At 34.8% G+C, this 269923-nt stretch overlaps 17 protein-coding genes, 1 long non-coding RNA gene and 1 other non-coding gene across 30 annotated transcripts in view; 8 read left to right on the top strand and 11 right to left on the bottom strand.

The window, feature by feature from the left end:
• Nucleotides 1–2756, bottom strand: part of LOC144439416 (sodium/glucose cotransporter 4-like) — an 8630-nt gene extending 5874 nt beyond the window's left edge. Inside the window, exons 1-6 of the mRNA XM_078128702.1 lie at nucleotides 2664–2756; nucleotides 2112–2183; nucleotides 1873–1977; nucleotides 1503–1562; nucleotides 326–430; nucleotides 1–32 (exon numbers count right to left, since the gene is read on the bottom strand). The exon at nucleotides 1–32 is cut by the window's left edge and continues 74 nt beyond it. Coding sequence (XP_077984828.1) covers nucleotides 1–32; nucleotides 326–430; nucleotides 1503–1562; nucleotides 1873–1977; nucleotides 2112–2183; nucleotides 2664–2756 — 467 coding nt within the window. The remainder of the gene's footprint in view (nucleotides 33–325; nucleotides 431–1502; nucleotides 1563–1872; nucleotides 1978–2111; nucleotides 2184–2663) is intronic.
• Nucleotides 2757–4782: 2026 nt separating this feature from the next.
• LOC144439524 (3-oxoacyl-[acyl-carrier-protein] reductase FabG-like) lies at nucleotides 4783–9899 on the top strand. The gene is made up of 7 exons (XM_078128823.1): nucleotides 4783–4871; nucleotides 6581–6716; nucleotides 7202–7336; nucleotides 7782–7898; nucleotides 8403–8529; nucleotides 9059–9205; nucleotides 9735–9899. Exons 1-7 carry the CDS (start codon nucleotides 4845–4847, stop codon nucleotides 9850–9852), a joined length of 807 nt encoding a protein of 268 aa, XP_077984949.1. The 5' UTR covers nucleotides 4783–4844; the 3' UTR covers nucleotides 9853–9899.
• A 2381-nt stretch (nucleotides 9900–12280) lies between these two features.
• LOC144439415 (sodium/mannose cotransporter SLC5A10-like) lies at nucleotides 12281–25014 on the bottom strand. The gene is made up of 15 exons (XM_078128701.1): nucleotides 24928–25014; nucleotides 24212–24271; nucleotides 23727–23831; nucleotides 23156–23215; nucleotides 21938–22042; nucleotides 18418–18526; nucleotides 17214–17294; nucleotides 16249–16454; nucleotides 15733–15868; nucleotides 15207–15314; nucleotides 14607–14757; nucleotides 14321–14489; nucleotides 13801–14016; nucleotides 12924–13209; nucleotides 12281–12489 (listed from the first exon to the last, which is right to left on the bottom strand). Exons 1-15 carry the CDS (start codon nucleotides 25012–25014, stop codon nucleotides 12281–12283), a joined length of 2088 nt encoding a protein of 695 aa, XP_077984827.1.
• Nucleotides 25015–26546: 1532 nt separating this feature from the next.
• Nucleotides 26547–34957, bottom strand: LOC144439414 (sodium/mannose cotransporter SLC5A10-like). Its single transcript, XM_078128700.1, has 15 exons — nucleotides 34862–34957; nucleotides 33807–33878; nucleotides 33170–33274; nucleotides 32936–32995; nucleotides 32224–32328; nucleotides 31809–31914; nucleotides 31321–31401; nucleotides 30846–31051; nucleotides 30388–30523; nucleotides 29981–30088; nucleotides 28915–29065; nucleotides 28122–28290; nucleotides 27748–27963; nucleotides 26907–27189; nucleotides 26547–26764 (listed from the first exon to the last, which is right to left on the bottom strand). Exons 1-15 carry the CDS (start codon nucleotides 34955–34957, stop codon nucleotides 26547–26549), a joined length of 2112 nt encoding a protein of 703 aa, XP_077984826.1.
• A 1169-nt stretch (nucleotides 34958–36126) lies between these two features.
• Nucleotides 36127–43313, bottom strand: LOC144439412 (sodium/glucose cotransporter 4-like). Its single transcript, XM_078128699.1, has 15 exons — nucleotides 43218–43313; nucleotides 42705–42776; nucleotides 42149–42253; nucleotides 41692–41751; nucleotides 41136–41240; nucleotides 40552–40657; nucleotides 40005–40085; nucleotides 39601–39806; nucleotides 39173–39308; nucleotides 38758–38865; nucleotides 38238–38388; nucleotides 37782–37950; nucleotides 37313–37528; nucleotides 36548–36806; nucleotides 36127–36341 (listed from the first exon to the last, which is right to left on the bottom strand). Exons 1-15 carry the CDS (start codon nucleotides 43311–43313, stop codon nucleotides 36127–36129), a joined length of 2085 nt encoding a protein of 694 aa, XP_077984825.1.
• A 1029-nt stretch (nucleotides 43314–44342) lies between these two features.
• On the bottom strand, nucleotides 44343–56443 carry LOC144439411 (sodium/glucose cotransporter 4-like). Its single transcript, XM_078128698.1, has 15 exons — nucleotides 56348–56443; nucleotides 53246–53317; nucleotides 52495–52599; nucleotides 52079–52138; nucleotides 51315–51419; nucleotides 50846–50951; nucleotides 50425–50505; nucleotides 49610–49815; nucleotides 49102–49237; nucleotides 48305–48412; nucleotides 47248–47398; nucleotides 46692–46860; nucleotides 45727–45942; nucleotides 45157–45328; nucleotides 44343–44545 (listed from the first exon to the last, which is right to left on the bottom strand). Exons 1-15 carry the CDS (start codon nucleotides 56441–56443, stop codon nucleotides 44343–44345), a joined length of 1986 nt encoding a protein of 661 aa, XP_077984824.1.
• Nucleotides 48561–48644, top strand: Trnar-ucu (transfer RNA arginine (anticodon UCU)). The gene is given in 2 exon segments: nucleotides 48561–48597; nucleotides 48609–48644. It is a non-coding gene; the product is annotated as a tRNA-Arg (tRNA).
• A 4443-nt stretch (nucleotides 56444–60886) lies between the features above and the next one.
• Nucleotides 60887–69340, bottom strand: LOC144439410 (tudor domain-containing protein 3-like). Its single transcript, XM_078128697.1, has 10 exons — nucleotides 69281–69340; nucleotides 69072–69232; nucleotides 68348–68489; nucleotides 67957–68068; nucleotides 67086–67348; nucleotides 66662–66842; nucleotides 66046–66183; nucleotides 64980–65764; nucleotides 64401–64529; nucleotides 60887–63594 (listed from the first exon to the last, which is right to left on the bottom strand). The coding sequence occupies exons 1-10, from the start codon at nucleotides 69338–69340 to the stop codon at nucleotides 63379–63381; spliced, it is 2187 nt and encodes a 728-aa protein (XP_077984823.1). The 3' UTR covers nucleotides 60887–63378.
• A 283-nt stretch (nucleotides 69341–69623) lies between these two features.
• On the bottom strand, nucleotides 69624–78761 carry LOC144439087 (uncharacterized). The gene is made up of 3 exons (XR_013481096.1): nucleotides 78661–78761; nucleotides 70781–70865; nucleotides 69624–69677 (listed from the first exon to the last, which is right to left on the bottom strand). It is a non-coding gene; the product is annotated as an uncharacterized LOC144439087 (long non-coding RNA).
• LOC144439086 (protein diaphanous homolog 2-like) lies at nucleotides 72070–113935 on the top strand. 3 transcript variants are annotated; one of them, XM_078128343.1, is made up of 22 exons: nucleotides 72070–72407; nucleotides 75888–76058; nucleotides 87119–87226; nucleotides 89923–90116; nucleotides 91312–91515; nucleotides 92031–92139; nucleotides 92556–92666; nucleotides 93213–93331; nucleotides 93866–93982; nucleotides 94418–94580; nucleotides 98946–99368; nucleotides 100618–100729; nucleotides 101436–101546; nucleotides 102154–102344; nucleotides 103438–103524; nucleotides 103727–103879; nucleotides 104425–104554; nucleotides 104878–105002; nucleotides 105478–105642; nucleotides 105979–106105; nucleotides 106752–106856; nucleotides 109570–113935. In XM_078128343.1, the coding sequence occupies exons 1-22, from the start codon at nucleotides 72369–72371 to the stop codon at nucleotides 109764–109766; spliced, it is 3261 nt and encodes a 1086-aa protein (XP_077984469.1). In that variant the 5' UTR covers nucleotides 72070–72368; the 3' UTR covers nucleotides 109767–113935. The 3 variants fall into 3 exon arrangements, with proteins under 3 accessions (XP_077984469.1, XP_077984470.1, XP_077984467.1); XM_078128344.1 differs by having other exon boundaries at nucleotides 94418–94706; nucleotides 109587–113935; XM_078128341.1 differs by having other exon boundaries at nucleotides 94418–94706.
• A 2598-nt stretch (nucleotides 113936–116533) lies between these two features.
• On the bottom strand, nucleotides 116534–125699 carry LOC144439496 (HHIP-like protein 2). The gene is made up of 7 exons (XM_078128792.1): nucleotides 124792–125699; nucleotides 124044–124189; nucleotides 122864–123039; nucleotides 121080–121223; nucleotides 119491–119641; nucleotides 118281–118429; nucleotides 116534–117003 (listed from the first exon to the last, which is right to left on the bottom strand). Exons 1-7 carry the CDS (start codon nucleotides 125668–125670, stop codon nucleotides 116774–116776), a joined length of 1875 nt encoding a protein of 624 aa, XP_077984918.1. The 5' UTR covers nucleotides 125671–125699; the 3' UTR covers nucleotides 116534–116773.
• A 495-nt stretch (nucleotides 125700–126194) lies between these two features.
• On the top strand, nucleotides 126195–131934 carry LOC144439409 (cytoskeleton-associated protein 2-like). Its single transcript, XM_078128696.1, has 8 exons — nucleotides 126195–126231; nucleotides 126942–127029; nucleotides 127557–127706; nucleotides 128117–128650; nucleotides 128923–129217; nucleotides 129635–129808; nucleotides 130928–131262; nucleotides 131685–131934. The coding sequence occupies exons 1-8, from the start codon at nucleotides 126195–126197 to the stop codon at nucleotides 131932–131934; spliced, it is 1863 nt and encodes a 620-aa protein (XP_077984822.1).
• A 381-nt stretch (nucleotides 131935–132315) lies between these two features.
• On the bottom strand, nucleotides 132316–151969 carry LOC144438646 (UPF0462 protein C4orf33 homolog). Of its 3 annotated transcripts, XM_078127769.1 has the most exons (7): nucleotides 151850–151969; nucleotides 151053–151079; nucleotides 137248–137460; nucleotides 136643–136700; nucleotides 136470–136521; nucleotides 134727–134917; nucleotides 132316–133061 (listed from the first exon to the last, which is right to left on the bottom strand). In XM_078127769.1, exons 3-7 carry the CDS (start codon nucleotides 137444–137446, stop codon nucleotides 132983–132985), a joined length of 579 nt encoding a protein of 192 aa, XP_077983895.1. In that variant the 5' UTR covers nucleotides 137447–137460; nucleotides 151053–151079; nucleotides 151850–151969; the 3' UTR covers nucleotides 132316–132982. The 3 variants fall into 3 exon arrangements, with proteins under 3 accessions (XP_077983895.1, XP_077983894.1, XP_077983896.1); XM_078127768.1 differs by lacking the exons at nucleotides 151053–151079; nucleotides 151850–151969 and adding an exon at nucleotides 137700–137786; XM_078127770.1 differs by lacking the exons at nucleotides 151053–151079; nucleotides 151850–151969 and adding an exon at nucleotides 137715–137762.
• On the top strand, nucleotides 137895–185472 carry LOC144438645 (uncharacterized). 4 transcript variants are annotated; one of them, XM_078127767.1, is made up of 12 exons: nucleotides 137895–138014; nucleotides 144636–144754; nucleotides 171724–171948; nucleotides 173589–173778; nucleotides 174232–174376; nucleotides 174631–174810; nucleotides 176624–176662; nucleotides 177697–177769; nucleotides 178399–178529; nucleotides 178906–179062; nucleotides 179314–180242; nucleotides 180495–185472. In XM_078127767.1, exons 3-12 carry the CDS (start codon nucleotides 171855–171857, stop codon nucleotides 180843–180845), a joined length of 2289 nt encoding a protein of 762 aa, XP_077983893.1. In that variant the 5' UTR covers nucleotides 137895–138014; nucleotides 144636–144754; nucleotides 171724–171854; the 3' UTR covers nucleotides 180846–185472. The 4 variants fall into 4 exon arrangements, with proteins under 4 accessions (XP_077983893.1, XP_077983889.1, XP_077983891.1 ...); XM_078127763.1 differs by lacking the exons at nucleotides 137895–138014; nucleotides 144636–144754 and adding an exon at nucleotides 152325–152454; XM_078127764.1 differs by lacking the exons at nucleotides 137895–138014; nucleotides 144636–144754 and adding an exon at nucleotides 167786–167859.
• A 1855-nt stretch (nucleotides 185473–187327) lies between these two features.
• LOC144438797 (CDK5 regulatory subunit-associated protein 3-like) lies at nucleotides 187328–195850 on the top strand. 3 transcript variants are annotated; one of them, XM_078127972.1, is made up of 13 exons: nucleotides 187328–187409; nucleotides 187507–187573; nucleotides 188345–188476; nucleotides 188815–188915; nucleotides 189394–189531; nucleotides 190467–190556; nucleotides 190846–190982; nucleotides 191861–192023; nucleotides 192151–192219; nucleotides 193025–193201; nucleotides 193484–193689; nucleotides 194191–194362; nucleotides 195198–195850. In XM_078127972.1, the coding sequence occupies exons 1-13, from the start codon at nucleotides 187404–187406 to the stop codon at nucleotides 195267–195269; spliced, it is 1530 nt and encodes a 509-aa protein (XP_077984098.1). In that variant the 5' UTR covers nucleotides 187328–187403; the 3' UTR covers nucleotides 195270–195850. The 3 variants fall into 3 exon arrangements, with proteins under 3 accessions (XP_077984098.1, XP_077984097.1, XP_077984096.1); XM_078127971.1 differs by having other exon boundaries at nucleotides 192151–192225; XM_078127970.1 differs by having other exon boundaries at nucleotides 192151–192234.
• Nucleotides 195851–198747: 2897 nt separating this feature from the next.
• Nucleotides 198748–240561, bottom strand: LOC144438559 (cilia- and flagella-associated protein 337-like). Of its 3 annotated transcripts, none has more exons than XM_078127640.1 (26): nucleotides 240136–240561; nucleotides 218547–218600; nucleotides 218110–218190; nucleotides 217523–217588; nucleotides 216391–216561; nucleotides 215837–215896; nucleotides 215247–215335; nucleotides 214871–214963; nucleotides 214472–214564; nucleotides 213739–213932; nucleotides 213025–213280; nucleotides 210639–210744; nucleotides 209223–209374; nucleotides 206546–206648; nucleotides 205829–206015; nucleotides 205290–205450; nucleotides 204731–204896; nucleotides 204179–204271; nucleotides 203768–203826; nucleotides 203380–203458; nucleotides 202931–202996; nucleotides 202417–202456; nucleotides 201963–202051; nucleotides 201468–201703; nucleotides 200842–200954; nucleotides 198748–200496 (listed from the first exon to the last, which is right to left on the bottom strand). In XM_078127640.1, exons 1-26 carry the CDS (start codon nucleotides 240472–240474, stop codon nucleotides 200334–200336), a joined length of 3309 nt encoding a protein of 1102 aa, XP_077983766.1. In that variant the 5' UTR covers nucleotides 240475–240561; the 3' UTR covers nucleotides 198748–200333. The 3 variants fall into 3 exon arrangements, with proteins under 3 accessions (XP_077983766.1, XP_077983765.1, XP_077983767.1); XM_078127639.1 differs by having other exon boundaries at nucleotides 200842–200960; nucleotides 201480–201703; XM_078127641.1 differs by lacking the exons at nucleotides 218547–218600; nucleotides 240136–240561 and having other exon boundaries at nucleotides 200842–200960; nucleotides 201480–201703; nucleotides 217523–217586; nucleotides 218110–218183.
• Nucleotides 240562–247313: 6752 nt separating this feature from the next.
• Nucleotides 247314–254799, top strand: LOC144438883 (mitochondrial ornithine transporter 1-like). The gene is made up of 6 exons (XM_078128096.1): nucleotides 247314–247464; nucleotides 248780–248959; nucleotides 251509–251905; nucleotides 252732–252907; nucleotides 253131–253292; nucleotides 253514–254799. The coding sequence occupies exons 2-6, from the start codon at nucleotides 248815–248817 to the stop codon at nucleotides 253624–253626; spliced, it is 993 nt and encodes a 330-aa protein (XP_077984222.1). The 5' UTR covers nucleotides 247314–247464; nucleotides 248780–248814; the 3' UTR covers nucleotides 253627–254799.
• Nucleotides 254800–255028: 229 nt separating this feature from the next.
• LOC144438622 (mitochondrial ornithine transporter 1-like) lies at nucleotides 255029–263342 on the top strand. The gene is made up of 6 exons (XM_078127724.1): nucleotides 255029–255284; nucleotides 256315–256494; nucleotides 259187–259583; nucleotides 260715–260890; nucleotides 261841–261999; nucleotides 262336–263342. The coding sequence occupies exons 2-6, from the start codon at nucleotides 256359–256361 to the stop codon at nucleotides 262446–262448; spliced, it is 981 nt and encodes a 326-aa protein (XP_077983850.1). The 5' UTR covers nucleotides 255029–255284; nucleotides 256315–256358; the 3' UTR covers nucleotides 262449–263342.
• Nucleotides 263343–267600: 4258 nt separating this feature from the next.
• The window catches only part of LOC144439408 (phosphatidylinositol 3,4,5-trisphosphate 3-phosphatase TPTE2-like), a 10224-nt gene continuing 7901 nt past the window's right edge, over nucleotides 267601–269923 (bottom strand). The window contains exons 12-15 of the mRNA XM_078128695.1: nucleotides 269552–269657; nucleotides 269078–269175; nucleotides 268455–268550; nucleotides 267601–267792 (exon numbers count right to left, since the gene is read on the bottom strand). Coding sequence (XP_077984821.1) covers nucleotides 267601–267792; nucleotides 268455–268550; nucleotides 269078–269175; nucleotides 269552–269657 — 492 coding nt within the window. The remainder of the gene's footprint in view (nucleotides 267793–268454; nucleotides 268551–269077; nucleotides 269176–269551; nucleotides 269658–269923) is intronic.

Raw genomic sequence — 269923 nt, 5'->3', positions numbered from 1 at the left:
TGAATTATCAGAGAGCCGGAATACATCTCACCCTGTCAGTTGTGTTCAAATCGAAAATACATAAATCTTGACAGAGAAGCACATAGACCTTTGACCTTTGACCTTTCATTATTGATATACTTACAATACACAATGAATAATTTGACGAGTTTGAGTCTGTTGGTGTCATTGTTGATTGTTCTCATTGTTAATGTTTATTTGCTTTTATGATTCATTTTTCTGAAACTAGGGAATATACAGATCGTGATATGCGTCTTGATACTAGTACTCCATACGTACACGTACGTCAACACAAAAATGTAATGTTAGATAAATCATGTCTTACCGCGATATAGCAGAAAAGCATCAGTAATAGCTGTACTATTGCAATATATACACGTATACGTTGACCACCAAATCTCTTTTGGAGATAATCAGGCATGGTGTAAGCCTATGGTGAGAGTAATGTATGTTAGCAATTGCTGTGAAACGAAAGTGTGAGGTTTATTAATTTGCATAGAATTAGTGTGTAGTTTACATATTTGACCGTCATCTCAGTGAATGGGGTAGTTGCATACTGGAATGGAAGTGGGAAATTTACTAATTTGCATAGATTCTGAATTAGTTTGTGGTTTACATATTTCAATATAGTGAGAGTTCATGGCTTGTTTTTGGGTACTTTTTTAACATCAAGTGGTTGTTTACTCTGAATTAATTCAAGCAGAATATGAATGTGTAATTACATGGAACGAAAGTGTGAGGTCTGCTAATTTGCATATAATTAGTGTGTAGTTTATTTATTTGAATATCATCTGAATTAATTCAAGTAGAATATGAATATGTAATTGCATAGAACGAAAGACTAGTGTGAAATTTACTAATTTGCATAAAATGACAGTTTGCTCATTTACGTAGTATTGGTGTGTAAGATTAATTCAGTTATTAAAATGTGGTTTTAGAGATTAGCTTGAAAGATTATTTGATTTACATGAAGATAGTACGAGTACTTTATAGGTTATAGCGTGTGGATAACAAATTTACATAGCGATGAAAGTGAATGTTTGTATGGTTTACAGCGTGATATTGTCATAAAGTACAGTAGTGTGATATACATGATCTACTGTGATCAAAGAATATATTTATATATAAAGAAGTGTTTTGATACAGTAATGGACATGAAGTATAAATCACAAGAATTGAACAGCAAATACAGTGTTATATATAATAGGGAACTTGCAATCCAGACTGCGCATGCTTAGACGCAAAGGAGTATGGGATTATCTGTGGTTATCGTAATACCTAATCTGGAGCTACCGATAAAATTAACCTCTTACAATGGTCAGGGTAAATATGAATTAATTATTTGTGGTTACAAACAATGTATCAACATTGTTTACAGTACTAATCGATTAGTATTTATGATCACATTTCCCATGATTCAACATTCAACATGGCGGGTTTGCAAGTTCCCTTTTCAACAAAGACACATTTTAGAGTAAACTCTACATATTTAGACCACTTACCCCAGAAGCTATGTACACTGGTACAAACACGAAACCAAGTAAAGCTAAACAACTGGTACCCTGTGAAATATTTGAATTAACAAATTGATTAAAAGTTAATGAAAAAAAAAATATTTGAAAGGTTTGTCCACTTCTTGATCACGAAAGTGAACTGTTTAATTTCCGTCATTTTGTCCATCACATTATAAACCTGGGTAATTTCATATTGCATGTATGTGCTTTTTTCTAACATTTTAACACAATGGCTCTAAGAAGAAAATGATATAAGAGTAAACCACGTCCATTGCCGCTTCAAATCACAGAAGTGACTTCAAGGAAACGGACAACTGTACGTACACTGCCTGATGAAATAATGAACAAGTTTGCTTACCGTAAACTCATAGAAAACCACAGCAATACCATCCACGGCAGCAGAACCAGCAACACCAATAAACGTACCACTGCCTATATTACTAACATATAAAGACAGACCAACCTATATATGTAGGGGAGGAAAACAGGTTAGAACGATAAAAATATGTCTTAGAGCAGTAATCATGATTAATATTATATAAACTAGCTATTTTCTCAATATAATTCTCTCTCTCTATCTATACTTCATGTACTTACAAGCCACCAACTCATACTCCTTCCGGCCAAGAAGTAACCCTGTGACGTACCACGATTGGCAGACCGGGATGACTGAAAGAAAGAAGCAGTGAAATGTACATTTCTCCCTCATTTGTATTTGTGTATCTGTACATGTTTCGAATCGCGACCATGAATCCTATGAAATACATCAGTCGAATACATGATTGTGATTTCCGTCATATTTCATTTTCTAATTCTGTTACGGTTTTAAATGATATACATATATATTATGCGCTTATACATGTGTAACCACTTCATGTTGTATTTAGGACACTGTATTGCACTACACTACAAAGTAAACATCGGTGTGAATGACCTATTTCTCATAGGTGAGACTAGACACGCGTCGGTTTCCATTTGCCTTTTTTTACTTACATTGAGCCCCATAGATGGTAGGTAAAACGTGTCAAATAAGTACAAGATAATCACAACCGTTGTCGTTATTGTTTGTCGAATTACTAAATAAAAAAAGACTCATTGTAAGGTAATATCCTAAATTATTATTCAAATTATATATGTGGTTCTACATACCCATAATCCCAAAGCAAATATACCCAATAATGTTAAAATAACGACTAGATAGTCGACAGTGTGAAGGGAATAATCTGAGTCCGAGTCTGCCATCGTGGAGACTCATTCAAGCTCTCGGGAAAGAATCAATTGTGACCCGATAGATGGACTTCGCTCGTTCTGATTTTATCTGAGTGTTAAATTTATTCAGAGGGGCTGCTGGTGTCACAACCAATGAGATATGTATATGACATCGATACATTGATCATTTACTTCGTTACTTTGTATACTTCAAACGTCACAGCAAAGGTCATAACCCCTTGACCAATACTCATCAGAATGAAATATGTACACATCGTTGATATGTAAGCAGTGTCCTATTGTACTCTGTTGATGCCAATAAGAAAGATTGCAATGTGATGTCTAAAATATTAATGAGAAAGAAAATCCCAGAAAGATGAAAAAAAATTGATAATCTTCATATGTTTGTGGAGGAGAATAAATAGTCATAATTGCATGCTATCTGTTAGCGCCGTTGCCTAACAACAAAGCCTAGCAGGTGAAGTAAACATTAACAGTATAGCGTGTAAAACATCAATTTATAAACACGACTGTCTCTAAATGTTAAGTACAGTTTAAATTGTGTAAGGAATGATGAAAACATTAACGATGACAGACAGTTGTCCTGTTTTTCGTTATGACCGTTTTCACTTCCCTAGGTTCGGAATATTTTGACGTACTGATGAGAAATATGACTATGTTGTAACACTTTTATCAATTTATGTATCAACTCATCCATCCATCCATCTACCCATCTGTCCATCCTTCCATCCATCCTTCCATCCACCCATCTACCCATCCATCCATCCATCCATCCATCCATCTACCCATCCATCTACCCATCCATCCATCCATCTACCCATCTGCCCATCCATCCATCCATCTACCCATCTGTCCATCAATCCATCCATCCATCCATCCATCCATCTGATGATCGCACTATGCGTGAAACTCGAGTTACAACCAAGAAAGAGTTCCAGAACTATCAAAACTATACATACATATATATATATATATATATATATATATATATATATATATATATATATATATAACTCGGTGAGTATCAATCTGCTAAAGACAGTGCTCTATACCGCAGTGGCAGAGCGTAATAGTTTTGGTAGTACTGGAACTCTTTCTTGGGTGTAACTCGGAGTTTCACGCATATTGCGATCATCAGACACTCAGAGTGTCTGATGATCGCAATATGCGTGAAACTCCGAGTTACACCCAAGAAAGAGTTCCAGTACTACCAAAACTATATATATATATATATATATATATATATATATATATATATATATATAGGAAGTCAGTGGTAAGATTTGTCCGTAGTACAGTGCTCGATACGTCTGCACGCAGAGCGGAGTATATGTTGAGGGTAGAAGAAAATCAAGTCGGGTTTTTCGTCTCTACAAGCCTGTTTCGTGAGTAAATCACTCGTCAGGAGATGTTGATGTACATCAACATCTCCTGACGAGTGATTTACTCACGAAACAGGCTTGTAGAGACGAAAAACCCGACTTGATTTTCTTCTACCCTCAACATATATATATATATATATATATATATATATATATATATATATATATATATATATATAGTCTACATATATATATATATATATATATATATATATATATATATATATATATATATATATATATATATATATATATGTAGACTCGAAAGACTAGCATTACTAAGCTATTTGTTATCCTAACTGATATTCTGATTTTGAATTTCGCTGTTCGAATCGAAGGACAAGCGAATATTCAGAATATCAAAATGTCAGTTAGGATGGCGGAATGGAGTAGTAGCGATAGTCCTAGTGTAGAATTCTAAACTGGTACAGTGTATTACGTATTGAAACTTCATTACACTTTTCCAGAGAAGAAGTGTAATGAAGTTTTTAATACGTACTACACTGTACCAGTTTAGAATTCTACACTACGATAGTCCTTGGAGTCTATAGTATAAACAGGTATGCTACGTTTATTGAACCTTTCACCCAAATGTGGCCCGTTGGGGGCGATCGTGTGAATCGTGGTATTCCGAGTCAACTCCGGGTCAACCAGTGCAGAGAATGGAAAACACACCACCAGGCTTCTCATTCATAATATAACCATTATAATTCATGTAATGGCGACCGATGTGACATGCGAACAGGTAAGTAACATGAGGAAGGTAAAATCTAAATGGTACTTTTGGCAACCAATACGATGGTGAATAAACTCGAAGTTGGTAATGACAGATTATGTGGGGTGACCAGTAGTGGTTCAACCATCGCTATTACCATAACGTTGACAGCATGTATAAGGGACTGGCCATCTTTTATCTGGGAGGGGTGGTGATGATTTTGGTGGGGGTTATTTTGTAAATCATTAACTGCAGCAATGTCATAGCTCAACCTAAGCAGGTACATAGATCATTATGTAAAAGTATCAGAAGGTAGGTTGCTTCTCGCCATTCTATGCCAATATATCGATAGAAGTTGTAATTTAGTGATATAATTATAACTACATGTAAGAAGACATATTTGTCTTAGTGGATTCAAACGTGTTGACTTCCGAGATACTTAAACAGTGATACACAAATGAATTGTAATGCTATATTCTACATAGGAAAGAGTTGAATTAATTAAACGATAGAAAAACGAAGTCAAAATGTGCATATATTGGCGGTCCATTTTTAGGGCGCGGTTTTTCCTGAGGGTTACTTTGACTTTCAAATTCCATTGTATTTTGGGTGACTCTGAGGTTCGATTTTGAAAAAAAAAACGATGCCCAGTTTAAAAGTGACGTGAACCCCCAGCCAGTAAAATGACTGACCCCTGCATAGGACTTATCTGTAAAATCGCGACCTCCTGATTTTGACGCAGTTTTGAATACTTCTTGTCAGTTCCATGACAAGCACACATAGGTTGTATTGATAAACTTCGAAACTAGCCAGATGTGATTGCAGTATAACCAATTCTTTAAAATAGTCCTCGCCCACAGGCACTTGTTTCCCCGAGATATGTATCAGAATATTGCTATCAGAATATAATAAAATGTCCATAATATCGATAATATTGTCGTATTTAGCCAACTATATGAAAGGGGTTAAATTACATTTGTTTGTATGATCGCGCAAGTCAACCTACCGCGAAATAACAACATTATTATAGTGGTTGGACTTGCGCGATCATAGAAACAAATGTAAGTTTACCCCATTCATATACAGTTGGCTAAATACGTCAATATTATCGACATTTTATTGTATTCTGATAGAAACGTTCTGATACATATCTCGGGAACCACGTGCCTGTGTCTTCGCCCCTGTCTACATGACATTTCTGACATGGCCATATGTAAATTTGTAATACGTAATAGTGTATCGTCCTTGACCCCTTGACCGGCATATGTATGCATATGTATATTGTCATTGTCATAACATTGTGAGATGGACGCGTTGTCGAAATAGTGCAGTGTAGTGGGACGGCCTCTGACCGTTGTCCATACACAAACTGGGTCGACTCGGAAGGATTGCAGCATAACACAGTAGTTCATCAACGCTGTACACAATTGCAATAACATTCACTATGAAAAGAACAATTATGGCAAACTGAAAATTACAATGTTGATCATCTTTTTAGCAAAAAAAGTTCAGTTTAATAACAAGAAAATATCAGTTCTAGTAGTAGCAGTGTTTTTATGATTCAACAATTAATATTGATATTTAATATCTATCCTACACAGTTTTAGAATTATGGGGATTTAGGCTCTTTAAAATCCCATTTTTTTCAACTTTTTTGACCGAGTACATTTTATTTTAACAAGTTGTGATATTTTTTCCATTTGCATGATTTGTGCTCGTTGAATGGATTGACGTCATAGCTGGCGACACGTGGTCGTTTACAAGACACTGTAGCTATTGTGTTTGGAGGCACAGCCGGTATTGGATATGGCATCGTTCAGGTTTTACAAAAAGAAGGTGCTACGGTCGTCATGACGGGAAGAAATAAAGAGAGGGGTAAAATAACTTTCTTTTTCTATCCGTTAATAATTATCTACGACTTTTAATCTTCGAGCCATGTTGGCGAATGTGATTATTCACCTACTATAAACGAATTACAACTCATTGCATAATTCATAATTCTAACTTTTAATCATTTTATTCCGACGCTTACTATTTTTGTAGGTAACCTGTAGTACGGGTGTTGTAGTTATTCCGTGTGGGATATGTTAGTTTGATAGACGGGTTTATTTGTTTTCACTAAGACAGTCTAGTTACAACATTGTGTTCACTGAGATTACTGAGATGTTGTAATCCAGAGCTTTCATCTCATAAAATGTCAATCTGTCATTTTCGTAGAAGGAAGAACTTTCTTTGTAAGAGCTCCTTCACCAATTTGAAACAAGAATATTGTCGAAATATATTTCATAATATATTTGTATCTACTATCAAAATTTAAAATAAATATCATTATGGTTGTTCTTACTGTTATTATTTCACAGGGGAACTTGCAGAGAAGGAGCTCTCCGGGTCAAAGTTCATTCAATCTGATATACGTCATTATCAATCATGTGAACAAGTTGCCAAGGAAACACACGAGACATTTGGGAAGATAAATATAGTGGTTTGCAATGCAGGTAAACAACTATATGAGAGAGGGAAGGGAGGAAGGGGCAGAGAGAGACAGGCTTGTGTGTGTGTGTGTGTGTGTGTGTGTGTGTGTGATAGAGAGAGAAAGAAAGAAAGTGTGTGTGTGTGTATGTGTGTGTGTGTGTGTGTGTGATAGAGAAAGAAAGTGTGTGTGTGTGTGTGTGTGTGTGCGTTCGTGTGTATATGTGTGTGTGTGTGATAGAGAGAGAAAGAAAGTGTGTGTGTGTGTGTGTGTGTGTGATGTCAGTAACTGTAACAATGTCGTTCCTGTACGCCAAATGAATTGCATGATTTATGAATATTTACGATTATCGCACAAGGTGACATTTTTCATTGAAGCTAATTAGAAGGCAATCGTTAATTACCCTGTCAGCCAATGAATTGATAGTATTGTCAGATTAAATGTTATTTTATTTAATTTCCATTTTATAGGTATTTTTCCAGTTCAAGATCTCAAAGATTTAACTGAAGAACATATTTCTGAGATACTTGATGTGAATCTTAAAGGTACCATTTTTGCTACCAAGGCATGTCTACCGTATTTGAAAGGTAAACTTTGATCACATAATGATTAGATTTATAATCTTAATAACACAGTTTTCACTTTGCAGGCAATCCTGGTGAGTTGCTGCTATTTTGATATCATTGGTTCATCCATGATTAGATTAGATTTGATTTGATATGATTTGATTTGATGCAAACACACATTCTTGATTGAATATACCTAATGTTTTTGAAAAACATAATGATCTTTGATTCATGTTTATTATTATTTTGAATTGAAATAAACTAATTTCAAATACCTTCCTCAAATAAAACTCTGGTACCCAAAGAAAAGATAAGTTTTTGTGTTCAGTGAAAGAGACTCAAGTGCGACTAGTCTTACAGGTAAGCTAACAATCATCCCTGCTGAACTGTAAAAATTATCATGAACTGTAGTCATGGAAATCCTTTGACGGAATAAGTGAACTTTTCGGTGTTTGACCTGTCTTCTGACATTTCAAGTCTCATTTAGATCTGTCCATTATTTATCATTCCTTTCTATTGGTTCAGAATCTGCTAAACAGACACCCGGAGGATCACGTGTCATTTTTACGTCATCGATAACAGGAAATTACGTAGGCTGTCCGGCGTTGAGTGTTTACGGAGCTACTAAGGCAGGACAGATGGGATTTCTGAGGTAAGAAAACACAAACTAACTAAATGTATGTCAACAGCAATTCATGGCTCCAAAAATGTATTGTTTTATTTGACAAGTCCTAAATATCAAAACCCCAGTAGTTGTATCTTTTTGTTATTTTTCGTTATATTCCGCTAATTTTCACCTGCTCAAAACACGTCAAACAAATACATCAATCAACAAACAGCCCAAAACCTTTCTCTGAAATTCCTTCCATCCTGAATTTCGTTTTCTTGCCGTTGATGGCACTGTGTACCTTACCTTTACACCCATGTCAACAAATAAAACTTGATTTTGTTGGATGTTGATAGGGTTCGATCATTAGGTAGTCATACACTCTTCAGCCACAATATGAAAATATGAAAGGACAGTATGGAAAAAAATCTATTTATATACTAGGATAAAAGGAAAAGACGTTCTCACACGATATATAGGTAAATAGTTTTGCTCTGTTCAACAAAATGTAAAAACAAATAAAAACTCTATACCTGTGATCACACCCTAGGTTGTTTATCTATACTTTATTCAGGACTGCTGCTGTTGAGTTGGCGGCAGACAACATCACTGTCAATGCCGTTCTACCCGGCAGTGTCAAGACTGACTCCTTAAATGAAGCCTTTTCTTTGGAAACAGATGCTAACGAGAAGGCAGTGCTTGCAGCAATACCATTGAAGCGGTAAGATCGACATCCTTCTGTATTTGCAATGCTAGAAAAAGAATGCTGACACACAGGACAGGATGACATGAAGTATTATACCCACGGGCTACTGCATCTTTCTACAATATGTATTGTGCACAACAGAGTTGAGTAATCTGCTGGTAAATAAGAGACCATACGACGGAGCAATGTAACTCCAAAATACTTCAAATAAATATGGCTTACATTGCGTATCTGTCAACAATTTATGAATGTATAATCAAGATTGTACCTTTGAGAAAGCCTTGTGGGGGGGGGGGCTTTGTCGTATCAGTCAGTTTTATATCTTACCAAAAAACCTGAACGACAACATCGACATCAACATCACCAAAGTTTCTTACAAAACTAAGAAAATGGTTAGTTTCTCAGACTGCATATGAAACAAATGGAAATTTATTGACGCTTTTATGATTCATAAATTTATGATCCTCAGTTTAATTCCCTTTCGATGTTTTATGTGTTAGACTATTGTCTGAAGATATTATATGTGTTTTTATCCAATCCATAGCTATGGTACACCGGAAGACATGGGAAATGTTGTGGCCTTCCTAGCTTCACCAGAAGCCAGTTTCATCACGGGTCAAGGGATAGCTTGTGATGGAGGTCAAATATTACCTGAAGTTTAGTTCCACTAAATGCTACAATCCATACCCAGTGTCTTTGATTACGAGAGAAGGATGTAGTTTTGATTGCATTGTATAGCATTTACAAAACATATCAATTTGTTTAATTTGCTGATATTCTTGTTGCTTAGCAATTTTTGGTCAGTTTTAATTAAAGTGAAGTAGAATTAAACGAAAATGTTTGTGGTATCAACCTTAGGCTTTAGATCGTATGAGGAATTATACTGATCACCGTGATACCTGGTGCATATCGAAAGTGTTGCGATAAACAGCACTGACAACCGAAGACATGATGCTGAATACATGCTATTAGCTCATGTCTACCTTGGTGGCCTACCTCACGATACGAGAAACCTACGTGTCTTGAAATTGACGAGGTCCTTGGTAAACTAAATGACTGTGTGATTAGATATATTGAAGGTATTTAACCACTGTGCCATTTGCATTGCAATGTCTGTGTGTGTGTCCGTCTGTCTGTCTGTCTGTCTGTCTGTCTGTGTCTGTCTGTCTGTCTGTCTGTCTGTGTGTGTCTGGCTGTCTGGCTGTCTGTCTGTCTGTATGTGTGTGTATGTATGTGTGTGTGTGTGTGTGTGTGTGTGTGTGTGTGTGATGTCAGGAAAATACAGGGCCTGTGAAAATGCAGGACTACTCTATATATATGTAATGCTGGCATTAAAATATACTAGTGTTAAGCAATTGGCCTTCAACATTGTTTAACAGTGGCAAATTGAGATACTTGTCATAAAGAAGAATTAAGGTTGGCATAAATTTATATGAAACATTGAGTTTCAATATTAGACAGGAATTAGATATTTCTCTGCTGGTCATAGTTCTTAGATAATGTTGCAGTTGAAATAAGTAGATTTTTGTACTGTGCAGTCCTTGCGCTAATAAAATTTGCCTAAAATGAAAACAAATAAAGATAACTTTGCCAACAGAGTAGTGTAAAATTATTACCTTAGCTGGTGGTATCGTTCTAAAACATTACTTTTGCACTGTACGTTGCGTCGTGTTGTTCCGCCCTCATCGACCTTCTCAGTGTAACATCCTCAAATGGCCAACGAGGGCGCCCGACATGGCTATCACAAACCCACCAAACAAGCAAGCAAATAAGTATATTTGTGTTGTACACATGCCATGTCACATCATGGTACAGTGTGGTCCCGGATCGATTTACCTTTTAGGTGCAAAGTACGTGCACTTTAATATCTAGCCTTGACACAAAATGGTTGCTGTAAGACTAACTGGCCTACTAGTGAAGTTCTTCTGGTATAAAGTTGGAGGCCCCGGGATGTGGCATCGAATCGTTGGAGGCCCCGGGGTGTGGCACTGAATCGTTGGAGGCCCCGGGGTTTGTCACTGCATCATTGCAATATTGCATTTTCCGAGATTCGGTGGAAGGTGATCAGCGACTTAGAGCATATTTGCAAGGCAATGAAGATGAGTGTATACCATTTAGAATCTATGATATGTAGAGGTGCAGGTAAATACACCAAACGAAGGATTAAAAATAAGTTATATTTTAATCAAACTTTTAGAGGAGAGGATTGAAAACTGCAATGATCCAATACCTGACGCTTTTTGTTACAAATAAATTTACTGTTTACTCCATTGGAGTGTAGGTACATTATTTCATCCGTCGACAGATGTACACAACTGCACCATCGAAATGTGTCCTCCACAGTGTAAGCTTACACGAAGTGACGTTATTGCAACTTCCGTCCGTCCTGTGGTTGGATATGGCGCCCCCTATGGTGGCTGCCAAACCAAAACCTATTAAATGCTTGTATTTTTCACTTTTTTCACTCTGAATACATTCACTGCCATAAAAATGTCTTAACATCTTCTGAAACATTGTGAAAGAAAAATAAAACTACAATAAAACTACCTATGAAGTTTAAAAATGACAGTTTTCGTTTGCCAACAAGAGACCAAAAATAAACATGAAATAGGTTGGCAAGCCTTATTGCTCATAGGTAAAATATGAAACTAGACAAATAAACAACTCAAAAGTGTAATAATAAGAACCAAACGTTAAAAATGGGAAAAGGGATAATATGACAAATTTTGCACGGTTGATCATTCAAGACTGATCATGCAAATACATTTTCCTGAGGCTATTGAAATGAACATATTAAAACTTTGAATACATTCCACTGTTTTTACTGGGTGGTTAATGAGCATAATTTTTGGTTTCGGCAAACCAGATTACATCATGTAAATACATGGTAACCTTTCAATTGATATCATAGACTTTATTTTGTAATGCAAAACCAAAAATTGCTTTCGTCCCTGAGTATATGATGTGAATTTCGGTAGCATTGCCAATGTGATTCAATTCATTTTTCCACACGAAACTGTCTCAAGTATAGCAACCGAGCCTTGAATATTGCACCCTGGATGTAAATCGAATCAGAATTAATGTATCCATTTATGCATAGAACCCCCAGACAAAGCCCGTCATTATAGCTAACATAATAACATAACTAATATTGACTATGTACGCCCATAATGTCTTCTCGTCTAAGGTTATCATGGCCATGGCACGTTCGTCGATTATTTTCTTCTTCTTGGCATGTCGATGTCTGTGTCTACATAGTCGACCATGTCGCCATGGATGCCAAATATCACTGTCTGTGTCTATATGGAGCAGAAAAAACAGAAAATAGTGAGTTATGAATTGAAATATGTAGGCCCCGTTTGACGTAGAGTATAAACAAGTATAACTGTACATAGTATACGTCTACACGCTACTGATCATAGGGTTTAACTATGTTCAAAGAGTCATAAATCAGAAACAAATATGCCAAGCCTCCTTTCGCCCTCCTAAATGTTTTTCAGTGCCACCATTTGTTTCCTCAACGCTCCAGTAAACCGTACTAGGTCCCTAAGTATTTTTTCTCTGGTTGTAATCAGTTTAACGCTCTTTTCAATTCTCACCTCTTGATACGACATGCCAATCCAGCAAGTCTAGTTTGAAACTACTTGAATATTCGCATGAAATCATCAACCATGATCATCAATGATCCCTAACCATTTCTCAAGAAAAAAATAGAACGGATATATGAACTAACCGTCTTCAAGTAGAAAAGTGCATGTCGCAACAAAACCATCCAAGTTGGATTTCTTTATTTGAAGCTCATTGTGGTCACTCTCTGACTCTCGATGTGTTACCCGTGTACACACGACATTAGCAGCTTCGTATTCTTCAAGATCTGGATGACTATCAACAGTTTGCATGGCTATATTGTTGATGTCAAAAAACTCCAATATTTCATCCTCTCTGTTTACTTTCACTTCTGAGTCCTTTGCAATTCGTTGTATTACGCAGTGTCTTGTCCACCATGTTAGACCAAGAAGCTGTAAGGAAACAAATACATTAATAGGTGACAGATTTTGTTTTCTATTTTGTCACTTCTATTTAATTCGTCTTATCTTTGTACGATATTCCCTCAAATGCATTGTTTTTTTAGAATATGTAATCCTTTCGGCATATCTTTATCGTTATTATCATTACCAAAATCATCAACTTATGTAATCTGTTTGTTTGTTTGTTTGTTTGTTTGTTTGTTTGTTTGTTTGTTTGTTTTACTTGTTTCTATTCTTGCCAGAGTGACTTGTCTCTCCCCTCCCAGTGTTTGTCTAAACTCCAGTCGTTGGTGGAGGAGCGCTCCAGCATCACACTCGTTGCACGCCACATGTGTTGGGTAGCTTATCAGAACACCACCAACTACCAATTTACAGTCTAACGTTGTCGGAAAAAAGGTCTTGTCGTTTTACAACTAATTCGGATCTGTCTGTCTGTCTGTGTCTCGTTGGTGGATGGGTTGGTTAGTGGTTGGTTGGTTGATTGGTTGGTTGGTTGGTTGGTTGGTTGGTTGGTTGGTTGGTTGTGTCGTTGCTGGGGACAGGGATGATGAATGTATTTGTGAGATAATTTTTAAAACTTACCGATTCCTTTGGTTGTGGGGGTGTCAATAGGCTGAACATAACGATGAACAACAAGGTTAAAAAGAACAGCATAATGGCGCAATGCAGATAGTGTAAAGTTTGCACTAAATAAGGCCTGGTATCAACTTCATCACATCTTGGATTTGAGTGGATTATGTCACGTGTCATTACGAGGATACTAACTACCAACGCCAACAACAGACCATAGAATGTACCCTGTAAATTGTTACAGATATTCTTAGTAATATGTCCCAATGTCCAATTTGTAATGCTGTTTTGTACCGCCTATTTCCCCTTCAAACCACGTGTCGTACGAGTACAAGATGTCATTTTTCGTTTCATTGGATGCTCATTAGATTATCAAGTTGTCTAGAGTTTTTCGTTGTGAATATAAGTATATTCTGTATATTATGTTATTTCTATAATATGACTAAATGAAATATCTGGAATTACCAATTACCAATTACAAATTAGGTTCTTCACTGTGCCCCAGTATGACGATATCCGGGAAGTCACTTACCTCCTCGTTAACTCTTTCCCAAAAGATGGCTAAAAGGTAGGCTGCCAACAACGGCGGGGAAAGGTACGACGCTATAGAATGTACATAGACAAATATTTGACCAGCACCGTAGTGTTTGATTAATGGTAACCAGACGAAACTCAAACCCACTAAAATGATAACTACGACTCTGGAAAAAAAACACAAGAAACAAATTATTTTTGAGCAATTATTCGAAATGTTTCAGAAGTTCTCGCATGACAATTTGTGAGCATTGTATGGTTATATCAAAATTTCCAAGACCTACCTGACAACGATCGCCTCTTCTTGTACACTACACTTCGGTCTTGCCGCCTTCCAGATGTCCAGCACAAATAGGTGACTACAGGTCTCAAACACGGCTATTAAAGCACTCATCACCCCAGCTAAAATGGCCGCCACCATAATTCCCTTCAAAACTGACAATAACATTATTTTTAATAATATATTGCAAAACGCTTGAACAGTTTTTGAAGCAAAGTAACACCTTCCTCTGTAACCGAGCACGAATATGTGAAAATGAATCAGGGTATTCATTAATAATATATGAATATTTCCATGACATTTTGCTAGATACGTCGACGGATCAACATAGCAACTATTTCTTACATCGTTCATACACCACGTTACATACGTCCTAATATAATAGCCATTCATTTCTACATGTTTGAAACATGTAATTATAAAGAACCCCACAAGTGCTTGTAATGATTACAGACAAAGTACTGATGATGATAATAATAATTAGCGAAAAGTAAGACATCTAATTCTAGTCACAATAGAGGGACATCCAAATGTTGGTATGTAAGCATTACATGACTCTATTCTGTGACTTAAAAACAACAAGTTGAGGGTTGGGTAAACTCACCTGTCGGCATAAGGTTCAAAATAAGATATGGATAAGCTACATCGGAACACCCATTGTAACTATTACAGACTTCATGGCAAACATTTGGATCAACACAAGCTACAACGTCTGCAAAGAAAGAAAGTTCACCAGTGTAATGTTCATTCATTCATTCATTCATTCTTTCATTCATTCATTCATTCATTCATTCATTCATTCATTCATTCATTCATTCATTCATTCATTCATTCATTATAGAAACATGTCTCAACTCAGTATTTCTACAATTCAACTTGAACCTTCAAAAATTGTAAAGTGTTTAATCTGAAAGATATAAAACAGAGACATTTTTTTACTTTCCATGGGCAAATCCACATAGATCATCATGATCTATGGAAGATCTTACAATCGAGAAACAAGGTGGTCTCGTATTCGTAAACTGATGAAAAATTGTGAGAGTTTGTTCAATATGAAGTCATACGCTACATAGAATATTTCTTTGAATTTCGAGAACTGCTGACTAATGGTCCCTCTTAGTTCATATTACCTTTGTAGAGAATTCTGCTGATCATTCCAGGATAGACCATTAGGAACATTGGAAGGACTTTCAGACAACCAGCAAGTATAGAACCAGCCTTGGCGTGGTCAAAGTTTTTGGCTTCAAGTAATTTACGCATAAGGATCTATTAAGATAAAAATTGTAGTGGTTGTTTTAGTACACTACTAGTAATCATAGTTAGGTAGATGTTCTATTAACCCAAAGTCTTAAACTTGTTTTTTGGTATTAAACATTTTCACATAAAAATATGTATCCCATTTATTTGATTCAATTTTAGACCAGCTAAATATTATATTATGTGGTTCAGTCACCTGGCCAACATTCTATGCTGGGGCTTTTATTATATAGCGAAAAGTGTAACTATATACAATGTATATTGTGTGTGTGCGTGTGTGCATTTTATAGTAGTTCGAAAGACCAGAGTTTCAAATTGCAAAGGCATGTTCATTATGTAATAGTGGAATAAGGATGATAATGATGCCATACACCATGACAACACTTTACCCTGTTAGACAAGAAGTAATATGCCGTCAGAATGTGAATCCCAAAAAGAACACCTGGCCACGGTAAACTGCTGTCAACAGGTCGGAATAGGTGCCAAGTTTGTTCTGATGGTATCCCACACGATGTGTTACCGGCTAATGTTGACATTGGCACAGAATCCATGTACATGTTTTCAAACATGTAATAACTTCCCGCTTCAATATAACCTAGACAACGACAAAAATACGAAAATATCTCTAAAAATAATCGCGATATTCTTGGAAGAAAAAGTAGACTGATTGTAAGGTGAATTTCCTGAATGAAAAATGATCTATGATCTCTGAATCGCGACAAACCTATTTCTTGTTTGGCTGTGGTTGGATACTGACCTATAGTGTAGGCGAATGAGGAGTATCATGACACAGTCATTGTCACACGAACAAGAAAAGAAAAGGAGGAGTGGAGGAGAAGGCGTGAGACGTGGGGGGGGGGTAGAAGAAGGAGAGAAATATCTTCGGTTGGAAAATAATGCCCACCTCCATAAGCGTAATCATACTTGTTTGCTTGTTTGTTTGGCTTTATTTAAACTCGATAATTTGTTGAGCCAACGGCTCTTCTAACACAATGTCGAGTAGAATACTTTTCCGCTGACATACAGAATTATGACCATCCTAAAGGCAAGTGTTTCAATCCTGCTTCTTTCATTAGTGCTATCTTATCAGTGTAACCATACGAATTACATAGAATATTCACTCTGTTCTAGACCAACATTTCCTAAAAATGAATTATTGTGTTTTTTGTGACTCTAATTCTTTAGTTTACATAAAATCACTATTATTTACTTGTATATAATGTTTGAACAAATGCGCCAATCAGAAATGGTGTTTTACTTGCATATGGTAATCTGTAAAAATGATCCAATCAGAAATGGTGGTTCACTTACATAAGAGCAAAAATGCTGGACACAGATTAAATGGTGTACTTACATATAATCATCAGAATCAATGCACCAAACAGAACTAATATAGCCATGAGGACCTCTGTGTGTTCTGCTTCACTCAAACCACCTGTAAAATGTCATCAAACCATAATAGATGTGTAGTTATTCTTTGTTTGTATTAAATCAATAGCGCATTCATAATTCATAAACGACACCTCGATTCAACAGGTGGTTGTAGGCGTGGTTTTTGAATCAACGGGTAGTTTGTAGGCATGATTTGAATCAACAGGTGGTTGTAGGCATGATTTGAATCAACAGGTGGTTGTAGGCATGATTTGAATCAACAGATGGCTGTAGGCATGATTTGAATCAACAGGTGGTTGTAGGCATGATTTCTTTGAAATCTCAGACTGTTTTAAACAGAATACGCCACAGGGACATAGTTCCCTGAGAATCAAGGTTAACATTTCACCAAACAATGCCATACGAACGCTTGCTTCTTGTCCTTTGAAGAGAAAAGAGATATTTGGGAGTTCATCATCTTATTTTCACGGAAATTGATAATATTTTATTTTCCCACATAGTTAACACAATTATCCATCGAAATGTTTTAATTTTAATATAAGTTTGACCTTAAAACATTTGTATGGCAATTCCTGTTCTTTCATCTTGATATTTAAGTAAGAACAAAGAAGCAGTAACTTTTTATTTCCGCGGCTCATACTATATACTACATCAAGGGTACTTGTAGCTATTGGCAACTGTACATAGTACATACACAAGCTTATACGTCCGAAGCTACGTCACAGTATTAAAGTGATTAAATTTAGATTTCACGTATGTCGAGAAAATCAATATCTATAACGTTTATACACATGTATAAAATTGTTTATTCAGAACCAGGATTGGTACAACGTATTATATAGTCATCAGAACCAGAAACTATTTACTTAAGATAGCCTCGCTCTTTGCGTGTTCAAAATATTTAGCATACATGAGCTATCGATGTAGTCAACTGTTAGCCTCGATACATGCCCACAACCGACCAGAGATTAATATTGACAGATTACACAGGACGCCAATGTAGGCGACTCAACTTTGTCCCAGTAATTTCACCACTGGTAGGTGTATGTACACAGTGTACAAATTCTTCGTTTCGTAGTTCACATAGTTCCTCTAACTGTCCATACGTCTAGATTTGTTGATACCCACTTATTGTAAAACAAATGACGGACAATTTCATATCTTACCACACACGGCGTAAATGGCCGTCAAACTGAGTAAAATTGCAACAGAGGCGAAGTCACTAACGTTGAATATAACTTGAATGAACAGGGAACCACAGTATATTATCTCGCCCTGAAATTTAACAAAAATTATTTTGATTAAAACAACGATTGATAAAGTATTCGTTAATAAGCATGACTAGGTCATTGTTGTAATCAATATTATAGTTTTAGATTTCCATGGCAACCATACGGTTGAAGGAATGGTAATCTAGAAAGTTATGGTTATTTTCAAATATATCGGGGTTTTTTGGAAGCATAAATTGAGTTGAAAACGAAACGAAGTCATTGTGCATAAAGTTCGTGTCAATAAAATGTAGCCATGGCAACGTAAACTGACGACATACGCTATCATTGAAATGGTTCTGAAGTCTATGAGTCAGTCACTCAACTTAGTGATGACGTGCCTGATACCTTAACAAGGTCACCCACTCATTTTATTTAAAATCGGTTGATAATGCTGTAGTTATCACACCTTTGTAGCTCTATTGTGTTGTCATGCCAATGGACTAGACATCACCGTGTCACGCCACGTGTAGAGTTACATTCGATGGTTCGTACCGTAACCTATATTTTGGGTTTGGAGGCCATTGGTACCAAAGTGATGGAAGTGCAAGGACAAAGTCAAACTTTGCAGCCATTCTTTACGATGGGAGTGAATTGTCCTACGATCAAGTTAGAATAAAATTTCTAAACTTTTAAAATGTTGTTTTTTTCGTTTATCCCCAAATTTTCCCGTTGTCTAAATGTTATCCAAATTAGTGATTTCGTGTGCTAATTTGGGAGCTACAGGTAACATGGTTTTGTTGACCCACATCCAATTAAATAAAGCATTATCCGTTGTCTATGATTTTCAAATGTGTCCGGCTAACAGCTGTAAATGTCGACAGTTGTTATGTATTGGTTGTAAATTAGTAACAGATATGAATCCCAGTAATATGACATTTAAGAATAAACCTATTCTAATAAAATCTATCAAATGACAATTTTTTCTTCTTTGTCATTAAATAATTCAAATTTTCATTCTTTAAATGACAAAAGTAAATTTTCGCATATTTTGACCTCAGATGATAAACTTCCTATTGGAAAATTTCTTGTTGATGTAAACAGACCTCCAGCAGTTGGCTAAATGACTGTATTGTATTGACTTTATTTCTGTATGGTATTTTTGTATGCTTTACCATGCTTGCTGTGGCATGTTGTTATGCCATAAAGATTGATTGATTGATTGATTAATTAATTAATTAATTAATTAATTAATTAATATTATCATTACTATTATTATTAAACTTATATTTTCACATACATTATATTGGTCTTACAAATTACTGATTATAATGCCCCGTTTGTGGAACACCCTTGGGGCTAATAACCTATGATTTGCGAGTCACATTAGGGCTATGTCAGTCTTGTGAAGGACAGAAACTAGAGCTGGTGCAAAGGGTCACTGTGGCAAGAGGGATGGGGAGAAAGGCCAGGTTATCCATCCATGTAGTATTGACTATTAGCCTTACAGACATTCTTTGTCAACCCGGATACAGGCGTGCGGCGGAATAGACGATAATGTCATGGGTTGATACACTCTGCCTGTACAGCTCACCGCTTGATCAGAAGTGAACCTCAGTAATAAATCTAGCTGATGACAGAGTAAAACGTTTACGGACACCGTGGCTGTTGAATGTAGATGCCATGATCAATCTGACGTAGACATAAAAAAAAACAACCGGGAGATCATCCTCCTCGCCGACCCACGTATTCCATGTATTCGTTGTGTATTCTTCCGCGACAAATAGTTTTTCCGAAAAATATTATTTTGTTGCCGTAAACATTAACAGACAGAGAACAGCTGACGACAGTCACAGTAATGTTTCAATCTTTGACAATATATATGTACTAGTCTAAGTGTATCTACGTGTATGTAGTATGACCAGATATACTTTATTGGTATGTATATAACTTATTATCACGTCGCTTACCAATCAAAAGGTGTCCGATGTCGTGTACCTTTATTTGTCACAATGTTCAGTCTTATCAAAAGACACGAGTGTCGTTTCACCATGTGACCTTAATGTCAATTAAATGGACGATTAGAGTTGATTTGCTTTTAAAGGGCCATGTTTCAATCCCTGGTCATCACATTAGTGTATGTGGTCATTCTTTTACTCTGAACCAAATGTGTCTGTAGCTCTGTAAAAAATTGGTTTTCATTTCTGGATGGACTTGATTGAATCTCCCGCTCAAATTCCTAATAAAACTTCTGTTTTGTACAACTGGTCTTCACTTTGCATGCAACATCTAAAATATGCAAATCATTCTTGTTTCAAATAGATTGTATCTACTATTGACTACGTGTCGAAATAGTAGTTCTGATCTTTTAAAAGGGACAATATACAAAGGGGTCACTGTGGCAAGAGTGAGTTAACGAGTCACATGCGTAGTCCTCTTGTAACCCTTAATTTTGTCGTCATCTTTACTAAGACAGTGTACGAGCTACGATGTCCTGTAGAGAACACAACTCGATACTGATTGCGATGTAGGCCGACGTTCGGAAATAGTGTCAAACATGAGCTTACAAATTTGCGAAATTCTGAAATTTGTGAATTTATGGTCATATAAACCCGGGGATCGGACCCAAAAGATAACTGTCATACGAGGACGTGACTTATGTATCTATCACAGTATCTTTGACAAGATTGTACATTGGTGTGACTAATTACCGTCATTTCTTGACATGAGATGACCCGATGTCGCGTATTATCTTGTCATACTACATCCAATGACAAGTAGACGTTGTCGTTTAGCTAGAGGCACGTTATCGAGAACAGTTTATTCGTCAAGGTGACATGAAACGCTAGATGAGGCCTAGATGAACCTCACTAGATTGTCGTTTTGGGAAATGTTTATTACACATACAGGTGGATATTATGACACTTTTTAAAGAGACGATCTACATTTCAAATAAAGCATTGCCAACTGTAATGTACATATTTATAATCACAAAATGTATAATATAAGATAAATACAAATTTTGAATATTTCGTCGTGTAGCTCACTGCACTCGGACACTCGGATTAGTCGTTAACTCATCACAGACATTCTTCTTGTAGGCGTTCTATAACGACAGAGAGTTTGGGGGTAGTATATGTCCAGACCTTTCGGAGTTCTAGATCTGTCAATGATGTTGAAAAGAAGGTGTGCAATAACCAGAAGAAATAGTGTATAAAGAAACAAAAACCTTACATAAATACCGACAATGTGGAGTTAGTGACAAAACTGATGAAAACTGTAAAGTCGGAGAGCCAGACACACACTCACACCCCCCCCACACACACACACACACGCACGCACGCACGCACGCACCCTCCCATATGCACACATCCTCCCCTCGCCTCCCAACACACACATACACACACACACACACACACACACACACACACACACACACACACACACACACACACACACACATGTATCTTTCTCTTACCGCTATTTGACAAAATAACATCAATAATAATTGTATAATGGCTGTGTATACTCGTATTCGATGACCACCGAACCTTTTCTCCAAGTAATCAGGCAGGGCATACGTCTAGAAGTTAAAGGTGTTGCTTACAATTATTTGTGGTAATATATCGGTCTAATACTAGCATATCAAACTATGGAGGAAAGTACTCTTGTTCATGTGCTCTGTATAAAGAGGCATGATTCAAAATTTGACATTTGATTTATTCTTTGGTCTGGTAATGTAACAGAGTGTGTAACGTATTTCATATCACGTTTAGCCTGCCAGTGGATATTGTAATTATCACCCCATTAATGACAATTTTGAACTCAGATGCCCTATTCCCTAACGCCAGTCCAAGGTTAATACAATGGAAATTTGTAAGTTCTTTCATCCCAATGTAAGTCATAAATTCTACAGTCTTGTAGAATAGAGTTTGACGAAAATTAACATAGATTAAAGTAGAAGTAGACCCTTAGTGCTAGAGTTTTTACAACAAGTCTATTGAGTACTTCGTATATTATGTGTGAGATGATAGACGATACAAGAATTTTTTTTTTTTAAAGTTGAGAATTTTTTTTTAAAAAAATGATTGACTAATTCTTTGAATAATATTACCAAATCATTTTAAAGCTAATGGCACACTTATAAGATAAATACATGTAACTAGGCATACAAATGTGAATTACGACAGTTACGGTAAAAGTTATATATATATATATTTGGTGTGACAATTACTTATATATCTGTTTTCATCGAAAATATTATGTGTTACATGTTCCCAATTCATGAAGTAAAACATATCAAAAGATTTATAATTGGGTTTTGTAGGCTAACATACGGATGTCGTGTTTCATTCAATTGTTGTTGTTGTTGTTGTTGTTGTTGTTGTTGTCGTCGTCGTCGTCGTAGTCTTTTCGACATTACGCTGATGTCAAATCATAGGTTTTTAGTAGCTGATTTTAACATGAATTCGCTATCAATCAGAATTACAGACCAGATAATTACAATGAAACCTTAGACACTTTCATGAATCTAAGTTTACCATTCTTATATCGGTAGGATGAACCTTTGCCAAATAATAAAGGAAATGCTTTAAATTTGCAAACAATTAAAGAAGATAAATTTTAAGATTTCAAATTTCTTTCTTTTCCTTTTTAAATGACATGCAAATGAGATTATTATAAAGACTGGACTTACCCCCGAGGCAACATACATCGGCACAAAGACGAAGGCCAATATGGCTAAACAGGAAGTCCCCTAAAAATAGATAACAAAGTGAAATGATAGAAGTTATACAACATCTTTTACATGAATAAAAGCAAAGCAATACAATTGAATTTTGACATTGGCTTACATTCACTCGGTGTTTGACTTTATGGCATCTATTGGCGAAGAATCGAAAGGAAAATATCATGCGATGTTTACCTGTAGCAGAACAGCATGTAAGCCTGCATTATGTTATAAAATTATATGTTATAATAAAGTATCGAGTAAAAAATAAACAGCTTCCTTAGATAATTGTCAACATCACACTACGTCCTTCCGTCCGTCCGTCTCTCTCTCTCTCTCTCTCTCTCTCTCTCTCTCTCTCTCTCTCTCTCTCTCTCTCTCTCTCTCTCTCTCTCTCTCTCTCTCTCTCTCTCTCTCTCTCTCTCTCTCTCTCTCTTTCTCTCTCTCTCTCTATCTCTCTCTCTCTCTCGCTGTTTCTCTCTCTCTCACACACACACACACACACACACACACACACACGTACACATCGCCTACTTACTGCGAATTCATAGAATACGACGGCAATACCATTCCATGCTGCGTAACCTGATACACCGACGAATGTACTACTGGGGATATTACTGAAGTATAGTGACAACCCAACCTGTAGTAAAACAGGAACTTTATTATTTGACAATTGTGTAGGTTAACTATAATAATCTCTATATATCCTATTCTCAACACTTTATGACGGTTTTGGCGAATGTGGCTCTTCTTGCCCAGATAACATTCATTTTATGTACACCCTTCAAATTATTTGTGTTTTCGATTGACTGTCCTGTGTACGCGGTCACGTGACAGGTGCACCGCACAGTTCAACCTACGTAGACAGGTTGCTTAACATAAATGTAGGCGAAAGGTCGGAGTTATATTTTAAAAGTGGAATTTTCGTCTTGTTGCGTGTTACAACCTTTATTTGCCCATTTTCTTCCTTTCTTGATTTACATAATAGTTAGATATAAAACAGGACAAGTATAAACTTACCAACCACCAGCTCATACGACCTGCCTGGAAAGGTCCATGATGGAAATGGTGCCGGGAAGACTGAAATGAAATACAGTTACTGATTTGTCGTGTCATCTCACAACATTTGGTATTAGCACAATAGATAGATAGATCTTATGGTTTATACATGGTGTGGTTGTCAATACCAGTTCTAGTTTTCGGTGTTCAATTTGGCGAACTATCTTGGCGATAAGTTGAATCATCTGAATATTCTCTCTTCATGAGTGAAGGGTCAAAAACAAGTTGCCCATTATGAAGTACATCACTTCATTTTTCCCCATCCAGGAACTAACTAAATTGTATTATATCGTGTCGAAATGTTTTTTAAGTTTTTTTTAATTCATTTTACCTTGACTGTTACAAGGAACCGGTTTACCATAACCATGCATGTTCTGGATAAGATCTATTTTTTAACTTTTAACACCACAATATTAATAAAATGAACATTGCTAGGACATGTTTTTTTAAACTCAGTTTTGAGATTTTCCTGATGTACGTTTATAATTAAGGCTATGTGTCTGATTTTTTATTTATTCGAAAGTAGAATAGAGAAGTTAAATCAGATGGCATGATGGGAATTCTTTGTCGGTACATGTTTATTTCATCAAAGTGATGTGATGACACTAGAATTTACATTTTCAAAAATAAGAGCAATAATATTAATAAAATAAGAAATAGTGTGTGTGAATACTTACCCATAGTCCCCCAATAAAAAGTACAAACATAGTCAAAATACCGACCACATAGTCAGCGGTATCAATCGTATAGTGACGTTCAACCATTTCGAAAATCTGGTAGCTGTGTGACAATAACCGGCACAGTCGTAATCGCCAACGGCTTCTCCCCGAGGTAGTTTTGAAGAGCTACAATTTAGTTGTGTCAATATACAGGGTGTCATCTTGGTACTGCGGTGAGCTTGGGTAAATACACCGTATGTCATTTTACTTGTGTAAATATCCAGAGTCCTTTCTCGCGTCCGTCCATATCACTGCTGATCACAGGTTGCGGCGTCACCTGATCGGACGAAGGTTCCATCAGTCCCCGATTAGGTAAATTCACCGAACACGAGGTCTGTGATATGGCGATGTAGGCCGACGTTACAAAGATTAAGCGTGTTAAATTAATGTCGAAGTTGAACGCACTAGCCTCACCGCTTTCCTAATTAATTTATACCCTCGCTAGTGAATTGAGAATTATTTTATTAGAGTAAAATAGGCACAATTACTTGATTTATCAAAATTTATACATGTAATATCAAATATGGAATTAGCATCGGTATATCGGCTTATGCATTTACTCATTCAAGGCTTTGAGTTTTCACACAAAAAACAAAGTTTAGTTGTCAAAGTTAACATGACATTGAAAATTAAATTTAAAATTTCCAAACATAGTATATGATATTACATACTAGTAATTGTGTTAGCTTCAAACCTGACCGTTCTCATACGTTACTGCACACTGCTGACCGGTATGAAATGGCTAGGTTGTATTATCTATTACTTTATTGGATTACTTAAGTTATTACTTTTCGTGTTTAAAACTTTACAGTGGAGTGATAGGTTGAAAGATGAAGAGAACAATTACCACATCACTAAGATATTGCTCATTTATTTATTGATTGATTGTCAGATAAGGATATCAATTACAGAGTTCGATTCTGTGTAGCTATACAGCCTGTATTTGAGTTAAAGTCCTCGGATTGTAAATAGTCGTACGTATTTCAAGTATGACCTAGACATCCGATGGATGTAATATATGCCTGTTGACTATCATTTATATTTTGGCCTAGATTTCAGGACTGATACATAAACGATTCGATTATACTATTTGGTACTTTATACATATATTAAAATGTGAAGAAAACCCCTTCTATGCCACCAGCTGTGCTAACTACACCACGTGCCGATTGTAATGTCTTTGGAGGCATGCATCTAAACTGTAAGGTACGTCGTGACGTTCCACCCTCACCGGCCTCATCTCAGGTGGGAGGAGTTGGCCGATATGTGAGGGCGCCCTGTGACGGCGTACCTTACAGACTAGCATGCATCGAGATAATAGCATTATTATAAGAATTATTAAAAGTTTCATGTGTTATGCCACTGAATCAATTCATACGGTCTACGATATATAAGTACATAAACTATAGTACATGTAATTATTATAAACATAAGACAGGGGTATGTGTAAGAGTGCAGTAATGGTGTTCAGAAAACTTCTTATCAGGGTTCATGTTAGTTCATGTGTCTCAAATGAATTCTGCTGGTGAGAGTTTCAGTGTTCACTCCTCGGTTACTCAGTCCTGTGTGAATGGAAGTCAACCAAAGTATCCACACAGAAAGACACAAATGATTAACATAATGACAGAATTAGCCGTGACAAAGGATGCCCACTTCGAATCCTCTTCCAAAGTCATATCTTTGTTCACTTCATCCTCGTCCTCGGTAATTAATTTGCCATCTTTAGTGAAACCACACATCCAATAGAATAGACACTGGAAAGTTGACGTCCACTTCTTGTCCTCGGTACCATCTTCTGCGGAGAACAAATAAAGTAAAACAAATGTGATGATAGCGTTCGGAGCAAGAAGCCTGTGTATGTTGTCAGAATTGTCGTCAATTCCCAAGGATCAAAAAAGGCACAAAGTACAAAAAAGTAAATAAATGGGGTTTTCTACCTAAATAGTCTCCATCTTTTCCTGTTTCATCTTTCAACTCGACTGTAGAGTCATTGGTCACGTCATCATGACCGTTGGCACCGTTGTTCGTGATCTCGTTTTCCTTATCCACCTTTACGTCGTCACTGTTGTAGTCTTCTGTTTGAATTCCAATATTCACATTTCCCACGCTTATATCAGTCGTCTGCTGCTTCATTTCAATTGCATCATCAATCGGATTGTGTGAAAACTCGGTTTTGGGTTTAAGGCTTTCATTTCGTGTCCACCATGTCATCCTAACTAACTGTAAATACAAGATAAAATTTATTTCAGAAAATTCACCGAGTCCCTATCATCATATTTTTCGATGGACCACACGTCGGCTGAGTGGCCATTGAAATCCACGACCATTTATGAACACGCCATCATCGTCAGGAGCAAAATTACAAAATATTTGTAAACAATATGTTGTAAATCTACAGTTTGAGAGGGAAAATGACTGGCAGTTTTCTCTAAGCAGACGAGATACAAAAATAATATACACTGCTATGAAACACTTTTGTTCAAATCTTTGTGCGTATTCTCATGTTAAATCTTTAGAATGGGAAACTCTGCAATTCTTTCCTTTTTTGGCCGGGAGGGGGATGGCTGATTGCTGCATAAATTAAACTTATTATTGAGATGCCTAAATCTGTAGAGCTGGCTGTTCACCTTCCAGTCTTAAGTCAGATATGTGGAAACGATTGTCACACTGTCAGATATTGTACCTTAAAAGTTCTCGGATGAACAAAGACAATTTATGACTGTCGACAATTAATCTGAAATGGACATTTTTAAAATGTGTTGACTTTAAATGACTTACATCTTCTTTGGGCTGTGGTTTGGTCAACAGACTTATTCCAATTATAACGACGAACGCGACAACAAACAAAATAATAGCGAAATGTAGGTAATGGATTTGGCTGAGGAAAGCTGGACGGGTATCAGGTTGATCACATCCGGGTCCTTCATATACGAATGATAGTACCATACGAGTTAAGCCAAGTACTAAACCTATCATCAAGCCCCAGAAAGTACCCTGAAATAGAAAGAAATTGTAAAACATGGATGTTCGTGTCGTAAATTTTCATTATAAAGTGTATATATTTGATTATACTGCTCTGTATAACACGCTGTAGCAATGTTAGATGAACTAATAAATACTGTACATGTATATAATATATATGGGTGTCTTACGGTTTCATTGATTCTCTCCCATGTCATAGCCAGTAGATAACCTGCAACTATTGGTGGCGCTATATGTGAGTTGACACTCTGCATGTAAGTTAATAACTGTCCATTCCCGTATGTCTCCATATATGGTAACCAAAGTATACCAATGACAACCATTACTACGGTCCATAATCTACAATAGTTATATAGTTGGAAGGGAAATGTAATATATCTAGAATAGTGTATGATTTAGGTGCAGTAATTAAATGTCTCCAATATTAAGGATATATAGCCCAGAAATGTACAATTTGTTATGAATATTTATTCGACATCATAGTGAGGTAAATTGTTAAACATTCCTGACTGATTTCTTATGACAATGGAAACTGAACTCAAATCAAATCACAATAATTAAAGCAAACATAAGTTGGTGTAAAGTATTTTGAGTCAGTCCTTGTCTAAGTCACTAAAAACTAATTTTGAAGAAAATTCTGGGCAGTCTAGTGACTTTGATGTTCAATGATTGAAGTCTGCATTTGGTTGGATTGTGTTTTAAATATAACAAGCTTAAATGAGCCATGCTTAATTTTAGAATTTAAGAATAGAAAAATATTAAATATGTCTAATTGAAGACGCCAATGACGTCAAAATTGACGTCAGACCAACGAGCCTCTGCGGCATGCGAACCAATAGAATGTTCCTCCGGCCTCCAAGAGGGAGGACTTATGAGTTGAAGAATAGCATTCGATCTGAGTTGTTGTAAAAGTTGCCAATATGACATAGTATAGTTGGTACCCCTGATTTAACACCCATTTACCTGCCAACCAACATTTCTTCTTTATTCGATGCTTTGGGCCGTATTCGTTTCCAAATATCCAGAGTAAACACACTGCTAGCACTGTTGAATATTGAGGTCAGTGAACTCATCACACCAGCCAGCATACCAGCTAATATCAAACCCCTGAGAACTGTAAATAATTCATGTACTCTGTAAAATAACTCAAATTCAAAATCCTAACGATGAATACTTGGTAATTTATGAAAGAATGTCGTTTGTATGGTCATCCCCTATCTAATGCACGCCCTCAAACATTTCTGTCAGGATTTCTCACAATTTCAAATGCAGGTAAAGGCCTAATAAAAAAATGTGTGGTGTTCCTACTATACTCAATTATAGAATAGGTGGGGTAGGTAGATTATTTAGTTTATTGCATTTATTTTTTCATGTGTGAGTGTCTAGTACAGGTAGCCATGTTTTCCTCTGTTTTCCAAATGGTCTCTGTGCTAGTGGTTTATTCCCATCAGATGTACAGTCATCACAAATTGGAAAAACAGTTTTCACTATTTCTGGCGAAACTTCACAATTTTCGAGATTTCATTATTTTTTTAAAACATGTTTAGGATCGGCAATGAAATCTAGGTGGGGTCGGATAACCGGGACCAAAGATTTTTAGGCCTAATCTCTATTCTGCACTGCCAGCGTACTTAATTTTAAGTAACGTTATAAGCCTACCAATCTCATTTAGAGCGATACACTTCAGAATCTTTAAATGTCCATGCATATCCCTACCATTTCTGTGAACGCACGTCATAAATGTTGACATAATGATACATACGTAGATACAATACTTGTAAGACATTGTGTAAAGTGTATATATGCTAGTGTGAGTGGTCAGTTTACTGAGCTCAAAATCAGACTGTCCCTACCCTACCCTACCCTACCCCATCCCCACCCCACCCCCATAATGTGAAGCACTTTACAAGGTTCATTTTGATTGGTTAGAAAAATAGAAAACAAGCACATCTATTGGCGGTATTGTTAATGATTGATAAAGTATATGGTGTATGTTTTCCAATTCGTGGCAACTTTGCCCAGTCCCTACCTATTGGCATCAAATCAAGTATCAAATATGGGTAAGACACGTTACTACACCCAGCAGAATTATCACATCGTTCTTTGCACACGGCACTATCAACACAGGCAACCGTGTCTGAAAACAAACAGATTTAAACAATACATTAATTCTTGTTTGTCGCAGTCGTTATACAGTAGTGACTTCGCAATTTGCAGCCTACAATGTGTAAGAACACTTCCAGAAACACTCAATTGAAAGCGTAGTCATCATCACAGTTTTTACAGTGAATATTGAAAGATGAGGATCATTGAAGAGGAAATTCATAACAGATTTGAAATTCCAAGATATCCTAAAATTGCATTAATGCACGTAATCATGAGACATGGATGTCATTGATCAGTTAGGGAGCCATAAATAACGCATATTGTATTCACCTGTGTACAGTATTCTACTTATCATGCCAGGCCATACCATCAGGAACATTCCAGTCATTTTCAGATAACCAGCCAGTATGGTGCCTCCTTTGGAATGAGTCATGTTCTTTGAAGCCAGGCAACGTTGAACTATGACCTATAAAAGACCAATAGATCGATTTTTAGAGAAACACACATTTACTGTTTGTGATTTTGGGTGTCATATTAACTCAAGCAATAAACATACCATTTCTATTGTATGAAAATTTCATAAATAACGAGATTGGATGGAGTCAGTTCGATTTTCTTCTCTCTTTCAGTTTTTTTTTATATGCAATGAAGTGTTTGTGGACAGTTCGTAATAGGGTTGTGAGTTCGTAAGCAGGTGGTGGGATGCCGAATACAGCTGCTGAGCTCAATGCCATTGAATGTACTCAGTATAGACGCAATTTTGGAATGATTCATTGTTTTCAATATACCTGATTTGAACACCAATAATACAGAGATAAAAGATGAATTCCAAATAAAACACCAGGCCATGGCATACTGGAATCCACTGAACGGAAAATATGCCAGGCATCCTCTGATGGGACTCCGCATGTAGTATTACCAACAAGGGTGGTAGTTGGAATCGCTGCCATGTATTCATTTTGGAAGGTGGCATAACTGCCTACTTTGACCCAACCTATGCATTTACCAAATATAGAGACGTTGATTAGGTCAAATGAAACTCAAGTTACTAGTAATGGTCAAATTATATCACATTCTATGATATTCCTGAGAAAATTAGAGAGCGTTGCCAACGTTGAACATTTAACTGATATCGTAAGTTAGAAAAATGCAATTATTGTAAACATAATTGTTACAGTGTGAAGATAAATCACAAAATGTTATTTTGAAATATCTGACAAAAGATCGCTTAAAAAATAATAAGGTTAATTTTGTTATGCTTACTGAGAATCATTAGTATGACAGCACCAGACAACATGATAAATGCCTGCAAAGCATCGGTATGCATGACTGCTGTCAATCCACCTGTATAGGATAGTTAATAATATATATAGTATTTTTTCCGAAATTAGAACATGTCATTGAGAAAATGTATTTCAATTTTATACATACATACATACATACATACATACATACATACATACATACATACATACATACATACATACATACACACACACACACACACACATACATACATACATACATACATACATACATACATACATACATACATACATACATACATACATACATACATACATACACACACACACACACAGACAGACGGACGGACGGACGGACAGACAGACAGACAGACAGACAGACAGACAGACAGACAGACAGACAGACAGACAGACAGACAGACAGACAGACAGACAGACTCATACCACCCCACCCCACATCACCCCCAGACACATATACAAACTTACCAGCTATAGTGTAGATAGAAGTTAATACAAACATTGATATGATCGATGGGTAAATACTCCAGCCCAAGGCTAAACGTATAATCAATACACCAGCAAACAATTCACCCTAGGAAAGATTCAGACCAGATTAAAAACCTTGGATGGCTAAATATCAATGCGTCCATTTGAAGTTTTCTTTATATTTCTACAGTTATGTCGTGATTTTAGTACATTTGATTAGCCATTCACATGTCGCAACTAAACAGTGTAGTGAAACGGTTTCTAAAATTCTGATAACAATGATATCACATTTTTGTGGAAACAAATCTTAAAGAAATAATCTAACAACTATGTTTACCAAACCCAACTGGGGTTCTTGCATGAAGTCTGTTAACTGTACATTAGGTTTAAACCCAGAGTAACGTAACAATCTTACCGTAGTGTGTGAGAAAATGTTTAAGAATAGTTGAGTAAATGCTAAATAAACACGCAGACGTTGGCCACCAAAACGTTTTTGGAAATATTCCGGTGTTGTGGAAGCCTAATAGGAGTGAAACAACAATATGATACAGTTACTTTGTAAGTATACATAATATACATGTACGTATACCATTGGTGCAAAGTCAGACAAATCGAACTCTGTCCAAGTAGTCACCAAGTTATAGAGGAGTTAAAGGGAAAGACAAGTGAGACAGATTTCATATCAGCTGCAGTTCTTATATATGCCTAGTAAACACATAAAAGTCATTTCTATCAAACTTGCATCATTCGGCAGCTCTGAATTAGAGTCTGAGCTATCAAAATTGTCATACATGTATCTGACACACAGAAGTTGAGTTGAAGTTCCGAATCCTAACTTTGCTTACTTTACCTCCCATAATGCCTCGCTCGTGTACCATGTGGCATTTTCTCAGATTGCCAATTAAAGAGAGGTTACTCAATGCTGTATTGGTGAATATAACATTTCTAGTCCTAATTAGCATAAGAACTAGCTAAGGTAAAATCAGGCACCCTCATAAACGCTCACGGTCAAATTGTCTTTTCGATGTGTCACAGAAGAAAAACAAGTTTTGGTTTGCGAGAACGTCTCACCGGCACCTTAATCTGTGCCTCTTTCACAGACATTGCATGTTTTCGATATCACTTACCCCAGATGCCACGTAAATTGGCGTGAAGAAGAATCCCAGTAGAAATAGACAAGTCACAGCCTGGAAATAAAGGAATATAGGAGTAACTTGGGAACTCATCCGTGTAGGAAATACATACTACTTTTACTAGGTACTCCGTAGATTTTCCAATATTCAAATTCAAATATCATATTTCCATCTTATTATTGTGAATCTTTCAAAGGCTTTTTCATAAGGTGGCTCTATGAAACTCACCGAAAATTCATAGAACACCACTGCGACGCCATCAACGGCGGCTGATCCAGCCATGCCGAAGAAATTATCAGGTCCAATATTACTAACATACAACGACAGTCCAACCTGTGGAAAATGCAGAAATTGTGAAAATATGTAGTGACTGTGTTTTTATTCACAGTTTCAAGATACAAATGTAATCAAATGGGAGTCGACAACAATGGGTTACTCACATATACCGTTATAAATATATGTAAATATCAAGACGATTTTAGACATCATTTGAATACTTGACTCGTGTACAATATTAATTTAGTAGTCCTGTGTATTTCGCTTCGTATTTTTTATATGGTATTCAAATTTGTTATGGTTCTTTCTTATTTGTGTCTTCCCGTCATCTTAGTTTCATCTCACTTTAACATGAATCGATGTACTCTTAGTAATCGTATAAGGAAATATTATTAAACAAATAATTTTGGGACGTTTAATTCAAGGAATGGATTCTTCTAAATGTGCTTGAAATATACTTGTAAATCTTCGAGTACCGATATATGCCTACAGAGACATAGATGTGTTCTAGTTGTAATGCTTAAAGTTCAAGTCGTGTGTGTGCTGTCGAATTACATGTATTACTAGTACTTAGATTAGTGTTACTTACCAACCACCATTGCATTGTCCTTCCGGCCAAAAAGTAACCACTCGATGTTGAACGTTGGGCCCGTCTCGAAGACTGGGGAGGAACATAGAGACATGGATAACCAGACAGACAGACAGACAGACAGGCACATACATGCACACGCACACGCACAACACGCACAAACACACACACACACACACACACACACACACACACACACAGTCAGTCAGTCAGTCAGAGGGGAGGTGACACAGATAGGGTGAGAGGCACATTGAAAGGCGGAGAGGGAAGACAAAGGTGGAGGTATTATGATAAAAACAAATCATCAAAATGGTGGAATTGTATCAGCAATATTTCATGTCATGTACCATTAACTATTCTATTTAATTTTGAGTATCATTTGTATTAATATAGACATGAATTGCCATTCAAAATTCCGTTTACACTTTCCATCTCTCTCTCCCTCTCTCATTCTCTCCCCCTCCTCCTCTCTCTCTCTCTCTCTCTCTCTCTCTCTCTCTCTCTCTCTCTCTCTCTCTCTCTCTCTCTCTCTCTCTCTCTCTCTCTCTCTCTCTCTCTCTCTCTCTCTCTCTCTCTCTCTCTCTATCTCTCTATGTGCAGTCTAGGAGCAATTTTGAAATCACATTTCGCTTGTTTAACTTCATCAAAGGTTCAACATACCACTTGACAATCGAGTCTAGCTTGCACCAATAACTGTCAGACTATAGAAACGACAGGGGGCAAGTTTGAGGCATAACACAAATAATGCATATCAATTTATAACAAATAACAAATAATTCATATCGAAACAATAATGGACATGTTATCTATATATTATACTGAGTAAATAGAAGCAAAAATGTAGGCGTTTTACCAACGCTTCAGCAATGGGTACCAATGCAACTACATTTGTATTAGTATTGAACATTTTGAAGTAAGATGCACTTTTCCTCATATTTCTGAAGTTTAGAATCTAAATGCTAACTGTATCAATTGTAAAGGACGGTTGTGACCCAGGTCACATGGTGAACATCATACATAACTCTTGTACCATGGTACACTTTGTTAGTACTTACCCATAGTCCAAGTGCTACTACACTGAGTAACAAAGCAACCACTATTACGTAATCTACGGCATGAAGAGGGTCGAAATAGTCGATTTCCGAAGCCATGGCAACGAATGCTCAGCGATTTGCAATAATTTTGTCCAAGGTTTTCACACACATCTATGCTGCCACCACCCTCGTTGTTCAGTCAAGCTTTCTGATATAAAACTATGATAGATTGCACGTTTTCCTCATCTGTCATAAAATTAGATTACACAAGACTAGCAATGCAAATACCTTTGATAGGTAGTGCCATTGTACCATTGTTATAAAAGTTCAAAAAGTATCCTTACTCGGTACAGACTCCTTGTACTTGATTTATTGTTCAACGGTACATGAGTTCATTTGTCTGTTTGTTTGCCTGTCTGTCTGTTTGAGACTTTTTCTGTCATTTTGAGATAAATGAATAGTTCTTCGACTTCTTAACATACTTTACCATAGCTAAGATAATGTTGGTTGTATTTCGTCATACCAATAGGAGTTTACTAGAGATTATAATAGGCTGACGTCCATTTTATATTAGAATATCACACAATCACAAAGTTTTCATCAAGGTGTCTAGACACCAATGTTTCCAAACACAAGGTCAAGGTCTCCACACTGTTACATCAATGTTTTATTTCTGAAAACAACCACCAAGCTGTCACGAAGGTCTCCACACTCTGTTACATCAATGTTTTATTTCTGAACACAACCACCAAGTTTCCTTCAAGCTCTCCACACTCTGTTACATCAATGTTTTATTTCTGAACACAACCACCAAGTTTCCTTCAAGCTCTCCACACTCTGTTACATCAATGTTTCCAAACAACCCCACTACGTTTTCATCAAGGTGTCTATACTTTATTACATCATTTTTTTCTGAACTGATAATACATTCCATAATATATGAAATCATTCATTAATGATAAAAATGTACTGCAAATGTTTTTCATGTTAAAAATTTCACACTAATGTCTGTACTGTATGATATACAGTATACAAAACGGATAAATTTATTAATAACGCTTTGAAAGAAGGAGAACTCATTATTTAGATAAATATCACAGTAATGGTGGACGTGTTATATCTTTTTCACTGTAAGCCTATATATCGCTTACTGATATAGTTTGACAAAAATGGTTTATAAGTCCGAAGCATTTGAGTGGATGATGATATCATTTGTAATAACTTTAATCTGCATATTTACTACAATAAACTACTACTACTACTGCTGAAGACTGATTATAACACAATTATCCGAAGTATCCCCACATGAAGACACAAGACAGCAACATCACGACGGCGTTGATAATGGAAAGAGAAGACCAGTTTTGATAATCCAATAGTCCCGTGGTGTCGGTCTGTGTGACGTCATCATCTAGTCTCTCTTCGCTACCTTTGTCAAATCCACACATCCAGTTAAACAAATACAACCAAGCTGCTTTACACTTACCAGGGTTTTCATCTCCTTAAAAACGAAAAGAAAATAACATCAACTAAAAATCACAGATATTTTTTTCAAAGGCCGTACCGATTAATTCATTCACTGACAACCAGTTTTGCACGTGACGACTTTCATTGAGTAACCACTTGTTGAATGGTTGACATTTGTCGATAAGATGACATCGAGCTATACTATTCCTTGTCTGATGTAGACATGACGTCATTGCTCACCATTTTCTGTAACTCCAACTTCAGGCGTTTCCTTGGCACCATTTATGTCTTGATCAGGTAATTCAGCGTTGTTCTCAGTTTCTTCATGATTTTCTTTCTTGATTTCACTATCGCCTTCATCTGTTTGCATTCCTACATTAACATTGCCCTTCTCATCCTTCCTGGTGTCGATTTCGTGCATATTAATTATCTCTTGGTTACCATTTACGCCATACCCAGGTTTTTTACTCTTTCTTGTCCACCACGTTAGGCCTATCAACTGGGAATTAAAATAACGACATGATGTATTTCAGATATTAGTCTTCACCTCCACAGATATGTTTGTTCATTTAAAATATTCGATCCTACGTGTATTTATGCTTATGACTGTCTTTCCGTCTCTATCTCTATACATGCTGGACTTAAGTTCTCTCTCTCTCTCTCTCTCTCTCTCTCTCTCTCTCTCTCTCTCTCTCTCTCTCTCTCTCTCTCTCTCTCTCTCTCTCTCTCTCTCTCTCTCTCTCTCTCTCTCTCTCTCTCTCTCTCTCTCTCTCTCTCTCTCTCTCTATGTGCAGTCAAGGAGCAATTTTCACACAACAGTTTGCTCGTTTAATTTTTAAAATTGTCTTCAAAATTTCAACATAGCACTTGATAATTATTTAAAGAGCACATGGGTATCGTAGTAAGAGCTACCTAATTCTAATACGGCTACGTACAATGTATTTAATTAAAAAAAATATCCATGATATTTACATACACTGGTCAGGCAATAAGGGTTTAACTTACTTCTTCTTTTGGCTGTGGTTTAGTAATAAGACTGATACCAATCATCACCAATAGTGAACTCACTAACAAGATGACGGCAAAGTGTAGAAAATGAACGTTACCAATGAAAGGTGGACGAGTATCGGGCTCATCACATCCGGGATCTGGATAGACGAAGCTCAGCACCATACGAGACAAACCAAAGATAATTCCAAACATGGAACCCCAGAAAGCTCCCTAAAAGAAGTGATCTCGTTATTTCACACTTGAGATTGGGGTACACTGTGAACGTGGATGTTATTTAAAGAAGTGGTCGCTCTGTACATAAAACGGGTACAGAATGGTCAATGATAGACGTACTGATAAGTGTGTATTATTGATATTGAATTATATCATTTGATTCCCATCAGAAGTCTTATATGTAATTCAATCTTAAAAAAGAATAACAACAATTCTATCTGTAATGTCATATTTTTCAAAGATAGTTTACCGGTTCGTTGATCCTTTCCCAGGATATAGCAAGTATAAAGCAAGCTATAAACGGTGGAGTAATATGCGAACTGACAGCTTGGAGGTAGTTGAATAGGACGCCTTGTCCGTAAGATTCCATGACAGGTAGCCATAGTACAGCAATCACAACCATTATCAGAATCCATAACCTAAAAGATTTCATGGGCTGATATTACTAGGAATTCAAGGTCTAAGTCATTGGTAAGTCTTCGAAATGTATTATGGGTATTTTAAGTTAGGTCTTCCATATTCTATATATTGTACCTTTTATAAGCAAAACTAGTTTTCATACAGAGAAAGTCAACTTCAACTATTGAACGTTATTCATTCAAATGTTAAGGGACAACCTTATCTTTGTGATAAAGTAAGCATGGTGTTCGTTTGTCGATGATTTTCGAAGAACTTCTCCTCCCTTGCTATGTCAAGATGTCCTTACCTGCTGACTAGCATTTCTTCTTTGTTAGATGAATTTGGACGAATTCTTTTATAGATGTCGAGTGTAAATACAGAACTTGCACTGTTAAATATGGATGTCAGGGAACTCATGACACCAGCCAACATGGCCGCCAATATCAGTCCTCTCAAACCTGTATTAAAATAGTATTAATTTTCTTCCACTGACTTCCTAATTATTAGATTCTTATCAGTTAGTTGAAAGTTTTAAAATCTGTATGTTGATGGACAAAGATTAGAAATGTATATGTCGGTAATAAATTCCACAAAATTAGTAGATCAAACAACATGATACAAATTTGGTGTATTATAGGACGAGAGCAGATTTGATTGTAATAGACCTCCAGTAATCTTTTCACTTCATGCTAGTCATTTCTGTGACCAGTTTATTGGTATTTACTATATTACAATGCAAATTCACTTTCAGTACTTCCATGATGTTGAACCTGGCAACCATTAATTGCTATAATTAATTTGCTTCAAGTAATTACTTTCAAACCTACCGATAGGCATCAGATCGAGAATAAGGTAGGGGTATGACATATTGGAACAGCCTGCTGGGTTGCCACAACGTTCCTCACAGACATCACTATCCACACATGCCACAGTATCTACAAATACCAAAGTTAGGATACGACAGAAATATTGTATCATGTATTTCTATTACACGGGTACTATTATGATCACACCAAACTATGACGTTTGATGACAGTTCAATAAGATCACGTGACTTATCATATTAGTTTGTATTTTTCTGTTAATCTAATCAAATCAAAAGTTAAGCTTACGTTCTCCCAATACAAAACTCAGATGGGTTTTGATGAGTAACATATTTGAAGATATATTTACATTGAAACTATAGCGGTAATTGTGTGGGTTTTTTTTTCCTGTTTATAAATGTTAACACATTTATGTTACCTGTGTAGAAAATCCTGCTAATCATACCAGGCCATACCATCAGAAACATACTCATCATTTTTAACCAACCAGCTAATGTTGTACCACCTGTTGCATGGGAAAGACTTTTGGCGGCAAGACAACGCTGAACGATTACCTACAAATAGACACATTTTGTCACAATATTTCATCAAGATACTGTCGTGAAATAAACATATATATTATATTGAATGTTGTTGTTGGTGTTGTTGTTGTTGTTGTTGTTGTTGTTGATGTTGTTGTTATTGTTTGTCGCGAATGCGATGAGGATATACAATTTAGAGTCTGCAAATGAAATTGTCTTTCTATGATCTCAAAGTGTCTCCCTTCTATCACATTTCCCAGCATCGCTATTACTATTATATAAAGTGTCTATAGCTACTAAAAAGCATACATGAAGACGTACACACCTGATTTGAACACCAATAGTAAAGAGACAGAATGTGTACACCGAATAAAACTCCAGGCCATGGCATACTGGAATCGACTGGACGGAAAATGTGCCACACTTCGTCCGTTGGAACTCCGCACGTAGTGTTGTTAGCCACTGTAGTGTGTGGAATAGCTGCCATGTATCCTGTCTCGAAAGCTGTATAGCTACCTATATTTACCCAGCCTGGAAAAGGAATTTTAAAAAAAAATTCTCAACGACAAAAAAACTTACGTTCTTTACTGAAAATGACACTTACATTATTGATGTGAAAATAAAGTTCCACGTTGTGAGGGAGAATACTCTGTTAATATGCCATAAAAATGAACTATTCAGTATTTTATAGGTGATTACAGACTAATCTACCAGTTGGTTTTAACTTACATAGAACCATGAGAAGAAAGGCACCAGAGACTATGATGATGGCTTGTACAGCATCGGTGTGCATTACAGCTGTCAACCCACCTAAAATAAAACGATAAAACGATATAAAACTATAAATGTACACGTCTGCCCCTGATGCATTTAATCTGTTCTTCCTTTTTCTCTTGACCTTGGAAGTAAAGAAGTCCTACCGACGACTGTATTTTATAGCTTCGACTGTCTTTTTAAAATTTTGATATTCTGCGACGATGGTTACGCTAAGTTGTCCGAGCTAAAGGTCAATTAATCATTATGTTTGATTACTAAGTCTTGTTTATGTGCGTTTGCATATTTCTTGTCAGTGTCAGTGTCGGCGTCTGTTTTATAGTTGATAAACATACATACATAGCGAATTTAATTAACCACCTGTTGATCACATACCCTGGCAAGCATGCAGTTTATAATAGTATGTATAATAGTACGTTATCACATTTCATGATTCGAAGATGACAATAAATTGCGAGGCAGACGATACTTTTTACGTTGAGATTATTTTCACCGTACTTACCGGCAACAGTAATGATTGCCGTCAATATAAACAATGCGATACACGAGACGTAGATGTTCCACCCTAGGGCAATCTGAATTATCAGCACACCAGAGAAAAGCTCACCCTGTCAGATTGTGAAAGAAGCAGACGACGATAAATAAGGTTCGTAGTATTGCAGAGACAACAGTCTTCAACTAAGGTTAACGTCACAGAACTACTTACTTACATCTTTTTATTTGACACGAAGCGTAGTCTAAAATGTTTTGCTCTAAATGAAATGGTTCATCTTTGCAATTATAAGTTGATCAAAACTTCAATCCTCAAAATGACGTCATCTTGTCATCCCATCAAGTTCAAGTGATGCTAATTCCTAAAGTAAAGCTGATCGATTACTACCCGAATTATTTCCTCATATACTGAATCCGAACTTTTCATTTCATTTCCTAAATCAAACCAGAATTCAAGTATGATACTTACTGTAACTACAATACACCATACTTACCGTAACTACAATACGCCATTCTTACTGTAACTACAATACACCATACTTACTGTAACTACAATACACCATACTTACTGTACCTACAATACACCATACTTACTGTAACATGGACAAATATATTAAGAAACAGTTGGGTGATTGCTAGGTAAACACGAAGACGCTCTCCACCAAATCTTTTCTGTATGTACTCTGGCATTGTCAGCGCCTGGAAGTGAATTCGAAACGTCACTGAGAATATGGTATCCCCGGCCATTTGCCGGTTGTTTTTTGTCGAGTCACTTTCAAAATCCTACTTTAAATTCATGTTCTTGTTTTATTTCTTTATAGAATGGGATTGATTACATGTAACGCTGTATAAAATACTAACATTTCAGTCACTTAGGATTGGTCAAAGGATAGCCCGGTCACGTCATAAGGTTGTTTTTTTAGTGATCTGGTGCAATGACACTCATCCATTTCATCGTTTGAAGTATACCGATAGTGTGTACACTTACCCCGGATGAAATGTACACAGGTACGAATACAAATCCTAATATTTGTACACTTACCCCGAATGAAATGTACACAGGTATGAATACAAATCCTAATATTTGTACACTTACCCCGAATGAAATGTACACAGGTATGAATACAAATCCTAATATTTGTACACTTACCCCGGATGAAATGTACACAGGTACGAATACAAATCCTAATAAAAACAGACACGTGACAGCCTATAGTGAAGAAACAAGTTATAAGAGATGGTTAGATAAACTGTAAATCTAGTAATGATAACTGTAAAGTGTTATTTGCATGCATGCTCAAGAGGAAGAACATACGTTTGCGCATGAGTGCATATGCATATAGATATGAGTGTATGTTTGATCGTGTGTAGATAGGCAAGTAGATATATATTTGTTTGCTTGCTTAATATATGTTATCACTCTGCCACAACCTCTATTGGACTTCCATTGTTTGTTTTCATTGTGTTTTGTTTCTTTTTCGTAAATATTTGAATACGTGGTCGTATTCTCTCGTTTGTAACCATCACAATACTGTAGTATCCGTCTGCAGATTTGATTCAAGTGATAACCTGGACATTGCATTGGGTGATGAGGTGAAATGACTTACCGTAAATTCATACGCACCAAGGGCAACACCATCAATCACTGATGCTCCAGCTATACCGATAAAATTGGCAGGACCAACCTGACTTGCATACAATGACAATCCAACCTGTCAAAACAACTTAATATTTTACATCTGAGCGCTACGAGAAAAGACAAGGGTGTATAAATGAATACGGAAAAACCAATGAAGAATTCTATACATGTGTTCCTGCAAAAAGGCTATTACGTCACAGCGAAGACAGATGTACGTCCTCTATGAGCTAGGTTCTATGTGATTCACGGTGATTTTGTGATGGATTTGAGAATCTTGTAGGTTTGTTATTGGGTTTCATCTAAGGTCACCAAGGTCCGCAGTGGCAAATAGTAGTCGTGTCCTTTATGTTTCATTTTTATATTTACCAGTTCTACATTTTTTAAACTAATCTTTCAAGATGCCAATATTTATCCTCTGTAAATATTCCGCACAGGCTTCATTTTCTTCATATATCTCTTTGATATCTGAATTCTCTTCAATATGTTTATAAATTTAAATACATTTAACCAATATGACTACTTACGAGTAACCAACCCATACTTCTTCCTGCCAGAAAATATCCACTGGTCGTAGAACGATTGGCTTTCCGAGAAGTCTGTTGAAAAAAAATAAAATAAGACACAACAACGCGTTCTTTTCCGTACACACACACACACACACACACACACACACACACACACACACACACACACACAGATATATATATATATATATGATAATGAAATTATTATCATGTGTGTGTGTGTGTGTGTGTGTGTGTTAGTGGGTGGGGGTATGTGCGTACTAGAAAAACTATAACATTACTGTGTGTTATGTTTGAGATAGTTTGTATTTAAACTTTTACAGGCATTTACATTTTTTCAACGAAGTGTATTTCCACATGTTTTTACATTATGTTCACTAATTGCACCATGACAGGTGTTTCCTTTGTTAAAATATCTTACAACGTGCTTGGTGAGGGAGGGGGCGTATAGGTTTGATGTGTCCTGACTGCATAGTAGTGTCCGTACACTGTAAATCATAAGTAGTAACTTACCCATAATCCTAGAACTACAACTCCGACTAGAAGTGCTACAATGACGACATAATCAACTACGTGTAGAGGATCGAAGTAATCAATTTCAGATGCCATAATGATGTAGATCAGATACCAACTTGGAAATCATCTAAGTTCAGAAGTAAAATTGAATGTCCACTCGACTCAACGTATCTGCTAATGCGGCGAGCGCTAGATCCCAACAATGATGATGATGTATAGATTGATTTATTGGAATATGGTTGACAAATGAAATATGTAGACAAATATAATCAGCACATATTTATAAATAATAAAAATACCCTGCGATAAGTACGACTTGACGGATTGCGTACTTTAAACAATGACCAGGTGTGAAGATCGTTGACGTTGGTAGCCCAAATCAGTGCTGGTGTAGCTTTGAACTTGGTCAGAACTAGGTTACTATACTAGAGGATGTAGCTTTGAACTTGGTCAGAGCTAGGTTACTAGAGGGTGTAGCTTTGAACTTGGTCAGAGCTAGGTTACTAGAGGGTGTAGCTTTGAACTTGGTCAGAGCTAGGTTACTAGAGGGTGTAGCTTTGAACTTGATCAAAAAGAGATGTGAAACAATTTACAACGAATCGGTTCGGTTCACACACAAATATGTACATATACACATTTTTTTCCCTCGTTCAAGGAACAAATATTTTGAAATTAACCACTTTAATATAATTATGTTTCAATTGCACACCTCTTGGAACAATAGGTTCTTTTAAAAATAAAATCAAAGTATATCTCCTCCTTGAATTAGAAATACTGTATCTGTAACTATTTCATCTTTTAATACACCATAGTTCTAAATCATATCGTTGTACATCGGCGAGTGTACATAAATTCTAGCGAATGATTGGATAAACGGAAGTTCTGTCTTTATCGTAGTCTTTCCCATCTTCATTTCTTATAACTAATTTTAATAACTTTGACAAATTATATAAATGCTATCTAACGATTTGATATTTTTCGACTCTATTGCCAAGTGGTATAACTTGTATATGAGATCCTAAGTGTTCAATGTATTATTACGTTGTCGAAAACATTATAATAGCCACATTAATGTCAAAACACACTGTTAGAAAAGGACAAGAAAAACATCTATGTGTGTCATCAGCCAAAGAAGCCAAAGACGAACCCTCCTACAGCAAGTAGAATGATACAATTAATGTTGACAAATTGAGACCATTTACTGTCTTCTTCCAACGAGATTATTTCTTCTTCCTTTGTTTCTTGTTCCTTTCCAGGTTGAGTGTTGATGCCACACATCCAGTCAGCGAAACACCGTTTGAATGTTATCCACGCATCGTTTTCGTCTAAAAAAAGTAAATAAAATACACGCACGTCAGTACATTAGAAACTCCAAATATAGTGAGTTCAGGTATACATAAGATTTGAGTACATTTCGTGACACGTAAGAAAACCCAGAAAGCAATTGTTATGATCATGTGGTCATCGGTAGACGTTGACAAACCGAAACGTTGCTTATAAGTATTTCACTTTGGGATTGGAAGTAAGGCCGTCTGCGAACACTACTACCTGTTCAACAAGTCACTTATATATATATATATATATATATATATATATATATATATATATATATATATATATATATATATATATATATATATATATATATATATATATATATATATATATATATATATATATATAACCCGCCTTACACCACACGATTTATACGAGGTATATTCAGTACATCAGCATCTCCTGACGAGTGATTTACTCACAAAACAGGCTTGTAGAGACGAAAAACCCTATTTGATTTTCTTCTACCCTCAACAACTATATATATATATATATATATATATATATATATATATATATATATATATATATATATATATATATATATATATATATATATATATATCGTCTGTCGTCTGATATCACTGTACAACATCCCTACCGACTGCTTCGTAGTTTATTTCTTCTTCGAATTTCTCCATTTTCCTCTCCTCCTCTGTTGCATATATCGGATCACCGTTTTCATCACGAGCACGAGTTTGTACATCTTTCTTCTTTTCTGATTCACATCTCGATTCTGTACTATGTCTTGTCCACCATGTTAAGCCATGAAGCTAGAAGAATTGATAGCTTTAGAAAGTTATTTTTTTTTAAAAGAAATACAAGATAGATCTACAGATAGACGGTGGATCGCAATAACACGTCACGGAATAGTTAGTCCTATTTAGTCGGTGAGGGCGCACCCGGGGTCGCGCAGTACAATTATTATCATGCAAGGATTGTTTATAGACAGAGTACATGTCAAGGAATAGCACTGTATATATAGTCAATGAGGCTGCACAGTACAAGGATATTAGATAGAGTACAAGTATGCGGAAGGTAGGTATATACAAAACACCCGCTCACTGCTAGCGATTCCCCCGAGGCGGTGAGAGAGTCCAACATACATATAGATATACACAATTTCATTACAAACACTTACAGTTCGATATTATATGAAATTGAACCCTACCTCATCTTGACGTTGTGGTTTGGTTAATACACTGACAAACACAGTAATAACAAAGGAGGCAACAAATAAGAATATAGCGAAATGAAGGTAATGAAAATTGGCCAAGATGCTTGGCCGAGTGTCTTCCTCGTCACATCCCGGAGCAATGAAGACAAAATCCAGTACCATACGTGTACCACCAATGAGGAAACCTGATATCAAACCCCAGAAGGCTCCCTTCGAGTGAAATATGCAGAGAAGACACGTATTGCCGGTATTAAAGATAGAATCGTCGTGGTTGAACGTACCAAAATTATGATGACAAAATCACATGTCATAGGGTTAATGGAGAGGTCTCCTCTACATACTTGATTAGTACAGTTGTTGTTCGTGTATAAATAAATAACAAAATCTAGAGTATCAGTCTATGAAGTACCTCAGTTCAGACGACTGCATTAAGCATTTGATCTGATTTGATTTTTTGATTTGATTTATTTCAGCACAGTAAAATAAACATTCAGTATACAGTTATACAGAAAACAGTTACAACAAAGAAAATAAACGTTATTGTGCTGGGATAACACAGAAAAGTTAAAATATTATTTCCACTGTGGTCCCAACTACTAACACTGAAGTACAACACTTTCTCTCTGTGCTACACCCATTTACATCATTCACATCAAGTGTAATATACTGTTTCAATTGGTTTATTTACAAGTCTAGCATGTGGCCTTTCTAATGTGGTCAATTAGCTAATGACAGTATACTTTTACACTTGATATGGATACTATAAACGGTTGTGGCATGTACAGAAAACGCATTACTTTGGTGTTATGGGTTGTACTTGATATGGATGCTATAAGTGATTGTGGTACATACAAAAAACACATCACTTTGGTGTTATGGGTTGTACTTGATATGGATGCTATAAGTGATTGTGGTACATACAGAAAACACATCACTTTGGTGTTATGGGTTGTACTTACCTTTTCATTGGTTCTCTCTGATCCAATAGCACATACGAAACAAGCCAAGGTTGGCGGAGCAATATAGGAAGTCACAGATTGTATGTAAACAAACAGCTGACCTGCCCCAAAAGCATCGAGCACTGGTAACCATAGGATACTGGCACCAACCATAACCAATACAAACACCCTAAAAACAACAATGACAAAATAAAGTATTGATACGCATAACAAAACTCACAATAGATATTCATGAGATGATTTATACAAGGCCGACGTGGACGTGTCCAAGACTAGTCCTGCTTACAGACGGTGCACGAGTCTATATTACTGACTTGACTCTAAACACCAGGGACAATTGTCAGAATCGAGTCCCGGATTACTCCGTATGCAAGCACGACTAGTCCAAGACATAACCAACAATTGTCTAAGGTTAAATAAGTTGTGATGTCAATATGTAGTTTTTCTTTTAAAAAATAAAAAAATAAAATAAATAAAAAGTTGACCAGAGCCCTTTCTTTGTCCGTCACGGTGACCAGAGCAAGTATAAGAGAGAAATGGACATAGCTTGATTTACCTTCCAACCAGCATCTCTTCTTGAACCGATGACGTAGGCCTGAGTTGTTTCCATATATCCAAAGTAAACATAGTACTTGTACTGTTAAATATTGATGTGAATGAACTGATGACACCAGCCAACATAGCTGCCAACATCAGACCCTTTAATGCTAGGGAAAAACGAAATTGAAAGTGAGGATCATTGTGGGAGATCTGGTCGTTACATTGCATCATGGACGTTATCGCATATATATATTTGTTCAACCATCGACCCCACAGTTTAACTCCTAGATATTACGTATATGTCTTTTATCGATCTAAATTTGTTTCTTAGGGAACGTACAGAATTTACCGGGGGGGGCGCTTTGGACTAAGTTAAGCCAAGTTCAACTTCAGGCACAGTCGTTTCTCCCGTACACATTTTAAACGCAATGTCACCGCATAATGTACACTTCATTTACCTACAGGCCTATATAAGTATGAAGCATGTGATAGCCAAGAGAATGTGAGTTTGTGTCAATCCAATTGATATATAGGCTATTATATTATATTCAAGTACACATATTCTATGGATATAAATTGTGTGCATAGTGCCTCTAATGGCCTGAATTTCCTTAATATCTTCAAAAAGTTTTCACCATGGAAGGGCATGGGACCTTTTTTCGCTAAAAATCAGGATTGAAGGGAAAAGAGCTGCTGTCTAAATAACTCCAGATATAGGTTAGAGCTCAATATGGCCAAGATCTCTTTGTAAAGAAATGTCATGAACTCTGCAGTTGATTGTCACACTCAGTATTTCAATAATTTTGTATCGGCATACGTACATCTCCAGCATACCATATATCGCGGATACCACACAATTGTAAATAAAATTATCATCTCTGTGTAGCGTTCGGCGGGGGGGGGGGGGGTACGAAAAGTTTCATAGAAATATTTTCTCCTCAGGACCCCACCCCTGCTGTAAATTCTGCTTGTTCCCTTTGACAGTCACATTTGCCTAGAAATCTAGGATTTCAATAAAAGATATTACTGACCTACTGGCATGAGTCCAAATATTAGTAGTGGATATTACTAACCTATTGGCATGAGTCCAAGTATTAGCAGTGGATATGCAAGATTGGAACAACCGGCGGGGTTATCACAGGCTTTCTCACAAACGTCACTATCTACACACGCTACGATGTCTGCAAAGCAGGAAAAATATAAATACGTACTGTGAATTTCCGATAATGGCCGAAAAGAAATAGAACACGATTATTTTTTTCAAATATAGCGCTCTTTTGTCTGAATACAATTGTTGTAACATGAATAGAACCTATTGATTGTATGTGGGTCTCCGTGGCGCAACGGATAGCGCGTCGGACTTCTAGCAGGAATGAAATTCGGAGGCTGCGGGTTCGAATCCCGCCGGAGATGCTTTCTTTTGTTAAAGTTTTCCAAATTTTAGTAATTGTGAAATTGTATCATTCATTTATTTTAATACAAAATTCGAATACTCATATATTCATGACATTAGAACACGTTAGAAAATTGCCATACGTCGTGTACCTCTGTCATGTTTATTCCACAATTTGCATTAATGAAACATTATGTAACCCGACATTACAAAGACAGAACAAGCAACCGAAAGGGCCACTGAATATCATAATCTACGATGACGGCACAAGAATGACATAATATATGTTTTGTTTAATTATAATTCACATGCACTCAGTCGGACAAACAGTAAGCTTACACACTCAAAGATTTTTTAAAAAGTTTTTTATGGCTGCATTAAAACCCTTATTCATACAAAACTAGAGAAAGACTGAGACGTTCCTAGTGCAAGATTATAACACTGTTATGTTAATCAATGCCGTTGTTAAATAAATACCTGTGTAGAGAATCCTGCTGATCATACCGGGCCAGACAATTAAAAACATGGGTAGAATTTTTAGATATGCTGCTAGGATGCACCCCGCTTTAGCATTCGTTATATTCTTCGCTGATAAACAACGTTGAACCAAAACCTAAAGTTGAAATAAATGTTATACATACACGTTATCTGACATTGGCATTGACATTCCTAGTCAATCGTGGATGTTGAATCACAATTTACTCTCACAGTGTCTTTGTCTACGTAACATTGTGTTTTCCTCATATTGTGATGCTCTGTCATTTTGTTAACTGAGCCGTGATATTTTGATGCGATGCGATGCGACGTGGTGCGATGTGTTGATATGTGATGTGTTATCTCATGATAAGATTATATATCATACAATACCTTATTCAAAACGGCGCTTGTCATTTAAGATTAACAAAGCTACGGATTGATTTAATCATTTCCAAACATAATTTTAAAAAAAATAGGCATTTATGAAGAATTCGTATATAATGTATACCTGGTTTGTACAGAAGTAATATGTTGACAATATTGTTATTCCGAACAGGACTCCTGGCCACGGTAGACTTGTATCGATTGGTCGGAAGATATGCCAGGCATAACTTGATGGAATCCCACATGTCGTGTTACCGACTAGAGTCGTATTAGGGATAGAGTCCATGTAGAGTCTTTCAAACGTAATGTAATCACCCACTTCAATCCAGGCTGAAAAATATGAAACCGAGCTAGGCTCAAATACTGTCTAAATTTTAGTTCTTCAGATTCTGAAGTAGTATCAGTAAAATTAGGAGAGAATCATATAGTGATAAATTAATTCGCCAAATAACAATCAGTCTGGCAAAAGTATAAGTTATATAAAGTCTGTGAACAAACTGGAAAACACTTCAAAGATTATAAAAAGTTAACTATCACGTTATCTGGAGAGGACCATGAAGAGCTGAATTTGTAATGTCAATGGCCAATACACCATGTGATATCAGGCACAGGGGCGTGTAATATTTCATAGGTTGTTGTTTTCCAGGTCTACAGACTAAATATAACAACCTTTTGATTAATATATATTTCTATATGTAAGGGGAAGAGACTATTTCTTCGTAGCATAGAGATTGATACATTTGTAGCAGCAAGATTCGGACGATATTTTCCTAAGAAAATGGCATTCTAAGCAATAAGAAAACAACAATCTATGAAATATTACACGCCCCTGTGATATCCGGTATCCTTATGACGAGGATTGGATCGTAAACTGTCGTGGAACATACTTCAACATCCATTGGCACGCAAATGACTTTTGTGTTCACCACTGATACTTACCGAATATCATCAAAATGAAAGCACTGAGTATTATTATAATTGCCTGGAGGGCATCTGTATGCATAACTGCCGTTAGACCACCTGTTTATAAATAACAAAAAGTTGTATATGTGTATTACCAACATTTTCAAGATCACGGTGATATGTGTGCGTTGATAAATTAGGGAAATTGGTTAGTGTTGTGATACCGATTAAATGACATTCATTCGGACGTTAACATATCGTTACTTTGGAACCAAGAGCAATATTCTCCGTCTCCATCTCCAATTGCCTGTCTTTCTGTCTGTATCATCAGTTACCCCTCTGACATTTATTATTGTGTGTACTTATTTTGTGGCATCACACCTGACAGCACCTATACAGCTAGTTGTTGGAATCGTCCAACCACTCTATCAATAAAAACCTCAAGATCTGTTCTCACCGGCTACCGTGAAGATTCCTATCATGACGAGTAGAACGATAATTGATACGTATATATTCCATCCCATCACTAGTTGGATCATTAGTATACCAGAGTACAATTCGGCCTAAGTTAGAATTAATATAGAGTTAGTAATTAAGAATTTATTGCGGTGAAGCAACAAGAAATGTTAGAAATATACATGGTAGACGATTGATCCTGTGGTTAAAGTTGGTTCAAATCATGAGCAAAATATTTCTTGACTCCCCCTTTCAAACCATCTGAATTAAAAAAAAAACTCAACTTCGCACCCCACTTTTTTCATAACCCCCCCCCCACCCGTGCCATCAATTCAGCTCGTTCCCTTGGTGGTACACTAAGTAAAAATGGTTCAAACTCCAGACTAAGACTACTCAACGACAGCGTAGGTATTCGTCAAGTGCCCTCTAGTCAAGTTAGTGAGTAAAGTCAATGAAACCCTTTAACTTACCGTAATGTGTACAAATAAATTCATAATTAACTGAAGTATCGCAAGGAGTACTTGTAATCTGTTCCCGCCAAATCGTAGCTTTAGATATTGTGGCACTGTATACGCCTATGATATAATTAAGGAAAAACAAAAGAACTGTATTTTATTATGTCGTTAGTACTATAGTAGGCAATATATTGTACATTGTAAAAAATTGTATTGGGGAGGGGGGGGGAGAGATTGAATGTTGTTGAATCAATGAACAATACGACAGGATCCAATAGCATACATTTCAATTTTCCAAGTTTCCAGACGTGTGAACGATCGCGCCTGGTTCGACTTTACTCGACACGCGCATTTGTTTACCAATAAAATTCTATCGAGTAGAACTTTGAGGGTCACGTGACTCGATATCAATAGAAGATGTAAGAATCTACCTTGATAGAAATTACGATGTTTAGGTGTTAACCCCCTCCCCTTCTTTCAGCCAATGAAAATACGAGTGACTCTAAGGGGACTTTGTCACTATTCGGTAGACGAGTAGTGACAACCCTTAGGTAATGAGTATAGGAGAAAAATATAGGAGAATAACATAATTATACCAGCGCCAGTAATATCAAAGAAAAATCGGGGAAAGTAATGGTAATTTGAATGTTTAAACTCATATTTCAAACACAGCAGAACCAGTGACGTAACACGCGTTGTCGTGACGTAGGATGACCAGAGTATAAATTCCATTTTTTTTCAACTTGGCTTGTACATTGTATAAGGAAAGATATACTTACACCAGATGAAATGTATACAGGTACGAAGAAATATCCCAGCAAGACGAGGCATGGAACACCCTATACAGATATAAACAACGATGACTGATATAGGGTATAGAAGTAATTTTAGAATGAATTCTGGCCGATATTTGAAATCCAAGCTTTAAGGCAGAAATAAACATTAATATCAAAGTATTGTAATACATGCTTCAAAAAACATGTGAAATTAGAATAAAGAAGATATTCAACAACTTAAATTTGAATGTATTTAACGGTGCTTCTTTGAAACTTGTTGTATGAAAAACATTGGTACCTTCAATTGTTTCCAATCAGTTCTCTGGCTAAAATGAATCATGGATGAAATTTTGTATCTAAACGTGAATGTAACTATTGTAACTATTTAATACATGTACATTTGTCTGATAATAACGCACCGTAAATTCATAGAAGACAACAGCAATACCATCGACAGCTGACGATCCTCCGATACCAATAAAGGAGGCACTACCTATATTACTTACATATAGAGATAGACCAACCTAGAGAGAAGGGTAAAGATGCAGAGAGAGATAGAGTGAGAGACAGGGACAGGGACAGAGACAGAGACAGAGACAGAGACAGAGACAGAGACAGAGACAGAGACAGAGACAGAGACAGAGACAGGGACAGAGACAGAGACAGGGACAGGGACAGAGACAGAGACAGGGACAGAGACAGAGACAGAGACAGGGACAGAGACAGAGACAGAGACAGAGACAGGGACAGAGACAGAGACAGAGACAGGGACAGAGACAGAGACAGGGACAGAGACAGGGACAGGGACAGGGACAGAGACAGAGACAGAGACAGAGACAGACAGAGAGAGACAGATAGACAGACAGAGAGGGAGGGAGGGAGAGAGAGAGGGATAATTGGCCAAATAAATGAACAGTGTCACCTAAATAGTTCACAGTTATTCACTTGTGATCTTTTGCGAACAATGGTCGTTTAAAATGATACGGCAAAACACTACTCAAAATATAATGAAATTGGTACCAATTCAAAGTTTACATTTTATGTTGCCTTCCTATCATCCTCATCTTCACCATTACTAATTTTCAATAAAAGTTTGTAATAATTTATTATGAAAATTTCATCAGCAATATCACCCACACATTGAAAGTTGCTGTAAGAGTGCAAACTTACCAACCACCATGACATGTTACGGCCAGCCAGAAAATATCCCTGTGCTGTCCCTCTCTTTGCCTTCCTGGTAGACTGGAAGATAAGTAAATGATGAACAATCTTGGCCAGATGTTTGGTGGGGGGGGGGGGGGTTAACTGAAACCTATGCAGCCTCAGTTGTATGATTGCTGGCAATATCTGACCTTGAATGGTGAGAATGTCATTTATATGGACATTGGTAGATATACACGATTTTAGATTCGGATACGTCTGAGTGTATCAGTCAATAAATACCATTGAGACGACAGGAAATGGTCCTACTTCCCTCAAACCATAAAATGTTACTTCTACAAACTTTAAAATAAAATAAAAATCTTTATAAACAGCCGCATACATTACGGATACATAATTGGAAGTAGTGCCAACAACCATATATCAGCTGAACTTTGACCTATTACAAATGTCTCGGCGACAAGCTTTTATTTCTATTTTCATGTATTTTTTCCCGTAAAAAGCTAATGAGGCATCTCCTCTTCCGTCAAGTAGGTGTGAAATGGGAACATTACTATAGCCATAACTGTATTCTGTTTTGTTTGGCTGCTTTTGTTAAGTATCATCGCAATTTTCTGTTAATGAGGCTTTATGAGACTGGATCTGAGGCTCAATACGAGACAATGTAAATCTGATTCTGGATCTGAGCCTCAATATGAGACAATGTGAATCTGATTATAGATCTGAGGCTCAATGTAAGACAATGTAAATCTGATTCTGGATCTGAGGCTCAATATGAGACAATGTAAATCTGATTCTGGATCTGAGGCTCAATATGAGACAGCATAAATCTGATTCTGGATCTGAGGCTCAATATGAGACAATGTAAATCTGATTCTGGATCTGAGGCTCAATGTAAGACAATGTAAATCTGATTCTGGATCTGAGCCTCAATATGAGACAATGTGAATCTGATTCTGGATCTGAGGCTCAATGTACGACAATGTAAATCTGATTCTGGATCTGAGGCTCAATATGAGACAATGTAAATCTGATTCTGGATCTGAGGCTCAATATGAGACTATGTAAATCTGATTCTGGATCTGAGGCTCAATATGAGACAATGTGAATCTGATTCTGGATCTGAGGCTCAATATGAGACAATGTGAATCTGATTCTGGATCTGAGGCTCAATATGAGACAATGTGAATCTGATTCTGGATCTGAGGCTCAATATGAGACTATGTAAATCTGATTCTGGATCTGAGGCTCAATATGAGACAATGTGAATCTGAAGCTGAGACTTTATACACGTATTATTGAATTCAATAGAACAGCACTCCTAGGAACTTTTAACAATGGCACCTATAAATCAAAACACGAAGACAATGTGATTTAGAACAGGGATTGTCAAACAGTTAACAATATATGACTGGAAGTTTGACCAGGTTAAAAGTAGATAAAGTAAGTCAATAAGTGTAATTTGTATATATTACTTCAGATCATGACATGTACGGCTGTGCAAACAATGTATAAGCAAATGTATTGATCTGCTAGCCTTTTCCAAGTTAGTGGTAAATTTTAGACATTTTGATTTGACACACACTGTACTTTACAAATGTAAGCGGTGTATGGGGCAAACTTTTTAGATATGCACATTTCTGCAGATACCAATTAGGTATGCAAATGATTTCTGTAGATATCAATTTAGAGTAATTCAGATTGTTAATAACCAATCACTGATTTCATAAAAAGAAGTTGATTTATGCAATTATGTATTTTATGACACACATACATATAACCTATTTTATTTTCTCACGTTAGCATTGTCTTCGTACAAAACTAGACATTAATATATGGTTTGTTTACATAAATATAAATAATTACAAACTTTGGTAACAAGAAAGAGAGAAGGGTAACTGAGGAGTCAAGAATTAGCTTGTAACTAGTCTAGCCTGAACGCCCCCCCCCCCTGCATTATACATTGTGAATGACGACAATAAGAGGGTGTAATCATTAATCTGAATGAAATACATAACTGAACAATGTACACACAAAAGTATATTTTTAGTACACGCAGTCTACACAGCAAACTATCAGTCTATATCGTTCTTAGCCTGAAGATCCAGGCGTTCCTAGATCCTTCCGCTTATACATATTGCCTACATAGCGAGTGTGATTGCTTAATAGGACCAACGGGAACGACTGGACCTTTCTGACTATACCTCTCTGAGTTTACATCACTCGTACTGTTCAGTGTTCTACTAAATATTGTTTCAAAAATGTGGAGAATTTTTCGACCTGATGTGATATGATAGCAAACTGACCAGTATTCTTGGATTTATTCCAAGATATCTTTTATTCAATTTGCTGTTTCATACACACTAAATTTAACAATAAAATTTCGATAGCATTTTTACCTGTTGATTGTACATGTGTATTGATTTGAATATTGTGCGCCCGTGTGTTGTTTGTGTATGTATGTATGTATGTATGTATGTATGTATGTATGTATGTATGTATGTATGTATGTATGTATGTATGTATGTATGTATGTATGTATGTATGTATGTATGTATGTATGTATGTATGTATGTATGTGTGTGTATGTATGTGCGTGCGCGCGTGCGTGTGTCTGTGTCTGTGTCTGTGTGTGTGTGTGTGTGTGTGTGTGTGTGTGTGTGTGTATGTGTGTAGGTAGGTAGGTAGGTAGGTAGGTAGGTAGGTAGGTGGAGGGATTCAATATATTTCCGTAAGGTCGTTTGCTGCTGTGAAAAATATTAAGACATATACACAAACACACACTCCCTTGACTATCTGCATTATAGATAAATACACTGTACATGAATGTACAATCATAGTTAAACGCCCGCTCTTGAGGTTTAATTTGGCTAAAAAACAACAACAAATAAAAACTAACATATATATATATTCAAGCCCCCGCCCCCTTCAGAGCATCAGAATTTTCACGACCCCTCTCCCCTTCATATCCTGATTTTCTTCCCCCCCCCCCCCCAATATTGCCTCGGTCTCGGACCCCTTGTCGTAAATTCTGCTCGTTCCCTAATATATTAATATGCAAGTCACTGGTCGGGCAAGAAGAACTAGGTTTGTAAGGTAGAAAAATCTTACCCAAAGTCCAAGAACTATAACAGCTATAAGACCGACAACAACGACAACATAATCTACCGCGTGTAGACTGCCGACAGATGATACGTCCTGATCCATGGTGCCGCAGTAGAGGAACGGGGTTTGGAATGACTAGACTATAATACCGGAGTTGAAACGGTATAAGAAGGGGAGACACACGAAAGTCCGTACTATTGTACCGTTACGTTAAACGAACAAGGAAAAGTAGGGTCTCGATTAAACATTAACTTTTGAAGTGTAAGACTTATAAAATATGGACTCTAGATATCGCTTGAGTCACTCGAGTAGAGAAAATAAACTTATTCGAGACGAGAAAGTGCACACTGAACAAAGTAGTGGTATTAAAACTACGAAAGTATAAAACAATAAAACTTTGTTACAATGATATAAGCTTAATATAGACTTGTCTCTTGCGTCAAAAGTACCTGAGTACAATATAACTTTACTTTGTGATTAATACCACCACCACCATCACCACCACCACCACCAACACCACCACCACTCTCCTCCCCATCCCCACCCCCTCCTCCCCTCCTCCTCCTCCTCCTCCTCATCATCATCATCATTACCACCACCACCACCACCACCACCACCACCACTACCACCACCACCACCACCACCACCACCACCATCATCATCATCATCATCATCATCATCACCATCATCATCATCATCATCATCATCATCATCATCATCATCATCATCATGGTGCAGAAATCTTTGTAAAAAAAATTTCTTTAATATATACCAGTGTCACCGCTACCTGTTTATTTACTTATGATAAAATGTTTCGTTTGATGACTGGCGCCCTACGAATTATGGGTAATAAATCGATTCTCTTTCGAGTCACGTGGATAGCGTGTACATTGTTCTGCGTGTATATCGAATGTACATCAAATGCACTGCAGTCGAATATTATGTTATGATAGATATGCAGGACTCACAGATTGAATGGCAAGAATCGTGTAGAAAAGATAGCATGGGATCGTCGAGTTCTAGACTTCCTGAGAAAGATAAAAGGACAAAGGATCAATCTCAACCTAAGTCTGGAAATAATCAGATGGTAACGAAACAATTTGGAAGATGCAGAAGAAATTCTGGTAGCAGGAGGAATGCAAAACGTAGAAATGGGCCAGAGTCATCATCCAAAAGTTATGGCAGTACAAAAGGACATGGGCGTGGTTTTCCAGTGACACAAGCTCATCCAATTCCACAACCGCGAAATCTACCAAAAAAGAGCAACAAAGATGTCATCGAAATTCCATCAGGACAAGTTGATGATGCTGTGGAAAATGACACATCCCGTGAATTCGAGAAGACACAATCGACTAGCACTGCCAGTGGTCGCAAGTCTACCATTGAACATCGGAATGATTCCACGACAAGTTACTGTAGATCGTTTGATAGCTACGATCTGACGATCTGTTCCGCCAAAGACGGGCGTAAAATTGTTCTGCTAGAATTTGGCGACAAAGCATTCATCAATGGCCAGCCTGTAAGATTTGGTCAAGCAAGAAATATACTTACCAGTGAAGGAAAATGCGATCATGTTTTACAACGTTATTATGACGACGCTATTAAATTCAAGAAACAGAAAGAAAGCGAAGATAGTGGACCTTTGTCATCATTCGCCAATTATAGTAAAAAGTGAGTAAATATATATACGACAAAGTCGGATTCCTACTTTTCCGATGAAATGTAGTTTTATACATTCGTCTCCGCCTTGTATATAATTTAATTGAAACATACAAAAATACAAAAATACAAATCTGATTTCAGAAAATGTGAATAAAGAAAAAAAACGCGATTTATTTTACAAGGTAGGAACAAACATCGTCGCAAACCACGGCCTGTTTTACGGCAACTTAAACATTAAGTTAATTTCTACCACTAGTACACCAGTGGGAGAAATAATAACTCTGGTTTGCAAGAATGCGTAAACCACAGCCACAGTTCCAAGACGCACCGTGAAGAGGCAGTGTCGCACAAGAAATATCAGCCCTGGTTTGCCAGAATTGGAGCAACGCAAAGACAGTAACTACATGTTAATGAATTTAAGTTTTTTGAATCTGATATTGAAATATTCATCTCGCCCCTTAGTTATAGACCAAAATTGAACATCTTAAGATGTTGATATATATATCCATCTACCAGATAGTACATGTAAAACGTGTATGAATATTTTTTTATTTCTACGTTACAGCCTCCGTTCAAGAAAACCAAGCAAAAACAGTATTGGCATTCAAGACGTTGAAAACGTCTTCAAAAATCTGTCAGAAGAAATCAAGGAACTGACGTCAGAGAAAGAAAGCCTTACAAAGGAAATCAGTCACCTGAGTGTACAGGTACAGGGAGGCGGTCAAAGTATATATGAAGACAGTCATGACACAGAGAATGAGATGGAAGAGAAATTGTTCAGTTTGACAAGAAAACTGGATGAAGCCGAGTCGTATAATAAGAAACTGGAGACTGTATTTTATGACGTTGAAGAAGCTCGAGTTAACTCTCAGATTAGGTCTGAACGTTTGGAGAATGAAAGAAGCGAGTTGAAAATGTTGCTTGATGAAGCTAATCAAGACAACACAAGATTGAGAGACACTTTATACCGCACTTTAGACTCATCAGTCTCTGATTCTCTAAAAGCATATATTGACAACGTAATGGGTGGGAAAGAAGGTGGTGGAAGGATGAGAACAGAAACACAGCCATCACGGAGAAGGGTCAACGGCGATATGAGATTTATGGGCGATGTATGTCATAACTGTACCATGAAAGATTTGCACATCAAAGATCTGCAGACGACAACACATTGTCTGCAATCTGAAATCGAGTTAGTGAGAAGCGAAAACAAAGGTCTGACAGTAGAGTTGCAAGAGTTACAAGAGAAACGCCATCTTTTGCAAAATGATTGTTCCCAACTAAATTTATTGCATCGTTCCTACAGGAAATCATCTCAAGAATCCTTTCTTGTGAAAGAACAGGAATTGCGCCAACTACGGCAAAACATGAACGTTGTCATGGAAGCAAAGGAATACATCGAAGATGTACACAAGGAATTAGAAAACAAGTGTATGCATTACTCTAAGATAATCGAAAAGTTGCAAACTGAGAACGGGAAACTCTCTCAAAACATAGGACGCGTTACTAGGTTACTGAGAGATGCGGAGGATAAATTGGTTACCATGGAGATCGAAAAGACTGAAATCGAACAAAAGAATGCCGAACTTAGAAAGCAAAGTAAAAGGCTACTCGATGACCTTGCAATGAATGAGAAGAAACTTGAGAAAGAAAGAGTGATGGAACATTCTCTCCGATATGATAAATGCAACTTATCTAAAAAGGTGTCGGAATTGATGAAGGAAAATATAGAACTGTGTGATGTTGTTGCAATGATGGACGAAATTCATGGAGAAATCAAGGATCGCTATGACAAATGGAATAAAGAAACATTGTTGCTTGAAGAACAATTTTTAAGTTTACATAAAATTAAAACTCAAATAGGTACTAGATCGCAATTAATAACGGAATTGAATTAACACAAATATATACCTATCTATGCACCAATACCTGAAGGTTTTATGACGGTGAATACTACAAACAGGTGTGAAACTTAATTGTTTGTGAATAAAGTTTGATGACAGAATTGTCTTGTACGAGCAAGAGAGGAATTAAGAGTGTCAAAACCAAGCTATTAAGATTAAATGTAAGTCATTTAAATTTCGATTCCAAAAACATGAAATTGGCATTTGTGCTATCATTCGCAGTAGGTCAATGAAAGACCAATGAGATTTGGGTAGTGTTAGCCAATGACCAATGAAATAGGATCAGTGAATCTGTACTATCAAGCAGTTAGCCAATGGCCATTGAGAATGGGGTGGGGCATCTGTGCAATTTTGCAGTTAGCCAATGACCAATGAAATTGGGGCGATGCATCTGTACTATCAAGCAGTTAGCCAATGAATGACTGATGAGATTGGGGTGGGACCAGTGCATCAGTACTATCAAGCAGTTAGCCAATGACCATTGTGCAATTTTGAAGTTAGCCAATGACCAAATTGCATCAGTGCATCTGTACAATCAAGCAGTTAGTTAGCCAATGACCATTGAGAATGGGGTGGTGCATCAGGGCAGTTTGCCAATGACCATTGAGAGAGGGTCACTACACCTGTTTAATAAATAACAGGCAGAGTTCTGAAGAGATTGAAATCAAACACATACATGATGTTGGTTTTAGGATTAATCAATACTTTTATTCTCTTGGAAATACTGCAGTCAATAATAGACTTCTAGATCATAGAAAACTGTCGGAAGACAACCTAAGGTATAACTACATCAAAAAAGATCTCTAATTGTATAAATAGAACAATATTATTGGAAATTTACTTTCTAAAGTAATACATAAATTAACAAAATATTTGAAATAAATAAGATCTTACGTTTTTTTTTATTTCAAAGCAGTTACTAGTAATGACTAGCTTCTACAATTCACAAAGGTTTGAAATTCTGAAATATGAATTCTAGTTTTTTTTGTTAGATATGACACAAATAATGGTATCATAAAATGTAGCAATGTTCCATTATTTGCCACCTAGTTCAATGTAAATGAGATACTTCACAAGGAAAGACAACAAGACTAGAATTCTGTGTTGTGACATAGGCACACTATGGAATCATACTAAACATGTTTTATAACGACAGTAAGTAGTTCAAATCTGCCCAAGTTCTCCATCCAGACTATATACAGGGAATAAAATCTATGCAATTTATATCAGATGTCCTCCTCTGTTACCTATGTTCCCCCATCATAACTGTGGTACAAGGTATTGAAATCTATGCAAATGTTGTCAGATTTCCCACCATAATTATAATACAAGGTATTGAAATCTATGCAAATTTTGTCAGATTATAATTATGGTGGGAAATCTGACAAAATTTGTATAGATTTCAATACCTTGTATTATAATTTATAATACAAGGTATTGAAATCTATGCAAATTTGATCAGACTTTGCACTTGTTCTCAACCAAAATAATGGTCCAAGGTTTGGAAATTTTACAAGTTTTGCAGATTCCACCCTTCTGCTAGTTCCCAAATCATAATACATGTAGAAAGTATGGGACCTATGCAGATTTTACCAGATCTTTCTCCTCTGTTACCAGGGGTTCCCAACCAAATCACAAAACAAGGTATGGAAATGTATGCAACTTTGGCCACCCCAACCCCCACCCCCACCCTCCATCCCTTACCAGGGGTTCCCAACCAAATCACAAAACAAGGTATGGAAATGTATGCAACTTTGAACCCCCCACCACTTACCTGGGTCCCCAACCAAATCACAGTACAATGTATAACCCTCCATAAGTTTTACCATATTTACCTTTCTGTTATTGGGGGTTAGCAGAAACACTGTGAATGACTTACTAAAGCCAAGCAGTGTATTTTTTGGTTAGTTGGTCTACTTTTTACAGCAACACAATTAATGACACCAATATCAAAAAACTATTGTCACTTGCCAGGTGGAAAGATTAAACAAAATAAAAACATTTAGTATATGTTACCTTCACCATATTACATTATATTATATTATTTTGAACAGATTTAATTGAGTAGATGAACAATTGGATCTTTTACAGACAGTGGTCTTTACATTCATACACACTGGTAAGTTTATTGTATGAAATTGTACAAAATATATTGAAAGACTTGATACAACAAACCATGTCATTATGGAGATATGGGCTAGAATATTACAAATCAGGGTTCAGAAATTATCAAATGTATTATTATAAATATCAAGATGCTGGCTTTATCAAGTCTTGAGAGTTAGCTTGGTGTTTTACATGTTAAACTTAAATCAACATTCAAACAAAATACAAGACATAAACTACAGCTACACTAACAATGTTTGTTGCACAAAATAAATCAGAATTAAAGTCTATCTTAATCTATCAAATCTTATCCCCAGCTAAATTAGGACACACATCCACACACAAAAACAATCTACGCCAGATTTAAGTATTGCTGATTTCCTAAGATTTCAAAATTGTCAAGACATTATGCATAGATTTAACTGTAAAAGTGATAATAAACAAATATAGCTGAACAGCTGCATCAACTTGTGATCTGAAATATTATGGTCAGTTTTGGCAAGACTGCAGTTGGGGTACAAGCTGTACAATAAACTCATTTTAATTAAGTTAGGGTGTTACTCCTAGGATCATAGCAGGTTAGAGATAATTTAGAACCCCTAGCTTATACTAGATTTGTATTAGGCACTACTACTGGTCAACTATGCAGCATTTCTCGTCTTCCTGGTAAGGGATACTTTAGACCCCCTAACTTATACCAGATTTGGATTGTGAACCCCTCATGTTCCACTGTACTACAGTCTTTTTATTTCTTCCCTAATGGATCACTAGTATTTCATATACCTTGAACAAAGTACTAATGTTTGTATTAACACATGTAGAATTCTGTTATCAATATATTGAAAACACAATGGTATCTCAGTTGATCTGTGTCAAGTATAAATAACATCAAAATTCTGACATGAATACCGTGAAATACAAGTGTAGAGTCCAAGTACTACACAACATTACTTAGAGTAATTCAACATAGAAAGATAATGTATCTTCTATTTCATTCACCTGAGAAACAGTACAGGTTAAAATTGTCTGGAAAGTTTTTGTTCTAGTTCATGCAATCAAGACTAAGTATATGACTTCAAATACAAAATAGGAGCACAATGCCTCATGTGTGATTATGTCATGCTAATAGTCAGGGTTTCTCTGGGCCTTTTCAGAGTCATGGCTTCCTCCCTTAATTTCTTGAAACAATTAACATAACATTTTGTTGTGCAAATTCATCAAATTCTGTCATCTCTGGAGAGAACAGAGTATTATCCTCTCTGCCATGTGTTGGGTGTTATAGAATATTCTTCAAACTGACTCAATCTAGCAGCAATAATTTTGCATTAATGACAGAAACAAAGAGACTTTTTTGGATGGAAATATTTATTTCCTGGCAGCTGGTGGTTGGTAGTACTGTTGTTGGGGTCGTCCTGGTGGCCGTCTATCTCTCTGGTTTCTAAATGGTCCCAGTCCTTCTTGGTTTTGTGGTCGTCTTCTGTAGTTTCCTCCCCCACCTTGACGGAACTCTAACGTTTCTGACATCGATCCCTCAAAGTTTTCATATTTCCTTCGTGGCCCTGGCCCTTGACCTTGCCCAATCTGAAAGTCGATTGGATGGAAATTTATGAGTTGACAAAAATGAGAAATTTTTGGAAATACAAAAATTTCATGATCATAGGCTGTTTAAATATACTATAGCCTGATATAGCGCACATAAAATGAAAGTTCATCATTGATAACATTGGTGTAGACACTTGAATAGGGGAGGGGCCTCTATCTATGTATAAAGCTTTCAGACTTTGTAGGTAACATGTGAATTTTTGTGACAAATGTGGTTGCCATTATCACGATAGTTGCAAAGTTTCTATACACTATAGTATAGTATCTGACATTTGTGCTACATTTGGTTGACATCAGTTGTGAAACAAAGTGTCATGCTTATGCAGCATATGTGTTTCAGAGATACAGATAGGCTTCACTCATTGGGGGCTACCTATGTGATTTTATTGAAACAACCATTTGTACTTTCTCTAGCTTTCATTTGAAGACTTTGTCAATTACACAATACAGTGGTGTCAAAACCTGGCTACAGCAGTATGAAATAAATGAGTCAGCAAGAGGCCTTAGATTTATTCTTACGTTACTGAAGCACAGTCATTCAAACAAAATGACATACACTCAAATACACAATACACAATCAAAGCATCCTTTAGAACAATACCACGCACCACAATGACAAACATACAAAAATCAACAAGCAAGCTTGGTGGCGATTTATTTTACAGCCTTCTAAACACTGATTTCATTCACTCAAACTATGAGTCTATATGTCTGGCAAAGAACTGCAAATATTGCTGTTTAGTCTAAGGACTGATTTCACAAATGATTACTTTATGGAAACTCACCAAAGAATTAAGTTGTGGCAGTGGCTGTATATCTGAAAGCAGTATTTCTTCATGATTACCATATTCAGTGAATAAGACTACAGCTGTTGGCAATTTAGGATCCACAGCAAAGATCTGGGCTGGATAGAACTGTAGAAAGAAATCATATAATGTATGTAGTGGTCAGGAACACAAAGTTTTCATTCTTTGGACATGAAATCATCAACATGGCCACGACAACATTTTTTAGTCAACACTGATAAAAATGATATCATGGTGAAACATGGGGGTCATTTCATACACACATTTTAAAATGGGCAATATACCATTTCAATTATACTATATCAATGCAACTATGGTGATTCAATATGGCAACAATTTGGCAAAGATTATAACAAAACTAACATGGTTCACACAAAATATTTGGTTTTGATACTACTAAGTACAGTATGTCAATCATTTGTATGGAAGTTTGTCATTATGTACAAATTCAGCATATGTAAAAAGATAACATGACTGTAGCATACTGCCCTCTAGAGTACAACAAATCCTATGTTGAGCCTTTTGTTTTCCTGTTACTACACGTGTCTGTTATCTTACCCTATTATCTTCCCAATACTTTGCCAGACACGGATCACCCTTTTTCCAGTCTGTTTGCAGCGGAGTTTCTCTCTCTGGTTCAGAATGGCTCTGTTGTTGTTGTTGTTGTTGTTGTTGTTGTTGTTGCCTGTGACCACTCTCCGGCCTGTCTCTTTCCCTGTTGTCATGCCTACCATCATCTCTCGTCCAGTTTTGTCTATCTTGTCGATGTTCACCTCTGACTTGGGGATTACCTTGTCTATCCTGAGTATTCTCACTTCTATTGTGTCTATTATACCTACTATTATCTTGTCTATTATCATGAGTCCTATTATCATAGTTTTGTCTATCATTAAAATGTTGTCTATTATCAGATCTTGGTGCCAAATCTCGGGACTGTTGATGTTTATTGCTGGCTTGTCTGTCTTGGTATCTATCCTGCCTGTGATCAGTTTGATTTCTCTGTGATTGGTTGTCTCTCCGTTGATATGTATTCTTATCGTGGTCATTATGGTATCTATTTTCCGGTGCACTCCGAGTGTCTCTACCACCCTTCCTAGTATCTTGTGGTCGCTCTCCATGCACGAATGTAATTCCTGCATCTCTGACAGATTGAGGTTGCTGTTCGTAGTTTCTCCTGTTACCGTGTTGTTGCCTGTGGTCTCTAGTGTCTCTGTTGTTGTCCCTATGGGATGATCTGTGATCATAATTCCTATGTCTGTCATCATACCTGTCATGTTGTTTATACTGTTCATAACGATTATTTGCTTTATCTCTGTTGTAACTTGAATTTGTGGTTTCTTTATCTGAAAAATTGAAAATACATTTGCTCAGATGATATTATTTGTTAGATATTGAGATTTCTTATTTTAGAATTAATACTATTGATAACTTTAGGTGATATCTATGAGTATACTTGTTCATATAAAACTTACTTCAAAATGTATTATTGTTCTTGTTAATACATGTTTTCATTTCAAGATCTGGCACTTTATACAATTTATACCACAGAATGTAAACAGCTGTAATTCAAAATGTAACAAACATGTAAATAACTGTAATTTACGAAGGAACACATTCAACTGACCTGTGATTGAAACACTGCCTAGTTGTGTTTCTAAGAAATCAAATAAAGTACTAGGACCTGATGGTCGACTTGATACACCATCTCCAATATCATCGTCATCTCCACCTCGTCCCCTCCCACGACCAGACCGCCCTCTACCTGTTAGAATATGATCAAAATTATGTAGATTATGCAGAGAAGCGATAGATAGTTCCATATCACATACATACAAATGACAATAGTATATAATCAAAATTATGACATATGTACCAGAGATTACTTACACCGGTGCGTGTGCATACTAGTGGTATTTGCACTACAGTGCAATACCGAAACCATCATTATATCATGCTTGCAGTGCTTTCTGCTGCACTGTCACTCACTAAGCTCATGAAAGTACTGCCACAGAGAACACTGCAAGCACTCATACAAATACCCCAAGTACAGCATACTTGCACTCATGGGGTTCTGCCATGTGATTGGTCTCTAAACCAATCAAGCCTTACAATGAATTGTAGCAATCTTGGTAGCCAGCTGATGTTGTTTCACTCACGTTAACTGGCTTTGATTGTACTGAACCCAGCTGTCCATAAAATACTTTGGGTTGTTGAACATTTGGATGACAATTGTGATTTACCTGGTTTTTGTCTACCACTGTATCGTGATGATGATGATGGTTGTTGTTGTTGTTGTTGTTGGCCTTGTAGCAGTGTATTAATTGCAGCATCAACATCATCAGAATGTTCTTTTAGAGCAGATATTGACCTCTCTCTCTGAAATCCCATATCAATTAATTTCTGAAGAGCCTTGTCATCAACCTGGCAACGTTGAAATAAACACAAACAAATTGGTAAGGTACAATATCATGTCCCCCAAAAAAGTTAGAAAATAGCCAACATTGGAAATGATAAAAACCTATAAATACCACCACTGCTACCACTACTATAACTTACCCCAGACGATAGCTGTCTATATATACCACCACTGCTACCACTACTATAACTTACCCCAGACGATAACTGTCTATAAATACCACCACTGCTACCACTACTATAACTTACCCCAGACGACAGCTGTCTATATATACCACCACTGCTACCACTACTTGCACTGGTGGTACTTGTAATACTGGTATTGCTATAACTTCCATGTGGTCTTCTTTGGTTGTCTTTCTCTTTCTGTAGATTCTGTGCAGCAGCACTTCCACCACCAAATGTCTTACTTTTACCCTCATGTAGAGTGGCTTCAATCACTGCTTTTCTTTGCTGCTCAAATTCTTTGTCTTGTTCACTATGTTCTTTGTTTGTATCTAAGGATTTGAAATCTGAAAAAAACAAACGGAAATCAAAATGAGCAGGTTATATTTTGTAAGAAAGACTGAAAATGATGGAAATAGAGCCATTTTTGTGATTAGTGAAGCCTTACAGAGACATTTCAAATTTCACTTTTGTAACACGTTTCATGTAATTTAAAGTTACTGTTATATTTGAACTAGGAGCCCTCACCCACTTCGGAGTCAATATTTGACTCAACATTGATTCTTTTCATTATTCTTAGTTAGTATATTAAAAGAGGGTCTGATTTGGAACCTAAACAACCAATCTGTGTCATGAATATCTAATTAGAACCAATGTCAGGTGACTTGCATGTGACAAAACTAATGTCAAGTGACTTGCCCTTGACAAAGCAATGTCAGATGACTTACATGTGATAAAACCAATGTCAGGTGACTTGCATATGATGAAACCAATGTCAGGTGACTTGCACATGACATTACACATCCTTGAATTGAGAATAAATGTAGTTTGCGGAAGAGTAAAAGATTAAAAGTCTACCTTTCATCATAAGATGACATACAACATGTACTAACACATATCGCCAAAGATCTTAAGGAATGTGTAAAACTTAAATAAATTACATTTTTGGACTCACCTCTTATGTTAGCCCTGTCTCGATTCACTGGACCTCTTTTCTGACCAAATTGAATCCATGGAGGGGGTCCCCCCTCTCTTCCCTCATAATTCCTTGAATGTTGTGCTAGACTCTGCAATGAAATAAGTTTATCAACATAACAAACCACATAAGATGAACTGTTATACTGTTCTAATACATATGTACATGTAGTAGTCTTAAATCTACATCAGTTCTTGGTCATCCAACAATACAGATATAAAAGGGCCTATATTTTGGAATAATCAGTTCTTGGTCATCCACCAATATAGATATAAAATTAAAGGGCCTATTCTTGGAATAGTTATCTCTTCAACTTCTTGTTCATCCATCAATCCAGATAATAATCCTAACAATATTTATCAATACTTACCCTTGCAAGTTCCCACTTTGTGATAAGTTTTTCCACCCTGCCACCTAAGACTTTAGTATTGTGTTTGTCTAAGTGTAGAAAACCATTCTGTACAGAGATGTGACCTGTCAGCTTTAACTTGGTTCCAGGAGGTGTTGACAGACTGACGGAGTAAAACAAAGTCAATTACTGTGTATCAAAAGCTGGGACAACTTTAAAATTTACCCATCTTAGCTTTACCAAATAGTGCACTATAGTATGGATGGAAAGGGGGAGGGGAGAGACAAATCAAAGCAACATGCTTGTCTTTGATTAGTCAATTAAAGCTGGGTTTCCACCAAGTCTTGGGGTAGGAGTATTGTCATTGTTGGTTGGTGCTAAGTGAAAACTCTGGTTAACGCAGGGACCTGTGTATACAATGATAGCAATTGTTCACTATGAATATGATATTCTGATGTTGATCTTCCTGTATTTCTTTCTTGTTTGTCTTTTCTACATTTTGAAAAAATGTATTGAAAAAAAAAGGTTAAAAAAGAAAGTGAAATACAAATGTACCATGCTCAACTACCATTCATTTCCTGATAACTGTGCTATAGATACAGGAAGCATAACCTGTTCAAACTATTTGATACAATTGGTATCAAACTGTACTGCATCATTTGCATCATGCAGTCAGAAGTGCATCCCATTCATATCATTTCAAACTAGCAGACAGAATGGGCTGATATGATAATAAAGTGTGTACCTGAGTTTATCTATATGATCCATTTCTAAAGCTAGGCAGTTGTTTGGACCATCTGTTAAATGAAATCTTAACATTCTGGGTGCATGTTGTGACTCTTCATTACTTTTGGGTGCTGTTACATTACGTATCTTTTGAATCTGGAGCACACATGGTCCTGTTACCTACAAGACAAATAAAAAAAAACATGAGTTATAACTTCAATGACCCACAACTTGTCTTCTATTCCTTAATACAGAAACTGTGCTCTTTTTGTGAGAATGGGTGTTCATGGATTCGGGTCCATAGTTACTAATGAAAATTCACCTAGTCAAAGAAATTCCAAGAAATTTTTGACTGCGAGTATAAATTTTCATTTGTAACTATATTCGTCTTGTTTTGGGCCATTGACTCTGTTAATTGATAGTTAATTAAAATACCTAAATAGCATACATTTCTAACAAAATTTATACATTAGGATAGAAGAGCAGTTTTGGGGATGAATTCTTGGACAGAAATAGTCCTTCAGTGTCTATTATTTTGGGGTAACCTGTGTCTACTTACATATTCAATTTTTCCTCTGTTGATGTCATTTGGCAAAAACCCAGCTCCAATTTGCCTTATGTCAAGCTGTATGTATAAAAAGATAGAGAACACATAAATAAAAGTGATGTACACAAAGATAGAGAACACATAAAATGATGTACACAAAGATAGAGAATGCACAAATAAAATGATGTACACAAAAATGTTGCTGCAATACTTTTATAAGCAAGTATGTAGAAGTAGTACAATGGCAAAACTGATTTATTGCATTATTTGTATTTTATTTTACATTATATCAAAACTAAATTTAATGATAATTTCCATCACAGACTTGTTTACTTTATGTTATATTGTTGTTCTAGTATTCAACACATCTTACACTGTATCCACTTTATACCAGTTATTGGCCAGTTACTACACTACAAGTACATTGCCTTGGTATTCCATTTTGTGAATGTCATCATACACTTCAATATAATTATGGTTATTTCAATAAAATGTTTTAATGTATAACAATACAAATGTCATTCTGGTTATTTTGAACGTCCATTATCTGAACAATAGTATGGTTACCTGAACACACAGTGTATTTCTAATAACTTTAAAAAATTAGTGTGTTTGCTAAGGTTGAGGAACCCCAGTAACAGAAAGGGTGATTATGGTAAAACTGGCATAGTTTCCAATGCACATAACTTTGTGGGGAACCCCAGTAAAATGACAGGGGAAGTCAGGTACATTTTACCTCCCTTATAAACAAAAACACTGAGTTTTATCTAGAAGTATTTAAATGACTTGCATGTCAATTACAGTTTAGTTATCTGAACAAAATATATGTTTCTGATTCTGTGTGTCCAAGATACAAACAGCTAGTGATCAGTTAGCTATATTTGTATGAGAAGATTTGAAATTCAAATGACAATGTACTGCTAGTTGCATTTCACGGACATTTCATTGCATTTCATGATATGACCAAGGGGTTCTTCATTAACTCTGTTATAAATCATGAACATGCCCATCATTTATTTGAATGACTTGCATCACTGTGTGATTCCTTATCTGTACCACAGTCCCTCTAATCATAGATAGAGAGGGATGTAAAAGAGGGACTGTCTCTGAACTGTCTGGTGAATAGTTCGGTTAACACGTATCTGGAAGTAATTCCGGATATTGACTATTTTTTTTCTTACATCAAGTGCTGCTTTGATGATTGAATCTGTATTTTGTCCATCTTTCCCATTACAGCACTCTGCTATACCATCTTTACTAAGATGCCTATGTACACACAAATAAAGCAAAAAGATCATTTATAATCATGCAACATGTAAAGATCAAACACTGGAGGATCAAACACTGGCATTGTAAGTGAATACCTTGGAGGAGTAGTGGGTATGATTCTGGGTCAGGCGAGTACATATACCATACATCAGTCTATAACAGTCCCAACCTGGGGATATTCTAATAGTTCAATAAATATTTCAAATGAAAATGGGTGCATGAGAATCCCCTTCTTCATTTTAACGAAACAGGAGACAGAATTTGGACTATGTGTGCCACTACAAATCTGTGTAGTGATCAATATAGGATTTTAATAATACACTGTAGAGTGTAGTTATAAATGTTTAGTTTTGACCTTGCCATAAAAAAAACACGACTTCCAGAATTGTAATATAGAGAATAGAAAATATGTAGTATATTTTTAACAAAAAATATTGTAAATTCCCCTACAGACTAATAAAAAGTTTTCGCAGTTTTTCTTTATCTTTATATCGAACATTGGTAATGAGAAAGGCTATTTTTAATGATTTGTGACATATCATTCAATGAATTAGGGCATACGAGAAAGTTATTCCCATCTGCCCCTCACTAAATGAGCATCCAAATTCACTCTGAAATAATAGTAATGTCCACGTGTCGGCTCCAAGTTGACGTAGAGCTCCTAGTCGTACTAACAGTACATCATTTACTCTATTCAGACTACAGTCTACAGAGCACGCTATGCATAGCTCGAGTGACAGGTCATTGGTTCACTACACTAATTTGATACGGGTTTTCACCGATCATGAGGGACACGTTTGCTCTAAGTATAACATGCATGCATGCTCTGAAAAACCATGTACATGAGTTACTCTGAAAGGTGTCAAAGAGATCACATAATATAACTTTGTAAACAATTTTGACATACCATCCTTGCTTTTGAAGTCCAAGCTCCGCCATTTTGCTCAACGCATGCGCACAATAGCGTTCTCTCCATATTTCCCAAAAATATAAAAATTTACGAAAAGCCTCAAAGAAGTTCAAGTTTTAGAAATAAAAGGTGATTTCTTGTGTTGTTAGTACAATTTTTAACCCATTAAAGGTCGTTACCAGATGCATACGAAGACAATAAATAACTACAAAAAAAGTTATTCGGCACATCCTACTTCCGGGATAATTTCGTAACGAACATTCTGATTGGTCATTTTAAGTCTGGAATACAAACAGGTAGGAGAAGTGAAAATGGCTGCAGGTTAATCGGGAATGAGTTTGTATCTGGAACTGTACTAAAAAAAGACAGTTATAACCGTACGTTGAACTCTAACCTGCTCATTTTTCAACTTTTCGACGCAACTTCCCGGTTATCGAAAGAAGAGGCTGTAACTGACAGTGTGACTGAACTGAACAGTGAGCGCCGAGTTGGAATGACTCGGTATCAACTGAGTGGCATCGACTGACGAATAACGTTCAGTGTATTTAGTATACCTATTTGTGCAAGTTGTACAGTTTATATAACAAACCATGTCTTCGAAAGAAAAAGACCCAAGCAAGAGGAGTTTTGTAAGTATCAGTATAATATTTTATCCAGTAACAGTTAGCCATACAATGATTGAAAGTTTGATCAAATGTCGAGTACTGTAGTGTGTAGCAAACATGTTGATGTGAAGTTCGTAATCTGGATACGATACTAGGTACATACAGGCGTATGATCGCTTGAATCGAGTGCCGATCGGCTGCGTCTGTCGATCGTGTGAATGTGTACCATCAGTATACGCTAGTACAGAGTAAAGCATGTGTAGACAGACCTATTTCTAAAGGATCTCTATCCAATACTACACATGGAAAATAGAGCAGTCATCTTGCAGTGTCCCCACCCAACTATCATATCTCCGACACAATCTGTGTTTGTTTATTCCTGCGGTCAAGTTGTCAAACCTCAAGGGGGGGGGGGGGATTGTCAAGTCTTGTCCACAATCACATTCACCAGATAAGCTTAATTAAAGTTAAAGTAGGGATGTTAAAAAAAATAGTAGTGTGAATTTATATTAATTATGATGATCTCTCCTAGTACAATTCATTGTTTACACAAATCAACGACCATTTACATTTTAAATCTGAATAAATATTTAAAATAGTCAGGGATGGCAATCCTGGTATGTATGTGTACATCATGTAGTTGAAGCACTACAAATAAACACCTCCGTTAGTATCAGTCACATAGAAAAACAATTTAAAAGTAATAAGTGCAAGTTATATGCAAACAGTTCGGAATGAGATGGGAAGGTTGACCAATATTTCCAGGACAATTCTCCAGGGCAAGGCTCGAGATTCGTAGACGCATAATGATGTAACTAGTGATAATGAGAAAAAATAAAAAGAGTGATGCAAACAGAATTTCTAATGTGTAAAGATAACAAAACAACTCTTGACATTATTGAATTAACTGGTTGTTTTTTTAATGATTGGTGTAGTTATATGTATTCATTGTACCATCTCCCTATATAAAAAGTATATTGTATACCTCCCTGATTTTACGATGACAGCTTAGTTGCCCCATAGCCATTCTTGTGTGCAGTAGTGTGTATCAAGGTTTGAACAATACATCAAACACAATTTGTATTGTTAAGTTGACCTTGATTCACCAATATTGATTGATTTATAGGTAAATAACTTGTATGTTATAAATCTCTGACTATTTAGTCACCGGCTGAGACCTTTAGTTCATACTTAGTTCATAGCGTTATTGAGGACACTCATGTACATTCCATTATACCCACCATCATGATGACACAAGTGGCATTCCAGTATCACAGATCATACCAAATTAACCCAATATTGCAATATACAATGTGTTGGCATCAGATCTAAATCTACCCAGATCATTTATTTTATTTCACAAATTATTTACAAAGTGACAATTTTATTTGTAGTCTAATAATTTTTGAAAACAAATCCTAAATTTTGGCTGAATTGTCAGGCATGTACTACGCATATACAATTCAATTGGCTGTTATGACATTAGTACACAATGCTGATAAGACATCAGCAAATATTTGGGATTTGTTGTCGTCCCCCCCCCCCCAAAAAAAAAAAAAAAATAAAAAAAAAAAAAAAATAAAAAAAATAATTGACCTGATGAGTAGAAATGTTCATATTTGGTCTAGACTGAATTTTGTAATTGTTTTCTGGTGCAGAAGATGACATGAGTAATATCTACATGTAACTTGCAATATTAAATATTTAAAGTTGAATAATAATGTCATATATCTATACGATAGAATTTATGTGAAATCATTGAATCATTGCAAAATAAAAAATATCACCATCTGTTGAACAATATTAAATAAATATGAAACGTATAAACATGACACACTACTGGATTTCAATGAAATATGTGTTTTTTTAGTGTATTGAAATGTTATAGAAAGGTAACAGCTGTTCACCAAATACAACACTCTTAATTCTGGTATTAACTAATGTTGGTAGTTGCTGTGAGTTTTTTCTGTTCATGTATCAAGTAAATGTGGAGTTATTTCCTCATACTTATACTATAGATTAGGAACACACCACAATAGTGGAAATAACATATAATTAGTTACTGATATGGGGTTTCAAGTGGACATGTCTAAATTTATAATGTAGTTTTGTTCCTGGAAGTGTATGTCGTTTTACAGTAATAGTAGTCAGGAACTGGGATAAATGTCTGGATCAGGAGTCAGGGTATCACATTTCAGTGTTTGTTTCCTTGTGAAATTTAATTAGTTTTTAGAATAAGCTATTAAGCACAATGTTAAGGGGATTTCAATATTGATTATAATGGAATACTTTTTACCAGTTCATGTTGTTTTTCAGGTGAAGTGACTTGAGGTCATGAGGGTCATGAGGGTAAAGGGTCATACATAAAGGTTGATGATGAAAACAAGCAGACTTACATGTACATAAATGTGAAATCAATTTGTCACACAGGTTTATTGATTTGGATTCCATTCCTCCTTGAACACCAAGGAAATAGCATTCATACACTCTAACAGTAACAAATATGAGGGAATCCTCCCCAGTACTATGAAAAGACACCTTACAAATTTGTTAAGGTCAATGAAGTGAAGATAATATATATGCTGCATTCACACATGTTGTAATGCCAGAGGGGGAAGTTAGAAATGAATTCATCTACCAGGCAGTGTCAGGTTACCAGTATGATACATACATAGACTTGTACTCATACATGTTGTACTATCTTTGGGAAAACAGCATAAAGGAAAATCCTGTTGTGTGTGTATCAGTGACATTGAGTTATTGGATGCTAGCATTGTATCTTGTATCTATGCAAGAGGTGTGATAGTGTTATATGACATAAAATTAAAAACAGACATAAAAAAAAAGGCAGATAGTAGAAAAGTCAAAGATTGCTAAATCTCAGCATGTTACATTGTAATAAATGATATTCTCCTCCACATATAAATGTGAATGACCGGAGAAAAAGTCTGTACAAGTATAGTGTTATAATTTTTACTTTGTATATATGTTGTTGTAATATTTATTTTATCACATACAGCATGGCTAACATTGTCTCTATTACCGGTAATACAGACAAGAACTATGACAGTGTTGCAAATGACCTAAAGCAGACAGAAAAACAAACAGACTGCTAAAAAGTCAAAAGATATTATATGATTTAAATTTTGCTGTATGTGCTTTGAACTTTGCTAAATCTCAGCATGTTACATCACATACAACATGGCATGTTTGACATACGGTATTCATGTACATTGTACATGTATGCATGTATGTTTTGGGGTGGGGCAGGGTGAAGGACGGTTCCTCATCTCCTAAGGTACCTTAATATACTATAGCATATATTATGTAAAAGTAAAAGTAATTGATACACACTATATTGTTTCATTACAGGCCCCTTCAGCATCAGACTACATGTATGTACAATACCTGCATTATTAACAATAGCATTTATTTATGTACAACACGATGTGTGTTACTCAGATATTATTTTCACTTTCATTATTATTTGTTTCAAACATGCAGCTGGACAAGTTTTCCAACATTCGGATCACTTCCAAATCAAAACAGGAGAAGAACTCGTCTAGCAAGGCAGCGGCTAACCTTGAAGAAGAAATGGTTGAAAGGGACTTTGAAAAGAGAATGACACAAAGTCTGACCAATCAGGAAGTGATGGCAGCATTTGAAAAGATGTTGGTAAGTAAATATAAATATTTATGTCTCTAATATAAGATTGTCGTAATTGTCACTCAAAGGACCTCTACCACCAGTCAGGTCAGGAGTTCTTGTTGACCAATAGCCAGTGAGGAACATTTCCATTGTCTTATCCAAAAGTTGTCATGTTTTGCATCTTGATAGTGACCCCAACGTCCCTAAGACAGTCTTGACCAGACCTACTGGTAGTACCTGTCTGGATGTACAAATTGGTATTATTTGGTATTTTTATTCAGCAAATACTTTGATCTTTGCTGGTACTTCCATCGGCTACTTACCCGACTTGTTTTAAGATATTTTTTTTATAGATATATTCACATTTGTTGATTATTACATTTCAGTAATATATAAAACAATAAACCAAGATCTAGTTATATTATTTTTGAACAAACTCATTCAACAACAATAGATAAAACATTTTGATATATCTCAATTTGATCCAGACCTTAAATGCAAATAGTTGTAACTTATGGATAAATGTCATATTTTAGTGTCAAATTAGCAAAATATACAATTGTCATATCTGTGTAGTTACCATATTTGTCTCAATTGCTAGGTAGTTGTCTTAGATTTGGTATTTTCTACCTCAGAATGTTCGGTTGCATTCCTCAAAGTAAATCCTGTAAGGTCAGGTACCATAGAAATGAACAACAGATTATCATTATCGGATTAACTAAAGGAATAAATACCGGATTAATGCCATAATGAGGATTATTTATAACCTATTCAGTGTGTTTACTTTACAAAAAATATTCTCCGTTTCATTTCACAAATATGGTTTCCATCACACAATGTAAAGAAATTGTTTTGAAAAATAAGGATTTGAGATAATTGCTTACAAATGACATTTTAACCAAGCCACTAGTTAAAATCCATTGAATGGGTATAGAATTTCTGCTAGCACACATATTTTGTTCTGAAAATACTGAAGTCTGTATGACATTCATGGAGTCTGAAAACATATTGTGACCCAGTACAATAATTGCTTTGAGACAGGGTTCAGCTAGAGGTCAGTATCGTTATTGTTTTTACTGTGATGGTAAGCTGGTGTCTGGTAAAATTATGCACGTTAAACTTACCCTTGCAGTTCTCCAAGTCTAACTATTTTACCAGTGTTTCAGCTGTGTTGAATTTATATTGAACACAGCAACCAACTGGTGAAATTGTGCGATTGATTGTCCCCATGTGGCATGATGCCCATGTTGTGATCAGGTGAAATTGTGTGATCGATTGTCCCCTGTATATTGTGATCATAATAATAGCTAGTTCACAGATATGTACTTTGTTGTTTGTACAAATGGTCTTTGAAAAGTTTCAAGCTCTAATGGAGTGTAAAGTAGTATTATGCTTCACAGCTGTATTATGGATTATTCATACCAAACTCAATTTATTCAGGGTAAAATTCAATGAACATCACAACCAACACACAGTACTGAAGCCTCTCAATCAGTAATATTTGCTGACATGCCTCGGTACATGCCATTGTATAGTTTTCAAAGTTAGTTATAAATTGTTCATAATTTCCAAAGGAAAGCAAGTTATTTGAATAAAAGTAAAACTTTGTAGTTTGGTCTGTTGTTATCAATAAATTCAAGGTAGTAGCAGAGTCGGGTACTGCCTCCATAGAAATATTGATAATTAGTGAAGAAGAAGAGCAAGTCTGGAAAAAACTACAAACAATATATATGAAGGATGAGGGTACAATTTTAAAAACTCTGTTATCAATGTAACTTTGCTGGTTGATCTCCACTATGCCCTCTCAACTTACATTCTATAGTAACATAGTCAAAACCAACCAGCATAGGTACTAACGGCTGTCAGTGCAAATGTATGTACATGTAGCTGTCAGTCAAACACTAGCCTTGAACTAGACTATTTCACCATCATTCCATGGATCCACCTAGCAATACACTGAAATTCTACAGTTTAACTCCATCACTGCCAATTTCCATTTCTTTTCTCCATTGACTGGAATGTCACCATTGAAAGTAGATCTTGTACATTCTGGATGTGTAAACTGTTTGTGTGTACATGTATGTGTGTTTTGTTTTGATGCTGTCTTGTGTCTTTAGAGTTTACCATTTAGTCTTGTTTTCAGACCTTCCCTGTAGTATTCTAAATATGCTTTATAATTCCAGTCTGCCATTCATAGGGAAATTTCTGGAATTCAAAGGTTTTACAGACCTATACACAGACAGGAGTACAAAAGAAAGTACAATGTAGATTGTGCATCTAAAGACAAATGTTTATACATACCTAATTGTGATCTCCTTCAATGTCATCTTGGAGAAGGAATCTTGCCTTTTGAAATTCTCTGTTTTTCTTTTCAAGAAATTCCAAGATTAAGACCACCTCTCTCTCTCTCTGCATGATAATAGTGACAATGTGTCCTCTAAGTGAACATGACTTCCTTTTAACCTATGACATTCATTTCTGACCCACTAGAATTTGTTGTTTCCCATCCCATACTTCTAAAATGTATGTTTGTGACTCACAAGAAAACATGCTTTGCTATTATTTTTGGCTTCAACAATTTTTTGGGGTCATTTATTTGAAATCACACTTGATTTCTCCATATACATACCTGTAAATACATACATGTGTAACCCAAACTTTGTAATATGCATAGAACAATTTTGTCCTCTCAGGACAGCATACAGAGGTCCAGATGCCAAGTTTTGCTACTTCCTAATGAGAAAACAAACAGGGAAATACATAAAAACCATTTTAACATTTTATTAGAAATTGTCCAGCCCGAAGTCCATGTGGTATAATACCAGGCATTTCCTTTTCCTCAACTTACAGTAAATATAGGAAATGATATCTACCGGTAGTAAGGAGAATGAAAGCTGTGTGAGAAAGTTGGACTTCATTAGGCACATAACACATGTAGGTGTATTAGTGCACAGTGAAACCTTGGCTGACTATTACTCATAATAAAACTGAGAACTATTTTTAATAGAAAGACAAATTGTGATTCACATGGTGTAATTCATCACATAATGTTATAGAATGTTATTGACTGTAAAGTCCATAAAATAGTTCACACCAAATAAGGCACAGTGGGTAATCATGAACAAACCCTGTATTGTTTATAAAGGCTCCATGAGTTGATTGTAAAAGGTTGAGTCATGTCTTAAAACACAGTGTTGACAAGATGATTTGTTATGCAAGGAGTCAGTCACACAGGAGTTTGTGTGTTTGGAATTCAGTAAGGTCTTGTGGATTTAGTTTGGACATTTTTATTGCATGTATCTCAGTTTTATTGAGTTTAAGTTTAACAACTTATAGCTGGGACTACAATGTATTAACCTGTATGACTTCTGACATATACATTCCATTGAAATAACTACATGGATACAATTATATGTTACACGTACATGAAGGTCTCTACAGGAAGGCAGTTTGTGATGGCAATGTTGGATAAGCTTTCATCCAGGATGTAGGTAGCCCAGAGACTAGTAGATTTGGCTATATCTTAGCCTGACAGTGTCACTCATCAGAAAAGCCATTGCAATATATATCAGAGACAGATAAATAAGTGTCAGTATGTTTAATCAGATAGCCAAATCTATGAACAAGGATACTGGAAATTATTATACTATGGCCACAGAAAGAAATGTTTTTTGTATTAAAGATACTTTATACTGGCTAATACTTTGGAGTTTGAGAACACCCAGTAAGGCAAGCTGGAATCTATCCTTGTTGTGGTAAGGTCGATGGATGTCACCCTTGGTAGCACTATTGGCATAGTAGTAATTGGTAGTCAGCGCATGACTTTTCTCCTTCTCGACTACATTGTACTGTTCTAGTAATACTGTATGACTATGAGGGAAAGTCAGGTGTCCTGGATAGGAAATATAGGTTACATGTATGTGGGCCAACATATGTTACATTCACATACATATTTAGTAATCAGAGTTCTTCAACTACATGTATACATATACAAATGTAACTATAGTTGCAGAGTAGTGGCCATCCTGTACCTACAAGAAAACAAATACAATATATCATATTTGCATTTGCTTTTCTTATTTAAAGCCCATTGCATTAAAACAAATCCAAACTGTACTGTAATAGTGATACTTAGGATTCTATGGATATTGAAATTATATTGTTTGCATATTATTGCAGGTTCTGTTCAAAATGGAAATCTAATGAATTTCATTTTGTTCATAATTAAAATCTAATAGTGACTATTTGTAGAGAAAACATAGTTACATAAGTATAAGGTAATTATGAATGAGATCTTTCATTGCACAATATTTATGAAACCGTTGTCAGTGTAAAGTCACTGAGATCTTTCATTTATAGTGTTATTGTCAGTATACAGTCACTATTTTATTGACATAGATATCAAACTGTTGTAACCTGTTATCTACATAGATAGTGAATATGAAGTAATATTAGTCAAAGTGTCAATATGTGTGGGTGTGGCAGAGTAGAAGGACACTGGAATAATACAATTTCAATATATATTTATATACCCTGCACTGAACAAATAATTATTGTTATTTCAGCTCACTGTGTATGTATGTGTTCAAGGTTTTTGGGATGACTGTATTGCTGGTTTCTGCTCCTGTGATTCTGTGCAAATTATGCACTGCAAATCACCTTGTGGTTAATGTTGTCACACAGGTTGATGTGGTTGTGAGTGTATGGCACGGAGCATGTTGTGGTCTATACATGTACTTTTGTGTACAATTAGAATGTACAAGTAGATATGTATAGTAGATGTCAACAACATGTTCAGAATTCAAACATTTCACACATTGTCAAATAGTAGTTTTGTGCCAAATGTATACATGTATGCATTTTGTATTAGACTTGTAGATTTGTGGTTGTTGTCATGCTGTTATCCACTCTACACATGTGGAAAGTGGTTTAAAGAGCTCTTTATACAATACTTGACAATTCTGTTTGTGTATCTATCTATCTGTCTGTCTGTCTGTCTGTCTGTCTGTCTGTCTGTCTGTCTGTCTGTCTGTCTGTCTGTCTGTCTGTCTGTCTGTTTGTATGTATGTATGTATATCATATATATGTTTGCATATCATGTATGTGTGTGTATGTGAGTATGTGTCAGCCCTTCTCTGGCTATCCCCCCCCCCCACCCATACCTAGTATTCAGCCAGCTCAAAAAAACAATTTAATTAGTAGAAAATACATTTTACAACATATGTAGGTTGGTATTGTATGGTGTGAAATCCACTATGCATCTCATTAACTATGATATCTACCTCTCCTTAATAATAATATTGTAACATCTGTTGCCATCAGACTTTTAATCAGATCACCACTATCTGACAATGTATCATACAGTACTAATAATATAATGCAATATGGTGTAACACCCGTCCTGCTAATCACCTGTCAACTGTACAGTAATGCAGGTTGTCATAGATACAGGTACATGTATGTTGTCCTTAAACAGATTTACCAGGTGATAATTGTTATTGATACTTGGCAATTCATGTTGCTATAGGAACTGTTACTGATACTGGTAGTTCAAGACCAGTGATTGAACTGGGGTCATGTAGCTAGGTAGACATCTACCAGCAGGTAGCTTGCTGACCTTTGAACTTTCACTCCCATGTCCTCACTCATTCAAACATGTCAAATATGCATTTTAATCAACCTAGCAATTTATACAAGCTGCAGGGGATATTATGTGTGGTATGTTACTTGGTATACAAATTGATATTTTAGTCTTAGGTGAAATAGCAGGAATATGTCAAAGTCTGGTCATGAATGTTACCTTCTTTTTGCTTTTGATACAAAAATATTCTGTTTACTTAAGTTCTAGCTCAATAAGCTGTACAGATATAATAAAACATACCAAACCAGTCAATATTCCAGCGTTATTCATCGGAATACCAAAAAATGATAAGTCAGGTAGCAGGATTTTTTTTAAATCAGTCAGAATCAATGAAATGTATGCAAATGTAAGCAAGACATTGTCATTTTAAAAGTATATGAGTTCCTTCCATTACTCTCATCTATGTCAAATGGAAAACACAACATTTTTATTGCCCGAAGAAAAACCTAAATCAGCAACTTTGTGTTACATTCCTTTATTTTCTGAATAAAACAAAGACAGAATGTAGTGAAAACTGGGGTACAAAATATATGTATTAAGTGAAGTGGAGATTTCAATGATTTATGGTGTGATATCTGGATTTGATGAATTACTCCAATTTTAATAAATTGAAATACTTCCTTATCACACTTACATACACAACACACACTAGCAGAGGGCATCACAGTGATATAGCATCACACACTTGCATAGTGGGTGAAGGGTCTATGGTTAAGTATATTTGGAAGAATTAATCATATTTTGTGTCCCAAGTACATGTACACTGTAGTCAAGTGCCTGGATGATAGATATACGGTACCTCTGTAGAACCCTTGACTATGAAGTACATATTGCCAAGTAACTTTATGGTAAAGTAGTTGTCATGTCACCTGTATATTGGAATCCATGTTGTTCTGTACTAGTATTGGAATCAACAGTGTAGCTGCCAATCTAGGTTATTGGACCAGGATAGCAGTACGACTTTTAGACTAGGATGGCATGGATTCCTGACTTTTAGGCCTGTATGGTATGGATTCTTGGCTTTGAGACCTCGTCATGGGTTACACTTTTCTTGACCGTGAAAGCATGAATTCCAGGCTTTGAACCAGGATGACATGCATCCCTGGTTTCAGGACCAGGAGGGTATACATTGCAGTATATCTGAAAGAGATTGCATGGATTGTAGGTTTTTCGACCAGGATTGCATGGCTTTCATTTCCTGGCTTTTACAATTTAGAGACCAGGATGGTATGAATTCCAGACATTTGGACAAGAGTAGCATAGATTTCATGCTTTGTGCCCAAGTTTTTGGCCCTAGATGGCATGGATTCCAGGCTATAGAACAGGGTAGCACAGTACCTACACCATTCCAACTATCCAATTTCTACATATCTGTACCTATAGCCCGTGGGCAATATGTCTACTAGATAAGACAGTCCTTACATAGATGCAGTCAAGTCTAGCCAGACTCTTTTGTGTGAAAATGATAATGTACATGTACCAATTGTTTTCAATATTGAAAGCATACATGTACTGTTGAGTAACATGTACATGTCAGTGTAACAACAGTGACCTTCAACACAGGTATTCTAATTTTACACAAGTCAATCAAATGAATTCAACAAATTTGAACAAGAGGAAACATTGAAATGTAAATAGCTATTATTGAAAGAGAGAGAAAAAACATCAGACAAGTTGTATATCACAAGAAGTGTATTGATCACATGGTATCAGTATAACACACTACACATGTACTGTACTATACACATTCTATACTTGACCTAAAACTGAGGCAATGTGTGCTGAAAATTCAAATGGATAAAAAATTAGTATGGGTATATGTACCATGGATAATCCTAACATTAAAATAAACAATCTTTTATCTCCATGTATGTATCAGATTTACTGGGAGTGGGATCTGATAGAAGAGATATCTTGTTATTACTTTAGACTATTTGTGTATATTTACTGATTACATCAGATACATGTACCTCAAAATTCCAGATATTATCACAGATCTGTACACGGTACTGATATGACATCAGACACCTCAGATTCCAGATATCATCAATCACAGATCTGTACGCAGTACTGATATGACATCAGACACCTCAGATTCCAGATATCATCAATCACAGATGTGTACACAGTACTGATATGACATCAGACACCTCAGATTCCAGATATCATCAATCACAGATCTGTACGCAGTACTGATATGACATCAGACACCTCAGATTCCAGATATCATCAATCACAGATCTGTACACAGTACTGAATATGACACCAGACACCTCAAAATTCCAGATATCATCAATCACAGATCTGTACACAGTACTGATATGACATCAGACACCTCAGATTCCAGATATTATCAATCACAGATCTGTACACAGTACTGATATGACATCAGACACCTCAAAATTCCAGATATCATCACAGATGTGTACACAATACTGATATGACACCAGACACCTCAGATTCCAGATATCGTCAATCACAGATGTGTACACAATACTGATATGACATCAGACACCTCAGATTCCAGATATCATCAACCACAGATCTGTACACAATACTGATATGACATCAGACACCTCAGATTCCAGATATCATCAACCACAGATCTGTACACAATACTGATATGACACCAGACACCTCAAAATTGCAGATATTTTATCACAGATCTGTACATACTACTGACACCTCAAAATTCCAGATATTGTAACAGATCTGTACACAATACTGATATTATATCAGCAACCTCAAGGTGTCATTCTATCACTGAGCTGGAATGTGTACAATGTTTTTATTAAGTTATTATTTGTAGACAATCAACTCAAAATGCTATATAGTAAGTAATATGTAAATAGAATTATAGTACATGAATGTATGGTATGTGGATGGGTTTAAACACAACCTGTGTCATGCTTCAATGTGATGTTAAACTGAAAGATAGCATACATCATTGTGTTGTTCAGTCCTATCAGGCTGATAGCGTGGCATGAAAGTTTGTATCTTATAGTCTAGTGTGATGTCAGTGGGTTCAAACATGTCGTGGGTCATCATCACTTTAACGCCATAGTTGAGTTGGTGTCATTGGGTTACACACTGTGTGAGTCATACTTTCAATTCTACCATATGACTTACATACATGTACATGTACACATATCAGAAGCTATAATATTGTATGATTTAAAAGTGTGCCATATTGTCATATTTTGTGACTTTTTATTGGCATGAACATTAATTTTAATGATTAATATGTTCCAATTCATTATATTTTCATTGATATAATAAATGTACATATAGTTAAAGGCTAATAGGTATGATTTCCAACTTTTCTTCAATTCAGTATTGAGTTATTTTCAGACACTTCTTTCAAACTGTATAATGACCTGCCATGGTCCATATGCTAAAAATGTTGGTTTGTAAAAGTTTTCTTCAATTACATTTTATATTTGCAAATACTGTATATACATGTATTATTTTGCAAGCTTTGTGCCACAAGCCACATTTCGTATTTTTCATTACTATTTAAGAACACAAGTATGTAATTTATTTCAAATTGTTAATTTTTAATATTCAGTCAATTATGTTGGTTCATAGTTATGTTATCACAGAAGCAAAGTTCTGCTTTCAATACAGAAGTCTAATAAATGTTATTTTCAAAGAGTGTATCTTAGATATTATGGAGAAGAGAAGTTGTAGTGTAATTAATGATTTACTGGTGTGTGTGTGTGTGTGTGTGTGTGTGTGTGTGTGTGTGTGTGTGTGTGTGTGTGTGTGTGTGTGTGTGTGTGTGTGTGTGTGTGTGTGTGTGTGACTGTACTACGTACATATGTGTATGTGGTCATAATCTGTGCCACAAAAATGATTACATCGACATTGTAGACACAAGTTGTATGTTAGCATGTCATACGGTATATCACTCAACATCAGAAACAACATTCAATGTATAGTGAAACAGAGCATGCAGAGAGAAGGTCCTCATTTCATCTTGTGTCAGCATTCTGATTTTGTAACTCACAAGAATGTGAATGTAAACATGCTCAGTGATATATGAACTGAGTTTGTTGATATTGTTACACAAACAGTCATTCAGGTCATGGCACTTCTTTTCCTGGTCATATTTTCTGTATAGAAGGAAACTGTTACTCAAGAATTTAGAAATAGGAGAATGTGATAGGTTGCCATATCATATAGCTCTCCTATATCACCTGAAATATAGTTGCTCTTAAAATATACGCTACGAGGTTCAACACGTCTTTACCCTCTGCTGTGGTTCCTCCCTATCGAAAACCCAGAGAGTACATACAGATTTCATACACACTGATTTTTGGAATAAAAACCACCCATACTCTTGCTAATCAATGACTATAAAAAGTACAGAAATCAACTTTGGATCACTAAATTCAACCTATGTCTTGTCTATTCTGTCATTTCTTGTCTAATGTTCGCTTGAGCTGCAAAATGTACATTATGACAGCTGCTTAAATGTGTACAAGGTTGTGCACATGTGTAATATTGAGCTTATCTGTTTGCCTGACTTACCACGTTACCATCGTCTGTAAACTTTATTTTCCACTGTAATTTAACTCTGTTGACATATTTAACTGCCACCAACACTGGTTTCAATATATATACCGTATTTATATACATTGCACATATATTTATAGCTTGTTTCCATTGAGATACATGTAGTATAAGATATAGTATAAAATGTAAGATATAGTATCATATGATAAAATCAATCATCAAGGGATATTTTCAGTGTCCATATGATCCGAGTCTGATAGACTAATGCATTTTTTTAGTTGAATGTTAGATGGTTAAGATGACATACAACAATCTTAAGCATTTAAAAAAAAGACTGGAAATCAATGCTATTGGGCATCAGTGGAATGGATAGCTGTTTGGTAATTGATAATGCCTTGGGCTATGAAATTCAATGATATCTTTTTCTTATATTTTAAGTTAAAAAGTAATTTCCATGTTTACACAGTTGCTTGCTACTTGATTATGACATTTCTTGACATTGTACGTATGCATACATACATACATTATACATACATTATACATAAATACATACATACATACATACATACATACATACATTATACATACATACATACATACATACATACATACATACATACATACATACATACATACATACATACATACACACACACACACATACATACATACATACATACATACATACATACATACATAATACATACATACATACATATGATACATACATACATACATACATACATACATACATACATACATACATACATACATACATACATACATACATACATACATACATACATACATACATACATACATACATACACACACACATTTTTTGTATACAGGGTATTAAAACCTAAAAGAGAGAGTAGATCCTCCTACTGTCTATATTTACACGATTTTTAAATATTTTGTCTTGCAGGAAGATATGAACTTGACAGAAAAGAAGTCTAAACCTTTACGAGATATGGACATGGCTACAAAAAGAAATATGGTAGAACAATATATTAAAAGAACTGGAGATAAAGGTGTAAGTAAAACATTACTTTGTATTACTGTAAAGTATTAACAAACAAGACTAAATTGTTAAAGCTGCAATGACTGTACTTGGTTTTTTTTTTGCTATACTTAGTAACTCATTAGTGTAGAGACTATCCATGGCTTTGTATCTCAAGATCTCTAAGAGATTGGAAGCCACTGATAATGTCTAGACTAATTACGCATATGCCATATTTGCATACTTCTAACTGTTTACTAGGCAATGTCTCCATGGTCTAGTGATAGACAAGATTGCTGTTCTTGCTGATACCACCTAAGAGTAGTCAGTTCTTATTTGCCCACAGTGACACTGTTGATAGCATATTGCATAATTGCATTCATACTATCATTCGAGAAAATATGTGTATGTCATTACGGAAACATCCTGGTTGTGTTCAGGAACTCCACAGTAAAAAGTTTCATATTCTACCACAGTAACACATCTAGGAAATATAGTTTATGATGTTGCTACCATATAAGTCCAAGAAAGGAGAGTGGATTAATGTGTTATATGTGTCATTCCTTTCCAGATAGGAAGGATCTATCAGTGATGTAGATAAGGGACTGTAGCTGTCAGAAACAATTGGCTACCACATAATTTCTTGCCAGCTACTTTTTCAGCAGTTAAATTCTTTGTTTCAACCACTATGTATCCATTATTGGGCAAATTCATAGTTTTCCCTCATGGAGTCATAGATGATACTGCATACACTTTTCCCAATTTTACGTGCTTCTTTTAAAATAAGTTACACCCCTGATCAAAAGTACATTACGACTTAGTCTGGATGCCTATATAGTCTCTAAGTGGGGGTGTAAATCATAACGATACCATATAGGAACTAGACTAATTACGCTCCAAATACTTCAAAGTGTACATTGTACAAGGATTTATAGACTAGAGAGATTGCTAGCCTTATAAATAATGTCATACTGAGTTCTAGTGACTACTACTTACACCAACTCAGCAATACTTATATTATGCTCTTTACAGTATAAGTGAAAGTGGTTTAGCAATTATCTGTAATAAACTTTGTAACCAAGAATAGTAACCACTGAGGCCGAATCAATCAATCAATCAATCAACCAATAATAGTAATCACTAAGGCTGAATCAATCAATCAATCAACCAATATTAGTAACCACTGAGGTGAAGCAATCAATCAATTGAAGAGAATTTCTATTGTGCCTCCAAAACTATACTTCAGAATTGACTAAGAGATGATTAATTGTGATGGAGTAATATTCTCAAGATATAGCCAATTACATTTAATTTCCTCTGTTTGGAAATGTTTGGGTTCAATTGCAGTTAAGGAAATGTATCAGGATATAACACGTTACAACGTTTGGATATTTCGATCATAAACATCATGTTAGATTACTGATTAATACCTATAAATTAGGACTTATTTACACAGACATTCTGACCTAGTTTTAACCATATACTTCACAGTTTATGGTCCCCTTATTTACATTACATGTCATCTTCCAACCACAAGAGGGCACTGTTGAGATACATCACTAGATTGACATACCTCCTAGCCCTTGTATCAACATACAAGAACTAGGAGGTACATGTACAACCAGCTAATGATGTATCTTAACAGTGCTGTGAACAGGCTATAGGGCTAGTGAGGTACAACCAGCTAATGATGTATCTTAACAGTGCTGTGAACAGGCTATAGAGCTAGTGAGGTACAACCAGCTAATGATGTATCTTAACAGTGCTGTGAACAGGCTATAGCATAGGGCTAGTGAGGTACAACCAGCTAATGATGTATCTTAACAGTGCTGTGAACAGGCTATAGGGCTAGTGAGGTACAACCAGCTAATGATGTATCTTAACAGTGCTGTGAACAGGCTATAGGGCTAGTGAGTTACAACCAGCTAATGATGTATCTTAACAGTGGAATGAACAGACTATAAGGCTAGTGAGGTACAACCAGCTAATGATGTATCTTAACAGTGGAATGAACAGACTATAAGGCTAGTGAGGTACAACCAGCTAATGATGTATCTTAACAGTGGAATGAACAGACTATAAGGCTAGTGAGGTACAACCAGCTAATGATGTATCTCAACAGTGGAATGAACAGACTATAAGGCTAGTGAGGTACAACCAGCTAATGATGTATCTTAACAGTGCAGTAAACAGACTATAGGGCTAGTGAGGTACAACCAGCTAATGATGTATCTCAACAGTGCAGTAAACAGACTATAGGGCTAGGAGGTACAACCAGCTAACGATGTATCTTAACAGTGCTGTGAACAGGCTATAGGGCTAGTGAGGTACAACCAGCTAATGATGTATCTCAACAGTGGAATGAACAGGCTATAGGACTAGTGAGGTACAACCAGCTAATGATGTATCTTAACAGTGCTATGAACAGGCTATAGGGCCAGGAGGTACAACCAGGTAATGGTGTATCTCAACAGTGCTATGAACAGGCTATAGCATAGGGCTAGGAGGTACAACCAGCTAATGATGTATCTTAACAGTGCTATGAACAGGCTATAGGGCTAGTGAGGTACAACCAGCTAATGATGTATCTTAACAGTGCTATGAACAGGCTACTACAAATATAGTAGTTTGAGACATGATTTCAGTTTGTACATAACTTAACCTTTGATATTTTTTATCTGACACTTTGTGTAAGAATCTAATGATTTTATTCACTTCTTTTTATTCAGAAACGAGACAGCACCTCATTAAAAGCTACAGATTATCACCTAGAACTGAAAAGTGGCCACAAGGGGGAGGCACTACTTCACATCATGGAATCACTAAGGGTTTCACTTACTAATAATACCATGAGTTGGCTACAAATGTTTGGTAAAGTCGGTCTTCAGCTAGTACTGAAAATACTCAAGGACTGCTATGAAAAGTAAGTAAGCTAAACAAAAAAATATCCTGTAGTGTATTGCATTTTTTATCCTCTCTCTACCAGGGGGATATTTGTACATAAAAATGAAAAGTTGGGAAAAACAGACTTTTAAGGGATATAGAAAGGACATCTGAGTTCACTTTACATTGCCATCAGATGAACATGCTTATATATCAGCTCTGAGAATTCAAAATTGACAAGTACATATTGTTAACTCTCTGAGTAGTCATAACTACACTCACATATATTAAGCAAAATTGTAGTGAAAATCCAGAAATGTGAAAAAGGAATAACTCATTACAGATTATTTCTGAGGATTGCATTGATAGAAATATGGTAATATCATTATGGAAAAACTGTCACACATTTATACCTTTCATATATATCTCAAAAATGTTCCATTAAAATGAAAAATATTATCAAAAAATATCAAAAATATTATTAAAAATATAATTCCGTTATTTGATGATTTTGAATCTCATAATATGTCCAAAATAGAGAAATCATAGAAGTAGGTGATAATATAGGATAATTGATTTATAATACTGTAAACAGGGAAATTTTTGCTAAAGACTTATTTTCACTTATTTTGCTGGACAACAAAATTGCAAAAAATCATCAAAGAAATGATCACATCCACATCAACAATTATTGTAAATCTGAAATTTTTTCCGAAAAGATTAATTTTCGTTGGACAACAAAAATACAAAAATAAGTAGTGACTTCTTGAATATATACACACTGTACCAGTCTGGTAATTAGTAAAAATTAGTCTTTGAGAACTAGCTGAAGTCTGTAAAATCGCAAAATTTTCTAAAGGCAAAATGTCTGGGTTTACAATAATTACATACTGTATTAGTGTTTTTGAGCAGAAGTAAACAAAGTAGTGATGGTAGGTGATATTTTAATTTTCACTTATATCTGAAAATAAGGACACAATGGAAGAGAAAATATAAATGTGATCTGTAATGTATTAAAATGATGAACAGTTACACAGTTAGGTATTTTCAATGCAGAAGTTAAACAAGTTAAAAACACAGCTGCATGTTTGGCATTCATCACCTGAATTTAATGTGTTTAGAATGAATGATACCTGACTTCAAAATAAGTTGTCTAGACGTTAGTAATTAGTAATTGGAAATCTGTATTGTAAGCATGTAACAGCTTTACTAATGTTTTACCCTTTTTTTTTCAGCCCCAGTAAAATAAATGCAGAGATTCAACATGAAGGTATTCGTTGTCTGAGAGCTTTTATGAACAATAAATTTGGTATCCAGACCATGTTTGCTGAAGAAGACGGTTTGATAACACTAGCCAGGTCTATCAATCCAAGACATGAACACACAATGATTGATGCTGTCAAAATCATGGCTGCCGTGTGTTTGGTGCCTCCAGATGGGTAAGTAAAGGACTACACCATACTACATTAGATCTAAGGCCAAGATATGAACACTTTTGATGTGGTCAAGATCATGTAAAGATTATTTGCAAATATATCTTGGAAGATGATAGTAATTGTGAGTGCATAACACAAGTCAGTTCCAAGTGATGCATCAAACACTCACAGAACAATTTTTTTTTAGAGAGTATTGAATGAAAATATTTACTTAGAGATTGATGATTATTTGATTACCTCTAACAGTTCTGTTGTTTCTTTCTTGGAGATAATTAAATGAAAATGTTTACATAAAGGTTGATAGTTTTTGGATTATCTGTGAAAAGAATTCCAAGTGGGAAATGTCATCTCAAACTAGCTACCTCTCAATTTATAGTCACCACTATTACCAGTGAAGGGGTTTATATTGTGAGGTGCAGATATTTTGAAGGCTGCCCTCAATGTCCAAACCAGTATGAACTTTTGTTTGTACAGCGTCACTCTTTGACCATCTGAGGCAAATATTTTGTATTTTGCAGGCATGAGAGGGCATTGGAAGCTATCACAGTGTATGGTGAGATAGAAGACAGAGATAGATTTACTCCAATTATTGAAGCTATGGAGAAAACATCCAACAAACAACTCCTGGTAAAGTTACTTTTATGTAAACTAGACATAGTGAAAATGACATTCCTGTCAGTTCATCTATAAAATTCATTGAAAGCACAATGTTCTTGTTAGTATCAAGATATTATGTCATTATTTATTCTCTTTCTTGGTACTGTTCATTTCCTTACATCATGCTGTTGCCATATACATAAACATGACAAATTGTTATGGTATTGCTCCTAGGAGAAAGTTCTTAGTACATAATTTGTAATACTGGACTTTTTTATGGTGCTTTGTAGGTCTGTAAATAATACCAAGTTTGACAAATGTGACAGAGGATGAATTATATATTGTTAGCTCCTCTAGATGTGATTTTCTCTAAGTTTATGAGAAATCCTAATTGTAAGATCAGAATGATGTTGTACAACAATTCTTTGTATGTGATTTGTCACTAGGTTGTGTGTATGCAGTTGATCAATGCATTAGTATCGTCACCCGAAGATTTAGATTTCAGATTACATATCAGAAATGAATTCATGAGATGTGGACTCAGTGATGCTATAGATGTAAGTTTTAGATTTCAGATTATATATCAGAAATGAATTCATGAGAGCGGGTCTTAGTGATGCTATAGATGTAAGGTGATTTCTATCAACCACTTGAAAACACGTCCTTTTCATTGAAATATATTAAAAGTCATTCCTTTCTGTGAAATCTACCCATAGAATCTCTTCTGGGTAAATGAGGGAAAAAAACTTCCTTATGGGGTTCATTTTGAGTTTTTCCAGTTGATTGTTTATGAACCACAATTGGTCCAACCTTCTTGTTGTCCATGTCAAAGACTGACTAGCTGTATAAAGTGAATAAAGAGTCTATTGCTCAAAATGATTGTTTTACAATTATGTGATGGACTGTTTACGTGAATCATTCTTCCAGTATATTCCTGTATGTGGATTTATCGGTAAACAGCCCAAGATGTACATATTCATAGACTTTCTTTGCTTACTCATGATTTGTTCATTGTATATAGTGTGACATGTTTCTTGCCTAACTGAGCCATAGTTTAGATAATTATGTTGTTACCTGTACATCTACCAACTTATTAATTTCAGGATTTGAGAGACCAACCAACTGAAGACCTGAAAACTCAACTGACAGTATTTGATGAACTCAAAGAAGATGACTTGGAGGAATTATCTCAGCGATATCAAAATATTAGAATGGAACTTGAATATCCTTTGATATAATTATTATATCTCATTTACACCCTATCGTCATCCTGCCACACCCCCATACAGATACACACAGACAGATGGACAGACAGACAGACACCCATACATGCAGACACAGACACAGACAGACACAGACACACACACACACACAGACACACACACACATACACACACACGTAGACACACACCCTCACACATATAGACTCACAGGCAGACAGGTTCACAGACACCACTACCATCACCATTATTTATAGGAAATGATGGAGGTCAGAGTTGAATGTGCGTATGAAAGACAGCATGGAAAACAAAGAAATTCGTATAAGACAAGTTTGAATTGAGAGAAAGCATTTCAATGCCTTTCAGAAACTGGCAGAAGTTTGAAATGAATATTAGCTGAGGAGTTACATTATTGTCAATGCTGTTGATAAAGTAAAGAAAGATAATGCAAAACAGAACTGCCAGTTTGATACTTTGTAACATTGTATACAAGTATCTGACTACTTGTATAGTTGGTTTCCTTAACAGCTGTTCACTGAAGTGGATGACGTCTTCCGACTTATCAACAATGCAGTCATGGATACAAATGCAGAACCCTACTTTCTGTCCATACTACAACATTTACTTTTAATTAGAGATGATGCATATGCAAGGTAATTTAACTCAATTCAGTTTCTTCAGTTTGTCAAAGAACACAGTTTGATCAGTAATTTGTGTTGTTCCTCTGTGGCAGCAAGTGTTCATGTCTGTTTAGACAACATCATTGAGATGTGCAAGGGACTCATATTTGACTACCTATACTTTCAATCCAATTCTCAGCTATTACACTTCAGTTTGTTATCAACCAAAGAACATAACATAAAAACCTTGGATGCCAAACACTTTTTATGAAAAGTGTGTGTGTCGCAAACATCCAAATGCTAAGCATTTATGACAAGATGTGTGAATTTCTATAAAATAAAGGAATACAAGAACTGCAAACACTTGAAACATTTGTAGCTATGAATGTTGTGCCCAAACTGTTCATTGCATTTTCTCTACCAATACATTTAATGACTTCTCCATCAATTTCATATCCTTCTATTTAGGCCACAGTACTATAAACTGATTGAGGAGTGTATATCCCAGATAGTTCTACATCGTAGTGGTACAGATCCTGATTTTAGGCATACCAAGAGGTTTGAAATTGATGTGGATCCACTGCTGGAAAACTTGGTGGACAAAGCCAACGCTGAAGACAATGCACAGAAGGTAGAAAAACTACAAAAAGACTTTGAACAGGAATGCACAGCAAGACAGGAGTCTGAAGCTAAACTGACACAGGCTAATACCAAAGTTGAACAATTGGAAAAAGAATTTGAAGCTTACAAAGAAAAGGTATGGTCGTGGTCTCTGGACATAACATGTTTCCATGGCATATTGAAATTTGGATCGGCTCAGGGTTTAAAAATGACAACTATTAGCTGATTACAACTTTGTTTATTGAGTTGCCATGGTTTCATAGTGCATGTTGTTGCAGAGTATATTCCTTGATTCTCAATTATGGCTTCTTCCCTGTATGATATAGGCATTGGAGGCTAAAGATTCCTGCCAATTCTGGAATCCTTGTAATGCATCATTCTGGATTCTATACCAGCTTCCAATGTACAGAACCTGCTTACGATTTAATTGCATGCTAAAGACTTGTCCACGTTTCCCTAAATGGGCTGCTGAAACAAATACATGTCTTTGTTACGTTGTTCATGCATCAACTATTTGACTTATAGACCTTTGCAATAAATAGTGCCCTCTAGTGTTCACCACTGGTTAATTTCAATAGACCATTCCAGTGTTCAATGCATAGTGCCCTCTCATGTTCATTGCTGGTTAATATCAATACACCTTTCATGTTCATTGCTGGTTAATATCAATACACCTTTCCAGTTTGTTTCACCAGCTGGTGATTAACTAAAGCACATTGAAAAATGATGGATAAATGTGCTGTCATGTTTTCAAAATGAAAAAAAAAGTGTTTGCATTACATTTTTAAAAAGAATCAATGAAATCCCTTTATCAAACTTTATGTTCATCATTTGATTCATGCTCTATGTTGAAACTCAAGAGGGTGTAAATTTTGTAAAGGTCTATATCACCAGCACCCCCTAATGTGATAAGGATGTATGTATATGTATACCTGATGATATTTCCTTGAAGTGACCATGTATGTGCTGATAATGTGCTGTATCAAAACATCCAGCATTTTATGCTAAATTTTGGTCGTACTCTTTCAAGGTTTGCCCAAACTACCTATGTCAACCAAGATCAACAAATACAGCTGTCATTATTACTCAATAAAGGTGCATTTGGTTGATTTCTATTATCATATTCTTCATACAGCATGTTGGTACATTCATAAACAAAATAGATGATCCATATATAAGTATCATATTGTCATCATCATCATCATCTTTATCAGTTCATTTCTCTCATGGTAGCAAACAAAACTTCATAGAATAGAAATTTTACATTCATCTCAAAAATTGGTCAAAGGTCATACAAACAGTGTCAAAGGTCACCAAAAAATGTCATGAACAAATTGATATATTGAAACAAAGTGTACAAAGACCATAACTTTCCTTTGTAATAGATGTCCATAAAGATAACTGGTGATATTATATGCTGCCAGTATTAGTGTATGGCTGCTGTGCCTGTGACTGTAATAGCACATGATGTACAGAAGGTCTCAGAGAGACTGAGCATTATTCCCCAAACTTTTTATTTTTCAAGAGATTTCCAGAGCACTGGTTTAGATTTTTTTGATTTTTATAACTTTCACTTGATTTTGATGTTATTCTTTTGACGATTTGCCACTGTGTTAGGTATTTGCAAGTGAATTTGATTGGGACAGGTTTGCCACTGTGTTAGGTTTTTGCAAGTGAATTTGATTGGGACAGGTTTGCCACTGTGTTAGGTATTTGCAAGTGAATTTGATTGGGACAGGTTTGCCACTGTGTTAGGTATTTGCAAGTGAATTTGATTGGGACAGGTTTGCCACTGTGTTAGGTATTTGCAAGTGAATTTGATTGGGACAGGTTTGCCACTGTGTTAGGTTTTTGCAAGTGAATTTGATTGGGACAGGTTTGCCACTGTGTTAGGTTTTTGCAAGTGAATTTGATTGGGACAGGTTTACCACTATGTTAGGTATTTGCAAGTGAATTTGATTGGGACAGGTTTACCACTATGTTAGGTATTTGCAAGTGAATTTGATTGGGACAGGTTTACCACTGGTTAAAATGTATGAAGACTATACAGAATATATTCCTTCCCTTTTGAGATGCCTGTCAGCTTGTATGCAATTATCAGTATCAGTACCTGTAAGCAGTTTATCTTATATTAGAAGGCCAAAATAGAACAAGGTTGACTTATTCTCATGCACACCTATTAGTTAGACAAGGAGTGGAATTAAGTTATAGTGTTGGCTAAGAAATTGAATGATTGTTATTGCTGTGACATGCCTAGTAGGTGGTAAATGTTATTTCAGGTAATAAGAAATTAAATTTTCCGCGTTTCGTTAGTAGAGAGGAAAATTATTGTCTGGATGTTGTGAGAACAGCCAATGGGAGATGTGGAAAAGTCACAAGGGTGACAGTATTTAAGTTTAGAGAGTGCGGAATTTGAACCATTCTAGGCCAGTATCTGTCACAGTGAAGCCAATTTGTTTTAGTTTTGAACTCCTTATATCAACTGAGTTAGTGTTGCTCTATGTGACAGCTTGGTGACCTGCCAATAAATTGTGTGTTTATTTGGGCTGTGAAGCATAGGAGAAACTTGTATGTATGCATATGTGAGTATGTTAGTGTATGTGTTTGTATTCACAATTAAAATAGTCTCCTAGTACACCTTATGCATATCAACTGCAGTAGTGATGCAAGTGTAGCCTTATATAGACAGTCCACTATGTTTCTAACTGTTCTATGTATCTATACAATCTCATTACTTTATATTTTATGATTTCAGGAAATGTTCAGTAATCATAAGATGGTAACCAATCTCTTTACAATGTGTTTCTCCTATGTGTTGTACATTGGGTATTTACCCATGCCTCAACCATGTCAGTGTGGATTTAGCATTCACTTTCTTTTACATCTTGCCTGTAATCATAGTTTGGAATTCTCTATGTCAATATCCACACTTTCCATGAAGTCTTTGGAATACATATACAAACAATGAAATATGTGTTAATATATCTTTCAGTACAACCTACGGATTAGATTGGTAAAACTGAGTTTCAAATTGTCAAAATTTGAACATAGTGATGTCATTTCTGCTTTGACCAATCAGATTCCACAAGGTGTAAGCTTGTCAATACCAAGAATGACATACTGTGATTACAGGCTTTGTGTAGGTGATGATGCCAAATCTTAACCAACTCTTATATATTGGCATTTTTAATAAGAAGAGTGAGAGAGAGAAATTTGATAACAGAGTATTATATGTAGCTTGATTACATTATATATATACTGTGAATGTATTTATTTTGGTGCAAACAATTTCAGCCAAAAGACATTTCCCCCATTTTGGCCCCACATAATTTGGGCTGATAAACAATTTTTGACTACAGTATACTTATGGCCATACTGTATCACTTTTGGAAGTAAATGTATTGATTTGAAATAAATCTGCCTTTATAACCTATGCTTAGTAAGAATTTAATAGAGAAAGTGATTCTATTTTCAAACTGATTTATTTTGGTACAGACATCTAAATAAGCTAAAATGAGATTGAGAGCCAAAGTACATATACACACTATATACACAGTATTATGGTGATTTATGAGAACATTACATATGTCAAAAAATAGTGACTACCAAATTAGAGAGGCTATAGAGTTTATCGGTAAATAAGATTGCATGATGTTTTTACATCACACATTATATATTTTTTGGTTACAAATTGCATCAAACAAGCATATAAAATAGTACAGTTCATCTCACTGTAAACGTAAATCAACATCACTGTCAGATGAAAGAAGAAAGATTCACACACAAAAGTGTTTATTTGTGTTCACCATATAAATATAACATGTAACATTTTATATGTATGGACACTCTCAGTGACTGTATTTTGTGTGTGTGTATTTCGTAACAAAAAGCGTTGTGTGAAAAAAAATCACACCACCGAAATGAAATTCTAGGCACTCTAGTTTGATAGTATATTGATATGATTATATCTTTATTACTAAAAGTCTGTGATTGATATAAAAACCACTGTGGAACATTTTAGTTCAGGAGATTTAAAGTTTCGCTTGAAATAGGTTTCAGCAATGCATTGTCGCAAACCACAGCCTCTTTTACGGCACCATCGAAACGTGTATTTCGAAGTGTAGTGGAAGAAATAACAGCTCTGGTTTGCGAGAATGCAGCAGTGATGCTTTGATTTGAATAGAACGGGATACTTTAAATGTTTGCAAAGTATCTTTGCTGAGATTTTTAATTCAAAGAACAAAAATACAACAAAGAAACAAAATGAGACATACGTTTGTGTATTGAAATGAAATGTTTCACAGACCTGTAACTGTTATTGGTGTAATGTAGTGTGTATTTTGCATCTTATGTTTGGATTTATCTATCTTTGCAGGTTGCTTCCGGCAGTGTAGGGAAATTGGTTATTACCAATCCAGGGGGAGGTCCTCCACCTCCCCCACCTCCCCCACTACCTGGTGGTGGGCCGCCTCCTCCTCCCCCTCCACCATTACCTCCAGGAATGGGTGGTGGGCCGCCCCCTCCCCCACCTCCACCTCTTCCAGGAATGGGTGGTGGGCCTCCCCCTCCCCCACCCCCACCTCTTCCAGGCATGGGTGGACCTCCCCGTCCTCCACCTCTTCCAGGAATGGGAGGACCTCCACCACCACCTCCTCCAGGTGGTGGTGTTTTTGTCTTGGGTAAAGGTCCAATGTTTGGGAAAAGTCCATCACCACAAACAGCCTCACTACCCTTTGGCATGCAAGCCAAGAAGAAATATGAACCAGAGACACCAATGAAGAGAGCAAACTGGGATAAGGTAAATATTGGTATGGCTAACAACTATGGCAGTTACTAATGTGATGTAGTGAATGTTATCTGTAGATATATGGATACATTGAAAGAAATAACATGAAGGTCATCTTTCTGGTTGTTTTACCATGTGTAGTCATTGTTCAGTCTGTAGTTTATTTACATGTATGTATATGCTAATTCTATGTTCTTTTGTGTGTGTGTGTGTGTGGGGGGGGTGTCTGTGTTTGACTGGGTCTGTGTGTATGTGTGTGTCTGAATGTCTGTCTGCTTATGTCTCTCTCTGTGTACTTATCACATATACTCACACACGTTCACTTGCACTAATAAATTATATTGGTGTATTTACATATTTACATGTTTTATTACATTTTGAATTTATTCATAAATGTTTTGGGAAAGTCTTCATGATGATAACTTTTAAGGCCCGGTTACACGATGCAACTCGACTAGCAATGCACCATGCAATTCGTTGCATGCGACGAATTGCATCGTGTACTCGCCTCGTCGCAGGGTCTTGCGACGTTGCAAGGTGCGTCGCAAGGAAACCGACATGTCGGTTTCTTTGCGACGCATCGCAAGTTGCTTCTCGAGTTGCTTCGTGAGTTGCACCGTGTAACCACTTCGTCGCGTCGCAAGCAATAACCTTTGACATATACCTACGTGTCAAATGACGTTCAATGTTATGGCCGCCATGTTTTTAGTGTAAATATTCTATTTCAGCAAGTATTTTTTTATATAATTTCGATTTATCACCACGATTATCACTTATAAATAGTATACAATGTCTATGAATGCTTGATTTCCGCTGAATATCATTTTATTTCCAACTTGAATACAAGTAGCGACATCGGAAAGATCAACATCGCCATAAACGAACTTCGAATTGAATAGAGTTTTACTATCGATACCTCAACAAGTTTTCAGTCATTTTATTCGTAAATATTAGCAATTTCATAGCATTTTTGCCAAATTCCTGTCGCTAGAAGACTTGACCTCGATGACCTGTAACTTTTATATATCTACGCATGTGCAACAGTTGAGCTCTTGCGACTCACCATGCAACTAGTTGCATCGTGTACGCGCTCCGTCGCAGTTGCAAGCCTCGTCGCATGCGACGAATTGCTTCATGAGTTGCATCGTGTAACGGGGCCTTTAGAAATGAACAATATTTGATGTTTTGATTTTAAATAATGAACATTGTATACAGTGTAGCAAGTATGTTTGAGCAGTAACAATTTTTTTTAATTTTTCAGATTCAGCCCAAAAATCTTGATAAGAACTCATTCTGGACCAAAGTGAAAGAGGATGTCCATGAAGATAATGATTTATTTAAGACATTGGCTATGACATTTACTTCTGTAAAACGTAAGTAATAGTAGTTTTATTATCGCAATGATATGATATCATCCTGTTGTCAAAAGGTCAAAGGTCACAACTAGAAGTAGTTAAAGCTCAGGATTAGCAGTCAAGAGGTCATGGGTTCAAATCCCACTGGAGATGAGATTTTCTGTGACTGACCAAAATATAGTGTGAGTGTTCTACAGACTGTGTCACTCTGCTGTGTCTCTCTCACATGATGTGTGCAAATTTGGGGATACTTCAGGAGCAATGACTTGGGGTCTGCAGGTGCTATGTGTTGCTGGACCTAGATGACTGCGCTATAGAGTGTGGAATTGCTGGAAAAGCCTTTACTTCCACATGCATGGACTTGATCACTCCATGTGACTCTGGAATAGAGTGTGGAATAACTAAAAAATAGTTTACTTCCACATGCATGGACTTGATCACTTCTTGTATGAAGGGAAGTGTGTTACATACTAGCCATATCATAGTCTGTGATGCAACTCCATAGAAGGGAAATTGGCATCTTAATATGTTTGTGTACGTGTTTCTTTAGAAAAACAATGGCTGGGAGGGTATTCCCTGACACAAAAACATACTTAGAAAAAAAAGTATTTCCATGATAATATATCATAGTACCAAAATAAGACATTTTTGACCACTGAAAAAATAACCATCCACAGTCAACTTAGATACAGATACTGATTGGTTGGTATATTCTTGTTGACAGCAAAAAGAGTTGAAGCAATTGATGGCGATGCAATGAAAAAGAATGTAACCAAAGCCAAAAAGAAAGCCAAAGAACTGAAAGTACTGGATCCCAAAGCAGCTCAAAATCTATGTAAGTATACTGAATCAAATCAAATCAAATCAAAGGAATGTCTTTGTATATTTAACTTATTGTCTTGTATGTAAAATATGAAGTGTTATATTTGATGTTACACCAGCCTTGTATGTAAATTATGAAGTGTTGTATTTGATGGTAAAGCTATACCAGCTGTAACTGAACTCTTTTATTGACACTGTTTTGTTAGACGTAATGACTGATTCTCAGTGTTGTACATCATAAGGTGTATTGAATGGTCTATTATGTGTAGCCGTAGATACAATGCAGCAAGAAAACGTACTGAATTAGAGAGATTCACTTACAATTTGATATGAATCTTCCATACACGGCATAAACATTTTAGCTGATATGGGGATGTTGATATTTTGGGTCTGTCTGTACTTTTGTCTGTCTGTCTGTCTGTTCAGTCTGTCTGTCTGTCTGTCTGTCTGTCTGTCTGTCTGTCTGTCTGTCTGTCTGTCTGTCTTTGTCTGTCTATCTGTCTGTCTGTCTGTGCTCTATGTATCTCAAAACTACAGGTTTGATTGACCATCGTTTGTCTCTGTACCGATATTCCTCAGTTCTGTTAAGTTATCTCACAATGAATTGTTTGTCTTTCTAGCTATATTCCTTGGTTCTGTTAAGTTATCACATGATGAAATGATACGGCGAATTCTTCAAGTGGATGGATTGACAGATTCAATGATTCAGTCACTACTAAACAACATCCCTGATATGGATCAGCTAAACATGTTACGTGAGATGCAAGACCAGTTTGATGATATGAGTGATCCAGAACAGTTTTGTGTCAAGGTAAACACCAGATAAGTTTTTTTAGCGACCCTTCACCAGGTGGTGGTGGTGGTGGTGGTGGTGGTGGTGGTGGGGGTGGTGACGGTGGTGGTGGTGGGGGTGGGGGTGGGAGTGGGGGGTGTTACAATGGTTCTGTTTGTCTATGTGTCTTTGTGCAGCCATACCTCTTACATACAATGGCTGATTTCTTTCAAACCAGATACAAATGTGACATAAGATAGGGGCCATATGTGAATCGTTTAGTTTTATGACAGAATCAATGTGACCAAATGATGGCCTTTCTGCTCATATCTTTATATTTGACTTTGACCTTGTGGGTCAAAATGTAAAATAAATCCAATTAATCCATTAATCACACAGAAATAAAGAATAGGGAACTTGCAATCCAGACTGAGCATGCTCAGATGCAAAGGGCTATGGGATTATCTGAGGTTATCGTAATACCAAATCTGGAGCTACCAATTAAATAAACCTCCCACAATAGTCAGGGTGACTATGAATTGATCATTTGTGGTTACAAACAATATAACATGGCGGTTTGCAAGTTCCCTATTGAAGGAGGGGGGTTTCTACAAGGACTTGTTAATTTAGGTTTAGTTGATGATGAAGTGGCTACCATCTACTGTCACAGACCTCTTTTTGTGTTACAAAGCCATATTCTGGTGTTTCTATTTGTATGTATAAAACTACCATCTTGATTTTCAACTCACAATGAGTTCATCATACTGTTGAGTTGCTATTCAAAATCATGTATGATATATACATCTAAATCTGTCTAAGCTAGTCATGATTGTTACTTTGTTGTACATCTAGTATGACTATGCATGTTCCAGGGCTACATCTAGTATGACTATGCATGTTCCAGGTCTACATAAGAGTAATATTAGGTGAGTGAGCTCTGAACCAATCAGATGTTAATATTTGATCACAAGGACTATGTATGATATTGTGCATGTTCCAGGGCTAATTAGAAGTGATATTAGTCATGTGAGTGAGCTATGCACCAATGAAATGTTGATATTTGATTATCATATGATATTATGATGCGAATGTTGTGATGTATAATAAATTTGTTTGGCTTTATATCTTTCAGATTAGTAAAATAAAACGATTAGTACCAAGATTAGAATCATTAAGTTTTAAGATGAGATATAATGAAATCATCAGTGATATCAAACCTGTAAGTATTCTTCAATAATTTTTTTTCTCATGTGTCATAATTTTCACCTCTGACCTGTGATTTAAACTTTGACCCCAATGGTGCTAAGAATGTTTTAGTCACCAGAGTACAGTTATTTTCATAGCTACACAGTCGATATCACAACATGCCGTTGGCTTGTTCATGATAAAATTAATAATTTATGCACTACTTTCTACAATAGGATGTAGTTGCAGCTACTAAAGCCTGTGAGGAATTGAAGAGTAGTAAAAAATTTGGAGAACTTCTAGAACTTATCCTTCTGATGGGAAATTATATGAATGCTGGATCCAGAAATGCTCAGTCTATTGGATTTAATCTTAATTATCTGACAAAGGTAGGTGGTCATCAAAGTTTTACACACATACTGTAATAATTTATCACTAGAGAGTTGAAGATTGTATAGATTTGGGAAAGTGTTTTAGGGTGCTTCCATCTGGCAATCATTTTTCACTGGATCGGTTTGAAGTTTACGTTTGAAGTTTCATGAAAATTGAACAGCAAATTTCTATATGCATGGCCTGTGAAGTCAACAATGTACGTTACAGATCTACGGGCCTTGCTGGGACAGCCATCACTACCCGATTACCTTCAGAGAAAATGTCATTTGTGTTTTGGCAAGAAAAATCATTCTTATTATCTCTGTATATCATATAGCCAGTGTAACCTTTATTTCACATGGTATTCTGTATTTTGTACAACATTACAAATGGGGGAGGGGAGCTCGTGAGCTAGGGGGGAGGCAGGAGAGGAAATAGTGAGAAGCAACTTTCTTTGATGAATCAAGCTAGTGTCTAGTTCATATCCAGCTCTGAGAAAATACAGAATGGTGTGTTTGTTGTTTTGTTCACAATTTTATTATCTTTGGTGGTATTTTCTCAGATTGGAAACACTAAATCAGTTGATGGTAAGCAGACACTCATGCATTTCCTGGCACTAACGGTGGAAGAAAAACATCCTCATCTGCTGGACTTTGGGGCAGAAATCTCACATGTTGACAGAGCAGCAAGAGGTAAGACAATCATTTATAGTGATACATTTGTGTATGATGAATTTGAAAATTATATTAGTTGTTTTTTCCTTCATTTCTTTTGAATTCCTGGATAGCTTTTGTGAGATATTTGGCAATGTGTGTGTGTGTGTGTGTGTGTGTGTGTGTGTGTGTGTGTGTGTGTGTGTGTGTGTGTGTCCTGTTTTCTGTTTCTCTGTATGTCTGTCTGGTCATTTGTCTATCTCTGTGTTTGTTTACTGTCAGTTGCCAACTACCACTACATCAGTATGGTGAATTATTAAGTTTTTCTCCTACTAATGTAACTTTCTTTTCTTTTTCTGTAGTTTCTGATGAACTGTTGTTGAAAAGTATAAAGGGGATGGGGAAGTCAGTCAAATCAGTAGAGACTGATCTAAAGGCATTCCGACAGAATCCTGATGGCACAGACAGGTTTGCTGATGTCATGAACATATCCTTTACTCTATGCATTGTTACTGTTTTTATTCATTGTTACTGTTTTTATACATTGTAATGGTTTTTTATTCATTGTTACTGTTTTTATACATTGTAATGGTTTTTTATTCATTGTTACTGTTTTTATACATTGTAACGGTTTTTTATTCATTGTTACTGTTTCATACCAACTAACATTGTGAGTGGTAAAAAATCAAACAGATTTCTTCTTTGTTGTCACAGCTAGCCTAAGCGTTGTGTAGTTTTGAAGCCGCTGCCATTGTTTATTTCCCAGAATGCATCACACCAGCGTAATGATCCAGAAATCCATACTAAGCAATCAACTGTTCTAACAATCCCAGAAGACAATTGTAATATTATAGAAGACATGCATTAACACTAACAATACACTGACATATTTTCATTTGAGAAATAAATATGCTTACAAAACTTCAGCTTGTGCCACTTAAATGATCCTTGACTTTGAACACGAATTTATCACAAAAGCCAAAGACCAGTATGAGGTATTAGACAACATGTACAAGAAAATGGTACAGAGTTATGAAGACCTTGGTAAATACTTTGTGTTTGACACTAAGAAAAACTCAATGGATGAATTCTTTGGTGATATCAAGCTATTCAAAACAGATTTCAATGTAAGTAGTGTTATTTGGTGTGTCAAGGAAGGGGCACAGCCTCTGTAACTATTGTGTTTGGGGATATTTTTGTTTCCGAGTGACATACTTTTCTTGCATTATTCCAGCAACTGAAATATAGTGAGTCATGTCTTGCACCTGGTACATTAGAAAATCAAATGCCAAGCAATGCTCTTGAATGTCAATAATGTGTAATGAGTTGATGATGTATTTATGGGTCCTGTACTGGCCATGGTGTAGTAAACAAAAACAAAAGAAAGTATTGTCTGATGGGAACTACTACTGGGGGTAGTATATTGCTGTAACCTTATTTTTTCCTTGTGTGTAATGTTACAGAGAGTGGTTAAAGAAAATCAGAAGATCCGTGAAGCCGAGGAAAAGGCAGCAAGGATGAAGGCAGCTAAAGAAGAAGCTGAAAGGAAGAAAGCAAATAAGAAGAAACCATTGGTTGATATGTCAGCTGGTCAGTTTAACCATATTTACTTTGTATCAAATGAACATTTCTACTCATATAGTCCATAATAATCTTTGAAAGAAAATTCCAAATTTTCACTGATGTCTCATCAGCATTGTCAGGGATCTACTACTTTGTCATATCACAATTTGTAGTTTTATGCTTATTATTCAAACATTTTGACATGTCCGTCTCTTAGTTTATCATTCTTTATCTCTCTTTATCTCTCTCTCTCTCTCTCTCTCTCTCTCTCTCTCTCTCTCTCTCTCTCTTTCTCTCTCTCTCTCTCTCTCTCTCTCTCTCTCTGTATGTTTGTCTCAGTGCACCAGTCAGTTTGTATGTATGTATGTGTGTGTCTGTGTGTGTGTGTATGTATGTATGTATGTATGTATGTATGTATGTATGTATGTATGTGTGTGTGTGTGTATGTATGTATGTATGTATGTATGTATGTATGTATGTATGTATGTATGTATGTATGTATGTATGTATGTATGTATGTATGTATGTATGTATGTATGTATGTATGTATGTATGTATGTATGTATCTGTCTCCATTCATCCATTCATCCAACCAACCATCCATCCATTTCTAAAGTAAGCTTGTAGCTATCAATACTCTAAAATTAAGTTTTTATTAATTTTGTGTAAACAGATGATGACCAAGAAGGAGTAATGGACAATCTCTTACAAGCATTACAAACTGGTACAGCTTTTAGTAGACCAGGTGGTAAAAAGAGAACACCGAGGGCAGCAGGAGGTGAGTTGTCAGACTGGTGTCGATATCAACATGTATTATGATTAGTGTGGTTGACTTTGTTTGACTATTTAGTGATGATGTCAGTATTCTGGTACAGCAAGGTATGATGGTTTATGGTTGTCATGCCAACAATTTTGTCAACTAGCTGATATCTAGAAACCATTGGTAATTTATATGGCATCAAGTATGGCATGGAATTCATGGTGTCAACCTAGGATCAAATCATTCTTATTTTCATGACATGCTTATGTGACTAATTCTGTTTTGGGTAACACAAATTCATTTTAATGTAAAGATGTCTTGAAATACAATTAAATTGTTCAGCTTAAATATATTATCCCCTGCTGTGTGTATACTATAAATCATCTCTAAATAGTTAAATATCATGTTTTTACTGGTTTCAAACTGTCTGTGCATGCTGTACATGTCAATATTGGGCAGGTGAATATTATAAATCAAATTAATTCTACTATCCAAATTTCTGTTACCTCAGTCCAAGTTCAAAAGTAAATCATATTGATACATAAAAAGTGAGGTTAAAATAATAACATTTCGTTAATAATATTTGTTTGTACAGTTGGTGGTTAGAATTATTATTTGCCCTTTTCCAAATAATGTTACACAAAATACAGAGTAGCTCATAATGTTTGTAAAAACTATAATTGCATGGTTTGATTGTTTTTAACTTGTTTATTATGTCACTTGTATAAATTGAGGGGAACTTTAAAGTGTAGATTATATTTGGGTAATATTAATAACTAACTAATTAATATACTCTGTTTGAGATAGAGGGAACCCTGTGAAGTAATTATAATTATAATTTATGGTTTATGACGTGAGGTAGAAAAAATTATATTAAGTTAGAAAGCCTGAAAATTGAACATGGTGGTTGAAAATTGAATCCGTGGATCTTTGGACACAAGACCTGCTAATTTTGAACCCTGTATAATACCGGTATTGGTTGATTTGGGCAATAGCAAATCTCCCTGTATATTGGTCATGGCTGATTATCTAGAGTGAAATAGAATGATGTATAAGTACATATAATGATAGTTTGAAAGTTCAATCAAATGAAATACATCCCAACATGTTCAGATTTGACTCCATTTGGTTTCCAAAACTGTCAGAATCGTTGTCATGGCATCATGGTAACAAGATTATGATAAACATGGAAGTTAAATGCTTATGCATCCAAATGAGGTCAATATGTGATGTGACATGATGTGATGTTAGTGTGACATGATGTGATGTGACAGTCATGATTTTAAATTGCGTGACATAATGTGATGTGACGTCAATGTTACGTGTTATATGATGTGATGTCATTTGTGACATTTACGTGCATAAATATGTAATTACCATATGGCTCTGAAAATATCATGAAGGCATATAATAACCAAACAAGTGGCTTGTAAAAAATAGAGCTAGCTAAAGTAGTAATGATTGTTTGTCCTTGTTTTGAATCATTCTAGTTTATCATAAAGTAATAAAATCATGGCATGTTATAGTTCACATCACATGAAAACCTATGATTAGTCCCTGGATTTATAATGATCGCACAGCTGACTTTCCACCCAAAGTTTCCAGTAATTGTCATGGCTGCACAAAACTCTATCCACCCATTTCAAGACATGTGTATCTAATTTGAATTTAATTCATATTTCATTGATTTTTTCCACTGAATGTTTGTGTTGGCTGTCTATCATGCATTGATTTACAGGGAGTACATTGTCTGCACTGAATGTCAAACTGCATATATACATCTAACCATCATACTCTTTCTATCTATCTGTCTGTATGATTCACTATGTCATTTCCCATGGCTTGTTGTTGGATTGTAAGTCGTCACCTGCACAGGTTCATCCACATCTTATTCTTTATCACCATAGATTGCATGCCATATAATTCTGCTGGTAGCTGTTACACTCTCTTTATGTCTTTTTCGATTTCAAAAACATCATTATTATTAATATCCATTGTATGGTCATGCATGGCATATTTCCGTTGGTGTTTTCCATTTCCTTTAGTCATCAATTTCATAGCTCATATAAAAAAATTCTCATCTTGAAATGTAACCATCCCAAATTTCCATACACGTTTGAAATGCTGTTTGGATTTACTAATATGGTATCAAAATGTGTATGGTCATATATTAATGAACGGTTCATTGTTGTTAGCAGTTTGTTAATTCTCGTTACCCACATTTTACCGCAGCTAGAGGCAGGGTCAAAATACAACAAGGTCAACTTTTGGTGACATGCCTAAAGTGTGTATTGCTTAGAGTGGATGTCATGATGTTGACAGGAAATTGAATGACAATTATGTCTATTATGTACGTAGGTGATAAAATTCTATTTCAGGTACAGAGAATTATTCACTTATGATGAGTTAGAACATGATTTAACAATAGTGCCTACAACAATGAATCCTTTAGTCTAATATTCCAATCACAATTTTCTAAACTTTTGTTCTTTGTTTTCACCCTTCCTACACTCACACAGTTAATTTTCTTAGATCCTTGCCCCAAATGAAAGACAATGAACCTTACTGGTGTTTCCACAAAGATAAAATAAAATATACTGATAAATACCATTGCTGATATGTAAGGTGTATATAGAAATAAATGTAAATAGTAAACAGGTGGTTGGTTGATTTGGAGCTTTCAGTTTACAAGTCTTATGTATTGTTTGTACTATTTTTTCCCCCTGAACAGCTGAACGGCGGAAACAGTTGCAGCGGTCGCGATCTCGCGTTGGTGGGCAATTACTGCAAGACTACCAGGGAAAAGACACTGACAGTACTAATGATACACCTAAATCATCACGGACACGAGAGATGAGGAAACACGTGTCTGCAAATAAAGAGAACACTGATACTGCTGATTTACTTGAAAGACTTAAAGCACTCTGAGAGTGAATGATGTAATTACCCGCCGATTTGATGAACAACAGTATTGCAGTGGTCATGATTATCACAAGTGTGTTTTAGCTCACCAATGTATTGCTCATTCAATGCTAGTGTAAGTAGCCATGCTGTAGATAACATGTAGGTATGTGATGAAAGTGATCAGCTGGTTACATACAATGTAGAGCCTGGAATACAATGCAGTATATAATGTATGCATAAGAGACAAGCCATGGTGTAACAACTTTAATGACCATCTCTCAATTTTCAATAAAAGTGTGCCTGAATCTTCAAGTCAATCTGCACCAAAGAAGAAATGTTCTCAAAGATATTATTTGACCTTTGACCTGTCCATTCTGCAAAATAGACTGTAGGAACTTTGTAGTTTGGAAATATCAGTTGTGTACAGAATCTTGCAGAATTTGCTTATTTTTTTCATTGCAACACAAAGCAGAAAGAATGACAGCAAGGCTGAGATGTAAATTTCTAGAGACTTACTGTTACTAAAATGCCTTCATCTTCCCATAGACCCTCCACCCAGGGTGGTGGGTCTATGATCTTCTGTAAGGAGAGTTGATAACTAGATGCCATTGTAAGGGCCAGTGACTACTAGTATATGTTACAAGTCTTACATTCTTTAACTACATGTGATAGTGGCATTTAAAGTCTGTCAACTGTTGCAAGAAATAGCAAAATCTAGTGAAATAACATAAATATTATTAACTGTTTTTAACAAACAATCATTATTTTGTTGTTTTTCCATATATGCTAATAGTCTAAAACTTAAAATGTAGGTATTTGTAAAAATGTGTACCACAGTAAGTTGAAAGCTGGAGAAAGCCATATACCTTCAACCCTGAAATGGTTTTAAAACAGTGTAGTTTAATTTATCTGAATGTGTTGGACAATCCTGGGGTGATTTTACTTGTTGTGCTGTATATTAAAGTAAAGAGTGTAGAAGTCTATAGGTCTGGATAACTCCACAGTAGACATCGTTGAGCTAGCTTAAAGCCTATACTGGGTTGATCTTGACTCTGTCCTCTCAACACACACTTAGGAAAACTACCTGGTATCAGTAGTCAAACCTAAAGTTAGACAGTATTCCATGTAGCACTGGATTAATACACATATATACTGTGATGTTACATCAATCAGAATATATGTTACTCTAAATTATTGACTGATCCCGTCTGTTGACATTGATTCATTCATTATCACATGATGTTGGGATGCCATGTATGTCACCTAGCACAGTGGGTACATTCAAGATCCAATAAGAATTCATACCCATTCCTTAGCCATCATCTAGCACAACATGTTCCAGTTAGTAAGAATTCAACCCATTTCTGGCCAACACAAATATTGAATTTGTTTTCTAAAATGTGTGTTTAGAGGACAAAGTCTAGATCAACCTATCAGAGATTCTAAGCTATCTTCTAGCATACATCAGAGGGGTGAAATTTCCTAGGATTTTCCCCAAAGTCAGTTTTCCATAAAATCTGTATATTATGTCTGAAATGCAGCTGGAATAATTGTTGTACATTTGTAGTCATAAATCAAATTCCATGTTAAATTATTTGACATATCCTTGTACATGATGTAGTAAGTTTCACAGGAATAAACTAAATTTACATTTGAAATTCACATTATTTCACATTTAGTATAGGGAAAACAGATCAACAAAGTCCTCAGTAATCATTTTGTCAGAGATTAAGCAGGAATTTTCTTGATTTGATTTAACCAAGAAATGAAGAATTGAACTTAATTGACCTGTGATTATTAACAAAGACATAATATTCATGATTTCAAATCGGATTCATAAACAGAAACACAAAACATATAGACATACAGACATCAAAATGAATCAGTTATTTTAACATTTACTGAAAGAAATGTTGATAGGAGCCATTTGTCTGTAGTGTGTTGAGTATAAAATTCATTTGACTTTCTGCAAAGTTTTGCACCTAAGCAGGATTTGCAAAGAAAGTATAGACTGACCCATAGACCTAGGATTTCACCTCAATCCTGGGTATGTGGTACAACTGATGGAAAAGAGTAAAAATGTGGAAAACAACCTGAGATGTTAAGGGGCTATTTATCACATGATGGTGATTATTTTAAGGACCAATGGTGTAGGAATAATTTACATTCCCAGTTAGGGACCATTGAATTAATTAGATAACAAAGTCTACAATTTATCCAGCTTTGATATTTTTAGTAATGTTATATAGTATAATATACCTAGAGTGGGATTGTTAGTTATGTCGATGTCGTCATTGAGTTCAAAAATGACATGAATTTCTGACTAGTTTCAACCTAAGTAGGCTTCTTTTCAAGGAAACTGTGGACTCATAATAACACTAGTGTAAGTATAGTCTGTTAGATACATAGTGTTTGGCCATTTTCATGCATCATCCTATCTCTCAAAAGAAAAAAGACCAATGAGGGCAGAATGACATGACATATCTTTCAGTCAACAATTTGAATAACACACATTTTTAACTCAAAACTTGGCTTGTCTGCAGCAATAATACTGTGTTCAACTATACTGTCTGTTTGCCAAGGAGCTATATACATTGAATCCTCCCTGATTGTTCCTAACTCTAAACTTAATTTTAGTCATTAAAATGATTTAAATGATGACTTTAAAAGAAGGTAAAACTGACAAAGTTTATATGTACATAAAGTGCCTGAATTTCTGTAGTTATGGAGTACAAACACAGCTTGCATTTCTGACTAGATTCACAACTACCCAGTAAGTGAACTTTTTCAAGGACATTAAACATAATGATCAAAATTCAAACCTATTGTCTGTGTTGGGTATTTAAATATACTATTGGAATGTTGGAACAAAAAATAACTGATGACAAATATAATAGCTGATGGAATCGCTGCATATAATTTAGGGAAGTAGATTCTACTTGGGATCAGATAGTTGACAGGAAAATAATAGGTTAGGAACACACATACTATACTTAGGTAGGACTTTTAGTTTGAATATTCTTGGCTGGTTAAATCAAATTATTTGTGAGGTTGAAATTAAGATGTTAAGGAAACTATAAGGGTGTTGAAGAGATCTGTAAACTTTGTGATATGGTAGGGGAATTATTCAGTGGACTGAAATGTTAAAAAGTGTCCAAAGACATACCTATTTAGTTTGGTTTGGGCTGAATACCCATATACAGTGGAGAAAGATCTCTCTCTCTCCTACCTCTATGGAATACCCATAATATAAAGTGGAGAAAGATCTCTCTCCAACCTCTATGGAATACCTAACAATAACAACTAATACAGTATTCAGTATTTGTGAATTACATAGAAGTATTTTGCCAGTCAGATTTGTCATGTTAACATTTTGTCCAACTTACACAAGTACACATGTTTAGGGCTACTAAGGCTGTATTTACAACTGTAAATAGTATATTTCCTCTCTATGTAATGAACAACACAATAAGAAATAAATATAGGACTATGCCAGGTTGGTGAAACATTGTATTTTGTAATGAACAACACAATAAGAAATACACATAAATCCATGACGAATTCGTTTTTTTGGAACTTTTCTTTCACTGATTGCTAGACTGGTTACAATGGGCATTTCAAATACAATAGATTACCAATGCTTAAAAAAAGAGAAAAAAGCTACATTCCTTTTCCAAGGTGGTATCTTTCTTGCATATAGTCTTCATCTTGCCACCATAATAACTAACTTTTGAGGACATTGGTATATTGGAAATGTTATTATTTTTGGGCAACTCTACACCTTTGAAGGTGTAATTAGAAACATAACATATGTTAATTGCATGATTATTGTATATTTCAATAACTTCTATACTGGTTTCTGGAGTTAAATCAAATTTTAAATTTTTACTGGTGTCATGTTGGACGTTTATTCGACAGAAAAGCCTCTGTGCCATTATTATTTTTTTAAAAAGAATGTTTGTATGAAATTCTTGCACTTAAAATACGCTTTACAAAATTTTATTTTTGATTTTAAAATTTAAGAAGTCTGGTGCATGCTGTAATACTAATAGGGTTAGGTGTAACACAAATCATGATAACTAAAGCATACTATTTCAAATATTACTAGTTTATATGACACTTCATTGTTTCTTTTTCCAAAAAAAATTAATGTTTTGTTACTCTTTGATGTTTTCTTTGTGTTCAATTGGGATTTGTCAACTCTCTCTATCATTGTAAATTGATCTATTTTTCATATTTTCATCACAAATAAAGCAAACACAATTTCAATTTCCATACTGTGCATTTGACTTTATTTCACATTACACATAACATAGAGTTTCACATTTGTGTTGAAAAAAAAAATCACTGTAGAACTAAGCTTTCTGCTTACTGAGATAGACACAAACTGGATTCCACAAGTGGGTGATAGTGCTCTTTCATACGTGTTACAATCACCATGTAATCAAGACATTGTACTGGAAATCCCAAAAATATACACTGCCAGATCATTGAAGTCACCAACATTCATTCAATAGTTAATATCAACATGTCACAACAATAGTATTAGTTTGTGTCTATCTTTGTCAGCTGAAAGCTTGGTTTTCATTGTGTGTGTTTGACATTTCTATTTCCATGGTAAAACTATTAGTTACAAGACTGAATACAACTACAGGGTAGTGGTATACTCAGCCATACAGAATGTGAAATACATACTTGTACACAAAAGCACATACATGATCAACAAAAGTTTAAAACCCCAGCTGTAACTGTTGGCAAATGTATTATTTTTTGCCAAAATACAGCAAACCTTACTCGAAATCATCCAATTGAAAGGTTTTTTTTTTTTAAACTTTGGGTTCTGGAGTTATTTCATAATTTTGCATAACTTTCACATCACTACATGATTCTTAATTTGTAAACAATCATGAATATTTATGTTCTGCTATTACATATGCATGTATGCTGACTCCCATGATGCAATGCATATCCATGGAAAGGACTTGCACTGAACAACGAATGAGGGACACATTTCAACTCAGTTTTTCTTGAATACTGTAAATGATGTAACATCATGAAATGACTCAAAAACCAAAAGTTTACAAAAATGTCTTGATTTCCTGGACTAGCTTTATTAGTTATTACCAGTCTTCTAGTTATTATACTGTGTATACAGACAATGTGTGTGAACAGTTTGAATAAATGGGTTGGATCTATGTTTACTATGTTGAGAGGACTAAATCGTGGATCAACTCAGCTAAGACTCTCATATATATATGATGCTGCTGCCTTCTTAAATAATTTAATCAGGCCATAAAATGTGATCCTGTGGTGTAGTTTTATCAGAGACAGTCATATATTCTATTAAACAAACACCCTAACAGACCACTGTGATAGGGGTAGTATTGAGATGCGAATCAAATATTGAAACCAGATACTAAGACCAGGAATTATCTGCTAAAAACCCTTAAACCAGATACCAGTTTCCTCTGAATTTACCAAAATGGTGGAAACATCCTTTGCTCGTGAATGTTACTTTTTTTTCAAAAAAATAGCATTCAGTTTTAGATTTGATGTCTTAAACACGTCCCATCCAATGTCAAAATACATGGAGCGTGTCCACGGTAAAAATCACTACTAGGTTCAACCCTATTTCGAAGAAAAACAAAATCTAAAAAAAAAATGTTGGCCAACATGTACCATACTGGAGTGTGTGTATGGCATATTAGTAGTACCACTACTGGTATAGTAGGAATGCCCTTGGTGATATATTTGACTCTCTATAATACTGCAGGTGAATGGAGGTGTATATGTGACCTGGTTTTAGTGTGAATGCAGGTGTATATGTGACCTGGTTTTAGTGTGAATACAGGTGTATATGTGAAAGTAAGAGATAAGGTATTTCAATGTAGGTACGTAATAATACTAGACTGGACTATATTAGTAATTTGCAGTGTCTAGATGGATAGCTCTGTTATTAACAATATTTTAATCACTCTATATTATATAAACAGTGAATATTTCAGACTGGGAAGTATGTTTAGAACACTTAAATAAATAGAATATTTACACCACAAGACAATAAGTACAACCAATTAATATATCTATTATTAATCTAAAAATACATGTACTTTAATTTCTTATATTGACAACACTGTCTTCATAAATATTTGGTATATAACTATTGTTACTTTATTTATTGTGCTCTTTTTGGTAAGTGAAAGAGATCAGCTTTGTTAGTTTGTTTGATATTTATGATATGCAATCAGAATCTTATCCTGCAATGCCAAGCTTACACTAAATACTTGCTTTTGATTGGTTAATTTACCATCACATGATAACATTTTATCTTCAACTACCGAATTGTATAAGTATATTTGTTAGTAGTTACTATAGTTACATTTTATCTTCAGCTACTGAATTGTATAAGTTTATTTGTTAGTGGTTACTATAGTTACAATATGATTAGATCTTGGATGACAACACTTTTATCTACTTTTTACTTGAAGAAGGCAAGATAATGGTCAAATATGTTGTCTCATTGGTTGGCAAGATTAGAATCCAACATTCTCATTGGATGACACGATTAGAATCCAACAAGCTCATTGGATAACAAGATTATAGAATCAACATTTTCATATCAGGTATGAGAGAAGTCTATTTTAGATATGGGAGAATTCTATTTTAGGTATGGGAGAATTCTATATCAGGTATGAGAATTCTATATCAGATATGAGAAGTCTTTTATGTATGGGAGAATTCTATTTTTAGGTATGGGAGAATTCTTGTTTAGGTATGGGAGAATTCTTGTTAACATTCTTACAGTGTGGTATCAAGAAAAGAATCTCAACTTTAATTTGATTAAAGCTACCTTCTCATTGGATAATACCATGATTGAAATTATCTCCTGATTGGTTGATTCTCACTCCATCTGTCATCAAGCTTCTAATTGGATTATATTAGTACATAGCCTTTAAATGGTGTAGATGGCCAGTAATATCTGACATTGACCGACAATATTGTCATTATTAGTTCTAGACTCTAAGAAGTGACTAAAATCCAAGTTGAAGTGAAACAAGAGAAGCAAAGAAAGTCAGAGTAACAAGAGACATCTTGGTGTTAGTAGCTAAACCAATAGGGAGATCTTCGTCACCTATTGTTATGGAATCCAGGTGTGTACAAGTACCAGGATCGTTACGTCGTGCTGGATCAACAATACGATAAACAGAAGCTGTAGGTGCTGTGTTACTTGGGTTGCTGGTTGCCATCAAGTATACTTCACCTAAAATCAGTACAAACAATTTATTTCAATTTATCATCTCAAATTTGATAACACTCTTCTCAAGTGAAAATAAAAATGTGATGTAAATCTATAAATTTGATAACATCATCTCTTGGGGTATATGTGATGTATTTCTACAAAGATATGGACAGTGGAATGTGTACTTTAATTAATATTCTCTAGGCCTTTCAGTACATAGTCGTAATGTAGCTTCAACTGCATGTTGCCGTCAGAACTCTGTGTTTTTAGCAAATTGATGTTGAACTTGAAGTAACATTTCAACAAAAATAATATACAGAAATACATACATATAGAAAATAACTGAACAAGACAAAAAAATTTCCCTTATACAAGAAGAAAGTTTAGCATTGCTGTAGACATTTCTTCCTAACGTCTGTAACAATACTAATATGACATGGTAGTGTATGTTTCTTTTATGATTAAAAGTATATGTATATCCTATTCCCTAATTATGAGTGGAGTATAGCAAGCTTATGATGATCAACATGAAAGAAGAATGTATGGATATCCTATATATCTCAGCCACACTCTACATTCTATAAACAAGAATCTATTTACAACAACAAATTACAGACAAGTCACCTATGAAGGTCGTTCATTCTCATATGTCGCCCCCAAACTTTGGAACTCTTTGCCACTTGACATTCTCCAAGCCTCCAGCCTGGATCATTTCAAAACAAACTGAAGACTCATTTGTTCACCAAAGCATATGGTGTGCTTTAGCCATTCAGCGCTACTGAACATAACATTGTTCTGGAAATCGGCACAATAGAAATTTGATTGATTGAGTGATTGATTGATGTCACAATATTAACAGGACGTAGTTAGCATAATGCTTGACTTATATCAATAATTTGTGGAGGAATGCAACCCTCTATTTGGGCTAAAACTTGGTGTTTGTTGAGTTTCACACCTACATATTCTACTGAAGTGTGAAGAAGACAGTACCACAGGTCCTATCTGATAAACACTACTGAAGAGAGTCACTTAATCTTCAGAGCTGATCACTTTTGAAAACAATTTCTGAATGTACTCTTTTAGTGAGGTATTTTTTATAGTGCAAAGCTATTTATTTATTTCTGTGTTCAACAAAGTCACTGCAATATAAACAGCTATGACACTATGTAAGGTGAAACTGCATTACCATGCAGATCTCTTTGAGATATAAAGTGTAATGAAATTGATGATTTTTTTACATATACAAGACTTCAACTTTCTAAGTATGTAGCATTCATTACATTTATACCAGTACTTACCATTCTCATCTTCTCCAAAAGCAAGTATGTAAGTGTGCTCATTAAACTGTCCTTGGTAGCCATGGTTACAAACACTATCACTACCCAAGCAGAGGTCAGAGTTTGTCCATTCCAAAGTACTTGAATTCTGTTTCAGGTACCAGAGTTTTCTGTGAAACACAAAGAAAATATGAATTTTAATCTATCTTCAATAAACTATATGTTAAGACCTACAAAAACTGCACTAAAACTTCCTATTGCTTAGTAAAATACAATTAGGTTGTCATTTTACATCACAATTTCATTAAAATGAGAAGTTTGAAATTTTCATTCAACTTTATGAAAATACTTAAATGGGTAAATACAGACACTATTTCTGTTGCTATGGTAACCTTGATCTGTGACAGCTGGTACTGATCCTAGTTCATAGTATGTCCATTAGTTAAAATAATAATCAAATGGCAAGCCAAAATAAGCGGTCTGTATACACTGAATAAAAAGTTCTTGGAGAATCTCTTCTTGACTAAATATCAAAAATGGCACCCCTGATTAATTTAGTCTCAAATTATTGTTTTAGGAGAGTGTTTTACTTACATAGACATGTAGTGATCCACTGTCTATGATTTTCTTTCTCTTCTAACCAGGTGATACTAATGACTTTAGTTCCCACTCAATAATATATTAGTCTTTTACGCAATTAGTGAGAATTATAAACAGTTCACACATTAATTCAAATCCTGCATCTTTATGGTTCACCTGAGACTCTTTAATTGAATTGTTACAAAACTACATTCATTTAATTGCCTGAACAGAACTACACATGTACTATACTACTTTGTTACTATGGTGGACTCCTGGATCTATGGTTAAACTGGACTACTGAAATTGAGTCATGGGCCTTTAGACATGGGATTGAATCATGGGCCTTTAGACATGCAGGTATGCTACATCAGGTTTATTTTTAAGGCATCATGTGTTCATATGCTTGTATGAAAATTAAATTGTCCTGGCTTGTACCTTTCCAACAAAGTTATTAAATTTGTTTTCCCATTCTCGCAAGTCAGAACATATTTTTTTGTTCACGCAATAAATATTGGTGATGAGTTTTGGATGGTGACGTAAAGAGGCCTGTGGTTTATAACAATGCAGGTTTAATGGGCATAATGTACTGGCCTGTGATTTATGACTATGGTTTCTCCATGCCTGTGTGCACATGGCTTTGTATACTTACCCTAGTACATAGTCAGCATAGATATACAAACGCTGTAGATTTGGTGACTGACATCCTGTGTACGTATAGCCACCAACTACTGCCAGGAAACTACTCTCTTCTGTGTGTTCATATGCATGGATTGGGGGTTTGTCTTCAACATCTAAACTATCTGAAATTTGATAGAAATATAAAATTTACACATTCTGTCCACGTAACTAGTATGTGAAGGTTTTTTGTGTGTTTGACTTGTTTGATCTATTTTCATCTTTTACAGACCAGTTTTAAATTAAAAGATTGGTTGTCATTGGACTCCTGTAACCATAACCTAAACACTTTAAAACTGCAACAAGTGATTCCAGACGTGTTTACATCAGTGCACTGTGAATCTTTCTGTTAAAGGGCTAAATATGAAATATTTATATGAAGACAAATGCATGAATATCTCATGACATATTTGATTTCATATCATACAGACATCTTGCAGCCAGTGTGGGTGATAAAAATGATTCATTTTGTACTAACAAATGTTGGTGATTACATGTGACCAGATAAAGTTAATCTGCAATCCATGTTCAACTTTTTCAAGATAAACACAGCAAGACGTGAATATTTTGTGAAAAACTATGGTTTCTAGGCTTTATACGAATCATATCTGATATTTTATATCAATTTAATAAATGATTGGTTTTAAGAATTCTGAACAAAATGTGAATCATGTTTTTCAAGACTACACTAAAATCTTTTATCAGCTGCAGTGAATCTAAAGTAAATATTAATCTGTCATGTAAAGATCCTATTTGGTGCATGTTCTAAAATGTCCTCTTAATTTCTACATTTCAGTTGAAAATGATAATCATTTCTTTAAATGTGTTCTGTATGAGTTATGCAAGTAAAATCAATTTTACCTTAACAAACTGAGCTAAAATATTTCAACCCTGACACGAAACATAATTAGCAAAACTTATGGAGCACTGGGTAGGATGTGGGTGGGGGGTTTATGTTATTGCATACAGTACATTGAGTATACCATGGCTAGTATGAGGTAGACATGAACCTATGTCATGGGTGGTCATTTCATGCCTCTCAGAACAGAACAGACATTACGGATTATAGTAAACAAAGAGCCTACAGTGTATACAACATAGTGTGCTTTACTTTGAAACGTTAAATTATAAATAGGACAGATTTACAGAATAGATATCTGAACTTACTCTAAAGGTATCAGTTACAAGGACATACATATCAGTTTCTTGTATTACACTCTAGCTAGCACAGCTTAGTTTGACTGCAAGTGTTAATCCATGTGTGTGAATATACTACGTTTAGAGACACACATAGTAAAAAAGCATTGTACATTACTATGATTAGATTGTCGAGTTATAAAATTGAACCATGTATTTGGAAAAGTTTCTTTACATCCATTTTAGTGGTGGTCTTTTGCTGTTGGGGTGAAACATAATTATGCAGACTTACTGATGGGTAAAATAGCATTTCTGAACAATATTTTTTAGTGAAATTTTGCATTAATATTTGCAATCAAAATGGGTGAATATGCAATGATTTTTGAAGCTTTCATCCTCTTACAATGACAATGACAATGTACATACTGGCATCAATACACTCCTCATCTTCATTTGGTGTGATTCTACATACATCACCTTCTTTATAATACCACCCATAGTAACCACCGCTCTCAACCACATTAATTTCCTCAGCTGTAGAGTCACCAACATCACCACAAAACATCACATCTGCATCATCGTCATCACCTAGTAACAAAAGAATCAGTCCATCTTGAGCTTCAGTTTCCATGACGACATAGTGAATCCTTCACACAGCAGATGATGATTTTCTCATGCAAGTCAAATCCATCATCTCATATTAAAACTAAATTGTTGACTGTGTACACAAAAATATCAAATAACCATAGCAACCAAATCAGTTTGACGAATTTTGAACTTTTTTCTACTATTTTTTTCTGATCATGGGATGACAGTTTTACAACGTTTCTTCTTTTATGATCACATTGTGTATTATATGATGCATGAGCTAAGTTGAACAAAAAATATGGAATATATATTCTGGTTGTTCTACATCACAACAACATGCATCTATGTCATGACAACACGTGTCTACATCACTGGTTCTGCTGTCCTTGACATATGAGTCAAAACATTCAAAATTGCCATTACTTTCTTTGATATTACTGGCGCTGGTACAATTATGTTATTCTCCAATATTTTTCTTCATTCAGCCAGAAAATACTCGTTACCTAAGGGTTGTCACTACTGGTGACAAAGACCTCTTAGGTCACTTGTATTTTCCTTGACTGAACAAAGAAAAGTATTGGGGAATAACATCTAAACATTTAGTTTAGTCTCCAGGCATGAGCTGACATAGTCACTACCAAATTTGGTCTGACTTCTATTTTACCATCAACATTTTTCAACAAATTGAACTTTTTTCATCGCAAAAATTGAAATTTTCTACTTTATTTTGTTTTGAAAAGTTTAGGCCATAGTCTATTATATTTATAGTAAATCTCTTTCATGGGAACTTACTTGACATTTTGTTCTTCAATCAAAAATTTAATCCGAGAGATTAAAATAAAAATCTAATTCAATAGACGATGAATGCACATAATTTATTGAGATATACCAAATTATACAGTGGAAAATAAACAAACTATGATAGACACAAACTAAAACATTTTATTGATACACAAGTGGGTTACCTTGTTGTGTAGATGTTATCACCCTGTAATTAAGATAGTGTAGACACTGAATGAAGTTGAATGTGCCATGTACCACTTGAGGAAAACTTACTACTTGAATTACTGCCCCACTGTGAGTGTAATTATTTCAAAGTCCATTGATTACTAATATATCAACATGTCGTAATAACAATTTTCCTTTGTGTGCATTCACTTGTTGATTTACCAGTACCACTTGAGATTTGTCACTGTACACACCCCTTGTCACTTGACTTGTGAGTGTGTTTACGCATGTGTGTTTGTGTATGTGTGTGTGTGTGTGTATGGATGTATGTATGTATGTATGTATGTATGTATGTATGTATGTATGTATGTATGTATGTGTGTATGTATGTATGTATGTATGTATGTGTGTATGTATGTATGTATGTGTGTATGTATGTATGTATGTATGTATGTATGTATGTATGTATGTATGTATGTCTGTCTGTCTTACTGTCTGTCTGTATGTATGTGTATGTATGTGTGTGTGTATATGTATGCATGTATGTGTACATGTGTATGAGTGTGTTTGTGTATGTTTGTGTATGTATGTGTATGTGTATGTATGCGTATGTGTGTGTGTGTTGCGATTTTTAGCAAAGAGGAATCTTCCTGTCTATAAAGTGAACACTTTACCTTGATCAATTCCTGTACCAAAGGAACATCTCCATGGATTGCGAAATCCAAAGGCAAATATTTCAGGTCTAGCATTAGGTTCATCAATGAATGGATTATCAGATGGAATAGTGTATGGAATATCATCATTATCAGTGTCTACATCAATACGGAGTATTGACCCTAGCAGGTTTGACCTAGGGATAAATAAAATGATATCAAATGTAAAATTATAACTGAAAATCAAATATTAGGTACTTTACAGGATTTTGACGAAATAATAATTGGAATTATATCCAATCTTCAAATGCAAATTATCCGAAACAACCAAACTGATAAATATTACATTGTCTTTCAAGTGCATGAGACTGGGCAATGTAATTTTGATGTTTTATTTGGAAAATGTTTCCAACTCCATTTGGAGTGCCAGGTTGTTGGGTGTACCTGGCCCCATACCAATGTTCAATGCCAGTTTTTTCTTATTTTATTTATTTATTTATTTATTTACTCTACAACCCATTTCAATTTGAGTATGAGAGACAATTAAAAGTCTTAAAAAAATATACACACCAAAAATACTTTCAAGAAACAAAAATCAACAGATATATACAGAAATTTCAGACAGAAAACATATACATTATACACAAGTGGGAAAAGAATATGCAAGGGCGTAACAGATTTTATAGTCACACAACTAGTTTAAATTAAAAGTTGTCTGATGCAAGCACAGACAAGGAAGTCTTGGCTGTGATGCAATGATAGTTAAGGTTTTATAGTCACATATCTAGTTTAAATTTAAAGGCTTAGAATTTTATAGTCACTAGTTTAAATGAAAAGTTCTAATGCAAGCACAGGCAAGGAAGCCTCTATTTGCCAAGAATACAGTTAGGGTTTTATAGTCACACATCTAGTTTAAATTTAAAAGTTGTCTTACACAAGGATGCAATTAGGGTTTATAGTCACCCAACTAGTTTAAATTCAAAGATATCTTAAGCAAGGGTACAAAGAAGGTTTTATAGTCATACAACTAGTTTAAATTAAAAGTTAGAATGTTTTATAATATCTATCCACAGTCACAAACTGTTCATCACTTTTTTAATGACTTGTATAAATTCATAGTGTTATTTTACAGTACTCTGTTAAAAGTCAATGAAAGGTGTCGTTGACTACTGGGCATTAGTCATAGACATGGATAACATACTTATCTATAGCAGTTTGTTCATCAGCACCACCATAGCCAACTGATATATACAAATAACCGTCTGGTCCAAACAATAACTGTCCTCCATTCTGTCCTGCTGCTGGCTGATTAATTTCTAACAGGATTTTCTCTGACTCTACGTCTGCCTAAAGACAAAAAGATATGACAGTGAGTCTGATTATTCACTGTTTCATAATAAACTGCAATAATCATAGCATTAGTTTTGATTTTGAGTTGTGTTTTGTTTTGCATTTTTTTCATTCTTGGGTTTAACCTAAAAAAAAATGTCTTTTTGAGGTTGCCTAGTTGCATTTGTTTAGAGGTTAAACCCTGGAAGAAAAAAAGCTCAAAAAACAGGAGGAAAACCCTCAAAATCAAAACAAATAGTTTCATAACTGATGCTATATCAGCTTTTAGAAACATTACACATAGAAATACATATATATTAATGACTTTCTATCCATTTAACATGTACAAGAATCTGTAAATTGCATGGAAAAAAATCTAAACTAGAATTATTTACAGCTACTCACAACTAACTGTCACAGCTCTCCACTGTATTTCATTAGGTCATATTGGATTTTGGCTAAATACAAATTCTTTTGATCCATGATTGAGTGATTGATTTCCAAATGCTTTAGCATATATTTTAGATTAATTGATTGATTGATTGATTGATTTCCGAATGCTTTAGCATATATTTTAGGTACTTATATGAAGTTTCGAACCGGTATATAAAATCAATTACCTTGTCTGGTAGTTCTGACACTGAAAATCTTGACACTACACTCCGGTGATCATACATTTCATCTGTAGCTACTGCACTATAATACACATAGAAGTAGCCAGTTTGTGGATATTCTGGGTGAAATACCAAACCAAGCAGGCCTCTCTCATCACCTGGAGAGTCTGTGGTTAATACTTTACTTTGGATGTCAAGATAAGAGTCTTCTAACAGTGTGCCGTCTTTTTCCATGATTTTTATTACACCAATGTGTTCAACAATAAATAGGCGATCAGTGTCATCATTTGAATGGGTTATTGTCAGTGGATTACGTAGTCCTACAGCAAGTTCTTGCAGACAAACACAATCCAAATTCCCCAAATTTTCAGTACTTCTCTCTTGACATTTAGGATAGCATCTTTCATCATCTCCATCACCTGTTGCCATGACATCACATAGTGCTGATGCATTAGATACATTTGCTGCCAGCAGACGCGTTGAGACTTCCGGACATGTGCCAATGTATTCACCGCAGAAGTCAGCGCATAGAGACGGCAATTCTTTGAAAGTGGTATCTTCCCCGTTTTCGATGAAAATGTCAAAACTAAATGGGGAACACTGCATGCATGTCAGATTCTTGTAGTGATCATAACAGTACGCAGGCATGCTGTCGCCATCCTCAAGTTTTTCCCACTCACTCTCAACAAATACTTTCAGTTCGCTATCTTGATCAGCGGTGCAGCAACCGAAATCGGCGAAAGCAGTGCAGAATTTTAAAGTGTCTGCCGGTGCGAACGGCGCTCCTGAGTCAATACACTTTGGTCGGATGGTGTCTGTCGAAACAAAACACATCAAACTTGTGGCAGTGCAAATGAAAATGAATTGGAATAGAGAAGTAGACATTTTGAAAGGTGAGTATAGGTAAGGGGTTGGCTCGCCCACCACAGGAACGCTTTTGAATAACAATCAGGAATCACTGAGGTGAACATGTAACTTTTTTGCCTTTTTAAAGTGGAATCGTCCAAAGACCAAATTCACCAAGAGGGATGCCCATTATAGTAAGAAATCTTTGCCCGTCGATTTACCTACAAGCTGAATGTGATTGTGAATGAATGAATGAATGAATGAATGAATGAATGAATGAATGGAAGTAAGGACAAGTCTGTTTCAATGACATACAATAGTGTAAATCTGGACGCTTTATTTCATAAACATAGACATCCCACTACTCATCGACCCCATAATTAGTATTAGATGGGCCCATACATCTCTGCCAACCACGGCACACATATTAGTATACAGTGGTGGTGCTCAATGTAACGAGTGCATTGATTGGTTACTTCTTATTTTCCCACGAAAAATCAAACTTGGAGTGTCTGATCAAATTTGCGAACTCGACTGCGTTTTAAACGTTTATAAACAACATTATGGCGGAGTCCGTGACTAAAAAGAGAAGGAAAAGTGGTAAGTCTCAACCTCACCAAAACTAAATGATGATATTCTCCCCGAAAGTGATTCGTATATTCGTATAAAACCAAGGACATTATAAACCGAATTTGTAAAATTGTGTTGTTGTGTATGGTTTGCACGCTTTCTAGACGTTTCGGCATCTGTACCCTCGTCCCCAGTCATTTCGGCACAACTTTCTCTGTACCCTGGACGTTTCGGCACCAGCACCCTAGGAATAGTTCTGCTTCCTTGCAGACTGTGCACGAAAAAAGAAGGGACGACGTACTTCGTGTGCAAGCAGGAGCCTTTTTACTAGTTTTAGTCCTGCTTGCAGACGGTGCACGGGTCTAGATTACACGAGTCCTGCTTGCATACGACCATGGATGAATTAGTGTCTCACTAATACATCCATGGTACGACTTTACTCGAGTAAGTCGTCCCTTCCTTATCCATGTTGAGGGTCATGTCAGTAATCTAGACCCATGCACCGTCTGCAAGCAGGACTAGGAAGGACGTACCTCCATGGATATAGTATTCACACTTCACACGACAGGGTCTATGGGCAGACAGAGGAATAGGAGATCACACCTATGTAAGGTATAATAAATGACAAAATATTGGTATGATATTTGTTAGACTTTTTAGAGGCAGTTTATAAGCCACCATGTACCTGCCACTACTATTTGTAAACTAACATAAACTGAATTTCCTCATTTTATCATTAGATATTGAATCGGATATTATGAAAGAAAGGTTACAAAGATGGTTGGAGGAAAAGAGGTCAAGCAAACAGCAACAGTTCCTGAGAAGCAGGTATGTGCATGTCTATGATTTTGTCCATTAATAGTAGTAAATATGAATTGTACTGCACTGTGGTCATATTTATTTTGGCACATGCAAAATGGCAATTTAGGACGTATCAGCAACATTTAATTTGACAGACAGTGTAAGGGTAATCATAGATATTTCTTGTCCATTGTCTATGGGTAAATTAAGCATTTCTTGTAAATAACCCGTCCAGTCAGTTTGCTGGATGCAACCATGGATGTAACTCTTGTTGACACCTTTCACAACAGTTGAATATAAAAATATGACACTGACAGTTTGTATTTAGTATGTTAGCAGGACTTATTTCCACAGAAAAAGCTTTTTTGTGTGTATTCAGCTAAGATAAATCTAGTGCCGAAATACATACAAGCACAGTATATCATTTTGGTGTTTTTTGCCAGAGTGTGTTTTTTGTTGTTGTGCCAGAGTGTAAACAGTTTTTACTTCACACTTAAATTTTAATCCTCATCCAAAGTGGACATTTAAAGTTCTTTTATTCTTCTCAATTTCAGTACCAAAACTAAGCAATGTAAAAGACATGAAGACAAGGAACAAAGATCAGCCCATAAACTTCCAGGAAGCAAATCTGCACAGAGTGACCAAAAAGTGAAAAAACACAGAGTACAAGAACATATGGATGATGATGATGATGATGATATCATGTAAGTGTTTAATTTTGGTATCTAGCTTTGTTTTATCACTTTTGAAAATAGATTCTTTACTACTACTACATTCACAATGTCTATCAATGCAGTAATACATCCCACATGAAATGATTGTCTCTTGGCTATTCAAGATTGGTGAATGTGGGCTCTCCATTTAATTCTTGAAAACACATGGGTAATATATAACATACTGAACCCTTCAAAGGCTGATACCCTATATATAGGGTGTGATTACATAGAGTTACAGAAACCAAGTCATTAAAGCCTGGCACCCTATATATAGGGTGTGATTACATAGGGTTACAGAAACCAAGTCACTAAAGCCTGATACCCTATATATAGGGTGTTATTACATGGAGTTACAGAAACTATTACCATCTATAAAGATGCTTGTCATTTTCCTACAGGGAGAAGCTGGAACAATGGAAGGTGATGAAAGGAAAACAAGAAGAAGTAAAACGACAGAAGAGACGACCTCCTTGGAAGGGTTCTGGTATTCTAACACCAAGTTCTAACATCAAACTTGCAAGTCATTCTAAACATACTGCTAAGGCTTCTGAAACAATGACAAAGCTGTCAAAGTCAAAGAAATCGTTATTTTCAAGTAGTCCTCACAACAAAGTGAAAGTACAGCCAGTAACTGGACAACTGATCTCTCAAAGTGAAATGGACAGTAGGAAAGAGAATTCGCCATCTACATCAAACTCTTTAGTGCTTGGTGCCTGTGAAATCTCCATTTTGGATGATGGACAAGATACAGGAAACAAAGCAGATGATTTATGTAAAGACTTACTGACAAGAAAGTCTGTCCGATTTACAAGTCCAGTGAGAAGAAGTCCTCGCTTGGCAATAATAAAACAACCAAGATTTCATGGAGAAGAAGGCACAGCTGATACATCTGGGACATCTTTGGATTACAATGACAAACAGCTCGACATGGGGTATTTATTTTGCATTTTGCATTTAAAAAATGATTTTATCATGGCTTCCTACGAATGTCCAAGTCCTTGTTTGAAACTCAGTAAATTGCAAAAGATTAATATATGTGTAAAATGTTTGTTATTGTATGTACAGAAACAAACAAACTGTTTCTACATTTTGAGCTTTAGAAGATTGTCTTCCTGAAATTTGTTTATATCAAAGCCCTCCATCGGTTTGACTGTTTCCAATGACATATTTTGACTTAAAATAACTGGGTTTATGCTATTTACAGGAAAAGACTTGAATTATGGTTGGCTGCCAAAGGTAAAACTCCTTCAAAATACAGCAATGTGATTAAAATTGATGAAAAACTAAAGAAGAAGAAGAAAAAGTTGAGATCTCGACGAAGTATGCCAGCCATTAGGCAGCCGCCTGTATATACAGCTGAGGATGAAGGACCACAAAAACAATACAGTCTGGAGGCAGAAGATATTGGTAGACATGGTGCAATGAAATGTGGTTGGAAAAAGAAGGTTATGGGGAACCTGGATGCTATGTTAAATGACTGCTTGACTCTCATAGATACAGTGAGTTATTGCCTGTACATTGATCAATGTTGAATCCAGTACCAATTTCACTAGTCACTAGTACTGCATACTGGGTGTGTGTGTGTGTTGGGGGGGGATACTCTTGACACATTGAGGACAAGTATTTTAAGCATGAATGATGAGTTAACCATATTTGTTGTTGGTGACATTTACTGTTCAGGCTTTGATTTGACAGCTTTGGGTAAGTGGTTTTAAAAACTACTTGTCTCAAAGGGTAATTGCTTATCAAGTATATGATCTGTGTTTCAGGACTGTCCTTTAGAACCATTGATTTTCTAATGTTTGATGTGTGTTTCAGGACTGTCCTGTAAAGCCATTGATTATCAAGTATATGATCTGTGTTTCAGGACTGTTCTGTGGAGCCATTGATTTTCTAATGTATGATCTGTGTTTCAGGACTGTCCTGTAGAGCCAGTGAAAGAGTGGTTATCAAGTGTATGTGGTAAAAATTTGATGATGTTAAAGTGTGCCAAATACTGGATATGTAAAGCCAAGATTATCATACGAGATAGTGGTAATCAACATGAAGTTATAGATTGCTTTGAAATGGCTATCCAACATGATGCTGAGGTGAGTCAGGTGGAATTGTACAAACAGAACAAAAGTACAGCTTGGTCTAGACTGGAATCTGGTAATTCCAGGAAACTAGACAGGTGTGCTACCAACTTTGCTACCTTGGCTTATGTCCTTAACCTACGATATTAACCCCTGTCTTACCACAAAATTGACTCCTTAGTATTCATACACATTGTAAATTTTGTACTTGAATTTCTCTTCCAACAATTATGCGACAGTGTCTAGAATGCCAGTCAGATACTTATGTGTGAATTTTGAAATAATCAGATATTCAGTTCATTTATTAATATTATTCCATATTATTTTTAATTCAGTGATTCACATTTGTATGTGATCACATCTCCCTCCCCAGATATGAGTTAACAACATCTAATATCTTTCTTTCTCGACTTCCATGAAGCGCATGAAAAGTTTAAGTTAGTTGTGCATTGTGTGACTTGGTATTATCAAAATAATTAAAGCTACCAATAACCTTGTATTTTACACCAATCTTGTGTTGTGTTTTTGAAGATCATAAGTTTTGAATGTATGTATGATAACAATAGTCTGTGTTACCCAGACTATGACCTCTGGGGGCTCTGCTATGAGACAGGCGAGACTCTGGGGAAATGTAATCCAAAGTTATCCACACCGGATCTCTCGCCCAGAGCAGTGTATTCTGGGGAATATTTCACGTCCAACATTGCACACTGAATGATTCAGGGTCCTCCATGTCTGGTTATCATGTATCAAGTAACTAATATATCTTTTTTTACTTACAAAGAACAGGCTTCGTAAGTCAATTTTTTGTGACTTGGATTGGAAGATATGTACTGCATTACTTCCAGTGCGCACAACTTGGGATTACATTTCTCCAGACTCTCGTCTGGGTGGTATCCTAGTAGAGCACCTAGTGGCAAGAGTCTGGGTAACCAAGACTATGATAACAATAATCATTCAATGCCAAATGAAGTCTGAAGTTGAATTTTTTTTAATGCAAAAACAGTTCACATAAGAATATAAACAGATTATGCTTCTGTCATTCAGTGAAGTAAACATTGCACAAGAAGAGAAGATGGTCTATATTTTAGGAGGCATTCACCTTAATATTTCTCCCTTTACATGTAATTTCAGCCCATTGAGGAAATCAAAGCTGCCTTGGTAGACTTTGTCAACGGTTCTGAATCAAGTATTCCTGCTCCACAACACAGTCTGTTAACTCCAACTGTTGGCCAACAAGGTTCACCACTACTACCACCAACTACTACATCATTAATAGACGAGTCTTGTTCATCACTCCAAGCTACTCATACACCTAGACCGTTCCCAGAACCAGTTGATCTTCCAAACTCACATCTTTTAAGAGGCTCAGTTAGACAATCATTTGACAATGACAGCAATATGGAAAATTTGTTGCTGCCTTCATCTGGTATTAAATACTGTGTTAGTAAGACTCCCTTGTTTAGCAGGTGAGGATCTTGTTTATTTTATCCAGGCAAAATGTATCAGAACTCATTTTACAAATTTGACTGATGACTGGCGCCACCTTTGTTGATTGCAAAACTTCTTTTGTTTTATAGCAATTTCCCTTATCAAGTAGATGTTTTCCACAAGTCCAGAAAAACTTATTCCATTGATTGTCACAATTGCACAAATGATTAGCGCCACCTTAGATGACTATAAAGCTTCTTTTGTTTTCCATCTAATCTGGCACACCAATGTGAATTACATTAGTCCAGTTGGGAAAAGATGTTAGCGCCATCAGAGGTGACCAGTTAAAATCTTTCTTCTTCTAATCTCTATGTGCAGACCTTTACTATGTATGTTGATCATTTTGATTGTAGATGTAATCTGTAAACTGTCGCCTTTTTCTCATAATTTTTATTTTCAGGAACCAGAAAGGATTTGTAGGGAAGTCAGCTTTGACTCCAATGGCTGTTGTAACACCTGTACGTCGGTCAGTTAGACTTGAACAGTCAAGTGCTACAAAGGTTGGAGCTACTCGGAGCCATGATACATGTGTGAACTCACTGTGGGAGCTGACCCCAATTGAAATGAAAGGCTTCATATACAAACCAAATAAAGCTCTGGAGGCCGAGTTTGATACCGTCGTGGAAGTTGACAGTGATGCAGATTACTGAATATGTCTTATGGTACTTTCCATTTTCCAACTCCAAGGGGAAAGGGGGGGGGGGGGGGGGTGGAACTAGACAAATCATTCTTTGATTACTTTAAGTCAAAATTGTTACTTTCATGGGTTATTTATTGCATATTACACTGCCATTATATTTGACTTATTAAATATTATTGTATAATTATGTAAATATATTATTTTTTTGGTCACTGCTTGTTGTAATGTTGTATTCTACCTAAAACTAGTAGTCACTCACCATGATTGAATTCATGTACACATTATGCCATAATGTATATAATTCAAGATTTATTCCCATGCCATGATAATCATATAATACAAGCACTGCATAATGAATCCAAATGTGCAATTTTATACTTCTTTCTTTACTTGGTGCAAGAGGTTTCTAATATTATACTGTTATGATAAATGATGTCAGTTTGATTCATTTCATGGCTATTGTATTAATAGTAATACTGGACTGTAATTGAGTTATCTTGTAATCCCTTCAAGGCATGCAATGCAATTAAAGAATATATGATTACTTTTGTGTATAATTAGATATCATTACCCAACATTTTCTATATTCAGCCAAGAAAATTCCAAGTAATCTAAGGGGACTTGTGACTATGACTTTGAAAAAAATGAAATAATGGCAATTTTGATTGTTTTGAATCATATTATGACCACCACAGAACCAATGATATAGATCCAGGTTGTCATGGCATTGAAAGACTTGGGTATAGATCCCATATTTTTTTGTACTTTTTCAAGATACACAACCATGACACATTTTGTTATGCTGACGTGAGGAAGAAATCAGATAGTGTACATTAGGTAGTGTTACTGTACAGAGCAGAGTGGTTTACAAAGATGTTTATATGGCATAAACTCAAGTCACTTGACATTTTATACATGGCAGTACTTCAAAGGATAAATGATAGGTGTTAGAAAGTAGAGACAAGTCTTCCCTTGGTCCCTAGAGTTGAATTTATCTAATTTTGTTTTCAGGCATTCATTTCTTATTTATCTGTATCTTTTTGTATGTAAAATAGTCTTCATACAGTCCACAGATCTGACTTTGTAAAGTTTATCATGGCTTTGAAATCCACTTCTTTGAAGTACTCCAATCGATGACTGCAAATGTAAACAGAAAGTATCACATTATATTAGTGGTTTGTCATCATATTTGTAATGATGTATGTCTGTATTACTAGAATAGGTTTGTTTATTTGAAGTAGAATTCTGTTCTGAAATTAAATTCTATATCTGTAATTTGATTTTCTTTTTGGATATCCTCTGAATGAGCATGGTTAATAGTCTATATTTTCTTTCTTTGTCTGTTTTGTAATTGGATCTATTACCATATATCGGGGTATATTTAATTTCTTTGTCTTTATGTCCTGAAGCATAATACTGATATTATATATTAAAGATATAAATGTATGTTTGACAGTATTCTGTAGTTCATAAATCCCTAGATGTGATGTTGATTGAAAGACTTGTTTGTGTTCCGCATGGTTGTTTATGTGACAACAATGTAGAGTGCAAACAAACATGAATCATTCAGTCTTGAAATGATTAGACTGTTGGGGGTCTCAAATGGGGTCTGGGGTAGGCAATATTGGCCACACACCCCTATCAGAGTTGGCCACTGGTATCCTCCCCAGGGATGTAGAGCTCCAGAAACATGGATGTGGTACAGTCCTTGTACAACTCACATGGCTGAACATATGTGTTGTAGTTTCACTGAGTAGTATGCAAATTATCTTTCTTTTCAATGTATTGTCCTCTTCCCCCTCCCCCTCCCCTTAATAACACTGATTTCTTTCACAGACCCTTCAATCATCCCAGTCCATTGGATAAATTGCCTTGAGGTTGGGGCATGGGTGGTAATGTTCACAGTTTAGTCTTATTGTGAATCAAATGACACATAGGTGAAGCTATCCATTGGGATAACAAGATAATTGCCTAAGGGGGGGGTGTAACATGTCTAGTATTCAGGGACACCTAATTACAGCACCTATTGTAATGAGAATGTACAAGGTCATTCTATCACACCATGTGTGGAAATGCTTACAGGCATCCAGGTAATATTTAATAGTCAATACAGTGTGGTTTTTTAATGGTTATATAATACACAGTTCTATCTTTCAAGTGTTTGCTGTCCAATGGTGAAAAGAAGGCAAAAAATAATCTTAGCCAATTTTTCTTCAACTGGTGAAGCATCTTGCACTTAGTAAATGGGGGGGGGGGGGGGAGGCTAAAGTTGCAAGTTGAAAGGTGGAGTACTTTTTACACAATCTTTTCCCCTTTTTGTTTGATTTTCAATGTTTGGAACAATGATCATCTTTGATTTGACGCTATTTTAAAGTTTCAGCTTTACTCCTAAACATATCTTAGTTTTTACTTTACAAACCTGACAGTAAACAACCGGGAGACTTAGGCACATGTTCTATCTCATAAATTGATAATCCAGAAATGAAATTTTTGAAAGTGCAATCAACACCTAGTTACAATGATGAATATGTATAAAAACATGACACATCGCCGAGTTGCAATGATGAATACATAGGAAAACATGACAGGTTACAATTAAAAAAAAAATATTTGTTGTCAAATCTGATGTTTGATTATCTGTTGTGATCCTCTGAATTTAATGCATGAGAGGCAGTATTAAGATATAGAATATTTGCATAAAATGAAGAGGGGGTGGGAATATATAAGTTGTTATTTTACTAAATAGTGCTAACTTCCCTAGACATAGGAATAACAGAGTTACATGTATGTATCTATACTCACAAATCAGGCTCAGTATATGCATCAGCTTCTACTGGATATAATGATTCATACACTCTGCTATTGCCAGACCCATGTATAGCATAGGCATTAAACTTGGTGGTATTAGGAGGGAAATACTCCATGGGAAGTTTAGCCACACCAGTCCATGTATTACCCCTTAGTGTAGCTTGGTAATCTAGTACCAATTCATCCTACAGGTGCAAAAAAAAATAAAAAAAATTTAAAAAAAATATTTGGAGGGAAATACTCCATGGGAAGTTTAGCCACACCAGTCCATGTACTACCCTTTAGTGTAGCTTGGTAATCTAGTACCAATTTCATCCTACAGGTGCAAAAAACAAACAAAACAACAACAACAACAACAACAACAAAAATTTGCACCCTCTAAGAATATGATATATGTAGTGATATGGAATACCTTTACCTTTATGTTTCCTGATAAAGTCGGTCTAGTTTTTATTCTCATATACCTAGCTGTGGACACAAGTACCCAAAGATTTGATGATCAAACAAGATGACATAAATAAGGAAACTAATTTTATTCCTCATATTTTATCAAATATTGATTTTTTCAAGACATGCAATCTGAAGATCTTGCTTTATGCAAATTAGTATACTTGTGGGGTCAAAGGTCACATCAGCCAATGGTACATACAGACTGCAGTAGACTGATTTATGTTCTATGAACTACTAAAAGCCAATGGCTTGGACAATCCTAGTTTAGTGCTATCTTTCATCCAATCTCAAGATCTCTTCATGTTGGCATCATCCAGACTAAGACAAACCCAGTTCAGATTAGGATTAAAGCATGGGTGAATAAAAAAGTTATCTGGCATAAGTTGAGAAAAAGTTTGTCATCCTATTTAATACGTATGGCTCCACTGATAAGCTAAGAAGCTGGGATTGAATTCCTAGACTTTAGAATTAAAAAAATTGTAGGACAAAACGGGCATGGGGGTTGACTTACATACTGGTCATGTGGTTACATTCTGTTTAGAATCTCCAAGGCTTTGAGGGTGGAGAAACATGGCCAGGGCTTTGAGAATGGAGTGACATGGCCAGGGCTTTGAGAGTGGAGTGATATGGCCAGGGCTTTGAGAGTGGAGTGATATGGCCAGAACTTTGAGAATGGAGTGACATGGCCAGGGCTTAGAGAATGGAGTGACATGGCCAGAGCTTTGAGAATGGAGTGACATGGCCAGGGCTTTGAGAATGGAGTGACATGGCCAGGGCTTTGGGGTGGAATGACATGGCCAGAGTTTGAGAGTGGAGTGACATGGCTTTGAGAGTGGAGTGACAATATGGAATTTTACAATCTAATTAAGAGTAATGAAATATGACTTGAACTGATTTATTTGATGCATTTGTATTTGCAGATTAATGAACTTTCACCTCTCATCACATCCAGTTTTCACATGTCAAGGAAACTAAGTGAGTGTTGATTTCATTTTGAATTATGGTGAAATAACCCCTTACACTGGTAATGATGGCGAAAATGATATGTGTACATAAGGATAAGTTGATGGAAACACCCCCAGTAGAGTAGAGTACTACTAGTACATGGCAAGCCCTTTTGAAGTTGTAGGTTGTTGGCTAGGCAAATCTATGAATGATAAGAAAAAAAATGCTAACAAGTGCCTCAATATATTTGAATATAATGACAAAATAAATGTTATAATTATTGAAACAACATATGCAATGAAATAAACATTCAGGAAATATTGATTACAAAAGACTCCTCACCTTAAACATATTTCTGAATCCATTCAATGCAAGTACAAGATGTTGACCATGTCTGGAGAAAAGAGAGAAAGAAAACCAAATATATACACAGCAAGAGGAGTACAGTATTAGAGTTTTTGTACAGCAAATAGTATCAATTCATAAAATTTATAACAATGTAAAGTTTTACTCACGGGCAAAGTTCAACTTCTAAGTATTTGTTGTTTTCACCCAGGAAGAATGCTTCTACAACTGTAATAAATCATTCAAGGTAGGTGATATTTTGTGATCAAACTTCCTTTATTTTCTTGTCCAGACAGCTACCTGGCTTAATAATGTTATTCACCAGAACTCAGACCACCAAACAACAGCCAGAGTCTCCTATTTATTTTCCAACTTATACAGAATCTTTAGAACCATTCCTTGTTGCATGAAACTGAATACTGAACATAATGTTAACTACTTTCATATGAGTTGCATCAAAACATGGTCTGTCTACCTGCCTCTATATCTTAGATAATCTTTCTAAATGTCTGTCTCTGTCAATCCACCCACCATCCGTTCATCTGTCTTTCTATCCATCCATCCATCTAGCTAGCTAGCTAGCTGCCTGTACAGCAGTCTGGCTATAACACCACCTATCATATGATAGAGGGGTGTACTGTGGCAAAACTCAAGTTCTGTAGTCTTTTTGAGTCTTGATTGTGAAAACCTTGCTAATTTCAAATGTATAAATATTCTTCCGTCATCATCACCATCATCATCATCATCATCATCATCGTTATCACCCACCCATTACCTTCATAATCCCAAAGCTGTGGGAATGGTTTTCCAGGTTCTCCTTTAGGTGCTGGCGGATCATTGAAAAATGGTGCTGCTACTTCCATCGTGACAGTCATACCGTTGTCATGGTTACCTGACAATTTTATTTCAATGGGATTATGATCTATAGGAGTTGAATTCCATTGGGTTTTGATTTGGTATACATGTGTAGCCATGGTAACAAAACCACCTGCCAATTAACAAAACACTATCATTAAAATACATTAATTAGAAAAGAACAATGCTGGGTGGTATTGTCGCTGGATCGCTGTGATCATGTGTGATATTGTGAATGGTCCAATATACCACTATCATATTATAACTGCAGCAGCACTATGTTCAATCATTGGTAAAATAAACTGGAAATTTATGTCATTTTCTTTGGTCAATTGTTATACAAAGAATTCCAAATCTACAAATGTGTGCTACATCCGTTCTCCAAACCCGGATATCCTCGAACTTCAAGTTGGCCGCCAAGTGATTTGATGATACCAGACACGGGTACCAGACGCACACTTCCTGTCACCCACCTGTTGATTTACCTAATCCAAAATGGTATATACCTGTAAGTCACGTGATAAATGGTGTCAGCCATGTTTCCGTGTGATTTGCATATTACATTGGTATAAATTTCCAAAGCTTACTGAGTACACGCACGAAGAGAGCTGGTGTCAACCCGCATATTTACATTATTGTATTCAGATCAATCTCCTGTGAGCTCGTCATCTAATAAACAAGACAAAGGTAAGCGTGCATTGTATACGAGTCAAATAACTCACGGTTTTCCCCAAGAGACAGAAAATAACCACAACTTGGTCGTGGTCAACGACACTGTCTAGGCTAGGGCCCTGATTATAAGGTAACATTACGAACATCGGAACAGGTGGTGGTGGTGGTGGTGGTTGTTGCAAATATGTAATATTGCAGTATACCGTTACTGTATACATGTACCTCATTATTACTTCATAATGGGGTAGCACATTCAGTGTATGGTAAATTTAAATAGAGTTCTCTTTCAAATGCGGAATTCTGATAACTATACCTTGAGTTGTCGTTCGCTCACATTTCATCGAAGAAAAGTTTTCTTCGACTCTTGACTCTACAGCCACTACAATGTGTGATCACCCGTATAGCTCTACCGATGAACAAAGTGACACGTGAAATTGTACAAATTCTTGTTTGTTTGTTTTTCTCCTCGATAATAATCAGTTTTGAAAGAAGTGTTTGTAATTAGGCGAAATTTGGCGTGAAACACAGATAAGGAACTGTGAAACCGCGGGACTTTACAGAGTGTAAGTTATTCATAAAGACAGCCCCTACAATTAATAGGCAAATCAATAAGTTTTTAGACATGTTTAACAAAATCAATTGTTTACGCATTTTTTTGTGTCATCGTGGACGTAAACATTTGGTTGGTAAGTCTAGAAGACATCGAACCCGTACTTCCTGACAGGTAAACAAATGCCACTGTATTGGTTTTATTAACCTAGGGACTGTATAGGTAACCCAAGACCTTCCAACCTGGTCACTGGTGTAAACACTGAATGGAACAGTTATGAAGCTATTGTAGTATTGTGTAAAATAAGTAGTGTATTGGAATCTAAATATTTCTTTGTAGCATGTACAGCTACACACGTCTCCGTTACTATCTATCTGTCATGTTGACAAGATTTGTGTAAAATTGTATTCATGATTTCAACGACTGTGTGAGAATGAACTGCTGTTATAATTACAGTGGTTCCTTGATTCATGGAAGCATAGTCCACATACTATGCTTGTTTCCTCCCAATACCTTTGAAGAGCTGTATGAATGTGTAAACCTAATTTCATTGTATTGTCCCTTCATGGAACTTGAAAGTCATATTGGAAGTCTATGAAGGAAGTTAGTCAAATATTGGAGTCCTAAAGGAGGCAAATAATTCACAAAGTTTTCTGATCACATAGCATAAAGTATGTTCTTGCAAGAACATGTTTTTCAGGGATCATATATCTTAGCTCTGGATTTTGTTCCAAATAAATACATTTCTGTAAATAAAAAGTGTCACATTTATTTCCTTGACAACACTTAGTAGTAGTACTCCTGGCCATAAAAATTAAGTCTCTGTTTTTTGTTGTTGTCATGTTTTTTTCTTTTGGTGACAAACTTGTACTGTGACTGGATACCGCAAGTGAAGTCATTCCAACAAATTACAGCACTATAAATCTCTTAATAGTTTCAATTGTGTATCCGTATAAATCTACAAATTAAAGTACATGACAATCTTCTCTATATATTTATATTCTATTCCTCATAGAAAAAACACTTGTAAAGACACTCAACAGTTACCCTGGTACAGTGGTAGTTTAAGTGGCAGAACAAGGTGGCCATTGTTAGAGCATTAAATTCATATATCAAACTTGAAAAACTTGATGATCTTTCTTCAAAATTTCAAATATTACGATCTGAAACTTGAGAATTTAGCCCTTTAAATCTGAATGACTATGAAGGGAAGATTTAGTGTTTATAGATATATTTTGTAGTTTAAAGTTCCTAGTATTTGAGATCATTTATGTAAGTAATTGTGTAATGGCCTTTAGAGACCTATTTGATATTGATTTTATTGATTAACACATCATGAGAGCTTTACCCAAACAACAAAGATGTCTGACATCGTAGTTACTACTAGTAGAAAATATGTGATGGTGAACCCACTGACATTTGGTGTTACAAAGAGATAGAACTTATGGTTTATAATTGCACAGTTTATTTATTTCAACCATACAAAAAACAAACAATAATATATCAAAGGAAGAAATAAAAGTATCATAATAGAACTGGTCTCTCACTATTGATAGGTATACTAGTATATCTGACAAGTAAAGATGCTATTTAACAACATCATTGTAGTTTGGAATGGATAGTCCTAAGGTGGAAACTTTTACTAAACAGATTTCTGTATAACACTTTAGATTAGACACCTCAGTTCAGGTATACTCAGGCTCCCACTACCATACTGTATTGTCCAAAGGTCTCCTTAATTATATAATACATGTAATGACAAGTTTCCTTAAATTATGTTGGGTACTTCCGTGAAACTTTATCTGATTGTAACTATGATTTGTCATCCATCACTCAGTACAGATTATATAACAATCCCCATTGTTGGTTTGACTGACAATAGTTAAAAACTACCTAATTTTCCCCTCAGTGGGTACGGGTGGCAAAAGATAAAATCTACCTGAGCATACTAGTCATTTTTATGGGGAGTCCCAACCAAAATTGTGGGTTATGCGTAATGGTATTTCCCTATCTATTATTAGGGTTCCTAAACATTGTTCCCTGCATGCTTTTTTACAGAATTTTCAAAGGTTTGGTATGGTTTTTGTTACCCTTGTGTTTTATACATTTGTATAATAAATTCTATAGTTTTTCATGTCATGATTCCATCTTAGTCGTTGAATGTTATATCTCCTATTCAAATAACATAATCATTGGTATTTGTACCCACTGTACAATCTATAGTCAAATATTTTCCAGTTCCAAGATGACAAGATACATGACATGAGGTGAAACGATGTGATAATTTGGTTTGCTTGTATTGTCTTTATTGTATTTCAAATAACATTGTCATCAGTGATTAAATGATGGAAAGATATGCTGACCTGTTTAATTGTGAGTGATTTCAATTCATAGAACAAAGATTCAGAGACAAAGAAGGTTTTTACTACAAGTAAATCCGGGGTACGGTAAAGTGGGGACTTTATCAATTGCCAATCAAATGCACCTTTGTTTGAGAAAGGGAACATGTATATTTGTAAGTTCAAATGTAGTGTTATTATTTCAGTGATGAAGGCATGGTATTTCATTTACAGTAACTCCATATTTGGTTCACTGGGTATAATAACATAGACAACCATTGTTAATGTATGCTGACAACAATGTCAGGATCAGCATGTGAAGTGAACAAAGTCATGAATCAATTTGCAGGTCAGAGGTCAAGGGGGTTTTAGGCACACCTTCAGACTGTGTACCTGATAATTGACCAGCTCATTAAAAGGTGTGAACAAATAAATGACAATTAAACCAATGAAGATATTGGTAGAATAATGAGATAGCAAGATAAATGGTGAAGATAACTGTGTCATATGCTGCCAATGTATCATGTTATAATATTAAATAGACAGAACTTATTTATAGATGAAGTATTTTGAGGATTGTATGATCTACTAGATAGAACTTGTTGTCTAAAGTATTTGTAGGATTATGTCTCAAATCTGATATTTTATTAAAATAGAATACCTTTATACTCAGACTGGCTGTTTGAGACTTGTATCAATAAAAAAGATGATACTGGGGTATTGTTACTCAAACTACTCCAGGAACGATGTCATGACCAACATTTTTGGTATATCTTCATTGCCATACATAAGGTCAAATGTCAACTGCTAATGTAGGGCAAGGTTATCAAATAACCAAAGTTACAACTTGGGTGGATGACTTGATTTATGATTGGGGATGTCCCACTTGTTAGATGATGCATGTCAGAAATTCCAGGCATCATAGAATGTTGAACACGCAGTCCATCTATCACAGAGATTTTCTGGATGTCAATGTGGTTTCTAATTAAACCAATGGTAATGATACTGTATAGGAACTAGACTAAGAGATTGAGGGAGTGAGGTTAAAATCATGTAACTGTAGTGAAGTTTTTCCTGTGCTAATTTCAATCCATACAATGTTAGTCAATTAACTACATGTCATACTCATATATAGATGGGTGATTGCTGGAATTTATTGCACTATTTTAACTAACATCTGTTTGTACTAATATTACATACTAGTAACTGTACATAGTTATAGTGACATGAACCACAAAAGCTAACAACATTTCAAAATGAATAATAAGTCCCTTGATAGTTTTATTATACCAAATATCAATTGTTTGTTTATGTCACCAGCATATTAATCTTTGGAAATAAGTATAATATGTTTATAATCATAATTTTTGCTCTAAATAGGTCTGGTTGACACATACCTTTTGATCACATGCATTTATTTAGTACCATGATTTTAAATGAATAATTTTGGATTTTTAAATTTTCAAGATAAAAGTATTCACATCCCAGTACCCTAGTCCCCAGATTAATATCTGAAATGGTGAATACAGATCGGTTTCTTTATGGAAAGAAGATCATTTGAGGGAAAAAAAACATGATTTCATTTGAAACGAAGGAAATAGAGGTTTATAAAGAAATGGAAATGTTTTCAGGACATCATATTTTAATCAGATTCCTGTCCTGTCAAACAATTATATATGGATTAAACCTAAATAACATTAGTATGTTGTTTTAGTGTACTCTGTTGTTTAACAACAAGTAGACCAGCTGTCATATGTATCAATATGTGATGAGTATTTTTCCTAAATTTACACAATTTTACCTTTGTACAGAATGAAATATCACAAACAGTAAAATAGAAAAACATGGTCTTCACATATTCATGCTATTCACTAGTACTTAATAATGAAATTACAGTATACTTCGACTATATCCTAATTTCGTAACGATTATAAATGTAAATGCTGTAACAGTTGTCAACCAGATTTAGAAAACCAAGATTTTGTCATTCATAAATATGCTTATCAATATGCAAATCAACAAATAAGGCAATTATTCAAATTATGATATTGTAATAGGGAGAGCTATGAGATTGTGTTTGTAGTATTTATAATTTGATTAATGTAATAAATGTGTTCCAGTGCATGTTTCAGTGCAAGGCTTATGAAGCTGTGTGTATGTATATTTGTATATTAGATAGAGACCCATATAAAACAGTACAATATAAATAGCTGCCACTAGGTTCACTTATATGACTATCAGAATAGAAAGGTGTGGCAATAATGCAAATACTAAGTATATTCAAATTGTAAAAGTGTTTTTATTAGATGTTACACCCAAAATTATGAAATTAGAACAGGTTGTTGATATCATGATCTGTACTAGGAACAATGGAAACAAATCATCTGCAGCAACTATTATATGTCAATATGTACACTAACTTTCAGTGTATATTTCTGTATATTTTTACTTTCTTCTGTTTTAGTAATAAATATGTTGTGTTCCTGGAGGCGCAACAAATATAAATAATTTTTAGAAATTTTAATCTAATATTATAATTAGAAATTGAATATCTGACTGCCAAGCAGGATTTCACAAGAACCACAACACTGTCTGTTAATATGATCACAACATTTCAATATTTTTATTTCATTCATCATTAAAATTTTCTAGGGTTACAGCTGTAAGACACTGGAATTATTTATAGCCAACCTCAAAATCCTCTTTTTTTCTTTTTCTTGTGTGCATTTCCCAGTCATTTTTTTCTGAGATTTTGTGCAATTTTTCATAACAGTAGATTTTTGTTATAAAATGGTGACTATGGTATAAAAGTACAATACATTACCAACTTCTGTGTAAAATGTGTTTTATAGTGAGACATCATATGAAACCACTAACCACTTTATTGCATCGCTAAAACAAAACTGCATAGTGAAGAGCTGAAGACCTGAACCACTTCTACATGTCACCAAAATAAAAAATTAAATTAAAAAAAAACAGTGGAGCTATTCTGACCGATAGGTCGCTTGTTAATAAATGTATTTTATTTTTCTTTGTTTTGGTACTAAGTATGTAATAGTGACAGGTAATCTCAGTAAATATGTTACGTTTACATAAATATGCTCTGAAGCCATAATATTCCATTCAGTTCTGAATTTTTTTATGTGGTCATCTCATGTGATGGATGTGTGGATGTTGTGAAGTTCAAACATCCTGAACATTGTTCAGAAATACCATAAACCACCATATGATAGACACATGTACATTTTACTAAATGTCTTTCCAATGTGGGATATTTTAATTTGTATTTACAAATAACAAAAATAAAATATTGTATTTTAATTTTGCAAGTCAAATTTTTCAAATATTTTCATTTTGGAAAAAATCAACTGAAATGATTGCTAGATTTTCAGTCCATGATAATTTATATATAGATTAGTTGGATTTGTCTAAAAATTTCTTGAAAGCCGCTAAGGAATATCTTGTTTGTTTTTGTAAATACACATCTGGTGAACATTTGTACGTGGGGAAACCCCAACATGTATTTTCTGTCACATTTTCTTGGCATCAGAGGAGTTATTGCTTTTTATTGTCACTGATCATATTACTTGAGTTGAACATTACTGACACCCGGGACTGAAAATTATTTTGTTTTTGTTGTTTGTGCTCCATAAGGTAAACACATGAATCTTTCAAACAACCAGTGATTGACAATAACATTGTGTGTATGACTAAACTGATAATAAATCAACTATGTGTTATTTGCAGGTGACATAATATGACAGAGTGTATGTGTATTTTTCATATCTCAACAAGTCACTGAGTTTACCTCGGATACAGAGATCAACTTGTGTGCTGACATTGTCACCAATATTTCATTGTTAGCAGTGAGTACATTTATATTTTATGTATTTGTATATTGTATCAAAATCGCTATTTCCTATTTTCTTACAGTGTTCTTCCCAAGATATTCTGTTCGTACAGCAGAACTTTACGTATATGTAAATGGCATAAATTAATAGAATTAGGACATGTTTATAGATTTTGGTTATTTTATAAAACTCATAATCTCAACCTAATTATTGATACAATAGATAAGGGATGGATCAAAGGTGAAATAAGACATGCATTGAAGACATTCATCATATTTGAGCTATAAGTAAAGTAGTGGCCAGGGTCTACACAAATTACAGCACTCTGAGAGTAAAATGGAAAATGTTGGCATTGTTCTGGCCTTAAGGGAACAATTTGAAGTATAGAAAATACAGTTGTGTAGTTCAACTAATTTATACTAATGGTTCACAAAAAGGCTTTTAAAGTTACTTTGAAAATAATCGGCATGAAATTATCTGTAGCATGCAGATTACTAATTTAGACTACCAGATTAGCAGTAGTCCAGGGCACATAGACTACTAAACATTGTATCTTGACTACAACATTAGCAGTAGTCCAGGGCATATAGACTACTAAACAGTGTATCTTGACTACAAGATTAGTAGTAGTCCAGGGAATACAGACTACTAACCATTGTATCTAGAGTACCAGTTTAGCACTAGTCGGAGTCCTACTAGTCCAGGACACATAGACTACTAAACATCATATCTACATGTAGCAGGCTACCAGATTTTTAAGGTGGTAGTCTGTATAAACAATAGCAAATTGTAACTTTATCAGTTCACTTGGCTGAATCTGACTATCCAGCACATAGGTTAAATTCAAGCCTTGATAATGCAAGTGAACGTTAAAGTAAAAGATTTGTCTGTCCTAATGTCTGTGGCAGCGTGACTATATACATGTATGCAAGTCATGCAGTAAGAAGTACTTCACACAGAGACCCACTTAATTTTCACACTGTAACTATTTCCCTTTATACAGCAAACATACATATGCATTTGTCAATTGTTTAAAGCTACCCTAGATGTACATGTAGGTATGTCAGATATGTTGTCTAACTACTTCCTGAAATGTGGTAATCCCAAAACACAAATTAAAGCATGTACATTTAATTTGTTTTCTTGTACCTTTGTGTGTACAACAAAAAGTCAGTTATTTGGAAACTAGAATGGAATAGAAAAGTAAACCACATAGTTACAAATACTAAAGTACTAGCAAACAAAAGAGCCTTGTCCAAAGGTTATATTCCAGATTGATATACTGACAAGAGGGAACTGTCTTTTGGAATGAAAACCAGGAAATCCATAGATTTTATGGTATGTATATAGATGTTGCATTTCTTATCAAATGCAATGAATCCATAGATATACCTGAACAGGATATGCCCACACAATTTGATAGCCTTTTTAGTAAATGTCAGATATTCAGTAAATCTGCCATGGTCTTATCAATAGTAAAACAGTTTCCAAAAGCTAACCAGATAAAGTTACATGTTTTGGTCATAGTAGTCTTTTCATTGGTAATATATATTTGACATGGTTTCTATAAATAGGGAACTTGCAGTCCAGACTGAGCATGCTCAGGTGCAAAGGACTATGGGATTATTTGTGGTTATCGTAATACCTAATCAGGAGCTACTGATAAAAAAAACCTCCCACAATGGTCCGGGTGACTATGAATTGAGCATTTGTGGTTAAAAACAATGTAACATTATTGTTTACAATACTATTTGATTAGTGTTTATTATCACCTTTCCCATGATGCAACATTCAACATGGCGGGTTTGCAAGTTCCCTATTGGCAGTGATTATAACCGGACAGTTTTCAGTTGCTACATAAAATGACTTAAAAGTTAGTTGCCAAGATACCTTAATTACCTTATATTTAGTCACCTATTGTGCATATTACATGTCTCTAGCTGTACACACTATACTGTGTCATAAACATGATGACAACTCATACTAGGTCTGCTCCCCCCCCCCCCCCTACACTAATTAAGTGTAAATACATGCAGCTACACAACAATTTTCCTGAAAGTGATTCAATATACTTAGAATGCATAACATCAAGAATGAAACTAATTTACACATATCCATCGGGATTTATCAGTTTGGTTTCACAATATATTGAAGAATTCAATGGCGTCTAAACAAAATATTTGGACATGTAAGAATTCCTACTTGTGATAAATATATCTTTCATCCATATTAATATATATATATGTTAAAAAACTATCCAAACATTTTATATAGCTATTGTCAGTGAAATGTATAATGTCGGTAGGTCTGGTTGAATATCTCATGAAAGGATTTAATCAATCTATTCTCATGATTGAATGATAGATGTATGATTTCCCAAAGCTTATCATTAAATATTAGAAAGATATGAAAGATTCAATGTTTACGTCATTTTCTAACTCAGTTGGGTACAGAATGGTGTTTACTCCTACCTGTATGAATTGATACTATGGCTATACACACATAGATAGTATTTATTAATTATGCCAACAGCAAAGAATACCTAAATGTCAAACCTCCAAAGGTTTCATGTTTACATCCTCCGTTCTTGAATCCCAAAGCTTATCATTAACAGAAAGTGAAATATTCATGGGGTTCTGCATTACTCATTTTGAACATATTAAATCATGAGTCTCCCGAGAATTTAATAGCTATCTCCTTATCAATAGTAGATGATTTCTCAAAGTTTATCATTATATATGAATTAATGCGTATTATAAAGAATATGCAGTCACTAGTTGTGGCTAATGCTCGTATCTACATCAGTTTAGCAATGACTTCAAGAATATGATGACTTTGTTATCATTTCATCACCTGTGTTAAGCTTTAAATAATTTTAATTATCAACTTTTCAGTTATCAGGAAATGAACTAGTCGAATAGTATATAATCTCTCAATACAAAGTTCATTGTGAAATGTAAAATTTATATATCTACAGTATAGTAAATAATACATGAATTGTGATTTACAATATTCCAGGCTACCTACCTCAGATTGACAAAAGTGGCTGATGACTGCTTCCTCGGTTCATCGCTTGTGTTGATTTAAAAATGTATATATATCTAAATATCAATTCTTAATCACACAAGACTAGAAGATTTCATTTTATGATTTGGTAATTGTTTAACAGATATTATAACCATGTCGCAATAAGTAGATTGTTTATGGTCACTCTTACCTTTATATATATATGGATTGTTTATGGTCACTCTTACCTTAGTTTGTTTATGGTCACTTTTACCTTAGTTTGTTTATGGTCACTCTTACCTTAGATTGTTTATGGTCACTCTTACCTTAGTTTGTTTATGGTCACTCTTACCTTAGTTTGTTTATGGTCACTCTTACCTTAGATTGTTTATGGTCATTCTTACCTTAGTTTGTTTATGGTCACTTTTACCAAGTAGTTTGTATATGGTCACTTTTACCTTAGTTTGTTTATGGTCACTTTTACCGTAGTTTGTTTATGGTCACTCTTACCTTAGATTGTATATGGTCACTCTTACCTTAGTTTGTTTATGGTCACTCTTACCGTAGTTTGTATATGGTCACTCTTACCTTAGCTTGTTTATGGTCACTTTTACCAAGTAGTTTGTATATGGTCACTCTTACCTTAGTTTGTTTATGGTCACTCTTACCTTAGTTTGTTTATGGTCACTCTTACCGTAGTTTGTATATGGTCACTCTTACCTTAGTTTGTATATGGTCACTCTTACCTTAGTTTGTATATGGTCACTCTTACCGTAGTTTGTATATGGTCACTCTTACCTTAGTTTGTATATGGTCACTTTTACCTTAGTTTGTATATGGTCACTCTTACCTTAGTTTGTATATGGTCACTCTTACCTTAGTTTGTATATGGTCACTCTTACCTTAGTTTGTATATGGTCACTCTTACCGTAGTTTGTATATGGTCACTCTTACCTTAGTTTGTATATGGTCACTCTTACCTTAGTTTGTTTATGGTCACTCTTACCTTAGTTTGTATATGGTCACTCTTACCTTAGTTTGTTTATGGTCACTCTTACCTTAGTTTGTATATGGTCACTCTTACCTTAGTTTGTTTATGGTCACTCTTACCTTAGTTTGTTTATGGTCACTCTTACCTTAGTTTGTATATGGTCACTCTTACCTTAGTTTGTTTATGGTCACTCTTACCTTAGTTTGTATATGGTCACTCTTACCTTAGTTTGTATATGGTCACTCTTACCTTAGTTTGTATATGGTCACTCTTACCTTAGTTTGTTTATGGTCACTCTTACCTTAGTTTGTATATGGTCACTCTTACCTTAGTTTGTATATGGTCACTCTTACCTTAGTTTGTATATGGTCACTCTTACCTTAGATTGTTTATGGTCACTCTTACCTTAGTTTGTTTATGGTCACTCTTACCTTAGTTTGTTTATGGTCACTCTTACCTTAGATTGTTTATGGTCACTTTTACCTTAGTTTGTATATGGTCACTCTTACCTTAGTTTGTATATGGTCACTTTTACCTTAGATTGTTTATGGTCACTTTTACCGTAGTTTGTTTATGGTCACTCTTACCTTAGCTTGTTTATGGTCACTTTTACCAAGTAGTTTGTTTATGGTCACTCTTACCTTAGTTTGTTTATGGTCACTCTTACCTTAGTTTGTTTATGGTCACTCTTACCTTAGTTTGTTTATGGTCACTCTTACCTTAGTTTGTTTATGGTCACTCTTACCGTAGTTTGTATATGGTCACTCTTACCTTAGTTTGTTTATGGTCACTCTTACCTTAGTTTGTTTATGGTCACTCTTACCTTAGTTTGTTTATGGTCACTCTTACCTTAGTTTGTTTATGGTCACTTTTACCAAGTAGTTTGTATATGGTCACTCTTACCGTAGTTTGTATATGGTCACTCTTACCTTAGTTTGTTTATGGTCACTCTTACCTTAGTTTGTTTATGGTCACTCTTACCTTAGTTTGTATATGGTCACTCTTACCTTAGTTTGTTTATGGTCACTCTTACCTTAGTTTGTATATGGTCACTCTTACCTTAGTTTGTTTATGGTCACTCTTACCGTAGTTTGTATATGGTCACTCTTACCTTAGTTTGTTTATGGTCACTCTTACCTTAGATTGTTTATGGTCACTCTTACCTTAGTTTGTATATGGTCACTCTTACCTTAGTTTGTATATGGTCACTCTTACCTTAGATTGTTTATGGTCACTCTTACCTTAGTTTGTTTATGGTCACTCTTACCTTAGTTTGTTTATGGTCACTCTTACCTTAGATTGTTTATGGTCACTCTTACCTTAGTTTGTTTATGGTCACTCTTACCTTAGTTTGTTTATGGTCACTCTTACCTTAGTTTGTTTATGGTCACTCTTACCGTAGTTTGTATATGGTCACTCTTACCTTAGTTTGTTTATGGTCACTCTTACCTTAGTTTGTTTATGGTCACTCTTACCTTAGTTTGTTTATGGTCACTCTTACCTTAGTTTGTTTATGGTCACTTTTACCAAGTAGTTTGTATATGGTCACTCTTACCGTAGTTTGTATATGGTCACTCTTACCTTAGTTTGTTTATGGTCACTCTTACCTTAGTTTGTTTATGGTCACTCTTACCTTAGTTTGTTTATGGTCACTCTTACCTTAGATTGTTTATGGTCACTTTTACCTTAGTTTGTTTATGGTCACTTTTACCAAGTAGTTTGTATATGGTCACTCTTACCGTAGTTTGTTTATGGTCACTTTTACCGTAGTTTGTTTATGGTCACTTTTACCTTAGTTTGTTTATGGTCACTCTTACCTTAGTTTGTATATGGTCACTCTTACCTTAGTTTGTTTATGGTCACTCTTACCTTAGTTTGTTTATGGTCACTCTTACCTTAGTTTGTTTATGGTCACTCTTACCTTAGATTGTTTATGGTCACTCTTACCTTAGCTTGTTTATGGTCACTCTTACCTTAGCTTGTTTATGGTCACTTTTACCAAGTAGTTTGTTTATGGTCACTCTTACCTTAGTTTGTTTGGGTGGCTGATATGTGATGTGTTGATCAGATATACTATGTACAGGTTAGCAATGAATCAATGTATATCAGTCCAGTTTGGACCTGTGTAAGATTAGTGTTATCCTGACCTATCAGTCAATACTCCAAAATAGGAAAGGGGGTTGGCCAATGCATGGGGACGCTCAGATACAACATAAAATAAATGGTGTATGACAGACTGATGAGGACTGCTATACTGATTAAGAATAAATATATGAATGTTACCAGCTTTCATTGCCATGTGTTTTCAACCAGTACCTTTTAACCAAACCTTTGCAGAAAACCCTGTAAGAAAACGTGATCATAAAAAATTCAAATGTGAATTTATGAATGGTCATAAAAATATAGAAATATATTTATATTCACAGATATGATATATGATATAGACATTTAATACATGTACAAGTTTACATATTCATAAAATAATTAGCAAATGACACTCAAAAATCAATAATAAAAGAGAAATATTAACATTAAAATCAAATTAATGTTTTAAGTTAATGTATTATAATTTATTTTAATATATTTTAGTCTTGAATCCATGCCAGCTTAAAATTGTTGAATATGGAAGGATGTGAGGAGAGAATGGTGAGTTGCCATACAGGCAGCTGAGGCTATAGAATGTGACAGCTCATTTGTATTTCTGTGTCTTTGAAATGTTTACTTCCTGAGAAAGAGTTATTCTCCAAATGAATTATTAATTATTATCAAAAATGCATGATTTATGATTTAAATTTACATATGATTAATAACCACTGAAAGTACTAAAACTAGTTCCTTTTCAAAGTTTACATACAGCTGACTACCAGCAACAATGATTTTACAGTCTCACTTCCTTTCTGTGGTTGCAATAGAATTATATCGGCAGCAAGCAGTAAATTATGATAATTATTTCAACGATATGATAGAGTAGAACTTCCTTGGTACAATGACTGAATCAGGAAACTAAGATAGAAGGGTGGGACTGAAATCGAAAAGCATATCCTATACATGGACAGTTTTACAAATTTAGCTTTCTTTCTGTGCATAATCTATCCCTAAATCTTGAAACCTACCAAAGTAAACGTTAATCTTCTTTCTCTCAAGGGGATATTTGTTTGTACATAAGTAATAACTAGTTCCACAAAACAGGATTAAGCAGATTATGATGTTTACTTGAAACTATTTTCACTCTATAAAAATATGAATAGGGAATTACTCTGTCATAAAATCACCCACAGATCCCCACCTCCACAGCCAGCAAATCAACAAGACTACCTAGTTTGACAGTTTTTCATCACATAAAAACAAAGTCATGATTACTCTCTTAAAATATGATTTATCATTATCAAATTTACCATTTGTTACCAGTGCAAATGCTAAATACTAAAGTATTCATATAAAATTGTCATATTTGAATAAAACTTGCCAGCTTCTACATCTTAAATTGGAAACAGCCATCATCATTTTGATGTGTTTGTTAGGAGGTCTTAAATAAACCATCATGATGTTCTTGTTGGTGGTGTCACATTCTTTCTCAGTGGAAGTCACTATATCTTGATAAACTTGAAACCGTCCAGCCATCTTAATTCTTACTATACACATCCTGTCATCACTGCACCTCTAGTCTCCAAAATGGCTAAACGTCGTTCCAAGTGTGCCATGTGTGTGCGTGGAGAGGGTAAGTTTTCATCGTTGTTCTCATCCCAAAGTTTTGAAACTGCAGAACTTTAATGTTGTTCAAAGAAAAATGCCAGAAGTTTGATAAAATCCAGATTCTAGTTATGACATGAGATGTAATGATTTATTAGGTTGTTTTGAAACAGAGGTTCACTCCTGAGTGACTTTATGAAAACATCACACATGGTGAACTCACTAGGTTTTATGTCATCTATAGTGTAACTTTTTTTCCATATCACATCTGCATCAAGACCTGGGGAAGATGTTTTGAAAACAGTAATTTTGTATTTTGAAATTAGTATAAAATTGTATAATTTGTGTCCCAGGAGTGCTGTACAACATACCTGCTGTTGCATAATAATGTAGTTATCAATTCATCCATTCATTTCCATGGAGTAAAAATTAGATTAACTGTAATTACTTTGTATGTAATTAAACTGCCTTTGTAAAGAAAATTTTTGGATAGCGTTGAATGCTGCAGATGCGAAAGTTTATTGTTTTGGAAATATAGCTACAAACAATGCTGCCAGTATACAAGAAAATCATGCTCCATAAAGCTTATAATGCAGAAAGTTCAAAATTGTTACAATTCAATATCTCTCAAGTTACGTAGAATCCTATGTATCTGGTATGTCGATTATTGCAATTAGCATGTCTTATGTTGTATAACGGGTGTCGTGAACAATATCAAAACACCATACGAAGAATATGATGACATAATATTGACATCACAGTCTTGGAATTCATGTGTTCAGTTTACTTGTGGAATGTTGTATATAGACTAGGGAAGTGGGTGACCTTCATATACACACTTCAGTTCACCCTGGGAGTGTATACAGTGTCTATGCATTCACTGAACATTGTATGTAAATAGTACTGATAAAGTCGTGGACTGTATTTGTTTCAGAGATGATAGCGAGTTGCCTGCTATGTATGATTAACAAGTCTTTAGGAATCTGTGGAAAAATGTTGATGAAAAACAGCAAAAAGTACAAGACAGGAATGTCTTTTCTCACTGTGATATTCGTCAATATCAATTTACATAGAAGGTGAAAGGTCAGACTCCTGCAAAATTGCTATACATTGTACATGTCTGTGATGAAATAAGACTTTACAGTACAGTGGAAAGACAGTTTACACAAAACTATGTGTAAAATTACAACAAAGCTAATTTATAAGAAACAGGAATGAGAAGCAGACTACTTTGATTAATTGTAGCATAGTCTATAACTTTATGGTATTTGCTAGTTACTTCAGTATTGTTTTGAAATAGTCTTAACTATTCCCTTCTTCAATATTGTATTATGTCTAGTTACTGTCAGAGCTCTCACTTGATATTCAGATATAATGTAAAAAGTGACATTAATTTTATTATGACATAATTTATTGGTAACTAATTAAAAAAACACTACACTCTCAGTTACCTAGTCTATTTTTGCTCACTGATGTACATATATGATGCTATAGCAACATCTAAGTTTTAGTGTATATTAATTTGATCTATCATACTGAGTGTATTTTGTTCACTGACTATTTGCCAAAAGTTAAGGAGGCCTCAATTACAGACTGTACATGTTGAGGGTTTGGTACTGGCAACCTGGAAACTTTCGCTGAAGATTTATTTCACTGGAAAACAAAAACATAAAAATAAGAAGTGGCTGTGATGCCTCCTTCTTGTATATAAACGTAGTGCACCAGGGTGATAGAAATGTGTTAAACATTAGTCTTTTGGAACTAGTTGAAGACTGTAAAATTTTCTTGTAGTGAAAATATTCAGGTTTACAGTATACTGTCAAGTCAGTTTTCCATGAACTGTCGGTGATAATTATCAGTTCATATGCTTGAATTACACTGATATCCTGAATGGTCATACAGCGGACAACATTTCTGACAGAGAATTTGATGGATAGCTAAGCTATGCATTGTGGAAAACACACATCAGACATTTTGATTTTACAGATGTTACAAGTGAAGCATCCTCTGTGTTCTACTTGAGACACCCTCGAATGTCTCTGTTCCTTGAGTAGAGGGAATACATGTAGACGACTCTCAAAATTGGTTCTGCTCTGTCGATATTCACAACACATTGATTGTAAGTGTTACAGCTACCAACCTAAGGAGATTTCGACATTTTTGACAAGAAGAAGCAAAAATATTAAAAGTGGAGAAAAAAAAACAACTAATATTACTACAGTCATACTAAGGAAATATTGAAAGTGGCAGATATTATAGTATATGTTTCGTCTTTTAGTTCTGCAGAAAAATTAATTCACTATAACGTCTATTTCATGGAAGGTAGTTTCCTAATGTTTGACTTTTAGCACAACTGTACTGAGGTTCAGTAGTGCTCTAGGCATGATGAAATGTCTATGTGTATGTGTAATACATTTTGTATGTAAGTGACACTGTATGATCATATACTTTGTATTGTTGTGCTGTGATAGATGAGATTGAAATATATTCTTTATAATAGAAATCAGTTGTTTTCTTGTTTACAGTAAAGCCTAACTTTGCACGTTTTTGTAACATAATATGCATTTTGTACTTTTTTATTGTAAAAAAGTAGATATGTTGTAGTTTATGATAATCACTTATTTTATTATTTTCACTTAAAGTTAATATTTTATGATTTTTGTAAATTTCAAATTCAACAACAAACCTGTATAAATGTGTATACTGAAAGGGAATGGAACACATTACAATGTCCAATGACTGACTGACAGATATTGAAAACATTTGGTATCAGACATGTTTTACTTGTTGACCTGTGGTTATTTTGATGGTTTAAAAACTGAAAACATACCCAGGAGGAGTAGCCTGGTGACTGGGGGTCAGTTAGTTTGCATTCATTGACTACAGCTTTTTGTAATAGCAGTCAAAACAAGCTATCTAGATACATGTTACATACCAACCCAAGTATGGGGTATGTTTATATACATGGCTAGCTGGAGTTGACAAAGAACGGAAATACAGGGGTTAGGTTGATAGGAAGATGATGAAAGGTTAGGTCCTGTTATCTGTGTGTCCTGGTAATAGCTGATCATTGTTATCTTATGTGGGAAAGGAAGTTCAAAGATGACACAACATGAAGTTGACAAACCAGTATTCGAAGTATTGTGAATCATTGTTGATCAAGAGTTAATGGCCTTTAAAAAGTGGGTTGTGTTGACCTCAACTCAGAAGTAATGATATCAAATCACAAGATAGTCAGTTTGATAAAGCCAAAATTTAAAACATGTGTGGGCACCACTCAACCAAACTTTAAGGTTTTCTTGAGCCCAACCCTAGGCACTTGATGAATGATTTCAGTGGGAAAAACATGGCAATGGATAATGTATACTAAGTGATTATATGATAGCATTGAAATTTTATTCCCCAGTATTTTTCTTCATTCAGCTAAATATGAAGTTACCTAAGGGCCCTTGTCACTTTGAGTCAAAGATGTGTACTAGTATTTTCTGACTGATGAATAATATGGGGAAATAATATAATTATAATATTTATACCCATGCAGAATAATTTATCTACTCAATCGTAAGTTATTAATATCAGGAAGAGTTAACTGGTGAACTTGACACATTTTGAGCTCTACAGGATAAATGATGATTGTCAGGATATATAGCCCATAATATTTTGTTCAAATGCATTTAATTTGGCTTGTACGTGTGTGATATATGATATCCTGAGTTTAATGTCCGTACATTTCTTAAGAAATACAGCTAATTATCAGTAAAACCTCGATACAATACTATATGACAAAAAATTTAAATTTAAATTCCCTAACTTCTAAGTGTTGAAGGATGATGCTATTTTATTTGACCCAAAGATCATGGATGACTAATTGACCAATTGTGGTAAAAACACTCCTTCTACACACCACAAGTGATTAACTTTATCCATATATGTATAGCCCATAATATTTTAACACAATTTGAAATTACAGTTTATTTTATTTAGTTGTTTTGTTAAAATAATGTCACAAAGTGAGTGTGTGTGTGGGAGGGGGGTGAGGGAGGGGGTTCTTTTGTTGACATGTAAATACATGTATATAAATGTGATATAGTTTCACAGGAGTGGATTTCTCATGTTAACACAACAGGTAATAAAAGCAGTCGTTATGAAACTAAACATTGAATTCCAATTCATGATAGCAACTTACTATCCGTCCCTCATCAGTCAATTATTTTATATATACAACTCATGAACTGAAAACATTCTTATCAACTCAATATTCACATGTTCATATCATTACGAGTATTACTGAAGAGATAAATTATATGGTGTGGGGGTTTTGTCCACAATCTCCAGTTATGTTTATCAGTTGTCATTTATCTGTTCATACATCATGTGCAGTACATGTACATTGCATTAGTGGTCATTGACTCTACAACCTTCAGATGCAGCTCAACCCATGATATGGTTTCCTAGCAACCATGTTATTCTCATCAGGGTGATTTTTGTAATCTACATGTACATTGTTGAGTGTTACTGGTAGTGAATGATATTTATCACAAAATGTGTGAAATGAGATTTTCTCCAGGCAGTAACTATACATGCCTGTGTAAATGCAAGAAGTTGCTGGAGAATGCAATACAATTGTGTAATATATAAAAGCAACTCCCACTGTAGAATGATTTCGTAGTATCATTTTAAGATGTGTGACAAATACACCATGTAAAAGAACAATCAAAATATCATGAAGATGCCCCAAAACCAGAATTCTTCACTTTGTAAAGTTGACATTTTTCCTTTTAGTGACTGATCAAAAAAGTTTGTTGCTTCAATCCTAATAAAAAAAAGGTATTTCTGTCCAGCATTTGTGAATAATTTCTTTAATTTGCCTTCAAATGATGTTTCAAATATATAATTGATGTTCATCAACAGATACAAAAATGTACCTTGTCAGGTATTGCTATATTGTTTTGTAGAAGGTACGTACACACAGGAAGGTGAATTTATTTTCATAACTACTATTAGTTTCAATATTTCAAATGGTTTCGACATATAATAGAAAAGGCCTAGGTCATGTATCTGTGATGATTCCAATGCAAACACCACTCGAATTTTGGTTTGTGTCACATCAAAACTGTTAAACAAACATTTTTCTAAGAATTTAGGAAGGTGTTAATTGTTAGGCAGTTTACCAATAACTCAGTCAGATTCAATACACCCTGCTTGTCTGCTACAGTAGGGTATTTCATGATATTGTACCAAGGCAACTGTCAATACCTGTAGGCAATCCGTATAGTATAGTAAGGCTATTGATATGAGACTTCTATAGCCTAAAGACTTGTATTGGTGGTACTATTTCAAGATCGCTCTCAACACGATAGCTATAGCTCAGTTTCAAGATCGCTCTCAACATGATATCATAGTTATAGCTCAGTTTCTTGAGATAGTAACATCAAGATAAATCTCTAGGCTATAGTTCTTTTATGACCTAGTTAAAGTTTTAATTTCATATTTATTTTCATTATTTTGACCTCAAAAAAATATTGTTGTGAATTTTACCTAGTACACAATATATATACATATGGTAAATTTATGGCCAAAAATTAATGTACCTGGCAACATGAAATATTATAACTCTTGTCATGGTTTCAGGTAATCTAATTTACAATATTAATGAGATTTCAATTTTCATGAATAATCGTAACCTGTCATTTTCCATCATTTCCCCCAGGAAGCTAATTACTGTTCCAAGTTCTCCCTCATGAAGTGTATATTTTCCAATGGATCTCTGGCCATTCCGTAGACTCTGGAGTGACTCCAATGATAATTATAATACTAGTATCATTTTGATATGAATATACACAATTGAATAGCATCCTTAACTTCAGACATGACAGACTGCTGATGGCATGCACTTGCATAGATTGCACCATGTTGTTGACATTTTCTTGAACCATAGCCAAGTAGTATAGCCACTGTCCATTCAGTAAAACTCAGTGAATTCACTCCATACCACAGTGGGTGGTAGTGTTTATTGGACCCATTCTAACAATGATTATGTTATATTTTTTAGCTTTCACATGCTGTCTATGTGTAGGTTTTATTTACTGCAGTATCAGTAAATTGATAAATAGAAATATACATTTCCACTGTATTTGTATAGTAACTAATAAGTACTTAGTACATCAATTTTCAGTTCCATGTTGTGTTTCAAGATTTGTGATATGTTTCTATAGAGCATTGGTTTCAGCATTTCACAATATGTATGTATGTACTTGTGAGTGCATTATGATCATGGCATAAGTTTCCAGATGTTCTCGTGTTTTACCATAAACCAAGTTTCAAATATCTTAGCTTTACAGAATTATTTTTACTGTATTGTAATTTTGTATCATGTCTCATGTGTACATATACATATACATATACATACATACAAGTGACAGTTCTCTGAGAATGAGTGTCTTCATTGGCAAGTCACACTTACTCGCACACAGAGATCTTGTTGTTTCTGTGGTTAGGGTTCAGGGGTCAGAGAATGGCTGATTGAAAGGCAGTGCCAACACCATTCAGAGAAGTGGTATATTACTCATGTGTGTGAATAGTGAAAGATATAGTTGAATCATGGAATCCACAGTACATGGTAACATCATTGTGATTGGACCTGCTGAGGTCATTTTGCATGACCATTACAAATGTCTAACTATAATACTTGTCATTTTGTATTATCTGTTCTACACACTACATTTATTTGAACTCTATCATTATTAGTCTAGTTCCTATACGGTATCATTATCTACACCTCCACTCACAACCATGTTGGCGTCCAGACTAAATCCTTATAGACAGAGGACATATTCACAAAATAAACTGTTGCATCCAAACCTCCAGTCAGGTGGGCATTCAGTCACAAATCATGAATGCTCGTTTTGGTGAACTTTTTTCCAATCGTACGCGTGGGATCATTTCTGGACCAACAATTACAAAATCCTTACATTGATGAAATGATAAACTTTGTTTAACCTATCCATACCAAATGTAATGATGTTATCACTGTTAATTAAAAGATAAACCAGCAATTACATAAGTGAATTCTAGGCTATCATACTTGTACTATCCAATAACAACAGTTAAGTTCATTGATGGTATCATGTGATTACATTATTACATACAGGTCTCTATGGAAACTCCAAATATCATATTGCACAATTCCTAGGTGTATTTTAGTATCTGTACAATTGACATACACTGTGATAGAGGTTGTTGATAATGACATGTTGTACACGCTGGGAAATCAAGTTTTGTGGTTGTGTTCTGACTGAATACACAATGAATAATTAGTTAAGAACGTCAGTGTGAAATAAATTTAGTGTAGTGTTCATTGAGTGCTGCAGATGATGGTCAATTCTTGGGTATACATGTATGTCCAAACATGTACGTCAATGTCTGACTTACATACGTAATACTGACTGCTATATGAGTATACTTTAGTAAAAACAGTCTGTGAATATATAATTAATAACATCAGGGGTTCTGTGAATTGTCCTAACAAGTTGATTGAATTGATTGTACATCATTGATGGGTAAAAGAGATTGATCAGAAAAGGAGTAAAATATGTGTATACCATGTACATCAACTACACATAGCCTGTTTATGGTACTGTACAATCATAGACCCTTCACGTGGAGGTTGGAGGGTCTATGGTGCAATGTACCTCCAAGGAGAATACGAGCTCAAGGGCAAACAAGGTATCTCAACAGTGCCATAAAACAGGCAACTGTAGACACAGTAATGATGTGAATGCATACATATTTTAATCATTTAAAATGAACATTCCAAATAAAACACAGATAGTTTTACATTGATGTGTTCTATTTGTGTCCATTTTAGACAAATACGTGTATATACATGTCTATGACATACCACAGTAACTATTTCCTCATATACTGGTATGTGGTTTTGTTGTCTATTTGGCCTTAGTTTGTAATCCTGTTTTGTCAACCTGCAATTGTATGTAAACAAATATGAGACTAGGATTAACATAATGCTCAACTATAGAGAGGGAGGGAGGAATGGGGGAGGGAGGAAGGAGGAGAGAGAGAGAGACTTTTCTTTGTAGCATGTCATATGTTAATAGGTACATATCTTATCTAGATGTATATTTGACTTGGTGAATGATAAAAAAGATGAGTATTTAGGTATTGATTTGTTTAAGCTGTTTAGATAACAGAAATATTTACAATACACAGAAGTGCCCCCCCCCCTTCCCACCCCCACTATTACAAATGGCATTTAGACTCCTCACATTAATAGGTACATATTTTATCCACATGTACATTTGCTTTTCCAAGTGATGATGAAAGATGAGCATTTAGGTATTGATTTGTGTAAGCTGTTAGATAACAGTAAAGCATAATTGATAAAAAAGACCACTAATGGATTGACTGAGTACCAATCCACTGTAAAACAATGAGTTTATGTATTGTATGGACATGATCTACGTCAATGCACAACTATTTATAGAATATGTAATTCATAAGTAGTGCTGTATAATTCTCTGCTTCTGCACAATCTGAGGTATATGTTTGTCTTGGCATATTCGTGTAGTTGCCATGATGTATATAGTTATTCCATCAGTCTTCCATTGGAGTGTCAAAATGTCGGCAATGAAGTCTGTTTGATGTACAGTATACAGCTGATGTTGACTTTGATAATTACAAGAAGATTGTTATTATATTAGTTTCAACTGATGTTGTCGCGGAGTACGCACATGTGATTTGTCATCAGGAATACACGACTAAATTTTATACAGTACCACAGTTGTTTGGTGGGAGCTATTGCCTGAGGATAAGACTCTGATTCTGTTGAACCTATAGGTTTACGCATCCCCATAGGTCCCAAGTTTGTAGTCATCAAGGGACTTGAAGCAATTTGTTTCTTCCATAAATGGGATATTACAGTATATGGATTATGGGAATATTGGACGAGGTACAAGGATTTTATGATATGTGAGATTTACTGAGTTTGACTACTTATAGCATGTATTTCACTGAGTCTTGGAGATTTAATTGTCATACATGCTGTGTGATTTCATGATGTGCTTTGTAGAGGATCTACACCTAGGCCATGGAGAATGGCAAGAACTGTGGCAGGAACAGTGGAAACAGCTGTTTGATGGTTTGTTATATTGATTTTTCCTAGTTGTTACATGTTTACAATTGAGATTTTTTTGAGAGAAATTATATGATATTCATAATGCTGAATATTTCATTTAAAATCCAAGTACTGTGCAAGACTTCCTAGCAATACTCACTATATATAATATTAGCCAAACAAAGGAACACATGTCTAGGTATATCCTGTATTAACTTTAGTTATTGACTAACAATCTCCCTTTCATTGTCTATTTTGCCAGGAAAGACAGTTCATCATTACTGCAATAATCTTGTGTGTTACCATGTATGAAACCTATATATTTTTTGTGTTGACACCATCTTTTACATAGAAGATACTAATGACGTAATATTTACTATAACACTTAAAGTTACATGTACTTTTGTATAGTATGTATTACTTATAAGCATCACATGTCATCAGAAAACACAAAATTACATGTCATTTTAACTCTGTTATCTGTTATTACCTTTAAGTTTAAGAATGATCATTAGCTACACATACTTTTGTAGTTATATTATACTATTTTTAGCATCACCCCACATCCTTCCTCACACAGACACACACACAGACATAGACACACACACACACACACACACATACACACACACAATTACTACACTCCTGTTAGTGGAGTCATTTGAATATGTATGATAGAGAATAAAAAGACAAATATTGGTCAAAGAGTCTTAAAATACAAAACTAAAATAAGATTTAATATTATATAGTATACATAGTAGTTTCTCTTTTCATTTCTTAGTATCACACATCACCACATCACCCCCCACGCATGCACGCACGCATGCAAAAACATACACATGCACTCTCTCCTTCCATCTCCAAACTAGCTACGCTAGATCAGAAATATCATTTACAGGTTATCCTATTTGCAACCTTAACATTCTATATTAGGTCAACCTGTCAGTGAAACATAAAAAAGGTTATTGATGCCAAAAATGTCAGTTCATAAAAATGAATGACCATCACCTTGTCAACTGTCCTAATTATTGATAAAACATAACATTGCATGCATGAACTGTTTTAGCTATTGGCCTTGGCTGCTGTGTGACATGTTGAACCTGTCATATAGGAAGTCACAACTCGGTAGACAGCATTGTCAACAACAATAACAGGAAAGTGTAAAATCTTTGTGACACTTGAACCTATCATTATATTGTGTAGGAATTAAGTCACAACTCAAGACAGCATTGCATGAACTGTTTAACTATTGGCCTCAGCCGCTGTGACACGTTGAACCCATCATATAGGAAGTCACAACTCCGTAGACAGCATTGTCGACAACAATAACAGGAAAGTGTAAAATCTTAGTACCAAACAATGTTCAAGGTCTGAATGTTTGTATAACTATTAATAGATACATTGGTACATGTATTCACAATACTAATAATACACTGTATGCAGATGTGCTGAGTTTGCCTATAATAATATAGATATTTTTCTCCAATACTTTCTTTGTGCAGCCAAGGAAATTATGAGTGACTTAAGGGGTCTTAATTGTCACCATTCAGTTGAAAGAAGAGTTTCTGTATTATAATAGTGATATTTATTTTCCAGCTGAATGAACAGACATAATAATAATAAAGAATAAGGAATAATATGATTACACCTTCACAAGCATCATTGTTGAAAAATCAGGGAAAAATAATAGTGACTTTGAATGCTTTTACTTGAAAGAGCACTGCAGAACAGTGACATAGACATGTGTTATGATGTAGAGTTACACCAGGGTATAAATCCTATATTTTCTGTTCAAACAAAGTATAGTTTTATTTCAACCAATACTCCATTCTAGTTGTTATATTTTTACCCTGTCTGCAAACATTAACTTGAACGTTACGCATTAATGCTTTCTCCAATACTAAAGTCAGCTGTCAGTAATTTTTTTTAATGTTATCTTCATACAATCAGTATTACATTAGGTAAGTCAGATATGTGTAGAAGGTAAACAGGATAACAAAAATAAGAAACTTGATATCTGATTCTGAAGGAGCAGGAAATGTGTAGTGGGGGATATAATTCACATTTGATGGGTAGAATAATGGATTTGACCTACACAGTGTAAACAGACTTAGATTTGACCCATACAGTGTAAGCACTCTCCTACATGGATGTCAATAGGATAAATCAATATTGTGTATTATGAATGTATTCACAAGTAGAACATCATTAGCTTTGGTTCTGACAATGACTCAGTCAACCCGTGCCAGTCTGGAGGTCTTTATAACCAGATCAATATTGTTTTATGCTATGACCGGATGTTACGTGTTAAGGTAGGGATGGATAGCACGCACTTTCTAGCAAAACATATATTTAGATGTTATTTTTCCAGTATTTATCTTTGTTCAGTGAATGAAAATATTAGTTGCCTAAGGGGTCCTGTCACTGTATGTCAGTGATGTACTGTAAATATAGAGGAGATTCACCAAAATAGGAAAAATTCAAATTTTTCAGAAAAACCTGTTTATGGTAAACACATGATATTTTATATAATCAAACTGGGTGTATATCATGTCTGTATATATCGACATACTGTATAATAGTATAGATATGTATAAACTGATACTCTCTCTCTCTCTTTGTGCATACGTACCACAGGAACATCATGTGATTTTGGAAGATACATCAGATCATATATAGACAGACACTGTCTATGATCAGATCATTCATAAAATGTAACAATATACATGCTATCATATATACATGTATGTATTTATATGTTATGTAGATATATATGTACATGTGTGAGTCTCAGGATGAAAATTGTATGTGTACATGAAACTGTCAATGACATGGCAATCACGTGTATTATGTTCCATATACAACACAGACTATATAACTTATAAGTACTACAATACATGTATGTATATATGTGCATAATGTTTATGTTAGCACATATACATGTGTATATTTTCTTGTGTAAGTGTAAACATACTATATGTATATACTATATGTATATAACAGACATAGGTGCATATAATCACTTAGAAGAGTAACAGCTGTCACTGTATATAATCCAGTCAGTGACCTGATAATTCTAAAATGTGATGTTAGTGTCCTGTTCATTCTTTTCAATTACAAAATACCAGAATACCTGCAGTGTATAATCAAATATTGACAGCATTCTCACAAGTCAGAACATATTTACTGCTGATGCGACAAAATTGAAAAATATGATCATGATATAATAAATAATGTGTTATAAATATGAAAATGTATATATATGTGACAAGTATACACCTCTTGGTAGTGTTTTAGAGAGTGTCATAAGAAGAATATGGTATTTTTAAGATGATGAGATTTCAGAGACTACAAGTATGAAATAACTAAGCAGGATATGTTTTCTTGACATGTGTAATGTGGCATGGCCCAAAGGGTTATAATGGTTCACCTGACGTCCTTTTCTAAACCAATCTTTGGTTTACTGTCTGTATTAGATTTTTTATATCATTATTCTTGTGTTTGTCAGTGTCATTTTCAAAATTTCAGGAAATTCCGCCCTTCAACTGCAAACAAAAAAAATACCAATATGAAGAAACAAATGGACAAAATTTAGAAAATACAATCTGAACAGAACATATAAAGTTGTAGTTGTACATAATATTACAGACCCTACTTTCATGTAGGGTGTATGATATAAAACAGGGACCTGTGGTGTGCATACGATATGTCATTAAATCACAGCCTCTTTTACAACACTGTCCAAGAAACACATATTTCCTTGCTTCATGCAGCAGTAATATGGTGTGGTCTGGCATGTGAGAATGACATTGTATGTATGTATGTAATACAAATGTATACGTGTACCAAGAATAGGAAAGAAAATTCCATTGAAATAGTTAACAGTATTAGAATAGATAGAGAAACAAAGAGATAACAGTAAAAATGACAATGGTATTAGTAGACTAAAGTGAACCAAACACAAATGAATCCATGTAGCTGTATACATGTAGCAGAAAGACTGCTTGTAGGCATTGTATGGTGTACATTAAGCTTTATACATGTTGTAGAGTGTAGAGATTGCAAGCTATAATGGCATGACAGGTAAACATTCATTTATTACTGTGTCTGTATTTTACCTTTTACATTACCAGTTTCAGATCTTGTTCATGAAATAAGTCAACAATGGGATGTACATAGAAATTTATTTAGTCCATATTATCGCATATATACATAGCTCTCATACATGTATTATCCAATGCATACCCTCACCATGCATATACAAATACGCAACAGATACATACAATGTGACATACACATACACACACACACACACACACACACACACACACACACACACACACACATATACATAATGGATGTTTTCCTTGGATATTACCTCTATAGTGATTACTACACTGGTACGTGATAGACTTTTATTTTTTTTTACCATTTTTCTTAAGAATAATCACATTAGCACCTGTGCCATTATGGTAATTTGTACAATTTTAATATTTATTATCTATTGATTTTATTTGTATAATCTTTCATTGGAGCAAAAACTTCCAAAAAGCAAGACTAGTTAGTTAGGTCATAGCTATTACAATAGTTCCCTACAAACTAACCCAAATTTTAAGGGTTCCAACCTGTACTTAACAACCACACGGCTGGTTTTCTCAACTACCATACAACCTGGCTGAACTTTGTCCATGCTCGGAAACCCCCCCCCCCCCACCCCCCCTTACATGTATGCATACATTCAAGCAAGCAGGCAACTATCATGCATCTGTGTGACCACTCTGTGTAACTCTATCTGGTACACTACTAGATGGGGAACTACTGTGTGTTACTAAGCAGAATCTTTTATCCAGTGAGTAGCAACTGTACATTCATATGACTGTTTGATATTTACAGACAGTGACATTGTCTGCCCTTTGTGTATGCTAGTACGTCTCTATCTAGTAGTTGTCTTCCCTAGTGATATTTCATTTTATGATACAGATTGATATGTATGGCTACTAGATTCAGTCAGTCTTAGTACATGAGAGAATGTGATATTTTAATGGCTTTCCAGTTGAAGTGTTGACCAGACCATTACAAAATTGATAGTTCTGTGTTGCTCCAAGGATCAGTATGGTACCATCCAGTGCAACATGCTGTCTTATGCACATGAGTGTTATATTAACCCTTAACATTTTGTGACCTTTGACATTGTTTAGTGACCCTTGACACTGATAAGTGAGTGAATTCCTATCACAGAATGTGCTGCAATGTTTACTAACCAAAATCAGATGTTGACATTCAGAGTCTACACTAGTACAATACTAGTGTCTACAATGACATGTATGGCAGTGTTCTACCCAGTATAGATTGCATGGACTGCAGTTAATTTACATACTGTTTTACATATCAATAGTCTGGCAATTTGCATATTATATGCATATCTTCAACAATGGTACTGTATTTGTAACCATGTAAAATTATCAAGGACAATTTATGTCTGTAAAATTATTAAAAAGTCTTCAATGATATTCAATATCTTTTAGTCTTTATTATCTGTCTTTTGTCATGAATAATACAGAATTAAAAATAATTAGTATGTTATTTACGTCATATGTTCAATTTCAATTTAGTCATATTGAAAGGATAGAAATGCTAAAAAACGTAGCAATATTCTAAATATATATAACGTAATATATATAACATTCTTTTTGGTGAAAATAAAATGAGTTAAGTTAATAATGTGTGATTGTATTTAGTTGTTGTAGACATTTAAAGTGCTTTATATGTCTTTAGAAACAATTTTTAAAAATATTTCTAACTAAACTCTAAAAACCATAACAGAATCTTAGCAGTGGTGTAATATTGAGCATGGTATGCATTATTGTGTTATGTTATGACAGGCATGAAAGCTCTTTGAGATAACATTTGAAAATAATTCTGAAAAACTAAACTCTGGAACATAGAATAATGTAATATTTAGCATGGTGTGTCAACTGTTGAACTTGTTCAGTTACTGTGGACATTTTAAAGTGCTTTTAATATAACATTTGAAAACAAATCCTGAAAATCTAAACACTGGAAACATGGAAATTGTGTAATATTTAGCATGGTTTTGTATCATTGTATTCTGTTATTACTGACATATGAATGTGCTTTGAAATTCTGGAGTGTACTAGAAATATATGATTGTATGTTTAGTAGGTGTTAGTGTTACAACAATGATATTCTAATGAAAATACTCCACACACACACAATACAGTGTAACAGCTGTAGTTTTGATTGACTCCAACATACTTGTTGCCATGGGGATTATAGATTTTGGTAAGTTTTCATCTCTGTGTAAAGTGGATTAGTCTACCACTTCTGTATACTACAAAATATTTACATCATGCAAACATGACTATATTAATTCTGCTGCACAAATAAAGTACATAGTCAGCAACTGCATTTTCAGTATATATATACATAGAGTGTAGTACATTGAAATGAAAGTCCAGACCATTTTTCATTAGTATTGTTTGCCTTTTGCCGGAGGGAGAAACATCTTGTAACAGATGTATAACTCTTTATTTTTGTTTCTCTGTCTATATATGTTTATTTAGAAATTATTTGTACCATCTTAATGATATGAATTATTGAATTATATATAGTCAATGAAATATACCATTGTTATAATATGTAGTGAATGAAATTCTAGGTAAATATATTTAATATTCACGAATATGTAATGACTGCAGTGTGTGTGTGTGGCAGACCAATGAATGAAAATATGCAAATTAGAAATGAAAGTATGCAAATTAGATGAATGTTGATATTACACAGAGTTGGTATGGTAGTGGCATTGTCTGTATTGCTAATGTTGATGTGAGCTCAAGTCTTCTAATAGGAGCAATTGTTATGTAAGTATGATGACCATGTAATGTAATATTTCTTTGTCAGTTAATTTGTTGTAACAGAAGGGAAAAAAATTGGGAAATGTAATTTTCTCTCAGATGAAAAATCATGAATGGTGATATTGTAATACCAGTACTTTTGTAATGGAAGTTTGATACCAGTTGCATATATAGATTTGTAGTATGTGTGAATGGATGGATTGATATACACTGCTTTGTGATAACAGTAATTTGCCATATGGATAGAAATGTGATGATAACGATATTATGTCATTTTCATACACAAAGAGTGGATATTTTAATTTTCATTTATTTTGTTGTTCCATGAATTGAGACTCATCATCTCATTGGTACCACAGTACTCTGACTCAGTCGGTCCACCTGTATACATTGATGGCTATATAGTCACCATGTAATGCATTGGTAGTGGTAGTGGTAGTAATTGATAATATAGAGTGGTGTTGACTTGTGATGTGTTACTCATCACTTGGACTATATCATACAATTTGTACTTCTCACAAACAGAAATGCCTAAAGCAACAATTTTCTCTTTTCAACTCAATTAACTTCTGATGATAAACATCGTTCCATAGATATATAGACTTGTAATAGTGTTTTCTTAGTGATTGTTTTTGCCTACAAGTACAAAGTTAAGATGAAATCATACTATACTTTGATATGCCAACTTTTATTCAATAATCTAGTTTTACTCTATTGATATTGATTTAAATATCATATGTATAATTCTTGATATTATTATTTTGAACTAGGAAGTAAAGCCATTCTATGAGCAATATTGCATATCCCATGACGGGGAAGGATTTGGTGGCAGATTTTGTTGATATTTAAGATACCTGCAACTTCTTCTGCCACTAAGCGTTCATTAAAGATAAAATGAACACTTAATGGTCAGAAATTGTGCGAGTGTGGCTTGAATACTAATTTACTGTACATTTTAATGAGTATTCTGACTTATATTTACATTAATTACTGATGATAAGTTAACCAGAAATTTGAAATTTGATTTGAAATCTATCATGGGGAATTTTTGTCACATACAGTAGTTTGCAATAACCTGTTGTTTTCAAAGATAGATTTCTAGAGCACTCATTATATAATGTGCTATATATTATGCGATTTGCCATTTTTCTAATGATATTGCCAGGTTTTTTAATACATGTACATTTGTGACACCAACAATAGATAATGATATAATGCAATACAGTAGAACTGTGTCATTAAGAAATGGACAATCATAAATGGGTAGTTAGCCCCTACCAGAGTGTGGTTGTCATTAGTACCTCAATATCCTAATCTTGAATAATTGATGATTAATTAAGAGTAATGAATAGTATGAGCATGGAAGTATCACCAATATAATAGGTGATACACTCATGGTACATGAGTACAAACAAGCCCCAGACCAATCATATATTGACCAAATTGTATCTCATACCATGTATAAATATCAACTTTCTGTATCAACATGTGCATTCTCAAGACATTCACACATCCAAGCACATTCACACATATTCACACATCCACACACATTCACACATCCACACACATTCACACGTCCACACACATTCACACATCCACACACATTCACACATCCATACACATACCAAATTTATGACCAAAATCACCAGCTGTTCAATGTTGTCATGGATTTTCATAAGAGGAAGCGCTGCATTGTTCATTGTACACATTTAAGTTTGACAATAACCCCTCGAAGTTTGGAAGCCTTTTTATACCCATGTCTCGCTCATTGGTTCAGATCTCTGTACCACAGTAGTCTGTCATCTGACAATACCACGTCTACAGATCAATAATTATATGAAAATTTATTATTCAGATATAGGATTGACTATTATTATGAAAAAATAATTGCATGCAAGGTCATAGGTCATAGAGTCTGAAAGCTATAAGTCTGCTGCTCTAGTGACTATGTGAGTGATAAAATCATAAAATGAAACCTGAAGACTGACTTGTAAATTGGAATACAATTTATAGACATTAGATTGCCATTAATATGGAGAAATATGAAACTCAAACTTTAATAGCAGATGAAATTTGGAAATGATATATAGAGGTATTGATTCTGTTTTTAAATGTAGATATTTAATAGGGGGTATATAGTGTGTAAGGGGTACCATTATATACTATTGTGTACTTGGGAGAGTTTATAGTGTAAGGGTATACAGTGTGTACTTGGGGAGGGGGTGTATAGTTTGTAGCAGGAAGCATGAGCCACTGAGCCAGGTGTACACTTTTACTGAATTATTATACTAATTATAATACCAAAATTAAGTTTTGATTGATGGTGACATTACCGATGCCATGTGAGTGATGAGTCAATATTGTATTTTGACTTATACTACAAAGAAACAGAGAAATTTGTAGAAAAAAACTAGTGACTAAAAACAGTATGTCTAGAACAAAATAATAAACAATCATATATAATCCTTCTGTGATAGCCCAAATGCGAGAACATGGGATTGAAATATTGGTTTTACAGCCTGTAAATGTCCGTGTCATGTCAAAATTGGGTAAGAAAAACTGTTGTCTGGTAGAGTATAAAAAAGTTGGCCCAAAAGGATGATTTTTTTTCAAATCCTCAAGGCTTCACTGATAAGAAAATACTAAATGAAAGAAGATTAAATTCACATATTGGGATTTCATGATGGAAAAAAAAAATATGCAGGTGTTATTTAACAGTCAAAGTATATTATATGAAAAAAATTACAGAATTCTCCAGTGTCTGATCACATACCATAAATTGTGTGTGGTGTCATCTGTATATCGACTTCATATTAATAAGCTAGACTTGAGAGGGATAATGTATGAGGGCCTGAATGGAAAGAAACCAACGCTTCAATGCTTCTCGTTGTTTGTAACGCTTATCGAGTTTCATCCTGAATAAAGATATTTTATAAATAAATAAAATTTGATCTGAAAGACCATCATGAAATTTGATAGAGTGGTTATTTGAGCCGACAAAAATATTTTATGGCCATTAAAAATATCAAACATTTTATTTTAGAAAAGTTGAGTTATAAAGAGCTTGAATTTCCAACTAGTTTCACAGCTAAGTATTAGTGGGTTTTTACATTTGAACTTAACATTGGAATAATCTGTCATACCTTTATGTCATCGCCCATTTATTCTCCATTTGTTAACGCATATAAGAAATGATGTGTTCTATCAAGAGACTGCCAGTGAGAATTAAACATGACATCTTATACTGTTGTCCAATTTTAACCCATATTTTTCTTTCTCTCTTTATCATCAGATTCAGATACAGAAGAAAAACTTGAACCTGAGACGAAAGATAGTGAAGAAAAGAACCAGAAACATCAATTTCCTAGAGCTCAGGTGTTTCGCGGTCGTTATCGTTACCAACGGGATGTACTAAGACCTAATATGGCCACCGCAGTTACAACACAAAGAATTAGTAGTATAGAGGTAGATAATCCTGCACCTAAAACTAGTGATGAAGAAGATGCTGAACCAGTAGGTAAGCAAAATGTCAACTAAAGCTAGACATTTTTAACTTTAGATAATTTTCAGCTGGTGGTATTTTAGTAACAATTCTTATTTTTCTTTGTGTCTAAATGTACTATTGCTGTTTGCTCTTTTACGTTTTTTCCTCAGTAGAACTGAATAAGTTGTTTTGGTTACTATAGAAACAGAGATAAAAGTATATGTCTGAATCACATCTAGTGAAATAATTACTAGAATTCAGTGATGCCAAACAAATTATGTATATTGGGTAATTTATCATTATGAATTGTTGACTGTGAATCCAATTAATTTAATTGTGTTTGACCCTATGATTCTAAATACTTTTCATGATATATGGTGGACTGTAACTATCTCAGGTTTAGCCTACGGTTGAACCCAGTATTCTGCAGCCTTACTTACTGAACTATCCAATAACATCAAATTAAATGTGTTTACTACAGTTTTATAAAATTTGACAAATATTATAAAATAAAGTGTTTTTTATCAAATTTGACAAATATTATAAAAATAAAATGTGTTTACTACAGTGTTATAAAATTTTCCAAATATTATAAAAATAAAATGTGTTTACTACAGTATTATAAAATTTTCCAAATATTATAAAATAAAATGTGTTTACTAAAGTGTTATAAAATTTTCCAAATATTATAAAATAAATATGTTTACTACAGTGTTATAAAATTTACCAAATATTATAAAATAAATATGTTTACTACAGTGTTATAAAATTTTCCAAATATTATAAAATAAATATGTTTACTACAGTGTTATAAAATTTACCAAATATTATAAAATAAATATGTTTACTACCGTGTTATAAAATTTACCAAATATTATAAAATAAATATGTTTACTAAAGTGTTATAAAATTTTCCAAATATTATAAAATAAAATGTGTTTACTAAAGTGTTATAAAATTTTCCAAATATTATAAAATAAAATGTGTTTACTAAAGTGTTATAAAATTTTCCAAATATTATAAAATAAAATGTGTTTACTAAAGTGTTATAAAATTTTCCAAATATTATAAAATAAATATGTTTACTAAAGTGTTATAAAATTTGACAAATATTATAAAATAAATATGTTTACTACCGTGTTATAAAATTTGATAACTATTATGTTTAGCATATGATATTATTAATATATGTATAACCCTGTATATGAATATCTAATAACAATAATTCTATATTAGTATATCAACGATTGTCTATCCAAATAGGTCAGCAATCCATCACACACAGCTGTTCATTTCTATGTCTCAGTGTCTGGTTCTGTCAACTAAATATTTGCACCATTAATTACACTTCAAGAAGCTAATTTTAAAAGGATTTTATATTTTAGAAATTTGATTTGTTTATTTTGTCTTGATGATGGGGTGATATGTATCAATTTTCATAGCACATATTTTCTTTATTTTTTATAATATTTTTTACAATTGAGTTAATAGTTTTACTTTTAAAGAAGCAACAAGACTTTTCCTTATTGAGATTGAATTTTTAAGAAATACGTATAGTTTTGATTTGTATATTTTGTTAGATAAAGTGACAAGACCATTCTCAATGCTGTGAAATTTAGTAATTTTACAATTTTTTTCAAATGTATATAACTATATTTTTTCTTTTGATACAGAATATGTTGCAAGAAAAAGACGCTTCAAGACACCAAAGTTGAAGTCGATACGTAAAATATTCAAATGGAAGACGAGGAAAAGCAAATCTCTTGGTGAAGCTGAATTAGAGAGTAGTTTGAACCAACCTCTGTCCAAGTCAACTAGTGAACTACCACAAATAGATGTCACTCACAAGGAAGATGATAACAAGTAAGAATTTACAATACATTAGGGAGTCTTGTCATTTGTTACTTTGTTTAATTTATATTATCTTAGGGAGTGCCAATATTCATGTGAATTTACAGGAGTCTTGTCAGTTACTTGTATCTTAAGGAGTCTTGCCAGTAGTTATTTGGATTTACAATAACCTAGGGAGTCATGTCAGTAGTCACTTGAATTTACAACATCTTGGAGAATCAAGTATAGTCACATGAATTTACAGTACCTTAGGAAGTTTTGTCATAGCAACTGCAATGTCAGAAAAAGTGATTACCATGGAAATTACCAATTTTGCATAAAGCATAGTCAACCTCTCCATACATGAAGATATGAATCACATTGAAATCAGTTCCCTGTCCCCTGTCTCCACATTCAGGAAAAGTGGTTTTGAACAACTGATTCAAATCATCTTTTCATGGAAATTGTTATTTTGTTACATTGCAGATTAAAAGTCCCCTCCTCGATTGGTACTAGTGGTCTAAGTATGTCACATGACAGTGTGTTCAATCCAGACCAACAGAAAGCTGGCCAATCAGCACTGACACAACCAAAGACCACATCATTTGAAAACATTCCTGCTGGGTTTGCAGTAAGTCACTTTAATGATCACAATTGTCTTTTGAACCATGCAGAATAGCATAGCAAGCAACAGTTGATAGTAGCACAGCATGATAAAACAAGTGTGTGATATGTTTTACTCTGTATTGCCAACGCCAGGACTCGAATTTAACTTCTATTCGTGGTAGGCAGATTTAACCAAATGAACTATTTCAGATACAGTTTTCTATTGAAAAAGAAATGTACTAACAAGACCTCATGTATAATTTAAATTTGTCATTTTAGAGTGAACTATCTGCAAAATTAAAACTAAAAGTAAGAATCGAATCCAGCTCAGATGATGATGGCATTGGCCATACAGCTGATGTTACCCTGACAACTGCTGATGTTGTCAATGAGAATCCTGAACCCAAAACCAGTGGAGACAATAAACGGGATAGTGGAATTCTTAGCATGGATGATGAGGTAAGAAATGATCAACAAATATATACTTCCTGTAAGAGATCACCTTCAAAGTTGAAACTGACAAATGTTTATGTTGATTTGTACAATTCTAAAATGTATTTCCTCCCCATCCCACTCCAGTCTGTTTGTCTGTTACTATTATTTATACATTCATACATTCATAAACACTAAAAGCATGATTCGATATGTTCTAAAGACTAAAAGCATGATTCGATATGTTCTAAAGACTAAAAGAAATAACCCAATGTGCAACCCCCGAATGTCCAGATGCATAAGAATGAAGAATACCAAAATATAACAATCTAACAAAAGTGATAGTATACTGCATGTATTGATTTGATAATAAGTGAATGATATGAACTTTTATCATTATTTGGAGATCTATGGATTCAGTTGTAAAAGTATATAGTTGACCAGTTTGATTTTTCCCACAAAAAAGAATTAGTTATGTTGACAACAGAATTGTCTCATAAACATGTATTGCATCAAACTGACTTGAATATGAGGCATGTGAACAGAGTATATTTTTCAGACACTTTCCTTTTGATTGTTGTCATCAAAATTACCAAGAAATAAAGATAATACCTTTCAAATTTGATATAATTGTACAATCTCTCAAAGAGAAACCTCAGACGTGTGTCATGATTTTGTAAATTTTGTGAAAGAAATGGATTCTATGAAACTGAAAGTGGCCCTATGAATGACAAATGCATAATTATTATGTCTTTTAGATTCATAAAATAACAATTTTACCAAGTTTTTCTACTTGACAAAACTTAATAAATTACCAAAAGCTAAAAAGTGTGTAAAAAAGTTTGTTGTTGTATGTACAATAACAAAAGATTTTATACATTAAAATTTGTGTGTGCAAATTATTGAGTTAAAAACACAGGGACTTGTATATGTCTTTTGTGTTGTGTTTTCAAGCATACAAATTATTTTATCATTCATAAACACCCATTTGTCCTCCATATGACCACTTTAAATTTATAGAATTGAAAGATATTTGAAAAATGACACTTACATGATTTATAAACTGAATCCTAAGTCTCATGACATGTTGGAATGAATTATATTGTATGAATATTATTAATATTGAATGGTTTCTTTTTTATAATATTTCCATTGGCCTGCATGCTTATAGTAGTATTAATGAATTCACAAATATAAAAGTATTTTGTGTAATTAAAGTGCAGATAACAGGAATAGATAATAAAATAGAATAGAATTGTAATTTGTAAAAACTGTAAAACTTGCACTTTATAGCACTATTGAATTGAGCTTTGTTGCTACGGAGATAAGAGGCACATTTTACCATATATAGAAACACACTGATATAATAGAAAAAACACTTATATTTAGTATTTAAAAGAAAACATGCATGCATGATGTTCATAAGTGTATAAACCAGCACTACTCTGATAATATCTAACTCATAAGGTGTGGTTAATTCTAGTGCTTATTTGCATATAAATGAGATTTAAATTGTATATATGAAAACCATGCCAATTAGAAGACAGCTATGCATTGATTTAAACACTTCACATAACACACAATAGTTTCTAATTGCTACGTCATTCATACATAGGACATACTTGACACCTCTGTGCCTGGCAACTGTTACACTTAGCCTAACATCTTCACTGCTTCATTGCTGCTAATTCACTCAGCTTCGCATCTGCTGTATAGCAGGTTTGCTTGTCTTTGTTTCTCTGCTTATTGTGAGTTTACTCGTCGTTGATCATAGCACGACATCATTTCTCATACCGTATGTCTTGTTTGCTGTCATCATTTTTGTTCCAACCATCAACAGGTATTTGTAACAAAGAGACAACCGATCACCAGGAGAACGGTAAATTTTTACTCCAAACATCACTCTGTCTGTCTGTTTATCTGTCAGTCTATCTATCTAATGTCAAAGTCTTCCTTCTCTCGTTGATGTCTCATTTCCAAAGCATCTTTTTAATGTATTTATCAAGTTATTTCATAATTAGTAAATATGTATGTTTGAAAACATCTCATGAGATTCTGTGTTTTGTTGTGAAAGTTTAAAATCGTCATCATAGGAAGGTATAATAGTGTATCGTATCAAATATATGATTTTGTTTTTTGCAAAATAACTGATAGATTATGTTATGTAATATGTTAATTGTCTGTGTGAAGTCAACCATAGATTGTGAGTTGATAGTTCTATCAATGTCTTCACCATAGAATTTTAGTCTGTGTGTCTGTAGTACTGTCGATGTCTTCATGTTGAGATTAATGGAGAAAGTAGAATAGAATGTTGTCATTATATTAGAATAATTAACCATTGTTTTTACAAATTTGATTTATTTGTGTTTTGTGACTGCAAATGTGAAGGACATCTTTTTGTGAGAAAGATGAAAGATTTAATTTTGTATTTTTTGAGGGGGGGGTTGGATATTTTGCAATTTCAATTTCATATATATTTCTATCATTTGAGGGCCTCGAAATAGATATTATATTATTTGATAGTTTTACTGAGTTGCTGACTTATACAAGTACAGATGCCTGTCACTTTTTTTTTTTAAATTTTTTTTTTTTTTTTTTTTTTTTTTTTTTTTGGGGGGGGCATATATTTAGTGATTTTGTTGTTCATCTTGTACGAAATAAAAACACTAAAATAAATAGTCCTCCTACATACATATGCATAACTAACATCATAATATTAATTTTGAAATTTTGAAATACAAAGTTCCATGGCATAAGTTAGTACCTACCACATGTAAATGGTAAAAAACACCAAAAGGCATGTAACTGTAGATTTGATTATAGAAGTACACATGAAAGGAAACACAGGCAATATTTTACTTATAATATTTTCATGTTGGCTTAATTGTGGCTGTCTGTTTTCATATTTGACAGAAAAGTCTTAATTCATCACCAACCAGTGACAGAAAGAGGAAAATGTTTGGTTACAAGAAAAGCAAAAGTACAGGTAAGTTGATTTTGTTAATTTTGTTAATTTAGTAGACAACAAACCATGAAAACTAGTCTTAGTATTTGATGGCTGTTTTTGGTTTGAAATGAACTGAGTAGTTGCAAGAAGCAGGCTCAGAGACAGCATGGGAATACTATTTGACAGCAGACAGCAGATTTTGGGCTGGAAGCATTTAACATATGTATAAACAGGTTAACCAATATTTTCCCATTTTTTTGTGACACTATATTTCAAAATGGCTAGAAAGTAGATAACCACAGTATGGCATAAAGGAAGAAAGTGCAATATTAAAAATGTATCTCATTGTGTTTTGTTGAATATTTCTTTTTTGGTTGTCGATGGCTAAGCGAATAGCTTGTATGCCTCTTACCTCTGCAGTCTGGTTGGAACCTGGCAAACGTTGGCTTGGTTTGATTAAAATTTTACCAGATCTGTATATAGGAAGGGTGATGTTCAGTTTGACCCTGCCAAACAATGCAGGTCGTCGTCGTCGTTGTCCCCCCCCCCCCCCCCCCCCCCACTCCACTTTCCTTCTGCTTTTTTCACACTAGCTAGGGTGCTGCTTTTGTGGTGACCATTCAACAAAAATCGACGAATAAAGATTCTTATTATTATTTGTTTGACAGCTAATGCTGGTGATTTAGACTTTGATTCTGTTGTGAGTAAACACAAACTAAGCAATGAGGCTGCACTATATAAGAGATCAATAGCTCCTAAAACTAGAAGAGCATCAAGTAGAAGTCGTCTTATATCCCAGGTAAGTTTTTACCACATCAAAATTTCCTTCTTTCAATTCTTTAAAGTAGTAACTTGTATTCTGAACACTTTGGTGTAATCTTCAAGACAGAGTGTTTACCATCATCGTGTTTTTACAGTGCATCAATCATAGTGGTGTGACTGCTACAATGTGATTGGGGAAAGGATCCGGCTGTGTGTATTGTGTCTCTGTTATTGTTAGTCTAGAATTGAAGTGTGTCTATCTTTGTGTCAAATACATCATGTCTCATTGGTGAAATGCCAAGCCAACATCGTTTTTACTGTGCACTGTGTGTAAAAACTGTATAGCTCAATCCAACATCCATAAAACATTCATTTTAACTAGTGTATGCTATCTGTATTTGTGTGTTTTCTAGAGAAGTGGATCAAGATCAGAACTGCCAAATACACCTGAAGAGGAACTAGATGAACCAGTGCCTAATGTTAATTTACTTACTGTTCCTAATGTCATTGCTGTTACACTAGATACAACAGTAACAGAAGATAGCACAGAGTCCCAGGAATTCACCACAGGTAATGTGAATACAGTATTTTAAATTATGTAAATAAATGGCACTACGATACAATACACATCTGAAACTCATAGAAGTGTTGTTATGTAGTGCAGACACAGTATTGTGAAATAACTCCATAAAAACACTATTTTGTATCAAACTACATTTGTATAGTGTATAGAAAGTCTTCTACAATAATACAGAGTTGTTGTATTCTAAATTCTTGTATACAGAAAGAGCAATGATTTCACTTCTTGTCTGACATTTCAGAAGTTGTTGTTCAGAATGAGGTGGCGCCACCAGTGGCTGAAACCAAAGAACCAGAGATAGAACCACCTAAGTCACTTGTCATTCCGAAGGAAGAGTTGACAGTGATTAAGCTAGAGGAAAGAAAACTTAGTGTGCCAGAGAAACCGAAGGAAATGAGTGCAGAAGTGAAAACAAACAGTCTGACAGACTTAGAGAAACTAGAAATAGAACAAGCAACAACTACTTTTAAGATTACTGAACACAGAAGTCGTTCTGCCAGCTTTGAACCCAAGGAACTAGGATTGAGGACTGAAAAACTAGAATTGAGAACCAGATCAGCAACTTTGGAAAAACCTAGTGGTACATTCCTTCATATTGAGAATAAAGACAAACTTTCTGTGTATACTGAAGAAACTAGCAAACTAGTCTCAGTGGAAGAACATAAACTGAAAATTGAAAAGATTGAACCTCTTAAGGAACAAACCAGAGAAGTTATCATTGTATCTGCCATTGATAGTCCAAATGATACAAAACAAGATGAAGCTCAGAGAAAGAGAGAAGGTTTCAGAGCATCAAGGAAAAAAGCTGCCATAGAAACAGCCGAAGCAGGGAAAGATAATGACGAAAATAAAGATAAGTCATCAGCATCAACACCATCAATTATCTTGTCTTCACCAAGAGAGGCTGATAAAGAAAAATCTCGTGTCAAAATTCGTGCCTTTAGTGAACGTGAGCATGAATCTGGACAATTGAAAATACGCACATTTAGTGAAAGACGAGCATCAGAAGAAAGCGGTGTTGGAGTGCCAAGCTGGGTTGCCATGGCAAAACAAAGACAGAAGAACAGAGAGGATGACGATGGTAAAGAAACAGACAAGGAAAAAGAAACAGAAAAAGATGAGCCAAAGGAAGAGAAGAAAGAAGTGGAAAAAGACCCTGTCACTAACAAGGTATTTTTTGATGTCACAACAATTGTTTGGTGATGATTTCAAAATGAATTATACCACATAAACAGTTCAACTTTTTAGCACTGAATATTTGATCTGTCTTGATCAACAAACCTCATCAGAATGTTAATTCCATTGTTCCAAAGTGATGAAAATGCTAGTAATGTATGTTGTACCATACTAAATGTGATTACCATACTATAATTAATACACATCCAATTACTCATCCAGTATGTATTTGTTCATCTTTTCTAGCAGACAGTATCAATCACTGTGGCTAGCAGACGACAAGTCTTCAACCGAGAGTCCACACAAGAACAACAAAAGAATGAAATCAACAAAAAACCAACCAGCAGTATCAAGAAAACTTTTGTCGCTCCCAAGACTGAGAAGTGCATCATATGTGAGAGGCAGGTGTACTTAGCTGAGATGGCCAAGGCTGAGGGCAAAGTTTTCCATAAATATTGTCAGAAATGTAAAGTTTGTAATCGTACTTTGATGATTAGTAACTTAATGTTGGTACAAAATGCCATTTATTGTCGACCACATGGGTCAGAGATCAAGAATAAACATGTTGAACTAAAGTCTCAATCAGAACAGTTGTAAATTGTTAGCTGTGACTAGGGAAATTAAGTGTATAGTAAAAGCACTTTAAAAAACAAAATATTTAATTGCCACAAGAGGGCAGTCTTCATAGATTTGAAACGTTGCTTCAAGTCTAGTGGAAAAACATACAGTGAGGGACTTGGCGCTTTTCTTTTCTTTTAAATCTTGTGTTATTTTATTTGATGTAGACACTGAACATCATCTTTATCACAGTCCTGTTTTAATTTATGTTATCATTTAAAGAATTATGACAATCCGGGAGATAAAATACATCCATAGTACTTTTGCCCCTTGTACTATACTTTTGCTGTTAGAGTTTAGATTAAAAGATGTAACCTTATTAACATAACTGACAGATGTACTACAGTAGTAAAGAAAAGCAAAAACGAGGAACTTTAAAGTGCAAATAATGTGCAATTAAAAAAATCTCCCTGTCACCTCCGCAATATTATAGTGGAGTAAATATATTTCCAACTGTTGGTGATCATTTAAATTTAGGTTTCTTAAAATTTTGTTTGTTTTATGTTTTCTAAACTTTTAACCAGATTCTGTAGACCTCTCTAAGTTCCACTCACCACATGTCATCAAAATAGATGAAATAAAAGACACCAACTAAAGAAATTCATATTTTTGCAAGAAGGGGGAACATCAACATCCTAATTTTAGAATTGTGGATGGATTTGATAACGATAAAAGAACTTTAGTCAGACTTGATTTTATTAGAGCCATTTTTGTCAGGTGCCAAAATACATTCAGTGTATGCAGTACTAAGATATGACAATAGAAATCATAGAAAGAAGTTGTTGTGATCTCTTCAACTATTGTAAATAAACATCACAAAATATAACATCACATACAAATATTAAATCCACATTGGTATGCTTACACAGGTATTTCCACTATCAATGGCTGTTATACAGTACTTGGTACCAAAATAATGTTAGTTTCTATAAAGTGCTTTTCGGATCTATAGTGGCATAATGGAACTTTATACATATACTTCTCCAAGTCACTGGGGGAGCATACAGTGTTACATCTAGTAACTTTTGTCTGCCTAAGAAAAGTTGTCAGATGAGTTTTCATCAATTATTAATTTGGGTTAATGTTTGTTTCTTTAACAGATTTTTTTCAATATACAAATGTACATTTAAAGTGTACATTTCACTGAAGTGAACTGTGTACAATTTTAGGGTCTTGAATTGATTTGATAAAAGTGTATTTTATACCTCATCAGTTCACCAATGATATGTTTTGACAATCTCTGATAAAATGAAGAGAGCTGGATATTAATTTGGTTATTTGTGATCAGGGAGATGGACTCTTATCATAGCATTACTATACCAATATCTGTAAGAATATAGTTTTATCATTTGTAATAGACCTTACAGTACCTGTATAGCACCCACTGTGGTGCCATTATGGAATCAGCACCCTCTTGTGGTAAAATAGAGAGAATCAATATAAGGAGATGAATTAATTTGGATGGTCATGATTTTCAAATGATAATTGAGAAATATGAGACATACATCTAAATTAATTTGTGATAGCATTATCAGCAAGCAAAGACCTATAACCCATTCCCTTCCTCTCTCCTCCATGTCACAAGAGGGCATGATTCAGTTTAAAGGTATCTTTTTCAAGATGCAAATAAGTTTAATCATAAACTGTATTCAGAAAATACTAACCTCAGGATTTGACTTCCATTGACCTAAAAAGGTCATGACCTGTACTGGCTTAGAGGTCATGTGGAAAATACAGACAGAGAGAGAGAAAATAGTTGAATTACTTATCGGATAGAGCTTTATATTCTACAAACCAGGGCAAATTTTTGCGTCATTGATATGGTAGGCAATATAAAACCATTTCAGAGGTTATTAGATTTGTAGACTACAGATTGTGTTCACCAACTTTGTTTCGTCAATGCAATAGAACGCCCTACTAAGTGAGTCCTGTTTACAGTATTGAAAAGGTTACCCAGCTTTATCGGAAATAAATTTGACGATGTTCGTCTTCAGATTGACGATATACGATACTTTGAAGAGTATTACCTTCTGAATTCAGTACACAATACAATCCCACTTGTTGCTTACATCATATCACAGCACATTTTATAGCAACAACAAAAAATCACTTTTGTTTTTTTGTGATGCTTCCGTTTGATGTGACAGTTATGAGTCACCATTTTATTTGCACATTTACTGACCAGAATTCTACACAAATTATGATTAAAATTTTGTTTGAAACATATCACTTGTGAAAAATCATGACATAAATGCATACTAGACTATAATTTGACAGGTAATAACTGTATTTGTAACAGATATAGTCACTTATACCATCATCATCATCTTTTCAAATTCAGATTCTGGGACTAGGGTTTTTCTATTTATGATATAGGTGTTATTAAATACTTTCAATGATCAATATTACAAAATTAGTAAATATTATTTCTTCATGGATTTTTTTCATGTAGGTATAATTATTACAAATTATATTTACACATAAGTTTATTATGTAGACTTGAGTTTATGTTAAATGGCTGTTTGGATGCTAATGACCTTTGACCTTTCAGGCTTGACATCTGAAATCTAGTATCTGTAAAATAAAACGATAAAGAAAAAGTCAGTTACTAAAGTTGACAACAAAAAAAAGGGGATACATTCTTTCTGGCAGTTCCTTTCTTTTACATTTTTTGTTACATTTATCTGAAATTGTTCTTATGCTAAATGTATTTATCTATCACAGAAATTTACCGATGTCTCTTATTTCAAATATTCTTGTAGTGGTTAATATTTTTGATGATTGTGTTTTTCCCATTTGTATAAAGCTTGCTATTTTCATCTTCAATTTGAAAAGTGGAAGTTTTCTAGTTAAAAGCTGGATCACTGAGATATCAGATGTTATTGTGATATTAGCCAGGTGCGCAAAGCACTTTTTTTTGTTGTAGTTTTATTTCAAGTTATTTGTACTTAAAACACTACAGCAGGGTACAAAGTTATAGATTAAGATTTCTTCTGCCAAGGTATTTGCCGATCACAACTTTATATCTGATAAGCTGATGTAAATATTTTGAAAGAGATCATATACCATACAGTTTTATGTCTTTTTGGTTTTGTGTTTGTTTTTATCTGTGTACTAAATCCTTGCAAACACATTACATTGGAAGTGTTCCTTCGATATGGCATTTTCATTATTGCCACTAGAGGGCGCTGTCGTGGTCTGCAGCTGCTGCTGCAAATAATGGCCATTCTGTGTCGTAGGCAATCCACCACAGATAATATTTGTGTGTTATATTTAACAGTATTCAAATACAGTACTGTAAGTAATTATCATTATATGTGCATTATTTCAGATTTTCAGTCATTTTTTTTTGTAGTTTCACCCAGCCAGTACCAAGGAATGAACTACCCAGTAGACACCAATTGACCAGATATTTTAGATATGCTAGCACTAATTTATATATAAAGTGCTAATACCTTTAATTCTACAAACTTCAAAGTTTTATCGGAGTCAGAAAGCCTTCAAATATTCTATCAGTCAAACAACATTAGTAATCTGTTTGATATAATATTATATGTGATATATTAATATTTGTATTTTCAATAAGATTCTCCCCCCCCCCCACACACACACACACACACACGTTTCTTTATCATGGTGTACATTTTGAAAAATTGAAAATCTAGTAGACTATTTTACATCAAGCTAAGTACAAAGGACCAGTGACCTCAGTTTCAAGCATGGCTTTGATGACATTGCTGCCATAGTTTCAAATATGGCTTGGATGATGTGTTCTGACCATGGTTTCATACATGAATTGGATGATATTATTGCCATGGTTTCAAACCAGGCTTGATAGCTTCTGTTACCATGGTGTCAAATACCATAGTCAGTCACCCATTTGAATATATGGTTTATAAGATTCCATATATGGTTTATAAGATTCCATATATGGTTCATAAGATTCTATATATGGTTCATAAAATTCCATATATGGTTTATGTGATTCCATATATGGTTCATAAGATTCTATATGGTTCATAAGATTCCATATATGGTTTATAAGATTCTTATTCCTCAAATGAGGCTGAACAACATAACACATCTTTAATTGATAGTGTCAACATTGGTTCAAATCTTGCCAAAAAAGTTGGAAATCACAAAATATTTTGTAAAACTGAAACTGAACTAAAAAGGTGCATTCTTTACATCACATAGATGATATGGAAATTTTAAAAAAGGTGCTAGATTTTTCATGATTTGTGACTGAGTTGTGTAATATGGCATCAACAACATGATGCACAGTTTTGGCAATCATTTTTCTTTTCCTTCTTAAAAATTATTTCTCTGGTTAATTATTCTATGTATTACATGTATATTCATTTAAAATATTCAGTGCAGTACAAAGACAAACCCCTGAAAGATGGAGATATAAAAGATAATAGAACTATTGGACATTGTAAATAATTGAAAATGTACTTTTTTGTAGTTTGGAGTATAATTGAAACTTTAGTGGAACGAAAATGGTGTGTTTTTTGAGAGGTCAAGTTTAGAATATATGAGTATTGTATATTCAATATATGCTATACGTAGTGCTAGCGAGAGGTGAGAAATGATGTATGTGTTATGAAGACTGTATAAAAAAAATAAATGTCATTATTAATATAATTTAGTGTGATTTTGTGCAAGTTTATTCCATTTCTGGATGAATGTGTCAACTACTGACTATAAAATACAGGACTTATGTGAGAGTTAAGAGGTAAGACTTACTGCAGTAGCCATATTATGAAACAGAAGGCTTTGTGATGTCTTTCTCATTAATTTGAAATTAAACTTGCAAAATGTGAGGGTTTTTTAAAATTGTTTATGTATGCCCCACAACAACACAATAGATTTCTGCTATCTTTCAATGCAGTTGTCCTATTCAAAAGAATAATGGAAAGTGTGGCGTTGAGGGCGCTACACCGTTATATCGTAGATGAAAAAGTTGAATTCACTGGCTGCAACTGACTACCCAAATTCCTTGGCTCGCTTTCTGTAACAACACGTAACAGTTACAGAATTTTACATGTAAAAAATGTATTGAACTCTCCATGTAGTAACTCTAGATATCTGTGGTGATTTATCTTTCTGAAATTCCATTCTAACTATAGATTTCTCCCCTCCCTACAATACGCCACCAGCTAGTGTCGCGTCGCTAGGCTAGCGAACTTTCACACAACTGCAACTGTACAGTACACGCACACTCCAAAAGTCACTCTCGTACCGAGATTGGCTAGAACAAATGAGCACTCAGGAATAACTTAACAGTATATGATGTATGGTTCGCCAGTTTACCTCGCAGATCGAGATGGTAACTTTTTTTTAAAATTCCTTCCTGGTCTTTGTTGTAATACTTGTTTACATACGTGATTTCTACTGCAATGTCAATGAAATCACAGTGGACGTTCTATGTTTTTGGATAAAAGTACACGATGAAGTCATCGGACTGTTTTTGATAATTGACTTAAAATAAGATCATCAGCGAAATTCTAACTTATCCGAAACACCAAAGCCATATGCTCCCTATTCTCTGACAATACAAGGCAATAAGATTATTTTCACACTCAACTGATCACAACATGTCAACGCCAACGCCAAGTTTTCTCATCAGCCAACCAATTAGAGCCACGGTTAAAACTATTTAGCAAGTGGAAGTGGATTTTAATATATTGTAGACAGGATGACGATATTGCCGAAATTAGAAATATTGAAATATTGGTCTGTCACAATAGCAGATTGAGTCGTAATTGGAAATGTATTAAATATTTTTAAAAAATGTGTTTAGTACAATAACAGCATGCAAAAAATGTACTTAAAATGTTCTTTTAAAAATGTATTAAACTTGTACTTCGTGGAAGGTCCCTGGAACATTGCCCGATCCCAGAGTACTTAGTATATTTCGTGCAGTCATAGAATGTAAACAAATGTACTAAACGTAAACAAAATGTGTCAAACGATTTCAATGTATTTTACAGTACGACTTGCCATACATATGTATGGCTTGTGCTTATTCATGGGTTTATGGTATTTACATTTATTCTATTTGTATTTGAATGTTACTTACTTATGTTTGTTTGTTTGTTTGTTTGTTTGTTTGTTTGTTTGTTTGTTTGTTTGTTTGTTTGAAACATGGTTCCTGGGTTTCCTGTAGTTTTCAGAAGATAGATCTAAACTAGATAGCTGTTCTCCATTATAATTTTAACAACTATCTTTTTGTGAAAGAAAGTTTTATAGGAAAAGTTCTATGTATATAATGCAAAATCTTATAAACTGTCCGAGTGGATTTTGAAACGCCTGCAACACAACCGTCTGTAATCTTGAAGTACTCAAATAGCGTCAAATAATTTACCATTGCCGCCGCAAAAGGGCAAATACTTTTACGACGATTGATCAGACAAATATTTTGCGCATGCGCATCGTGTTACGACTTCGCTGTCGACGTTGACTTGTATGCATATGCTGGCGAAACAGCTGTTTCTACGTAGACCGATATAAGGTCATCGAGAAATATCCAAAATGCAGGTGAGTTTAAGAACAATCATTATATTGACATTTCATAGATAATATGCAGTATCAGTGATGATATTGTTTCTTTTTTTTCTTTTTTTCTTTTTTTCAGAAAGGTGGTTTGAGTCAGGAACAGATTGACAATTTACCAATCGATATCAGTTCTAACAAATTACTTGGTGAGTGTATTAAACAGTATATACTATATATGTGAGGTGATGTGTTGATGATATTCTGTGTAAACATTCTCTCACTTACTTCATTTTTCAAATACATGTATTTTCATTTTTTTGTAACACCTGAAGAATCTTGGCCAGTGTCACTGTAAAAAAGTTACAGAGTTAAATATAATTTTTAAAATCATATTACCCTTTACATTATTATCTTGTACTTCACACATGGCAGTCAATGTATTGAGACTTACTTCATGCCCTGCACTTGTAGGCTCAACCAGACACTGCTATATAGAGTAGTCCACAAGAAAATATATAAACTTATTTAAAAAATGATATATGATATGTTACCATATAGACTGAAAGATCATCTCTTCATGGTACTCGACTCTTATACTCTTGATGATAAGGACCCCCCACCCCACCCCCTTGACCCGTGACATGTTTTACAGTTTACATGGACCACTGTTAATGTAATCTGTAAGATACATTGTGTCATGACACCACATCAGGTGCCACTAACTTCTGGAAAGAGAAGCCTGGTTAGGGATACACAAAATGACATATGTTACAGTCTATATCTGTGATATTTTATTGAAAGTTTCCAATTACGGATTCTAGATGTTTGCTTCTTACAAGGACTACCTATACATCCCTGCCCTATTTTAGAAAGACCTATATTATATTGATACAAGACAGTATTTCTCTAGCTTTTCTAACATACCCAATGAGTTCACTATCATTCTCATGTTAATGACTGTGATGTTTTAATAATAGATTGGTTGATAGATCGGAGACATGTTGATCTGAAATGGCAGTCGGCAGCACTGGTTGTAAGGGAGAAAATCAACAATGCCATACAGGACATGCCAGCAGTGGAAGAAATAACACAGTTAGTATCAGGAACATGTAAGTGAACTCACCTAAACTTTGTGTGTTCAACTTAGAGCAAACACATAAACATCTTCTGACTACAAGGGGCATTCTCTCCCTACTCTGATGGGTAGGAGTGTAAACTGATGAAACTGTTCCTTGACAAGTCAAGATAACACACAAAATGTAAAGTAAACTCACATAGTCAGGATCTCAAGTTTGTTTATCTCATTTAAAACATGCTCAACATATATATTTATATGTATTCCCAGGTTTTGAAGTATTTTACATGTAATTTGGACCAAGCCAACTATATTTTCAATTCTAAAAACCCTGTGTAATCTGTTGAGACACTTATTTTTTTTTCATTTCAGACATAAACTACTTCCATTGTAGAAGAATTGTTGAACTTTTAAAAGAAACTGAAGCTGGTACAAAAAACATATTTGGCTATTATTCTTCCACGAGAATGAAAGTAAGTCAAATTTGAAATGTTTTGAAAAAACAACTGAAACATGCATTAGCTGTAATTGGAGTTGTCTAGCTGCTGGACCATGGGACTAGTCTGCTAACTTTAAAAGTGACCAAAGTCACCAAAGGCACTATCAAGGGCTTGCTGAACTTGTGTACCAGTGGCACTGTCATCCCCAATTTTTGTACAGCAATCTTCCAAGCGCAGATCCCAGGCACTATCGACTTGCTGGACCTGTGTACCAGTGGCACTGTTATCCCCAGAATTGGCGCAATCTTTTCATTAAAAAGCAAATTATAGTAAACATTGATAATCGGAAAAGGGATAACCCGATCAATTTTTATCTGTCATAAAAAATATTCATGTAATAGACTGAAATCAGAATTGAATTTGCATAAATGCAACAATTCATCAATGTAAGAGTTATACAACTTACAACACAGACCATTGACTGCATGTTATTTTGTTGTGTTAATGATAGGACTGGCAGGAGATAATGAAGTTGTATGAGAAAGACAATCTGTACTTGGCAGAAGCTGCTGATATGTTAATTAGAAATGTGACTTATGAAATCCCAGCCTTGAAAAAACAGATAACAAAATGTCAACAGACTCAAACAGTAAGTGTATTCTGTACAATGCAGTTTTTACTTTTATGTTTACTATAACAGTTACTGTTAATATGCTGTACTGTCTTCTATTTAGAGATGTATCTTTCATTAATCATTACTGTAGAGCAATATACAGACAATAAATTCATCTGTTACCAGCTCCCTGTGGCATAGTGGTTAGCACTCAGGATTAGCAGTTGGGAGGTCATGGGGTTGAATCCTACTGGAAATGGGGGATTTTTCTGTGACCGACCCAAACCTAGGGTGAGTGTTCTACAGACTAGATGGGTAGACTGTATCACTCAGCTGTGTCTCACTCACAAGATGAGTGCAAATTTGGGGGGGGGGGGGATTCCTGGAGTAATGACTCGAAAAGTCGGGGACGATTACTCACACGGAGCCTGCAGGTGCTATGTTCCCCAAGCCTGGTTGACTCCAAGATAGCCTGTGAACTGATTGGGTATTAGCCTTGACAGTTCCACAGCAACGTGATATGGAGCATGCAACATAACTCTGTCACATAGTCCCAAACCTGAATGGAACTCTGTAGAATAGTGTGTGATTGTGTGTTTACATCAGCATTAAAATGAAAATCACTGGGAGCAATTCCCAGTACAAAAAAAATTCTTGTGTTATTGTGCAATCCATAGGGTATATCCGTCTACTCCTTACCAGCACCCAACCCTTTCCCAGTAATTGGAGGATAGTCATTCATTAAAAAGAGTCAAATGGTCACATTATATAAATTTACCATTCAGGGTCAGATATCAAAATTGAGCTATACTGTCAGTCTCTCACATGGTGACATAGTACTGCCAATTTATGGTTGATAAGTTTGTACAAAACTCAAAATATGACCTTTGACCCTGGTATACTAGTATTTGACCCTTGACCTCTACATTTGACTTCTGTACCCTTTTGTCATGTCTTCTTCTTCTTCCCAGGAATGTGAAAGAAAGGAAAGGGATTATGTCATAAATGCCAATGAACAGAGGGAGCAATATCACATATTGTGTAAACAATATGGAATTAAGGCAAGTATACATACAGTTTGTACACAGACATCTTGGTCCTACCTTCCAACCATGTCCCAGTATTCAATAATACAGTTGTGTCAATCATCGTACGATGGTTGATTTTAAACTACTTATTTAATGATAATGTATATTTGTTATAGACATACATGTAGCACTATTCAGTTCAAAATGCCATTGTAGTAGGCTATCAATTGACCATTGCATTGTTTCCAATACAGAAAGCCATCATTTTGGGTATTATTTTAATTAATTCTTTTTAAGTAATGTTAGTTTTCTAATTCACCAGGGAGAAAAAGTGAAAAGTGAGTTGATCAGTCTAGTGAAAGATTTATCCTGTGTTTATGAAGATATTGTGAAGAAAACACAAGATATAGTTAATACATGTGATTTTTATCATGCTTTTGTACAATTTTCAATAGGAGGGTAAGTGAAAATAATAATTCTCTATATGTGTGTGTGATGTTATATAACTTTATTACATCATCTTTAGTGACATCATCTTTTAACTTAGTGACCTTATCTTTAAATGACATCATCAGTTAACATAATGACATCCTTAGTTTACTTTATAGTGACATCATCAGTTAACTTAGTGACATCATCAGTTAACTTAGTGACATCATCTGTTAACTTAGTGACATCATCAGTTAACTTTGTGACATCATCAGTTAACTTAGTGACATCATCATTTAACTTAGTGACATCATCATTTAACTTAGTGACTTTATCTTTTACTTAGTGACATCATCATTACACTTAGTGACATCATTTAACTTAGTGACATCATCATTTAACTTAGTGACATCATCAGTTAACTTAGTGACATCATCATTTACCTCATTGACATCATCATTACACTTAATGACATCATCATTACACTTAGTGACATCATCTTTTAACTTAATGACATCATCAATGTATCGTCGTGACATTACATGTACCAATTAATTCTGAAACTTCATTTAGAAGTGGAATTAATTAATGAAGCAAAGATATGTCATGATATGTATTACAAGTAGACTTTACCAGATCAATGAATATCAATCACTGGCTTTCAAAACCATGCACAATTACAGACTTAAGGAATAATTGTGGTCAAAAGGAAATTGTGTAATTTTGTTTTCAGCCCCAGTGGAAAGTTTGGATCTGTTAACGGAAGGAGTTCTAAACGCTCTGCTCACCTATAGTCTGTTTGTTTACATTTGTCAAAGTCACCATGGCAACACTGTTTTCTGCTCATCTATAATCTGTTTGTTTACATTTGTCAAAGTCACCATGACAACACTGTTTTACAATAACAGAAATACTGATAGTGAAGAGACTGAGAAGAGATCACCAACAATCAGGTATATACAGGAGATTGGTAACACCACAGTGTATCAGTGGAGAACTGGGACAGCGCCCTCACAGGTGATTGATTCACATGTACTGCTAGATGATGAAGAGGACACCAAGGAAGACCAGGTCAGTGTCATTATGCTCAGATATCTGTCAATCAACAAGTTGAGTCTTATGTCGAACTAAAATGGAGCTGAATGATTTTTTTTTAAAGAATCTAAATTCATTTATTGTCTTTTTAAATCAATTTCAGATTGACTGGGGAGACTTGGCTGAAGAAATAGACTATGGCATTTCATTAGAGGACAACAGTACTAGTCAGGTAGAGGTATATACAGTAAGCTAGGGGTATGCAAATTGGTTATAAGAAGTATGAAAAGACATTGAAATAAACAGTATGCAAACAATGTTGTAGCAAATAACATCAAACAATAATATAATGAACAGAACTACAACTAATAGTAATAGTAGACTAAGTATGCAAATAATGTCAACATAAGCATACATATATTACAATATGTTTGTGTGAGAGCAACCATACCACTTAGTTTGTTGTGTGGGAGCAACCATGCCACTTAGTTTGTTGTGTGAGAACAACCATACCACTTAGTTTGTTGTGTGAGAACAACCATACCACTTAGTTTGTTGTGTTAGAGCAACCATGCCACTTTGTTGTGTGAGAACAACCATACCACTTAGTTTGTTGTGTGAAAACAACAATACCACTTAGTTTGTTGTGTGAAAACAACAATACCACATAGTTTGTTGTGTGAGAACAACCATACCACTTAGTTTATGTGAGCGCAACCATACCACTTAGTTTGTTGTGTGAGAACAACCATACCACTTAGTTTGTTGTGTGAGATCAACCATACCACTTAGTTTGTTGTGTGAGAACCATACCACTTAGTTTGTTGTGTGAGAACAACCATACCACTTAGTTTGTTGTGTGAGAACAACCATACCACTTAGTTTGTTGTGTGAAATCAACCATACCACTTAGTTTGTTGTGTGAAAACAACCATACCACTTGGTTTGTTGTGTGAGACCAACCATATGTCACTTGTTGTTATACTTCAAGAGGAGAAGATATAATAATGTCCTTCATATTGCTTGGTTTTTAACAGCAAGATGAAGGCATTGATTTTGGAGAAGACCCTGTAGACAAAATCAATTTTGATGTTACTGTGGAATCAGATGAATTTGAAACAGTTAAAGATGATGGTATAGCCAGGGGGACGGACAGTTTGTCTCTACTAGATAATCCTGATACTCGAAATACTTTCATTGATGAACTTTTGGAAGTAAGTCTGTATTTTGATTTTTATAGTCACAACTGCAGTGTGAAGATTTGTACATGACATCATGACCCCAATTTGGATATGAAGTTATGTCATTGTATTTCACTCATTTCTCAGTAGAGAAACTGATGACTTTGGTTCAAAATCTTGAACACTACCTTGTCAGAAATGCAGAGATGGCAGAAATGACTTGTCGTTTCATACCTTACTGGAAATCAACTAAGGCAGCTAGGATGAAATCTGCCTTACCTTTGTTCCACATTTCTATTTCTGGTTATTTTGTAGCTTGAAGGATTTTTGAGTCAAAGGTTGAATGAGATGAAAGGCGAATCAGACGTGTTATCCGTCAACCAGTTTCAGAGTGCCCCAGCTATCCTACAACTTGTTGACAGCGATAGAGTGAAGAGAATGCAGAGTGATGTCAAAGATATTTTGAATCAGTTGACTTCAGTCAAAATGAAGCAATTATTCCTAATTAGAAGTTCACCAAAGTAAGTTATGAAGTCAATGTTATATGTAGATCTTTGTAGTAAGTTGTAGCACATTGACTTGTTTTGAGCTTTTGGTAAATTAAATTGAATTTTTAATAACTTTTATTCACCATTATAAGAAAAAAGCTATAAGAAACAAACAATAGATACATTACACTAGTGTACATAGGAATAGAAATCAAGAAATATCAGTTAGTCTAGCTTGTATCCCAAGTGACACATAGACAGATACACGTGTAAAAAAGACATGAAAGACATTTAAAGAGAAATAACAGTGCACAACAAAACAATGACAGGTAAATAAACTAACACACCTATAAATTTATAGTACACTGTCTTGTTTATAACTTTTGGTATAACTCATTAATCAGTACACTCTGGTGATTGGCTGTCCATATATTATTTAATATCCATTCCATAGTTATTTGATTGGCTCTCATTTATAGTACACTCTTGTGATTGGCTATCCATGTATCTTGTTATTTTGTGATTGGCTTTCAGATATGTGGATAAGTTGACACAGTCTCTAAAACAAAAACTGGACCAAGCAGAGAAAATGTTAGCCAGTCAACAGGCAGTCAAAGACAGGAGATTTGGGAGTCTAGAAGAACAGAAAACCCTTGAACCTAAAATTGGTGTCTTGGTCATGAGAACCAAACAATTACAAAAACAGGTAGAGTAACATATCATCAACTTTGATATAATTAAAGTATTAGTATGGCTGCTTTGTGCATATCACATATGAACTAGTGATTGCTTGTTTTGGTGCAAGTGAACACTAATGTTATTTGCACTGTAGTGGTATACTGAAAACATCATTATATACCTGTAGGCAAAAGAACATGTGACTCGAATATGTACACAAAATTATTCGAAGATATGATTATATTTTTACAAAATGTCTTGTTTTAAAATAAATATTTAATAATGCCCGAACCTCCTAACAAATTAGTGGCATTGTGGCTACTCAAGGTGTTTGCTCTCATACTTACAGTGTTTCTGTTCAACTGTCATCCACTTTACTTGTGAAAGTATGGCCACAGAGAACATTGAAAATACTTTGCATACACTACACTGGTGTTTATGTATTATTCATAAGGCTCTGTTATATGGCTGGAGCATTTCCCTGGCAACCTTCTTATCAAACACAGTATTCATAATAGAAAGTTTGTTTTCCAAAAATTGTTACTTTGTAACTCATCTTGTCTGTAGCATGACATTGTTTCAGACACTTATTTACGTATGTTGAGGATAGTTGTCCATGGCAACTTGCTTTGCAAATAACCATTTCACAAGTATTATTTGCAAACTACACCAAAGTAGTTAAGAACTAGGTTTAAGAAATTGATTCACAAACCCCTATTTTGACTTGTCTACCTTATATCCAGTTATATCCAGTTATATCCAGTTATATCCAGTGAGTAATGATATAGTTGGACTATTTTGCCATCACAGTAATAACTTTCAGTGAAAACTTCAATTGTCTCTCTCTTTTTTTCACCCTTCAGATTGAGTCAGATATATCAGAGAGGTACAAGAACAGGCCTGTGAAATTGGTTGGTGCTATAAATAGAATGTAGCTGTTTACACAGCTGGTCTACTGCCCTCTATAGTTGATATTACTATCACAATTACTTATAAGAAGTTATACAGCCAGCAACAGGCAAGCATTTACAAGCAGAAATTATTAAACAGGAAAAGTAAATAAATGAATTGGATTAATAACACTTGGCACAGTATGTTGGAAGTACAGAGACTTGTATTACATTTCATGGTTTGATAAAGAACAGTTATATGGCCTCTTTACATAATAGCTCACATTCACAGATGAATTCAAGTTCCCCTAGTATGTCAAGTCCTCGTAATGAGGACATAAAGCTGTTTGTATCAAACCATTAAAAGTATTAATTACAAGTCTTTGCATTTCCAACATGCTGTGCTAAGTGTTATTCAACCCGATTCATGTGTTTTATATTCCCTGTTTGTAACAAGTTATGCTTGTAAATGCTTGCCTGTTGCCAAATTGTTTCCATAGTTACCATACATGTTTATTACAAGCTGCATGATATGAAGACTTGGGAACAAAATTGTTAGATTTTGATGTATTCTACTACTTTACTTGAAAATTTGACCATATTGGTTTACCACATATATTTATGTCATCTGATCTGTATGTAGGTGTAATAAATATTATGTGATTTAAATGTATCAATTGTTTGTATGTTCTGTTCAGTCCAATTGCTTACAAACTTGGCTCTTGTGTTGACATGTGTGTATATATGGCATTTTAACAGACCTGAGCTGTAAGAATGTGTCTTGGGTACACATTTCACTGAAAATTATTATCAGAACCACCTCATAGAATGTACATGTATAAGTAAGGGAGAAGCAGAATTTATGCCACCACCCCTACTCTTTAGATTAACGCATTCACAAACACATTCTCTGGCAGTCCAGTCACCCACCTCATGAAGAACTTACTGCAGTGAAGCCATGATAATCATGGCATATTACTTCTGTTGTCATTCAATGGTTGCTTCTGAAATAATTCAATGCAACATTTGGTATTGACTAGATGTATTTGGTCATTCTGAAAGAGGGTTAAGGGCTTGTGACTTTTTTGCTGTTGATATCTGAACTATTTAATAGTCAAATATAGATCATATTGCATTTTGCTGTTGTTGTTTTCATATTTCAACAGAGAGGGCGCCCACCTCGCTAAACTTATAATCTTCAAAAACACAGAGCAGTAAGGGGTAAAAGGGTGCTATTGCTTATGGCTTATGCAGTGTTGGAGTTGCAGAAGGGTTGGGCGTAATTCGTCATGGATTTAACATTCACCACAAGGATTTTCATTACACCACCAAGGAAATAACTGGCTCAGCAACTGAGCAAGAATGTTGTAATGAAAAGTAAATAAAGAAGATCTTCTGTTGCACTTCATAACTTTATGAAGTCTGGGAGTACTAGGGCCTAAAAATAAGTGTTTGGTTCCAGTTACCTGACCCCCACCTAGTTTTTTACTGCCAACCCTGAACTTTGTTTTATGTATTAAAGAAATAGTGGATGCAGAAACTGACATTATCTTTAAAAGACAATATAAAACTGTTCTTCCAATCTGTAATGACTATACATCTGGTGAGAAGAAACCAATAACACAGACACATATGGAAAACAGTGGAAAACATATTAACTACCTGAACTAGACACTCACATATGAAAAAAATATATATATATATAATTATATAAAAAATTAAACAATTTTTTTTAGGCCTAATTGAAATTTTCTCTGCAAGGAAAATGATAATGTAATACATGTACTTGGTAGATAGTTTTGATGATTCTAGAGTTACTTTGTGCTTTCTTCACCTTTCTTGACCTTGCCCTACTTACAAAGGTCAATTGTAGTCACCCATACTCATAGTTAATTAATAATATTGTTGACAACAACAAATTAAACAGAAAACCAGATTTATACTGAATGCCTCTCGTAAGGGAATTACTAATTAAGTAAATAACTCATTAAACAAAAAAAAAACTATGGTAACAGACTTTGTTTTTGGACAAGCATGCTTTCTTAGTATGTATGTGCCAAATTATACGGAATTTGAAGAGTGCATGATACTGCTTAATTACTGAATATCATTCATTATTCAAAATACTGATTACAGGTAAAAGTGCAACAAACTTCATAGGACAGGTGCATATTATCATTGTTGATATATGTACCATATTATACGAAATTTGAAGCTTTCATTTTTAAAAGGGGAAGGTGTGTCTGTCTGTCTGTCTGTCTGTCTATCTGTGTCATCATTTTCTAAAAATTGGCTGGCTCAATTGTAATGAAATTTGGGATATATAATCTTTAGGGTAATAGCTAGACCTGATTAGATCTGTTAATGTTTAATTAGAGAAATTTGCATATTAATGAAATCAACTAATTACGCAATATCTTAAGACTGCAATTTCAATATAATTTAGTATATTCGTTAAACATAACAACATACATTTGTCCTATAAAATTCGTTGATGTATCTTACAGCGTTAATGAATAATTTGCATAATTAATTATTTTTGGTAACTCGGCTATATCTTAAGAATACATTCTTCAAATTCAACATAATTTAGTACATATGTTAACCATAAGAAAACACATATGTCCTGTCAAGTTTGTTGATGCACCGTACAGCAGTCTTAAGATATAGCCTAATTACCGAAAACAATTAATTTTGCAAACTATTCATTAACACTGAAAGGTACATCAACAAGCTTTACAGAACATATGCGATTAATATGGTTAAAGTGTGTACTGAATTATATTGAAATTGAAGTATGTATTCTTAAGATATAGCCTAATTACCAAGAATCATTAATTATGCAAATTATTCATTAACACTGAAAGGTACATCAACAAGCTTTACAGGACATATGTGATTGTTATGGTTAATGTGTGTACTGAATTATATTGACTTTGAAGTATGCATTCTTAAGATATAGCCTAATTACCAAAAATAATTAATTACGCAAATTATTCATTAACGCTGTAAGGTACATCAACAAATTTTATAGGACAAATGTATGTTATGTTTAACGAATATACTAAATTATATTGAAATTGAAGTATGCAGTCTTAAGATATTGCTTAATTAGTTGATTTCATCAATATGCAAATTTCTCTAATTAAACATTAACAGATCTTGCTCAAAACCTAATCAGGTCTAGCCATTACCCTAAAGATTATATATTCCAAATTTCATTACAATTGAGCCTGCCGATTTTTAGAAAATGATGACACACACACACACATTTTGTGACACCTATAGCACTACTCAGCTGTGCTAAAACAAATCATTCACAGAAACCATTTACGTCTACAGTGGCTACTCAGGACTAAAAACTTGGCATTTTACAAGATTTACTCCTGTACATCCTTCCAAGTTTGCCCCCCCCCCCCACCACACACACACACACACACACACACACACACACACATACATACACAACAATGAAGCTGAAATAGTCACTCATGGTATAATCACATTTATTTTTGGATTGCACATATACACAGAGATCCCATTTATGATGACACACATAGCAAAACATATACTATAGTTTGACTTATAGCAAAGATTGAGAAACTAGTAACATGAAGATGAGAACTTGTAGCATATATTGATGACTGGCATGATGTAGACACTCTCAGGATCTTGTACAACTATATACTGTCCATAATTGGGGGACATAATGATGCAAAGTACTTCTATAGTTCTTAGACTAGAATTCCTCTGTAATAGTTGGTGTCATACAGATGTATATAAACACACTGTCCTACTTGTATGATGTAATATAAAGGTAAATGTAACATCATCAATCATTTATGGAAACCGATCTTAACATAGATGGGGGGGGGGAGGGGGTCAACTGCAGGAATACCTCAATGTAACTCATTGTCTATTTTCTATCAAAATGAATAACATTCAATCATGTTCATCTCAGCTTACATGCAGTCATGACACAAAACAGTTCTAACTTTATGCAAATGTTAAGAACCAGCCATAACTTTATGCAAATGTTAAGAACCTGCTATAACTTTATGCAAATGTTAAGAACCAGCTATAACTTTATGCAAATGTTAAGGACCACTTCTAACTTTATGCAAATGTTAAGGACCACTTCTAACTTTATGCAAATGTTAAGAACCAGCTATAACTTTATGCAAATGTTAAGAACCTGCTATAACTTTATGCAAATGTTAAGAACCAGCTATAACTTTATGCAAATGTTAAGGACCACTTCTAACTTTATGCAAATGTTAAGGACCAGTTCTAACTTTATGCAAATGTTAAGGACCACTTCTAACTTTATGCAAATGTTAAGAACCAGCTACAACTTTAATGTATATATCACAAACTTGTTCTGACTTTATGCAAATATAATGAATCAAGCCAGATCTGCTGTTAGACAACACCCAGAATCCCTCACAGTGCTCAAGAAATGTTGTCAATATGAACTCTCATGGTTGTCAATGGATTGTAATTTGTAAAACATAAGATCTATTCTGACAGAGGTGTAAGTCATTCTATATGTAAATTAGACTCCATTGTCAAATCATTTGTTATCTTGCTGTCAGATATGTAAGTATACTCTATGACAGGTTTCTCCATCTAATCCTTTCAAATAATTCTACATCTCATATTCAGGTACAAACGTCTACATCTCATATTCAGGTACAAACGTCTACAATAATGTATATGCACACCAAATTAAATATTATGATTTCAGGTAAATTTGTGTAAAAAGTTTGACGAAAACATGAAAGACTGTTGGACGGACATAAGAAAAGTATCTTTTATCTTTTTAATTTACAGATATAATAAGTACATGTTTTTTTATTACTTTTAATCAAATACCTAAGTTTCAGTATCCTTCAAAATAATAGTTTGCAAATATATACAATGTAAACTTCAAATTCTCTGTTTCAAAGCTACCCCTGTCTGTTTCAAGGCACCCCAACTGTCTGACAGAAAAGATCGGGTAAGACATACATTATCGTAAGTTTCTTGGTACAAATCAATCTTTTCTTGCAATTCAACATGATCATATAATTCAATTCATCATCCACTTCTGTTGTCATGGTAATCAGTTTATAAGTATTCGTTTCCAAAGTCAAATGGGTCTGCTTTTTCTCGATGTCTTGGTTTAGCTGATGGGGGAGGCGTATCATCGAGGTCAAAACATTTTAGATTCTGATAGGCATTAGGTCCACCACGGTCTTTTGGACGGGGTTTCAGCTTCTCGTGTCGAAGTCTGTCAAAATGTAAAACAACACCATGAATATTGTGGTAAGTACTGAGTTGGTTTTTACACTGGTAAGTGAACCTTTTCTTGTCTAAGCACTGCTATTGGTTGAGATCACATCACATGACATAACTGTAATATGTAGAGTATTCAAAATGGCCGCCATCTAGTCATACTCAATATACAGGATTTATGACATTCAGTCTGGCCAGTAACCTCCTGAACTATAACATAGTTATTATACACCAATGTTGGTATCAAATTATAACAGTATAGCGCTGATATTTTAAAACAATATTGCTGAATAAATGAAAAGTACACATAATACTTTGAGACTATAAAAGACAACATTACCTCTTGCCTCTTCCACCAGTATAAGGCTTAGCTTTGAGTTCTTCCTGTATCATATCATCATCATATACAAATTGAGTTTTCATGCCAAGATAGTTGGTGATATTAACAGCATTCTCATTCTGTAAGGTTAAATTTGATATAAACATTAAGTCCAGGTTATAATGCATGTAGTATTACACCACATTTACATCATATCACATGGCAGTATATGACACAGTCAACAAAATATAGCTAAAACAACTCCTTGAGTTACAAATTGCTTGGTCAGAAGCAAAGCCAAAGCGAGCAGAATACTTTGACTGGGTTGCTGATGACATTAACTTTGCTGGGAAACACTGGGAAACTAGAATATTTTCCAAAGGAGGCTATGTAACTATGATGGCCCTCACTTCTGCCAAAAGGTAACTTCCGAACAGCACTCCTATTGGCCAAACTATAGAATCTTTTGTTTTTTGGATATCTCTGGCATATTTATGAATTTCAAAGCTTCAACATTCCTCATCAGTCAGCTTTCTTTCTTTAAGTTCAACCTCATAAATTCCTAATTTCATCTATATTTGGTTCAGTCCAATGATGTCTCTCCTATGGATTATTCCATTTCTTGTAAATAGGTATTAACAGTACACTGTTTTCCTTACCTTCCTCTCTTCCTCCTCCTCCTCTTCTTCCTCCTCTTCTTCTGATCCATCCTCTCCGTTTTCCAGTGAGTCAGCATGGATAACTTGAGCTGCTGTAGTTTTTCCATCCAGCACTGGATGGGAAGGTAGACTTTGTGGATCTACTAGTACGTCATATGGTACCATTGGGTGTAAGTATGTGGCTCTGTTGTAAATATCCCATGATTCCTGCTGACCAAATGTACCTGTAAAAGGTAGATTGGATATTAAAGTTTGACAACATGATGACTTATTTACTTTGTGTACATTAATTAAGGGATTGGTCAGTTTCTTTTGTTGAGGGAGGGTGTGAATATGTGTATCTGTGGGTTTTTGTTTTTTTTTGGGGGGGGGGGTCATTAATAGGTGGATTTTTCTTTGATATAACAAAATGATCCAAAAAGGCTTTCACTCCGTCTGTATAGAAACTAAAACAGGATGGTGTCTGAGTTCCATATTACTTACCTACATATTCACCCTCAATGGTCCAAAGTCTGACAGTACAGTCCAAGGATGATGTCAGAATCAAGCCATTCTCTTCAACCAAATCCATGCTGTAAAATAATTGACATGAAATTAATCTTTCACCCCTATTTCAAAGAATAATAGAATAGCCCTACCATACAATGAGTGGGGTGCTACTAAAGTATGCAGAAAAAAAACAGGACATGTTAGCCAATCATTCGGAATCAAGTCACATGATAATAGTGTTGATTTGGGTGACGATAAATAGTGAAATTGACTCAATCTACTCATTAGGAATATTTCAAAGTGATTGGTTATCATTCTTAGATTAACAAGACACGTCACATTATTTTCACCTATATGAAAATGACTGTATGAAAAGTGTCCACACATTACCCAAGAAAATTCTACAAATCAATTATGATTAGAATTGTGTGTTGCTATGGAAACTTACCTTGTAACACTCTGAATGTGTGCTCTCCATTCTATTATCACTGTAAAAGTAGAAAAATGGTCATTAAGTAAACTTGTGTACATGTTTGTAGAGTAATTAATTGTTAGCATATTATACTATGCACAAAAGTAGCCACCAAGCCCATGAAGTTACAGACTCTGCTAATTTGATGTAACCTGTATTGAGAACGATGGTTACTTCTCCCCATTATTTATTAAAAAGATTTTTACAACAAGTTTTCAGTTTGAATAAAGAATCCCATTCCTTTGAACAGAAAACTTTATTGCAGATTATATCACTAAAGAAATAACATTGTTTGATTAATTTAGAAATACTTGATATTTGTGTTTCATTATTCTATCAAGTACGATGATATGGGTTGCAAACATCAAATGGAATACATTCTGTATATGGATGAAATACAACAAAACTATGGGAGATGAATATATAAAAGAATTTATCTTGAAATACAGCAAGGCTTGTTTGTTTATTTTCTAACTGTTTCTTTACTCACATTCAGGTGGCTGTGTTTCTGGTCCATTCAGAGCATACCCATCAACATTCCAAGATCGAATATACCCTGTAATAAAGTAGAAATATGTATGTCATTTATCTGTAGTTAATATAAATTTTGATCCATGTTACAATAATTTTAAAATAAGATATTATTCATGTACTTGTGCAAACAAACAAACAAACTTGAACACAAATGATGATAGAAGTACAGAAAAGAACCAAATTTGAATAAACTTCATAATTGGCCAAAAAAAAACAGCATACCAACAAATATGAATGACATAATAATGTTAAAAAATGACCGACTTAAAAAAAACACATAAAAAAGGCAAATTTAGTGCTTGTGTGTATGATCATTTTTCTGTGATTTTAGAACATTTGTAATACATATCTTAGCACCATTGCTACTACTATAAAACCACTAAAGTGTATTGAATTACTACATACCTATTGCATCAGCAGTAAAGAGTAGTGTCCCATCGCTATTGATGACCATAGAGCTGATTGCTGCTTTGGAATCATGTGACTAAAATAAAAAAAAAACAGAAAATAATTACAGGGAAAATCTAACTCACATAATAAATGGTCACATGACAATGGTCAAGCTTGAGTAAATCCAATGTATATCTTAATTAGTAGCATTAAATCAAAACTCTGAAATTCCTTTCTGCTATTAGGTCAAAGGTCATGTACAGTCTCCATTGATGTCATATACACATGTATTTGGTTCATGACTGGAGCTTTGTCTTGCCTAACTGTATACAAATATCAGATAAGAAGGATATACTATTAATGATAGTTAAATCAAGTCTAAGGATAAATAAATATAACTTACCCCTGGGAAATATGCAAAGAGTCCCCCACCATGATATACATTCCAGAAATGAAGACAGGCTAGAAGGAAAAGAATACAGTCAATACCAGTTGTATTTTTAATGCATTTTTATATATATTAATAATAGAATGGATGACTTAAAAACTTGAAAATATGAATCAAAATTACGACAAATTTTGTTCCAGTCACAGCTACTAAGGCTTTATATAGAATTATTTCAATTTTCATATCAGTATTATCAAATCATAAATGAACATTACTAAACAAGTTGTTACATTAATTACAGCACTGTTCTAGAGCCATATCAGCCTCTCTGATTTCAAACAATAGAGGGCAGTATACAACCACCTGCTGAATGTGTAGATAGTCTTTGGTATTATTGAGCAAGACTTGATAGCGGCAACAACTTACCTCTTGGTCCACTGGCAATAAGTTGGGCACTGTGTTTATTTGTCACCCTGGAGTCAATGAACAGCAGTTTACATATGCTATTATCACCATCCACTGTGAAATAACACAACACAAAAGTGACTAAAGGAAAAGTCAGGTGAAAATTTATAAATGTTGCTGGATGAATAAGAAACACTAGCAATTTTGATTTCAACACATATTTCAAAATATAGAATAGTACATGTATTAACTTGTTACAACAGTTGAATTTGAAACAAATGTGCACAGTATGATGGAATTACTTTACAACTCTTACTAAGGACTAAGTTTGGTAAACTGAATGACTAGCAGTCTTGTAGTAAAACCTTAGATCTGCACATTAGGATTGCACAAAATAATGCTGAAAGGTGATGCGTATATCTGTCAAGACGCCCTCAGTGGCGACCTTTGGTCACTTTTGCAGTAAAATCAGGTTAACCCAAGGGCCTAGCAGCTATACTAACTGACAGCTATTGAATGTAAATTATCATACATTGGGACAAGTAAAACCAGATCTCTTTCTTGTCTACTTACAAGAACAAGCCTGGTAATTCTCTGGTTGAGCTCTTGATAAGAGATGACAGTATATATGTCCTGATACAAGGTTCCATACAATCACTTCACCATCATAACTGGAACTGGCAAGGAGATTTGGAGGGCAAGATGCCAGCGATAATATGTCTTCTTTGTGTCCATTTTTCTGAAATGTGAAAATGAAAGTATGTTATGTAATTTAAATGGTATACAAAATCATTGTTTGTGATATCTATAGGAGACTATGTATTCAGAGAAAGTTGCCTTCATAGTAATAATGTTACTGATAAATGAAAAATACTATGATTTGGTTATCGGAAAAACAAAAGATTGACTAGTTTGACCACTAGGAGTGCTATTCAAAGACAGTTTTTGGACAAGAAGTGAGGGCTGTGATAGATGAGTACATGTACTATGTTCTCACTGTGTTTCAGGATAAAAGTTGGTTACATTCTCAACTAATCAAAGCATTCTGCTAACTTTGTTTATTGATTTGATATTTATGAGGCAGAGTTTTGGTTTCATAAAACTACAGTACAACCTGATCCAAGAAACTCACCAGATCATCAGACCACTTTGGTAGTGGTTTATGTACATGATGAAAGTCGTCATTGGAATCAGTAAATATATTAATTCGTCGATCCCAGCCTACTGAGATGATGTAACGATTCTTATTCATCTCAACATAATTGATGCTGGTTACTTCTTCATCATCATCTTCTATTGACAGAAAGAAAGAACAAAAGACATAAAAATCATAAAAATATTAGAATTCATGAAGATGTGATAAGTATAACAGACAAAAACAAACCATGGAATATTGGAATTCATTTAGATATGAAATGTAAACTTACATATGCCACATAGCATTGGTGTATTTCACATCAAAATAGTGATTTGCTACATTTCACACCAAAATAGGGATGCAAAAAAAGATTTGTATTCTTACAAACTTTATTTTGATTTTGATTTGTAATCAAAGGAAAGATCCATAAATGTGATTTACTGTCAAGATTTTGGTTTTGAAGTAATAACAAAACCATGATGAAGTTTACAGATATATGTTTACCTTGTGATTTCTATGTCCATACTTCTTACCTTTTTCTAATGTTTTAAGGCAGTGACCGTTGTTATAATTCCACACTTTTAGTTTTCCATCTCTCCCACCAGTGATAAGTCGTCGTCCAGTGTTGTCAAACTGCATTGCTGTTATTGCATTATCACCGTGTGCTTGGGAGAATTCAAAGACTGGTTTGCCAGTTTCAAATTCCCATAATTTGACAGCCTGTATGGAGGAAATAGCAGATCCATGTCAATGCTACAGAATGAATCCCTCATGTATTGCAGACATTTTACAATGACAGGATTCCAAATTTAAGTTTTTATGGTTAGAAAGAAACATTGAGTTATAGTAACCTTTGACCTATACATCCAAATTTCTAGTGTTAATGAACTATTCTAGTTCATTCATTCATTCATTCATTTCTAATATATTGTTTTATTCAAATATATTCATTCGATCATCTTCTATCAATTCAAAAGGAAATCAAGTATCTATAATAATTTCTCATTAAATATATCGATTACTTGTATGTAAATGTGTGTATACTCGTGTATGTATGAGTATACTTGCATGTGTGTGAAGTAAGTTAACCAATTTTCATGACAATGCTGAAACAATTTATTCCACAAAGATTCTTGAAGACTCATGTCAGAGACCCTTGTAGTAACCTGAATAAATGGACCAGTCTACGTGACAGAAAAATAGGGAAGTCAGGTCCTTAACTGAGGGACAAGAAAAGTGTGTGTACTTACCGAACCATCAGAACACGTAACCACTTGTTTAAAGCTATCGTTATATCGGCAACAGTGGACTGGTTCTTTGTGGGTTATTACAATGTCTGCATGCTGTTGAGGTCTGTCAAGTGTCAACAAATAATATATACAATAAATAAATCTCCTGTGTACTGAAAAAATGGAAGTTTTCAAATGAATAGCACTTCTTGTTTTCACTGGACTTTATCATAACATAAATTGAATTATATTTAGGTAATGTGATGTCTTTCACCAATATTTTTCTTTGTTCAGCCAAGGAAAATATAAGAGATCTAAGGGGCCTTGTCACTACGTGTCAATAGAGAAAATATGAGTATTTCCTAGCTAAATGAAGAAAACTTTGGGGACTAGTAGAATTATACCTCTACAAGTATAATAGAAAATAGTCAGGGAAAATAATGGTAACATTTTGATCAATATATTGAGTACTGCAGACCCAGAGATGTAGGGTCAGGTTGTTGTGATGTGGAACGACAAGGGCATAAATCCCATATTATTTTTATGTGTTATTGAATGTGTTCAACTAGGCTTGCGTGAGGTATATTGAGGTTTATTTGCATATATATTGTCTGCATCAATAATCCATGCATGCAAACCTAATCAGACAATGTGTGAGAATCAAACTCAATCAATGTGTAAAGACAAATTAAATGTTTTGTTATTGATTTTGTTAAATCTATTCCGCTCCAAGATCTATGATCTATTATTAATTAAGTTAAAGTCAACTTTGATCATTTCCTGTTTTCTCACTCACTGTTATCAAAAATTTATAACCTTTAAATATTTAGACATCAACATTAATAATTACAAATTTTACAATTTTCTGCATACAAGCTTCTGCCGTATACAACAACATACATACATACACACACACACACACACACACACACACACACACACACACACACACACACACACACACACACACACACACACACATACATACATACATACATACATACATACATACATACATACTTGTTTGACAGTAATTCTGACTGGGATAGTACTTGTAAGTAAACTATAGTATGTATATTTACACCAATCATAATACTTATCAAACATAAGTATACTTTAAGTATAGTGTAATTTGGTAAGGGTACTAACATTTGAAGTACGGTATTATTTACAATTTATATATCCCATAATGTCTTTACTATTGTCCTCTGCATTCAGTGTTTTAGTTTGGAACAGTTAGGCCAAAAAAAAATAAAAATCTGGTTCTGGTCAGGGTAAACTTTCTAAAGTGGTGCGACGACGCGCGTTTTTTTTTTTTTTCCTAATTTTTTTTTTTTTGGCAAATTAGTAAATACACATTTTTGACACTTTACATGCTCTCGGAAGATGTCATACAACTCTGGAAGTTGGCACTGTTGTATGGCAAGTTTTATACGATGCGGATCAATCATCCATCAGGGCATCACTAGTCACATTTACAAATTTATCTTATCGCCCAGTGATTTGCAGTTATAATCCCGATTTGCAGTTATAATCCCATCCAAGATAATGAGTCTTGCCTTGCAACCACTGTATAATGTCATTGTGCAACTTGCAACGTTAAATAACGAGAAATAGGTCTGTCCAACGGACGTAGAGGAGGCAGTGTTTTCTTTCGAGCACCGTCCATCATCAGTCTGATACGCAGTCTGTATACGGTACGATGTTTGACACGTCTTTCCAACTCATCGCAGATGGAAAGACGTGTCGAACATCGTAGCGCATACATCCAGAGCTAACTGCTTACGCTACAGGAAAATCTTTGTATTCAGAAGGCAGAACGAAACGATCACCAGAACTAAGAACACCTCGAAAGTCAGCTGAATTGATATCAACATTTCGATTGCTCACGACGTACTCAAACTTCTGACATTTTCGAAACATGTGAGCGGTTTACCACCTAGCACAGTGAACACACTATTTCCCGTGATTCCCATCAACCACGCTCATCGTACATATTACGTACACATATCGTACGGGGGATTATGGGTATGCAACAGTACTAGAAGAAAAGGGTACCCGTTACCAAATAGAAGTGCGCCATCACACGAGTTAAATTTTTTTCCGCTAGCCTTGCATACAGTGTTGATCGACGGGGAATTGTAAATAAGGAACGGGAAAGCAAAAATTATCGGAAAAAAAAGGATCGACGCGGGGGTATTCAGGGCACGCGCGCGCTGACCAGAACCAGACATATTTTTTTTTTGGCCTTAGTAGGTATTACATTGACCAAAATTCTGATGTTCCTCATTTGTTTTACTCAGGATTCCAACCAAACATTATGATACTGTGTCTGAGAAACTAAATGGGTTTTACCACAATTCATTTCTCACTTGTCACCTTTCTGTTACTAAGGTTTTAAAACTTGACAACTTACTGATGGAAAGCCTTGCTAAAATGACTAGACTTTGAACTTGCAATTGGAGATAATGTTTTTGCAACTTTAAGCAAAGCTATTGAACTACCAACATTTCCAAATGACAGAGACATCGGATGACAGCGTGGTCCAACAATGACTTGTAGAATACTTTAGCTTATTAGCGGCATTACATATTAGTTCAACAACAATGAGTAAAACCCAAATCACATCACTACTTTCTGTCCAAAAACAATGAATCTTCCCTATCAAAAAATACCTGAATAAATTGGAGAGACTTACCTGACTCTCTGACTGAGTAAAGCCATTTGATCTGTAGCAATAGCAAGGCTACGTGTAACTCTGTTGTAATGACAACCTTGTATATCACCTCGTATCTTGTGAGATTTAGGTCGAAGTGTTAACATACAGGTCTGGTCTTTGATATCCCAAACCTAATAAAAAATGGATAATCTAAATAAGATTAACAATATCTATATTGGATTCTATTTATCCAATCATTATACTCCTGTACATGTACAGATAACCGTAAGACTATCAACTTGACTATCATTGTTACGTCTGTCTTTTATATCTGCTTCTACTTTGCATATTTCACTACAACAGGAAAGCAGCTGTTTCTTGAAAATTAGGGGCAAATCTGCCTACTGTAGTGTAGAAGCAGTGAATTCATTCTATCAGTTAATTAAGAAGCCAAGTTTCATTTGTGGTTGTGGTGCTACTGAAGATCTTCAAGTATTTCAGTCTCTGTAATCACTATACAGATTGTTACTCACAAAACAATTAGTTAACTAACACTAGATGTACCATCTTGGCTGGATTGTATATCTTTATCAAACAGACTATGTCACTAAAATTCAAGTTATCGACAATATTTGTAGTCTGCTAGAAAAAAGGACAGTGATGATGCTCAGATGTTACACACTACTCAATATATAAAGTATGCAAGTCATGATGATATAGATAGTTTACAAATGAAATTAAAATACACACAGGTGGTAGATGAAGCATTGTGTACAATCAACAGATATGATGAGATAGATACATATAACAGGTAAATGATATTTTAAATCCAGATAGTTGTCACCAAAGATGTTTACATCATGTTAACATTTGTAAGATTTCATGTACTCTGTGACCTTCAGATCTGATTAGAGAAACCCAATCAATCAATTGATCAGATTTAGACCCAAATCTACAAAGACAAATTTATAAAGCTACAGTTGACATACTCAGATGGAAATGCATTGTTTTGACATGATAGCTCATTGAAGTTTGACAAAAATAATAATAAAGACAACTGTACTGAATTAAGTATTGACAAAATAACAGAAATAAGTATTCCATTGGTGATATGAGAAAAATGATAACTCTAAGACTGGCACATGTACATGAAGCACACTCAAGAATAACATCAGCTGTTACAACAACTCAAATAACAAATAAATAATAAATAATTATAGTATTCACCTCACTTTGAAACATTTTGTATCTTTCAAAGAACCCATGATAGAGGTTTTAACAAAAGACCAGAAGTGGTGTTTCTCAATCCACTTACTATGCAACAAAATACTGACTGTCTACAACCATTGAATAAAAACTTTGCACCCAAACAAACGATACGGATCACAGGACATGCAAGCAGCACAGATAGACAATACAACTATATACATTATAGACACTATATATACCACTTACCCTGACTGTCTTGTCTGTTGATATACTGTATATCCTATTCTCATCTGCTGCTATACTCAAATAAAATATGGGTGCATTATGACCTCGGAGCATACCAGTGGGTTTACTGTGTAAGATAAAACAAGTACTTGGTAGATAAGGGTTCTTGTCAGACATGAATACATATATTACAATGTCCTTGACTACACATAACAAAACATGATTAGACATTTTATGACAGTTGTACACATCACATCGACAAGTTTTATAAGTCACCTTAGAGGGTAAACCCCAGCTCCATCATCAAGTCAGAATATCGGAGACATCATAGACATTATCCTACAGCAGTCATTCATGCTACTACACTAAGTATGTCTATCTTAGCTATGACAACGTCCGTGTCATGAATAATTCCAACACTTAATATCAGTGGAAAAGTACAGAAGCCTAAGACACTGATACTTACAATGGAACATTATAATGCTTGTATTGACTACTTATGGATTTTGTATTTGTTAACAATACCAGCTGATCAAAAGGAGATTAACGCATTGATTGGGATTTGTCAAGCATCCCATGATGCATTGCAACCATCTTACCTAACAGTTCATTAGGAAATTAACTTTCCCAAGAATAATAGACTCCGCTACTTGGCAATTCTGCAGGAAATTAACTTTTCCTGGAATAACAGACTCTTTCCTTTTGCATATGTTTTGAATTGAATTTTAATGAAAACATGAAAGTTTGACAGATTATGTAACTAAACATTCCTTGGAGATTTTAGCTTATACCCATTGATAAGAACTGAATGCATTTAATTACTGTAGCTTAGTTTTAGCAGCTTTGCATGATTTGAGGAAATGAAAGTTGACTAATGCTATCTTTGTAAATCAACAGGTGGTTGTTCATTTGGACTTTTAGTCTACCAACGCATAATAAACTCTGAGTTCTCTTTTAAATTTAGGTTTCTTAAAATTTAACCAGATTCTGTAGACTTCTCTAAGTTTTACTCACCACATGTCATCAAAATAGATGAAATAAAAGACACCAACTAAATTTTTGCAAGAAGGGGGAAATATTGATATTTAAGGTTATTTTTAATTTCTCCATTCTTAATCAACAAAATGGGTACATACTTAACAGTAACAATTTGCTTTGACAATTTAGTAAGCTGCTCATTTCCATGGCAACCTACACATGCTTTATATATATCACAAATAACAATACAGGGTCAAGGTTAAAATGGTCTTTAATGCTGGGTTCAAGGTTCAACTGGGCTCTAATGATGAGGTCAAGGTTCAACTGCCTATGTTAACAGCAGTTAAGGACTTAAATGGCTACAGATTGCACTGATAATTATTAAGTTGATACACTGACTATACCAATGATAAAGATAAAGGTTTGGTATGAAAGAATTGTGACAGTCTAAGAAAGTTACATTGTATACCACAAGCTACATTGTATTATTGCAGTGTTTAGTGTTTACATTCATTCCAGCGACATTGTTGCAATTTAACATTATATAAAGATTACAAAGTCTTGTTTTAGGTCCTACTCTATCTTTTCAATAGCTAAAAGGTAAATAATTACCAATGTCATGACAAGTACATTTCAACTTTGACAAAATTTGAAGAAAAAAAAAATATTTTTAAAGATTTTTGTTCATTTGATGTTGTTACTTTAAGTCCCTGGGTTTAGCACTAGTCTGATGATGTCATTATTGTAGTGTTAATCTGGTTATTTTGACGTCACACTGTTGTCAATTCAAAAGGTTGGCAGACATGACTTAGAGCTATAATCCATATGACAGATTCCCTGGGGTTATATTGTAATCAATGTAAACTAATGCCAACACATCATTTATTATTCAGACTCTCATTTATATACATTGAAGTTAATCAATATCCTCAACACTGAGGGCGCTATAACATTTGGTGGCTTCACATTAGCAATGTTTTTAACACCGAGGGTGCTTTAACAGTTGGTGACTTCACAGTGCTTCATTTTACAGCAATATAAAAAGTTTGAAGAAAAAAAAATTTTCTTTTAAAAAAATGAAATTTTTTAACAGTCCTTATAATAAGTATGATGGCATTGAAAATGAAAACATGAGAGAAAGAACTGAAATTGATCATTTTACGCCAGCATAATGCAGAAAGGATTTTGAAAGTTACACCATGCACCACATGGTTTTTAGCTCAAGTTGGTCAGTCATATTGTAATAACACTGATGAGTTTCTCATTGAGTTGCCTCTAACCATCAATATGAAATAATCAATGGTTTTAATACACAATTTAAGAATTAGATAACTGATGATCAACATTATCAACCTTGATAATGAATGATATAAATGCATGAAGTTTTGAAAGTACAAATATTCAGAAATACGAAGAAGTCACTTGTTACCTTGGTACGTATGGATTCCATATCCTCACAATTCTATCCATACCACCAGTAACTATGATATTCTTGTCTTTAGAGTAATCAAACGTCTTGACACCTTTGTACACTTTGAACACCGTTTGATCATACTCCATACGTTTCCTTGTCTGTATGTAGTTTTGTTGACCCATCTTAGGTCCTTTCCTGTCGTTACTTTGGTTGAATGATTCCTTGATTTCTTTCAGTTGTGAATCAACATTGGTGCTTCCCATCGTACTTCCTGAAAGATAAACACAATTTTCAGAATTGTGAATTATGAAAATTCTTATTTTTGTAATAACTACCGGTAATTATATTTACATTACTCATATTCATACTTGATGAAAACACAGACAATAGTGGGGTAGAACTTTATTTTCACAGTTTGAAGTCAATCCGTCAGGTACAATCATGTTCTAATTGCACACCTATAGTATGATACATTCCATCATTTCTGTCTGTTCTGATACATTGATTTGATATTTGCTAAAAGATTACAGAAAAACATTTTTGTACAACTAATTTTGGCAGGAATTAATTTTAAATGTTGCAACTATGTTAAATTTGTACAGTTTATGTGATCAATAATATAATATATACTAATTTGATATAAGCCAAAAAATTACCAAAAAAAGTTTGGATACAATATTTTTGACTGAGAATATCTTATTGAATGTAGACTGTATATTTTGTACTAACCTATGACCAAGGCAGTGTTTTCATGATTAGAACAGGAGATAATGGCCCTTAATTCTTCGTAGTATCTTAATTCAAGCACCCAGTCTTCATGAACCTTCCATCTGATAAACTTAGTGAGTCCGTTGACATTATGTGCCACTTTCTCTAAAGTCACGCTTGCTATCCCATCAGTCTTTGGCATCTTCTTCCATGTTCTGAAGATAAAACAAGTTTAACAAAGCGATTAAAATATCAACAAAATACACACACACACACACACACACACACACACACACACACACACACACACACACACACACACACACACACACACACACACTCATACACACACAAAAACAACCAGACAGACAGACAGACAGACAGACAGACAGACAGACAGACAGACAGACAGACAGACAGACAGACAGACAGACATGCAAGATGCATCTTTAATAGTCCATGTTCTGAACACAAAACAACAAGTTGACTGAGTGATTAGAATATAATGAAAACGGACAACAACACATCTGGGAATACACAGAACTGTTCTTTTTTCACTAAATTAATTGTTAGTTTATTGAACAGTTCATCAGAAATATTAAACACATATTTCTATTTATCTGTTTTTCCTGCTAGTTTATGAAGGAATTTAGAAGTTGACATTTTGAAAATCATAACAAATTGGCTTTAAAACTGACAACATATCAACTATACTCTATTATGACATCAATAGTTGGTAAGTATTTGAACTCACCTGAGGGTTTCTCCAGTAGCGTAGATAACTATGATATTAACACAGCCATCTACATCACCATACATGATAAGACACTCATCGTAGCCTGTTGGACTGGACATAAACAGAAATATACATGAGAACACTAATTGTGACCTGTTGGACTCTTCATTGATTAAAAGACACAACCCATAGTTAAGTTAACCCATCTCTTTTGCAATATGTACCTTTCGACAATTCGCCCTAGCAGTTGTTATGTTTACTAAATTAATAAATAAAACAAACATACAAACAAATGAACACATACATCCCCATAAACTATGCAGATACTGATGAAAAAAAAGCCATTGTAGCAATTAGCATTGTATATTTGATGATAACATACAAGACAGCTATGTATAGTTGGATAGTAGGACTTACCAGTAAGCTAACTTTAAAGGCACAGTTTCTAATCCACTCACTTGACAATAAGGTTCAAAGGTCGATGACTCATAAAATTGAATTTCTCTGTCACTGTAAACATAAAAAGAAATAGAATAGTAGTGATGAAGTTTGGTTCATTTGGGTTTTTTTATGTGATTTGTCATATAAACTTCCCCAATGGGTGAATGAAGTGTTTCTGATTCTGTGTCACCTAACATCTTCAAGTACATCATCCAACAAACTTTGTGAATTTAAACTGGTGTACCTCAGACCTGTTACCAATGTTTTAGACCTTTGTTATTAAAACAATGCAAAACCAAACACAACATGGCTGCCCTCAAAATAAGCCAGGAAAGTTTCCATGGCAACTTACCCTGTTCCTAGAATGATTTTATTGTACTGTTGCATCAACACCATGTCTGTGATCCATTTAGGTTTCTGTCTATTGGCATTCTGATCAGACTGAAAAGATAATAACATCACAGACAGGAAGACATTAGTCAGAGAACACATCATTTCTTTAAAGTCTCAATATCTATGGCAATCAGTCAAGTGACTCAGACACTTCATGCTATACTAAAAACATCTTTGTTTAAAGGAAAACTTCACTACAGGAAATATAGGCATTTTGTAAACAGAGTGTTCTGGAGAGTCATTTCATGATTTTGCATTATATATATTACACTGAGGAACACTGAGTTGAAACTTGTTCCTCAGTCATTGTTTACTGGAAGTTTTTTTCCAAACTACACACATAAGTATGTAAGCTGTTTAGCTTATTTTGAATTTTTTTATGGCTTTCTGGTATTCTGGTCTATGTACCACGAAATGAATTTATTGCAGAAAATTATGCAAACAGTTAGATTAAGATTTGTTCAATATACAGTAACCATGGCAACATACCTTCATGTTAACTAACTGATGTCATGACCAAGTGATTTTTATTATAAAACCCAGACTTACCATTAGTGTTTTTGTTCTTTTCAATTCTAACTGACTGTTCCAAAATGATATTGTGCCATCCTGAAAGTAAAAGAAAAAATGTAAATTTCATTAAATGACAAAACTTTAAATCAAAAAGGTATACATTGGACTATCCAATGAGATATGGTCAAACTATTTTGTTATCACATTTCAGTTTTTGTAAGTAGGCAAAAATAAAATGAGTTTTTACATGGGAGAGAGAGAAGAGACAGTGGACAGACAGACAGACAGTCAGACAGACAGACAGACAGAGACAGACAGACAGACAGACAGACAGACAGACAAGACAAGACAGACAGACAGACTGACAGATTCATCAAGAGACATTCTCACAAAAAATAGAAGGGACAAAATGACAGAAAGGGAGGCAAGGTAATAATACATGGGGATTGAAAGTATTATTACATTATTGTCACATTTCAGTATTTCTTTATCAACCTGTTTAATCTCTGATTGTACCTTAATTCGGAAAGTTATAGAAATATTTCATTAATCTTTACAGGAATCTTACTAAATACATACAATGAACTAACCTGACTAACAGCTACAAATATTCCATCTGCCATGTTATCAATTCGTAATATTGATTCTCTATGTGGTGTACTCTCTATTGCTGCTGGTGTATGGAATGATACTTCCTTCTGTCGTAGATATGCATCCTCCTTTTCAGCATATTCTAGCTGCATATATGTACAAAATTCATCCTGCAAACAAAACAAATATGTCACCAATATTGAAAATCAGTTTCAGTCAAATTATGAATATGTACTCAGAAAATGTTACAAACACAAACAAAGTGGTTTCTGACAAACACATTTTTTAGAAAAGAGTAGTTCATATTCAACAAGTTTGCCTGAAACATATTGGATTCTAAAACTGCTTATATTTGATAATATTTTGACCTCTATTTAAAAAGTTTCTGTGGTGACAATTTGTCACATTTTGCTCTAAGATAATCTCAAACTTCAAAAACGTAATATCATTAATGATGTTCATTTTATGGAGGGGGGGGGGGGGACATCTTGTGATATAATACAAGTACTTTACAGTTTATTCACTAATTTAAAAGTACTTTTTTTAATACTGGAAAACAACAAACCAACTCTCTACACCATTTGAAAGAAAATGAAATCCAAATAGCTGGCACACAAATTTATAGTCAGCTTATTGCTTAAAACAGTTTCCTTTCAATAAATAATGTATAAATGTAATGTGATGAATTGAATCTATTTTTACATCTCAATAGTATGTAGTAAGTGCAATTGCTCATAATACATTATGTTGTAAACCCTTTTAAGTATAAATAATGTATAACAGAAAATAGCTGTTACTTTGTAGTAACTACAACTAGGTTGGAACTATGATATGTAGTTTGCTTATTTTACTGGACAGGATGACACAGCTATTGCATTACGACAATGCAAAGTATATCTTCACATACAATTATTATGTATCAAAATGAAAACACTATTTCCTTTCTACCACAAAACTGTAGCTGCTCTAAAGAATTTAAATTGATGTAAAAATATACAGCTGTATAGGTACTTTTAGTTAAGTATCTGTTACATAGACGTTAGGAAAAAATACAGTTAAAATGAAACAGCTAGCATACCATAGTAATTACTCTGAACCTATCTGAAGTAACAATGTTAGTATATAACTTACCCATGCTATCCTTCCTTCTGACAGGGAATCTATTTTCATGAATAGTGCTGTAATTTGTTCATCACTCTAAAAACAAATAGAATTAGTGTTAACACACAAGGGCATGACAGTTTTACTTGAACTTGAGGAATCCAGACTGTCTACAAAATAAACTCACTTTGTGAGGATCCTAATTACTTTAGTAAGACATTCAAGCTATAGACTTAAACTGGTGTTTTAGTGTAATATGTATTTTAGGATGGACAAGACATATTGTCATGGTGTACATATCATTTAATAATACTACCGGTAATCTGATTTGTCAGTTTTTGTCTGATGTCATCAGGTCATAGGGTCATGATCTTTTGCAAAATTTGCTTTCCATTATGTCAAAGTATGATAGACTAATTTTGGTTTTATTTACTATCATTTTGTGGATTTGTATGTGTCATTGCTGTTTGTCACAACAAAACTCTACAGTCACAGTTTTTTGTATATATTGATTTCTGTATGTTAGGTCGGTGGCCACTGTACTCTGAATAAAGTACATTATTTTACATACACAGCATTGTATAAATGACTGAGATATAAAGTTGATATAAACTTACCCTCTTCAATCCTAATGAATTCCTAATAACTTCTTTAAATTCATCAAGTGTTAACGTTCCTGTACCACTTTTATCTGCAGCCTGTAAAAAAATAGCATTCTTACTATGCAACCCTTATTTATATTAATAGCATTGGTCTTCAAATAATTTCCATTTTCAAAAACCTTTTTTCTCATTGCAAATCTCACAAGTTAATTTTTTAAGTCATTGTTAAGCAATTTTTGAGCTGTTTTTTTTCCTTGTTATTATCCAAAGTTGAAATTTTTAATCACTGTTTTCCACTTTAGTCAGCTAAAAACATAATTTATTTCATGTGTCATGCCATATCATTAACCTTGGTTAGCTAAAAATATAACTTGGTAAGGAAACAGGATGAATTTTCCATCGCTTTATGAAATCATTTTAATATAACATAGACATTCCATGATCTTACTTACCTCAAAGGATTTCTTTAAACTATGAAGGTGTTCCAAATTAATTCTTTCTTCAATCTGTAAATCAACATTAAAAAGACAAATGTGAAATGAACAAGATTTCTTTCATTCTTGAATGGATTTCTTAAGATACAACTTGATGACATGAAATGACCAATGTATGTATATTATCAAAAACAAAAGAAGAAAACATACTTCTTTCATTTCATGTGATTTATAATTCTGCAAATAGTAAATACTTAACATTGATAATGCCATTTTATGATTGTTACAGTTACCATGGTTACCAGATACTCTTCAAGATATAGGGGGATTCTTTGGGGAAATAAGAATGGGTTGTATGAACTTGTATCTATCTCTCAGTCTGTACTGATTTACATATACAAACATTTACTGTGTATGCCTTGATCAACATCTTGCCGTGTCTCACATCCCGGATATGAATAGACTCAGTGGGAAAGTAAAGCTTATATATTGCCCATAGGCAAAGTAGTACTCTGTCAAATTTGCTATTTCATATTCATGTATTTCATAAATTTGATATTTCATATTTCATATTCTGGCAAGCTATAAAATTGAATGAAAATCCTTAGTACAGGAATCACTATGTATTTTCCATCATATGATTGTTCACTTGACAGTATGGAAAATATGAAAGCCCATAATGAATCAAGGTACCTTTGTATTGAAATATTATTTACTCTTCTCATGTCATGTATGTCAGACAGATTACATACAATCTAAATTAAATTCAGACCTAAACATATTGGGGCAGTTATATTATATTAATAAATGTCTTCACAATACACGTTGACTTTGAAATTATTCTTTCTAAATAATTAAAACATTGGAAATTTACTAAGAGTAAAGAATGCTGACAGCTACTCATTGGGTTATTTTACATCTTAAAACAGGACAGTTGGCTTGATTAACATTTTCACTGCTGATTTTGCATAATATTGTGTTATGTTAATTATCTGTTCAGTTCTCATCCATTGTCACTATTATGACTTTAAAACTTTGATTTGATTTGATTTGATTGATTTGATTTGATTTGATTTATTACTCTAGGTCAATGCATCCATAAATGGATTTTCATGCATTGAATATAAAAATACAAAACATACGTTAAAATACAAAGACACATAATTTAAAAATATGGGAGAGTAACAAAATTTACAGGGCAGAGTACAAAGATAAAATAAAAGTTATAAAAAGTAAAACACGAGAGATGCTAGAATTATGAAGTTAAAAACGGTTTAAGACATTAAAAACTAAGTGTTTACTAAGTAGTCGTATTTGCGGAAATACATGAGCGGTATTTGAATGAACGACTGTGTGCCTTTGGAATGTGGTATTTGGTCCGAGTATTGTATTGGTGTATTGTTGAGTTTTTGGGGACAAGATCAGATAAATAGAGTGGTACTTTTTTGCTTATACATTTACTGACAATATTTTTGAAGTGTTGATCGTGTCTTTCCTGAATAGTTGGCCAATTTAGAGAATTTCTGGCAAGTGTTACATGGTCTGATTTTTTAAGGCCACATTGAATTCGTACAGCAAAATTTATGATACCTTGAAGACTACTTTTCAAAGTGAGATTACAATTAGAAAAGACTGTGTCACAGTAGTCTAAAAGGGAGAAGACAGTAGCAGCTATTACATTCTTTCTGACTTTTTCCGGTATACAACGCCTAACACGTGCCAGTCTTGTTAGACGGAAACCACATGCCCTACGGAGATAAGACACATGGTTTGACCAACTGAGTTCAGGGTCCAGTTTCAAGCCTAAGCAGGTAGCAGACTTAATAGCTTTGATAGTAATATCTTGAAAGGACAGAGAATTAATGTGATTTGGTATTTTCTTTAGTTGTTGACGTGTACCGAAGAACATATACTGATATTTAGAGATATTTGGTTTCAAAGTATTTGCATGGAACCATGTAGTTAAACGATTAATTTCGTATTTTAAGTCATTGTGAAGTACATCAATATCGGCAATGGTACTGTTTTTCAGAATATTGATGTCATCTGCAAAACCATAAATTGGAGTGTTTGAGTGAAGTCAAGTAGGAAGGTCATTAATATATAGTGCAAATAATAAAGGTCCACAGACACTGCCTTGAGGTACTCCAGTTTTGACCTGAATACAATTTGAAGATATGTTGCCAACTTTTACACTTTGAGTTCTACCTGATAGGTAACTTCTGAACCACTGAACTGCAGATGGATGAAAGTTGTAACGTAAACTTTGAGTCATATACAACAAGAACAAATTACTTAGTAAAATAAGAATCTTAAGATTAAAGTATTTGTAATTTAGAAAAGTAATCAGTTTAGCCACAACTACAGTCAATACACAAACTATGGACAAATTTAATAGCACAGTTATTAGACTTGTACATTGCAGACATAGAAACAATACATACTGATGGGTTCCACTGTAACTCTGGAAACATTTGTGTTCCAGTGACTCTAGTTTAGATGCTACATGTAGTATCAAATCATCTCTTCACGCAAAGAGATCTCTTCAAGATCTCAAGATCTTGAGATTTGATGCATGGATAGCATTAGACTGGGGACTCTAACATGTCTTCATATCACTCCCATTCCAGGAGGTGTTGTTGGAGTCTCCTGAAGCACATATTTCTAGAGCTACATGTAAGTCTACTGTTATTGTTTTATGAGTAATATTGTATAGATTATATTGTTTTCTGACTCAGAGGATATAAAAAGTTTCAAAAGTTTGTACAAACTTATCAAAATAGTCCAACAACAACTATGATTTTCTGAATTTGATAGTACATGTATCGATATGCCACATGTAATACTGAAATATGATACTTTTTTCGGGTTCAATAACTTTAATCTCCAACTGATAAGAACACAGCTGTTTAAGACACTGGCAACAATAAAGCTATTTTTCAGGTCTTATTAATATATTCATTAGAAATCCAGTATGGTGTATGTTGATAAACACTGCATGCATATGGGTTTGTATATGGGTTTAAACTTGTTACTATCAAACTAGACTGTAAGTGTACAATTCGTCATGTTGTTCAGTCCTATCAGGCTTCTAAACCACTGTAAGATATGTCATGTTGTTCAGTCCTATCAGACTTCTAAACCACTGTAAGATGTGTCATGTTGTTCAGTCCTATCAGACTTCTAAACCACTGTAAGATATGTCGTGTTGTTCAGCCCTATCAGGCTTCTAAACCACTGTAAGATATGTCGTGTTGTTCAGTCCTATCAGACTTCTAAACCTCAAACTTCACTAGATGATTTTGATTGATAACTAACTGGTACAATTAGTCAATAGATGATCAGTAATCAGCTGTTATTGATATATGATTTATTAAAATCAACAAATAAAGCCACAAAAATATCATTTTGTTGAATTAAATAGAAGCAATTCTGTACACTTATCTATAGATTATTATACATTAAGTAACCATATGAACTAAGGAAATCTGTATCATTTCATTTCATTTCAATTTAACATTTAATATGTATATTTACCAATGCTACGGTACACCTAGGTATGGTATAACACACAGACGGTAACATATTTCAATTTGTTCTGTATGTTTTCAAAGTTGACAAACAAACAGTAAAAGCATTGTGAAGCCTAGTAACAGCTGTTGAATCCTAGTTTGTATATCTCAGTCACCCAGCATTCAAAAACAACGTGTCATTTTAAAAAAGAAACACGAATCATATAAAAATTACTATTGTCTAATAAAATAAACAAATTATGACTATTTATATCAGATAAAGATAAAGGTAATAAGGATTCTAAACAATATTAAAATTATTCATGAAACAAATTTGTTAAAAACTGTGTTGGTTGGATTTTGATGAATTTCCATGGAGACGGAAGTTCAGCCTGTACATGCATGTATACAACATTAACAGTGACAATAACCAGACATCGTACTGATTGGATGTAAACTTCACATTGAGTTCAAGATGAAAACTGTATTATGACAAGGTAAATTAACCTGATCTTCACTGCATACAAGCATGCAAGCATCCAGAAAACCAAATTCACCTATTTCCTACCTCTTTCAGAAATTTAGCAAACTCCTCTGCATCAACTTGTGGTATGTTAGTGTACCTCCTTCTCATTGTAAAAAAATTATGAAATGATCACAAAACTTAAAAAAAAAAAGAATACGAGAGGTTGACTAACACAGTTGGTCTGGCAGAATGAATTTAAGGCTGTCAAGTGCACTGAAAAAAAAATGTTTGAATTGGCAACGGCCGATTCCACTATATAAACATACCAATGTAGAAGCAGGTGGTGGCGGTAAAATCTCATTACTGGTTGTGTATGAATTCAGATAATTACAGTCTATAGGAAATCATGTCCAGATATTTTAAATTATAAATGACCATTTGTAGTCCCTTACAAAACTAATTGAATCCCCCCCCCTAGTAAGTATTGACATCTACATAGTTTTACATAATATTTACATGTACATAGCGTAAAGGTAACAGGTAAGTCCTGCTTAATCCAGACTTAGATATTTAAATTCTAATTTTTGCCATTTCATGTACAGGATTATGTACAAGTGTGTTGTACAGATTTCTAATGTAATGATGGTATTTCTATGACCTGAATACATACATGTAGACATAGATCTCATCAATTCTAATTCAAAACATGTCATTTTCACAGTATGTAACCATATAATGTATATAATGCATCTGTGTACATTTCATTTGCTTTGTTTGACAGATGTGGGTTTTTTTTACATCTATAAAATGACGAATTAGTCATTTCCCTATAACAAGCTTGGTTACAGGATCGATGCACCAAGCATCAAACCCTGGTACTTTTTGTGCTTTCTCTGAACAAGCTATTTAACAGGAGCACCTTGGCCCTCTTGTAATGTTTTATTCCTTTCAATGATGCCACTTTGTTACTAACAATATTTCATACATTTCCAAAATAGTCATTTATAAATTTCTAAAGATATAAGCTAAGTGATTTTTTATGCATATGTTTTTATCATTATTCTAAAAATTAAAATATACCATAAGTGTATTCATAGTGTTTATTCACATATTTTTACCATATGATATTTCAAATAGTTAACATATATCATAATTGTATTTGTTATTTTACACTACAGTATAGTTTGTCGTTATCAATAATATATTGAGTTTTATAGCAAACATGTTTAGACTAATATTAAATTTAATTTCACTGTCTATTCATCTTCCATACACACTGAATTCCTTTTTTGTTTTCTAAGAATAATACAAACTAAGGTGAAAGGTCAAGTGGTATTATGGGATAGATGTACAGGATGTGAGACAAGATACCATTTAGAAAGTAGTCATTTTTTTGTTAACTATTAATTTACTGGAACACAAAATTCTACTTAACTAATTAAGACAATACATGTACGTATACTGAGGGCAAGGAAACAAACAACCTCTCCAGTTGAAATGTCAATGTTCACACATGATGACAGCTACAGATTTTCCAGCTGATCAAGAGCACATGTCTTTAAGATAATTTAGAGGACCATAAAGTTCTACTTTGTAGATGTACATGATTATGGGAAAGGAAACAACCTCTCCAGTTGAAATGTCAATGTTCACACGTGATATCAAACACAGTGACAGCTAGACTTCCAAACTGATCAAGTGTGGTTTTTTGTGTGTGAGATATGAAACTACAAAGTACCAAGGACCCAATATGGATATATTAGTGTATGCTGCTGTAGTTTTGTATGCTGAATAGAATTGTCTGTACTTGAGAATTTCATCTTCAAAAAAATGATGAGATGTTAATGTCTTCCGTAAATTAGTATACCAGGGGGGAGGAAATGGTATATATGAAGACACATTTATGATACTATAGAGGAATAATAATCATTTCTTGACAAAATAAGATAAACAATAATCTAGGTTTGAAATGGTCATCACCAGTATTTCAATTCACAATAAAACAAATCTTTATATAGATCAGATAACTTTTATTTCTGGTGTATGGGATCTGACATGGACATAAACTCTCTGGTCTATGAAGAGTAACAATTGCTGTACATAATGACCACTGTTTTGTTACTGTGTAGCAATTACTAGTATGTACCTGTGATGGCAGTCTTTGAAACATTGTTTCACTGTCAGATTGAAAATTTATCAATTTTATTATCAAGGAAAGGTAATTTTTGCTCACTTTATCATCAAGGCTGCAGGCATACAGCAACTCTCCCTACCCCAGTTTTGATAAAACCTACTAAACATATATGAATTACTGTTTATACCACAGGCAGTGTCTGGCAGTGCATTCCATTAGACAAGAGTTTATTGCAGTATATTTAATATGATCACCAGTTACTGTGTACCCCGAGGACAATACAACTAGTTAAAGTGTACCTCCAGGGCAATTCAACTAGTACTTAATTTACACAATACAATATATGTCAGTAAGTTCCAGTGACCTGGCTTACAATGAAGGTCAGAGGTCATGGAGTCAAATTGTCAATTTCACCTGTTGTCAACCATTGTTCAAAGCATTGAAATGATGCATTGATACTCACATCATCAGTTGCTTCAATACCTTCAAATAAACATTATTTAAAATTCCACATGACTACATTTTCCATGGTATGGTACGTTTCTTTCACCAAAGTCTAAATGAGGCCATAGTGTGGTCAAACAGTGTTGATGTGTAAAAGTAACTTGCTATGGTAAATGTTACAAAAGATCTCGGCACATTGCCAATACAGCTATGCTTATTCAGTGTATGTCATTAAGAATTTTAAAATTCACTTCAAAAGTTGTGAGTCACTCCATGAAGTGCAAAAGTTACAGTACACATTATATATTCTTTTTTTATAGTTTCTTGAGCTCTGATTTATCCCTTTGAATACTATGGGTGTGTAGACTTTGGTCTTTTACTTTCCAGCTAATATGTACATTTTTGACCCTAACCCTACATTTTTACTAGAACCTTTGTAGATTTTGTGCTTGCAATGTGAATGCTCCAAGGTACACCTGTACCCATTCTCTAGTCAAGTCCCCCCCCCCACCCCACACCACCTCCAGTTTAGTACCTTATCAATGACTGTCTATGAAGAAATGTTGATTTTTAATATATGTACCAGAGTTACTCCACTATTTTACCAGGGCTCTAAAACTTATACAAAAACAATAAGCATAAGACTTTTGAACCACTTCTCTGCATTGTAATATCATAGTATTAAGCAGTACAAGGGCATACATACATGCATACATACATACATACATACATACATACATACATACATACATACATACATACATACATACATACATACATACATACATACATACATACATACATACATACATACATACATACATACATACATACATACATACATACATACATACATACATACATACATACATACATACATACATACATACATACACACACATACATACATACATACATACATACATACATACATACATACATACATTATGGCATGGAAGCTTCACGTTGAAAATAATTACATAAATGTACAACAACTCAGTCATTTCGTAACTTGCAATGTCATACAGGATATCATATCATATATGTTCTTTTACAATGTACATGTATATCAAAATAAAAGCAATAAAAGTTTCTATTACCTCTTCAATTTTGATGAATGCTTCCTGCTTGAAACTTTCCTCATCATACTCGGTAAGAAAAGCGATAATTTCTGACGAACTTCTTGTTAGGTGGATTGTAGAAAGACTCAAAGTACTGTCAGTAAAAGTCTTTTGTGATGTAGTGATGGCTGGATTAAAGACTACGATATTCATTTTGATAAAGTTGATGAGTTCTAACTTTCAAAATTACAACTGTACACCCTGGATGGGGATAAGTTTCATGAATTTAAAACTTTAATGTCACAAACTACACACTGGACAGTATCGACGTTGATGAGTTCTAAATTTCAAAATCACAACTGTACAGGATGGAGAGAGTCTAATGCAATATTCTATCAATCACAATGTTGACATAGTCACTTTATTGTTAGCCATATCATGCACATACATATATGGCCCCAGAATAGCTGAATAGTATCCAAGTAAACCTCGCAATTCCTTGGCAGTGATTATTAATTCCTGGGATAATCACCAAATTTATGTTCCAGATGCCAGTGATATGATAAAGTGCTGTATTCTCCTAGTATCCAAAAACAGAGACACAAAACAACCATAAACATGGACGTACAATGAGTCAATTATTATCCACATTAAAAGGAAGTCCTCACTTAGCTACAACTCCACCGGTCAAAGTTCAACAAAACACAGCTATACTAGCCATAGGATATAACAGTACCATGGACAACATAAAATTTTCTGCTGCAAATGTTCTTCATTAGAAAACAAACACTGATGTCAACAAGCTAGGAATTAGGCTTGAGTACACATTCAATTAATCTTGTGGATTTTAATCTAAAGTCTAAGTGACTTTACAATGTTGAAATATAGTCTAGATCGGAATTAGACTCTCTCACAGTCCTCGGAACTTCGCTTTACTAAAATCGACGCTAAATGAATTATTTTGTATGTACCGATACCATCTACATAACGTACTCCATCGTACTCGAACAACCTTGTACTGTGCGCCCTCATCGACCACATAGAGATATATGTTCGTTGACGTGTGACTGCGACGCTCCGTGTTATCGCGACTCGGGGCTTCGCGATAACACGGAGCGTCGCAGTCACACATCAACGAATGGTTATCTCTATCATGGTCGATGAGGGCGCACAGTACAAGGATATTCGAGTACGGTTAATTAGCTGGCATCGGTACATACAAAATAATTCGTTTAGCTTTAATTTTAGTAAAGCGAAGCTCCGAGGGCTGTAAGAGAGTCTAGATAGGAATACAATTCAAGGCATTGTCCTCAAAGGTATTTTTGTGAGTATGTCAAATACTGCAAGTGTCTCTCTAAGTTTTACAGCTACAAGTAAGTACCATACTTATTATGCAGTGCCTTAATATAGTTTTCCTGGCTACAAATTTAATACACTGACTAATTTACTATTGATTAATACACTATTAGAGTCAATTCAACTTTCTCAATTACCAATAGTTGCTATTTGGTTTTTTTTTTACATTACTTCCAAAAGTTTGAAACAAACAAATATTTGAAATGTGATTTATTTTTAAAATTCACTACAGAACAATTGGTAAACTTTAATATGGATATATCGCCAAATATAACCAGATTTTGATATACACATACAATGTATATATATTGATTATTCAGGAATGGTTGACATAAATTTTGACAGACTCTTAAATTATGCACCTGTGGAAACACACCTGTTTTATAAATATGATAACTAACACTAAATACACAGTAAAGTTTATAACTGACTATTATAAATTATTTTTTAATTTCTAGATTGACACACTTAAACTTACCTACTAGTACGGGAACTTTTACCTTGTTAATCTCATTAATGTAGTCTGGATTACAACATAGTTATGTGTACATACAGTGTTCAATTTAGTATTTCAACGTATCTAGGGTCAAATATCAGTACTTAGTAGTCTGCCACCAAACATCATGTACATCAATCTCCGTCTTATCCAGTGCCATAAACATATATCAATCCACGCTAAGCAACAGTGTTTGGTTTTTTTCCGGTAGAACTCACAAACCTTTGTGAGTGCATGTACATGTACACAGCAACAGGTCCTAGTATCACCTCTATAAATATTAATGTACTCCAAATGACCTTGCTTGGTTCATTAAATGTTTGAATGAATCCTTTCTGGATGTCTTCTAATATAGTATTCTCAGCATGTGGTCAGACATTCCATGTTATGAGTTACTGAGTATTCCATACAGGTTGGTTCACACTGGACTCCGGTAGACAAACTATTGAGAAGCCAACTGACAGGACTTGACTCCTGTGTACACATACCAGTGTACTACACAGCTCATTACAAGCAAATGCTTACCCAATAGCACTCTGGAATACTTGTACTGTTGCCAAGGTGAACTAAAACAAACCCCACCAGACAAAAGGTCAAACTCTATCTCTGAGGGCACACTACAGTGCATACTATGGATAGAGTAATAACTAAAACAATAGGGGATGGCACCCTCAGGAGAGCTATAATTAAATAACAATTTATACCCCCTCATCAGGCACATAACTGAATACAATAGTTGGCTCTCACCAAGTGTTCACACCTACACAATGAGTATGTTATCAACACCTCATTGATGTCAGGGGTAGGACCAGAGTCAATAAAGTGACTCAACTCAACTCAGTTCATGGAAATGTACATACAAAGTGACTAAGGTGGCAATCAAAATACACTACTAGCATACAAACACTGTATTATCTCCCTAGCCAATGTTAACAATAGCAGCAAATGAAAAGTAGCCATTCATTAACAAATAACAAATAACACATACTCATTATCATCAACAAAACCTGTAGAGACACTTTGTGTGTAAATAGATATACAGAAGGTCAAGGAGTTTCATATATTGGTAATAGATACACGTCTTTGCCGACTATATAATACTGGAATTTAGTTCAAATTCAGAAGTGAAATATGATGCTTCTCAAGGACTTCTTGAGTGATTTCATTATTGTACTTTCATAGTGTCTTTTGAATAGTTGAAATGCTTCTTTTGCTCATGTGGTCTGTAAACAATCCTTTTATTATCCAAAATGCTTAGCAACTTTTTTTTTTTGAAAAATGGTGACCCTTTAACTACTAAACATAAATACCAAGTCCTGACTTACATACAAAGTTTTGCAAGACAGGAGAATTGTGGGTAATGGCTGAGAACCACCTGTTGATGACTCACACTGTTGAGGGCGCTGTTTAATATGAAGAGCTCACATGTACACATCAAAGATATCTATCATTCTACTACATCAATGCATCAGTCATTAGTCTAAGTATATTCTGCACTGTAAAGATGAGGAAATTAACAACTTATCATAAAGCTTCTAGTGTTAATTTATACTGTAAATTAAGTTACAGAAAAAATTCATTCACATGAAGTCAGAAAATAAGAGTGACTTCATACAACATGACAAACCACTCAAATTTATCTGATTTCTTTTGATTATTGTCTGTATGCATGTTTGATACTTGTAAGAATGAAGACAGGAAGTCAGTGTTACAGACAGTACATGAGTTTATTCATAGTATATTATATTTACAGTTGATTTAATCATTAATACATCCATGATTTAATATACATTTGCAGCTTAGTTCTAGTACATGTAACTGGTTTTTAATCAAGCTAATTTAAATCTAACTATTTCAGTGGGTTTTTATTTCCTTACTTTAGTTGAGATTGGCCTCTGTTTCTACTTTTTGTTGCCACATACACTATGTCCAAACTCAATATGTAATGCAAATTACACAAAATTGTTACAATAAATACTTTTCAGAACAACAAACTCCATGTAAGTATTATAATGGAAATATGACAACAACAAAAAACAAAAAAACAAACAAAAAAACACCTCAGGATTGACACTCTATGAAATAGAAGACTATGATACCTATGAACACATAGAATTAGAATGTGGCAGAGTTAATGACTTCCGATGAAGTATGAACACTACATCACTGAGATGTTTGAATAAAACTACAAAATGTATGTGAGTGACAGAATATTCACTGTGAAACTGGGTCTACATGATGGATATTAGTGAGTGCTATAAAGATAAACAATATGACTCAAGAAAACACACTGATAGAAATAAGTTTTAACCACAATATAAGTAAAAGAGATGTAAAACAAGAGATTACATTTAGAGCATAGGATAAAAACTGTTTCACTGTATGAGTTCCTTATCTGAACTTACACTGATATAAGGGGTGGTTGCCTATGGTTACAAGTCTCTGTCCTTTAGCAACTGACTGACATACACAAGATAAGAGCACCTAAAAATCAGAGATTCTTTCTACTTCTCAGCTAAGTACTTAGATATTAGACTGTGTGGCCATTGTGAGAGCCCTTACAGATTCCAATATTTGGTAACAGTATTCAAGTTTCTTGCCAAGTTTTTTGCCTCTTCAAAATGAGTCATAGCAACTCAGTGTATAATATCAATCTTTAAGATCTACACCAGTATCATAAACAGAATTGTTGTTCATCTTTAGTAGGTACAGCTGAGTTTAGCTATCGCAATCTGTTGTTGTGAAGTTCTGGGTTGAGGGGCTATCATACTGTCTCATTGCTATTTAGGTTACAAATGTATTGATTTTCCATTTGTCACCACAGTAAAGCTGTTTTTACAGAAGAACTGTGACACCAAAATGTATTTTTTTAAAGTCTGCTTTTTATAGTTTTACAACATAACTGTTTATCCCAAGACATATTTTTGTACAAAATTGCAACTATTTTTCAATGAAAACCTGACTTTTGATCAATTGTTTTCTAATAAGAGATTTGTATATGAATCAATATGTCTGATAGATTTCTTTAATCCTGTCAACCCCATCTCTCTATCATGGAATCACCCACTATACAGAAAACAATAGGAAGAAACTATAGTTCTGGGATAATAGGGTGAAGAGATTAGGAGTACAACTATGAATGTCATGTAAACATTGAAATCAATATATGCACAATTAGTGATTAGTATCAGGACAGTTTATCCAAAATGTAAATAAATATCAAACCTCCACCCAATCCTACCTCCACTGTACTGGATCAATGTAATAAAATAGAGTTGATGTTGACCTTTGACCTCTATACCTACTTTGTCAATTTTAATATACATGTACATGTAGAACACTGCACCTGTGGCCACATGTGACCTCAATTTCAGATCATTGACATTCTTTTGTTTATTACAGATGGATTTTTCTTGAAAGGTTTTAATCCCAAATCAACAAACTATTGTCTGTTCAAAATATCCTTGAAAAAGTTTAATACTGTTACTTCAAAAGGATTTACAAAAGTATTTCATTAAAGTTATTTAATATCATATGACTTCTTAGATTAAAGTACATCAATATTCTCAAGTGTTTTGAGTGCAAGATTGTTTTTCAAGGACATAGTACAGCTTTGAATCCAAGTAGTTACTTTGCAGTGTGAGAAAAATTTCTGAAATTCAGTAGGTGCTGCTTTTAGTGTGTGTGCACAGACTGATCCAGTTATGTCTAAAATTCAGTAGGTGTATTTAGTATAGACAAATTCATTGATGTCTGACTCATCCTGACTACTAACACTAAGTATACAATATGAAGTATGTAGAATAAACTTGATATATGTACACTTCAGTCTTCATGTTTAGTATTGATCCACACCCTGTCTACCAACTATATAACTGGCTTTGAAATGTAAAAATAAACCTCCCCAATCCATGGTTATATGTTGTGGTCAAAATTAAAAAAATAATTACATTTCTAAAACTCTGTGGTTGGTTGCTGACATGTTTAAATCTTTGGTGTTTTGGTAGGATTTCATAAGCAAGACTGGTCTATCTGGTGAAACTTCTACAGCTTTCCCATAACTAAATGTAAGGGGTAACACTGATAAAATGACTTTGGAACTTGAGTAGATTTTATTGCTACTAAGACATGGTTTGGACACTGGAGACAGAGTGTCTATGTAGTAAAACTGTATTTAAATAAATGTATACACCCCAGGGATCAAGTTGAGCTGAGAAAATTATGGTCCCTGTGTGGTTACAGGTCTGTGCCAGGGGTAACAGTAATAATAGCTGTATAACTGTGCCATCAGCTTTGTATGTGCAGAATAAAGCATATGTAAATAACAGTACTAGTACAGTCATTTCTACGTTAAAGTCATGGGACATTCCAGCTAGTGTATGAATTAATACAACAAATAAGTAAAATTGCACAACTTTGCTACATATCCAAGGCCAATGAAATTGCAGAGTTCAAGACGTTACCTCTCAGTTAATATAACTATGCACCTGTCAGCTAACCAGATTTAACAAGGTCACTTGCATTTGTATCACATTATCTCATTTTACAGTTGACTACCCAAAGTATGCCCCTTGTCATTTCATAAAATACTCATAAATGATACAACACATACTAGATTGTTTACATACTCAAGTGAACTTGGCAACAGTGTGTGATGGATTTGAAACAAGGCTGGGTGATTCCATTCAAGACCACCAAATCTCCAAATCTACACCCCCAATTTTAGACCAATAGCCAATAATACATACCCCCAAAGGGTGGCACGTTCATATATCATCATTTACATTATGTGCCCCCACCCCCACCCACCCGTGAAAGGCTTCAAGCTTTGTTTTACAACAATGACAGACAAACTCTGGAAGTTCTCTAATTTATTTATAACTTAGCAATGTCGTGTTTCTTTCCTATGTTACAGAAAATGTTATCTCTTACTTTAATATTTACATGTATATGTATATCATATGAATCAACTAATAACAAAACCCAGTTCAGAGTACCAAGTAAGCAATGGTTACTATGTACAGATGTGTGTCTATTTTAAAGTGTAAAGTTACACAGTATTTTAGACCTCCAGTAAAGTGTATTAAGTTACATGTAGACAGGATTTAACTGGTCTCAAATCCTCCACAATTTGAAATGAAACTGAAGGCCTCTGTTCTTGAGTATATTGTATCAAGACTTAGTGAGATTTGCCATAGAGGTTGTTCACCATTACAATAAGTACCCTAAACATTGTATGGTTTATAAATACACTAGACATGTGTTCACTTCAAGCATTACGTTCTATATGAATACCAGCACATAGGACCTAAATACTATGATGGATTCAGTTACCAACATCTTACAATCTGGCATTCTTTCAGAAAGTCTACTTATGATGAATCAAGTCTAAACTTGTATGTGTCAGTTTATTGGAATTTTTGAAGTAAACAGAATTTTCTGTCATCTATCACAGAGGGACTGTAATTCTAGCAATGTTGCATTCACTCTCATTCCTAATCACATTGGTCTGTTTAGAAAGCAGAGTATAATGATGCAACCACACAGTCAATTTGTTGAATAAACTTTCACATTTTATCAGAAATCTGTTTCAACGTTACAGGTGACTATACATCTAACTGAATGGGTGCAACTATTTTGTTGGTTCATAGTTAAAATTCATTTCATACCATCACACTACATCAGATTAAGAATAGCTTGTCTTTTGGTGAAAATATTACAAAGCAAAGTCAATGCTTTCATTAGTCCAACAAATAATACATACATCCAGTGTTAACCAAAAGTTTATATCAAATTTACACAGTGACTAGACAGTGAGGGAAAAATCTTAGTGAGACGTATTATCATCAAGTCCATAGACTTGGCATACCTCTATTGAAACCATGGATACCTTGTTTACTACACTGACAGAGACTTTCATAGCTACGGTCTTTCATAGCTACGTTTGTCAGAAACCATGGACAGAGCTAGTATGACCAAAACAGATCTCTGGGCTAATCGATTCAACAATGAATATCTTCATCATTCAAATTACATGAACAAGAATAACACAAAAAGTATTTCTGCTGACAGTGAAAGACTACATGTGTGGATTAAAGCATACTGTACCTGGTAGCTCCATATCTGACATCAAAGCATACTGTACCTGGTAGCTCCATATCTGACATCCAAGTTGCCACATATACTTAAACTTTACAATCTCAAAGAAAACAGCCATTTTGTGAGAATTTCAGTACTTTGAATCCCACAATAAAACTTTGTTGGTGTAACCTAAGATAAATTATGTATGCATGCTTGTTTCAAGTCTGCATATCAAAATAGGTATCGTTCTGAGTGATTTTGAGTTTCATCTTTCTGTTGAACTATTGACAGTTCTTTGGTGGTTATACAGCATACAGTCGATGGTTGAAACACTTCTTTGTAGATCACTTACATGGTTGTGAATGAGAGACTTCAAACTATACACAGCCCAGCATGATGCATATACATGTTTTTACATTTGTATGTTACAGACTACAGTATCAATTGTCTACAACTGCAAGCAATGCCAGACATACATGTGATGCGTTGAATCAGACATTTCCACACTACAAGCCCTGTTTGACATTGCGTTACAGCAAAAATTATAATTTAGTGTTAATGATCACATATATTTGATACAGAGTCAGATTCAACGAAGAAACACCATCACAAACTGAGATATTAAGTAAACTAACTCTGTTCAACTGTGATGAATGAGTGCAACTACATCTGTAGGAGTGTGAAATTCAAATGACCAAGGTCAAGTTTACAGAATAGATCTATAAATTGCTCTCACCCCGATGGGCTACACCCTTATTTGAGTATATCTATATGTGCCACCCTTTGGGGTGCATTTTCTAGCCCTTTGGTCTAAAATGGAGGGTTTTTTTCAAGCTGAAGAGTTTTGGGGTCCAGTTTACATTATTTTCAATTTTGCTTGGTCTAAAATATGATCCATTATTGTCCTTTACCAAATCATAACTGCCATTAATTGCCCAAAAATGTTGCCTCCTAAGGAAAACATATTTAAGTCTAAACTTTCATCTTTTGAAAAACCTGTAACAGTCTAAAATGGGGCATTGATTTTTGGTCAAAGTGGGTCTAAAATGGGGTCTTGACTCTTGGGTCTCCAGCACTTGTCACACCCCCCTACCAGAGCCAGCCACTGTACACATACATTTGGCTACTACGTCTTTGGGTGAACATATGTAGACATACATTTGGCTACTATATCACCTTGTCATTTAATGAACTTTTGATGGACTACCTCATGGAAACGAAAGGTTCTTCTGCGATGTACAATATCACAGTTGCTATGGACACAATTGTAGTCTAGTTCCTACAATGTAAATGATGCGTTACCATCATCTCCACTCATGTACAGGAAAGTCCTTATTCTAACACAGAAATCTGTGCTACCCTGACTGTTTTCATATAAATGTGATGACGTTATTGCGTCCCCACATGATTTTACTTTCAGAATGGAACAATTATTGCTCAAAATTATTATCAACTTTCTAAATTTTCATTGATTCCTTTTTTGAAATGATTCATGCATATGAACAAATCTAATAATGCTACCTAAACATGTTTATAAATAGTTGAAAAGTTGAGAGAATTACAGCAGAAGAAAATAAGAACCTTGTATGATTTTATGACAGCCCAAAGAAGCTAAACTGATATGTACACTAGAAACTTTCCTCCCTTAATGTTAGTATAGAATAGTAATCTGTGTAGTCATGGTAACAGTGATGGAAAAGATATCATACGATACAATTCTTCCGCTAACTGAATTACAAATCGACAATTCAGTTACTTCATGCTGTTACTACGGGCATACATGAAAAATGTGTATGAATTTAAACATAGTAATGTAGCTAATATTTGGAGGAATGTGATGAATGAATGGTGTAATTGTGCCTTGAAGCAGGATCCTTCTAACTAGTCCCCTTAGTTTAATGGTTGATTTGTATTCATAACTCCTTACGTACCTGTATTTTTGGTATTAGCCTAGAATTAAGTCTGAAATGTGGGGATTTTGACTATCATCACCCCACATGAGGAGTGACATACAAATGTAGGCAAATCCCCATCTGAGGAGAGACATAGTCAAATCCCCATATGAGAGACATAGTCAAATCCCCACATGAGACATAGTCAAATCCCCATCTGAGGAGACACATAGTCAAATCACCACATAAGAGACAGTCAAATCCCCACATGAAGAGAGACAGTCAAATCCCCACATGAGACATAGTCAAATCCCCATACGATTTGACTCTAAGCTACTTTAGTATGATCCACACAGTCTTGTATGGAGTAGACTGTACACTATACACAATGAATCTATACACAACAACACAAATATTTAGTAAAACTGTTATACACGGTGTAGTGACTCATTATCAGTGTACCTTGGGTTCAAAGGTGATCCATGATATATTGTACATGTACATGTGTTCTGTTTCCATAACTACATGTTATGAATTAGGTTGATTTAGGAAAATTAATTTCTTTACAATATTGTAGGTTGAATGCGTGTGTTAATAACTGCAATTACCCTGAGACCTTTACAAGTAGAAACCTTTCATACACATGTTGAGTTGCCATCCATTAATATTTGTATATTCTGTTCATTATTGATAGTCTGTCTTAATTACCCTAATTAAAAACCCATTTCTGTATAGACTCTCTGTACCACTCTTTGTTAGAGATGGTTTGTGACATTGGTAACATAATGTAAATAGTAGTCATCAATAGTCTATTAAAATCAACAATTATTGCTGTGTGAAATGTCTGCAGTGTATTGTATGTGTTCAAAGTGTGCATGTACTGTTCCAGTAATCTCTGGGGACCCTGTCTGTCTGTCAGGTAGCCAAGCTGTCTGTCAGAATTGCTGGCAAGGTATACACACTATATACATGTCTGTCAATGACCCTGTCTGTCAAAGTTGTACCCAGGGACCCAAGCTGTTTGTCAGTGACCATTTTCTGTCTGTCTGTCAGTTACCATTTACAGTGTATCTGTCAGTGACCAAAGTGCCAAAGCTGTCTGTCAAGCTAAAATTATTACTGTTCCCTATATTAAAAATGATTACTTAGGCAGCAACACATAATCTTGCAGTGACAGCTATTCAGTTACAAAGTAAAGAAACTACTTGTAAATGTCATTAATGGTAAACGTACACTAGAGCAGTATAGCTCACTATTATGCATATACTTATGAACAGAAATGGGTCAGTCAATTATCTAATGTTGCCTTGAAAGGTGCAATTTTCACCAGATTTCTGATAGCTTGGGAAGAAGTGACTAGTCAGAACATACTACAGTATGTAAGAGTTCATTTTGAGTTCATTGACATTAATCATATCATGTTTCTTCTTTTCTCAAGCAGTGTTGTGGCAACAGTCTCAATTCACCAACTTTCTATGTTGCTAAGACAACCTGTTCAACCATTAAATCGACTACTTTATCTTGAACACATACTGGATGTGATTGTAACAGATTGTAATGCCATTAAAGAAAACGACTGCAACACATTCTATACAGGTCTTTATCATGTTGGATATCCGTTATAGAGTCTAAAAAAAATTATGTATGCAACTCCCCTCCAGGTTAAAGAAAGTGATTGTATAGTCCATTATGCTATGCTAAATGGGGTCATAGGTCAAAGTTTTATTCATCAGATCAGATTACAACAATAAAGTATATGCCACCTACTGGTCTAAAGTATACTGTCAATGTATATTTAAACTCAGTGTACTGAACTGAAATAATGTTTGGACCAAAAGAAATCAGCAAAGAAATTGGATCACTTTCAAGAGTAGATTCTGAACAACCACAGGTGTAAATAAAGACAGTTTTTCAAATCAATTCATTGACTCACATAAGCAATATGGCTTTTAGTACACGTTGGTCAAAAAATAATTTACCTGCCAAAATAAAGTGGGACCAAAATATGAAAACATTTCTTTCTGCTATGTTTGTGTCAAAGTAATATTGACAACAAGTATGTGGGTCATTTTGAACAAAATAGCAAAGATTCAAAATATTACAGTAAGACAACAGATTAGTGGATATGACTACCAATGTATATCAGCATATACATATAGTCTACAATGAATGCTATCCTGCTCTAAACTACACAGGTCAGCATTGATGCCAAACTACATACAACTACCAACATTAGACCATGGATGAACAGAACCTGTTACAAATAAGGAAAGTGAACAAATGAATTGAATTAATAACACTTGGCACAGCATATTAGAACAGCAGAGACTTGTATTACATTTCATGATTTGATAAGAACAGTTTTTGTGGCCTCATTATTTGTACATGAAATGCCAGGGGAACTTCTAATTTGTTTGTCAACATGAACTATATTTAGTAAAGAGGCCATACAATTGTTCTTATCAAAAGTAATACTGAATAAGTCTCTGTACTTCCAACATGCTGTGCCAAGTGTTATTAATCCAATTCAGTCGTTTACTTTCTCTGTTTGCACAGGTTCCATTCATCCATGGTCTGATGTCAGCAGTTGTATTGGTAATGTACAAAGTCTTGTCATCAAGTATAAATCATCACTTCAAGTATTGTTACAGGACGTACTCGATCAGTAGCGGAATCACAACTGTTTTACAATTTACATGTAAGGGCCTGATCTGAAATGATCCAGCAAACTAACCACCTTTCTTCTCTACGATTATGATCAGTGTTCTTTCTAGGTTTTTCTTATATTTTTCAGATTGAACAAATTATGAAGTGGAGACTGTGTACGGTAGCCTATGGCTGCTTTGACTGAAGTGTCATCATTATGAACACTCCTTACAATTTATAGCTAGTAGTGGTTACACAGGAGTGACAAACAACACTAGGGTTTTTCAGTTTAACAGTGGGTGTGGTTGTGGAATCTGTGGTTGTTGGGGGTACTTCTGGACAATTGGTCAATGGAAATACTGGATTCCATTACCTTTTCTGTATCTACACCTATATTTTCTCTCCATATGTATATTTTCTTTATGTGCAATAATTGTAACAAATATTGCGATCAGTCGAATGTGAAACAAAATTTGTGACATTTCACTGACCAATTCATCTGTGCACAGATAAAGAGATGCACATAACATGCATAGGATTGATAACATCTGTTTGTTAAAACTCTATAATATCCTCCTCCTCCCCCTCCCCCTCCAATCAGCAGCTTTTGTTAAGACTTTCATAGTGCATAATCGAGTTAAATGCATTAAAGATATGGCAATATTCTGAGGAATAATTAGCTGTATTGATAGTATTTCAGAAATATACTTCTAGTAAAATTAAAATAAAGATATGTTGTTGATTGATTACTTAACTTATCTTCAACTTAATTAGTTTTGTTGATTTAAATGTCTTACAACAGCTGCTTTTAACAGACTGAAAAACAAATATACATTGTACATGCAGATGTATTGATCCAAGGATCAGCGAATAACTTCACTCTCTCTTTTAGCCTTCTTATTAAGTAAACTATCTTTTTTATAAAATGCAATATATCGCTACTCTAGATTCGATCAAATCGTGGGTACCTAGATACCGATATGATGATCTGTCTGACAGTTAGCCACTTCCTAATTAAGATATACGTCGTACATTGTCAAGATACGTGGCGGTGACAGACTATTGTCAAGTCGTGTTTACCTTTGGGTCTTCCCTCTGTCATTATAAGCGGCCATTTTGAAATGAACACAGGAAGCATAGGTTTGATGACTGTAAAACTGGAATCAGTATGCGTGAAATAACCTCCGATCTATGTATGCGTCTATTTTATATGGTATGTCCACGTTCGATAAATTATTATTTTAATATGAAGAGCATTACACGCACCTGCAGGGGACACGTACCGGAAGTAGAGTAACAGTAACAACATGGCATTATGGCAACAATGTTTCAATAATTTTACAATAATGAACTCTCGTATGAATGAGACGAAGTCATTTAGGAGGTAGTTTTGTAAATCGATTTTTAGATGGTTTGGCCGATTGGCTGATGTATTTTAGTAGCAATCACTAATTACAATTACTATGGCAGAATTACTATTATGGCCGTACTCGTGAAGACCGTAAGAGTCAAATCTTACCTTGGCACCTGACGAAGAGGCAGGTGTGTTAAGTCTAGCCCTCAATGCTGCTGTTTCGGGTCGGTCAGCCAGTCCATCTACAAAGCTGATAGTTAGTCGTCGAGGCTGTTCGTCTGGTTTTGGCATATCGTCTCGAGATCTTGACCCCCATGCTGATTGTGCTCCTTGCCTTGACGGTGGGGCTTGTCGAGAAGCTGCACTTCCGTCCGCACCGTACAGCCCAGCTGCCGCAGTTTGTGGACGGACATCATCTAAGACACTTGGAGGGATATATGATTCTAGTTTCGCTGTAGCCGACGCTGGACGGATGATTCTTCCCGGTTTTTTTACCGGTGGCATCTTTCTTGGTTTGTGGTTCGCGATCGCATTCAAAAGTTCAACTTCACTCGCTGTGAGTATATTATTGTCTTCTGCACACAGCGATTCCCACCGCGAGCCGAACAACTTATGACCTACCTGCTTGTACTCCGCCGAATTAGTGCGCCTGTGAAATCAAATAAAAATCAAACGATCATTACCTAAAAATAGTTTTCTAAAATAACACAATTTGTGTATTTGAGTAAAACTATGGTTATTTAGGTAGAGTGATTCGGTGTTTGTACAAGACAGATACGTAAGTAAACAGCGCACTACTTTCTTAACACCTGTAATTACCACAAGCGTGAGCCCGTTGTTATGGTTCCGGGAGCGACTCACAATATTTACCCGGTGTATGAATATACGCTATACAAGTAACAGCATGCGACTGGCATAACACAGTTGTGAGTTTCTACACAACTGTACCCATGTTATCGTAAGCATAGACAGTTCATATTTTGTATATGCTGTAAACGTGGTGTGTATCAGTAAGTCTCGTCTATAGCACATTATAACGTGATATAACTTCCGGAGAAATTGTAAGAAAACCGAACTTTTCTCTTCTTATAAATCAACTGTAAAGTTACAAAATGACAGTGAAACTGAGAAATTTTGCTTCATCATCAGTACTCAATATACTGTTTGCTTTATTTCAAGACGGCAAACGAAAGACAGAGAAAATAGTACGAACTAATAAGTGGCGTTGTATACCATAACATTGCCTTAAAGTATGTAGAGTTCTGGTGCTTTGTTCACCCCCCCCCCCCTAACATGGATCTATTATTGAGATAATACATGTAGATCCATGCAGAATCCAACTTTTTTTCACTGTAGTTAGTTTGTCTGTTATGTATGAGTATTTGATTTCATTCAATTCCCTCTCATCTCTTTTGGACTTCCAAGTTTTTGTCAAGTAATTGTTAAATTATACTTCTTCACAATCAATTTTACGTCTAAAGTCAAAGAAAAACATGTACATTAACATTGTATTGCTTTAGATATTAAACGAGTTTTACCTCGTTCCCAGTTATTCTCAGAAAGTAAGAGAACTTTCTAAAAACGAGCAAAACTCCAAAAGAGATGAGTGAGTCACGTGATAGGCATGTGTTTATTGTTGTTTTTCTTTGTACCTGATCTTGCGACCCTTTGATCGCTTTGATTTCGGAGTTGATGCATCCATTTCGGTCCCAGTCATCGTAAAAGTGTTAAGGAAAAATACCTTGACAAGGTTACAGATGTCCTTTCGATATCCTGAAAAAGTACGGGAACAAGGCAATATGGAGTTAGAGTAGTTACAGTATATGTACGTGTATCTCAAAGTTGATCGGTCATCGTAAATATCGTTAGACGAGTACCATATCAATGATGCGTAAGGCGAGAATAGTAAGCGGTTTCTTGTACATGTAATCGACAACTGTTATACAAAGTTTCAATATATGTGTAACTGTGGCATTTTATTTATTGTTTCTCCTCATGTTTATTTATTGGTAAGACAATATATTTAGTTCAGTATGTTCCGTTACCGATTTTTCTCTCAAGCGTTTGATCGACGTTGCGCTACCATTTGCTGTCCTATGTCAATGTAGATGTCAGGCTGAGGGTCAAATTATCCATCTTTATAAAATGCACCAAGGTTTTTAAAAAGCAGTCACACACTCTTACCTGTCACATTTTGTATTTGTACTTGTAATTTTAACAATATAATAGCAACACTGCCGGTGTGGTCTTCAACTTGACATTCTTACACTACAAACATCATGGTCTTCAAACTCGGTGCTTAGCCGTAGATGGATACGCAACTAGAACACGAAGAATGTCACGCAAATTGTAAGGACAATAAAAGCGCGTCATTAATGCATTCTAATTCGTTGCTAATAGCAACAGTGAGTTCGATATTTCATCCTTTTGATGGTTCCGACGCCGCGCGCGATGTTGATGGAACAAATCAAAATATTGTTTTGAACCTGGTTGAGATTACGATGGACCACGCCTATGCCAAAAGAGAAGTCATTTCATTTATAATTTCTGATGTCTGATGATAAAGACCCATGATACTGTCTCAATGGAGAATGTTCTGATTTGAAAACACAGTCGTCTCTAGCTGTCATTCAGTCTACAGATTGGCATTGTAATGTGCATTAGTTGTGCATCTTTTATAGTGACAAAGTGTTCGTCAACTGTGTGCCACGTTTGTGGAGTGCTCCACTCGTTTGGTTTGTCTGTTCTTTGAAACTTTTCAAATCTCTCCCATTATATTCTTTTAAATTATAGAACTTTTTTCTGAACTGTATTTCATTAACTATTGTTTTGTGCTGTTTCATGTGCTTTTATAAAAAACACTGAGATTTTAATGTTGTATATACGAAGATAGGATTTGAATTGATTAGATTTGAATTGATTTGATTGCATTTGATTTTATTTTATTTGATTTGGTTTGGTTTGGTTTGGTTTGATTTGATTGGATTTGATTGGATTGGATTGGATTACAACACAAATTTGAAACAGTGACGAGTATGACTGTAGATCACTGTCATTTGATTATATTAGATTTGATTTGATTAGATTTGGTTGCATTTGATTTGATTTGATTTGATTTGGTTTGGTTTGATTTGATTTAATTGGATTTGATTGGATTACAACACAATTTGAAACAGTGACGAGTACTTATGACTGTAGATCACTGTCATACTGTTTTCGGATCTGGATAAAACTTAGTATGTTAAAAATATCGTCTTTAGTATCGCAGGGAAGTTTTAGTAGATCTCAAGCCAATGTCTTGTCGTTGACGCACTGTCTTATTGTATTAATTATTTCTAGATCATTTCAACATGTTATAATGTGTTTGTATTGAGTCAATATGCATGATTTGGAGATTTAGTGTCATGTTAATTTTTTTTTTCCATTTTCATTTTAATTTCACTCGATGTTAATACATATATTATACCCTACCCTACTCTACTCTACCCTACATTACACTGCACGACACCACACTACACGACACGACACGACACGACACGACACGACACGACACGACACGACACGACACGACACGAAACGACACAACACTGCACTGCACTACACTACACTACACTGCACTACACTACACTACACTACACTACACTACACTACACTACACTACACTACACTACACTACACACGTACTACACACATACGTACGTACACACACACACAGACAGACACACACACAGACAGACACACACACACACAGAGAGAGAGAGAGAGAGACACACACACACACACACACACACACACACACACACACACACACACACACACATATTTGTGTAAGTTATAATTCTCTTCTAACTTTGGCGGCAACAGGTGGTTGGAGTTATGCCTTATCACTGCGACCGCATGGGGGCGCGATGCGGTATCTCTCCTCATCTCCAAACCAGACAGGGGCATCGTCCACATATTATCTGCCGGGAACAATACATTTGGTTATGCATGTTATATGGAAGGAATATCTGATAAATTGTCATGGCAACCATCAATAACTCAGCAACTTTACATAGCGACTTCAGAATGCTTTCTGTTAAACTGAAACAGAGATAGTTTGGCGAGAGGCCCTCGGTAAAGTTTTTTTTTACAGCACATTCTAGCGTCGTCTTACACGTACTGTTTTGCTGGAATTATTTCTTATGACCAACCCATAGACATTTTTACGAGTTATATAAAAAAAAATTATATAATATTCGTCTTCACATGAGAAACCCGCCAAAATCCACTAGTGGCATCCGTGATGATCACCATTGACGCTGATGTCACAAAATGACAAACTGCATAATGTTGATGATAATCTTTTTATCACTAGCTACCATCGACTGATTAACTACCAACGCATACAACATGCTGTGACGTGTTGAATATGTAATTTTGTTTCCACATAAAACCTTATGTCTTTTGTGATATAATTCAGGTAAATGTGTGTGCTTTCATTTGTCATTGTGGATTGTGACAAAGACAGGTGTGTGGAGATGCGAAATCCCATCCTTTTGTAGAACTAATCTTTAGAAAACAAATGATTTCTATTGAGAACGTGGAAAGTTGTATCGTGTCTTGGCAATGTGGGCTCAACAACGCATTGACAAGAGTCACGGTGAGAGAGAGTAGTTCTTCATGGGAATCAAATCAGTCCATAAATTTGGTAAGAGTGCTTGTCAAACAACGATTTCAAAACAAATTTCGTTGCCAGGGGAATTTGTCGAGCGTTAAGTTCAGACACATTCATGCCCTTCATACTAAAGAGTTTTGGTGGCGTCTTAATCCATGGTAGACTTTGAAAGCAATTGGCCGTTGAGGGCGGACGACGATCCTGAAGTCAAGATATCACATGGATATGAAGATATCATCTACTTCACATGTACCATTTGATTGAAATTTGTAATGCAAGTTGTGCATCTTTGGTACTGGTAAATCTAAGGGTTTATAACAAGTTTGGACTGTTAATATATGCATAGGCATAGGCAGAAAAAAATAGTTCATTTCTTCTGCTATTTCAGGTAAAAATTCTTGATCATGATGTGTAAAATTTGCCTGTATATAATGAAGCAGTGTTTTGTTTCAATCGCATTCCTTTTTATCATTAGTCGTTTTGCCATTATTCATTTAAGCACCGATAAGAGAGGGATTCCCCCCCCCCCCTCCCAACAATCGGGAAGGCGGCGATCACTCCCGGAACAATAAAGTGGGGGAAAAACGACAATAAACGAACGAAAAAGACTGAGGTAAATTAAGAAATCGAGCGGTATTCAACACACCCGATTTAAATTAGATTGATTGATCTATATTGTACATAATTGTTAGAATTTATAAAGTACTTGAATATGTAATGTAACTCTTTCTAGCGCACCATTAACCATATGTTAACAAGATTATGAAATTTAGGTCAATTCCGCTTAGAAAATGGCATGGCACATTAACAAAGCATAGACTCTCACTGTCCCATCGCATCGCATCGCTAAAAGGGCGCTGATGTGTATGTACCGATATCTACTGTTGACTCAGTTGTGTGTTACCGGGAATTGGAATATCCTTGTACTGTGCGCCCTCATCGACTACACGGGACTAATTATTTGCCCTATGTGGTCAATGGGGTACAAGGATATTCGAGTACAATTATGCGGGAGATACGAGCGGGGATATAGGTATGTACAAAACAGCTCATTAGTAATAGCGATGCTCCTGGGGACTGTTGATCGAGTCTAAACAAAGCAGTGCTGTGAACTTTCTGTTTTCAGTTCTATTTAGATTCAGTCAGCGTGGATTTCTATGATAAAAACCAACGAATACGGACGGTCACATTGACACATAAGGTTTTTTTTACACTTGTCAAATGGGAAGTGAGCAATATCCATAAAACTGACTGAGGCTGACTAATTGACCGATTAATTAATTCACCATGATTGATTAGCTGGCATACAATGTAATATGAACTATATTTACATGTAGGTATATGCTGTAGAATGGCAACCTAAAGTAATGGTGGGATCATTAAGTAATCTATAAATATAAACAAACAAACAAACAAACAAACAAACAAAGAAATGAACGAACGAATGAATGAATGAATGAATGAATGAATAAATAAATAAATAAATGAACGAACGAATCAATCAATCAATCAATCATTCAATCAACCAACCAACCAATCAATCAATCAGTGTACTGACATACATACATACATACATACATACATACATACATACATACATACAGACAGACAGACAGACAGACAGACAGACAGACAGACAGACAGACAGACAGACAGACAGACAGACAGACAGACATATGTTATTTATAAGTGTTCAGTGTTTGTATTTAAATTATGTGATGATTTTGTAAAGGAAAACGGCAACTAAGTATGGTCAATCTTTTCTTTTCTTCTGTCTTGTAAATACTTTATTTTTCTCTCTGAGTAAATTGTGCTTCTTTTGCGTGTCATGGGCTGAGGCCTAACACTTGAACTAAATTAACAATATATACGCACACTAAGTTAAACTAGAGGGAAAACTAACATCAATATTTACTTTAGATGATGGCGTTAGGCAAGGATGTCCGATGAGTCCCACTCTGTTTAACATCATCTTTATCAATGATCTAGTCACAGAACTGGCGAGAGATCAAGAAAACTACAGTCCACGGTTAAACAACCAACCCATCTCTTTCAAACATCCAAAATTCTACAAAAGGAACACTTTTTGAAGCTTATTTCACTAAGAAATTACCAAAGAGAATAATAGACTGTAAGATACGTCGTGACAATGAAACAAAATGTATTACTCTTTTTAACTCCGATCAAATACACGTTCGTAAATTCAACACTTATCAAAAGGAAAGACATTCTGCAGAGTTATATAGATTACATTTATCTAATCTATAGTTTAAACTTTCGTACAAACCCTTTTAACTATTATTACTGTTGTTTATATATTTACTAGTTTGTTTTAGCACCAAACACTTATTGCAGAAAATCCAGTGAAGAAATATAGTTTTCTTGAAGGATGCAATAAATATTCTATACCATTCTATCTATTAACACAAACGAATACAGACAGACAAGATATTTGGTAACAGGATATTTAGTCCGCACCTTTATTTTTCCTCCCTGTCAGTCTAATAGTTCTAGGCTTGTGGTATACTATAGTGTATCCCAACTGTGTGTCCCTATGATTTAAATTCATCATTCACACCCGGTGCTTCATGTCCCACCTGAATGGTTACGCCCCATTACACACACTGATTGCGTCACACACAGTGGTTTCCAGCGTTGACAAAGCCTTCATACTCTATGACCTTTGGAGCGTGTGCAGGCCTTCAAAGGCATGATCACCCGGTCACATCTACTATGACCTTCAACAACGCCGCATGGTAACTGGACTGGTGGTGCGACGGATATCATTCGGTGGGTAACCTCAATACAAGACGTACAGTGGTTCTCTTCAATTTGAGGTAAGGAAATATGTACCTATGGGTGAAAATGAAAATATGTACCCATGTGTGTGAGACGTCATGATTAACCACTGCTATAATATTTTTCATTTCACAAAGATTATATAGTGTTATGGTTTTTTTTACAGTTTACTTGTTTCGTCAATATGTTATACAAATGGTAAATTATTCAAAACATGTTATCAAAATTAACGCAGCCAAACAAGAATACACTGTTCATGCTGTTACAGTTGTTAAATGTCATTGATTTTTGACAGCGTGTACGCGGCGTGATGGAAGATTTGTCCAACGTGTTGGAGACAACAGCTGTGGTGTGTGTATACTCCTTCATACACGTGTTGTTTTTTTTATTTTACGCGTCAAGGGAAACGATGTTTTTTTGTTTTTATTAATCTTTAACATTTGATTTTTTTTTAAAAAAAAAAACGTCGTTTATAGCTTTAACTAGTCTTGCAGTTCCATACAACTATGGTCCGTTTAACTGCATTAATTGTCAATATTTCGTGTAACTGACTGTTTAACCAATAGACCATGGAAATCCAAGTATCAATGGATCATACTTCCATGACATGTTGACTCATAGACAGTGGAGTTTCATACACAGAGGTTGACCCAAGACAGCGGTTAAACTTTAATAGTGCACATGTCAGTTTAGTTGGCATACTTTCGATTTCAACTCCGACCTCACAGAATGATAGAGGTGCGATATGGTATACAGCTGTCGATCTGTATATCATCTCGCGATACAAAGATATTCAAGCCATATCATAGAACCGTACATGTGACCCACATACTCAACCTTGACCTTTATATCAAAAGAAAGATGACGAAATACTCCGGGGCCAGTGGCATTCTATTGTATTTTTTGACAATATGTTAATGCATCTCCTTTGCATGCTTTGTTGGCGTGGTAAAACAAAACCTTGGCACTCGACGACGATGTGTAGATAAATACAAATATCGGGTTATTTGATTATAGGGGAACAACCCACGGTATACGATATTGTATTAACCAGACTATGTAATTCAGTGTATGCGCTAGTATTTGTTGTATGATAAATGCAAATTAGATTAAATCATATTTGATGATTAATAATTTGTTTATCAAGTTACAATGTAATATGTAGTCATAGAAAGATGAATGCGTCGTTAAATGTCAATTTCATCTTGATGGAAATAAATCAAGCATCTGTTGCCATATCAGGTTTATGTCTCTATACACACACCAATCAGGACAACGGATTTAAACTGACGTTAGCCAATCAATTGACAATACTTTATGTTAACATGATGCGTTCTCTTTGACCCAATTCAGCATTCTCCTAGACGAGTCCAGACGATGCTGCCATCATGACATCAGCTGATCAACAGATCCCCCTCCCCTCTGGGGGATTCCAAGTGATGGAGGGACTGGCTCACCATGGCGAGACTGTCCCAGTCAAACCTACGAGCGTGTATTGGCAGAGTTTTGCTGAATTTACGGCAGGTGCAATTGGTAAGTATTTTATTAGCAGTTACTCTACATATAAAGTATTATGTTACCACAATGACATGATGATTAGGCGTTGTTTTCTACACCCATTTCATTCATTGTTCTTCGATATATATATGAAATTATAAAATGAGAGGAAAAGAAGAAAGAACTTTTCTCGACCGACGCGATCCCGAACAATGTGTCAATAGTGTCATCGTTATTTTCTTCCCTACTCGATGATATTTTTGTTTGGAAATGGTACTCGAGAATGCAAATTGTGTTTGTCACCACATTCAAACTGTATTATAATGTTTAGAATGTCCTGTTCAGCATTTCCATGTATTCATTCTATATGGCAACTATATATGACTACTGGAAATGCCCCACCCCAGAAAAACCCGAATATTTGATTGAATACACATGTATGCAGTGTATGGTGTGACTGAGAGTATAGATGTAGCTTTAGAGCCAATCTGTTCGCATTGTATGCTAATTTCCCTTATGACGTCACAAGTACAAGTAAAATTAGGGTCGTTTAAGGTCAAGGAGTCTCGGAGAGCCTACTGCACAATAGGCTAAGTGACTAAACTGTTAGTCGTATCGAATCTTTATATGCCAGGGTGGTGTCAACACAAAGGGTGTGGTGGTGACTACATTTGAATACAATACTCTGGAACTATATATTAAATTCTGCAGAATTCAAAAGTATCTACATTTCTTTATATGTATATATATATATATATATATATATATATATATATATATATATATATATATATATATATATATATATATATATAATGAAAGAAGACGAGTATGATATTACATTATGTATTTACGCTACGGACCAGAAGGATCGTCAGGCGTGAACTTATCTGTGGTTATTATTTCATTACATTGTGATGGAAACACCAACCGCTTCACATATATCGAACGGTGGTGACCTGACTGCAATAGGCCGTTATTGCATCATCATTTAGGCCACATGTATATCAGAGTCCTATAAATAGATGTGTCTTGCAATGTGAAAACATGATGTGATGTGTACAACTTTGTCCAGTCTAAATTCAACATTATCAATAATAATATATTTACATTATACGAAAACTTTGATAGAATCTGACAGGGTCATCGCTCCTTTCTCACTACATTCTCTCGTAAATGATAATTTTGAATATTGAAGTGAAAACCAAGTTACAGACAAATCATACTAAACTTGAATGTATCCTGATACTGACCAAATAATACCAACATCTCACGAATCTATGTATTTTTTGATAGAAGTTGTTTATCAGATGTGTACTTTAGTATAGTTGAGGTCATTCGTACTGTGTCACGATTTTGATGCATGCTTTGCAGCTGTTCAACACATCGTCTATTCAAGTTGGAATAGCCAAATATTACTGTACAGTACGGTATTAGGGTTGATGTGTGATCTTCGGTCATGCTAGGCCATATCCTGTCATTGTGTTCACATCACCGTATGAATTATACAGGGAAAAAACTCCGTTTGTTATACACATCCGCTAGAATCTCTAGTTGTATATTTAAAAAAAATACAGTCAGGAACACAGTCCCTGCACACACTTTTGACGATATTACTAGACGTGTTAAAACAAGAATGCAATTATATATAACGTCATATTTTTAGGAAATGAATTGACAATATAGTAATTTTTTAAACTTATAATTTTGCAAAATGTTGGTCGACCAAAGAAACGGGATTGATTAAGTTATTATACCCCCGGCATTTTTCACATCCAATATTCACTTAAACTTTAAAACTGAGCATGTTTGTGAAAGTTTTGTCACTCGAATATACTCATTTTATATATCAAGGAACTGCATTCTTGAATTTACTTTCGTATTGATCGTTTAGAGCTAGAGGCATCCCATGTGCTTGACGCTATAGATTTCAATAACAACGCTACATTTACTGGAAAATGAGAGACCCTTGATATTACATGTTACTTGAAGTAGTAGATGGGTGAAGCTACACGCTGTGACATTTAGTTTGATACAGTTTTAGTTGAAGGGCTTGAGTCGCCATTGCGCATGTGCAAATGAAGGGTCTCTGTTCTCTTTTTTTTAAAAACCTATTTTGGCTTTACTTACTTTGGTCTTTACTTTAACAAGATAGTACATAATCGATTTCGTTGAAATTTAACATCTATTATCAGAAAAAGATCGAATCGGACTGGAGGTGCGTTAAGAATTGGATAACTTAGATCGTAGATCCCATACAAGTAATTCAGCTTTAATATAACCTTGTTATGTTATTAAAGTTCTCTTTTCAATTCAATAAAATCGCATTTTTTGTTATAAAAGAAAGTAAATCTTATGGACAGTGAAACTTGTCTTAATAACGGGCAATATTAGTCTAAGAAAATTTGTCACAGTTATCGTTTTTTAATACGACAGTGTGGCTGTTGCTTTATATTTAATTATTAAAGTAGAGACAGAAAAAAAGAGAATTTTATAGACAGATTTGTCAGTTTAAACAGAATCTGATCGCATAATTTCACCTGTAGTGTTTTTTTCTTCCGATAATCGATAGTTTTGTTTTATAGGTGGCACCGCCTGTGTCCTAGCAGGCCAACCGTTTGATACAGTGAAAGTGAAAATGCAAACCTATCCGGAGTTCTACCCTTCAAGTTGGCAATGCTTCAAACAGACATTTGTAAAAGACCACATAGCTGGATTGTACAGGGGAACAGTTCCAGCACTGGCTGCCAACATCGCTGAAAATTCTATTCTCTTCATGAGTTACGGATGGTGCAAGGCTATGGTGTGTAACGTTTCTGGGCATAACACCACCGACGATCTCAATATTACAGAAAACGCCATTGCTGGGTGTGCGGCTGCCTTCTTTGCATCTTTAGGACTGTGTCCGACTGAACTCGTCAAGTGCCGTATGCAAGCCATGCACGAAGCCACCATGAGTCAAGGAAAAGCTGTTACAACGCGGTACGTCAAGTCTATTCACTTGTCAAAACAAACGAATGGATACCTAAAAGGGGTGGGGTGGGCAAGGGATATTTTCGTAACTCGTATTATAAATCACCCCTTTTATTCTTCGTAAACTGTAAAATTTTCAAAAAAGAGGCCGTAAAACCATAATTACTTGGTAATCGTCCACGTAATTAAAAAAAATTATCATTTTCTATGTACGCATGAAAACATGCAAACACAATCATATTTTGGTAACGTATTGGCGATGAACCAATTTTTCTCCGTAATTCGCGACTGAGGTTAATAAATTTCAAAAGGTGATTATTACTCTCATAACACTATTAATAGTTTGACAATACGTGATAGTTTGATGTTTCCGTTGATATATACGTAACCATAACGACAAAATTAAAATTTGACATTCATCAAAATTAGGTCGTCAGGATTGAAATTCTCGTCAATCACCAACTAAACACGGTTCTATAAAAGCGATGTACGTTCAGACACGTATTAGGTTTTTTCTGGGATCATGGGGTTCAACAAGAAATCTTAGATACAGCTTCTTATGGTGGAAACACGCCTAGGGTACCTGAAGAGTAATATATATTTGTATTCACGGTGTACCGTCAATCATATTCCTACTCGACTGCACATTCTGCATACTACATACTACACATAGTCGACATTACCGACATATTGCTGTACATGTTGATTTATTCCATACAAGAAATACATGTACTTTGGTACTCGTCTCATAATAATGTGAGAGTCAAACCGTATGTTATCAAATATATCCAATAATTTATTTATTTCATCAATTTGTCATCTTTTCTTTATTCAGACTGTCACCATGGGCCGTTACCAGGGCGATACTGCAACAAAATGGACTTCGAGGGATGTTTAAGGGACTAACGAGTACATGGGCTAGGGAAATGCCAGGATGTTTTTTCTTCTTTGGTGGATATGAACTCAGTCGTACTTTATTGACACCTACAGGGTCGTCGAAAGCAGACTTAAGTAAGTATAACTGTAATCAAAGGACATGATTATTATACACACACACGTTGGCCTGCATGACATTTCCACAATTATAAAGTTGTTGATATGATATTGAATATTCTGTTCCGTCCCGTTCCTCAAATGGTCGTATTCGTTTATCTTCTTTCTTTCCCAGGTGTTCATAGATTAATGTTGACCTCTTAATACACTTATTTGATTGGTTATGCTGTACCTTTCCCAGGTGTTCCTAGATTAATGTTCTGTGGTGGTTTTGCCGGTGCGTGTCTGTGGACAGCAATCTTCCCTATTGATGTGGTCAAATCACGGATACAAGTTCAGTCAATGATTGGAAATATGGAAGGACGCTTCTTACCAATGTTGATTAATATATATCGCACAGAGGGTAAGTAGTTTCGTTCATTTACTGAATCAATCGTACGAATTGTTTGACAATATACTCATTGTAATAATTTAGTGCATGGGTCATTTGCATATTATGAAGATTGCTACTCATTGTACACTCAAGGCAGATATTTGAAATAATATACATATAACATTAGTATAAAATAATAAACAACCATTCTATTCATTACTTTTCAACTCTTCGTATATCTTGTATTACAGGTATACGTGCCTTGTACAGTGGACTAGGTCCTTGTGTTCTCCGATCTTTCCCGGCTAATGGTGCGTTGTTTGTAGCATTTGAATGGTCACGTAAATACCTCATGCAACTATGATACAAGGATACAAATACTGAGGACATTTGGTGGTGACCTATTGTAGCTCTGGGACCCAACGAATGATGTAGGGGAACACTTTGTAATTCTTCGACAGTGTGTCGTTGTTATCAAAATGTTCTGAGGTGCGAAACTAGTGAAGATTCAAGCTGTTACATTATCATCACAGACGCTTGTGACCCTTCGTAACCATGAGAGTGGATGATTTGGATGTAGGCAACCACTTTTGACAGAGAAACCGTGAGCCTTAGAAACACGTTACAATTTTAACCGTGCAATTTTGTAAACGCACAACACATACGTAAGATGTGATACCTTTAGTGACAAATTGCCTTCATTCTTTTATGTACTCAAAAAGACTTCTGGAATGATTCCAGTCTTGTAACCATAGTAACCAAGTACGGCTATCGTGAATCTCTCGCCGTGAGGTAGTGAGTAACTATCTATGGACATTTTTATTTGTTTTCATTTAAATTGATATTTTCTTTCTTGTCTCTACAGACCATGTCACAGTAAAAAGATGTCAATCGAGTTTTAAATGTTGACAATTCGTTTTATACCGTGAACCTACGATCTATATTTGATTTAAGGAAGATATTTTATTCTATGTACCTGTATTGGCTACCATTGCCATTAATTCGTATCACGTTTAGTCATTGAATTGTGGTAAATACCATAAATATTATAAAAACCATGTGGCAGCGTGAATGAAGATGTGGGATGTGATGAAATGAAATAAAACAAATGACACATACATGTAACAACTGTGACTTGAGTCTCTCAGATAGCCATGATTATAAACCTCGTGTTATTGTACATTACACGGAGCTCAGACCACTATATAGAATTTGTCTGTCTGTCTGTCTGTCTGTCTGTCTGTCTGTCTGAACAAAATTAAAGAAGAGAGAAATGCTCTTACATAATCATAACAGACATGTATGGATGTTTCTCTCATTGGCCCTATATGAACATATATTGATATGTTGTGCAACATTATAATGTGATTGTAATATTTTCTCTATTCAAAACGTTTGACAATTTTTCCCAAAGTTAGGAACTCTCGTTTTAATCTTGTGAATTAGTTTTCCAATTGTAAGTTAGTAGAAAAATATTGAAAGCTTTTAGTTTTAATTACAGACAGTGTGCCAAACCTTACCAATTTGAAATAGTGCTTTACACCCTTCTTAATAAAATGATGCCTTTTTCCCGAAAGATAAGCTAAATTACAACCGTAATACTGTGTGAATAGAAAATTGACAATTCTATTTCGGTGGGTTTAATTTTAAAGTGTAATAAAGATAGTAAAGAGCACAGCAATGAAATAGGCTAATGTTATAAGTACAGCCATTCAGCTCAGTACACAAGTAAAACAATCGTGTTTTATTGTGCTTTGCAGTGTTGTACCCAAAGTGTGTACCCGGTCAGCGGCATACCCATGTCTAGTCTGTCCGTCCCAGTTTCTCTGTCTGACCTGACCTTTGCCCCGAACTGGCCTTTGACGTCATAACTGTTTGATGACAGACACGCGCAATCCTCATGTCGCTCCAATGTACATTCCCCGAAAGCGTGATCATCATAACAAGATCGTGGATGAAGGGTTAGATCATCGTACAGTTTAGTTATTGTACATACAGGTCCAGTGAAGGAAATATTTTTATGTGAGTATATATGTGTACACGTATCAGTTTTACAGTGAACGTCGAACGTTAACCTTCAAATTTAACAAACAACACAAGGTCACTTTCAAAGTTTCAGTGAAAGTTGTAGTTACAAATGATTTTCGTGTAGGGTCTATCCCTCTATGGTCTAGCTAATCCAGTATGCTTTTGAGTTGACTGTTTCCACACGTTACATGTACACATGACAGTGCAGTGTATTACATAATCGAACTTGTAAGTCACTTACAGTGTCACGGAGCACGGATCTCCCCCATACGTTCATGCTCGTAGGTAAACATGTACGTAAAGGGGAAAGGGGAGGCTGTACTAGCTGCCCTTGAAGTTAAACATCAATGGTGCTCACGGGATCATTTATTCTATTCATCTTTGAGTGAGGATTTACATAGAAGACGTGTCGAACGTCGTAGCGATAGCGTTTACTAGAGCTAATGTAAGTAGTGATGGATTATTAATAGACAGACAGTCAATGTCATGTCTAGACAGACAGATAGTTCAGAGTCTGGAAAAATGTATACGCCCTGAGAACTCGGAGCTCTCCTCCCCTCTCGTTGATCAAATGAAAAAAAATTCTTGTAAGTTGTATTATTATTATTATTGGAAAACAATGTGTACAGCGTTTACTGTGCAATCGACGTTTACAACTCGTTACTTGTGACTCAGTGTGAGCTATATAATTAAGCAACACAAAAAATTGTAATGATCAAAGTAGGGTTGGTCAATATTTTAATAGACAGAAACGTGCGATTGTTTCATTAGAGGACAATTTTTGCCACGATAACCCCAGCTAACCAAAAATAGCAAAACCTGCACATGTGTACTGGTGCATGATGTGTGTATTGTTATTGAATATCGCGCCATGATCGAACTGTGACCTATATCACATGATGGTAATGTATATCCAGTTTATGACCTACATTACACTGTAATAGATGACGAAATACAGCAACGTTTAAATCATGTCAGCAGATAGCAGCGATTGAGATTATCTACATCTTGTTTATGCCAACAGATTTATAAACACTGTTATATAGATTTAGTTCAGATGACATTATTATGACGACTGAAGACCATCAAATTACCCTTGACCCAGGGGGACTTGGTTTATCACACCATGCTGGTGAGACTATCCCAGCCAAGGCTGCTAACATATATTGGCAGAGCTTTGCTGAATTCATGGCAGGGGCTATAGGTAAGTACTCTGTTATTGATCTTAAAACCTCTGTAGAGATACTGTGGTCTGATTACAAAATATGTAATTTGTCCATATGACTTAGTATGTTTATCACAGAAGAAGTTTATCACTAGTCTGCAGTCAGTGTTTTTGTTAATGTTTAAAAACCGTGGTAACAGAGATGGGGAAATTAGGGGAAAATAAACTGGCACACTTTCCTACACATTGCACAATAATTTTGACTGAAGAATTCAGGTAGATTTCACCATTCTACTTATCCCCCTTAGCAAAAAATACTGGATCAGTGTGACCTTCACTCTTACTAAGTAAAGACAGTAGTTTAGGTATCTGACACCAGCCTAGTAATTTGGCATAGTCCCTCTATCATGTGTCAGTAGCAAAGTCTAAACATTACAGCAAATTGAATATTTACCAAAACAAAATTAATTGGCCAGGAACCTGTTTATTATGTTTGGTTGTTTTGCAGTTGAGTAGATTTCATACCCTAGATTAGCATAAATGAATTTCTTGACTCCTAATCTTGGAATAAAATCAACCAAACTAAATAAACCAAAGATATTAGTTCAGTGCATTCATATTGATGAGGAGTGGTATTTGCATACCAGCTGAAAGTTTATTGACAAATTGAACTATTGCATCAGCAACTACTGTACTTGACATAATGGTATGACCCAGTGCCTTGTACATCATGCATTTTGCTGAACTCCCCACTCTTCATTTGGAATAAACCTATGTCATGGGGTGGGGTGGGGGTGGGGGCTCAGTGATTGCCATTGGTAAAGAAACCACTTTCTGTCATTTAAATGAATAACATGAAATGTACATTAGCCACTGGCTAAGTGATGTACATTTTACCTGTAAAGGGACTAAAATGATTGCCGTGTTAAATTTTGTATGCTACAAACAAGAGGATGACAACACAAATGCATGCATGTGTACAAAATATAAAAAAAGACAGAATAGTTTCCAGACCTATCTTTATGACATGATTGTTTTATTTTGCATATAAATTGTACTGTGGTTAATGTGAGTTGTATGGAACAATCTACCCCTATCCATAAGATCAGCTCCAAACTCATTGATATTTAAAAGACATCTTAAGAATGTAGTCTGGTAATAATGTGGGTGGATATCTTTTAAAGTACACTGTGTGTCTGTAATGTTTTGTCCTGGTTTGTCCCTTTTGTTTGTTTGTTTTGTTTGTTTTCTGTGTACGTACGTAATCTTGCAACAGGTTCCATTGGGAGAACAGTGCTAATGCACTGAAATGGTGTCTGTATATGAAAGATTAATAAAAAATAAAAAAAAAGTTGTGAAGGGCATTGAGATAAATTTTATGGAGTGCTGTTTATAAGAATCATAGATTAGATTAGATTAGATTACAATAGATTAGATTATCCACCAAACTTCTCATAGACCTATTCAGTACTGTAATCTGGATACCTACATGGTATGGAGTATACTAGACTGTCAATACCAGGTTCTCATGTTAATCATTATCTTATGTAATTTTAGCCTTGAGGATTACATAGGGGCATTCTTCTGTTCTGGACCAGGTTTTATTATACCTCCACCTAGTCTAGTTACTATACATGTAGTCTTTCTCTACAATCTCTCTCCACCATATAGTCAAATGGATAAATTCTATTGAAAATCTAGCTAAATCTCCTACTGGGGAAGGGATGACACACTGACAGGTGGTTGTAATTGGTTGCTTTGCTCAGTTTACTACAAACTTAACCTCCAGTTTGAATGTAAGTGATGTGAGGATGTGATAACGTCATGTCATTACATTAATATCAACGCTTCAATAGCATAAATATCGTTGTTGGTAAAAACAGCATTCTGTGCTAGAGAAATCCATTTGACTATACAGTGGAGATGATTGTAATGCGTATAGGACCAGACTAACCTCCACCAGACAACTTCTTTTCACCAAAATTGTAATTCAAATTAGATGGTCTTTGAGCAGTTTGATCAGCAAAGGACAGATATCTCTGTTTTAATAAGGTACTCAAGTGTCTTTAAATACATACACACACCCATAACATTAGTCTGTAAGGTACACCGTGATGGGGTGCCCTCAAACATCAGGCAACCCCTATGAGAGGAGGCCGGTGAGGGCAAAACGTCACGACGTATCTTACAGTCTACCATAACATATGAAACATTCACCTTGTATACCCATAACATATGAAACATTCACCTTGTATACCCATAACATATGAAACATTCACCTTGTATACCCATAACATATGAAACATTCACCTTGTATACCCATAACATATGAAACATTCACCTTGTATACCCATAACATATGAAACATTCACCTTGTATACCCATAACATATGAAACATTCACCTTGTATACCCATAACATATGAAACATTCGCCTTGTATACCCATAACATATGAAACATTCACCTTGTATACCCATAACATATGAAACATTCACCTTGTATACCCATAACATATGAAACATTCACCTTGTATACCCATAACATATGAAACATTCACCTTGTATACCCATAACATATGAAACATTCACCTTGTAACCCATAACATATGAAACATTCACCTTGTATACCCATAACATATGAAACATTCACCTTGTATACCCATAACATATGAAACATTCACCTAGTAACCCATAACATATGAAACATTCACCTTGTTTATATTTATTATAGGTGGTGTTGCCTGTGTTCTAACAGGCCAACCCTTTGATACAGTGAAAGTCAAAATGCAAACCTACCCACAGTTATACCCTTCAAGTTGGCAATGTTTTAAAAAAACTATTAATGAAGAGCAAATAGCCGGATTATACAGGGGAACCATTCCAGCATTGGCTGCCAATATTGCTGAAAATTCAATACTCTTTATGTGCTATGGACTATGTAAGACTACAGTGTGCAAAGTGGCTGGTCACAAATCCACTGACGATCTCAGTTCTATAGAAAATGCTTTAGCTGGGTCAACTGCCGCATTCTTCTCCTCCTTAGGACTGTGTCCCACAGAACTTGTAAAGTGTCGTATGCAAGCCATGCATGAAGCCATGGGAAGCCAAGGAAAGCTTCTATCTGGCAGGTATGGAACACATCAACTTATAAACTGTAGTTATACCCCTCTACTGTCTATGGTTATACCATGCATAAGCGAAAAATATGGAATTTATACCCTTGTTGTTCTATGTCATGATAACACGCATCTGTGTCACAACAATGTGTGTTTACGTCACTGGTTTTGCTGTTGTCAAAAGGTTCAAAATTGCCATTACTTTCCCCAATTTTTCTTTGATATTACTCTTAATTACTGGCACTGGTATAATTATGTTATTCTCTAATGTTTTACTTCATTCAGCAAGAAAAGACTTGTGACCTAAGGGTTTTGTCACTATGAGTCGATAGATGAGTAGTGACAAAGGCCCCTTAGGTCACTCACTCTTATATTCCTTGGCTGAACAAAGAAAAATATTGGGGACTAACATCTAATTGTAACACTTGCTGTGTTGTTATCTAGACATGTATCCTATATCTAAGCTCCTACTTTAGATACAACACTATTGTAGTTATGTACTGGTATTGTAGGACAGTATTGGGTTACAGAGTTTCATGCTCACAAATTGATGTCTGATTTAGCAGGGTTTCAGGAAACCTTCCAACGATGTCATGACAGTTTCATGATATTCATAGTCTTTAACAGGCATCAACATGTTCATAGCACTACGGCTTTGTTGATTGATATTTTCATGTATTAACATGAAACAGCCGTTTCGACATTAACAGTAAATGCCTGCCTAGTGATACTAAAGTATGAACTTACTTCTCCTGAAATTAGCAATTTTCAGCCAAGAACATATTTTATAGTAGCAAATTTACTGAACTTTTAGAACCTAGGTATTAGAAGTTAGAAGTTAGAGAAAAGAGACCCATGGTAAATCTTGCATCATATTTTTTAACAGGAAACCAATTATACTTTAAGTATTGACTGCCTAAAATAAAATATAGATACCATGGTGTCCAAATTGTTCTCAAATTTGTGTACCAGATATCAATATTATTTCAGTCAATATGTTGTTGTTATTAATTTATGTGGATATTACCTTACCATCTGTTGATACATACAGTTTCTCCTGATTACTCCCATGTCCATACATCATTATTTCTGTGCAGTATTGTACATAATAGATATATGGTCTCATTAATCTATCTGAATTAGAATATCACCATGGACAGTTACCAGGACGATCCTCCAACAAGATGGAGCCTTGGGCATGTTCCAAGGACTGACAAGTACATGGGCTAGGGAAATGCCAGGCTATTTCTTCTTTTTTGGTGGTTATGAACTCAGTCGTACTTTGTTGACACCAACGGGATCATCTAAAGATGACCTGAGTAAGTATGACCTAACTCACAGAAAGTGATAATATTAAGATAGATGTGGAGAAAGATAAAGCTGCTGAGAGAAATCTGATTGGTTTAGACAGGAGTGTAGAAAGATGTAGACAATTATGATTGGTACAGACAGGAGTGTAGAAAGATGTAGACAATTGTGATTGGTTCAGACAGGAGTGTAGAAAGATGTAGAGAATTGTGATTGGTACAGACAGGAGTGTAGAAAGATGTAGACAATTGTGATTGGTACAGACTGGAGTGTAGAAAGATGTAGAGAATTGTGATTGGTACAGACTGGAGTGTAGAGAGATGTGGAGAATTGTGATTGGTGCAGACAGGAGTGTAGAAAGATGTAGAGAATTCTGATTGGTTCAGACAGGAGTGTAGAAAGATGTGGAGAATTGTGATTGGTTCAGACAGGAGTGTAGAAAGATGTAGAGAATTCTGATTGGTTCAGACAGGAGTGTAGAAAGATGTAGAGAATTATGATTGGTTCAGACAGGCGTGTGGAAAGATGTAGAGAATTATGATTGGTTAAGACATGAGTGTAGAAAGATGTAGAGAGTTGTGATTGGTTCAGACAGGCGTGTAGAAAGATGTAGAGAATTGTGATTGGTTAAGACAGGCGTGTGGAAAGATGTAGAGAATTGTGATTGGTTCAGACTGGAGTGTAGAAAGATGTAGAGAATTATGATTGGTTCAGACAATAGTGTAGAAAGTTTAATACTCAGTGTTATTATTATCCATGGTATGTTTGTCAGGGAAATTAATGTCTATTAATGTCTACTTGTTATTATACTTTGATTTGTTCTATTTTACCTTTCCCAGGTGTTCCTAGATTAATGTAAATCTGTTGATACACTTATTTGATTTGTTGTTCATTTTCCAGGTGTTCCTAGATTAATGTAAATCTGTTGGTACACTTATTTGATTGGTTGTTCATTTTCCAGGTGTTCCTAGGTTATTGTTTTGTGGTGGTTTTGCCGGTGCGTGTTTATGGACTGCAATATTTCCTATTGATGTGGTTAAATCACGGATCCAAGTCCAGTCAATGGTAGGAACGATGGAGGGGTTTATGCCAACATTAAAGAATATTTACCGCACAGAAGGTAACAATTACATCATGGTCATTTCTATAAAATGTGAAAAAATATGTTTCTGAAAACATTTTGTGGATATGATAATAAGACATGAAGGTTGTACGTTTGATTTCAAGTTATAATTTTAAAAAAGACCAGATTGTGTTTACATACATAAGAAAGTATGTCATATGGTAGCTACCATGATTGTTCAATAATATTCAACATGTCTTCAAGTTAAAAGCAATCATAAGATGCAAATCATTGCAGCTGCTCTCTTTTACTTAGTTACTTGAAATATTACATCTAAAATACTAAATTATTCTATTCATTACTTTTCAACTATTCGTATATCTTGTATTACAGGTATACGTGCCTTGTACAGTGGACTAGGTCCTTGTGTTCTCCGATCTTTCCCGGCTAATGGTGCGTTGTTTGTAGCATTTGAATGGTCACGTAAATACCTCATGCAACTATGACCCTAGTCTTGCTGCTAGACGTTCAGGCTTTCTTTCGGTACTATAAGCGAACGAAGTTCACAGTGAGGGCTTGCCCGAACAGTCTAGCAAATGTCATTTTCAGACCGGACATTCCATTGAGATTACATTAAGTGGTGGGTTGGGCCATGTATGCATATATATACTTTAATATATTCAATCTCAGCATGCAGGTGTTGACAAACACACTTATGTCATTACTATGTCTTATCGGTTTATGGTAATTGTGAGTTTGATGAGTGTGTAGACGTTGTCATGCACACATGTCAGTTAACACATTGGTGGTTATTTTTACAAGCCCCTCCTTAAGATGAATATGCATGAAAAATTAGCTATTGTCCTCTGTTTGTGCTTGTTGCTAATGCGGTTCTCTGATTGGCAGTTATTTATATCCTGAACTGCAGAGATGACATTTGCTAGACCTTGGATGTTCCATCCTCAATAGCGATGTTCGGTCGTGTGTCGTATTGTATCGGAAGAACATCCAAGGTCTAGCAGATAGACTACTATGACCCTAACTGTGATACAACTACTAAGGACTCTTATATTGTATATGTGATTGGGATGTATTATATTGTATCTTGACTGTTAGACCAAACTTTAATACATTTTTAAATTATCAAATCTTGTGCCTGAGGGAGTGAAGTTTCACATTTACTATGAACTGCATTTTGCTGTATTTATATTCTTTTTATTTTGTTCACTTTTTAAAAGACGTAGGCTAGCATCAGCAGCCATAATTACCGGTACTATATAGGACCATGTTATGGAGATTGCTATTGTAGCAGTCATAATACCGGTACTATATAGGACCATGTTATGGAGATTGCTATTGTAGCAGCCATAATACCAGTACTATATAGGACCATGTTGTGGAGATTGCTATTGTAGCAGCCATAATTACCGGTACTATATAGGACCATGTTATGGAGATTGCTATTGTAGCAGCCATAATACCGGTACTATATAGGACCATGTTATGGAGATTGCTATTGTAGCAGCCATAATACCGGTACTATATAGGACCATGTTATGGAGATTGCTATTGTAGCAGTCATAATACCGGTACTATATAGGACCATGTTATGGAGATTGCTATTGTAGCAGCCATAATACCGGTACTATATAGGACCATGTTATGGAGATTGCTATTGTAGCAGCCATAATACCGGTACTATATAGGACCATGTTGTGGAGGTTGCTATTGTAGCAGCCATAATACCGATACTACGGTATATAGGACCATGTTATGGAGATTGCTATTGTAGCAGCCATAATACCGGTACTATATAGGACCATGTTATGGAGATTGCTATTGTAGCAGCCATAATACCGGTACTATATAGGACCATGTTGTGGAGGTTGCTATTGTAGCAGCCATAATACCGGTACTATATAGGACCATGTTGTGGAGGTTGCTATTGTAGCAGCCATAATACCGGTACTATATAGGACCATGTTGTGGAGGTTGCTATTGTAGCAGCCATCATACCGATACTAGGACCATGTTGTGGAGATTGCTATTGTAGCAGCCATAATACCGGTACTATATAGGACCATGTTGTGGAGGTTGCTATTGTAGCAGCCATCATACCGATACTAGGACCATGTTGTGGAGATTGCTATTGTAGCAGCCATAATACCGGTACTAGGACCATGTTGTGAAGATTGCTATTGTAGCAGCCATAATACCGGTACTAGGACCATGTTGTGGAGATTGCTATTGTAGCAGCCATAATACCGGTACTAGGACTTTTTTGGTCTGTAAGATACAACATTCGTGTCGCACTATCAGATAGGGCTGAACAACATGACATGTCTTACAGTCCAGGACTTGTCCTGCTTGTGTTAGTATAGTACTGTTTATACCGTATAACTTGTAGTAGAATCTCAGTACCCTGCTGGATTTAGACAGAATTCCTGTCACCTTCAAAGAAACTTTTTATCTTCATCACTGGTACTGTCTAAATACAGCTAACTCTCAGTATAAGAGTTGTGTATTGTAGTAAAATATAACGTGTCTCAACTTTTATTTGTTCAACCTGCAATTGGTCAAAATGTGTTTTGACATGCAGGGTCATCTTTTTACTTGTTCAGCTTACAATTGAGTAAGATGTGTTTTGATGTGTATCGGTAGCATCATCTTTTTACCATGACATATCACAAGTCTATGTTTACATACAATGGTTTTATGTTAACAATATTTATGTGGTTCAATCCTCAACTTTTGATCTGAAATAATAACAGTATAATTACAAACATATATGTACTGCAGTTTTAAATTGTGTGATGTATCTGATGTGTGTTGATAACCAATCCATGCTGTTCTGTTCTACATGTTAATTAGTAACTTCCACATCATTCAGCAAGTGAATTTTTCACTTTTGTGGAAGGCAATATTTTACCTGTCACTTCTCCACGAGAAGCAGTGTGATAATGTTTTTATATATATACCCATACAAGTAAAATACATGATGTCCTGTACCCAAATAGAAGGCAAAGTTGGATCACTGCCAAGTATAATACTGATCAGTGAAAGTGACTGAAACCAACACATTTCATCTTGTTTAATATTCATGTTTTTAATAAACAATGTGAATCCAAAAAGTGTCTGTTCGTTTTCATTCCTCCGTTATTCATAAAAAAAAACTACACAGCAGATAAACATCAATAATTCATGTTTAGTTGTATTTATTTATTTATTTATTTATTTATTCATTTATTTATTTCATTTCACAACAGATAAAAAAAAAATCATTTTGGATTTTTAACTGATAAAACAGCTCTATTATATTTTTCTACTTGGGAAAACAATGTGAAATTACACAAAGTTGTCTTTTAAACTACCCAATTCTCATCCACATAGCCACTCTAATATGAACAAGTGTAACAATAATATGGGCATAATTATGAATGAAACTTTTGACACAATCAAAATCATACAAACAAATCCCAAATATTCACAGTACAAGACATAATACAGATAATGTGAAGTACTTCATAAGGTCCATTCTGGTTGGTTAGAAAAATAAGGATACAAGCACATCTGTTGGCTGTATTGTTTAGTGAATTACTGTTATCCAATCAGGGGCAACCTTGTAATAGCTTCACATCACCCCCATAATTCAATTGGGTATTGTCCTTTGTGTGTGCAACATAGATATGGTGTGACAGGGCTTGAAATTAATGTTTTTCTTTGGTAGTCCTAGTGGGCTACCAATTTCTGAAAGTGGTAGCCCAAGGATGGTGACAAGTAGTTCCATATTCCTGAACTGAAAACAGCGTTCCTCTATTGGAAATATGTGTGTTATTAAAATACTTTCATATCCGTAAATCTTCCATCCTTTAAATCTTCACATAATCAGTGGCAGGGCTACCAGCTGAATATTGTGGTAGCCCAATGACAAGAAATGGTTGTCTGTGGACATAGGACTACTGTTAATTTCAAGCCCTGTGTGATTAAAGAATCCATGATCTAAAGAATTTCACAATGCAAACATAATACTACATGGATATTTACATGGAACTACCTGTTAGATAATGAGACTATAAAATGAATATAACTTCAAATAAACCCTATACACTACACTATACTCAATTTATGTATCAAAACATTAAAATGTTCATAATAAGCTTGCAAACACCAACTGTCAGTACCTGAAATACAATATTACTGCCTAGGTGAATCATAAGAATAACAATCATTCAACTTCTTGGTCGACACCATAAAACTGCTCCACGCTCTTCACATGCATTTAATACTATAGGCACATGAGAATAAGTCAACCTTGTTCAATTTTGACCCTCTAGCATGAGGTAAAAAGCTACTGCAGGTACCAAGAATTCTTTAAAATCTCTGTCAAAAAAATGTACATATACCTTCAAAGTCCGTTTCTGAATGTTTTATTTCTTTTTTAAAATCAGGTACCTAATACAATCTCTTTCAATACATTCTACAGGTTTTTTTTTAAATGATCACTTTTAACAAATCTAACTTTACCACTTTACTGACTGATAATATAAAAAATAAAGTAACATTGCATTGACTGGCTCTCAGTATAAAATAAAATGGCATATTCCAATTCTTTAATACCTGGAATTACAGGAAAGGAATATTGAATTATGTTTGTACAAAGGTCATATACGGTCATCGTGATCATTTCTTTACTATGACTTCATGACTGATGGACACATGTATTTATGATTTGTGAGTAATTTAACTGAAGTTCCTTAAAACATGACATTACTTGACTTCAAACTAATACAAAAAGAAACTATGTTCTACATTTATATATCTAATACTGTATTTATGCAAATCAATTGTACATCTTTCGAGTACAATAAATATTAAAATTCACAATTTACATTTAATTACCAGGCCTGTTTTAAAGCTGGTAGAGTGGCTAATGCCAAGAGAAAAGTATTAGTCATTTAATGTGATTATTAAAGTGCAATATTACACTTCTGTCTCATGTTATTCGACTGACTTCATCCAAAAATAGATTCATAATAGATATATTGGCAAATTTTCAGTCATTTAATTTATCAAATTATTTTCTTCTATATTTTGGTTTAAGTTACAATTAATTTTATAAGCCAAATTTATTGTATTACATGAACAAATTGGCCAAATTTTATTAAATCTAATTTTAGTTTATCATAATTTGTATGTAAATTCATTTGTAATGAAATGAGTGTGTTTATTCATGGATTTCATTCAGAGTTTATTCACATATTTCATTCATTTCCAAAGTTAATTCATATGTAAATGTTGCTACAATATAATTTTAAAAATTCATCAAATTGATATTACTACATAACATACGACAGTTAACTAAGATAGACACAGGCAAACTATTTTAATATAGTTTAATGTTTTAATAGTATTTACAGTAAGTTGGCATTTCTGATGACTTCCATGATCTTGAAGTGTACATTTCTGTGGATTTCAAGAGTTACAGTACCTTGATTACAGGGTTTTCAGTACAACAGAGGCATGACCCACTTGTGTAATCTACCACACCAAACAACAATAGTTTTAGTTTGTGTCTATCTTAGATAACTGAAAGCTTGTTTTTTTAGCAGAATTATTATTTTAACCTAGTTACAATATTTCAATGTATTTTTTATTTTACTATGCAATACTCTCATGTAAATCACGAAATTTAAAAGTGACAGCAAACTCCTCTTTAAACACTTTCCATGTCTTTTCTTTGTGAAGGTTGTCTAACTCAGAACGTTGTAAATGTAATGTGTTGTCTTCAATGAAACCAGTGTGGAAACATACATAGAATGCCGAGTCTCCATAACCAGTGGGTACACTCTTCTGTAATGTTAAACATAGTATGTGTACATTACAGCCCATAATGAAACTAGTATGGAAACATACATAGAATACAGAATCTACATAGCCTGTGGGTACACTCTTCTGTAATGTTAAACATAGTATGTGTACATTACAGCCCATAATGAAACCAGTATGGAAACATACATAGAATACAGAATCTACATAACCTGTGGGTACACTCTTCTGTAATGTTAAATACAGTATGTGTGCATTACAACACATAATGAAACTAGTGTGGAAACATACATTGAATACAGAATCTACATAACCTGTGGGTACACTCTTCTGTAATGTTAAACATAGTATGTGTACATTACAACACATAATGACACTAGTGTGGAAACATACATTGAATACAGAATCTACATAACCTGTGGGTACACTCTTCTGTAATGTTAAATACAGCATGTGTGCATTACAGCACATAATGAAACCAGAATGGAAACACAGATACTCTATATTTCATATCTGGACATAGTAACATTATACAAGAACATAATGTGGTAATTATAATCTCAGTGTAAAACAGATCATTGACAACGTCTTTCCATTGCATGGAACAATAAGTGTTACGAAAAAATCTCTCCATGTTGTGTTAATACATAGACATACACGTACAACTCAAAATGTACATTACTTACAGTTGATGAATAGCAAACTATTTTAACATCTCCTGACAATACTGGTGAGTTGAGTATCTTGGTAAGTACACTGCCTGTATCATAATCAAAGGTAGTCTGAAAATAATAAAATATTGACAACCACTGTAATAGCATATCTACTAGTTACAAAAGCTATATTTTTGAAAACTTCACTGCATGTATCAAAATTACAGGTAGTCTGAAAAGGACAATATAATGGCAGACTACCATGTAAGTACCATATATACACACTAAGCTACTAACAAATCTAACTGAACAGAATTTGACTTTGTTTTGTGTTGACAGGATGATATTCCAATATTGTGTGTTTCTTCTTTCAGGCATAAAAAATAAGAGTTGCATAGTGGGCCTTGTCACTACGAGTTGAAGACGAGTAAATGGCAAAACCCCTTTTTAATGAGTATTTTCTGGCTGAATGAAGAAATGCATTGGGAAATGTTATATAATTCTACCAGTGCAAGCTTAAGAAAAACTGGGGTAAAGTAGAACAAATTGCATAGACATACATTGCTGTGCTGTAAGACAACCTGGGTATAAATCTTGTATTTTCTGTTCTAACATGAACAACTTGGCTTGCACAATGTGGTATAAAATAGTATTACCTGACAGTTGACTTTACTACCCAGTCTACATTCATATATTCTGAGTTTGTTGGAAAGAATCTCAAATCTAAGATCTCTGCCATCTCCTTTCCCAATGCCTGTAATAAAATAAATCATTGTTGCCATGGTTATAAGCACTGTATATGGGGTAAAGGTCAAATGGTCATAGACATCACCTTATAATTACAACATTATGTTCTTGAGGTAGTAGTAGTGGTAGTGGTGGTGGTTATGATGGTAGTGGTGGAGGTGATGTTGGGTGTGGTGGCCTCGGCAGCGGTGGTGGTGGTGGTGATGTTGGGGGTGGTGGGGTGGTGGTGGTGATGATGGCAATTGTGATGATGGTGGTGATGGTGATGGTAGTGGTGGTGATGGTAATTTTGGGGGTGGGGTGTTGATTGTGATGATGGTGGTAGTGGTGGTGGTGGTGGTATGACTACTTCACAAGTATAAGATAATACATGTACTACCAACCTGACATTGCCTTCAGTTGTATAGATGCTAGTTTCAGTTCTTTAGATGGTGGTAATTCTCCTTCATACTGTGACTTCATCTCTTTAATATACTCAACATATCGACTCTGAAAATAATATCTAAGTTATTAGTATCAAATAAATACATCTGAAATTCAATCAAAATTCAACACTGAAGATGCTGCAAACTTGAAGGATTATAATTACAGTTGGTTTTTGTCAAGTGTTTTTCACAAACGATGATAAATAAAAGAATTGTATATTAAACTTACATTTCATACACAAGACACCATATTACCTGACTTGGTGTTTCATACCAACACACATCACGGATATTTCATACAAGCAAAGGTGTGTTACCTCACTTGGTGTT

This window comes from Glandiceps talaboti, chromosome 8, assembly GCF_964340395.1.
Source record: "Glandiceps talaboti chromosome 8, keGlaTala1.1, whole genome shotgun sequence".
NCBI classification, from domain to species: domain Eukaryota; kingdom Metazoa; phylum Hemichordata; class Enteropneusta; family Spengelidae; genus Glandiceps; species Glandiceps talaboti.
Note: the sequence above shows the minus strand (reverse complement) of the source record. Positions and strands in the feature narration are given on the sequence as shown.

Bases quoted from the DNA above. Each gene is read 5' to 3' on its own strand.
- LOC144438883 (XM_078128096.1), top strand. From the start codon at position 248,815: ATGACATCAGCTGATCAACAGATCCCCCTCCCCTCTGGGGGATTCCAA. The intron at 248,960-251,508 runs GTAAGTATTTTA...TTTGTTTTATAG, and splicing joins ATTTACGGCAGGTGCAATTG to GTGGCACCGCCTGTGTCCTA. The intron at 251,906-252,731 runs GTACGTCAAGTC...TTCTTTATTCAG, and splicing joins GGAAAAGCTGTTACAACGCG to ACTGTCACCATGGGCCGTTA.
- LOC144439409 (XM_078128696.1), top strand. From the start codon at position 126,195: ATGGCGGAGTCCGTGACTAAAAAGAGAAGGAAAAGTG. The intron at 127,707-128,116 runs GTAAGTGTTTAA...ATTTTCCTACAG, and splicing joins GATGATGATGATGATATCAT to GGAGAAGCTGGAACAATGGA. The intron at 128,651-128,922 runs GTATTTATTTTG...TGCTATTTACAG, and splicing joins GACAAACAGCTCGACATGGG to GAAAAGACTTGAATTATGGT.
- LOC144438622 (XM_078127724.1), top strand. From the start codon at position 256,359: ATGACGACTGAAGACCATCAAATTACCCTTGACCCAGGGGGACTTGGT. The intron at 256,495-259,186 runs GTAAGTACTCTG...TATTTATTATAG, and splicing joins ATTCATGGCAGGGGCTATAG to GTGGTGTTGCCTGTGTTCTA. The intron at 259,584-260,714 runs GTATGGAACACA...TATCTGAATTAG, and splicing joins GGAAAGCTTCTATCTGGCAG to AATATCACCATGGACAGTTA.
- LOC144439524 (XM_078128823.1), top strand. From the start codon at position 4,845: ATGGCGACCGATGTGACATGCGAACAG. The intron at 7,337-7,781 runs GTAAACAACTAT...TCCATTTTATAG, and splicing joins TATAGTGGTTTGCAATGCAG to GTATTTTTCCAGTTCAAGAT. The intron at 9,206-9,734 runs GTAAGATCGACA...TCCAATCCATAG, and splicing joins GCAGCAATACCATTGAAGCG to CTATGGTACACCGGAAGACA.
- LOC144439415 (XM_078128701.1), bottom strand. From the start codon at position 25,014: ATGGTTGAACGTCACTATACGATTGATACCGCTGACTATGTGGTCGGT. The intron at 24,272-24,927 runs GTAAGTATTCAC...ATTTCATTTCAG, and splicing joins TTTTTATTGGGGGACTATGG to TCTTCCCGGCACCATTTCCA. The intron at 17,295-18,417 runs GTAAGATATGAA...GACATTTTACAG, and splicing joins GGCCATTTACGCCGTGTGTG to GTGGTTTGAGTGAAGCAGAA.
- LOC144439411 (XM_078128698.1), bottom strand. From the start codon at position 56,443: ATGGATCAGGACGTATCATCTGTCGGCAGTCTACACGCGGTAGATTAT. The intron at 49,816-50,424 runs GTAAGTATCAGT...CATATTTTTCAG, and splicing joins TTTCATTTTGATGATATTCG to CCTGGATTGAAGTGGGTGAT. The intron at 48,413-49,101 runs GTATTTATTTAA...CCTGCTTTGCAG, and splicing joins CAGCAGGATTCTCTACACAG to ACATCGTAGCGTGTGTAGAT.
- LOC144439414 (XM_078128700.1), bottom strand. From the start codon at position 34,957: ATGGCTTCGGAAATCGACTATTTCGACCCTCTTCATGCCGTAGATTAC. The intron at 29,066-29,980 runs GTAGGGACTGGG...AATTATTTACAG, and splicing joins ACTTGATTTGATGCCAATAG to TTCTCAGGGGTTTGATATTA. The intron at 27,964-28,121 runs GTAAGACACCCA...TTTCTATTTCAG, and splicing joins GGGAGAGAATCAATGAAACC to GGTACTTTCTGGGGCTTGAT.
- LOC144438559 (XM_078127640.1), bottom strand. From the start codon at position 240,474: ATGCCACCGGTAAAAAAACCGGGAAGAATCATCCGTCCAGCGTCGGCT. The intron at 217,589-218,109 runs GTAAGTTTATAT...ATTTGTTTTTAG, and splicing joins ATTCATTAGGATTGAAGAGG to AGTGATGAACAAATTACAGC. The intron at 209,375-210,638 runs GTAAGTGGTATA...ATTTTTTATTAG, and splicing joins CAACAGACAAGACAGTCAGG to GTTTGGGATATCAAAGACCA.
- LOC144438646 (XM_078127769.1), bottom strand. From the start codon at position 137,446: ATGGCTACACATGTATACCAAATCAAAACCCAATGGAATTCAACTCCT. The intron at 136,522-136,642 runs GTGAGTAAAACT...TCTTTTCTCCAG, and splicing joins TTAGAAGTTGAACTTTGCCC to ACATGGTCAACATCTTGTAC. The intron at 134,918-136,469 runs GTGAGGAGTCTT...TTGCACCTGTAG, and splicing joins GATTCAGAAATATGTTTAAG to GATGAATTGGTACTAGATTA.
- LOC144439086 (XM_078128341.1), top strand. From the start codon at position 72,369: ATGTCTTCGAAAGAAAAAGACCCAAGCAAGAGGAGTTTT. The intron at 92,140-92,555 runs GTAAAGTTACTT...ATTTGTCACTAG, and splicing joins CATCCAACAAACAACTCCTG to GTTGTGTGTATGCAGTTGAT. The intron at 92,667-93,212 runs GTAAGTTTTAGA...TATTAATTTCAG, and splicing joins GACTCAGTGATGCTATAGAT to GATTTGAGAGACCAACCAAC.
- LOC144438645 (XM_078127763.1), top strand. From the start codon at position 152,409: ATGGCTAAACGTCGTTCCAAGTGTGCCATGTGTGTGCGTGGAGAGG. The intron at 176,663-177,696 runs GTAAATTTTTAC...CATATTTGACAG, and splicing joins AACCGATCACCAGGAGAACG to AAAAGTCTTAATTCATCACC. The intron at 180,243-180,494 runs GTATTTTTTGAT...CATCTTTTCTAG, and splicing joins AAGACCCTGTCACTAACAAG to CAGACAGTATCAATCACTGT.
- LOC144439496 (XM_078128792.1), bottom strand. From the start codon at position 125,670: ATGTCTACTTCTCTATTCCAATTCATTTTCATTTGCACTGCCACAAGT. The intron at 124,190-124,791 runs GTAATTGATTTT...TTTTGTCTTTAG, and splicing joins TGTCAGAACTACCAGACAAG to GCAGACGTAGAGTCAGAGAA. The intron at 121,224-122,863 runs GTAAAGTGTTCA...ACGATGATGCAG, and splicing joins TGGTACAGGAATTGATCAAG to ATGTGATGTTTTGTGGTGAT.
- LOC144439412 (XM_078128699.1), bottom strand. From the start codon at position 43,313: ATGGCATCTGAAATTGATTACTTCGATCCTCTACACGTAGTTGATTAT. The intron at 41,241-41,691 runs GTAAGTGTACAA...ATTCACTTCCAG, and splicing joins CTGTGTACATTTCATCCGGG to GCGCTGACAATGCCAGAGTA. The intron at 37,951-38,237 runs GTAAGGACATCT...GAAATCTTTTAG, and splicing joins GAAGAAATGCTAGTCAGCAG to GTTATGGATTCTGATAATGG.
- LOC144438797 (XM_078127970.1), top strand. The intron at 193,202-193,483 runs GTAAGTCTGTAT...GTTATTTTGTAG, and splicing joins TCATTGATGAACTTTTGGAA to CTTGAAGGATTTTTGAGTCA. The intron at 193,690-194,190 runs GTAAGTTATGAA...ATTGGCTTTCAG, and splicing joins CTAATTAGAAGTTCACCAAA to ATATGTGGATAAGTTGACAC.
- LOC144439410 (XM_078128697.1), bottom strand. From the start codon at position 69,340: ATGAACACCCATTCTCACAAAAAGAGCACAGTTTCTGTATTAAGGAAT. The intron at 69,233-69,280 runs GTGGGTCATTGA...TTTGTCTTGTAG, and splicing joins TAAGGAATAGAAGACAAGTT to GTAACAGGACCATGTGTGCT. The intron at 68,069-68,347 runs GTAAGTATTGAT...ATTTCATTGCAG, and splicing joins CAAAGTGGGAACTTGCAAGG to AGTCTAGCACAACATTCAAG.